The sequence below is a fragment of the Acartia tonsa genome, chromosome 9 (genome assembly GCF_053477335.1).
Source record: "Acartia tonsa isolate MP-2025a chromosome 9, ASM5347733v1, whole genome shotgun sequence".
Taxonomy (NCBI): Eukaryota; Metazoa; Arthropoda; class Copepoda; order Calanoida; family Acartiidae; genus Acartia; species Acartia tonsa.
Window position 1 is genome coordinate 31,876,425 of NC_137268.1, and position 288,358 is coordinate 32,164,782.

General features: G+C 33.2%; 6 protein-coding genes and 4 long non-coding RNA genes across 13 annotated transcripts; 5 read left to right on the plus strand and 5 right to left on the minus strand.

The window, feature by feature from the left end:
* Positions 1 to 31,113: 31,113 nt before the first annotated feature.
* LOC145328780 (uncharacterized) lies at positions 31,114 to 36,903 on the minus strand. The gene is made up of 6 exons (XR_013882629.1): positions 36,563 to 36,903; positions 35,292 to 35,352; positions 34,128 to 34,205; positions 32,851 to 32,919; positions 31,740 to 31,809; positions 31,114 to 31,179 (listed from the first exon to the last, which is right to left on the minus strand). It is a non-coding gene; the product is annotated as an uncharacterized LOC145328780 (long non-coding RNA).
* Positions 36,904 to 50,716: 13,813 nt separating this feature from the next.
* On the minus strand, positions 50,717 to 51,988 carry LOC145328782 (uncharacterized). The gene is made up of 3 exons (XR_013882631.1): positions 51,406 to 51,988; positions 51,077 to 51,160; positions 50,717 to 50,840 (listed from the first exon to the last, which is right to left on the minus strand). It is a non-coding gene; the product is annotated as an uncharacterized LOC145328782 (long non-coding RNA).
* Positions 51,989 to 52,917: 929 nt separating this feature from the next.
* LOC145328781 (uncharacterized) lies at positions 52,918 to 130,648 on the minus strand. Of its 4 annotated transcripts, none has more exons than XM_080172638.1 (43): positions 130,525 to 130,648; positions 130,033 to 130,129; positions 120,954 to 120,998; positions 120,446 to 120,526; positions 119,785 to 119,888; positions 116,847 to 116,980; positions 116,559 to 116,618; positions 116,040 to 116,155; positions 114,291 to 114,362; positions 113,528 to 113,622; positions 112,547 to 112,593; positions 112,082 to 112,140; positions 110,609 to 110,703; positions 110,158 to 110,242; positions 109,493 to 109,571; positions 105,563 to 105,647; positions 104,946 to 105,034; positions 104,122 to 104,170; positions 103,622 to 103,740; positions 103,113 to 103,205; positions 101,218 to 101,307; positions 93,941 to 94,015; positions 84,980 to 85,034; positions 84,172 to 84,377; positions 83,412 to 83,490; positions 82,168 to 82,292; positions 79,690 to 79,785; positions 79,404 to 79,472; positions 78,463 to 78,547; positions 76,948 to 77,040; positions 68,957 to 69,015; positions 68,620 to 68,665; positions 60,388 to 60,410; positions 60,226 to 60,294; positions 58,935 to 59,051; positions 58,402 to 58,542; positions 57,389 to 57,590; positions 56,318 to 56,455; positions 55,943 to 56,065; positions 54,933 to 55,012; positions 54,665 to 54,758; positions 53,759 to 53,901; positions 52,918 to 53,146 (listed from the first exon to the last, which is right to left on the minus strand). In XM_080172638.1, the coding sequence occupies exons 1-43, from the start codon at positions 130,619 to 130,621 to the stop codon at positions 52,937 to 52,939; spliced, it is 4,119 nt and encodes a 1,372-aa protein (XP_080028764.1). In that variant the 5' UTR covers positions 130,622 to 130,648; the 3' UTR covers positions 52,918 to 52,936. The 4 variants fall into 4 exon arrangements, with proteins under 4 accessions (XP_080028764.1, XP_080028762.1, XP_080028763.1 ...); XM_080172636.1 differs by having other exon boundaries at positions 57,383 to 57,590; XM_080172637.1 differs by lacking the exon at positions 60,388 to 60,410 and having other exon boundaries at positions 60,226 to 60,317.
* Positions 130,649 to 132,142: 1,494 nt separating this feature from the next.
* LOC145328783 (uncharacterized) lies at positions 132,143 to 135,571 on the plus strand. Its single transcript, XM_080172639.1, has 7 exons — positions 132,143 to 132,356; positions 132,796 to 132,900; positions 133,192 to 133,270; positions 133,963 to 134,030; positions 134,602 to 134,681; positions 135,013 to 135,077; positions 135,479 to 135,571. The coding sequence occupies exons 2-7, from the start codon at positions 132,796 to 132,798 to the stop codon at positions 135,556 to 135,558; spliced, it is 477 nt and encodes a 158-aa protein (XP_080028765.1). The 5' UTR covers positions 132,143 to 132,356; the 3' UTR covers positions 135,559 to 135,571.
* Positions 135,572 to 136,160: 589 nt separating this feature from the next.
* LOC145328784 (uncharacterized) lies at positions 136,161 to 136,971 on the plus strand. The gene is made up of 2 exons (XR_013882633.1): positions 136,161 to 136,293; positions 136,719 to 136,971. It is a non-coding gene; the product is annotated as an uncharacterized LOC145328784 (long non-coding RNA).
* A 19,894-nt stretch (positions 136,972 to 156,865) lies between these two features.
* On the plus strand, positions 156,866 to 160,638 carry LOC145327490 (uncharacterized). The gene is made up of 4 exons (XM_080171036.1): positions 156,866 to 158,452; positions 158,630 to 158,794; positions 158,881 to 159,916; positions 160,217 to 160,638. Exons 1-4 carry the CDS (start codon positions 156,866 to 156,868, stop codon positions 160,636 to 160,638), a joined length of 3,210 nt encoding a protein of 1,069 aa, XP_080027162.1.
* A 75-nt stretch (positions 160,639 to 160,713) lies between these two features.
* On the plus strand, positions 160,714 to 161,562 carry LOC145327492 (uncharacterized). The gene is made up of 2 exons (XM_080171038.1): positions 160,714 to 161,086; positions 161,180 to 161,562. The coding sequence occupies exons 1-2, from the start codon at positions 160,714 to 160,716 to the stop codon at positions 161,560 to 161,562; spliced, it is 756 nt and encodes a 251-aa protein (XP_080027164.1).
* Positions 161,563 to 210,522: 48,960 nt separating this feature from the next.
* Positions 210,523 to 266,111, plus strand: LOC145327493 (uncharacterized). Its single transcript, XM_080171039.1, has 13 exons — positions 210,523 to 210,651; positions 221,214 to 221,320; positions 228,049 to 228,135; positions 236,051 to 236,090; positions 239,130 to 239,200; positions 243,907 to 243,981; positions 250,970 to 251,016; positions 252,844 to 252,921; positions 254,346 to 254,418; positions 259,559 to 259,662; positions 262,876 to 262,949; positions 265,183 to 265,287; positions 266,083 to 266,111. Exons 1-13 carry the CDS (start codon positions 210,534 to 210,536, stop codon positions 266,109 to 266,111), a joined length of 1,008 nt encoding a protein of 335 aa, XP_080027165.1. The 5' UTR covers positions 210,523 to 210,533.
* Positions 238,728 to 238,961, minus strand: LOC145327829 (uncharacterized). The gene is made up of 2 exons (XR_013882254.1): positions 238,865 to 238,961; positions 238,728 to 238,821 (listed from the first exon to the last, which is right to left on the minus strand). It is a non-coding gene; the product is annotated as an uncharacterized LOC145327829 (long non-coding RNA).
* On the minus strand, positions 255,535 to 257,713 carry LOC145327830 (uncharacterized). Its single transcript, XM_080171375.1, has 3 exons — positions 257,607 to 257,713; positions 257,457 to 257,520; positions 255,535 to 256,896 (listed from the first exon to the last, which is right to left on the minus strand). Exons 1-3 carry the CDS (start codon positions 257,613 to 257,615, stop codon positions 255,995 to 255,997), a joined length of 975 nt encoding a protein of 324 aa, XP_080027501.1. The 5' UTR covers positions 257,616 to 257,713; the 3' UTR covers positions 255,535 to 255,994.
* Positions 266,112 to 288,358: the final 22,247 nt, after the last annotated feature.

A 288,358-nucleotide genomic window follows, 5' to 3' on the forward strand; every position in this document is an offset into this window, starting at 1 on the left:
CAATGACCGATAAACTAATGTACATCCCCAATGATGCTACACAAAATTACCTTTTCTGTATATTACAATTAGAGGTTGAACCATTTGGACACTCAAAAAATTGAACCAACCAATCGTAATTCAATAAAAGGTCCCCAAAATTGTCAATCCAACGAATAAGAAAACAGCCTTGAATGTAGCCATCCGCTGACTCGATGTTTCTCCAAAATAAATAAAAAGTTAAGAAAATCTAAATTACAATTTAAACAGACAAAGATTTAAATGAACATGAATGAGATATTTATAATTAATTTAAAAGAAAATAATCTAATAATCTGCTAATCTACACTATAATTTATCAGGAATATGGGGAATAGATAAATAAAATTTCCAACAGTGGCGTCCACAGGATTTTTAGACGAGAAAAGTGGTACGGAAGGTCTCCATTTTTCAATAAATATAGATCTTGTTTTTGTTTATTGCTATTTTTCTATCCCCTCAAGTAATACTAAGCCACTACTTCTTTATTTACGACTAGCGCCTACGCCCCTGCAGGACTCTAGGGGCACTTCAGGTGAACGGGGGGGGGGGGGGGGAGTAAAAAGAATTGTTTTGAAAATAAGAAATTTTTTTAACTCCATATCGGTCCAGCGGTTAACGAGAATCTTCGGTACACACACAGTAATACTGTTGATTTTATATAAGGGTAAAAATGGGATGGGTGATTTGGGGAAGACAAATTCCTCAACCATTGACCCATCCCCGTATCCCTGACCTGATGAAGGGTTAATTATAATATCTGTGTTAGTTGTAAGACCCCCCAGTATAATCTAATTTAACTAAATAGCTTGGAATCATTTCTTAATTAGAAACAAAAATGGATGGAATGTGTCTGTTCTACCATTGAGTAACTATTATATAGATTGGTAAATTAACAAGGATGATAATTGATAAAATATTACTTGGATGTTGCACCAGATTTTATGTACTCTAAAAAAAGGGATGTTCGCAGCTGGATAAGATGTCGATACCCCCCCCCCCCCTCCTGCGTTTACAATATCCCCTTCTAGTGAGTGAAAAAAATGACCAATAGATAAAGTCCATATTAGCTTGCTTAATTGATGAAAAATTTTACTCTGTCGATGTATCCACGTATACCATATATCCATTAGTATGACAACTTAAATACGATGCGAAACACAAAAATATGAAATGATATCACTAAAGAAAATTAAAGAATAAAAACTTAATTTTGATACTATTAACCACAAAAAAAAAACATCAAAATAGGTTATAAAAGACAAAAGCAGCTGAAAACCTGCTTAAAAGTAGTCAGACCGCCATAGATATTTTTAATTATATATGCTCCAAAACGCTGTGAATATGGATATAAAATTAGAAGCCGAGAAAACAACATAGACGGAAATTTCGAATGACAGAGTAGATTCGGTATACTAAAAAGGATCCAATAATATCATAAAAATAGTTAAAGAGTAAATCCATTCATCTTTGAGATACAGTATGAGAATTGTGAACTTTTCTAGTCTGCTATTCAAGATATAAAGTTAGATTGCCTTGTTCAGACACCTTTGCCAAAAAGCCAGAACCAACACCAAGCCATACATACTTCTATAATATATAGTATTACCAATCTAAGAACATATTACTCCAAGTTTAGATAATTTAAATCCTGTTTTAATATACACACATCTACATTAGAAACAACAGATTTCTTTTAGAAAATAAAAGGATAGAAATTAAAGTCCCATGTAACTTTTGAAAATTAGCTCTTTTATTTTTTAATTTTTAAGGTAATTTATGCATGTTTAATGTTTATGGTTTAAAACCAACACAGGACTATCTAGTATATTCCCTAAAAAGAACAACTTTATAGGTTCAGTGGTTAGTAAGATCTTAAGGGACAGACAAACAAACTCTGTTTATACTTTGTATGAAAGATAAAAAGAAAATTAAAATACTTAGACATTTTAACCCTTACGATGTAGTCAATCTAATTATGATTTAAGCCACTACCAAGCCTTAAACAAGGTTTATTATAGCCTACCCGGGGAGGGAAGGAAAATTGAACTAAAAATTTTGTTGGTTCTCCAAGTTTTATAGTCACGCTTATATGGGGCCAACTAAACTGGAATTTAATTTTACTATCCGCGGAAACCTGTCTATATGATGCTTTATACGACTATTTCTGCAACATTTTTGATAAATATAAAATTATTCTGAAGAATTAAAATCTTCGAATATGATTCCTTATCCCTGAAACGACCTTACAACTCTGTTAAAATCATATTTAGAAGATTGGCATTAAATTGAATTTTAATGAATTAAATTGAGTTAACTAAATTAATATCATATAGTTCAATATAAAATATTTAGTATGAGCGGCTTCGCAATTAGCCTTTAGGTGTCGATACCTCTTAGGAATAGTTTTTTATCGTATCGTATTATAGACATCTTTCCGTGGATATTAAAATGAAAAGTTACAACATGAAAACCTTATTTCTTTACAAAAATGAAAATATCGTCTACGCCCCTTAGAGGCCTCTATAGGCATCTAAATGAAAGAAGGGGGGGGGGGATGTGACTCCTCACTCTCAAGAAAAAATTGGGGAAATTATTTTAGGGGGGAGGTTTTTTGTAAAGAGGGCGATTCCTTTTGGTAACCTCACTCTAAATAGTTAGTACATTATTTATAATTTTGTTGAAGATTTAAGTTAAAATAAATCAACTTAAAATATAAAAAAAATCCGTTATGATAAAAAGGTAAAACATATAAGCATATATTTACATAGAACCATATTTTACATAACTTAAATGTGCAAAAAAATACAAAATTCATGTTTTTAATGAAAGAGGGGTAGAAGATGTTTCGCGCTTTAAGAAAAAATATCAAAACATTATTTGATTTTTATATTCAGGGTTTCTATATCTAAAAATATTAAAATGGGTGTATGATATACGTCAATATGACAGGGATAAAATTGTTGTCAAATTAAATTGCTATTTACCTTGTTATTTTCTTGATTACAGATATGCCACTTTTACATCAGTAATAGTTCTAAGAATCATTATTCAGAAAATCAAGTTGACAAAAATAGTTAATGTAAAATTAACACATTTTATTTAACGCACAGACTTTCTGGTACAACATTGATTATCGATGAGCGGCGCTTATAACTCATAGTGAAGGTTGTTGTTGTTTTAAAATTTATTTCAATGAAACAAATTAAACACATTTAATATTTGGTATAATTATCATGTTATGATAATACAATATTGTAAATTATAATATCTAACTAATGCGAAATAAGTGGACATTATTTTTACTGAGCATCAAATAATCAATAAATTTATCAATTAAGTTACTATTAATTCCAGTGTTATTGAGAATTTTAGAAGCAAATTGAGCAATAAACATTGTCTGAGCAAAACAATTAAAATCGCTGAATTTCAATATTTGTTCATCCTTGCTTATTTTTAATGATCTGTCTTTTGCTATAAGTGTTAAAATACTAATTTGAATATATTCATCATTTTGATATACAGGAAAATGTATATTGAACAGATAAAAGTTTTCTTTCAAAAAAATAAAATCTGGTTTACCATCATTGTAGTAATTATCAAGAAATAATGCGAGACAATGCGTAAAATAACTAGGGAAGTAGCATTCCATAATTGAATGATCAGTGTCTGCTTTTACGTTACATTTCAAGCAAAGATTATTATCCAATAATTTCATTTCATACAATTTGCTTCTACTTATAAGAGTACGGTTAAATTGTTCAAACAGAAAACTTTTATAGTATAAAACAATAGGAAGCGACAGAATTTTATTAAAGCTATTTTTGAAAACCTCAAATTCTGGATTGTATTTTTTATCCATTTTTCTAGTTTTAAATGAAGGGGGGACAAATTGATCTTGCAATAATTCTTTGTTTGTTTTTTTAAAATAAAAGGTATATATTCTGGGAGAGTTTTCAAAAAGCTTTATGATAGGCTTCAAAACAAACTTTTGTTTTGATTCAGTTAAACAGATTAAGTTATTAAATTCAAAACCACTACACATATTTTCCACCACTTTTTGTAGTTTTAATAAAACTGGTTTCTCAGTAAGATTTTCTTTAATGGCAGAATTTAACAATGGCCGATATAAAACTTTGTGCTGTATTTTGATGAAATCAAGAATTGATGCAATGGTGTTTAGTCCATGCTCGTTTAGTTCCATTATATCAACATTGTTAAATTTGACATTTTTTGCCCAAACAGATGAAGTAATATTTGAATGAAGAAAGGTTTCTCTATGCTTTTCTAAAAGTACTAAAAATCCTTTGGCTTTTCTAAACATTAGTCCACTTTCTAATGGATAAAAGGTTCTAAAATTTTTAATATAATTATGAAAGATTTCAGATCCAAGGTTATCAAAAATACTACTTATTGGTACATGTTTGTGAGACAAAAGTCTTGCAATATTTGAGTTTGGAAAAAGATGGGCGTGCTTGATTAAATTTAAAAAAGCATTAAACCAAATAATAAATGATTGTTGAGATGGTAGCAACATATTTAGCCCACCGTGAGAAAAATCCATCTCTATTCTATTTTTTGCAACCTTGTATCTATAAGAATTGTTGCCTTCATTGCTTTTTGAAGACCAAAGAAATTTTGCTGTTATTTTCCAAAGTTTTTTTATTTGCTTTTGATTAGGAGCATAAATTCTAAAAATATGAAAAGCCATGGTGTTCATTAAGGAGAAAGTAATATTTCTACGTTTGAAAACATTATCACTGCAAAAAAATGCAAATTTTTTAGATTTTGTGTTAAGTTTTTCAAATAACTGTTCATATGTATAATCTGCTGCTTGAGTCAAATTAAAAGATAAATATACCCCTAAATGTTTTACTATATCACATTTAGTCCCTAGAATTGATATGTTAAGAGGACACTCCCCATTTGTAAGAATTTTAGTTTTTTGAAAGTTGATTTTGATGTTTACTGTTGACTCTAATTTTTGAAGTGAGTTGGAAACCAATTGTATGTCTTCATTTGATTTTAATTGAAAGGCATTAAAGCCATCGTCAGCAAAAAAAATTGGATCAAATGGTTTTCCATCCAACTTCAAAGTTAGGTTTTTAATTTTAGGACTTGTTAAACAACAATAAAATATGTGGTTGTAAATATCAAATAAACTTCCACTTGAAGGTGCCCCTTGAGAGAAACCAATTTTATTTTTATATTTCTTAGATGAGTTTCCTTTTACAACAATTTTAAAGCTTCCGCCATTTGTAAGAGAGATCCAAGATTTTGCAAAATTGCCTTCTGGAAAAATATGTTTAATTATAGTATTTGATACACAATGTAATGCCTTATCATATGCACGTTGTAGATCAAAAAATATAAGTTGGCTATTGTAGTTGTGCGCTTTTATATGATTTATTATGCTTACAATAGAAATAGTGGCATTGGCCATATGACGCTTAGGTATAAATCCATATTGGTCAGAATGACAAATTTTAGAAAGTAAAGGAGTAACTTTTTTATTAATTGCTTTATCAAGAATTTTCAAAACATTTTCCATTTGTGCAATAGGGCGGCGGTTTCCAGGTATTGTTGGATCAAGTCCTGGTTTGGGAATATATGTAATATTTCTTTCCTTAACAAATGATAAACTAGAATTATCCAAATCAATATCATACATGTTGTTAAAAGCTTTAGTGGTGAATTTAGGTAAATTATCAAGCAAGAAAGCAAATAATTGTGTTGGTTGTGAAGTTGGACCAGGCATGCTATTTGACTTCATGCTCTTGATTACTTTTCTAAATTCACCTGTTGTTGAATATGGATTCGTTAAATGCTTAATTTTAGGATACATATTATCAAGCTTTAAATCAAAAAAATTAAGTAATTCATCTAAATTCGAATTAGGCATAACATTTGGGCACACTAGTTGTGCATGCAAATCACCAAAAATGTTGGCTATTTTCTTTGGACAATCAATCAATTCATTATCAACCAGCAAGTTTGAACATTGTTTTTTTGAGTTTCTAAAGTTTTTATAAGTAAAGTTGTTTGGTAAACCATCTAGTAAGAGGGCTCTCATTTGAAAAGTTTCAGAATTGGTTTGAACAAGCATTTTAAAATATTCTTGCTGTTGTTGTATAAGCCGATTGATTTCCTTACTAGCCTGGCCACAATTTATATTTGAATCAATCATATCATAAAGCAAATTAATTTGTTTGTCAAATTCTTTAGTCTTGTTATAAGATTTGAACTTTAATTTAGAAAAAAATCTATCATGCGCTTTTTTGAGATGATTTATTAAATCAAATAAAACTGTGCTATTTTGATGTTCTGAGCTTACATATGTAAAATCATTATCTATTAACCCAAAATTATTACTATAATTGTGACTGCTAATTTTAAAAGAAATAGGATCTGCATTTTCAATTAGAAATTTAGATGTTTCTTCTTTCATTAAATAAATAAAATCCTTATTATTAAATAGATACCCTTGCCATTTTGGTGCTGAATATTTAAATTTTTTCTTGTTTCCAATTCTCATTGATTTATGATCAGAGAAAGAATTGTAAGAAAATTCAATAAAGTTAAAAAAATCCATATTTGTATAAAAATGATCAATATATGAATAAGAATTAATTCTTTGCTTCGTACCCCTCCAGGTATAGCCTGGTTCAATATTTAGTTTATTTGCTAAATCATGCATATTATATTTTTCAAGAAAGGATTGAATAAGGATGTTCCTGTTATTATGTCGTTTTTGATTAAAATCACAATTGGTATCACCAAACATACTAAAATTTGTTATGTTGTTTCTGTCTAAAAATGAGCTAACTTTTTTTAATATTTTGTTGCACTCCTCCCTATTTGAGGGCAAGTAGACAGGGACTAGATTCAAATATTCATTCCCAATTTTTACCCTTACAAACATAGCATGTTTAGAGACAATAACTTTTACATCTCTTTTTCTGTCCTCAATTGAATAACAATTATCCATGAATCCAAAAATGCCTCCTTGCCCCGAATCACATGAAGTCTCCCCAATATATTTCATCCCCTTGGGTAATCGAATCCTTCTGTGAAAAGATTTAAGTTTAGTTTCAAGGCAAAAATAAATAGTTGGAATATGTCTGCAAGAAGAAACCATTTCCTTAATTTTATACGGGACACCATTTAATCTATATCTATTTTTCTTAAACTGTCCCAAACCTCTGACGTTTGTACATAGTATATTTACAGGGCTTTTAGGTAAACTATTCATTCCCTAAAAGTATTACACTATTGCTGTTGGTTAGCAAACCAATACAATCTAAGGTCTATTTATCAAATAAACCCCTTAAACCAATGTTCAAAATTGATGGGTTGGTTTTTTCCCTTGTAGAGTAATTATCAAAAGAAGCAGAAGAACTATTAATATCTTAAAATATAGAGGACTTTCCTAAATAAATTTTTTGAAACAGAATTATAATCTAGAAGTATTTTACCAGTCTAGTGTGTATGTGTGAAAATTTTTATTTTTGTATCTAAACTTTCCTCCCCCCCCCCCCCCCATCCCCCTCCATCTATCCATTAAATTTCTTCCCCCCATCTCCTTATAGTAGACCCCCGCAGCTAGGAATAACATAAGTATTTTTCCCACGTATAAGTAAAGGGTTAACTTACCCCCCCCTCCCCCCCTCCTACAAAACTCCTTATATATTCATGTGAACTGTAAGAAATATATACTTATTATTGTAACGCAGCTACTCTATAATTATTTGTTATTGCATGCAATTTAGATAAAATAATACAGTTCAATTATAAAGGTTAATATAGGTACACTAATACTATTTAAATTATTCTATTGGCTATTATGAAATCCAATTAGCATATTAGCAAATGCATCAATGCTAGAATTTTGTTCTTGTTGATCCTGAAGTGAACTATTTTGGCTTACTGTTTGTGGTGGCATTGAATATATTTGAGTAGCTGGTGGGCTTGTATAAATTGGACAATTGTTAAATATACTTGGGCCAATTGCTTGATATGCAACGCTATAGTGTTTTTGCTGCAAATATGGACCTTGCTTAAAAGTGGTTGTATATATGTTTTGATATTTTGGCTGTTGCGATAGCCTTAGGTCTGCCATAATTGCACTCATTGGTAGGTTGGGTTGTTGCATTGTTGCATGATTGGTTGATTGCTGAATAGGAGATAGCATTATATTCCTTGGGGAAATGCTATTCTTTTTTTCACTGTTAAGTGGCGTGCTATTGCATACTATTTCCCCAAAATATGAGGACTTAACATTCTCACTCATTTTAACTTTTTTACGCCCTTGATTATTAGACAATGGACTACTTTTAGCCCCACGCTTTCCTTGGTTATTTAGCCTGTCACTATTGCTGGCGGATGGTTGTTGCTTTGTTTTTCTAGCTGGTGTTTTAACCATGTCAACATATGATGGTTTGGTTGCTGCAGTCTTACCCTCCACATTCTGAGGTGTGGTGTTGCTCTGAGAGCGTGTGTTTCCAGGGGCTACAGGGATAGTGCCATCAATTTGTGTGCTCAATGATTTTTTCCCCTCCACATGTTTTCTAATAGCGTGCATGAGCATGTTGAACTCGTCAGATTCAAAGCTTTTGTCATCTAATGGAATAAAAACTCCATTGTGAAACATCTCATTTGTAGCACAGTCGCTGTAGCTTGTAGGTTCCTTCATCCCTGGTGTTCTGAAAACATACATTGGGGCCACTTTCTCCATTCCATTAATCGCCATAAGGTTGTTGGTAGCAAACCAAGTGATCTCCCCTTCTTTTTGTAGCTGTTTTAGAACAGAAGTGACAGCTCTCATATTGTGTTTTAACAGAGGAAATTTATTTACACAATAGTGCACAGGAAATATTTCCCCTTTCTCCTTACCCAACTTAGTCAAGGACTCTACTGCCATGTCCCTGGCAATCCTGCTGCTAAACTCAATGTTGATGGGATACCGTTTAACAGAGCCTACAGCAGGAAGTTGTCTAAACTCTTTCACATGGTCAATCCCTGCAGGCCCAACGCCTAACAAATCAGCAAATGCATGAAAATGTGAATACTGCTTACCCCATAAATGATAATTGACCTTCATGATACGCCTAGCATCAGGGATGTGAAGGGATTGCTGTAGATAGCTTAACTCAGGAGGTAAAATATCACTATGCAAAGTGACTAAATTGTCAGGGCTGCCATAATCAAGCCCAAGCCTAGTTTTTAGAGATGAAAGTTCTCCTCTTATGTCATTTACTAGATCATACAGAGCAAGCATATGATTCGCATGCTCCTTATCTGTTTTGGATAAAGCTCCCAGCTCGCTCTCTATCTTTGATATTCTGCCATTAAAGTTTGACAGAGCTTTTCGTTTGTCAACATTCACTTTACTTTTTGCACCCGTCATGTTTATTGCAATATGTTAGAAAATCAGCACAGTGTGCTCACGATGATAAAAAGTTGGATGCTATGGTTTAGATATTAACTGGTTTAAAATGTTAGTATTTCAATGATATTTTAACTTTAAGTTTATTTAAATAGATAAGTCACTCTTAAAATATTAAGACACCATTAGTATAACATAAACAAACATTGTGCTATATATAGACAAGCACACATGTTAATGTTATCACACTAGCGGTCAGATAACTACTGCTCATAGTGAAGGTAACTATTATTTGGACAATTCTATCCTTCATTAATCTATAATACAAAGTAGAACGATGTCTATCTGTCTGTTTGTTTGTATGTCTGTTTGTTTGTAGCGAAGGATCTCGCTAACCGCTGAACCGATTGGGTTCTCCTTTACAGGGTAGCTTTTCATAGGTCCCTTGAACCTGACCTATAGTACCCATCAAAAATAAACAAATAAGAGTTTCAGTCCTTGACAAGGCCATTTAAGAGAAATTGACAACAAAACTTTAAATCTTAGTCAAAAATAGTTAAATTTATCGCATGTTATAAAAGACAGCTTTCCGTGGATTGTAAAATGAAAAATTATAAGATCAAAACCAGTTCTTGTTAGCCCAGAGGGGCTATAGGCCCGGGCTAACAAATCTTGTATTAATTTTTTTAATATCCTTGGAAAATTGTCTTTAATACGATGCTAAACATTTAATTTTCAGTGTAGCTGAGAAACGGTTCTAATCCAGCGGATGTTAAACGGTTTTTAAGCCATACTGGAAAAGAGAGACCGATTCTGAATCTTGGCGTTGCACACTGCACTATTGACCTACGGGGTTAGCCAGGCATAGGTGAGATGAATCTTATTTCTTCTATAAACATCATGGAGGGAGGGTACATTGGACTATAAATTATACTGGTACCCAAACTACACTATTGACCTACGGGGTTAGCCAGGCATAGGTGAGATGAATCTTATTTCTTCTATAAACATCAAGGAGGGAGGGGACATTGGACTATAAATTATACTGGTACCCAAACTGCACTATTGACCTATGGGGTTAGCCTGGCATAGGTGAGATGAATCTTATTTCTTCTATAAACAACAAGGAGGGAGGGGACATTGGACTCTAAATTATACTGGTACCCAAAGTTTTCAATACATAATTTCGCATTCGTTGTCATTGTGCTTTTAATTAATTTGCCCCCCTTTTTACCAATTACAATACCTAGAATTAAAGTCGCTTTCCCATTCGATGATTAATTAAATCTCAATGCTATCAAAGATATGCTATAATCTTTTCAAATATTCTAGGCTATTCTAGAGGTTAGGTTCTTAGCTTTACATAGAAATAAGATATAAAATGTAAGACTTAGGAAACCTAAACCCCTAGCCTTTAAAAGTGTATAGGATTTGGCTCATTATTTTTCCTTTAACTCCTTTTTCATTTTACTAGCTACTACGCCCCAAGCCTTAAACCCTCACAGGACCTATGTGTAGCTTTCTTGAATTAGGAAGACGAAGATAGTCCCTCAATGACGTCATAAAAATGAAGGATGAGGAGAGGAGGAGTAGGAAAGAAAACCCCTAAAAAAGAGATGGACAATCCCTCGTTTTTATGACGTAACATGCTGATTTTTTGAGGGACTTTCTTCGTCTTCATGAATTAGGAACCCTATCGGTTCAGTAGTTATTGAGATCTAAAGCTACAGGATTGGATCGACAGGATTTGTGCTATTTATCCTAAAGTTTTAGATGGCCCTAGAGTCTAGAGGAGCAACTGTTAGTGTTTTAAAATAGCATTATATCTTTTTTCCATGATACATATGTATACATTTTATTTTATGTATGTTAGATTATATTTAAGTGTTTTTGTGGGTTAAATAACCCACAAGTAAAATTACCTTTAAAAAAAGTTTGGAAGTGTTTAAACAGTTTACTTTGGAAATCTAATAAATTTTCAATAATACCCAGAATACGATTTTATATTCACATGATTATAGATCCGAACCATACTGGAAAATAGCATGAATTGTTTTATTTAATTTTTTTCACAAAATCTTAAATAAAAATTATAGGATTGATTTTCTTCATTGCTCAAAATGGGTACTGTGAATGGTATTATTTTGTGGCTGTTTGTGGTTAAGGCTTTCACTTAATTTTAAACATCTGCTGGATTAGAACCGGTTCTCATTCATACTGAAAAATCATGAAAAGCATCAAACTATAGACATTTTTCCACAAATATTAAAATATAAATCATAAGATTAAAACCAATTTTGTTAGCCAGGCCTTTTAAACAACCACGGAAAGCTGTCTATAATACGATGCAATAAATAACTTTCATCGTATTTAGTTAAAAATCGCATATTCGTTACAAATTGTAAAATAACATAATGGGTTTCACCACATGGGTTATTTATCCCACAATTTAAATCTACACTTCACAGTATAATTTTCTCCATAATCTTACACACGCAAGGGCTCAAAAAGGGGCTGTTCCACCGCCCCCCGCCATGGGCCGGGGGTGAAGAAATACCACCTAAAATTAGCCTAATTTGACTCTTGCTGAATTTGGACTTGATTTTGCATGAAATGAAGACATTAAAATGCTCCACAACCCCAAAAAGCTGAACCGGGAAAAAAGCATTCCAGTTTTTGTGTTCTTTTTCAATATGCCCTAAAATGTTTGGGTATTTTTCTTAATAAAATTTTCTATATTTAGAGTCTGTACGTCTGTCCATAATATCGGAAAGCTCTTATTATTAATTTAGTAATGTTATATAATTGTTCTATCTGTTTAAAACTTGGCATGGTGATTCCTGTTACAGTTAGGTACATTTTAGAAAGCGTATATCCATATTAAACATCATGAGTTTTAGGTATATCCTTGATTTTTGAAATAGTGATTCCTATCAATATTAGATACAATGTTATAAGCGAAGTGTCTTAACCATAACACTTTGGTTAAGTGTGACTTCCGAATTTGCGGGAAGTTTTAGAGATCTTAAAGTCTTTCAAGGCAAAACCCCCAATACCAGGACCATCAAGTTCAACAGCAGGTTTGAGTATAGATTTATTGACACAAACTATTTCAAAGTCCTGAAATTACAAGATCAATTAATAAACAGAATAAAATATTACTCATTAACTTAAAACTTTGAGCACTAAAAAAAATCTTTTTTTCTTATGGTCAAAGAATCTTTGGGTACTTTGGCTTTAAAGGAAAATTATTTGGTTTATAGACCATTGTTAAATGCATAAATATAAGCACATAAAAATTACTAAAACATAATATTTGAATCATAATAAAGTTTCTTGTGTAGCTGGCTAGAGCCTTAAAACTTAATAAATCCGTCCTATATGCCATACAATTATATATGAAAACGAAGAAAAAACTACCTGAAGTTCTTTAGGTTTAAGCACCTAGCATACTAGGGTTATACACGCACTCTGAGACCAATGTTAGGCCCGACTCAATTCTCCGAATGTCTTTATCCACAAACATATAAATCAGAAGTGGCGTGGCGTCACCAAAACATAAACAATCTTAAAATGCCGCAACTCTTTAGGAAAGTTAAGCAAAGACGACATTTTTTCTGGACTGGAATTATGGAATAAGGAAATTAATTTCGATCTTGATAAACACAAGGCTTCCTCGAAAAGAGGTTGAGACACGAAGCATCTACATAATTACACCATAAAATGTTTATTCTGAATCTTATTACAGATTAAAATATAATTAAGATCAGAATTAAAACTACTGTCAATCTATGTTTATTATTCATGTATGATTGTTTATTTGATTTAATGGACTTTGTCATCCTTGTTTTTGTAGCGTAACACGAAAGTGCAAAATAATCTTTTTGTTGATTGCTTATTATGTTTAAGACACTTTCAAATTTTTATTAAAATAAAAAGATCTTTAGTACTTTAACAAGTCTCCCATTATCACTTTTATTTGATGTCTCGATAGAAAATCAATATGTTAGTCTTGACTACTTTATTTAAAACTCCGGACATTTAGTCGATGATAAGAAACAATAATGTTGTAAATCGACATCAAATTATTTTAAAAAGGCCAACAAAAGTTAAAACACATTTTGTTTAATCTAATTTTCTAGCGGCTGTGTCCCAAGCAACTAGGGGCTCTGTATTCGAAGGGATGATGGAGTTGACAGAATCAAATACATAATAAAATAGCCAAAATCAACCCAGTACTAGTTCAGTGGTAAGTAAACAGACAAACAAAAACCCTACCAAATCATATAACTGATAATGAAATGATAAGAATCGACCCTAGTTCTAAACTGCTTTTTAAGGGTTTGATTTTTTATTAAACCCTAGGTATTAATGGATATAGAATGCTTTAATATTTTGACAAGGGAAATTTTGTGGCCAAATTAGGTTGTTAATAAGGACCTCATTTTATAATTAGTTTCTTTACCCAGTAGGAGTGGAGGGGATGGGGTAAAGGGGATGGTTGAAGGGTATTGTTAATTTAGCCAGCTGGGAGTATCACTTTATTAGAGTACATGAAAATATGGTGCAACATCCAAGTAATTATATATCTAATCTATTACCATATTATAGTTGAATTTCTTACACAAATCTTTACTGATAAAATTAAATTGTCTGTCATGTCTTTCTAGTATAATTACTAGAAACCTGAGGTGAATTTTTAAAAAAAACTTTTGCCCCACTAAAATTTTAGTGAAGCAAAATTATCTACTCTAAATTTTTAGTTTGCCTCACTGATTTTAGTGGGGCGAAAGTTTTTTAATAATTCACCTCTGGTTTTATCTCCTAGACCAAGACCTAAAATTAACTGCAAGTGATCTTTATCCTGGGTTCACTTACAATAAATGCAACTACACACACACACACAGACACACATACACATACATACGTACAAAAACACACACAAACACACCTCATGTATATTGTCTCAATTTAACGTGTAAAATTGTAAAGTATGAATTATTCTAAATTGATCTTGAGCAAAATTTACTGGTGCAAATTCAAATCTGCAAAAAAAATAAATTCACCAAAGCATCTTTCAAAAATATAGATAACTTTTTATTTCACTCCCTTTGTCCTAAAATCCTATCTATAGGTACAATGTCCATAATTCTTGAGTAATCCATCCCCCCCCCCTCTCTTCAATTACTATTGATGTCATACGCCTAACATAAAAGCAGAAGGAACTAGATTAAACAACTTACTAGAGCCAGCCGACAATTAGCGGGCGTGCAAAAGCAAAAGCATTAAGTTAGAAGAAGCATTGACGTGCATAAAAATTTACCAAGGGGTTTTGAAACATTAGGAGGTGAAAAAGGGGAAGGCAGTTTTTACCAATTTTACTTTTAGGGGCGTGTTGACACCCCCCAAAATCTTATACCTGGAAAATACCTCTTGGGGGCGAGGTGCTGCTTTAGGCTTGTGTCCCTCAGCAACAGCCTTGATCCGTTCCTCGCTTGTGAATGACTGCGGGGAAATACGTTCATGCGCCCAACGAAATATCCTAAATATTCATGTTATAACAACAGTATTTACACATATTACTTTAAATTAGATGTAAAGAGATTGATCTAGATATTATTTCTTCTTTCCAGTGATTATCGTCTCTGCTTAAAGTGGTAAGGATGTAAGGATGTTTATTTATCCCTATTTCCCTGTGTCTAAAAGTGGTATTAAGTTGGTATTAGTTGGTTGGTTTAACTGTGTTCGCCCGTGGTGGTTGTCTGTCTGTTTGCCGCACCTAGTTGTGAGAAACTAGTTTCAGTTGTTAAATGAAAGTTAAAACTAACAGTTCACTGAATAAGAGTAAAAATGTCGTTTGCTGCCAATGAGGAATTGTGGTATGCCTTGGAAAGTCGTATGGACTTGCTGAAAGAAAATTTGATTAGTAGAGCCATGGGTACTGATGATATTGAACTAAAGCGGGCTCTCACCAGGAGCCTCTACCACCATGGGTGGGTAGAGGCGAACCTGCGTCACTGTCGCCCTGCTATTGAGTTGTCAGCAGCTGCCCAGGCTGCCGAGCTGTCTGCTATGCTTCAGCAGATCAATCAGCACGAGGAGGAGTGCCGTTCTATCTAGATGAATCATCTCATAAATTATTAACTAGTATAAGTGTTTATTATCTGTCTAGTTTAATAAAGTTTATGAACCTTCCTGAAAATAAATTGTTTATTATGTGTATACTCGATTAGAGTAGTTGGATGTGTGTCTGTTGGTTGCCGAACTCAACCTTGATCTGAACATATATAAGTTTTTTCGTGCACGTTTAAGATATTTTCTTCATTCCGGCGAGAATAAACTCTGCCTAAATATAAACATATATGAGTTTTATCGTGCGAGTTTAAGATATTTTCTTCATTCCGGTGAGAGGAGACTCTGCTCTGACCTAGTTATAAAATATATTAAAGTTTTAAGTTTTCATTCCGGTAAAACAATCTCTGCTCGATTTTAGATTTTTTGGAGTGTATAAGCATTAAAAGTACGGGTTTTAAAGTATTTTCTTCATTCCGGTGAGAACAATCTCTGCTCTAGCCTAGATATGAAATTTTATGCGTTTTAGAAATTACATTATTTTGAAATTTTTCTTCTTTCCGGCGAGAACCATCTCTGCTCTAGCCTAAAAATAGGTGTTTTATGATTTTTAAAGAAACTTTTTCATTCCGGTAGGAACAATCTCTGCCCGATTTTTGATTTTTGAAGTATAAAAACATTAAAAGTACGGGTTTTAAAGTATTTTCTTCATTCCGGTGAGAACAATCTCTGCTCTAGCCTAGATATGAAATATTATGAGTTTTAGAAATTACAGTGTTTTAAAATCTTTCTTCTTTTCCGGCGAGAACAATCTCTGCTCTGGCCTAAATATGAGTATTTTATGATCTTTAAGAAATTTCCTTCACTCCGGTGCTGACAGTCCCTGCTCTAGATTAAAATGTTTGTAAATTGAAATACAGATTAAGTTTTATTAGAAAAGAATGAGAGTCGCTTAGCGAGTCTCTTGACTGCTGGAGGTTTTCTGAAAAGAATATTATGGTGAATAAAAGTATAAAAATATGTATTAGGTGTACCTATAAATAGTTTTATTAGATACCTATTAGAGGATGTTATAAAAAGCTGATTCCTATCTATTTTCTAAAGTTGCCTATCTATCATTTTGTTTGCTACCTACTATCTTTTCCTAAAGGTCATATTTTGATTATTCGCTACTTATGTATGTTTTCATTCTTTACGTCTATTGGCTACTTATGATTTATTATAATCCTTCTCTTGAAAAAGAAAAGAAAAAGATGTATTTTGCAAAGATTTGAGAACTTCCCTTATTCGAAGTACTCAAATCTTTGCGTTTGTTTAACAAATTTTAAAATGCGTCTAATATCAATTTTATTTAATTCTTCTATTTTAAGAAAGAAACTTCCTAGTGTATTTCTTCTGTTTCTCGCAAAGGCTGGGCATTGACATAGAAAGTGTTCCATACTTTCAACCGTTTCATCTTCCTCACATTGTTCACACCGGTTCTCGTTCGCCAGTTTCATGTTCTTAAGGTGTTTGTTCAGGGTTGTATGTCCTGTTAGTATTTGTGTTATCATGTTCATGTTTCTTTTGGGCTGGTTTGCCACCTGTCTCCAGATTTTTGTGTTTACTTTGGGCATCATTTGTTTTGATTGTCTGCAGTTACTTAATCCTTCCCAGTGTTTCTGCCACAATGTCATCCCCCAGTTCTTGATTTCAGCTTTTATGTTTGATTCTGCCATGGGTATGTGTGTCCAGGTTCCCTGAACTTCCATATTTGCTCCTTCTCGTGCTTTCCTATCAGCAATCTCATTTCCATTGTGTCCTTGATGTCCTGGTACCCAGTTTATTGTTATCCTGTTGGTTTCCGCTAATTTGTTAACCATCTTTTTTGTCTCTGCTGCCAGGTTTTCTTTTAATCTGTATTTTCCTAGGGTTTTTATCACGGCCTGATTGTCCACGTAGAATTTTATATTCCTGCCTGTTGTACCTGTGTTGACCAGTGTGAAGGCTGCTTCTTGTATTCCTAGTAACTCAGTCTGATACACCGTGGCCAGTGGTCCACTATTATTGCATCCATATAGTCTTACACCTGCTCCACTTATGACATATCCATATCCTGTTTTCTGTTCACTTTTGGAGCCATCTGTGAAGACCATTATGTCTTCATTATCTATTCTTCCAGGTTTTAGCCGTTGTTGGTTAATTGTCTCTCTCCTTTCTATGATGGTCTCAAAATTTGTTGGTATGCTGATTGTGTAGTTCATCTTGTCTCTAGGGGCATGTATTAGTTTCAGATTCTTTGCCATATCCATGAGTGTCACAGCATGGCTTTTTTTACTAAGGAGTTGTCCTGGTTGTATTTTCCAGCTTCCGTTGACAGCAAGTCTTTTATATGTCACCATGGCTTGTGTCTTAATGAAGATGTCTATTGGTTGAATGCCCAGCAGGACCTCAAGCCCAGCTGTGGGCGTCGAGGTCATAGCGTTGGATATTGCAACTAGTGCTTTTCTCTGGACTTTCTTCAGTATGTTAATTATTTCAGTTGTGTTGATTGCAGTTATCCATGCAAAGCATCCGTATGTGAGTGTTGGTCTGATGATGCTGCGGTAAAGCCAGCGTCCTATTTTCTGATTGACTCCCCAGGTCCTGTTTAACATACGGTTACAATGTAACCATGTGTTGTTGGCTTTTTCTGCTGCTTTTTCCACATGTTTCCTCCAGTTCAGGTTGTTTCTTATGGTCACACCAAGGTATACATATTCCGAAACCCATTGAAGTTTCTGACCATTCATTGTTATATCCAGGTATTTTGGTTTCATGCCTTTCCTGCAGAAAAGCATAACTTTTGTCTTGGCTGGGCTAAAGCTGAGCCCGTGTTCTCCAGCCCATTCTTCTAGTGTATAAATATCATTTTGTAGATTTCTTACACAGTCCTCTTCTGTTTTGCCTACACTGATTACGTGTGTGTCATCTGCATAAATGTTTCTTTTACAGGGATGTATTTTTGGAAATCTAAGGTCTAGATTATTTTTAGCCATGTTCCATAAATCCACAGATGCCACCCCTCCCTGCGGGGTGCCTCTGGTGGTTTGTTTACTCGCTGATTCTACATTTATTGTTGCTGTAACTGTTCGTCCTCTGAGCATTTGCTCTGTCCAGGCACAGGTTTCCCTGTCTGCACCTATGTCTGTCAGGTTCTTGATCATGCTTTTAACTGTCAGCATGTTAAAGGCTGCGCTCATATCGCAAAAGAGCACAGCAACAAAGTTGTTGTGCTCTAGTCCCTTTTCAATTGTGGCAAGTAGGGAGTGTATTGCATCCTCTGTTCCCACTGATTCTTTGTAGCTGTAAATGTTCCTGGAAAGTTCTTTTCTTAAAACTTTTTCATTAAGATTCCAATATAGGCATCTTTCTAATCCTTTCAGTAGGAAGGATGATAGCGATAGTGGTCTCTTAGATTTAGGGTCCGTATAGTCTTTTTTCCCAGGTTTGTCAAGGAAACAAACTTTCGTGTCCAGCCAACATTTAGGACTATAACTCAGTCTTACACTATGTCTGTAAAGTCTAACTATGTCTCCTGAAATTAAGTCTAGACCTTTTTTTAACAGAACAGGGTAAATGCCATCTCCCCCAGGGGATTTGAAGTTACCAAAACTGTTAATAGCAGCTCTAACTGATTCTTCATTTATTACACTATCCATATCTATCCTCCTATTATTACTTGAATGATCTATGGGTTCATCATTGTCACCTTCTGGTTCCTCCGGAAAGTGTTCTTCAAGCAGTACCTGCAGTGATTCACTTACTGTCTTCGTAAATTGTCCGTCTTTCTTTTTAATTGTTCCCATTTGTTGTTTCTTACCCCTTTTGAAAATTTTTTGTACTTTTGCTGCCGTGTCCAGTTTTGTCATTTCTGCACAGAATTTTTTCCAGTCTTTGCCCTTTTCTTTTTGTATTAGTCTAGCATGTCTGTTTCTTAATTGTCTGTACTCTTCCCATCTCTCATCTGTTCTTTCCCTTCTTACCCTTCTCCTAAACTTTTCAAGTTCTTTTTTAGATTTTTCTAATGTCTTTCCCCACCATCTTGGTTTCTCTTTTCCCTTTTTCTCTGACTCTTTGCAACTCTCTTCAAACGCCTCTATTATGTCTTTCCTTAGGTCTTCTGCTTCATTATCTAATCTATCTCTATCTATTTCTTCGCTATCTATTCTCTGTCTACCATTTCTCTTACTTTGTAATGCTTGTTTATAATTTTGCCAGTTGGTCTTCTTGACATTTCTGAAAATACTAGTATTAATATTTGGTTGTGATTCAATCATAAAATCTATGTATTTATGGTCGGAGTGGCTGTCGTACTCACTTACATGCCAGCCTACTATTTTATTTGCAATCTCAGGTGTGGCTATCGTAATGTCAAGTACTTCCTCTCGAGATTTAGTTACAAAAGTTGGTTTACCTATCTCATTCATAATCATAAGCTGGTTGTCTAGAATATAGTCCAATAGGGCTATTCCCCTTGGATTTATATCCGTTGATCCCCAAGCTGTGTTGTGACTGTTAGCATCTGTACCTAATACAATACCTATTCCATTTTCCCTGGCATACCTTATAGTATCCTTGGTAATTTTCTCTGGTGGTAGTTTTACTGGTCTTACCCTTTCATCGTTGGCCATGTACGTTGAAACAAGAATAGTATCCTTACCGTTTAGATTAAAAAGTACTGCTACCTGATCTCTGTTGGTGAATTGTGTTAAAATTATACCTGTTATGTTTTTGTTAGTTATTATACATGCTCTATTACCTGACTCTTTACTTTCATATATATTAACATTATGAAACATTTTTACCTTATTTTTTATTAGATAGGGTTCTTGCACAAGGGCAATTTCCCGCGCCCATCCTTTCCGTAGAGCTTGATCATCTTGTCCAGTCCAGTCCGTTATCCGTTCTCCTAGTGTTAGGCTGGCTTGACAGCAGTGGTGGAGATTTATCTGAGTCAAGCTGGTGGCCCTGACATGTTTGTCAGAGCCTGTCTGTTGTTGGTTAGTGCCTGCTATTTCCTGGGGCTAAGGCTATCGCCTTGAAGCCAGTTCTGACAGTCTCGATTTCGCTGACTATTCTTTGTCTTATCGCTGCCTTGACCTCCTGCTCTACATTTGACCCGTGAAGAATCAGGTCACTGAAGCCTAATCTCAACCTGCCGTTGACAGCAATGTTTTTCAGCTTGTTGATGATTCTCTCATCTATCTGGAGTCCTATCTTGAAGAAACCAGCAGAGTTCAACGGTCCTATTTCATGCACTTTGAAGTGATAGAAACGAGTTACCCCATCCTCCTTGTATTTGAGAATAGGGTTGCAGATCTTGATTCTCATCGTCAGCTGCTCTAGCGTGTAATTTGTCCACTTGCCATGCACTGATGTCCACATGTTCCTGTAAACACGGTCTTCCGCCAGGTAGATGAAATACTCAAGGGGGTCTACCTCGTCATCTTGCTCCGGTGGCTTCAGGTTCTTGGCTACATTTAAAATGAATTCCGCCATATCTTTAGTACCTGCTGAGAGCCAGCCTACTCCTGTTTCTTTGGAGTAGCCAGCAACCGCATCATACTCAAAGTTGTCACCGTGTTGCTGAATGTACTCCATGTATGCTCCAAGAAGTTGAAGATCAAGCTCGTCCAACTGGGCTTGAGTAAGCTTTGCTTCTTCCATAGCATAAGCTGATCGCACTTTTACTTCAAACATGTATCTTTCCTTCTTTCGGACTATGTCCAAGAAGGATTCTTTGCTGAGATAAGTATCGATGACCTCCTGCTGGAGTGGGTCCTCGGCTCTCACCTCCATCTCTCTTGCAGTTTTAGCCTTCTTGAGTCTCAATCTTCTTTCGAAGCCTATAGATCTTTTACCGCCCTTAAAAATATCAACATCATCAGTATTAATAGCATCATTGTTTTGTTCTTGTGTCTTATTCTCTTTCAATTTTCTCTTTGCTTCTCTACTAAGTACATCTGTCCATTCACCTTCATTGTCTTTCATTTTCTCCCATATCTCTGCACATGTCTGTCTTTTCTTTTTAGTCTCAGTTTCCTTTCCTCCTATCCAAGTTCTGTCCATTGTTTTGCCTGTCGTTTCCAAGTCCTCTAATACACTTTCATCAACTATTGATTCTTTGTCTGTCTCTGTCATTGTTAAGTCAGTTTCATCGTCTCCGTCAAGCAATTCCTCTCCAAAATTTAATTTATTCAAGCTCTCATTTATGTCTATCTTGGATTGGGCGTCCAGGTTTCCCCGGTCTCTGCCTTCTCCATTCAAGGTGCATATTGTCGTGTCCTGGTCGAAAAGTTTCGATAGGTCTCTACGACAATCGGTTACCTGACTATTCGCTTTTACAGTGGGGCCCCCATAGTCAGGTCCAAGGGGCGTTCCACGGCCAACAGTAGCTGAGGCTCCATCTTTGATGGGCCCGAGGGTTCCAGCGCCGTTAGCTCCACTGGCTCCCCCATCTCTAAAATCTTCGGGTGTAGCGTTCATAGTGAGTGGTCTGTAAGAGATCAGAGTCATTAATAATAGACTATTAAAGAAACTATCTCTTGCGGAAGTAGAGAAAAAGTCTTAAAATTTACATTATTGGTCCAAATTTACTGTTGTAGTGAAAGGTTAAAAAGGTGTGAGAGACAACCAGATAAAGGTCCTAATAAAAGATAAACTGTCATAAAGTAAAATTATAGATGTAGCATCAGTCAAGGTCGCTAAAAGCTGTGGTAAAATAATAAAATTTAATAGTTTTTAGGCTGCTACTAGCCTTGGCAGAAACTATTAAATACCTAAAAACAAATAAAACAATAAAAATAAATTAAAAATATACGCTTCACACAATTGGAAAATTATTCACTTGTTGTATAAAATCTGTGATTTTTAAATTTTGGTGTACACTACCGACAGACAAACAACTAGTTCCTGGCTTCGCTTTGAGATCGGGCCCAGCTCCGCCAGGAACAGATGATCCCGTTGCAACGCAGTCATCTCTTCAGAGCAGGACACTGCTTATCAAAATTCTATTCCTAACTTATTCTAGCATCGATATATAAACTATTTGCCTAATTTTGCAGCAACGTCTAAACTGATTAGCATAGCAAAGTCCCGCAGGGCTTAGAGTAGAACAGACTTGTGTAAGTGTTTTTGGTGGTTAGCGTTATATTAGCATTTTGGTCGTATTAATCTGAAATTATATTAAGGAACAAAGTTTTTAATTTTTAATTTTATTTACTTCTAGCATAATAATAATTCATCATTATATATCAATACCAAATTCTTGGCAACAAAATTTAAAATTATTAATTTTCCGCTGGTTACGTTGTAGTATATTAGAAATGTAGTCTGTATACATTCCTGCTACAGGTATGTGTACATTCAAGGACCACATAATATTAGATAAAGTATCCGTCAGATCTCTCCATTGGCGGAAGCGTAGATCCTCCATCTCATCCTGGTAAGAATCGTACAGCTTGGTTTCAAGTATCCACATCACTCTTCTTTGGTTCCGCCATAGTTCTATGTATCCCGGTAATTTTTCATCAGACAGAACTAAAATAATTTCAGATTATTACGTAATCTTAAAATGAATTATAAAGAGTTAAGACCGTGTTTTATTCGATATTTATTAAGGATAATTTCCGTGGATATTTAAGTAATCCCAAATTACATTATTGCATTTGATGTTAATCTTAAGGGTTAAGACCATATTTCATTCAAGGTTTATCGGAGTATTTCTGCTAAGTTTTAAATAATTTTCCCCGTTTAAGTAATTATTTCATTTTTAGACTTTAAACGATTTTTACTCTCATTTTGAAAGATAAAGTTTTATTTCTAATTCGCCTTCGTATTTATGCTTCAATTTTCTTCGTGTATAAGTCTATCTTATATTTCTAGTCTAATATTTTCTATCTATCTGTTATTACCTAATTCCTCTTCCTGGTCTTTTTCATCTAGTGCCAGATCCTGTAGCATCATTAAACATTTCTGTAAACTCATTTTTTAGTCTGAAATGGGTATAAATTATTGCGTTTGAGTTTAAATATGTTGATATATTTACAATAATGAATATTAAATGATAATTTTAAAAAGATTTCATGAAAATTATATTCATTTTTATCGTCCGGATGATCCAAACCCTCTTGCCCCTCTCTCAGTTTTATCTAAATCTTCTACCATTTCTAGCATAGGTGTTGAAATCTTTTCAAATATTATCTGACAAATTTTATCATAAATATTTACTACGAAGGGTTCATTCCCATTATTCACCATCAACACCCCCACATTTCCTGTAAAGTCGGGATCCACTACCCCCGCAGAGATGTCTATCCCCCTCAACCATGCCAATCCTGATCTTGGCGCCAATCTTCCATATAATCCAAGTGGTATTTGTAAAGCCAGATCTGTGAGTACCAGCGCCCTACATCTTGGCTGGATTATCTGGGTTTGAGCCGCGTAAAGATCAAAACCAGCCGCATTCATAGATTCTTTAGTAGGATACTTAGCTGTCCCTGACAGCAGTTTTATCTTAACTATATCCGTCATCTCTATTCTGAAAATAAAATTCATTGTTGAATTTTTTGAAACTTGCATTTTTTGCATATATTCTCATTTTTAAATACAATATTCAAAAAATTCAACTATTAATATAATTATTAATCACAATAATTCATGCCCTTATTTTAAAATTAGATTTCAAATTGTGCATTAGATATCTTAGGAATGTTACGGGCTAGATTTAGGCGATATTGGTCTGTTGCCCTTAGGTAGTAGAGGGGTGTCTGGAGGCCACACCACCTTCCGTGGATCATAGTGGCCTCCAGTGTGTTACCGCTTTCTATATAAGCGGTAACACCCCCAGACTTGAATGAGTTCTCAGTATATGCTTTCCTAATTCCATATTTGATCAAAATTTCTCTCATACTAGTCATTGCCGCTCCATAGCCAAGTGATTTATGATATTTAGGTTTAATAATGCCATTGCAATTGTATACCATAAAATTTAAATATTTCTTTTTGCTGCCCTGAGGGCCAAAGTTAAATCCAAATTGTTGTGCATATAATCGATATAAAGTTACTGGACAATATTTCCCTCCAACTAATGGTAAATAACTCTTTGTTCCTGAGTAGAATTGATCTTGTTTCGTACGAATGAAGTTGATCCGAATGTGGTCGCCTTTGTCCTCCACATCTGCTTCGGACACCAGGCAATAATCAGAATACCTAATATATAATATTATCTTGATCCTATTTATGTAATGGAATTTGAAAGTGTGATTCTTAGTCAACTTCAACGTTTTTACAGTAGTTATTACATAATTTCAATAATTATGTTATACTTATTTTCCCCTTATAATAAGATATCATTATCCTATGACCTTGGTATTTTAATCTATCTTTATCTTAATTCCTACCGTTTATCTATCTATCATTGTTACTTACCTACTCCATGTAAAAAAGTAGGTGACTATCCTCAACAATGCTCTAAACTCCACCGTAGAGGGGGCCTGTCCTCTTGATTTCGGCTTCCAAACTATTTCTTGTATTAAAGTCCTCAATTCATCTTCTCCAAAAGGGACACATTTTCTCGGAGGTGGCTAAAATATTGATATTTTAATAATTTAATATTTGGTATTTTTAGTATATTTCGTATTAACTTGATAATATCCCTGTATTCCTGCCGGTAAATAATTCGTACTTAATCGTGTTCTGACTAGACATTTAAATAACCTTGTTATTTCCTTGTGTTTTATGCCAGTAAATAATTTATACTTAATCGTGTTCTAACTAGACGTTTAAATAACCTTATTATTTCCTTGTGTTTTATGCCGGTAAATATTTCGTACTTAATCGTGTTCTGACTAGACGTTTAAATAACCTTATTATTTTCTTGTGTTTTATGCCGATAAATATTTCGTACTTAATCGTGTTCTGACTAGACGTTTAAATAACCTTATTATTTTCTTGTGTTTTATGCCGGTAAATAATTTGTACTTAATCGTGTTCTGACTAGACGTTTAAATATTGGAATCTTATTCTTACCTTAGTGGCTGCCAACTTCCGCATCATTGCGGAGCATTCAGCTGCTATTGTAGGTGGAATCTCACTCTTGGATCTTCCCAAAGATATCTCCAGGCTCGTAAGGGCAGGTTTGAACTTCTTAAACCACTGGAATCCCTTTTCCTGCATGACTGACCAGCCAAGAAATTGTAGCGCTGCTCTACTGGAGAACATTGGATACTCAAAATCTAAATATTTTAAATATTAAAACATTTAATTTTCTTCCTTCATATCTTATTATATCTTTTACATAACTGGATTTAAGCTTATTCCTTTCCAGTTTTCCACCCCTCTTAATCTTAACAGTATAAATTTCCCTTCAACCTTTCATTTTTTATTTATTATCCCTTGGGTATTATTCCCTAATCTTTTAACTTGTGTCTTACCATTTGCACTGCAGAAAATTCTAAACGGCGTCAATATCCAGTCATATGCTGCGTGTGTTGACTGTGCCAAGTGCCCCGCGAAAATTTGGCGGAATGCATCATGATACTGCGGATGTTCGTCTATAATCTGACCCACTCCCTCTATCTGGCAGACATCTATGCCGTGTGGCTGGAACCGGTTTGCTCCTAAAATATAGTAGCTTATTAAGTTCTATCTTTTTAATTTATATGTTCCTATCTTATTCCTTCATCTTCATTTATTTATGGTCATTCTATATTTCTCTTAATGTTTTATTGTCATCTTTTATCTATTTTATCTCTATTCTTTCCGTCGTCCAACTATATCTATTCTCTTTCTGTCTATCTATCCCTTTTTTCTATCTATTCATCCTTACCTATCATATTTCCAACACCATTTTCAGCTGTTTGTATCTGCATATTCTCCAAGCCTTCCACTATTTCCTCCTGGGTCTCAATCTCCACTTCATTTTCTATCGTCAGTATTAATCTCTCCGTCATTTTACTCATTTGAAAATAAAACAATACATTTTAATTTATGTGTGAAGCTTAATATATATAGTTAACTCATTTGTCAATAGAATTGTGAATTATATAAATATTCTAGGTTGAAGCCTTCATTTAACGAGTTTTACTTTATGTACTATTCTTTTGTCTATCTTATTAAGCAATTTTATTGACAAAAGTTTCAGTGATGCATCAAAAAGGCAATAAATTTCATAGATTTACTAAATATAGTATCAACTTCCATATTGTGAAATAAATCTGGTTTACAATCAAAAATAAACAATGCTCTAATGAGCTTCTGATATGAACTGCCATTATGTAACAACAGCCACCAAGAGGCCGATGTCCACATAGGACAGACTAGTATGTACAACGGCCCTACTGTTGACTCAATTTTTCTAATAGTTCTGCCAATTTTTGAAACTGGAGGGCATAAGTAGTAAACCTCCTTTTCACTTGGTGAGTGTGTGAAAAAATCTATGGCCATGTTTTCATTGTCAAGAAATTTTGAAATGTATTTAGTACAAATTCTATTTGTGTGATTTGCAAAACCGTCAACAGTAGGTTCACAATTAAAATATGAAAAAATAGAGTTTAACATAAAACGGGGAATTCCCCATAAGTCACTATCTGAAGAAAACCTAGATCCTTCATCTGCTATTAGCATACGGCAGTGTGAACGTCGCGTCCAGATCGGGATGATAGTGACGGCTAATTGTATCTCCATGAGCTTAACCTTAACAATTTGTTGCTGGGTATAACTATTTTTACTGCCGTGGTGAAGAAAATAATAGCAAAGCTGGGAATCTGTCTCCCAGTATATTATGGGAGCGCTAAACTTTTTGTTAATAGAAATATTATATTGCATAAAACTTATTAACGCAAGAAGTTCCCTATGTCCTGAACTTAAAGTTTTTTCATCACTGTTAAACTCATAGTTTTGGAGTTCTACTATTTCTCCATGAAATAACGAGAAGGCACGTTTTTCAGAAGCATCTGTCAAAAGTAAATTAGGTATAGGGATAGCCGTTTGTTTAATATTGTTTATCATCCGTCCTACTTCTCTTTGCGTTACTGTCATAGCTCCCAATCTGGCGTTACTAATGGCTTTACCATTAAATGTGTGCAAATGGTGTAAGAAAAATTCAAGTTCTTGCAGTCCTTTTCTAAAGGTAACTTTAGAATTCCATCCATGTATTATCACTTGCCTACCTAACTCATTATACGTGTTGTGTGGTATCATGCTTACCACCGAGCCATGGGATTTCTTCAGGCTTTGTATCTTACCCAGCACACTGGCTGCAATTTTTACATGGATTGAACCTTCATGATTATGTTCAGCTAACATATTCCTTAAAGAATTTAAATATTTACTTTGCTTATCACCTGATGTATAGTACATCATTCTTAAGGAATTTGAAATAAATCCTTGGTATAATAAACTTTGGGAAGCAATTAAGTTCGATTTTTTATATGCAATGTTCCATCCTGCCTGTTTGAAAAGTCTTAACACTATTCTTAATTTTTGCTCACACTCTATCTTGTGCTTTGCTATGACTCTACCATCATCTGAACCATTGAAAAAATTTAATTTTCCTTTCGTTTAAATGTTCAATAATATTTACTATATTTAAGTTTTTCATCTAAGGATTAATATAAAATTTTAGAGTTTTTAGGAATATTAAATTTTTTCCCTACCTATATATATGCTGAATATAATACCAATTATGTGAATGAGAGATTTGATAGGCCTTGTTAATCTATTTACTACTTCAGTAGCTACGTTTAATCCGTAGCACATTACAAGGAAGACAAAAAATCTTTCTATGCCTTCCTTGTCAGTTATTTTGAATGAAAAGTATTTGCGGTAATCAGGATGTAATCTTATATGAAAATAACAATTAGAAATATCAAAACTTGTAAAATAACAGTCTTTAAAGATTTGGTGCTCTGTCTCACTGAGCGTTTCAAGTTTTGATTTTGGTGACTGGATGTGTAAATTAATACATCTAAAATTAAATTTATTACTAGTTATGTTTTAATTTTAAAATAATTCTTTAAAATATCATATTTATTAAAAGAATTTTTAACCTGCTTACGTCAATACATGGACGTTTTTTCTTTATGTTGTTAAAATCGTCCTTCTCTACTGAGACAGAGAGTGGATTGATAAACAATGGTTTATGCTCCAACTCTATTACTGCCCCTTCATCTTGCCACTTCCTTACTGTTACTTCTAAATCTCCCAGGTGCTCAAGGGCACTTTTATTGTTCTCCTCTTCATACGAGGAGGGAGGTTCTTTAATAAAATTAATTTTAAGACCATCTCTCATTAATTCCATCACCCATTGATCTAATTATATTCCATGATTTTTATGCTGTAAATTTAATTACTTCATGAATTATGTCATAAAATCCTAATTTGTATCCTATTGTTTTTAGTCATAAAAATCTATAAAATCCTGGTTGTAGAATATCATGTACAAAATCGATGCTAGACTGAGAATGGATGGAGAATGGCTCCGAGGGCAATGTATAGCCTCTCTCATCTAGGAACTTCTCAAGTTCATCCGCTGTGTGCACGGGATCAGACCATCCAAGTTTGTGCACAATGGCGATGAAATCATCTAAAAAATTTTAGTGTGCTTAACTTATATATAATAGATTTATATCTTAAATTTTTCCCAAATAATTTAGTTTTATTTAGTCATATATCCATAGTTTTTAGAGATCTTAAGTTACAGATAAATTTTCTATCTAATCTATAGTTTTCAGAGATCTTAAGCTACCTATAATTCCTTCTATCTAATCTGATTCACTTACTTCTATTGTTAGTGCCAGGGTGTAAAGTTAGAGCTGCTACTCTGCCTTGCTGCGCACGTTGGGCTTCGAATGCCGCTATGTCAGACTGCTTGCAGACATTATCTTTATACCAATGCCTAAAATATTTGGCATTAGTTCTTTGCTTTATGAAATAATTTATATAATTTTTATAAAGAACCACGTACATCTTAGTTTTGAAATATATATTTTCCCTAACAGGCATAGAAGAGTTGAGTATAGAGGGTTATCCGTACTTATTTTTCGTGTAGATTTAATATCTGAAGCCAGATTTTACAAAGGAGTTGCTGTTTTCGAGATATAAGGGGTAGTAAATAGCCCCTAAGTAAAAAAATAATGATACCGAGAAAAAGCCTTTTCATTTTCACAAGAATAAACGCTTAGTGTAAAAATAATAAAATCAATTTTATTGATTAAAAAAATATTATTATATTTTGGGTATTTTACAAAAAGCCTTTTAATAATATTGCCAAGGAATATAGAGAGATATTTGTTTACATTATGCAAACAGCTGTTTTATGTTTGTTTATATTATGCAAAACATATGTTTCATATCTAATATGAAATACCTGGACAATGTAATACTTAATATGAAGGGGTATAATAGAAGAAAAATATACACTGTATATCTTATATGATTGGCTACGATTAAAGAGGCTTTTAAGGACACTTGACAGAAGGGGTGGAGTCAACTCTAAACTTTACATTAGTTTTAAAAGAAACGGTTGTAAGAGTTAGTTTTTAAGGGACAATTTCTCTTTTGGAGGTTGAGGAATCCTCTCTCAAAAGTTCTTAACCTACAATTTATCTACAAGAAGCTTTATTATGACCATATTGGTCCAATGGTTAACACGATCATTCGGTTCACACAGACAGACTAACAATCAATCATTCTAGATAGCAAATGAGTTCGATATACACAAGATCTTATTTAGGTTAATCTCTGAGCCAAATCTTGCTTAATTTCTGTGCATGATTATATTTTCACTAGCCCTTTAGACAACCAACTCTGTGATTGCACAACTTTTGTCTGGAAGTCTTTACTTTACATGGTAATGAGTTGCAGCTGTTTTGGGCCAAGGCATTCCCCTGTTCTAACTATTCATATCACGCACTTCACAGAGCAGCAGTAGGAACCTTGTAACATCTTTGGCAATGACGCAGCAAGATTACTTTTTGGTTTGTTATAGGAAATCTCGAATGAGCTCTTTATTTTAACAAAGCTAAGCCCTAGGATAGCATAGGACTTGTTTACTTAAACATTAAAAACTTGAAGTTAAAAAAAGTAAAGTTTATTGAGAGGGTAATTTTATTTTAGGGACGATTTCTCTTGAGGTGATGGTACCCTGCCCAAATTGTTTTAAACCTTCCCAGGTCCCGTCTGAAGCTACACTGTATAGAACCATATCGGTTCAGCGATTAGCAAGATCCTTAGTTACATACAGACACACACAAAGACACAGATCCTTCTACTTTATTTTTAGGATTAGATGTTTAAAAATTTCTAAGAAGTAGGTACATAAAACTGAAGAAAAAAGACTGAATTTAAAAATACCCTTTGAAAGATGAACCCATCTTGGTTACAAATTAATTCACTAACATGTATAGATAAAAAATAATCCATTAGAAAAAAATACTTTATTTAGTATCTATTTATTAAAATAAAGTTAACATGACAAATTATATAACATGGCCTGAAATGATATTACAAGGATAACAAAAAAATGTGAATTTGTGTATTTGATTTAAATACATAAAATTTCTTTTTATTAGAACTGAAATGATAACAATTTTAATTTTAATGAAGAGGGAGGGAAAAGAACATCTCACTACTAACTTAATTTTATAAGAAACAGTAAACTTTCCCATCTTCTTGGTTCCATCCTAAAAAAAATACATTAAAGTTTACAAAGAACAGGTTTCGAAGGTTTACTTTGTAAAGGGCCTTTAAAAAAAATTACCTACTTTAATTTGACTGCATAACTTAGGTTATTTCTCTGCTATTTTTGGCAGATTCGCAAAACGCTTAAAAGCACATCTTAAATCTACCACAAGTGCAGAAAAAAATATGTCGAATCACCCGTTGATTTTGAGTGAGAATAATAACATTAAAAAAATATAGGGACAGGTAGCTTTATTGCTGAATTAAATTTTCAATTATATAAGTTTAATCCTCTTATTTACAAGCATCTACTTCTTGTTATTCGTGGATTTCTTTTGTATAATTGTTTGAGCTTTATACTAATGGGTGTTGTCATCCTTGTTATTACTATTCCTCATATTTTCATTCATTTATCGTTGCAATATAGGTTAAAATTGAATGTTGAAATAGTTTAAAGTATTAACGAATACGCGTTTTCAACATTACCACTATTATTTTCTTTTTTTTATCGGATAGGTAATTATCAAGTACTTAAGAAGCATATAAAGATTAAATTTATTACCTGAAAATTACTTTACTTCTCATATTCTTTGTAACTTCAAATGTGCAGGACCAGGTAGATAATTTTGATTCTAAAAAATTATTTATTTCATTATTTTATCTCTTATTTTCGGAGTAGGTAATTTCAAAGTGGACTACTTAATATATTTCAAAGTTTCTCCTCCTGTATTGTCATTCCCCTTAAAAGGGGGAGGGGATTAATGCAACCATCTTGTAATCAATGAGTAAATGGCACTTAGAATTCGAATTTCCATCTGAAATTTTGCATGAGTAATCCTTGGTAGGTCTATTTTCCCTAAATCGAACAAAAAGTTGGAAAAGTACGGCTAACGGCTCAGCCGTTTTTTTGGCTTTCTTCGGTTCAAATTAGTCACGAAACCTATCTCCACAATCACATAATACTCTATGCAGCTCAAAAACGTTATCATACGGTTATAGCCGGTAGCTGTTGTTACTAGAAATTTAAAAAATAGTTTATGGTAGGTATCATTTAACATGAATTAAACCAAAAATATGTTTTAAAAAGTTGATTCCTATGTAATTGATGATAAATTTACCCTGAAAATAGACAAAAAAAACAGCTAAACGGCTGAGCCGCCAGCAATCACTTTTCCAACTTTTTGTTTGATTTAGGGAAAAAAAGACCTACCAAGGATTACTCATGCAAAATTTGAGATCGAAATTCGAATTTTAAGTGCCATTTACTCATTGATTACGGGATGGTTGCATTAACCCCCCCCCCCCTTATCCCTGCTTAAAATGCCTACAATCTTAACCCACAACCGTGGCTTAGCGCAACCGCTCGTGAATGGTTTTAACTGAAGACGTTAAAAATGGTTCTTTACTGCTTCTATATCAGAGTAGGGGGAATGCCCTGGCCCAAAACGGTCAAAACTCATTACTATGCACAGTTAGAACTTCTCAGAGGTTGTGCAATCAAAGAGTAGGTTGTCTGATGGGTATTACTTAACCTAATACCCAGGTGTTTGTACAGAAAACGAGAGATTTCATGTGATAGTAGGGCAGTATTATCTATCATTGAATGGTGAATATCTATCTAATGAAAAAATAATTAAATCCTCCATTTTTATATCCTACTAACCAAAGCTTACCTAATAATGTAATGTGGATAGTTAGTAAAACTCTTGCTTGGATTTCTTCTCAAGACTGGATTTTTGCAACTAAAAAACATAAGTGTAATGGTTTAAGTTTTTATATTGCATCGTATTTTAGACAGCTTTCTGTGGATATCAAAATGAAAATATTATTATGTCCGCTGGACTGGTTATGAGTAATACAGAAGTCATGTTTTGTTTCGTATTAAAGATAATTTTTTAAGAATTAAAAAAGTGATCAAAAATTTATAACCCAGTTCCATGTTAATTTTACCCAGACGTCATTAAGTTTGGAGGAGGGGAGGGGGTAATAAAGAAATAAATTACCGTTTCTTAGGTTAAAAAAACAATGTTAATAAGGCCAAGAAAATAAAACATAGACATATCTTCCTGATTTTGGTGCCTAGTGAGCAGAGAACCTAACTCCCATCAGCCCCCCCCCCCCCCAGTTGGTTTATTATTGAAAGGGAATAATTTTTCTTCAGGAATAGCCCCTGTGTGTTCCTCCCTTACTTATTTTAAATATCAAAATAAAGGACAGGGATTCTTTGCTTAACTAGGTGCTTTGTGAGGAACCGCCTTAAAATCTATAGTTGGTTATACATATGTTCCCTTTTTTATAATCATATTACGAAATGCTGTGTCCCAATCTTCAAGAATTATCATGCAGAAAGTTTTTTTTATCTGTAGCTTAAGATTTCGAAAAGCATTGAATTAAAGGAGTTTTCCATGAAAGAGAAGCCATTATATTTTATAGATTTAAGTCTAAGAATGTTTCTCCTCGTATTCATTCAAATCAGGTGGATAGGAACCGGTTCTCATCCACACGAAAAATCTATGTCTAGCATTATATTATATCCAGCTTTCTACGAATAAAAATGTACAATCATAAGATTAAAACCAGTTTTTTTAGTCCATGCCTTCGGCACCTAGGGGCTAAAAAGCCATTTATAATACGATGCAAGAAATATCTATTCTCTTATTTATTAGAAACCAATATCAACCGGTGAATTAAAACCGGTTCTCATCCACACGAAAAACTATATCTAGCATCGTATTAAATCGAGTTTTTACGAATATATATAAAAATGTACAATCACAAGATTAAGAGATGCCGAAGGCATGAGCTAAATAACTGTTTATAATCTTATAATTGTACATTTCTTCAGAAAACTGTTTATAATACGACGTGAGAAATAAATATTTTTTTTTCTCTACCCCTTCCAATACATTAGAAGCTAGTGGCGCAACAGCTAGTATTATTTATACCTTACCTGTAATCCATCCATATGTAGAAGTTTGAAATATTCAATGGAATAAGCCACGTAGCATGGTAGAGTTTGACTGTTCACCTAAAATTGTAGGTATTATTTCAATATGTTCTAAAACACCAAAATAATTTTAAAAATGATGCCTTAAATCTATTCAAGTTTTTAAGTATAGTACCTAAAGTTTTTAAAAGCGAAGCTTTTTTATAATAAGGGTTGATCCGTCTGAAACATTAATTTGAATATGCTAGAATTGTCCTACCGATTTCAAACTTTGCATGATTTTCCGATAACAGTTAGGTTATAATCGTTACCAGCAAGTCCGTACGTTCAAAACATGCTAATTATTAGCTTTGTATGATATAATAATTATATTCTTCTGATTTTTTAATAATAATAATAACAAATATTAAGAAAAAGTATGTCATTGAACAGTATCCTTTATTTTTGAAAAAAAATTAGACTTAATTTTTTGCTTATGAAGTCTTGATACTCTATATGATGAGTTATTGTTCGTTTTTCCTTCCTTCTGATTTTATAGCTTCGCTTTCATGAATGCTGTCATGCTTATTTTTATACAACTACATTATGTAAGGGGGGGGGGGGGGGTTAAATGCAACCATCTCGTAATCAAAGTATAAATGGCACTTAGAATTCGAATTTCAACCTAAAATTCTGCATGAGTAATCCTTGGTAGGTCTATTTTCCCTGAATCGAACAAAAAGTTTTGGCTATTTTTAGGGCAAATCTGTCATAAATTACATAGGCATCAACTTTTTGAAACATAGTTTTGCTTTAAATCATGTGTAAAAAAAAACATTTTTAGATTTCTAGTACCAGCAGCAAATAGTATTATTAGTTTCGTGATGATTTGCATTAGATATTGCCCAAAAAATGGCTAAACGGCTGAGCCGCCAGCTGTTAGCTGTTATTTTTCCATCTTTTTGTTCAATTTAGGGAAAATAGACCTACCAAGGATTACTCATGATGCAAAATTTCAGATCGAAATGCGAATTCTAAGTGCCATTTATATATTGATTACAAGATGGTTGCATTAAAAAAACCCTTTAGTAGAAAAATCTATAAGCTTTTTTTCGATTTATCTATTATAATTTAGAAATCAAGGCTGTAATATACTTTTTAGAGAACCCCTTAGTATATTGTTCTTACCTGGTTATATTAGTCAAGAACTTCTTGCATTGACCTCTCTCTGGCCTTATTGTATTTTATTCTAAATAAGGATAATAGTTAACATTCACATTGTCGTATTACAAACAGCTATCAGTGAATAGTGAAATGGAAAGTTGCAAGATTAACACCAGTTTTTTTAGTCCCGAGAGCCAGGCTAAAAAATGTTATTTTCATATGATTTATATCTTATTTTATGCGTAGAAAAATTGTCTGTAATAAGATACGATAAATATTTTTTTAGAACCGGAATAATCATTTCTTCCTTTTTAAAAGCAAATATAAAATTCAATTATTGTATGTATATTTTTCTTAACTAGTGCAAAGAAAGTGGGGGGGGGGGGGGGGGTAAAATGTGGTGACTTGTGCCACGCCATACCAGCAACTTTATTTAGGGCGCTACTGCCTTAGTTTTAGAGATAATTGTGTAAAATCTTTAGAGTTGTGTCACTAATTACCCCAAGTTTTGGTATCTTTAAAAAAAAAACGGCTGCGGGACCGCCGCTCCCGCCGTTCGCCGCCATTTCCCACCACCGTTAAAAAGACCATGTTATTTTTTCAAAAAAATTTTCCCTTATAACCAAAAATAGGTTTTGGAATTCAACTCCCCCCTCCTAAAGTGCCCCTAGAGTCCTCTAAGGACGAAGCCGCTAGTTTTTAATAAAAAAGTAACAGGATCTATGTATGTTAGTACTGAAAGAGCTTGCTAAACGCTCTCGTGCCCCTAGAGGCATCTAGGGGAGTTGCAGATAGTGAATTAAAGTTGTTGGGATTTATTGTCTGAAGCTTAAGACATTAATAACACTAAAAGATTAAGTTTTGTATTAAGGAAGCCTCAAAATGATTTTAGGCTTTATATTTCCAGATATAAAGTTATTTCTCTCCCCCACCCTTCAGAATCAGAGCCTCTAGATGCTAGGGGCACAACCGGTGGTATTAAAAAACGAATTATGTGCGTGTGCACGAATGGATCTCGCTTACAGCTGAACTGGTATGGTAGGTCATGGGAAAGTTTAAACCGACCCCCCCCCCCCTCTCCGGATAAACATTTTTCCTGTGAAGCCAATATATTTTAACAGATAGCTTTAAATAAATAATACACTTTTAAGTAAACAGTACTGAGTATGCTTTAAAATAAAGATCGCGGGCTAATTATATTAAATAATGAGTTCGCAGATTGGAACTGCTTGATTTAAAGAATTAGATAGCTAATTTTAAACCCCTGCTCAATGTTATGGAATATAATAGTTTACCTATTCTGTTAAGCTCTGACGTAAATCCTGCTGCAAACATTTAATGTGGAGATTACTTGCCATTTTAATGAAATCTGAAACATATACGTATTAAAACAAATATTTTCCTTAATAACATGACAAATATAAATAAAGAAAAAGTGTTTGTTGATACACTTAAATAAGCATAAATGGGCGGGTACATGATGGGAATAACAATTAAAACTGATATTTTATTTCATTAAAACAAAATTACGGAACTGAAGTCCAATTGTACTTTCTTGTTGATAATATTAATTAATAATATTTACTGAAAGGTAAAAGTGCGTCCTAATATAATACACATTACACAATGCTAACATGTATTTATACGTTTGTGTGTTAATGTTTTGAGTGTATGCGCTTATGAATATGATGATTATCTAAAAGACACTGGTCTAGAAAACCCCTTTCCCTTTCTCTATTTCTTTTTCTTCCGCACCCTTACCCTTCCTCCCTTCATTGTAAAGGACTAGGAGGCACAAAAGATTACAAAAAAATTTTAATTCCTGGAAGCAGCGTTGTGCTGCGGGTGTGTGTGTGTGTGTGTTTCGATATAAAGTAAACAATTAATTAGAAAGAGAATCTTTTATTTACAGCTATTAAGAATGCGGGAGTGTGGGTGTGATGACATTGCCGAGCACCTTGAATGTTGTGTGTGTGTGTGTGTATGTGTGTGTATAGGCAACTTGGTTGGCGTGTGTGTAAGATCGTGTTAATTGCCATATGTTTTTTGAATAAATTAAAAATAACTGCAATGAAGGCTTTTAGTTAAATGACCCAATACTAAATCTGTAAAATATTTATTCTGTTGTATGTATTTTATTTTTTTTTACATAAAGCCGCCTTATTCCTGTGAAAATTATAGACCTCTTTCTTGGGTTTCAAATTTTTTAACTTAGGGGCTTTTTATTACCCCTGATATCTCTAAAACGGCAACTCCTATGTTAAATCTGGCTTCAAATATCGAATCTACGCTAAAAATAAGTACACTAATATTAAATAATCTATGCTTATAAGGGTAAATACATATTCCAAAATTAAGATGTACGTGGTTCTTTCCACTTTCTTTCAAATTAGATGTACGTAGATTTTGAGATTTCTCATAATTTCTATGAAATATTTGGTTTAACCTAATCTTTTGATATGTACCTAAGTAAAATATACTAATATAAAAAATTTCCCCTTTTTTATAACTCTAATTTCAATCTCATCTTTCCCCTTTTAATCAATTAATTAATTTTAAAATCTTTCTTACCCTTGGATATTGCATCTTGTGCATTTGCTGGTCATCTTTTGAGCAGCTATGTTTGTCCTCAATAAAGTGGCCGTTCCCGACGTCCCTGGAACTGCCTGCGCTTGTTGTACTGCCGCCGCCAGTACAGACACCAAATCCTGTGGCAAAGCAGGTTGTGTATACGCTCTTCTATTTCCTCTATTGCCAGAGTAACCAGAGTATCCAGGGGAGAATCTGGCCCTATTGTTGTAGCCTCCTCTTTGGGCTCCTCCTCTACTCTTTAGCTTGTGGTTCTGTAACGTCCTAAATATAGGAAGTTTTTTAAATTCATTGCTTATTTTTTGATTAATCTTAATCATTATATAACTTTCTATCAAATTCTTTATATCTTAAAATAATTACGAAGACTTTTTGTAAACTCTAAAATCCAATTTATGTTTGTTTATCATTATTAATTATTTCGATTATTCTCATGTGTTTTCTGCCGGTTTTATAAAACTATCGTCTTTAAAAAACATTAATTTTTCTATCCTTCTAATATTATTCAACTAATCTGATCTAACTATCAATATGTTTATAGTACCTTGTCAATTTCAAGCCCAGCATACTAAAGGTAGTATGGTCACTCTGCACAAGATGTCGGACCGAAGGCCCATACATGAATTCCGCCAACGCCAATCTGTATTGGTCTCGTGTTTGTAACACTAAACCTCTTACAGACTGCCGTTGGGATTCTTTGGCCGTTTTCGCCGCCTCGTCATCTAAAATATATATGATTTTAGATTGTTCCATTTTTTATGTCATTTTTATCTCAAAACGAACGTAATTTATCATTTATCCATAATTTATCAATACTACATGATATTCAATCATTCGTTTTATTTCTTAATCTTCGGTATTAATAAGTTTTTAATAACTTCCCGATTAATCCCTTAAGAAATAACCTTTAATTATGTTATTCTAATTATAATCATCTGTACTTATAAACGTTTTCTAAATCTTATATGTTATATATAAACATTTTATCATTCTTTTATATAACTCTTTTATGGAAGATTTTATGTTAGAATCCTATTACAATATTCTATTTCTACTCTATAATTCTCACCTGTGGCAACATCCTTAGGTTGACCCAACAATGTGACTTCCGACTGGATTAAGAAGTTGGCGGCCGCCACCAACTTCTGCCGGTCACTGGATATCGAGAACGGATTGCAGATAGTCGCCTCGCTGAGGATCTAAAATAATTTCTTATTAGAATTATATATTCTGCAATTTTCTTATTTACTTAGTAAATATTTTCTTCAATCTTAAATCGTATTTCTTAAAGCTCATTTTCTCCTAACTATTTATATCTCTCAAAGTTGTCTATCTATTCTTTCTATCTATTTTAATTACTTAGAATTATATATTCTACAATTTCTTATTTACTTAGTAAATATTTTCTTCAATCTTAAATCTTATTTCTTAAAGCTCATTTTCTCCTAACTATTTATATCTCTCAAAGTTGTCTATCTATTCTTTCTATCTATTTTAATTACCTTCTCTTTTCTAGACTGGAATGCTTCTTCAGACAATTTTTCCACAACGAAGGTTTCCGTGATACAGTCTAAAAATATTATATTTCATTATTTTTATATTAATAATCCTTAATTGGATATATTATTCTCAATATCTATGTTATCATTTCTTTATTCGGGGCTAATACCCGTCTTTTAAAATAATCAATAAAGTTTTCAACTTTCGATAAAACTTAATTCTTATATTCATAAATTCTTTAATATAAGATTTCTTAAATAGGAGTAGGACTTGATACCTACATTATTTTAGGACTTTATACCTATTATTTCTCATATTCTGTGGGACTATTATACCCTCTCTCTTTTCTATGTATACGGGCTTAATGCCCAGTTTTATTGTGCATTTGGGACTATTATACCCTTGCATATTAGGATTCTTATCCTTATTCATTCTTCAATGGGACTTGATACCCTCATAACTGTACAATTTACAATACTATATTATTCTGTCTAACCGGGTGGGGGGGTGGGTCAATTTTAGTCCTTTATTTGGCAGAGCCCGTGCCGAATAGAAATAAAAATGCTATGTTCTACTAGAAGTAGACGCCATCTTGGCATCGCACGTGTACGACTATTGTACGACCGAACAGAGTTGCCAACTCTTTTCGAAACAGAGTGGCCAAAAAAATTTTTGAATAATTTTTTGATCAGCAGCGTGGCTGCTGATTTGAAATGCCTGCAGTTTTCACAGGAAGATCAGTTCCTGGCTTCGCTTTGAGATCGGGCCCAGCTCCGCCAGGAACAGATGATCCCATTGCAACGCAGTCATCTCTTCAGAGCAGGACACTGCTTATCAAAATTCTATTCCTAACTTATTCTAGCATCGATATATAAACTATTTGCCTAATTTTGCAGCAACGTCTAAACTGATTAGCATAGCAAAGTATTGCTGTTCCAAAATATAAACTTACCGACGTCGCTACATTTAGGCATTCTCAATAATATACTATATCTTTATCTACCTTTTTCATGATCATCCTCTTGCTTCTTCTGCGTCTCAGTGTTGTCACCCATTTTTATCAAAATTCAGTTTTTCCGACAAATTTGAAAAGAAAGAAAAGTTTTGAATATTTTTTAAAATTTTAAAAAAACATTTGAACTATTGCTTTAATCCTATTACAATTTAATTAAATAAGTCTTCGATTGCTACATTAACATGAAAATTTAAATGGTTTATTTCATGTTCTACACATGTTAAACCTCTTTCATACGTTAAAAATATAACATTGTCATTGGGTTTCCATTTATTTAATTTATCACATACCCAGTTAAAATATTTAATAAGTTTATAGATTGTATCTCGAGCATCAGGCCTATTTATTAGATCAGGCCTTTTAGCTAAACGATAATGACTAACCAGAGTACTTTTTAGGTTATTCATTTTAAGCGATAACTTGTTAAACTTATCGTTTAACGTCTGTGTGGGCCTTAATAACATGTCTATATCAGACATCCTTTCTGAAAATGTTTTTAGAATTTTGAAAAAACTTTGGATTATTTCCTATTGAATATTAAGATTTAAATTGTTTGAACAGTTATGCATATTAAACTATTGAATATTGAATATTAAGATTTAAATCGTATATAATTTAACAAATAATTCCTCAATAATCTGAGTTAACTGAAAGTTTAAGAGATCAACATATCTACATATAAATTGAATCTTCCTTTTAAAGAAAACATAATTCATCCCATCATTGGGCTGACAATTTTCGATTTCATAACAAAGCCAATTGAAAGTCTTAATCATTTTTCCCAACCAATCTTGAGTATCGCCACGGTTTACCATATCTGGGTTACCCGCTAAGTCATAGTGACTTTTTAGCACTACTTTTAGACAAAGCATCCTATCAGTGCATGCTTTATGTTTACTTATCATCAATTGTCTGCGTAATTCAGACATGTTCAAGCTTATTTTCTCTGAAAAATTTTAGAATTAAAAGAATTTTGAAAAAGTTTTAAATATACATTAAGTTTAAAATCCAAATAATTATTGCCAAATATATCACAATTTTAAACAGAATATTTCTATTAAAGAAAATGCTATTGAATTTTGAAAATGTGCCTAACATTGAAAATCTCAGATTAAAAAATTTGCTAAAAATGTTCAAATAAACATGAAAGTTATTTATTTTAAGTTTCCTAAAATAAATGTTGTATAATTTTGAAAATTTGCCTAAAGTTTTGTTTAAATCAAAAGTTTTAAATCAGTATTTGATAATCATTTACTTCTAAATGCAAGGTTAAAAAATTTTTAAATAATCTGTCAAAAGTATATTACATCAGTCTTTGTATCACAAAATTTTTTAAACAATTTTGAAATAGTTGAGAAATTTTATATTTTACTCCCTAAACTGTGCCATTACAAAATCAATTAGTTTCTGCATTTCATCCACCCTACGCTTTGTTTCTATGTTAAAGGTATAGCAACGGGTAAACCCTTCCCTTAACATAGGTTTGAAGAAATTTGTCCGATCCACTAAAGTTTTTAAATTACTTAAATATAATCTTATTATAAGAGCCATGTCAGATTTACGTTTTTGAGCTAAATCATAGTAATTTAATAATATGTTGCGAAAACTTGTTAATCTCCGTCTCTGAATCGACCATTGGTCCAATAATCTGTTATACTGGCCTTCTAGCATGATTTAAATTACTTATCTGAAAATTTTTTTTTAAAGCCAAAATTCTAATTCAAAATTGTTTGTCATACCATATTTTAATACATTGCATATTTAATTTATAAGTAAGCTAATATTTTCCTTCACTTCTTGTTCAAAATTTTCTAGGTCTTCCCAGAATTCACCAAAAAATGTTTTGTATACTAGAAACGAGCCCCTAGGACCTGGTGCTAATCTTTCTAGCCTACAACGAAGCTCATTTGCTCTCCGAAAAAATGTCTGTAATATGTATTGAGCATCATTTTTTGCTCCTACTGAAAAATAGTAGTGTCCCATCAAGTCTCTAATGACATGAAAAAGTTTTTTATCAAGAAATTGATACATGACATTGAGCTCTGCTCCTTCGTTAGGTGTCATAATAAACTTATATAATTTATCTGAAATTATATATAATATTTTAAAAAATTTTATAAATTTTATGAATTAAAAAATATTTTACCTCTATATTACTACTTTTTATCACTAATAATTATCGGCAAGGCTCAAAAGAATTTTAGTCCTTTATTTGGCAGAGCCCGTGCCGAATAGAAATAAAAATGCTATGTTCTACTAGAAGTAGACGCCATCTTGGCATCGCACGTGTACGACTATTGTACGACCGAACAGAGTTGCCAACTCTTTTCGAAACAGAGTGGCCAAAAAAATTTTTGAATAATTTTTTGATCAGCAGCGTGGCTGCTGATTTGAAATGCCTGCAGTTTTCACAGGTAGATCAGTTCTGACGCACACACATGCGTGTATCATACAGACACGTATGCATAAAACACACACACACATACACCCAGCCCAGCTGATTATATTTTCCGGGAAAATCACGCAACCTCATATAAGTATAATAAATTAATATGAGTCACGCAACCTCCCATCAAATAGAGACCAGCTTTTCGCATTTCCCTCCCTTTGTCATTGACCCTTTTTAAGTGGACTTTTAAGAAAGAAGAGATACCCTTGCAATTGCTCATTTCCTACGTTCCTTTGTTTGTGATTGTGTAAAACTGGCCCTATTATCCCTTTACATGAGAACACTATTAGAGACAACAACACTTTGTAGGTTCATGATTAGTTCAGGTTGGTTTAGGTTCAATCTTAGGATTTCCCCCGCCTTCCTTATCCAGTCTCGCGTGGAGAGATTAGATTTTTGACTAGTTCACATCACAATCTTGTTGTAATCTGACCTAGCCCCTCCTCCAAAAACTCCGGACGCTCATGACACCTGGTTGTTGCAAAACCCTCAGTTTACCCGCTGATTTTACACCAACCTGAGACCCTAAATCTTAAAATATTTTTTTAAAAATGCGTTTTTGCAGGAACGTATAAATTTACGCCCCACGAGGGCGAAGTTTAGAGTTTTCACATCAGAAAATTGAACAATTTTATCCTGGGTCATTCTTGACCTCAACCCTTTACTGATGAAATGTCCTAAAAGCATTTTATAAACCTCTTAGAGAACTGTGTAATACGCAGGAAGGGAGGAAACATTGGGCTGTAAATTTTACTGACTCTCAAAGTTTATAAACCCGTTCTGCTATAATTATTAGGGAGAGTAATTTGAACTGGAAAGTACTCTTGAACCCAAAGTTTTATACACACTTTTCGCTTGAAAGTACCTTAAGTTCTTCAATCTTGATTTGATTGGTTGGTTAAAACTATCAGTGTCATAACTTTTCTACAAATAATCTTATCGTCAACTACAATTAAACTAAATTATCAGAATATAAAATTTGCATATTTTAATAGTTCGCCTATAAAGGGTTATAACAATCATATTTGACTTTAAATTGCACAATGCGAATTTTAAATGTTACAATTACGAGGGCAGAGTTTCTATTTGTTTTTAGGGGGGGGGGGAGAGAGAGAGAGTGAGAGAGAGAGAGAGTGAGAGAGAGCGAGAGAGAGAGTGAGAGAGAGATAAAAAAAATTAGAAAAAAGAAAATGTAATTGACATTGAAGGTCAATTTTAAATTGCAATGAAACAGTTTATTTTTGCAAATGGAATAATCATAATTTTAAAACACATTACCAAAAAATCTTCTAAAATTAGTGGGAAAATCCACTAAAATTGATTTTGATAAATAATATATAAAAGAGATTATGATTATAAACCTTTACACAAAAGAAGACCATTAAACTCCCACTATAATGATAAACTAGAAGTGATTTTCTTATGAAAAACAACTTAACAAGAGCACATTATTAATAATATTTAGAAGTTGGGTATCTTAACGGATTTCAGTATGATAGACGGTAAGTATAAATTTAAATATAAATATAGAAAGTATAAATTGTAAATCCCGTATATGGACCTATAGAAAAATAAACAATCCGATTACATTATTGGTTAAAATGTGCTTATGTATTAACCTAATAGTTATTTTTAGTATGGAATTGAATCATTTGTGACTAAATATAGGATTAAGATTTACTTTTAAATTAAAACAGATTACATTATGTCTGATTAAATAGCTTTGGTATTAAATCTATTACATTAATACTTGTCCTTTTAATTTAATTTCATTGCTAGTCATAAAATAATGAGTGAAAATTTAAAGATTTTATTAAAAAAGATAGTTATTGAAAAGTAGACAAGAGACAATAAGGAAATATAGGGTTTATACAATACGCTCTCACACATGCTATACTAAATTTTCAAAAACTCCCCAACTGTAAATGTAGTCAGGGAGGAAGGGACATTAGGCGGTTTTTTACACTAGTACCCAAAGTTTTATAATAACCTTTTTCTTTTTCGTTGGCTTAACAACTTTGGGACCTTTATTTAATTTTTCTAGTATCAATACGTTTCATTGGATATATGCATAAATTTATCGGCCATTGTCTCATCCCTTTAGATCTCTGAAGTATAGTAGTGAAATTAATCTATAAGCATCAATAATAATAACAGAGTACATTGCTCTCCGACGAAGGAGCGCATCCGTTACCAGGGGCGTCCAAGCTTTTTTTTTTGGGGGGGGTAAAAAATTTTAGGGGGGGGGGTAATTTGTGTTTGGGGGGGGTAAAATGGCGCGCGAAGCGCGCCGAAATTTTTTTTTACCCCCCCCAAAATTTTTACCCCGGGGGTAAAATCTGATTGGGGGGGGTAATTACCCCCCCCTAAAGTCTGTTGGGGGGGGTAAATACTCCCCCCAAATCTGTTGGGGGGGGTAATTACCCCCCCCAAACTAATTTACCCCGGGGGTAAAATTTTTGGGGGGGGTAATTTAATTATGTAAAAAAAGCACCTACCTAATCTATTAAGTTAATAAGTACTATCCTATAACATAAAGTAGTAAGTAAGGTTTATTTGACTATAGCTTCAGATTTCATTACTTTTAATACTGAGTTCTCCTTTTTAGGAAAGCTTCACATATATCCCATGATGGTTCCACACTGTTATAGGTCAATCCTTTGAGTGGTTTTAGGCTATTTTTCTCCTCCCTTTTTACCCTTTAGAAAACACGAGTTCTTAGATGCTAAGGGCGCCACTACTATTCAAATATATAGTAGTATCTCATTCTTTAGAACATAAAAATACAATAACTAACTCACTAACCAATGAACCAATATGATTATACTTTAAAGTGAAGCGTCTTATAGGTCCTGGTAAGTTTTATAACTAGTTTTGAGACACCCTGACATCCTCCCAAAAGAAATCGCCTATAGAAATTCTTTTTCATTATTTAATGAAATATTTAATTTAGTTAGGTATCTATTTTATGGAATCTTCAGTGCTTTACAATTACATCATAGATCCCCGGGATGGTTTTAGCCCTTATAAAGGCCCAAGCAAATAAAACGTGATCAAACTATTAATAAAATATATTACACCTCAAGGCTCGAGTCACACTATGACTTTTTTTTAGGGGGGGGGGGCGGGGATTACTCCCTCCCCCCCCAAAAAAAAATTTTCAGTAAAATTTTTTTTTAAGAACATTCAATTTGGGGGGGGGGGGTAAATACCCCCCCCCCAAAATTTTTTTTTACAGAACATTTATTTTGGGGGGGGTAATTACCCCCCCAAAATGGTTTGGGGGGGGTAAATACCCCCCCCAAAATCGTTGTGGGTGCCTACGGCACCCCCAAGGTAGGGGTAATTTTTTTCTGGGGGGGGTATTGTTCACAAAACTTTGGGGGTGCCTACGGCACCCCCAAAATCGTTTAGGGGTGCCAAATGGCCCATTACCCCCCCCCTTGGACGCCTATGTCCGTTACAGCGACTTTACTGAACAATAGATAGCATTTGGGAGCCATAGTAGCGCAGCTACTTTACAGCTTGATTATTATTTAGGAAAGGTCGAGATTAGGTAAAATTTATCGTCCATGTCTCATCCCTTTAGATCCCTGAAGTATAGTAGTGAAATTAATCTATTAGCATCAATAATAATAACAGAGTACATTGCTCTCCGACGAAGAAGCGCATCCGTTACAGCGATATTACTGAACAATAGATAGCATTTGAGCCATAGTAGTGCAGCTACTCTACAGTTAAATATCGCACATGTGTAAATGTGATTTGAATACCTAATGGAATACACAAATGTTTTTAAATTTTGAATAATAATTTTCTTAAACACATTATTTTTCATATTTAGTACTAGCGGCTGGCCCCCTAGCATCCAGAGCTCTGTTTTCAAAGGGGACAGAAAAAAGCCTAAAACCATTAAAAGGCTTACTCTAGAATCAAAATAGCCTAAACTTATCTCGGGAACAGTGTAAAGTTTTTCCAAGATGTAGAACTCAATCTGTTTAATATCCATTTAGCTTAAAACAAAGCTAACCTTAAATTTTGCTATTTGTAAAATATGCTGTATAGCAGAACAATAAATAGCTTTGTAGGTATCCAAATTGTATTATTATTATACTTTGTGTATTATTGTCATATGATTAATAACTAGAGGAGTAAATGGTTACCATTTGACAAAACCTTTTGGTGGGTTGGAGTAAAACGACGGTTTTTTCACTTCAATTTCATTGCAATCTTCAGAAAGATTAGTGTAATTTGCATAAACATCCAAGGTTTTGTGAAGTCTGAAAACAGGGGTTGACAATATTTGGGGTAACACATTAAAATTCACCTGATTTGGAAAAACTCAGAGCAAGCACCATTTTTTTTTGTTCCGGGGGGGAGGGAGAGGGAGATAAATTTTTTTGAGTGGGAAAAATTAAACTTCCCACCCCCTCCCCAACGAAATTGTTTAGACAATATTATAAATTAATATAATTTTCTTATTTTAGGTTAAATTATATAATATACTTAGGTAAAAAAGTATATAATATTGCTAGGTGACAAAAGTTTTTTCAACATACAAAGTTTATTCTTTCATTGTCTACAAAATGTAACTTTGGTTTCTCAGTTGGTTTTATCTATTAAAATGTGATAGCATGCTATTGCCTAAAACAATTCAATTTAAATTCTAAGTTATTTTAAATATTAGTCATTGCAAAATTTGAACAGTTTTTTATATGGAGAATTAAACCCACTTTTGTCATATTTCCTATATTCAATGACCCCCCAAGAGTTATCAACTAATCAATATAAAAATTGTTTAAAGTCAAGGGGAGCAATTGAGTAGTGCGGGTTCTTAAATTAGCCTATCATAGTAATGTTACAGCTAAGTTATAGACCCACCTACCCTGAAATTTTGCTGTGATTCTCAATAATTAATTATCCATAGAACCTTTGATAAGGAGCAGATGCAAATAGTTTTTATTTTATTGGTACAAAGAGACCTAACTATTAAACAAGTAGGATAATACACTTTAGAATAATGGGTAGTTTGGCGTTCATACAAAAACCTTATTAAAACGCTATTTGTCCCTTTTAAAAATCACTACAACATTTTTCCTACTAAATCACAAGGATAAAAAATATACCAATTTTGGCCTATCAAGAAATTTTACAGAATACTGTTCTAAAAATCAAGGATTTTAAGGGATAAAACAATGGACGGAAAATGAATGTAAATTAGAGTAAAACACTAGAGGGTGAAAGGGTTAAATAACTGTATCTCTCCATCGCAACCGCCTTGTGAAACTTTTCTATTGGGTCATTAAAATCAACCAATAGTGTCGCTTTTAATAACATAGCCAAATAGCAGAAAATAATTTAGAAGAAGACGAAAGAGATCTTTGAATAACGAAGGGAGGTAGTTGTCTGTATATACATCTATACTATAGATATGTTAAATGTTCATCCCCAATGATCATTAATAAACCTCAGTTGATTAAATTTTAGGTCAAGTTTGGACACTGCTAATTTGATCAAACTCATCAAGATTTATTTAAAGTACCCAAGGTTTTTAAGCCAACGAATAAGAAAATGTCTATACTCTATATATCTGAGTATAACCAAAGACTGTCTATCGAATAATATTGAGGCGGAAAAATATTATCATTTTGTAAAAACGTTAGTTTAATAATATTTGTATTATTCAGTAGGATCATTATTTTCACATCAATAATCATAAAATCAATTTATTTGATACTCATAAATGATATCATATCAAATGATTTAAACTTTATAAATGTCAGGAATAGTTACTTATCGCATCGTATTATAGACAGCTTTCCGCGGATATTAAAATAAAAATTATAAGATGATAATTAGTAGTGTTAGACCCGTGGGGCCTATGCTATACTAATTTTTCAGTATGACTGCGGATTTTAATCGGTTTCGAAGCCAAACTAGAAATTAAGCTTGAGTATTAATTTACCAAGCGACGGCGCTAGTATTTTGAATGATCATTATTGCAATGTAGCATTACATTCAAATTGACAATATGAATTGTAGAATATCTATAACAGTTAGGGAGTTGAATCCATTTTTATAGAAGCAGAAATATAATCTATGATTATGGTTTGGACCCTCTAAAACTGTAATCTACCTTTCCACTTTCCCCTCTCTTGGTGAAGATATCTTCAACGCCGATACGATTTTTGAAATGTAAGATTCTACTTTCCCTTCTCTTGGTAAAGATATCTTCAACGCCGATACGATTTTTGAAATGTAAGATTCCACTTTCCCCTCTCTTGGTGAAGATATCTTCAACGCCGATACGATTTTTGAAATTTAAGATTCCACTTTTGCCTCTCTTGGTGAAGATATCTTCAACAAGAGAGGCAAAAGTGGAATCTTATATTTCAAAAATCGTATCGGCGTTGAAGATATCTTCACCAAGAGAGGGGAAAGTGGAAGGGTAGATTACAGTTTTAGAGGGTCCATACCATAATCATAGATTATATTTCTGCTTCTATAAAATGGATTCAACTCCCTAACTGTATAATACAAAGTAGAACGATGTCTGTCTGTCCCTTAAGATCGCGGTAACCACTGAACCGATCGGATTCTACTCTTCAGGGAATATACCTACTGGTCCTGTGGTAGTTTTAGGCTATTTTCTTGGTGGGTGGAACACCCCCAACCCCCCCAAAAAACTCCATTAATTTTTTCTGGAAAGTTCCAAAATAGTTGGGGCACCTCCATCTTTTATTTAATTACCTCATGGAACAAAGCCCCTAGAGACTAGGGGGCGAAGCCGCTAGTCGTTAATAAAGATACTCCATATGCATTAATGGATATAAATTATACGTGGATATTATGCCAGGGGAGAAATATTCGTCAATTCTATGCGTACATGGACATCGTTTACAGGTCAGTTTGTTCATCCAGAAGAGGTGGTAATTCGTTATTTTACCCAGCTATAAGTTTCCTTTTATTAGTGTACATCATAATCTTGTGTACTGATCCAAGTAATAATACATCCATTTAACATTTATAGATAAAAGGTTTCGTGATTTTTAAACAAAAATTTGTAAATTATATTGCTCCCCCAAAGTATACAAACTTATTCTGCAATTCGTACCTCGTTGCATTTTACATTTAAAGGGTGAATTGGGTTTAGTTTGTACCAAGTAGCAGCGTCTAAACATTTCCATAAATAACTTCTATCTAAGTAATAAGTCTTTTTCGCGCATTTATGAACACTGCGAGATAACTGTGCATTTTTTATTAATGCAATGACTATTCCAGATTATTTTTAGGCCGTCTTTTGTGGGTTAAAATTTTGTGCGAGCAAAAATCTATACGTTAGCATCCTATAAAGTTAATAGATTCTAGAAGATAATCGTTACTAGGAACATATCACCAAAAAACAATTAAAAATGACAAAAACATAATTTTTGACAAGTCAATGTATATATTTCCTAAAATGCTTTCATAATAATAATAATAATATTCAGTTACACTACAAATACATAAGAAAAGAACATGAGTTCAATCATACAGTAAAACATTACAAATAATAAATTAGGTTGGTCTCTTAAGTAATTAAAATAGTAAAATTAAGTGGGGGATGGGAACATTTCTAACTAGAGGGAAGGGGGTAGGATACTGGAAATTAAAAGTTATATATCGCATCGTGTCATAGACAGGTTTCCGCGGATATTTAAATAAATAACTAGTGTTAATTTTATCTTAATATTAGTAGAAAATTAAATGTAAAACGATGCTATACATTATTTTACATTATTGACCTAATCCAGCAGTTACTAATCGGTTTCGAAGTCATACTAAAAATGTTGTTTCTAACTTGATCTTTCATATGCTAAAAGTTTTCTGCAACAAAATAAAACCACCTCTGCTAAAATAAGAAAGAGTTTCATCCCCCTTTAAACTATTTTAATTACTTAAAATTATTATTAAAAATAAAACTAAGAAAACGAACTAATTAAAATTAGATATATGCATTGTAATACGTGTATGTAGTAGACTGGCAGGGGAAGGAATAACGATTCTGAGAAAAATATCCCAATGCTTAAAAATTGATCTTAAGAAAAAACGAGTAATATTTCAGCAGGCTAACACTTAATATTTAGCTTCCTATAAACAGGTATTAAAAGGCAGCAAAATTGAATATATCTATGACATAACTAAAGCAATTTTAAGTGCTTTTTTAATTTTAATTTTACATTTTATTATTATAATTTCAGAATAATTATTCCTTACCCTGCTAATAGTTTTTAAGTAAATAGTTTATTCGAAATTAAGTACCTATCTTAAAATACTTTCTCGATGCTCCAGATTGTAAGTCTAGTTAGTTTTCAAATATTAATACTTTTCAGTTTTGTACCAGTTAAACCAGTAATATAATGAATTTTAATAATATGGTAACTTATTTGATCCATTTTTGATAAAAAGCTAATTTTGTACTATTTTTAATAGTATAAATATTTGTTAGTTAGTTTTAAAAAACTGTATTTTATGTGAATAAGTATACTATGGTGCTTTTAACACAGAAAAGTAATTTTAAGACATACAGCAATAAAATTATTAGCCTGTCTAATTATAGTATTAATAAATCAGAAATAACATATTTGGTTATTTTTTAAAGATTGAAGAAATATTTGTTTAAAATACAGAAATGATGAAATATTTGTACAAAGAATACATTAATGGTGGCATACAGGGTCATCTATACAAGAAAAATAAATCATTTTTTTTTTTTTTGGGGGGGGGGGGGGCAGTAGACATTTGACTGTAAATAAAACTATCTCTTAATAGTTTGCTTAAAATCTTTTATAAATGAATATAGATTATATATGTGGATATTATAACAAAGGAAAAATAGTCGTCCATTTAGGTTGCTAGTATGTTGGTCAGTTCGTTCATCCGGTAGGAGGGAAGGAATGGGATAAAGAGGTAGAAGTGGGGAATCGTTCTTTTAGCCCGCTGTGAGTTTCACTTTATTAAAGAACATGAAAATCTATTGTAACATCCAAATTATAAAATATCCATTCTTTAATAAGGTATATTTTGTTTGAGTTAAACTAACTTTTGATCTACACTTAATTTTATTAAAAAGATCAAATAACAAATCCCCCTTCTCTGAAAAATGAAATATTTTTTGTCTAGATCAGCCTGTAACATTAAATTGTATAAGAAAGCTATTTTCAAAATTAAGTACTCAAGTTTACATTCAGTTCAATAGTTTTTAATATGAATAGGTAATACAAAAAAGCTAAAAATTGCATAAATAAAAAACCGGTATTGTATCTTAATTTAGGTAACAAATAAAATATATGTTTTTAATTTTAAAACTGTTTTGGTTTATGCCATTTCATATTTTGTCAGTTTATTAAAAATCATTGTTGATAATAAAAAGAAGTACGGTGGTTTCGGTTTAGGTAATTAGAGCAAAAACTAAGTATCATTTAGGTAAAATATAAATACATAATGGTAAAATAAAACTGGGTTGTTTTTCATTCAAAATTGATTAGCTTTAAGTTGTGACTTGTTTGAATTAAATTATCACTTTAATTACATTTTTGGTTTATTTTTTTCAGCTCTTTTTTAGTCTTTCTTGAGCATAAATAAGGATAATAACTAAATAATTATGGGCCATTTGTGAAAGAATTAGCATTAAAGATATAAATTGAAAACTTGTGGGAAGTCAATCCGAATAAGTTTAGTATTTATCAGCTTGTCTGAAAATATTAAAACCAATATTAACAGCTCGGATGTCATCCATTTTTAGTGGATTAAGTTTCCTTAAACGCCTGATTCTTTCGGAAAACATTTTTGAACAAAGTTCCTAACATAATACATAAAATAATGATGAACATACTTGCTAAAGTATTAAAAATATAACACAGAACAATGTTAAATTAGGTAATATTAGCTGTCAGACATTTCTTTTAAAAATCTAGCAAAATACTCACAATTACATACAAGCAGGGGGGAGCTTCAACACAAAACTGTTTATTTTTTATACAAGTTTTCTTTAACCCTGATTCTTTAGTGTTTCTTTTTTGGACTCGGATTTTATTTGTTTAATACATAAAAAGCTGTCATAGCTAAAAACTATGTTTAAGCTGAGCTTTCCAAAGATTGTCCTTCAACTACAAGATCAGCAGGTTTTTCTTCTGGATTTTCAGCGGCAGCTTTAACATTAGGAGTGGGAACAGCTTCCAGTGCAGCTATGGCAGATTCAGCTTTAGTGGGAGGAGTTTCGGTGGCCGGCGCATTTGTTGGGGATGTAACTGACGGATTTTCTTCGGAAGGCGATTCAGCTTGCGACTGAAAAAAAAAGAAAACAGTTAAAAATAAAGTTAAGAGTAAAATTCACTGTTATTAAATTGATACTTTTGTAACATTTTTAACAAAGAGGACAGCATCCATAAAAGTGAAGCTAAACAAATCTAACAAATAATCACAAACATTGAGTGACTGCTATGTTATAGAAGCCAGAGGATGAGAAAGAAAGAGAAACAGAAAGAGATAGATAGAGAGAGAGAAAGAGAGAGAGAAAGAGAGAGAGAAAGAGAGAGAGAGAAGAGAGAGAGAGAGAGAAAGAGAGAGAGAGAAGAGAGAAGAGAGAGAGAGAGAGAGAGAAAGAGAGAGAGAGAGAGAGAGAGGGGACAATGGGCCATCTATTACACTAGTCCCCAAAGTTTTATAATAACGTTTTCTAATTCGTTGGCTTAAAACTTTCGGGACTTTAACGAATTTTGATTGGTTTATACATTAAGTTAAGTGTTCAGTTCAAACGTTTCAACCACTAATTTAAATCTACAGGAGTATTTTGTGTATCATCATTTGGGATGTACATAAACTTTATCGGTCATTGTCTGATAAGCCCTTTAAATCCCTGTAAAGAAGCAATATCTATTTCAAAATCTAAAAAATCACCTTATTGGCCCCTGTCTTTGGTTTCCTTGGGAGGCTATTTTTAGCGGCGGCGGCTCTAGCAGCCGCAATTCTCATAGCAGCTTGGCTGGGTTTCCGCGCTTCTGTTGAAGTCAGCGGTCTGCTGCTCAGAGTTGTATTTACATCTGATAAAAAAATAATGGTTATCAACAAAGAAAAAGAAAATTTGGTAAGAAGCCGCAAACATATTGAGACAAGGATAACAAAATCCATAAAAGCAAAGCTCTAAAATCATCAACACTTCTACAGTGTCAAAACTTAATAAGCAGAATATTAAATAAACTTGTTGCATTTCAACTTACATCCTGTGAAAAATGTTCCAAAACTTCAGCCATTTTTATGTCGTCTTCTTTATAAAATTATTTAAAATGTAACGTAACAGACTTTATAAGGTACCTAGCGAAAATATTAATTTTCTTAAATAGCTAGGTAGTTTTTTGTTTTTATAGCAGTATCAGTAAGTTACTTTATTAACAAAGGTTGGTATATTAAGTTGAGTGTACAAACGTTTTAACCACTTATTGTAATCTACAGACGGAAAATTTTGTGAATCATCATTGGAGAAAGAGATAAACACCAATTTATCGGCCAGTGTTATATCCCTTTAGATCCCTTATTAAAATCTCTTAAGTCTTGGCAGCTTGTTTAGAAAAGTAATTTTTAAAGCTAATTTTGTATCTTAAACTTATACAACGGTCATTCCAGGTTCAGAAATTAACATTAATAATACATAAAATGCAAATTAATTAAGTAAGTTTTGATATCTTGATCAATTGGGGACTAGATAAAACTTTGGGTACAAGTCTTCGCCACGCCATGAACCTTGAACATACTCTGCGCCCATGTTATTAAATATCATACCTAATTATCTTAGTAACCATCCTTTACCTGATTTATTGCTAGCAGAAGGGGCAGGTTTGGATGTCGGCCGTGGAACAGCTGCCATCCTGGCGGTTACACGGTCCTTTGCAGCTGGATCGACCTGTAATTCAAAATAATATAAATTTTAAATATGGCTTCGATGCCGTTTAATATCCACTGGATTAGAACAGGTTCTCAGCCATACTAAAAAATCATGTATTATTAAAACGATCGTATTAAAAACAATTTTTCTTTTTTTATAAACATTGTTGGTAACTAAAAAATGCATCATCACCTTTCTGACCGGATCCTTCTTGGCCATGGATTCTGTACGCCTTACTGAAGCAGATGTTGTACCTGCCACTCTTGGCACTCCTGGAGAAAAAGATATTTTTATTATTGGTAAACATTAATAATCACTTTGCCAGGTAAATATTCTACATACATGAGTAGATTAGCCATCCCATATTTCATTTTTGCGCTTTACTTCTAGGGGCTTGTAAGCTCAAAACTTATAAATTTTGTATTTGGGGGTGTGGTTTTACCCCAAAAGCCCCTATAAGTAAAGTGCAAAAATGAAATATGGAGTAACAACTCATCTATGTAATAAAAGGTTCCATTTAAAAAATCAGCTCGATATCTTTAAAAATAAGCTCATAACTTAAAATTTTAGTGTTTGGGGGGTCTTTTGCCCCACTAGTCCCTAGAAGAAAAGTCCCAAAATTCAATTTTCAAAGTTTTACAGGTAGATCCAATCATATAAAAGAGTTTACAAAAAGAATTGGGTTGATAACTATAAAAACAAGCCCAAACGTCCAGGGCAAAATTTGATACTGAATTTTCATTTCCTATAACTGTACAAACTCCCCCGCCCCCTTAATTCATTGTTTGTCTTTATTTATGTAGACCTGATTATCTGAAGTTAGGATTCAGATATATTGCACACACATGGAGCTTGTAATTCAAAATCCTTTGGCTTCTTGCACTGCTGAGTGTATTTTAAGTGTTACATTACAAGCTGACCCACAATCCTCGTGGAAGCTATTCAGTTATTACATCACCCTGGCCTGGCCTAGAGCTTTGGTAGGTCGTACCATATTAAGCCATCCCTAATTAATTAACGCACTAGTATCATAGTTTGAATGAAAAGCATTGACGATGGAAAGCATTATTAACGTTACTTGAATTTTAGAACTTTTTTCCTTACAACCTTCTAATGGTTAGCATTGCTAAAAACGGCTGAAAGGTACTTATTCCCCCCCCCCCATCCCCCCAAAAAACACACAAAATCAAAATTCTAGATACCTGGTTTAGTAGAAGGTCTAGAAGTGGTGGTGGTTGATTTTGTTGGTGAGCCAGGAGTTTCCCCATCAGCTGTTTTGGTCTTGGTGGCCACAGGAGCCCGCACAGTTCGTGTTGTTCCAGAACCTATTCAAACATTGCATAATAAATAATACAGTATATGATTTATTAATAATATACCTAATACTTTTAAATAGGTATTAATTTACATAAAGAAAAAAAATATTTTAAAATGCATAGCAAGTAGTAAGAAGGCTGTAAAATTACCCCTTAAATTAATTTCTTTGTTTTAAAAAAAACTAGCAGGGAAAAGTGGATGTACCCTCAACAAAAAATTATAAACCCTCTCTAGACTTCTAACAGTCGTATAAAGAATACCTGGCTTAGTAGCTGCGGCAGTTAGCGGCTTCTTTGATCCCTTAGCTTCAATGTCATCAGATTTAGCGGCTGCGGCTGCTTTAGCTGATCCAACCCGGCTGCTTCCGGCACTTGTCACCCTGCTTGCAGCTGTTGAACCTAAAAAAAAAATAAAATCTGAAAGACAAGCCCATTTTATTTTCAATAATAGCTTTATCTATACCAAAACCAAGGCTCTACTGAACATGTTTGAGGTATGGATCGTTTTTTGAATCTTTTTCGGATTAATTCGACAATCTTGGACCTGATATAAATGAAACAAGGAGGCCTTGCTTGCGTTTATCAGTACTTAAAATCTGATTCGGATTATTATAAAAATTGCAATGTTTGTATTATTATAATAAAGTAACAGGATGTGTGTTTGTCCGTCTGTGTGTCCGTACCGAAGGATCTCGCTAACCGCTGAACCGATCGGGTACTCCTTAACAGGGTATCTTCTCATATGTCCCGGGAAGGTTTAAGACTATTTGGGGGGAGGGTACCACCACCCTCGAAATCGCCCCTAGAAAAAATTCCCCCCCTCCCCCCAAAAACAAAATAAAATAAAAAATGTGGTGTAGGGTAGACCCCCCCAATTTTTTTTCTACTTTTACTTATATCACAAAAAGACGATTTTAAAAACTACGTGGTAGAAAATTGAAATTCTTTCAGATATATGGCATATAAATGTAGTTTAACCCATTAACTAGGAAACAATATGCGGTTCACTAAATTAAGCTCAAATGCATTTCATACAACTACCCCCTTTAAAAAAATAGGTTTTAGGATTCAACTCCCCCCTCCTCAAGTGCCCCTAGGGGCGTATCCGCTAGTATAATTATAAAGTAACAGGATCTCTTTGTGTCTGCCTGTATGTACTTCTGTGACCGTTGAATCGATATGGTTCTCCTTTACAGTGTAACTTCTTATAGGTCATGAGAAGATTTATTTTGGGGGTTAGGTACCTCACCCACCCCCTAAAAAAAGAGATATAGCCCCTAAAAAAAAAATAACCCTCTAAAATTTGTTTCTTTATGTATCCAATACCTGTACCTGTTTTTGAAGGAGCAGTAACTTTTGTAGTTGTTGTTTTACTAGCAGCCGCTGAAGACGGTTTAGAAGCGGCTGTAGCCGCTACTCTACTTGTGGACACGGCTGATGTGGGTTTAGTTCTGGCGGTTGTTGTAGTTGTGGTTGTTGTCTTGGAATCAGATGTGGAGGATGGCTTGCTGGTTGTTGGAGCACGGGCAGATACCTGCAGAAAAAAAATTTCATCAAAACTTATGCATTTTTGAAAAGGCAGACATACAAACCATACCTAGGTATAAAAATAAACATCAAGAAAATATTTTCCAGCTTGGGTTCGAAACCGATCAAAATCCGCTGAATAAGAACAGGTTCTAAGCCATAAAATCGTGTATCGTATCGTAATACACTTTTCTACAGAAAAAAAAAATAATAATGATACCGAATATCTTATAATTTGCTATCCGCAAAAAGCTGTCTTAAATACGATGCGATAAGGGGGGGGGGGAAGTTCTGACACATTTGCGTAAACGGTGAGTATAGGCTTTATCTTTGGACTGAGAGGATAGGTTATTAGGGATAAAATCATTCTTATATGATGAATTTCCCCCAGATTTAAGATTTTTTGGATAGGCCTCCAGGTTACGGAGCTCCAGGCCTCCAGGTGGTCTCTGTACAGGTAAAAATGAAAAAAAAAAAAAATTTAAAGTTAAAAATCAACTTATAAAACAAAATATGCATATTTTTTCTTCAAATATGTGAATAATACTAAAAAAGATGCATATTTTGTTTTACCTGTACAGAGACCACCTGGAGGCCTGGAGCTCCGGAACCTGGAGGCCTAACCAAAAAATCTTAAATCTGGGGGAAATTCATCATATAAGAATGATTTTATCCCTAATAACCTATCCTCTCAGTCCAAAGATAAAGCCTATACTCACCGTTTACGCAAATGTGTCAGAACTTCCCCCCCCCCCCCTTATCTATTCTGAAACCTATAATATGAACAAATTAAAATCTGACGGACAATTTTAACTAACCTTTGCTAAAGATTTGGTAGCAGCTGTAGATTTGGCAGAGGCTGTTGCAGTTCTGGCGGCTGTTCCGCTGCCAGGTCTGCCAGTCGCTGGCTTCTCAGTACCAGTTCCAGGCTTTTTAGCAGCATCACTTGTAGGTTTAGTCTGGAACATTAAAAAATAAAAGAATCAATAAATTCATGGGATCTAAAGGGTTAAGACAATGGCCGATAAATTGATATAATCTCCTATAATTGATAATACACAAAATTACCCTCTCTGAAATGTTTGAGCCAACCACTCAAAATTCACCTTTATTACCGTTAGTCCCTACAGTTGTTAAGCCACGAATTTAAAAATGTTATAATAAAACTTTAGGGACTAGTGTAACAGCACATTGTCCCCCTCTATCTATGACAAAATCAGATATTGGTAGTAAACCTTACTTTTGAAATCTTAGCATCCATTTCAATTTCACCCTCCTTTACTTTAGGGGAAATTCGTTAATCAAAAATTGAATAAAAGAATGCTACTTAATATAACTAACTAGAACTAACCTTCGCCTCAACTCCCTTGACCTTTGGTTTAGTAACAGTACTTGACACAGGTTTACCAGCTGCAGCCTTCTTGGCAGGACTTCCAGGTTTACTACCTGGCTGTCCACCCTTCTTTACCTGCAATAGTTTTAAGTCATAACTTTTTCTTTTAAAAAAATAATCCCTATGGCTACATAAAACTCAAGTTTTAGAGGAAGGATGGCTAGTCTTCAACCAGCATTTACATGACTGTGGAGAAAATACATGATTTATATGATTTCGCCCTACCAACCCCTTTAACTCATATAGGTACTATAAACATTTTTGAAAATTCGCTACCTGAATAGCAATTTTCAACAACTTGCATAAAAAATAAAAAATGTGATGATATTTCATAAAGAATGCTTCATCATTTTAAAGTTTTATGCATATAAAACCATGGTGAAACTTAGGTAATTTTTTTAGTTAGTATAACTATATAAAACACTAGCGGATTCGCCCCTAGCCTCTAGGGGCTTTGCCCCAAGAGGTGATCAAAATTTTTTTTGGCGAAATTCGTATAAGGACCAAGGAAATCTTCTGCATAAAAAAAGGACCAAGGAAATCTTCTGCAAAAAAAAGAAATTAGGGGGGGAAATTTTCATTTTTGGGGGGGGGGGGTAGGGGTGTCCCACCCCCCAAGAAAATAGCTTAAAACCACCACAGGACCAATAGTTATATAATATACCCTGAAGAGTAGAATCCAATCGGTTCAGTGGTTACCGAGATCTTAAGCTTCAGACGGACGGACAGACAGACATCAAGCTACTTTGTATTATAGATAACCCTAGTATATTCACAAAAAAATATTAGTAGGTATCACTGCTGGAAGGGGCTTAAAATCACTTGCTCTCGTTCGTGCATAGTCCACTTTAAACCGTCTATCCTTAGCTAGTACCCGAGTAAATCATATCAAGCCTCAAGACATTAATTATCAATGATTGTTATAAATTATAATAGATTCTCTGCTCGCTAATTTTCGATAAACAATATCAAGCAGCCTGACAGAACCCAAGAGGAATATTTTGTTATTTAAAGAGTAGCTTCAATACTAACAACCATTATAATCAAACAAGAACAATGATTAGGGTCAGAGAGAGGGAACAATGGCTGTTTATTACACTAGTCCCCAAAGTTTTATAATAACTTTTACTTATTCGTTTGCTTAACAACTTTTGGAACTTTTAATTGATTTGTGTATTTACATTGGGAATTCACATCAATTTATCGGCAATTTTCTTTTCCCTATAGATCCCTGGACTTAGGTACTTGCCTCGCTTTCTGTAGCTTGGTCCTCATTAGCAGGATGTGTAGATGCTTGTGATGGCAGGCTGCTGCTCACCTCACTGGGCTCAGAATCACCACCTGAAACAATCATGTTAATTATATCATTGGCAGGTTGTGTAGATGCTTGTGATGGCAGGCTGCTGCTCACCTCACTAGGCTCAGAATCACCACCTGAAACAATCATGTTAATTATATCATTGGCAGGTTGTGTAGATGCTTGTGATGGCAGGCTGCTGCTCACCTCACTAGGCTCAGGATCACCACCTGAAACAATCATGTTAATATTATCATTGGCAGGTTGTGTAGATGCTTGTGATGGCAGGCTGCTGCTCACCTCACTAGGCTCAGGATCACCACCTGAAACAATCATGTTAATTATATCATTGGCAGGTTGTGTAGATGCTTGTGATGGCAGGCTGCTGCTCACCTCACTAGGCTCAGGATCACCACCTGAAACAATCATGTTAATATTATCATTGGCAGGTTGTGTAGATCCTTGTGATAACAGGCTGCTGCTCACCTCACTAGGTGTTAGTATCACCACCTTAAACAATCATGTTCGAAATATCATTGATAAACTCTAAAGACAATATTTTGTCGTCAATTCTTGCCCATGATCAAAAACATCTAAAAACACTTAAGATTTGTTTACATTTAACATGTAGATTTAGATAATTGTATTTATTATGCTCAGAAACTTCAGAACTTCGAAAGCTATTTACATTAGTTAAGCATTTATTTGGAGCAATCCCTCGAATGTTCCCTAAAATCACAAAACCTTAATAAGTATTTTTTCCCTCGAATAATTTAGTTGTTTACCCACCCCTTTAGCACATTACCGTTATATTTAACAATGCAACTAAAATACCTAATTGATAGCACTTTAGGGTTATTATCAAAAGAGAAAATTGAATTAAATCTGCACTTGACTGCAAATTATGAATATAAAAAATATTTCAAATAAATTAAAAATAATTTTGCAAAAATTGCTAATACTAAACATAAGTACCTCTCTAGCCAACCAGACAATATTCAATACTTAAATCCATAATATTTGATATTTAAGTATGAAATAAATTGTGACATTTTAAAAACAAAATATCATGCAAATTCATAAATACTAAATATTATTTTTCCTTTCTGTAGGTAATATTAAAAGAGGTAAATGTAACAATATATTTTTTCAGAAAAACATTTCCTAGAAAGGATTATCGTTTACCTATGTGTATATATACCATTCTTATACTTATTAAAAACTTTTTATTATCAACTAGCGGTTAACTAGAAGCTTCTAGGGGTTTTTAAGGTGGGAGGGAAGTCCAACACCCCGCCCCAATTTTCAATTTAAAACAGATTTTATTAATTTTGGAGATTTCTTTGGAAGGTTGGAGATACCCTTCTCCAACAGAGAGAAAACCTTCCCTGGAACTATAAAAAGCCTCTCCGTTAAGGTGAACCAAATCAGTTACCAAACGGTTAGCGAGAAAACTAAAACCTGGACTTTGAAACCATGAGCCAAAAACAATCACGAGACCAATGCAATGAATACGTAAAAATTTACAAGTCAGTTAATTCAGACCGACACATGAATAGAGACATCATAATACTATTATATCTACCATAATGTCATCAATATAAGCTAAAAAGTTGTATTATAAGGAAAAAGTCAGAAAAAAATATATATATAACTCAATTATACATATACACCAGAAAAAAAAGCGCAATCAATTTCGCACAAAGTTTTTCATACTAGGAATGGGACTTTACAGAAAAATAGCTGGCATCTAAGGCCTCTATATTCGGGTAGATGGGAAGGGCTAAAAATAGCCTAAAACTATCCCTAAACCTAAGTGAAGAAATGTTATGTTTTAAAAAAAACATTTACATAATAGGACTTCAAGATGCAATGAAAAAGATGTGAATAATTCTCTTACAAGTTCAGATATTGTATAGAATTTATACAGAATTCAAGACATAAATTTTTTTTAAGAACGCAAACTGTAGTAATAATTTGCTGTTCTTGTGATTTTATAATGTGGTACATTTGGCGGAAATGTTTGCACACCATAGAAAAGAGAATCTTACAACTTATACAACTGACTTGCTCTTTCATTTCCAGTCGGAGAATCGGGACAAATATATTCTATAATTTTTTAAGATTATTTAGATTATTACGTATTGATGCCAGCCTTTTTTATGTTTATAAGTCAGTAATCTTAAGGAACAAGGGTGACAACATCCATAAGTAGCGAAGCACAAAAATTATGGATGGATATCAGGAAAAAAATGAACTTTATTGCAGTTTCTATCTCAAATAGGAGTAAAGAAAATCATGAAAACATAAAAATCTAGGAATCGAACTAGCACCCCAACCAATAAGCAAATCTCAATAAAACTTGATAAAAGTATGCCTAATATGAAAGTATTCAATCCCTAAAAAAATTTCAGCAGTCTATGTTGAATAGGAGTTAAGAAAATCATGAAAACTTAAAAATGTAGGAATCGATCCAGCACCCCAACCAACTGACGAATCTTGATAAAACTTGGTGAAAATATGAAGACTCTTAACATAATTAATACCTGAAAATTTCAGCTCTCTATCTTTAATAGGAGCCGAGAAAATCACGTTTCTCCCTTTCTGTCTCAGACGGAAAGACGGACGGACGGACATTTCGAATTATAGAGTAGTTTTGCTACTAATAAGACAATAAAGTTAAATTGATGTACAATACATCCCCAATGATGACAAAAATTATCCCTACAGTAGATTAAAATTTGGTTTAAATCATTTTATTTCCCTAGTAAGTTGGTAATCGAATGATCAAGTAAACAGAGAAATTTCCTAGCTAAGTGAATGAAAATTTAAAAAAAATAAGGGGGGGGGGGAGTTTGTACACTTATAGGAAATGAAATTCAGTACCAAAGTTTGGGAAGGTCGTATGGGCTTGTTTTTAAAGTTATCAACCTAATTTTTTTGTAGGCTCTCTTATATGACTTGATATACACGGAAAACTTTGAAAATTGAATTTCAGTACTTTCCTTCTAGGGGCTTGTGGAGCAAGAGACCCCCAAAACACAAAAATATGAGTTCTGACCTTATTTTTAAAGTTATCGACCTGATTTTTTCTTCCTAATACTTTTTTTACATACCCGAATCAACGAACCATTACAGATTTTATTTTGGGACTTTCCTTCTAGGGGCTTGTGGAGCAAGAGACCCCCAAAACACAAAAATATGAGTACTGGGCTTATTTTTGACGATATCGACCTGATTTTTTTTTATAATACTTTTTTAACTTAACCGAATTAACGAACCATTACAGATTTCATTTTGGGACTTTTTCCTTCTAGGGGCTTTTGGAGCAAGAGACCCCCAAAACACAAAAATATGAGTACTGGGCTTATTTTTGAAGATATCAACCTGCTTTTTTTTATATAAAAATAATATTTAAACATAACCGAATCTACGAACCATTACAGATTTCATTTTGGGACTTTCCTTCTAGGGGCTTGTGGAGCAAGAGACCCCCAAAAATCATAAAAATATGATTTGTGGGCTTCTCTTTTAAGATATCAACCTTATTTTTTTATATAATAAAAAAATACTATTTTAAAATAACCGAATCTACGAACCATTACAGATTTCATTTTGGGACTTTCCTTCTACGGGCTTGTGGAGCAAAAGACCCCAAAACACTAAAAATATGAGTTCTGAGCTTATTTTAAAAGATATCAACCTGATTTTTTATATAAAAATACTATTTTAACAGAACCGAATCTACGAACCATTACAGATTTCATTTTGGGACTTTCCTTCTAGTGGCTTGTGGAGCAAAAGACCCCAAAAACACTTAAAATATGAGTTCTGGCCTTATTTTTAAATATATCAACCTGATTTTTTTAGGAACAATTTTTTTAACATAACCGAACTAAGAAACCATTACAGATTTCATTTTGTGACTTTCCTTCTAGAAGCTAGTGGGGCAAAAGACCCCCAAAAAATATTTTTAAAGATATTGAGCTTATTTTTTTCATGAAAACTTTTTCACATGTTTGAACTAGGTAGCCACTAATAATTTCATTTTGGCACTTTCCTTTTAGGGGAAAGTAGGGTAAAACACCTCCAAAACAAAATAAATTGAGTTCTCAGGTTATCTTAAAAAATAAGCTCAGAACTCATATTTTTTAGTGTTTTGGGGGTCTTTTGCTCCACAAGCCCCTAGAAGGAAAGTCCCAAAATGAAATCCTTAATGGTTTCTTAGATCGGTTAGGTTAAAAAAGTATTATTTTAATAAGATCAGGTTGATATCTTTAAAAATAAGCTCAGAACTCGTATTTTTATTGGTTTTGGAATCTTTGCTCCACTAGCCCCTAGAAGGAAAGTCCCAAAATGAAATCTGTAATGTTTTCTTAATTTGGTTATGTTAAAACAGTATTATTTTTTAAAAATCAGGTTGATATCTTAAAAATTAGCTCAGAACTCATATTTTTAGTGTTTCTGGGGTCTTTTGCTCCCCAAGCCCGTAGAAGGAAAGTCCCAAAATGAAATCTGTAATGGTTCATAGATTCGGTTATGTTAAAATAGTATTTTTATATAAAAAATCAGGTTGATATCTTAAAAAAGAAGCCCACAACTCATATTTTTATGATTTTTGGTGTCTCTTGCTCCACAAGCCCCTAGAAGGAAAGTTCCAAAATGAAATCTGTAATGGTTCGTAGATTCGGTTATGTTTAAATATTATTTTTATATAAAAAAAGCAGGTTGATATCTTCAAAAATAAGCCCAGTACTCATATTTTTGTGTTTTTGGGGTCTCTTGCTCCACAAGCCCCTAGAAGGAAAGTCCCAAAATGAAATCTGTAATGGTTCGTTAATTCGGTTATGTTAAAAAAGTATTATAAAAAAAATCAGGTCGATATCTTCAAAAATAAGCCCAGTACTCATATTTTTGTGTTTTGGGGGGTCTCTTGCTCCACAAGCCCCTAGAAGGAAAGTCCCAAAATGAAATCTGTAATGGTTCGTTGATTCGGGTATGTTAAAAAAGTATTAGGAAGAAAAAATCAGGTCGATATCTTTAAAAATAAGGTCAGAACTCATATTTTTAGTGTTTTGGAGGGTCTTTTGCTCCACAAGCCCCTAGAAGGAAAGTACCGAAATTCAATTTTCAAAGTTTTCCGTGTATATCAAGTCATATAAGAGAGCCTACAAAAAAAATTAGGTTGATAACTTTAAAAACAAGCCCATACGACCCTCACAAACTTTGGTACTGAATTTCATTTCCTAAGTGTACAAACTCCCCCCCCCCCCCCCCTTGTTACATAAACTGGAGGACCTTCAGTTATAATATGCTTAAACGGTGGTTTGGATACAGAAAAAATTCTAAGAATCCAAAGGGTTAATAAAAACAAGCATAACATCATCCATAAAACCGCAGTTCCAAAACTCAGTCGGGTAAACGAACACAGGCTAAACTTAAAATGAACCTTTTTTTCACAAGAATCTTAATGCAAAAATTTAAATAGATAGGAAGATTTTAATATAACTATAATTGTAGAAAAAAAACGTTTGTCCCCCTTCAAGTTCTAGTATTTGAGAATATATGAGAATGAGAAAAAGAAATTGAACGTTTTCATTGAAATTTCAATAACTACTTTTGAAGATAGAAATCTTATTCAACTTTTACACTCAACTCAGAGTGGTATAAAAATAGTAGAACAGAACATACAGAGTTTTTGTTAGTTTATTACTTTTAACTTAGGACCAAAAGGCGTCAAAACGCAGAAATAATTTTAAAATCGTAGGAGATTAAACTGTGACCAATATCAATTTTTAATAGGCCGCAACCCAAATAGTGAAAACTTCAAAGTTACAAAAATAAGAAAGGCAGCAATCCAAAGTCGATTTTTGCAAACGCATAACAAGCCAAAAATTCAATTTCTGATAAAAAATGGACATTTAAGCTTAACGAAATCTGAGCTTTTAATTAAAGAAAAAATGCATAAACATAAGCTAACAGGGCAAATAACTGTGCAATAAATTTCTATTTAAAAAAAAACATTCCTATTTTACTATCCTTTTTCTCTATTAAGTTTATTCTCGCAAAGATTTGTGTCAAACTTTTTTGTATGAAACTTTATGATTATTAAAGTTTGACAGTAAAAGTGTTAATCAAGAGAGAGAGAGAGAGGGTTGTCAGTGTGTCTTCTTTCATATATTTATAAAGAAGATTATTTCATTATTTTATAATTTAACTTTCCTTGACTTAATATGCATCACTCACAGCTCTTAAGGGATAAAACAATGGACGATAATCTAGGGATCTAAAGGGATAAGACAATGGCCAATAAATTGATATACATCCCCAATGATGAAACACAACTAAATAACCAACCAATCAAAATACGATTAAAGCCCCCAGAGTTGTTGAGCCAATAAATATAAGAAAATTAAATATAAAACTTTAGGGACTAGTGTAATAAACAGTCCAATGTTCCCTCCCCCCCCTTATGTAAACCCCATTACACCTGCAGTAGATTAAATATACTGGTGGAAAAGTTGGAACACCGAAAGTTTGTAAAGAATAAATTAGTCCTAAAGTTAAGATAACACAACACACTTTGATTCTAAATAGCTTTTCAATAGTTTTTAAAAGTAGGTACCTATTGCAACAAAAAAAGAAAAAAAAAGATAAATTAAGTGTTTTTTTTTAGCAATAAAACATTATTTTATACCTTTTAAATTATTTAAATCACACATTTAAAACATAATTGCTTCAACCGTTGCTTTGCAATAACAAAAAAAAACTTTATTGTTTTTTAACAAAAGGGATATTAAGAGTTTTAAAAATAACAAAAAAGCAGGTAGAGTATTTTTTCCACCGTCTTGAGAAACCAAGTAAAACCCGGCTTTCATGATAAGAAAAAGAGTTAATATTAAAAGAATGAATTTAACGAAACCTTGTTTTTTCATTATGTAAAAAAAATTTTAATGAATAAAATATGTAGATGGATAAAGCTTAAAAATTAAATAGCCATTGCGTTGCAAATTAATCCGAAACGCAAATTAGTACTTCTACATTAAGTGTAAATTGCTTCGGCCAATTAGTGTTTTAGGATCTTAAAGAAGTAGCGGATTTCGTAATTTTTTCACGTCATAGCTTTTTAGTCCACAGAATTAGGAAATTGGCTAGAAATAGGAGAAAAGCTACAGTGAAAATACGACGAAACCGCTACTTCGTTTTCTTTCCATTATCAGTGGTTTTTTTAATCTTTAATTAATGTGCGAATTGTGTTTTGAGTCATAAGGCTATCAGACTAATTTTGGACTAACTGCGACTACAATAAGTCGGCTAATATTTTTACATATTTCCATTATTAATAAATCCAATATGTAGAACAAAAATGCATATTAAATATTGTCCACAAGTTTTGCTAAGAATAGAATTAACATGACGTCACACTATTAAAGGGGGATTCATTTGTCAGAATTTTGTGGGATGTGGTTTATTTTAAAAAGTAAAAAATTCTAAATAATTTATTGATATTCTTTCTTTGTGCGTTATACCTGCCTATCGAATTAATTTTCTTAATTCATATTATTGTTCAAGACGCATAAGAACAGTTCTTAAAATACCTACTATTTTTGGAGTAAAAATACATAAAAATCTTGACATAAGTCGCAGAACCTCCTACTTTTTAAATTAACACATTATTTTTTGTAATTTTTATTTTTAGAGAATTTGTCCCTATCCTAATGTATGGTTATATTGGTTTTAATTCTATTCATTATCATGTTACAAAGAAATATACGTCAGAAATCATTAACCTGTATTTTTTATTCTTATACTTATTACATTTTTTTAAAATATTTTTTTGTTGCTGGAAATTTTCGAAAAAAGAATGGATGAACTGCGACTGGAGATTTTTTAATAAAAGCTACCGGCTGACTTCGCTATAGGTATAAATCAGGGTTCTAAAGGGATAAGCCAGTGGCCGACAAATTAATATACATCCACTGTGATGATACACAAAATTACACCTATTTTAGGTTAAAATTGGTGGTTGAAACGTTTAAACACTCAACTTAATGAATCAACCAATCAAAATATAAGCAAAGTCCCCAAAGGTGTTCAGCCAGCGAATAAGATTAATAATATCATAAAACCTTGGAACTAGAGTAAAAAACAGCCAAATGTCCCCTCCCTCCCTGCATATAAATAGAATGATTACAAAACCATACATGTAACTATACCCAATCCAACTGACCCATACATTTTAATAAGTTAAACATAGAGATAAATCCTTTTCACACATTATTATATTTATTGTTAAAACATTGTATTTTATTAGTAGGTTGAATTCAAATAAATATAAAAACCAACCTGATTTTTGAGAGGATGTTTCAGCTAATTCTTGTTCAGGCACATCCTAGAAGAAAATATAATTCTTTTATATAATGTAGTACACTTGTTTTGTATATTGGGAAAGATCTCGCAAACCGCCAAACCGTAATGGTTTTCCTTTACAATATTTCAAACAAATAGGCTTAACCACACTGAATAATAAATTTAGAAATAAAAAGACAACTGGCGATTTAATTGAAACTTAAGAATACTTATCATTTTTTTAAAAATTAAGTTAAAAGCAGATTATAGTTAACAAAAGTGTAGCTATGACAAAGATAAAATATGAATGCAAGAAAAATAATGTAATTATTACCTGCTGAGTTTCAGATACAATATTATCGTCCTGTTCCCCATTTGGTAATGTCTCACCATCTAAAAATAAGAAAATATATGATAAATTTGAGGATAAATAAAATATAATGCTATTATTTTTCTAACACTAGCGGTTACGCCTCTATTATCTAGGGGCTCTGTATTCGCAAGAACACGGTGAGCTAGAAAATTAGCTTAAAACCATCCCAAGACTTAAACCAAAAAATTAAATATCCTAAAACCATCACAGAACCTAAATGAAGCTCTAAATAGATAACCCAACCGGTTCAGTGGTTATTGAGATCTTGAGCTTCGAGCCTAAATCTTTGAAGTTTTATTTACATTTACAGTAAGTGCATGTACTTCTAGTACACATAAAAAAAGGAATAGATTCCATGTCACCTAGTCTTACGTTATAAAAGACAACTAACACATTCAGTGGCGTGCGAAGCACTTTGTCTAGGGGGGGGGGGGGCATTTTGAAGATTTTGTAAAATTTTGCCCCCCCCTAAATCAAAGTGCCCCGGGGGGGGCACTTTGCTTTAGGGGGGGGCATTTTGATTATATTTACTAATTTTAAATAAAGGCGTTTTAAGGGGTGGGATTATTTGATTATGGGCCTTCTAGTCCTTATCCCTTCTTCCCCATCCCTATTTCCCATTTATATCCCCCATCTCTCCCCCCCCCATCTCTTCTCCCCCATCCCTTTTCCCCACCCTGCAATGACCGAAGGGAAAGGAGCTAGAAAGCATCTTCGAAAAAAAAGTACAGAAGATAATTTAACCTTCCCCCCCCCCCCCCACCACAAAACATTTTTTATGGGTAGAAGGGGATGTTATAAAATCTCAGCAGGAAGGATGAATAACCCCATTAAAAAAAAAATTTTTTTGGGGGGGGAGATAAAAACACTCATTTTGGAAATAATTTACCAAAAATTAACCTAATATGTAAAACTGATTTTAAATATTTCTTTATTGTATGAAAACAAGGATGACAACATCTTTAAGTAGCAAAGCACAAAAAATCATTAATAAGAATACAGACAAGTAGATTTAAAGAGCATCTGTTGAAATAAATATATATTTTAGGTAGAAAAAGTCACAAATCCTTTTTCCTGTATGTTGTGTGATGACAGTCAAAGTAAATTACATACTGGATGCTCGAAACAGCAAGAAATTTTATTTTTTTTAATATTATAATCCACAAAAAAATTTATTGTACCATAAAAACCAAAGATACAAAGAACTATGTAAAAAATATAAAAAATTACTTGTCCTTTCAATAACAGATATAAAAATCTCTTAAAAATATGGAAAACTATGGGGTATAGTCTCTTTTGTGGCAACGCCTCTTAAGGGGCATTTTGTCGTATATTCATAGTAGCTTTTAATAGGTTATTCTAGGTTAAGTTAGGTCGGGTGATTTCTCCGCAGGGTTAGGCAATTGGCCCCGCAAGAGCTATAAATAGGTGAAAAGCTACTGTGAAAATACGACGAAATGCACCTTAAGAGGCAATGTCGCAAAAGGGACTATACACGAAATTTAAAACATACAAAAATAGCCAAAAACGTCCTGAAAAGCAGTCCGACCTCCATGAATTTTTAATAGTTAATTATACTCCAAAATGATGGGAATGTTAACATCAAGTTTTAGCCTTCTATCTTTAATTGCAGTTGAAAAAATCACATTTCCCCCTTAGCATTACGTACTGACAGCCATAGTAAATTATAGAGAAGCTAAAAAGTTATATCAACATATCCTACCCTCTTTAAATGGCACTTTAAAACTCTGTTAATTTTTTATTAAGTGGTGTTTCCAAGGATTTATAAGGGCAGTGCATGAAGCGCACCTAAAAATATTTACTCCCCCTTTGAACTAAAATCAATTAAAGACAACAAGAGTTGCATATTTTATCAAGTTAGGAATATAGAGTGTAGTTAGTTTTAAGGGTTTTTTAATGAAAATTGCCATAAAAAAAAACATGTCTTTTTGTAAGGGTATGTACTATGTACACAAAAAAAAATGATAAACTTATCCTGAAAATAATATGACATCATATATAGTTATTAATTTAGAGAGACATACTGTGTTGAGAAAAAGGCGTTTTGATCGCTATGGGGGGGGGGGCGATTGCCTCAAATGCCCCCTTTGGTTCGCACGCCACTGAACACATTATATAACCCCAACCCCATCATTTAAGAAAAAAAAACCCGTAAGATTTCTAACTTCATTACACTTTGATATCAACAAAGCAGGCACATTATTTACGAAAAAAACATTTTTCTGCATGAGGTCTCAGATTTTGATAAAAACTTCCAGTCCCCTTCATTTGGTCATAAAACTAAGGGCTGGGTGATTTTTAACCTTTTTAATCCATTTAAAGTCCGATTTTCGCGCATTTTCTCACTGTGGTGTTTTCACAATGAAAAAAAGGCATTTTTTCATGATTTTCAAGTTTAAAATTTTTATATTAATTTTTAACTTACATACATGTTTTATATATCAAATTAATTCCCCAGATGGGTACAATATAGAATTTGTCTTTAAAATCACAAAAATCCTAAATTAAAGGGTGTCCCAAGAAAAATGTCAAAACAGGTTTTTTAAACTTTTGACACTGTGAGGAAACGAATTTTGCCCATTTCTTGCCTTAAGAGTGAATATCATCCATTTTACAACACATATGAAGTAAATTTGGCGTGGTAACTCCAAATTTGGACACCTGAGAAATTTTTGAAACACCCTGTAAAAGTGATTTTTGCGTCTGTAGAGCTAAAAATTAGTTCAAATTGATTATTTTTTTCAAATTAGCATACAAAGTATCTAAGTATGTTAGGCCATAGTGTTTTCTGACCAGATTACAATTTTTAAATTTTTTTGGACACCCTGTATTTTCAAAAAAATGAGAAAATTTTGTTTTGTTCTTTTAAATTTTTTTTTTCTTTTTTTAAGTTACCTAAAACTGTCATATAGATACAGATTATGAATAATAACAATAATATTTGCCTATTTTACAAATTTACACACTTTGTGGACACCCTGTGCATGTTTTTAAAAAATGGTGGTTTTTGCCCCTTTTTTGGGGGAAGGAGTCGTTTTAGGACTAGAGACTATTTCTTCATTTTTGTACTACTCTTTAAGGCACATAATTTGCTATTTATACATCAACCGCCTCCGGCGAGCCGTTTTGCCATTATTCACCGCCAAAGGCGGAATTTTGACCTTTTTTACCGTTCTCGAGGTTTTAACGGGCATTTTTGGTAAGAAGGCATTGATTTATCAAGATCACTCTGAAATACTTTTATGTAGACTATTTTATTTACTAAATTTCATGTGAAGTAAAATTTTTTGTATATCCAACCCATTTTTGTCAAAAGGAATTTTAAATGGACGTGATTTAAGTTTCTTTAATTACTAATGTTATATCTATTATTAATATTATATTCACTTCATTCACTTGTTTTAACAATTGAAATCCATCTTGACGAAAAACGTTTTGTCCGTCGTACTTTTTGTTCGACAAAGTAACTCATGCAAAAAAGACTGTAAATCTTACTGTCTTGCACGTATCTTACACACACCCATACAGATCTTTATACACTGCAAACTGTTCTTTGTTTAACTCACTAAATATGTTACTCGCTAATTGTTGCTACGCTTCTTATGTAAACATTAATTGTACTTTCAGAAGTTTTTGTAAATATTTCTAAAGAGAAACAAGATTAATGTAGAGATTCAGTAAAACCAAGTGTAAAGTACATTTAAAAACATCTAAGAATGCTAAAAATTTATATATATATAGCATCCTATAGACAAGAAAAATCTAAATAGAAATGAATTTCAAAGCTTTTAATGTTTTTTATTAATTTCAAAATCTTGAAGTTTACGAAATATTATAACACAGTTCTAGATAGAGAATATGGACGCTTAAAGCGGCAATTTTCCACTAATCGCCATTTGAACACACTAAACCTACACCCCTCATCATTAAATGTATGTATGAAATAGACTAAAGAATTATTATTTTTTTTTAATTGGAGGGCGGGAAAGGTTATTTTTGATCCACAAATCGATTCTAGGAAATTAACCTTTAAAGTTTAAAGAACCTTAGCTATGCACACTAAAAGAAGCCTTAAATATGTAGATTATCTAGCAAATTGCATTAAATCCAAAACTTAGTCCCTCAGTTTATCCCACTATACTAATATACCTTTGAATTGAATTCTAGAACTTTATAAACAAATTAAAAATAAGATGAGGTACTTTTTAAAACAATGTACTTTCAGATAATATCAAAACAAAAAATCTATTCAGTTTTTATTTAATTCGATGATCACTTGATTAAATACAAGCAAGAGGATGTCTATCTGTGTGTGTGTGTGTAGCGAAGGATCTCGCTAATTACTGTGAAGCTTTTCATAAGTCCAGGTATGGATTTTAATAATTTTGTTGAAAGATACCACCACCTATTTTTTAGCTTTAGCATAATGTGTATTTTACCTTTCGAAATTTAGAAAAATTTTGAGTAGAAAAGCTTTTAAGTGACACCCAATAAACTTTTCTAATTAGAAAAAGGAATGTTGGGATAAGTTAATAGAAATGATCTTAACATTTCAATAGGTATCTAATAAGCACAAATTCTGCTTGAAGTATAACAAAAGATTGTGTTTTGGTTAGATTGTTGATGGGGTTTCCATCAAAAAAATCCCTGCCTCAAAGCATTGTAGATAACTAGAAAAAGGAATAGTTATTAATTGCATCGTATTATAGCTGCTTCCCGTGGTTAGTTAAATAAAAATATAAGATTAAAACCAGTTTTGTTAAACCCGAGGAGTCGAATGCCAGCGCCAACAAAACTAGGTTTAATTTTATGATTTATATTTTAATATTTCAAAAAAAATTGTCTTTAAAACCATAGTATACACGATTTTAAGTGTAGCTAAAAACCGGTTCTAATCCGACGGACATTAATCGTTTTACCATCTTTCATTTACCAACCCCTTTGTTTAAAAATTCTTAGCTGACGGTGACTAGAGATTATAGGAAATAAAACTTTTTTCCTTATCTAACAAAAAACTAACTTTTACTCTTTTAAAGAGAACATAGATGATAACATCTTAAAAAGTGAAGTTTAACTAAAGCCTTAAAAATAAATTAAATGCAATATTCTGATATGAAGAGACATATTACCGAAAGTAATTATAGAGATGCTACGCTATAAAATCAATATTTAATATTAAAGCGAATTAGCCTTAAAAAATCAAGTTGAGTGTAAAAACACATAAGTAATACATTATATATTTGGAATATTGATAATATTACAGGAATTCTCATGAAAAGTTTTTAATCGATAGGTCAATTACAACCAGACAAAATAAACTATCAGACGGACACTAAATGATTAAAAGCTTGGCTCTATCAAAGGTAAAATACTCTGGGGAAAACTGTTTTCAATAAAATCCTAAACATTGATTGCTAACACATTAAGTACATTTTAGTTCTTATTTGAAAAGCAAAATTTCTTTGAAAAACATTTATTTGTAAGAACTGTTATACCTTTTTATCAAACAAAATGGTTAATACTTTGTATCAGCATAATTTGTAATTTAAAAAAAACAATGGTAATGTGTAATACCAACCTATACAAAACGCTAACATAAGAACCTCCAAAAACGTAAAAAAAACTAATGGAATAAAACACTCCCCAAACCACAAATTCCTTTATAAATGTAAATAGATTAGGTTCAATTAAAACTGTTTTTTTTTATTATATTCAAGTGGCCCTTCAAAATAAACAACAAAATAAATAACAAGGATGACAACATCCATAAGTAGCGAAGCTTAAAAATTATGGATGGACATTCGGAAACAATGAACTATAGAGAAAATAATAAAAAATTTAAATCTAGGAATCGATCTAGCACCCCAATTAATTGACATATCTTAAAGAAACTTGGTGAAAATATAAAGAATGGGAACTTATTTAATTCCTGAAAATTTCATGCGTCAATCTTGAAAAAGAGCCGAGAAAAATACGTTCCCTTCAAAACGTTTCAAACAGACATACGGACGGACATGACAGGCTGACATTTCAAATTATAGAGTAGCTTCGCTACTAATAACAACTGATTAGATTATTTAGAAATAAGATATTTTAGAAGAAAATATTATTTACCAACAATTAAATAGGTAAGTATAATATATAGGCTTCCTAATCTGAGACATTAATTGCAAAAAAAAAATACCTTCATACGTATCAATTTAAATAGGTAAAAAAAGCAGAAAAAATAGTTGTAGTTTCGAGTTAATAAAAGCAACATAAAAGTTGCAATACAATTAATGCAAAGTTTCATTAAATAGCATAACCATACACTATCTTTTATCTTCCAAAATCTATATAAAAAAAAATATTTTCAACTTAAGTTATTTTGTAAAACAATTTGTTTTTCAAACTTTTTTCTCGACAAACACTGTTTATATTTTCTGTGCTTTTATCTCCGCACAGGTGTTGTATAATAACTAATATAACTGCATTTTAGTATAGCAGCAAAATTTCTACCTACAGGTCAAGGCTACTAAATCTACTGAGTTTAATAACCACGTTATCTCATTCGTTAAATAAACAACGTTGGGTACTTTCACTTCAACTAATAATTTTAGTCTAAAAAAGTTGTAACCTAATTTTTCATTATTTGGGAGGATGTACTTCAATTTATCGTCCATTGTCTTATCCCTTAATTCTTTGACTTCTTCCTATCTTCTAATTTACCCTTATATTTTCTAATTGCTACCTATTGTGTTTTTTGCAAATTTGAAGCACAATGTGGAAGTGTAGAACGTCCATATAAAGAAATAATAACATCTCTCTCTCTCTCTTGTGTGCAAAGATAAGGGAAACAGAGATAGATCAATTTGGGAATAATTAAACTTTTATATTCTTAAGATTCTTTAATTAAGTATTAAAGGCCAACAATTCTTCCATTAGGTAGGTCCATGTTTTGTAACGGTTAGCAATGATAGTAAATTTAAGCCCGTCAGAATATTATTATGTCCTTAAAGATTCTTGTAACAATGAGGTATAATCTTGATAGATTATTAACATGTGAGAATGCTCTTTCTAATATCCCTATTTGCAAAGTACACAAAGATATAAAATATGTCACAAACAAAACATTACAAAATCCCTTTCTACAAATTTTGCTAGTCTAGTCTTTTTGCAATTACAGGATTGGTCAAATAGTAATTTTCTTTTTTTTGGTCTGATATTAAAGATCTCTGATATAACTGGTCTGAATGTGTTACAAATTCTAGGTAAGCTTTAAAATTGTCCCAGAATGGTTTAAGTCTATTTTTCTAATATATCTTACCTTTCCCTAAACACTAGGGACGAAGCAAAATTTGTAGCTACTCACTATCTGTACACCAAAAATCAAATAATCTTTAGTTTGTCAGCTTCGCTTAAGTTCCTTATAATTAAAGTGGATGAATAAAATGCTAAGATTCTGGAATGAAACTTAGAGACCAAACTCCTTTTGAAGTAGACTTGGTTTATTTGCACACAGAGATACTTAAAATATTCCATTAAACTCTCAACTATTATATTAGCAATTTTAGAAAAATAATTTTAATTAGAAATATTTTTAATCCTTATTAGAACTACATACTACGTAGTTAATTCTTACATTATAGGAACGCATTTTTTACCCCCTTGAACTTAAAAATAAGGAAGTGTTAAAAAGGGTTGGGGAATTTAAATCCAGGGATCTAAAGGGATAAGACAAAAGCTGATTACTTGATGTACAATACATCCTTGATGAAGATACACAAAATTACCCACTCTTTAGTTTACAATTAGTGGTTGAAAAGTTTGGACACTTCAATTAAAAAACTATCCAATCAAAATTCTATAAAGTTGTTTAGTTAACGTTATAATGAAACTTGAGTAAAAAACAACCCAATGTCCCCTCCCTCCCTGTGTATGCATTTACTAACCTGTATGTTGAATAGGAGACAATGATCTGACAGGAGTTGATGGGATAATATTCAAGGAGGGGATACTTAACCCACTTGTATTACAGTTGGAACCTTAAATAAACCATAAGTAATTATTATTTAAGCAGGGGATACTTAACCCACTTGTATTACAGTTGGAATCTTAAATAAACCATAAGTTAACTAATATTCAAGAAGGGATACTCAACCCACTTGTATTACAGTTGGAACCTTAAATAAACCAAGGTTAACTAATATTCAAGCAGGAGATACTCAACCCACTTGTATTACAGTTGGAACCTTAAATAAACCATAAGTTAACTAATATTCAAGGAGGGGATACTTAACCCACCTGTATTACAGTTGGAACCTTAAATAAACCATGAGTTAACTAATATTCAAGGGGGGATACTTAACCCGCTTGTATTACAGTTGGAACCTTAAATAAACCATGAGTTAACTAATATTCAAGGAGGGGATACTTAACCCACCTGTATTGCAGTTGGAACCTTAAATAAAGCATGAGTTAACTAATATTCAAGGAGGGATACTTAACCCACCTGTATTACAGTTGGAACCTTAAATAAACCATGAGTTAACTAAATTTCAAGGAGGGGATACTAAACCCACTTGTATTACAGTTGGTACCTTAAATAAACCATGAGTTAATTAATATTCAAGAAGGGATACTTAACCCACTTGTATTACAGTTTGAACCTTAAATAAAGCATGAGTTAACTAATATTCAAGGAGGGGATACTTAACCCACTTGTATTACAGTTGGAACCTTAAATAAACCATGAGTTAACTAATATTCAAGGAGGGGATACTTAACCCACTTGTATTACAGTTGGAACCTTAAATAAACCATGAGTTAACTAATATTCAAGCAGGGGATACTTAACCCACTTGTATTACAGTTGGAACCTTAAATAAACCATGAGTTAACTAATATTCAAGCAGGGGATACTTAATTCACTTGTAATACAGTTGGAATCGTAAATAAACCATTAGTTAACTAATATTCAAGCAGGGGATACTTAACCCACTTGTATTACAGTTGGAACCTTAAATAAACCATAAGTTAACTAATATTCAAGAAGTTATGTAAGAAGTTACAATAATAAAAATACAAAAGAACAGTTTTCTAGGGGGATTCATTAAAAAAACCATCCCATTTGTTACACAGGAAAAAAAGGAGGGGGGGGGGAGTTATATTCTATTAACACCCAACAATGAACGTCATTGATTCTTGATTTATATTCCAGTATAGTTTCGAAACCGATAAATTTCCCTTGGATTAGAACCAGTTCTCAGCCATACTGAACAAATCATGATTATCCTCAAATAACAGACAATTTTCCACGAATATTAAAATAAAATTCTAAAATTAATACCAGTTTTAATAGCTCGGGGTAACAAATCTAGATTAAATAATATATTTTTTATTTTTACATCCACGGAAAGCTGAATATAATAAGATGCGATAAATAACTTTTAAAACATTGAAATTACCTTCAGCCATCTCAATATCAACATCATTACTCAGAGAAACATCATTCTCCTCGATCACACAAACGTTAGGCTGCTCTTCTGTCACCTAGAAATAATTTTAATAGAATATAATTTATATTATTGGTGGAAAAGTTTGGACACTGATAATAGGTACCAGCGTTTTGGAGCCGGAGCAGCAACATTTTTGGTGGAGCCGGAGCCGTATTTTTCGTTAAAAACGGCTCCGGCGCCAGATTAGCTAAAAATTATTTTTTAAAGTAATATTATTATTTGGCAACGGTCTATTTCCATATAATAATCTGAAAAATTATTGTTACTTAACAAATAGACACACATCCTTCTACTTTTATATAGCTTTAATCAAATAAAAGCAAAATATTTTATATTATTTATTTTATTTTATCAAATTCAATAATGAACAAAATTTGATATTTTAATTTTAAGGTAGGAGCCGAAGCTGGAGCAGGAGCCGGAGCCGTATTTCCAGATAGGGCTCCGCGGAGCCGGAGCCGCATCAAAATTAAACGGCTCCGACACGCTGGTAGGTACAATCCAATGAGGATTTAATTAATGTCCCAAAAGTATTAGGGCCAACAGATGAAATCGTGCATACAAAATTTTAGAACCAGGAAAAGGAAATGAAATTCATCATTTAGCAAATGGGAATAGAGATCTGATCAAATAGTATTTATTTATCGCATCGTATTATAAACAGCTTTCTGCTGATATAAAATGTACAATTATAAGTTTTTAACTATTTTTGTTAGTCCGCGATGCTAAATGCACAAACCTGTTTTTAATATAATGATTGTACCTACATTTATATTCGTAGAAAACTGGATATAATACGTTACTATACATAATTTTTCCGTATGGCTTATAAACGGCTCCAATCCAGCGGATATTAATCGGTTTCGAAGCCATACTGAAATATATATTACCTGGACAGGAGATCTTTCTTTCAGGGCAGGTGAACTGGTTACAGATGGCTCGGAACTTTCTTCCTTTGCCTAGGACAATAAATACATGTAATAATTTAAAATAGAAAAAACAAACGTTTTGTAATCAAGATTGATTAATTAAATAAATACATAAGAATTTTGGTAATATTCTTAGAACCATTATAACTATTTTATAATTTTCTTTGGGGAGCTTTCAACTAGTTCTTTACCTAAACAATGAACTATCAGTTAAAATAAAAATAAAGTATGCAGAAAAAAATCTCACCTTTGGTGGTTCTGAATCTGACAACTTTAGGCCTTCAATATTTGGTGTTATGCTCGTTTGGTTGTCAGAATTTTGGTCATGGGTTTCAGTAGGGGTCTGAACATTGAAAACATTTATTTTTTTGCTGATTTTTCTTTAACATTGTTTAGAATTAACCAAAAGAGAAAGAGAGAAAAACAAAAAGATAAAAACAGAAAGAAAAAAAGAAAAAGAAATAGAGAAAAAGCGAGGTAAGAGATAAATAATTAAAATTAAAAGAGGAAAAAAACGCGAGAAAAAAAGAAAAATATAAAGAGATAGAGAAATACTAAATGTGTGGTAACTTACTACTGAGAAGGGCGAGAGGGGATAATAGAAAGTAATTTTTACTGTTGCCCAAAGTTAAAAAAGAATGATCTCTTAGTCTTTACCAAAGTTTCAAATTTGGGAAAATATAATAACATGAAGTACAATTATATTAATTTAATTTCAATTTAAGATAAGCTTCTTCAAAATTGAGAGAAAAAAACAACAATTTAAGTTTAAAATTTGTAAATAAAAAGAAATGATAAATGCAAAGAAAGTACTTTGTATTCTTAGTATTTTGGTGAAATATAATTCGTGGATTTCTTTTACATTCTCTTTTCTAGGTTATTTAATTATAATAATCTAAAGAGAGAATATAAAGCGTCACAGGGAAATTATTTCTAATATTTATAAGCGCATAATTCTAAACAATATTTTGAATCATGTTAATAATTAAAACATTTTTAAATTTCAGACAACCATCCCCCTATTACTAAAAGACGCAGCTTTTAAAATTTTCATGGGTGGCGGGTGAGGAAATTAACCTCAACCCAAAAGTTCTGCCATTAGTTGGCTCTAAGATATGAACACAAAATAACAGTTTTATTTGTTATTAATAGAAATCCTTTTATCTATTGTCTGCTGTCCTTAGAATTCCTTGAAAGTTACTGTTTGATAAACTATGTACTTTATTGGGGCCAAGGCATAACCTTTCATTTTATGCAGGAATCATTCCATGCGGTTCTGGCTAAGTTTATAAATAATTTTAATTAAAAGGGGGAGTTTTACGAAATACCTTTGAACTTAATTTAGTGAACCGCATATTTTGTGCTAGTTAATGGGTTAAACTATATTTATATCTATAATACAAAGTAGAACGATGTCTGTCTGTTTGTTTGTTTGTCTGTCTGTCTGTCTGTCTGTTTGTAGCGAAGGATCTCGCTAACCGCTGAACCGATCGGGTTCTCCTTTGCAGGGTAGCTTCTCATAGGCCCCGGGATGGTTTATAACTATTTTCTTGGGGGGGTTGGACACCCCCAACCCCCAAGAAAAATAAAAATCCCCCCCCCAAAAAATATTCAAATTTCTTTTTAAAACTAAAATTAAAATAGTGGGGTCGACTAACCCCCCCCCCCTAAACAAAAAAAATTTCCCCCAAAGAAGTTCTTAAACTTCTTTTTAAAATCTAAGATACGAAAAATTGGTTTCGTCAAAACTCTTGGGGCAAAGCCGCTAGTAACATATATTTGAAAGAATTTCAATTTTCTACCATATAGTTTTGAAAATATCAAGATTTGAAAATAGTCTTTTTGCGATATATGCAATTTAAAAAGACGATTTCCAAGTCTTAATATTTTAAAAACAACGTGGTAGAAAATTGAAATTCTTTTAAATATATGCAATATAAATGTAGTTTAACCCATTAACCAGGAAAAAATGTGCGGTTCATTAAATTAAGTTCAAATGCCTTTCGTGAAACTACCCCTTTAATTCCTTTTGACACAATCTAATATTACTATTTTTAATACAGATGTCATTTACAATAAAAAAAATATTCTATAAATATATGTAATTTTGCAACGGCTTAATATATTGGATAAAAGAAACAGATGAGAAAAAAATCTGTATTAATAATGGGATTTGAAATCTTATCATTTTTTGTTAAGAATTTAATTAATTTTAAACAAGAATTTAAAATTAATATTCCGTATCATTAGAATAGATTAATATTTCAATCTTAAACAAACGAACATGGGAAAGAAAGCATGAAAAACGTTGTGCTACACGAGTTGCTTAGTTATATCAAATGGTACGTACATTTTTTTGTATCTAACGTAGCCGTAACACTAAAAAGTCGTAGTTTATCATTGTTAAAATAAAAAATATTTCTATTATATATCATTTAGTACATAAGTACTTTAATACAGGATAAAAATTCAGCATTTATAAGATCTGTTACGTAAAACTTGCATATCAGTGGATGAAAACTTAATAGAATCTAAAGGATGAGACAATGGACGATAAATTAACATGATGTACACCCCGGGCTCGAGCAAAGTTCCCACTGTCATTTTTGGTGGAAAAGTTTAACCACTGCTAGTTTGTACAAACCAATAAAACTTTTAAAACTAAGGAAAGAGAGGACGTGAATATAAAGCTAAAACAATTGCTGTCAGTATAAATGTTTCGTGCCTGGTTGGGATCAAAATTGGTGAGGCTCTGTTGGTCTGCACTGGGTGTCTTCAGCATAAATCCTTGGTTGGTGTCTGTAAGCTCGAAACTAATACTCTCAGGTCCATTCTCAGTGCCCACGTCGCCTGCAATAGAATCTAATTGATAAGATGATTGGTAAAATACAAGGAGGGAGGGGACACTTGTCCCAAAAGTTTCCAGTCACGTTTTCTTCACTACTTTGGGGACATTCAATGAATTTTGATTGGTTGATTCATAAAATAATCTTTAGATCCCTGGGGCGTCGTAGCTCAGGGGTAACGCACAGAGTTGCAGCGGTGAGAATTTTAGTTCCATGTCCCGTGTGGGTACTCGAATTTCTAAGTCGCATTATATTTTCTAGGGAAGCTTTCTATTCTGGCCTTAAAATAAAGTTGATACGCACTCACAAAAAAATTACCTTATAAAAAACAGTTTTTTCTCAATTGAGAGGGCCTCTCGTTTAAAGGGGCAAATCTACTCAAAAATGACCCACTGAAACTTGTAGCTAGCTAAAATAACGACCCCCAAAATCTTCTTTACCACATCCCCTCCCTCCTACTGGATGAGCGAACACCCAATAAGTGATGTCCATGTTAGCAACCTGAATTGACGACAATTCTTCCCCTCTCATTAGTCATAATATCCATCTTTATCCATATTACTAATGTATTTATCTTTTAAAAACATTTAAACTGTACAATACATACATATAATATTTAAACATGTAATGAAAAACAATTATCGATTAAATATAATTAAAACAAATTAATTCTTAAGTAAATATTTAAAGTATACCTATTAAAATAAATATTACCTGGTACTTTTTTATTAACAATAAAGACTATCTTTCTATAAGAACCCATATAATAAAGTAAAAGGATGTTTGTCTGATTGTTTGTACCGAAGGATCAAAAATCAATTTTTTTTAATTTGAACGCAACATAGAAATCGCAAAATTCTTTTTAACTTTTTCTTTTAAAATTGGCCTTCGAAAATCAAATCTCCTCTTCTCAAGTTCCCCTAAAGGCCTCTAGGGGCGTAGCCGCTAGTCTCATATAAATTAACATGCAGTGAAAAAGAAGCTCCTATAATAATAACAAAGTAAAGAACCATTTTGGTTCAGTGGTTTGCGAGATCCTACGGTACAGACAGACAAAGATCCTGTAACTTTTATATAAGGATGACAACTGTTGTTGTTGTTGTTGTTGAGGATGACAACTTACCATTGACCCTGTAATTATTTTGAACATCACCATCAGTAAGAACTAAAGTATCACTATTTCCATCCAACTCAGGTTTGCCCTAGATTAAAAATATTTTTCTCGTATTCATTCGAATCCGTTGGTTTGGAACCGGTTCTCATCCATACAAAAAAAACGATGTCTAGCATCGTATTATATCCAGCTTTCTACGAATTTAAAAAGCACCTCGGGGCTAAAAAAACTGGTTTTAATCTTTTATAATTGTACATTCTATATCCGCGGAAAGCCGTTTATAATACGATGCGAGAAATAACTATTATCCTACTTCTTCAACAAATAGGCTTCCAATTATTGCATAGATTGGAAAAACTTGAAAATACGACACAAAAAAAGACAAACATAAATCCAATTTGGGAGATGATAAGATTATGCAAAGAAGCAGGGAACAATAAAAAGTATTTCTAAAAACTTTTTAGAGACAAATAAATGTTTTTTGAGATCCAAAGGGTCATACAAATGACGAGAAGACATTATTTTTTTCTAATTGGTAAGATGACAAAAAAAACACATGGGCATGTCTTTTTTCAAACAGGCATAAAAAATATATTAAAAAAATAGGAACAACGAACAATCTATTTTATTTGATACATTATCACTATTGACTAGTTTCTCCATAAGATTAAGATAATTACCTTAGGTCAATCTTTCATGAATTTTAAAGAATTGACGATTGGTTGAAGTATACCCCCAATTATAAAATTTGCAATTATTAAGCATTTACCTTTTCAGTTTCACTTCTTTTCGTGGCCAACAGTGACAACTGATCCGTGATCTGATCCACAGAGGTCAGGTGGTCATTGTCCATCAGCTGATCACCAGCGGTCACGTGATCATTGTTTTGGTCAATCAGCTGTTCATTGTTGTTGTGGATTGGGGGATTTTCTTTGGTTAGTAGTGCCTCACCGGCCTCCATGGTTTCATTCACTTCTAAAATATTTCAAAATAAACCTCAACTGTCTTCTATAATGAAGGACACAACATGCATATAATGAAATAACACGTAATGATATGAAGAAAAATAGAATAATATCATTTACATTTCGTCTGTACTCCTATGCGTGTCTCTAGGGGGATTGGTCGAAGGAGGTCAGGAAAAAGGCCTAAAACCACAAAAAAAAACATTTATAAAGCAGTTCTTTAGCTTCAGACAAACAAAACTAAAATAAAAATACCAAAAAAAGGGGGGGGGGGACTTCTCTAAAACAGGGACAAATATCTTAGGATGATTGATAAAACTTCTGAAAAAAAGCTTGAAAAAAAGAACCAATACAAAGCTACTTAAATAATTGTAGACTATGTAAGTAAGACCCATCCACAAATTATTATTAAGAAATTTTTCAAACTTTCATTAATGTAAAAAGACTCAAAAATATCTAAAAATACCTTCTTGTGTGGTAATGTATAGAGAACAAGTAAATATGCTACTTTTGATGATACATTAAGAAATAAACTGTAACGTTAAACCCTAAAATATTTTGTAGGTCTTACTACTGTGCATCCAGCTATTTGAGTATTTAAGATTTCAATACCTGGAATCGCATTTGGAGAGGGTGAAATATCTTCTAGATTAACAATTTCAGCGTCCTGAAAAAAAATTTAATTACACAAATTATTATTTAGAACAAGCAAGACAAATGAAATGAACAAATGTACCTAGTGTAGCAGCTATGTTCCTATAATAATAGTAATTTTGCTTAATTAAATGCAGGGGTGTATATTCTGCAGAAGATTTATTTTTTTTCCCCTGCTACAAAATTTTTTATTTTTCTTCCCCCCCTAGTTTTTTCTCACCAAGTAGGGGGAAAATGGAAAAATATTTAAAGAACTCTATATTTAATTTATTTTATTCCTCCTACCACACATTTTTAAATTTTTTTTTCACCACCAGCCTGATTCCCCCCTCGGGAACTGGAAAAAATGTTTTCAGTTTTCTTAATTTTTACATTTTTTTTCCCTCCAACCACTTATTTTTTATTTCCCCCCCCCCCCCCTGAGCAGGGGATCCCATGTAAAATATACACCCCTGATTAAATGTAATTCTATTTTAATATTCTGGACATTCCTTCCACCCCAAATACATGAAGGGAAGCAATCATACCCAACCAAATCTATAAATATTCATTTCAGTATTGTTTTGTTTGCCTATAAATAAACGTGTATAAAATTACCCTGGGTTATTTGGGTTGAAGCAAAGCTTCTCTATAATCTAGACATTCTAGACATTAGTCAATATGTCGTCGCTCACGCTCATCACGCTAGATGACGACGCATTTAATTTTCAACTACAGTATGCTTTCAATAATGGCAGAAAACCAGTTTAAAACTTATTTATTAGGAACTTTCTAATAATGATTATAATATTGCTACGATTTCTAAAATGTACCTTATTGTTTGATATTAAATAGGACAATTCTAAATTGCCGAGATCAACGATATAACAAGCATATAAAGATCATCATTAGGACAATGCTGAATGAGAAAGGAGAAAAAAAAGAGCAAGAAAATTTGACAGACCATCTGAATTATCAGTTAAGTAGCTTTGATACAAAAACTTACCAATCAATATTAATATAACTGTCAATATAAACTTTTTTTGTACTTTACAATTTACATATATATTCAAACTAATTTATTTTATTAATAACGAATAATTTTTCGATATTATTTTTTTGGTCATGTTAAAAATGTCAATCAAGTCTATTCATAACAAAACAAATAGACTGAAATAACAGAACAGTACTTGTAAATTTATAATGTCATAGCAAAATATTTGAACAAATAATTGGCCGTCTATTTTAATTGAGACATTACAAAGAGTTGCTTTCCTGTTCTGTAACAGGGTTGTTAACCCATAACCCAACCCAAAAACCCAAACCAGGATTTTTTGTACATATGTTATAAAAAAAACAGCGGGTATATTAGGTTTTTATAAGTTTTATATTAAGTTAGTAGTAAATTTAGTAAATTATAACATGTTCCTAAAAATGTTTTTACATTTATTTGAATATTTTCTATAACTAGAAATTAGAAATTGGAATTCTAAAGAAACTTTTAAAAATAGATAAATAAATTCTTTCTCTTCTGTTTTGATCATAATTGTATGTATATACCAATAATTTTTCATGATTATATATTGTATTTTAAAACCATTTACTTAACATTTCTAAAAACCCGGGTTTGGTCAAACTTTTGATTAAAAATCATATCAGTAGTTTTTCTCCTATATACCTATAGCCTAAGCGAGGGGGGAGGGGGAGGGTCTAACCCTGCGGGGCAATCTTTAAATTTTACCTTACCTAAAATAACGTATCAAAAGCTACTGTGAAAATACGATGAAACCTGCTACTTCATTTTCCTTCCACGATCCTAAATTTTTTGTGTATAAATCAATCCTAATTCATATGTTTATTGATATGTTATGTTATGATATACGGCTTTCTAAAAATAATCTTTTCTTTTTATACATATTGGTATAAGTTTGTAGCCAAATTGTCATAAAACTAATCATCAATATGTATTGATTTTTTAGAAGCGTATCTACTCTATAATGTTTTAATGAAAATATCAAAGTTATAAGTCAATAGGGACTGGTAAAATTGAATATCCAATTAAAAATAATAAGGTATTTGTTTGTTTGTTTCTTTAGATCTTGCTAACCACTGGATTGATAATAACTAATAACTTAAAGCTTTACAAATTCACTTGGGATAATTTAGACTAATTTTATATCGAACTCTTAGTCTTAAGGTGGATTTGGGCTATATTTATTATCATCCTTTAAAAATACAGAGCTCAATATGCTAGGTGAGATGTCTCTAGGGGCGTAGCAGCTTGCATAAAATAAAGAATCTATGAAAAAAAGAAAAATATTTTCCTTCTGAGTAGGTAGATAGTAAATAATTATTAATATTTCGTAAAACAATATTTAGACTTAATTAGTAATACTACAGATTAATCAAAAGAACAGAAATAAACAAAAATCTAATAAGGTAATATTTCCTAATTGGTCACTTTAATTCGTTTTTTTTTGGTGAACATTCCCCGACGTCAATAAGTATCCTTTTTATAACCTGTATGTCCAGTGTGCAATTGTGTAAGGTGATTCTTTGAGGATGTGTTTACAATTTCTCATTTTAATTTGATCAATAAGCAAAGACTTTATAGCAATTAATCTTTCTCTGGTAATAGGATGTTGTCATCCTTGTTTTCTAATATCGTACAGAAATAAGAGACATTTGAACTCAAAACATCACTAAATTAACTTTGTCTGTTCGCCTCGAATCATTGCAATTATTTAATACACTTAAATTAACTTATCTAAATTTAATTTTATTTTTTCAAAATCAATGTTAGCTCACTGTTATCAATGTCTAATCTAAAATATGATCAGATCATGTTAACATTTTTCCAGACAATTATATAATCGAGTACAGCTACTCCATATTTACTGAATGTCCGGAGTCAGATTGAACCGTTACTTCAAAAAAACAAACATTTTATTTTATTTTTAAAATATCAAGACTTGAAAATCGTCTTTTTCTATTGCATATATCACAAAAATACCATTTTCAAGTTTTGATATTTTAAAAACTACGTGGTAGAAAATTGAATTTATTTCAAATATTTGCTTTATAAATGTAGTTTAACACATTAACTAGGAAAAAATATGCGGTTCACTAATTTAAGTTCAAATGCATTTCGTGACCCCTTTTATCTAGTTAAGAACAAAATAGACCCTGCTGCTGCAGGGTTAAGATAAATTTTACTAAAATATTTGCAGTCCTAGCAATATTGTAGCAACACCCTCTTAGTATGTTTTCCTGTGTTAGAAGAGAAAAAAGTTTATAATAATCAAATATTGGATTTCATGTTAGGAAATAACCTATCTAGTACACACAACTCGTGTACATCAGTAAGGGAGGGGACAATGGGCTGTTTATTACATTAGTCCTTCAAGTTTTATGTATACGTTTTCTTATTCCCTGGCTTAACAATTTTTGGGTCTTAAAATGTATTTTGATTGGTTGGTTTATTAAGTTGAGTGTCCGAACGTTTCAACCACTAATTGTAAACTACAGAAGGGATAATATTGTGTATCATCATTGGGATGTACATCAATATATCGGTTATTGTCGTATCCCTTTAGACCCCTGGGTGTACATTCATTTACGCATATCATTGCAAAAGCATAGTGGTCCATATTTGCAATATTATATTTGAGGGATTAGACAATGGATAAACTGATATATATCCTCCTCTATGATGATGAACCCTCTGCTAAAAAGTTTAATCAACCAATAAAAATCCTATTAAATAGAGTATGAAGCACATTTTGTCTCTAGCAAAGGATCTCGCTAACCGCTGAACCGATATGGTTCTCCTTTACAGTAAAACATCTTATAGAACCAGGGAAGGTTAGTAACTATATTGGGGAAGGGTATCTTCACTTTCCCAAAGGAACTCGTTTCAATTAAAAGCAGTACCAGTTTTTTTTTCTCTGGAAATCTTGAGCAGAAGTGAATTGACATCCACGCCTACTTCTCAGTTATTAATCTATGGACACAGGAATAAACCTGATTATAAACCTGATTCAGCTGTACTAACTAGCAATGACCAAACTCTTAAACAAATAATATTTATCTGCAAAAATGTATTTTTGCAATCAATTTATCTTCTATTATCTTATACATTAGAACACCTTGCTCAGCGTTTAAAAAATTTTAGTTTATCACAACGAAAATGGCAGCTTGTTAATAAAAAAATATCTTATCAAAGTTTTCTCTATTAAAAGATAAATGAATGAATATCCTATTTTTATCTACAAGTTTTTACTTTTTATTAATAATCCTATTTATACTTTTAGAATATACGTTACTCCATCATAGGAAGTTAAGGGAAATTAATTTTTAATCATTGACATATTTTTTTTACAAAAAGAATTACTAAATTTTTTGCCAAATTTAATAAGTTTAGTTTTTTCAAGAATAGGAGGTTCACTTTTATTTATTTTAAATGGATTTATTATTACTTGGATCTTACACAAGATTATCATGTACTTTAATAAAGTGAAACTTATAGCTGGTAAAAATAATGACTCACCTCCTTTGCCCAATCCCCTCTCCTCCTACTGGATGAACTAACTGACTAATAAGTGAAGTCCATGTTAGCAAACTAAATTGATGACAATTTTCCCTGGTTATAATACCCACGTATTTTCTATATTTCTATAGGTATTTTACATTAGGGTCTAGTAGTTTTTTTAGGCGAACTGTCAATCTTGTTTTTTAAAAAAAAGCCTGAAATTTATTTTGAAAGGATAAAAGCCACTGTTATTAGGTATGTTGTAAAATGCAAAATTGATCAATGATGATAAGGATACGCAGGGATATGTTTTCTTTAGAAAAAGAACATTTAAGTTAATAAGCTTCTTTAACGATAAGATTCTTTGTATGTGATAATACTTTTTCAACTAGTTATTAAAATTAATCTATTAAACCTTATGCCAAGTGGCTGCATCCAAAACTATCAAAATACTAAAGGGAGTAAGGTTTAATAACTGTATTTCCCTATCGCAATGGCCTTGTGCTGACTCTCATTTGGGTATTTGAGAATCAATAGTAACGGGAATATTAACACAACCAAGTAGCAGAAAACAATTTGCTAGCAGACGAAAAAGGTAATTAAAAGGGGGGGGGGGGGGAGGTAGTTATCTGTATAAAAATCTATACTACAGATCTGTTATCCTAATATACCTCCTGGGTAACTTTTAAGAAAAGAGGGAGGGGAAAATAAGGGGTAGTTGACCAACAACCAGTTAAAAAAACTTATGGGGTCTATTTTTACCAAGGGGAGTGGAGGTTCCCCCGCCCCTCAATATATTCCTCATAAAACCTTCCCGGAGCACGAAAAAAGCTTTACCGTAAAGCGCCATAAAGTTAAGCGGTTAGCGAGATCTTTAAGTACAAATGAATAACTTCTATTAAAATTATCAATGTCCATGCAAAGAGTGTCTGAAAATTTATGCATTATGTGAACTTTTTGATAATATTTTATAAATAACTTACATAACAAGGTGTATTTACGTGATATTGGAAAAATAAGGATTATAAGGACGCTTATAAACAAGTAAATAATATTGAAACAAGGATAACACGTTCCTTAAGTAGCGAAGACAAAAACATTGAAAGAAATATAGACAAAAGAGATTCAAAGAGCAGATATTCAAAACAAAGAATTGAAGGGGGGGGGGGGTTAATGCAACCATCTCGTAATCTATAATTAAATGGCACTTAGAATTCGAACTTCGATCTGAAATTTTGCATGAGTAATCCTTGGTAGGTCTCTTTTCCCTAAATCGAACAAAAAGTTGGAAAAGTAACAGCTGGCGGCTCAGCCGTTTAGCCGTTTGTTGCCAATTTTCAGGGCAAATTTATCATTAACCCATTAGTGCCGAACCGGTTTTTATCAACTGGTTCCAGAAAACCAAAAAGAACTGGTTCCTAGTTTCTTAATTGCATCATTTGACACTATGAATCCCCCCTCTATTACCCTAGTTTTCATTTCCCCTTGGAGCAGGCAGTTTTGCTTACTTCCGTTTGCTGGTATAGCTCAACAAAATTGGAAAATCAAGAAAAACGAGGTGATTTTAAAATACCCCTTCTAACTTTTTTGTTTCTGTAGTAAAGTTGCTGATTTTTTTCGTGAAATTTAAAGTTTATTGCCAACTACATCCATTTTTTAATTCGTTTTATTCAAATTCTTATTTTTTATATGATTTTTGAATCATTTTTTTACGTTCTATATAGGCCCGGTTTGGCAGCCCATGGCACATATTTTACATGTTTTAATGGGTATTTACCCGGTTTTTACAACAAAAATGGGTTTTATTAGGGTTTTATTAACCGAAAAGGGTGGTACCTATAGCCAAAGAACTTAATGTGATATAAATCGTTTCGCATATTACTTTTAGCTCTATAGATTACATGGTTGCATTAACCCCCCCCCCCTCCCCCCTTATATAAAAATCCCCAGTCCCTTTACAAATGTCTTAATATCTTGATAGCATTGATATTTTGACAGTATAACTGACAGACCGACGGATCAATGAATAGAATAGGGAATATTCACAAAAAATTTCAGCCGACTATCTTGAAGCGTTACAGACAAACAGACCTACTAAAAGGAAATTCACAATTTTAATTCATCGCATGTTTAAAATTTTCTAAAATTAGTCCCATTTTAATATATTTTATGTGATAATCTTTCTATTTGATAGAATTTCTATTTTGTCAGAAAACTGTGTTCTAAATAACGTACAAAAGTTATGAAAAAAATTATAGTTCACTCGTTGGATATAAATTATTAAACAACACCTTACACATTTATTTTCTACACTAAAAACCAAGGGGAGTTTATTTGAACAAACAAAATTGTAAATATTTTTTTGAAAAATTATCCAGTTAGATAATTAATTTTGGGAAAGTTCTTTTTTACGTACCATTGCTACGCCTCTAGCCCTTAGGGGCTTCACCCTATATAAGAAATCAAGGAAATTTGCATATTTGTACCCCAAAGTTTTTTTAATGTGTCCCAACCCCCAAGAAAATAGCTTTAAACCACCACAGGACCAATAGGTTCATTCATCATAAACCTGATGGGTTCAGCAATTAACAACAAATTAAGCTTCAGACAGACAAAAAAAATTTATGAGCAAACATGCAATTAAACGTCAGAATGATATTTGATTTATTCAAAAAGCCTTAAAATTGTTTTATGAATTCGATAATTTGTCATTTAAGCTTTAATTGATTTTGATGTTTTTGTATGAGACAACCTGTTACAAAACCTCTGGAAAAAAAAACAATGCTTTCTCCCCCTTCTTTTTACCAGTTTTATATCATGCAAAGCTTTAATTTAATACTGGGAGAAAATATATATTTTATAAATGTCAGTGCCTTGCTATTTTCAACAGCGAGGCTTTTGTACAAAAAGTGCCTATCCGTCAGTCAGTACGTCTCAAATGCGGGAAAAATATATAGCCATTGTTTTTTTACATGAATTAGAGCACAAAACGTATTATGTTACAATCAAGTACAATTGGAAGTCCGAAATAATTTATGCATTTGTGTTTGGTTAATTTTAAGCCCCGATTTTATAGATATTTTCATGCTTATTTTTCTATTAGAAAATGGATATAAATATATAAAGTTTAACAAGTACAAAACAAAATGTTAACTAGTGATTCATTTTAAATGGGAATTTTATTTCAATCAGGATAAAGTACATACAAAAACTTTTTTCAATAATGCAAGTTCATTGGTGGTTTCCAAAAGCGCTTAGTCGAGCAACTCCTCCCCCCCCCCCCCCCACCACTTATTTTGTAACGAAATGAAAAAAAACTGGGTTGGGTATTTTTTTGTGTGTTCTACTTAATTATTACGTTAAGTTAGGTTAAATTGGGTACAGAATAGCCCCGCAATGTCAGAAGGCAAACCACCCCCCTCCCATATGAAGTTTTAACAATGAAATTGATCCTTTGTTAGTTTGTTTTACCTACTTTTGATAGCATTGCAAAAACATGTAAGGCCTAATAACTTCGTATCCATATTTTACATTATTAGCGAAGCTATTCAATACGTGCTTGCGTCTGTCCTTCGTTTGTAATGTTAGGCCTTCTTCACTCCCTTCTCTTCCCATTTTTTTCCCACCCCCTTAAACAATATAAAGTCGTCAAACAAATAACAATCAAGACCTGTATAAACAGTATAAAAAAGTGTACTTTTCTTAAAATAGGATTATAAAAATATTGATTATCTGTAAAGATTTTCCTTATTAATCAGATTAACTTAAGGTTCTACATAAAGCTTAAAACCTCATTGATAATTTTCAATTTTGTATTTAAGAAAAAACTCATAAAAATACATACCAGTAATAAACTAAAATATTGATAATTCCGTTTTTTGAATATTGCGTCAAAATCAACAAAAGGTCAGAGGTCAAATAAAGGGAGGGAAAGTGCAATGGTAGAGTACAACTTTATTGATTAAGCGTTGTAATGGAAATAGCAGTGCATAACTTAACACCTGAAGTAAAGGGTATTGTTTGTAAACAAAAAAAATCTTATTTTTAAAAGGGTTCTAAATTTTAATCTTTGTTATTTTTCAGAATGGATTCGAAACCGATTAATATCCGCTGGATTAGAACAGTTTCTCAGCCATACTAAAAAATCATTTATAGACTCGTATTAGAGACAATTTTCCACGAATATTGAACTAAAAATCATAAAACTAATACCAGTTAAGGTATGTAAATTTTCATTGCTTATATCCGTGAAATGTCTATAATACGATGCGATAAATAACTAACATACCTACAGTCACAATTGAATTTTTAAAATTTGAAGGAACCAGCTAGAGCAGAAAATGAACTGTGACACACTAAATTCCACAATTATAGAAACCACGGAGAGAAAGAGAAGTATAATGTATAACCTGAGAGGTCGGTAGAGTACTGGTGGGAGGGACTAAACATCCAGACTCCTCTGTATAGCTCTCTCGTACTACAACCTACAATATGATAGAGATTAGTTAGAGTAATAAACATCCAGACTCCTCAGTATAGCTCTCTCGTACTACAACCTATAATATAATAGAGATTAGTTAGAGTAATATACATCCAGACTCCTCAGTATAGCTATCTTGTAATACAACCTTCAATATAATAGAGATTAGTTAGACTAATAAACATCCAGACTTCTCTGTATAGCTCTCTCGTACTAGTCTACAACCTTCAATACAATAGAGATTAGTTAGAGTAATAAACATCCAGACTCCTCAGTATAGCTCTCTCGTACTAGTCTACAACCTTCAATACAATAGAGATTAGTTAGAGTAATAAACATCCAGACTCCTCTGTATAGCTCTCTCGTACTACAACCTACAATATAATAGAGATTAGTTACGAGTAATAAACATCCAGACTCCTCTGTATAGCTCTCTCGTACTACAACCTACAATAAAATAGTGATTAGTTAAAGTAATAAACATCCAGACTCCTCTGTATAGCTCTCTCGTACTACAACCTTCAATATAATAGAGATTAGTTAGAGTAATAAACATCCAGACTCCTCAGTATAGCTCTCTCGTACTACAACCTTCAATATAATTGAGATTAGTTAGAGTAATTAACATCCAGACTCCTCTGTATAGCTCTCTCGTACTACAACCTACAATATAATAGAGATTATTTAGAGGAATAAAATGAAAATGAACAGTCTAGGCTTTTTTTCTCTATTGCAAATAAAAAAAGCAAACTAATACCTACCTTATATTTGAACAAAATAAAATCTTTTAATATTTTATGACTATTTGCTAGTTTTTAATAAAATTAACTTCCTAAAAAAAAGTCAACACAGCCTAGGTACCCTTCTAGGTATATCAGCTTCTGAAAGTACTAGAGGGCAAGTAAATTTGTTTAGCATGCCACTTTAAAATTTGGCTCACCCATTTGTTGAGCAATGAGCAACTTTTGTTTTTAGGTTCATTATTGCCAAAAAATTCAAAATGGCTGCAACTTATTAGTTATTAAGCAAGGAGAATTTTACTGGAAATATTTTTATTTTTTATGTTGAATTATCCTTGAATCCCTGAAATATATAAAAGAAAGTGAAAATGGAAAATTAGATGAATAATCAGGGATCAGACAATGGCTACATCCCCAATGATGATACACAAAATAACTACTCTATATAACAATTAGTGGTTAAAACGTTTCAACATTCAACTCAATTAACCCACCAATCAAAAAACAATGCCTCTAAAGTTTGTAAGCCAACGAATAAGAAAACATTATTGTAAAACATTGGGAACTAGTGTAACAAACAGCCCATTGTCCTCTCTCTCTCTTATGAATAATATATTATTTACAAAGCTTCCAAGTTTTAATTAAAAATATTGACACGGTTCACAATAAACTTATTGATAAATGCCAGGATATCAAGAATAAATATTTGCATAAAAGCAACGGTGTAAGAAATGATTTAGGTTGCTAATAGTGTCCTCCATGGTCAGTGGATGGGATAGGGTAGTCATAACATTTATGAGGGTATGCGAGAATCTCTCACAATAATGATTCTGATTTACTAACCTAATAACCTTATATACTAAAAGGCTCAATTTGAAATATTTATTTAACAGAAAGGTTTTCACTTGTAAATGTATATTACCTTTTTTCAACTATTACTAAAAGTTATCGTAAATAAATATTGACATTTAGTTATTGTAAATAACACATGCCTTTATGGGGAAAAGGCATTTAGAAATTAACAATTCTATTTGTAGATTTTTAGAAAAGTCCGTATAATTCATAACTTAAGAACCCTACTTAGATTAAATCTTGCTCATTTGCATGTTTTAAAACTGTACATCAAACAATTTTAATCTACAAAAGGGGTAATTTTGATAATTATCACTGGAGATAATTGGTTTAGCCCACAAGAATCCTAACTAAATAATGACGTTCTTTGATATATAAAACCTTTGATCATTATTCACTGCTACTTTATCCTAACAATACAAATAGGCAGAGATAAGGTAGGGTAATATTGCAATACGCAAACATAAGCATATAAATCAATATTTAGTTCCGTTTAAAAAAAAAATAGAGAGATACCTGCCGATAAAAGCGAACCTATTTGAAATCAGAAAAATATACGTTGAAAGATAAAGAAAAGTATAACGTCAAAAAATTTCGGAAATTGTATAACATTAAAAGTTGCTTCATCTTTGAAAATACTGAATATGAAAGTTGCGTCATACTGGAAGTATGAATCATACTCATTATGTTACACAGTGATGGGGGGGGGGGGGGGGGGGAGAACAGGGATGGGAAATAAGTAATGGGAATTGGGATATGATAATTTGCAAACCTCTAACATTACAGACATACAGAAGGACAGACACAAGCTACTTAAAATTGACCAATAATTAGCGCAGCTAGAACAGTTACAAATAAAAAAACGATGCTATTTAAATTTCCAGACTTTGTTCACTTAATCCAACACTGTTAATTGTTGTTAAATCATTATTTTAATAGCTCCATCGTATAATACATATGCGTTCATATCAAAATAAAATATTATTTTCCTAAAGATATTACAGGCAATTTCAATTTACTCAAAAGAAGATCTAAAACAAACTATTTTAGATATAAAAAAAAGGGTTCTACCCCAAACGTAGGAGTCCCAAACGCAAGAGTCCCAAACGTCGGAGTGGACATTGCTTAAGTAAAACGCAGGAGTGTCCGCTATTTTAAATTTTATTTTTTTGAAATTTTTTTATACCCCTGTCTACAAAATAATTGTTATGGCCGCAGCGCTCGGCCCCCTGGCCTATAACCTAACCTACTAACCTAACTAAGAAAAATAAGGGGACCAAGGGAGGGGGGGGAAGGGGTGGTTGTATAAAAATTCAAAATTGAAAAAAAATCAAAATTGTAAAAAAAATTGGGACTCCTGCATTTGTCCACTCCGACGTTTGTCCCAAAAATCCTGCGTTTGTCCACTCCGACGTTTGTCCCACTCCTGCGTTTGTCCCACTCCGACGTTTGGGACTCCTGCGTCTGTCCACTCCGATGTTTTTCCACTCCTACGTTTGGGACTCCTACGTTTGTCGTGGAACCAAAAAAAAGTATTTATAAGGATTATTAAATATTACTGCTAGGAAAGCCCCGCAAGGTTAGAGCTGCCCTAACGTGCTATATACACATTTATAGCAAGAGTGAATGAGGGGGGGAGGAGGGGTAAAGTGTATTAAACTCGTCAAAACAAAGGATTATACCATATAACTTTATACTTGCTTTGAAAGAAAATGTACATTCTATTATTTTTCTTACGTATTAACAACTAAAGGTTTTTACAACAAAAAAAATAATTTGTTAGTTGCATGACAAATAAAGAGTTGTGCGTGTTCTGATACATAGCAACTCTTAAAATTTACTTTATCCTTAGGTTTAAAAACAAACTGTAATTGTTATTCAATGCATCGCGTTATATTTGTTGGTTTCATTAAGTATACCAAGTAATACAAAACTATACATAATTCTTCAGTAAGGCTAAGAACAGGTTCTAATCCAGCAGATATTAATCGGTTTCGAACCATACTGGAAATTTTTTTCAAAAGCATTTCCGTCTGCCTAAGGATACTTATAGGTAGAATGAAAGGGTTGTATATCAATTGTTGCACCATAGTCCTATTTCCACTATTAATACTTAAAACCAGAAAAAAATACTTTTCCGTCTGAATATGAAAATGACCATCCTTGTTATTTACTTTGCTTTACTTTATTAAATTCCTACATTAGATTACTACATAAACAAGAATGTTACATTACACAGATTAATATCTTAGTTTTTCAGATTGTACCTACTTGCGTAAAGTATCAATAAAAAGTTATTTATGTGGAGTATATTTATGTATGCACCACTGAAATCTTGGAAACCATAAGACCGAATGGTTTGAATTTGCCAGGAAGCTTATTGCTGGTAGATTAAAATTAGAAGGGAGAGAGTATCATCCTTCTAAGGAAAATATAGGCATAATTTTTCCTCAAAATTTTGGCTAAGTAAAACAAAAATTGGATCATTGAAAGAAAACGAAGAAGCGGGTTTTATCGTATTTTCAAAGAAGCTTTGATAGGTTATTTTAGGAAAGGTAAATGTTGATGATTGCCCCGAAGAGTTAGGAAATTGGCCCCGCCGGGGTTTAGAAATAGGAGAAAAGCTACTGTGAAAATACGACGAAACCCACTACTTCGTTTCCTTTCAATGATCCCAAAAAATAATTAACAATGTTTCAAAGTGAAAATCACTACTTTCAGATAATGAAAATATATCAACTTTTCAGTGCCACATAATCCCAGGGATCTAAAGGCCCTCATTAGTAGATTACAAGGTAACATTCCCCCCCCCCCCCCCCCCCGACAGAACTAACAAAATTGAAAAAAATATTTCTAATAGGAAAACGCCGGATAACTTGTACTAATTATTTAGGAGAAAAAAATAATAATTTATAAATGACCTATGCCTCTATTCCTGGTTAATATCCTAGTTTGGTATGGAAGAGTGTAGACTCATAAATCTTAACTTTAATATTATTTAGGGACTTTTAGGGATGGGATGGTTTTAAACTATTTTAGTTAATAACTATCAATATAAGAACAATTACACCAAAATAAAAATTTTAGTGATGTAGTGTAAAGGGGTAGTTCCACGAAATGCATTTGAACTTAATTTGTGAACCGCATATTTTTTCCTGATTGATTGGTTGAACTACATTTATATGGCATATATTTGAAAGAATTTCAATTTTCTATCACGTAGTTTTTAAAATATCAAGACTTGAAAACTACGTGGCAGAAAATTGAAATTCTTTCAAATAGGTATATGCCATATAAATGTAGTTTAACCCAATAACTAGGAAAAAATGTGCGGTTCACTAAATTAAGTTCAAATGCATTTAATGCAACTATCCCTTTTCATGAAAAGACAGACTAGATATTGTAAATAAATCCCTAATTATGACTTTAAAATTTTTTAAATTAACAAAGAAATTTGGCCGTTAAATGTATGGGCTTGTCAAGTTATAATAGCATGGTGCTAAGTTAAAGAAATGGTTTTGATAACTCATTTGGGCAACTATATCCTTGAAATCCGTGAAAATAAACATTGATAAAGCAAAGAAACTTATTACAATTAAAACAAGGACAATTTTTCTTTAAGGCAACGAAATCAAAATATTTATCTTAATTTCTTGCTTTTCTAGTAGTGACTTCCAGTTATTGTATTAGAAATACCAGTGTTTCGGAGCCGGAGCCAGGAGCCGTCATATTTTTAACGAAAATTACGGCTCCGGCTCCTGATTAGATAAATAAAGAGATTTTTTACAAATTATAAATTGGTAACTCTGTTTTGTCATGTGCAAATGCCCTTTTTTTATCAAAAATTGAACTTTTAAAACCTTCAAAAGTCAAAAATAAAAAATATTTTTTAATGGAGGAAAAAATATGTAGAGTTTTTCTTGATTTTAGGTCGGAGCTGGAGCTGGAGCCGCACCAAAATCAAACGGCTCCGAAACGCTGAGAAATACAAAAAGGATAACAAACTACCTGCTTTAACTTAAACTATTAAAAGCAGCTACTCCCATTTTTAACGCTGTATTAAACGAAGTAGTTAAGGGAAAAAAATCGCCTTAAACCATCCCAAACTTTGAATATTAACATATCATAATAGAACAAAACAATCCCGGGACCTATATAGAGCTTCCTTAAAATGTTAGTTATCAAAATATTAAGCTAGACAAAAAAAACTTACTACCTAGGTACTTTATTTATAAGAATAATTTTTAGTAAATTAAATATAATTGAAACAAAAATATCTATTCCTTACAATATGAATTATTTTTGTGAAAGTTTAAAATGTAAATTTGAATATATACTGCCAAATTAATATAAAGGCTTGGTAGCCGCAGCCAAGCTACACTTTTTATCAAATTTGCAGCCCTACTTTTATCTAATGTAACAGGATCAGTGTGTGTCTGTGTGTACCGAGGGTTTTCACTAACCCATGAACCGATATGAGGTGCGTATTGCTGCCCCCCCCCAAAAAAAAAGAGAAATCGCCCCTAAAAAAAAATTCCACGTGCAGTATTTTTTCTAATTTTACTTTTAAAACAAAACCTGATAGGGGGGTGGCCCTTTAACCATAAGTACCCCTATATGCCTCCAGAAGCGTAGCAGCTAGTTATTTATAAATAAGCTACCTAAACTTTTAAACAATTCACAACCGCAGCCACTAAAAATGTAGTTTATCGCGATTATAAGCTGATAAGCAAACCGCGGCAATTATGAAAAATACTCGGGTGCTAGTAAGTCAACAAATCTCAGCCGCGGTCAAGCTATTATTCAACGATCATCGGCTATAAACGAGCCGCATTTTGAAACTGCGGTTTCCTATTCCTTAATAATTTACATAAATATTAAATACACCACTATGGCTTCCTAAACTAAAACTATAGACACAGACAGCTGAGTATACAAAATATACAAATATTTTTTTAATTTATTCGTTTTAGACTTTTGTAAAGCATTTGATTCAATTGTTTTGAAAATACTTAAACTTAAATATAAACTAAATAATGATTATTAGGTATATTCGTAAAAACAGACAATTGTCGATTTCCCTCATAGTGCCTTGTCAAGCACATAACCCCCTTCCCCCACATATTTTGGATTGAAAATAGGGATGTAAGGGGGGGGGGGGGGAGGGTAAATCTTCGTTTGCTTTCTCCTTTTGGTCATGTTAGGTTTGGTAATATTGGTGGGTACTTAATTACCCCGGACACTTATGCATGGGGAAAAAAGAAACCCCACCCATTAGGTAGGTATTTTCTATTTATTTAAAAAATTAGGAAAGAGGCAAGGGGGTTGTGAGCTTAATAAATCTTCAAATGAAAGCAAGAGACAATTAGATGATACATAGGGCTCTAAAGGGATAAGACAATGGCTGATCTATTTATATACAACCCCATTAGTGATGGACAAAATTACCCCTTATGTAGATTACAATTAGTAGTTGAAACGTTTGAACACTAGTCCTAATGAAAAAACAAAATTTAATATAGTCCCCAAAGTTGTCAAGCCAACGAATAAGAAAACTTTGGGGACTAATGTAATAAACAGCACAATGTCCCCTCCATCCCCGATGATACCTTACCTTAGCAAAATCATCACTATCCTCGCTGCTGGTATCCTCAAGTTCCACAGGCTCAGCCTTCCCGTCGGAGTCATCATCCTCTGAGTCATCCTGAAACATTGAAATTGGAGTCAAATTCCCAATGATGACACACAAAATTACAAAAAAAGATTTGAAACGGACGAAGAGTGTAACTTCTAAATCATTTATGCTAATCAAAGGGTTGGTTGTCCGTTACATTTTACGTCAAAGAAAAGAACATAGAGCTTAGCTTCTATGTATATTGTCATCCTTGTTCATTCTCAAATAGCGAGACGAATAAAGAAAATAACCAAACATAAAAGCTTTGTTTCATTTTACTTGAGTAAACCTTTCATACTTTTCCAACTTTTTTTCAATGAAAATGTGTTTGTGATGTTTTACATAAAAAGATTTTGTTTTACTTTTAGCAGTGAGTAAATATTTTAGTTTAAAACCTTGTTCATTCTTTTTTATTGTAAAGTTTTTATTATAAAAATTCAACCATTTAAGTTTTGATAGGTAGTTTCTACATAAATTTTCTAAATCAAATTAAGTAATGGCAAGAAATACACATAAAAAATCGAAGAACTAAAAGAATCAGGGATCGGAAGCCTCACGTAAGCCGCGCATAAGCCTCAGTTTTAAACCTGTTTGTGAGCAGAAAAAAAAATTTAAGAAAGAAGGATTGTCTGCTAAAGAGCCGTTTTATACATCCAGCTGAATTTTATAGTGATAAAATCACGATTTCACTGAGGCTTACACGCGGCTTACGTGAGGCTTCCGATCCCTGAAAAGAATACTCATGAAAGGTCATTAGTAAGGGGAAAGGGGGAAATGGAAAGTCAGCAACCCCAACCTTTTAGCAATAGGTATTAATTTTTTAAAAAAGTTAAGGAGGGGAGAGAGGTGGGACAAGTTTAAAACCTTCTCTGGACCTATCTAACCTAAGCTTCACTTAACGAGATCCTTCGCTACAGACAATAAAAAAAGCTTACTACTTTATATGATAGGATAATTGGATTTCAAGTTATACGTAATTTAGGACTAATGTACATGAACTCTAAATTAAGTTATGCTTTTGCTAATCCTAACCTATTCAATATTGGATATTTTTATGATTACATATTCATATTCAGCATTTTATATTGGTTTTTATTTAACAAAGAAAGGATATGAAAAAAAAGCATTCTATTTATTGAATAATAATATTAATCATTTATTAGTATGTGGTTTGATTTCTTTCTTGTATTTATTTTTCTTATATGTGTTTAAAATTAACACACAAAAAAACACAGCCATTAAAAAATTATAAAATTTACATGTGAGGGGGGGGGGCAGGGTCAGTGCTCGATAGGCTCTTTGAGGGAAATCAAAAAATTGTAAAAATGTGATAAAGGTACTTTAGTAGGTAAGGGACACTTAAAAAGTTTTAGTGGAATATTGTATAATAAAACTTGATTATTAAGGAAAATAGGTTCTGTCCGATCATTCCCTACAACCTATCACCTTTTCTGTAAAAAAAATCAAACTTGAAACATGAAGAAAACCAACCATACTTTAAACTATCTATATTGCTGTAAAGTAGATCTATATATCTAACTGTATATATATATATCTAATATTTATCTACACAGATTCATTCTAACACCCTTGAATTTCAATATGGCAGTCAATTCTAAGATTTTACGAGGAAAATAAAACTATTTTTATAAAAAGATTAAGTATTTTAACCAAATGTACATGGGTTAAGTTAACCATAGAATAGTTTCAGTCAGAACTATCTATCTCTCTTTCTATGTCTTATTCTATCTATCTACCTTCCATCCATGTCCTCTTCCTGAACTATCTATCTATCTACCTTCTATCCATGTCTTCTTCTTGAACTATCTATCTACCTGCCCATCCATGTCCTCTTCCTGAACGCCACGTCTTTCCGCCAGAATTTCTTCCAGGGATTTTTCCTCGTCAGGAGTTGGAGAATCATCCTCCTAAATAACAATATACAAAGTCTGGATGGTCAATTCTATAATTGGACTAATATTAACAACGTTTAGAAATTAGGAACAATGCTGTCATTTCAGGGGTAAGAAAGTGATCATATTTTGGTACGAAAGTTTAATATTTGTCAGAGATCTAAAGGAATAAGACAATGAACGAAAAATTAATGTACATCCCCAATGATGATACCCCTTCTGTAAATTAAAGTATTTGAAACGATGGGACACTCAACTTAATGAAACAACTTATCAAAATTCAATTGAAGTCCAAGAAAAAAATATTATGAAACTTTGGGGACTTGTGTAATATTCCTCTCTGGTTTTATTTAGACCCCCTCTCCCATTCATGGAAAATAACAGTAATTAAAAGTGGGAAAAAGTAAATTAAATTAGAAAACAAAACTAACCGTATTATAAAGCTGGAGAAGTTGGTCGACCCGTTGAATCTTGGCGTGTGCCATCAGTTCTGACACTTCCTCGTTCTCCATATCGTTGTCTTTCTTCGGAGAGATAAATCCGCTATCAACTACACAAACAATTATATTATTAGTATTTCATTGTTTTACAGTAGCTTCAGCAGTTTCTTTAAATAGTTTTTTTTTTGTACATTATCATTATTACATTTGCTATGGCATGCTGTAAATAAATCAATATTTCATAGGTTTATAGAAGCTTAAAAATCACTTACCGAATTCGCCCTAGGGTGGGACGAAAACGGTATTTTTCTAAGGTTCAATTTTGACAAACTTTCTAGGGTCCTTCGATAATGCCCTATTAGGACCTGATACTTTTTCGTAAGCTTACTAATGGTCTTGGTTTCATTTAGAAATTAAATTTTTTTACCCCCTCTTTGTAAAATTAATTAATCTTTCCGATAAAACCAAATATTAATATCAATACTTTTTACCTTTAACTGGGCTGTCAGAATTGATACCATCAACTTGATCAAAGCTGTTCTAAAATTCAGAGAAAATTTGTTTAAATGGAGAATACAATTTCACTAAAAAAAAGCTCATGATAGTGCCTATAAAAATGACGTCATACAATACAAATGACCAATGATAAGCCAATACACAGACTAAATTACCAATCGGAGCATAGGCGTCCAAGGGGGGGGGGGTAATGGGGCGATTACCCCCCCCCAAACGATTTTGGGGGGTAATGGGGCGATTACCCCCCCATTCAAAATTTACCCCTACCCTGGGGGTGCCGTAAGCACCTCCAACCATTTAGGAGGGGGTATTTACCCCCCCCCCCAAACAATTTAGGGGGGGTAAATATCCCACCCAAAATAAAAAATCTCTAATAAAAAAAATTTTTACGCGCTTCGCGCGCATTTTTAATACTATATATTTAATAAAATTTAAATTACCCCCCCCTAAAATTATACCCCGGGGGTAAATTTTGGGGGGGTAAACTAAATTTACCCCTGCCAACAGATTTCAGGGGGGGTAATTACCCCCCCCCCCAACAAGCAAATTTTACCCCCGGGGTAAAAATTTTGGGGGGGGTAAAAAAATTTTGCGGCGCGCTTCGCGCGCCATTTTACCCCCCCCCCAAAAAAACACGAATTACCCCCCCCCCTAAAAAATTTTTACCCCCCCCAAAATAAAAAGCTTGGACGCCCCTGAATCGGAGGCCAGTATACATTATAATTGAAGGGGTAATGAAAGACTGACAAATTGACATAAGCTAATAGTAGAGTAGCTTCGCTACAAAAAGTTGACTTACGTCTGGAATAACAGGAGAGATGGATGGTCTGAAGTCATCAATGGTAGTTTGTCCAAATTGTTCCATACTTTGGTTAGGTTGCAACATTCCTTGTGACATTGTGCGGTGTTTATACAGTTCATTTTTATTTTTAGTAGTGAAGCTACTCTATTATTCCAAATGTCCGTCCGTAAGACACAAAGTGATTTTCTCGGCTCCTAATCAAGATATATTTTTCATTGTTCTAAGCATCTAGTATTTAATGTACTTTGACCGTCAGTCTGTCAGTCCTCAAACAAAATAAAATAAGATTTCGTGATTATTTTCTCCAATAAATATATTCTTGATTTTAACAAATAATCTACTTAAACCTGCATATTCCCATCTACGATTTTTTTGTGCTTTGCTACTTTTGGATGTTGTCATCCTTGTTTGTTTTTTTTACGGCGGACAGTAATGTGTAATAAGGAAGTTAATACCTCCCACATCCAACTGACAAAAAAATCGTTAAACCCCCAAAAAAGGTTAATGGTTCAAAGTCTTTAACAAACCAGGCAAATTTTCGAAATTTCATATCTAAATTGTGAGATTTCATAACCTCCCCCAACCCCCCAAAAATTTGTATTATGCATAAACACCTCCAAAACTGGAGAAGGGATCGGGGCTGAACATTCCACCGTTGCCGTTTTCTAACTTTGGTGTCACCATCGGAGTTATAGAGACCTAAACATATTCATAAAAAATATTTTTTCATGCATGGACTTCAATATAATTTTTACTGAAGTTTCACTTGTTATGTGCTAAATACCGTAATCCTTATACTAAAGTAACAGGATGTTTGTCTTTCTATGTGTCTGTACCGAAGGATCTCGCTAACCACTGAACCGATCGGGTTCTCCTTAAAAGGGTAAGGGGCGTCGTAGCTCAGTGGTAACGCACTGAATTACGGTGATGAGAGTTGACATGATGGTAGTGATGACGATTCCCATGTTGAAGTATGGGAGATTGTAAGCGTTGGCTCTTGGCTCCACGTCTGCTGCTGGTGGTGTTGCTGCTGATGTTGGAGGTAGATGTACTGCGTAAGAGTGGCCAACATAACATTTAAGGATGTCCAGTTCACACTAGAGGCAACACCTCGTAGCTTGGCACAAGATCCACACATGGAAATTATGACCATCAGTATTCCAGGGGACGAATCACCCCTTAAAATAAGAAATGTGTATATTCCCCCACAAAGCAGCTGCACTCAAGGTTACACACCTAAGCTTGAAGATCTCCACCTAGACCTAGGAGACTCTTACTACATTCTTGGTGACCTGAATGCACACCATGATCTCTGGCTGTCTGAATCCACTCCTGACACTAGAGGAAATGCTCTTGTCGATGCCATAGCCAACCTTGACTGTGGTATCATCAATGAAGACCTTCCTACCAGAGTCACTAACACTGCTTCAACATCACCTGATATCAGTATTGCATCATCTAATCTCCTTCCTGTTACCAACTGGACTGTTGAAAAGAATATGAGCTCCGACCATCTACCCATTATCATCAGCTTGACGGCAGAACTTAAAAAATCCAGCTCCAAACCTTACACCTACATTAATTTCTCCAAAGCCGACTGGCAAGGCTTCCAAAACCTGACAGAGAAAATTTTTGCAAAGGCCCGCCCTGTCACTAATGTTCACAAGGCTGAAAAACATTTCCGGAAAACCCTCCAAAGAGCTGCAAGAAAATACATTCCTGCCGGTAGACTCCCTAAAATCTACAATGCCCTACCTACCGATGCCGCTAAACTGATTGATAAAAGGGATGAAATCAGAAACACCAACCCTGCTGACCCTAGGCTTAATGACCTCAACAAAGAGATCAACCAGAAGATAAATGAACACCGGAAAAGTAAATGGCAAGAACACCTAGCCAACTGCCCCTCTGGTTCAAAGAAGCTTTGGTCAACAATTAAGAGTCTCAACAATGGTCCCCGACAACCTGATAATCAAGGTATAACATTTGATGGTAAAACTTTCATGGATGCCAAGAAAATTGCTAACAAATTTAATCATCAGTACACGCCGCCTGTTAGCAAAAAACCTCTCAAACAGCTGAGAAAAACACTTCGCTCCATGAAAAAGAAGTCTAAACACCAGCCCATCAACTTTACCCCTGCACAGACCCTTGCAGCAATCAAGAAGGCAAAGAACTCTAAAGCACTTGGACCAGACAACCTTTCTCCTATCATGTTGAAAAATCTTGGTCCACATGCCATCAATTTCTTGACAGAGATTTTCAACAAGTGCATGCAGAGTTCCATCATTCCGAGCATTTGGAAGACAGCAAAGATCATCCCCCTCCTGAAACCAGGTAAAGCATCTGATCTTGGACCCAGCTACAGACTTCTACCTCTAGTCAACGATGCCATTGAACTTGCCGACCATCAGCACGGTTATAGGAAAGGGAGATCAACGACAACTGCTCTCCAAGCCATCCTCGACCACATTAACACCGGCCTCAACCAGAAGAAACCTGTCCAACGAACAGTTTCAGTCGCCATCGACCTTTCCCGTGCATTTGACACGGTGGACCATCAAATCCTCCTCGATGATATCAACCAACTAGATCTGAACGATTATATTAAACGGTTTCTTTGTGCATACCTACGTGGTCGACAGACATATGTCCTGTTTAGAAACTCAAAATCTAAATTCAGGAAAATGAAACAGGGTGTACCACAAGGAGGTGTTTTGTCTCCCATCCTGTTCAATCTATATATGTCTAAGATGCCCTCTCCGCCTGGCAACATCAGATTAGTCTCATATGCGGATGATGGAAACATCTTAAACTCAGGAACACTGATCGAACCAGTTGTGCAAGAAATAAACTCATATTTATCTACCTTAAACACCTGGTTTAAATCACGAAACCTCTTCATATCTCCCTCTAAATCCTCAGCAACACTTTTCACCACCTCCTCCAACGAAATTGGACTGGAGCTTGCTGTAGATATAGATGGGGAGATAGTGCCTACTGAGAAGAAACCTAAAATCCTCGGATTCACGTTTGATGGACTTCTTCCTTTTAAACAACATGTTCTCAACACCAAGACCAAGATCCAGGCCAAGAACAACATCTTGAAAGCCTTAGCAGGATCTACATGGGGTAAAGAGAAAGAGGTCATTATCAACACGTACAAAGCCACAGGTCAATCACTGCTAAACTACTGCTGTCCCATCTGGACGCCATCTCTCAGCAAAACATCCTGGTCTGAATTACAGGTAGCTCAAAACAATGCTCTAAGAATTGCTACGGGCTGCCATAAAATGACCAACATTGATCATTTACATGACGAAACAAAAATCATGAAAGTACAACCACACTGTGAGATGATCAGCAAGCAGTTCCTTCTGGCCACTCAGAAAAAGGACCACCCAAACAAAACTGACCTGAAAAGACCCCCCCCTCCCCGTCAAATGAAGGAGACACTCACTTCAAAATTTGGCAAGGAAGTTAAACCTCTGGCCAAAAATTTGACAGATGAGAACTATAAGACCAAACTCAAGACTATTCACACCAGATCTGTCAAGAATATGTTAAACACATATTCAAATAACAAAGTGTTAAATACACGTCCTCCAGAAATTGACAAATCTAAACGAAAATTACCTAGAATCATCAGATCGACCCTAGCCCAACTTAGATCCGGCTACAGCACCTACCTAAATAGTTATAAAGCTCGTATTGACCCCAGTTTAAGTGATAAATGCCCCAACTGTGACGAATGCCATACCACAGATCACCTTTTTAACTGTCAGAACAACATAACAACCCTCAATGTCAGAAGCCTATGGAAAAAACCTATTGACGCTGCCAGATTCCTAAAACTGGCAACAGATGACGAGACCCATGAACAAGAAGTATAAAGGGCTACAACAACAACAACAAAAATGAGAGTTCGAGTTCTAGTCCCCATGTGGCAACTCGAATTTCTCAGTTGAATACATTCACGCAACATCCCCTGGTTGTGTAAGAAGGGGATTATTGAGTAAGTTTGGATACTTAATAGTCAAGTACATAATATCAGTACTACCCTTATCCCAAGCTCCTCTGCGGAGAGCGTCATTCATTACGGTGACTTAATTTGGGACACCTGCCATACTCGGCGAGGGTGAGGTAACAATGAGTAGCTCTCATGAGACAGCGGGTCAAGTCATAATGTGCTTGAATGTGGAGCTTGATAGCCCTAGTGGCTATACAAAAGTGTCTCAGCCTACTCCATGACTACTTAGGTCCAAACCCTAAGAGACTATGGCTAATCAATCAATCAATCAATCCTTAAAAGGGTAGCTTCTCATAGGTCCCGGGAAGGTTTATAACTATTTTTTGGGGGGTGGGACACCCCCAATCCCCCCAAAAAATGAAAATTCCCCCCCAAAATTTTTTAAAACTAAAATTAAAAATGAGGGAAGGGGGGCAACCCCCCCAACAAAAACATTCTAAATCAAAATTTTAGAAAAAATAACGTCTTAGAATGCGATCCTTGATAAGCAATCATTTCATCTAATAGAAATTACCTGCTGTGCCGATTCAGGGGTGGGGGAGGTGGATTCTTTGCCCCAAGCAGGCAAATGTTCAGAAGGGTTTAAGCTCTTTCTAAAAAAACACAGATTGATAACATCCAACAAAAAAAACTGAAAAAGTTTCGTCTGTTTCTCGCATTTCAGATTGTATAACCGTGGATAGCCAATTACGATATTCAACCCTTGTTTAATCATTTAATGTTACTTTATTAAATCCTTATAATACCATTAGGTACTATTTATACAAGTCATGTTATTGTTTAGATAACATAACCTTATTTTGATAATATTTCAATTATAAAATATCAACAACACACTTTCAAAGTTCAAGAGCCTTACCTACCTAACATTTCAAAAATATTTTAATTACTAAATACAATGTGAAGCTACTCATTAAGTCAAATTTTCTGCAAGGAATTTGCAAATATTCCCCTGCGCATTAAGGTAAGGCTCCATTTATTAGGATGGTGGTTGAAAGAAGATAACCTTCTATACTAAACGCCTAGATAATATTTATGCTGTTAAGACGTCGGAGCTATACTAAAACATTATTTGACATCCTATGGCTGTATCTCAATCCTACAGAAATGCTAACATCACAGACAGCAAGACCTTCGTTATAGATAAGTTTTGCTAGGGAATAAAACTAATAAACAAACCTAATAAGATCTGGGTTAGTAATCAAAGGTGAGGTAGAAATTAATCCTTCCAGTCTATTCTCTAAAATTATGGGATTCTCCATGTCTAAATAATAAAAAATGTATATTAGATTTTTTAGGAAGGACAATAACGCCTACAAACTTTCACTATCATATTTACAGTACAGCGTCAAAACCGATTTATATCCGCTGGATTAGAACAGTTTCTGAATAATATAAACATTATGAGATCACAACCAGTTTTGTTAGAGCCAAGGGGCCGAATCATTTAAATATACGCGAAAAATTTCTGTAATATGATACTTTAAATGTATAAAGTATTAAATAAGGTCTATTTGGTTAGTCTGTTCTCGATTGAGTTTTCTATTCTGGGTAATCAGCTGAAATTACTAAATATTTTTTATTCAATTCAGTTGAAAGTTACCAACAGCTGCGAAAAATATTTCTTTACCTTTAATAATATCCTGTATTGGTCTGAGGAAAACAATAACAGTTGAAATATTATCTGAAGATCCCTTCTCTACTGAACTAAGATTTAATTTTTCTCTGAAAATAAAAATTATTTATTAGGTACCTAAGTATTATTAAGTATTTATATTTTTGACTGAAGGATCTTTCAAACCCTGTAGAATATGATAAATAATACCTTATAATATAGTATTATAAACAACTTTAGAATGTACAATTTTAAGATTAAAACCAGTTTTTTTAGCTCCAAGGTGCCGGAGGCTAAAAAAATGGGTTTAATCTTATGATTGTACATTTTTATATTCGTAGAAAGCTGGATATAATACGATGCTAGACATAGTTTTTTTTGTATGGATGAGAACCGGTTCCTATCCACCGGATTCAAATGAATACGAGAAATGTTATTAAAAACTTATGTATGAAAGTTAAAACAATATAAAAAGTAAAAATAAACTTGTTTATGTAACTAAAACGTTGTTTATAAATTATAATCACAAAACTGATTGACAAAACCACAAATGACAGCATTGATAATAAGTGGTTTCTCATACAAATGTATTATCTAATATCACTATATTATCAGAACATTTAATAGTCTATAATGTACAGTCACTATAACTAAAACCGATTAACTAAAGAAATCCTCCAAATATTGTTATTAACTACACCATAGACAAATGAGATATGACCGCCAATTATAAAAACTTGTCAAACAACTTCAATTGTTTTAATGGTGTTCTGACAAAAATGTATAAAAATCTAATTTTTTTTATCAAGATATAAAGTAAATAATTCAATAATTTTAAAGGGTTGGAAGAGGGGCATATTATATACAAATTTTAAATTAAATCAAATCAAACAATGTTTTATTTTAAAGCTAAAACCAGAAAGAAAAGATGAAAAGAAAATTTTTGCTGTGTCGAATGAACACTTGGTTAGAAGGAATTGAAAGGGGTTATATGGATTAAAGAGGGTAGCAAAATAAAAACAAACCAGTTTTTATTATTTTTGTAGATAATTTTCCTATAAACTTGGTTTTTTTTGTACTATTAAAAGTGCAAACAAATGAAAATAAGGTACAAAACTAACAAGCGAAATATGAAACAACTTGATGTTGAGATTATTGAACAAGGGGTTAAAAAAATGTTAAAAACTTCTTCCTCTGTTATGATACTTTCTTTGGCAGAATCTTTAAGGTAATCTCATGTTTTATTTGACCCAAAATTTGAAATTATTTTGCATATTGGCTGCATACTGACAAACAATCCTAAGTGAAAAATTTCCCACAAATGGAATTTATTTGCTTAATCACGACCCCTGATTTGCTGCTTCTGAATTGGCTTGATTTTAAAAACAAAGGGTTTTAAGAATATCCTTCAATAAACAAAATAAGGTACATACAATGTATTAGTTATAGAGTAGCTACGCTTTTAAATATTGATAATAATCAACTTACGCTAGATTAGGAAGTTTCTCCGAATCGAAATTTGGTTCTGATATTGCTGAATAAACCATCTGACAAAATATAAAACTTTCAACCACTTAAATCAAAAGAAACATTTATGAAAATAATTGGGGAAAAAAATGCAATTTAAAGTTTTTAATTGAAAATATCTCACCGATATTTTTCATAGCTTCACAAAGAAAAAAAATCTTGACTAATAGGCATAAAAAAATGGTTGTTTTAATACTATTTTATTATTATTACAATTAATGGTACAAAAGTTTGGACACTGAATGATTAAAATAACCTAACAAGATGTATCAAATAGTGTTAAGCCAACTAATTAGAGAGCGTTTGTCAGTATAATACAAATCAAATGTAACCTCCTTCCTGCACTTAAGAAAGATTGCAAAAAAGTGGTTCTTGTTTTAAAGTTAAGCTTAGTCTTAATCAGATTGTGTAAGATTGGAAGCTTTCCTGAACTGCATCTTCTCGTTTTAGATAATCCCATAAACCATCACAGGCTGAAAATGAAAAAAAGTATAATGAAATCCTAAACTAAAGTTAACAGGATGTCTATATCTGTCTATATATTTGTCTGTAACGAAGAATCTAATCTACCTAACCGCTGAACAAATATGGTTCTCCTATATAAGGGAGTTTTTTTTAATGCAACCATCTCGTAATCAGTGAGCAAATGGCACTTAGAATTCGATTTTCTATCTGAAATTTCGCATGAGTAATCCTTGGTGGGTCTATTTTCCCTAAATCGAACAAAAAGATGAAAAAGGTAACGGCTAACGGCTTAGCCGTTTAGCCGTTTTTGGCAAAACTTCCATAAATTATGTAGGAATCAACTTTTTGAAACATATTTTTGCTTTAAATCATGTGAAATGATACAAAATAAACATTTTTAGATTTCTAGTACCAGTAACTAGCGGCTAGAACCGTTTGAAAACGTTTTGGAGCAGCGAAGAGTATTATGTGAAGATAGGTAAGTTTCGTGATGATTTTCCTTGAAAATAGTTAAAAAATGGCTAAACGACTGAGCCGCCTGTCGTCAGACGTTACTTTTCCAACTTTTTGTTCAATTTAGGGAAAATAGACCTACCAAGGATTATTCATGCAAAATTTCAGATCAAAATTCGAATTCTAAGTGCCATTTGCTCATTGATTACGAGATGGTTGCATTAAAAAAAAAAAACCTTTAGCTTCTCATAGATCCATTGTGGTGGGTACTATCACCCTCCAAAGAGAAATCGCTCCTAGAACCCAATAACACCCTTCTCTCCTAAGTTTTACTTTTAAGAACTAAAATTGAAAATAGGAGGGGCATTGTAGTGCATTCGTCTTATAACTTCATTTCCAAGAGGCAAAAACTACTTAAATATTTAAACTTCTCCACTTAACCCCCACAATCACATCCCCAAATAAAAACAGTAAGAAAAATGTTACTACCTAAAATAAAGAAATCGTCTGTTGGTAAAAGTTGAACAGTTGTTATGTCACAATCTGTAGAAAGGTAGGGCTTCAAACTTTCATCACCAATTGCTCTGAAATAATATTTCATTAGTTCAGGGGTGTATATTTTGCACAAGATTAATTTTTTTTCCCCAGCTGCATAAAATATTTCATTACCACCCCCCTCACCCCTTGTTTAAAATTAAATTCCTATAATTCAAAAGGAATTTTTGTGGCTGTAGAATTAGATAAGTTTTGTTGATTTTTCAAAATTTCCTATATCTTTAAAGGGGGGGGGCGAAAGTGACACTTTTTGAAACCAAAACTAAAAGTCAAAGGAACTCAACTAAAAAAAAGAGTTACAGGTCTGACATTTTGCATGGCAGTTGCTTTATAGGGGTACAATATGGAAATGTGAAGAAACGGCGGCGCAACCGCCGAAAACCGCCGAGAAAAGGCAACAAAAATTACGGCGGGAAACGGCGGTTTTCGGCGGTTGCGCCGCCGTTTCTTCACAGTTCCATATTGTACCCCTATAAAGCAACTGCCATGCAAAATCTCAGACCTGTAACCCTTTTTTTAGTTGAGTTCCTTTGTTGACTCTTAGTTTTGGTTTCAAAAAGTGTCACTTTCGCCCCCCCCCTTTTCATATTTTTCAAAAATTTCTGGATAAAATTATCAGCACACTATTTTCTTCTTTTTTTAACCCCTACATTTTTTCGAATTGATTGAGTTGTTGGTTACAGCTGCAAATGTATACCTGGAAACCGCCATGGTTCCGTTTACCCTCCATGTGCCCCAGAAACTCACATATCCACCAAGGTCTTCGATTCTAAACAAATTATTTGACAATATCCATTAAGGCGAAGCTCATCAAAACGAACAATGACAAAAATTGAGAGACTAAAAATTAATATTTATTAAACAAGGATGACAACATCCATAAAAGCGAAGCACTGAAATGGTAGGACAAACAGACATTAACACTTGTATAGTGTCAGAACTGAATAATCAGAATATAAATGTATAAGATTCGAAGCAAAATTGTAAGTAAATTTGTTGAAAAACTGCTTGTACGTACAGAATAATGTTTATGGACATACTTACATTTTTAGGACTTGATTATAGAGTTGCTTCGTTTATAATATTTTACTTTGTTGTCTCAGGAAGCAGTATACCAAAAATCAGATCAAACGGATAATTAGATGACATAAAAATTTGTTGTAAAACAAATAGAAAATCAACATGTTTAAAATGGGCGTACGGACATTCTGGTAATGATTATAGTTGCTACGCTTTCTAAATCGTACCTAACTACTACAGAAATCATCATGCAAAGTTTGAAATCGATAGGACAATTCTAACATGCCTAAATTAACGAATAAAAGCTATCTATCTCGGACGGACGTACGGACGGACCAACCCTAATTATAGAAAAGCTTCGCTATTAAAAAGGTCATAACAAAAAAAAATCAGAGATCTTAAGAGATATGACGATGGATGATAAATTGATATTTATACTCAAGACTGATAAACAAAATTAAACTCTTTTGTAGATTAAATTATTGGTTAATATGTTTGGACACTTCTAGTTTTAAAAAATCAAACTAATTTCAATAATACTATCCGGGATAATATGGTTATAACAATTTGTTACCAGTTTAAATTACAGTCCAATTTACTGTCCCTAACTGAAATAAAACCACTAAATCATGTTTCGGGGTAATAGATCTTAGGTTTACCCAGAGAGGAAGTGGACATTGGGCATTTGAATAATCAGTCTAGTTCCAAAAATTTTTAAAAGCGAAGCTTTTCTATAATTAGGGTCGGTCCGTCCGTCCGTCCGAAACGGATAGCTTTTTTCGTTAATTTAGGCATGTTAGAATTATCCTATCGATTTCAATTTTTGCATGGTGATTCCTTTAATAGTTAGGTACGATTTTGAAAGCGTAGCAACTCTATAATCATTAACAAAATGTCCCATACGTCCGTTTTAAACATGTTGATTTTTGTAACTTTTTTAACAACAAATTTTTATGTGATCAAATCATCCGATTGATCTGATTTTTGGTATATTGATTCCTGGGAGAACAACGTATAATGTTATAAGCGAAGCAACTCTATAATCAAGTCCTAAAAATGTAGGTATGTCCATAAACATTATTATGTATAAAGCAGTTTTTCAACAAATTTACTTAGAATTTTGCTTCGAGTCTTATATATTTATATTCTGATTATTTAGTTCTGACAATATATAAGTGTTAATGTCCGTTTGTCCTACCGTTTCAGTGCTTCGCTTTTATAGATGTTGTCATCCTTGTTTAATAACGTTTTCTTACTAGTTGGCCTAACAACTTTGGAAACTTTCATTGAACTCTGATTAGATGGTTGTTTAGGTAGTGTACAAACGTTTCAACCACTAATTGTAAATGTTAATTTTGTGTATCATTATTTGGATATATATCAGTTTATAAACCATTGCCTTATCCCTATATATCCCTGAATTTACCTTTCTTTTTCATCTGGTCTGTCAGGCCTGTGTGAGTCCACCAGACGGATGGCATTACCATTTCTCGCCAGAACACACTCGGAGTCCCCTACCCACGCGCAGTGCATACTTTTGTCCTAGAAAATAATAAAGATTTAATAGAATTGTAAAGACACCATCACTTTTACTGTTATGTCAACCGTGTGAAACTAATCGAACGATTCTAACTCCCACGAAAATTTCGGGTCATTTTGTATAGTACTACAGAACACATTCTGCTGTCCAAGAAGATTAACAATCTAAGATTTCAGTTTCCGTATGCATCTGAATCATTACTAACTTAAGAAAATCAGGGCTAAATACTTACATAGGTATATCGACTCTAATAAAAGAGTAAACAAATTTGGGAGTTGAGTTAATTTTTCTCGACACGTTTGTCCTTGGTTTTTACCAAACAACCCCAAAATTCTAGAAATTACATGGTGTTTAATTACCCCCCTCCCCTCCCAAGTAAGTTTCAAACTCCTGTTAAGATTTTACCTTAATAAAAGCTAGAGCCACTGTGGTTCCACAGGCTCCAAGTTTATCGTGGATAATAATCTGAAATATAAAAATTATTTTATAATAAATCTCTTAAAACAAAATATCACATCGCTAGTCAATATATTTTTTAAAATCTATGCTGGATAAAATAACATCCAACCCCTATCCCCTCCCCTCCTACGAACAAAGTGTGCAATATATAAGGTGCATATTAGCAATTACGATAAATTATCCCCTGTCAATATATCCATGTAATATCCTATATCCATTAATAATGTATTATACCTGATCTGTTGCTATGATTGCATCCTGAATTGCTGCGTTGATATCTTGAGGGTAGTTTGTTGATTCTACAAGTTTGTTGTGAAGATTGCTGGCGGCACTAGCGGCTGCTTTTACACCTGCGTGTCCGTCATATACTGAAACATTAATCATTATATAAAAGTAACAGGATCTGTGTCTCTCTGTCTGTCTGTCTACCGAAAAAACTCGCAAACAGGTTAACCAACATAAGGAAGGGGGTTTTAATGCAACCATCTCGTAATCAATGTATAAATCAGGGTTTCGGATCCGCATTGATTGTATGCGAATCCGGATCCGGATCCTACCGGATCCGGTTCCGGATCCTTGACAATAAAAATAAAATCACCATATTTTTCAAAAAAAATTTATTCTTTAATTCGAAGTCAAAAATACTTTAAATTTTCAAGTCTGAACCTAAACCTTAAAGATTGGCTCTCATCAAGAGAATGTCTGAGATTTTATATAAATTTAGGTAGATTTTTCCATTTTTTCCGCATTTTTTTGAGTCCAAGGATCCGGATCCGCATTGTTTTGCGGATCCGGATCCTTGGACTCAAAAATATGCGGATCCTTGCGGATTCAGATCCGAAACCCTGGTATAAATGGCACTTACAATTCGAATTTCGATCTGAAATTTTGCATGAGTAATCCTTGGTAGGTCTATTTTCCCTAAATCGAACAAAAAGTTGAAAAAGTAACGGCTAACGGCTCAGCCGTTTAGCCGTTTTTTGGCTATTTTCAGGGCAGATCTGTCATAAATTACGTAGAAATCAACATTCTAAAACATATTTTTGCTTTAAATCATGTGAAATGATAGGTACAAAAAATATTTTTAAAAGCGAAGCTTTTCTATAATTAGGGTCGGTCCGTCCGTACGTCCGTAACGGATAGCTTTTTCCGTTAATTTAGGCATGTTAGAATTGCTCTATCGATTTCAAATTTTGCATGGTAATTCCTTTAGTAGTTAGGTACGATTTAGAAAGCGTAGCAACTCTATTATCATTACCAAAATGTCCGTACGTCCATTTTAAACATGCTGATTTTTTTTGATTTTTTTAACAACAAATTTTTATGTGATCTAATAATCGGATTGATCTGATTTTTGGTATATTGATTCCTGGGACAACAAAGTATAATGTAATAAGCGAAGCAAATCTATAATCAAGTCCTAAAAATGTAAGTATGTCCAAAAAAATTATCCTGTATCTAGCAGTTTTTCAACAATTTTACTTACAATTTTGCTTTGACTCTTATAAAGAGGGAAGTCATTTTCTAGTAAATCCCGTAAAGGTGTGTGTTATAAGACCTAAAAATAGTAGTAGAACGATAAGGTGCTCTATATATTTGTATTCCCTATTGAATAGAACAATAGGGAATTTTTTTTTTTTTTTGATAACCGTACCTGGAATATCTTTAAAAAATAAGAAATTTCTATCAAACGCTTTGTTTGGCTCAAACTGACAAAAATAAAAAAAATATAATTATAATAATAATGTTTTCTATAGGGACAAGGTAAAGGTTAAGAACAATCTAAACCATTAAACCTTTCCTTGTACCTATAGAAAACATTATTATTATAATTATATTTTTTTTTAAATTTTTGTCAGTTTGAGCCAAACAAAGCGTTTGATAGAAATTTCGTATTTTTTAAAGATATTCCAGATACGGTTATCAAAAAAAAAAAAAAAAAAAAATTTCCCTATTGTTCTATTCAATAGGGAATACAAATATATAGAGCACCTTATCCTTCTACTACTATTTTTAGGCCTTATAACACACACCTTTACGGGATTTACTAGAAAATGACCTCCCTCTTTATATTATGATAATTAAGTTCTAACACTATACAAGTGTTTATGTCCGTTTGTCCTACCGTTTCAGTGCTTCGCTTTTATGGATGTTGTTTTATATTTCTAGTACCAGCAAGGGGGGGGGGAAGTTTTGACACATTTGCGTAAACAGTGAGTATAGGCTTTATCTTTGGACTGAGAGGATAGGTTATTAGGGATAAAATCATTCTTATATGATGAATTTCCCCCAGATTTAAGATTTTTTGGATAGGCCTCCAGGTTCCGGAGCTCCAGGCCTCCAGGTCCTCTCTGTACAGGTAAAAATAAAATGAAATTTTTTTTTTCAAAAGTTAGAAGTCAACTTATGAAACAAAATATGCATTTTTTTCTTCAAATATGTGAATAACATTAAAAAATATGCATATTTTGTTTCATAGGTTGATTTCTAACTCTTAAAAAAAATTTTTTTTTTAAATTTTTACCTGTACAGAGAGGACCTGGAGGTTCCGGAGCTCCAGGCCTCCAGGTCCTCTCTGGCCTATCCAAAAAATCTTAAATCTGGGGGAAATTCATCATATAAGAATGATTTTATCCCTAATAACCTATCCTCTCAGTCCAAAAATAAAGCCTATACTCACTGTTTACGCAAATGTGTCAAAACTTCCCCCCCCCCCCTTAGTAACTACCGGCTAGTATCGTTTGAAAACGTTTTGAAGCAGCAAAAAGTATTATATGGCGATAGGTTTCGTGATTTATTTCCATAGAAAAAAGCCAAAAAATGGCTAAACGGCTGAGCTGCCAGCCGTTAGCCGTTACTTTTCCAACTTTTTGTTCGATTTATGCCCTTAGGGAAAATAGACCTACCAAGGATTACTCATGCAAAATTTCAGATCGAAATTCGAATTCTAAGAGCCATTTATACAATAATTACGAGATGGTTGCATTAACCCCCCCCCCCTTAGGTTCTCCTTAACAGTAAAATTTCATATAGGTCCTGGGAAGGTTTATAACTATTTTTGGGGAGGGTCCCATCATCCTTACAAGAGGAATCGCCCATAATTAAAAAAAGACCCAAAGAAAAGGACGATCTAATTTTGTCAGAGGAATTTGTCTGTTAATGAAGTTTTTACCTGCATAAAAAGAGACATGGTCCTCTGGGTTTATTTTGTGTTGTAGATTTTCTGGTAGATGTGCAGCTAAATCATGTAATATTACATGTCTATCCTCCATTCTCCTATATATAAATATATATAGGTAATAATCTCGTTTAGATAATCAAAAACATTATACAAATAAAATATCAACATTAATCCTATTATATAAAGTACTAAGCTTTTTTTGTTTGTAGCGAAGGATCTCGCTAGCCACTGAATCGATATGGTTCTCCTTAGCCTTAGCATGGTTTTAGGCTATTTTGTTTTTACAAATAAGTCTAATTATGGTTTTAAGCTATTTTTACCCTACCATTTCCCTTCGAATGAAATGCCCCTAGATGCTAGGGGCGCAGCCGCTAGTATTTTAATATATTAATACTTAGATGTAGCACAGGATTTTCATGTACTCTGATAAAGTGATGCTCGCGGTTGATTAAAATAACAACAATACTTCCAATTCACACTATTCACCCCATCCCCTCCTAATGGATGAACGAACTGACCAATAAAAGAGGCCCATATCAGTAAGCTTATTTGATGACAAGTTTTACCCTGTTATTATATCAACGTATAACCCCTTTATCCAATGTATTGATTAATAAAATAGCGAAATTAGGTTTTTTTAAATAATCCTTACCGTCTGCCATTTCTCATGGTAGAAATACCAGTGGGACGGAATTTTGCTGGGTCACCAAGGTCTTGGCTCGGAATTGAATCTCTATTACAATAAAAATATCATATTTTTCTTCATCTTTTGTAGTAATGCAATGAAACGATAGGTACGGCGCTGTGTAGTGCGTAATATCAGTTAGTAAAAAGTAAAGTGGCTAGATCAAATAACAATCATTCATACATACCCCCTTTACCCCATCCCCATCCCTTCTACTTGAACTGACCAATAGTAAGTACTAAGTAATGATCATGTTGGCCACCTAAAATGACAATAATTTTCCCCCTGTCATATTATATCATACACGTATATTCTTTATCCATTAGACAGGGGAAGACAATAAAATAGCCACGGCTAGGATATTTCATGTTGAAATATTGATCAGTTAACATGACAGTTCCTATTAACACATAAAAAAAGACCACAACAAGCGCACCACCAAATATTTCTATTCATGTTAAGATAATATATTTTCCTGAGAGGTGGAACAACTGCAGGTTCTACTTCAGTCTTCTTGTGTCTGAAAAAAGAATTATTTCTAATATCTTAAAGGGAGTGTGAACGTAAAAATTTCTCATCTGATTATCAAATCTTAACATTTTCTAAGCACATTTCACTACACTGATCAACCAAAAAAGGTCCTATTAACAAAAATATCCAGGAATAATGCCTTGATTTTATGGTATTTTGGGAGGGAAAAAGGAAAATCTGAACGTTTTTGCTTCTTATAATGTTTGTAGGGATATTTTACTTGTCATATATAGTTGAAACAATTTACTTACTGTTAAGGATTTATTTTATGATATAAAATTGCCAAGGGGGGGGGAAGTTTTGCCACTTTCGCTTACTCCGTGATTATTGGGCTAGATATTAAAGTTAGACTATAGGTTATTTGGGATAAAAGTTTACTTTTGGGTAGTAGCTCACGTATTTTTAATCATTTTTTGGATAACCCCACCCCCTAGCCCCCCGGGGCTCAAAAACCCCCTAAAAAGGAACCTAACCTTAATTTTCTCAGGAACAATTTGACCAATAGACATGATTTTTTAAACTTAAGCTTTTAGGCTTATAAACTAACTTCTAGTTTAGAAGTCACCCCCCTGCCGCCAACCCCTAGCCCTCTGGGGCTCCAAAAACCCTAAAAATGAACCTAACCTTAATTTTCTCAGGAACCATTTGACCAATAGACATGATTTTTTAAACTTAAGCTTTTATGCTTATAAACTAACTTCTAGTTTAGAAGTCACCCCCCTGCCGCCAACCCCTAGCCCTCCGGGGCTCCAAAAAACCCTAAATATGAACCTAACCTTAATTTTCTCAGGAACCATTTGACCAATAGAGATGATTTTTAAAACTTAAGCTTTTATGCTTATAAACTAACTTCCAGTTTAGAAGTCACCCCCCTGCCGCCAACCCCTAGCCCTCCGGGGCTCCAAAAAACCCTAAAAATGAACCTAACCTTAATTTTCTCAGGAACCATTTGACCAATAGACATGATTTTTTAAACTTAAGCTTTTATGCTTATAAACTAACTTCTAGTTTAGAAGTTACCCCCCTGCCGCCAACCCCTAGCCCTCCGGGGCTCCAAAAAACCCTAAATATGAACCTAACCTTAATTTTCTCAGGAACCACTTGACTAATAGAAATGATTTCTTAAACTTAAGCTTTTATGGTTATAAACTAACTTTAAGTTTAGAAGTCCCTCCTGCCGGCAACCTCTAGCCCCCCGGGGCTCAAAAAAAAACCTTAAAATGAACCTAACCTTAATTAAAATTTCTTATTTGAAGAGTTAGAGTTACATTTATTAAACCAAATATGCTTATTTTTGGATGTTATTGACATAACTGCTGAAAAAATGAGAATCGGCCTCCAGGTTCAGGTGCTGCAGGCCTACAGGTCCACTCTGGAGACAGGTAAAAATTAAAACTTCTTATTTGAAGAGTTAGAGGTACACTTATTAAACCAAATATGCTTATTTTTGGATGTTATTGACATAACTGCTGAAAAAATGAGAATCGGCCTCCAGGTTCAGGTGCTGCAGGCCTACAGGTCCACTCTGGAGACAGGTAAAAATTAAAACTTCTTATTTGAAGAGTTAGAGGTACACTTATTTAACCAAATGTGCTTCTTTTTGGATGTTATTGACATATCTGCTGAAAAAATTAAAATCGGCCTCCAGGTTCGGGTCCTACAGGCCTCCAGGTGGACACTGGATAGGTAAAAATAAAATTTCTTCTTTGGAGAGTTAAAGGTTAACTTATAAAACAAACTATGCATCGTTTTTGATGTTAATAACATACTTGAAGATAAAATATAAATCGGCCTCCAAGTTCAGGTGCTGCAGGCCTCCAGTTCAACTCTAGACATGAAAAAATTTAAATTCTTAATTTAAGAGTTAGAGGTCAATTCACAAGAAAATAAGCATCTTGTTGGATAATATTACCATATTTAAAGAAAAAAATAAAATCTTTTTGGGGGTATTTTCAGATATTTTCGCTGTTTTTTTTTAGACATGTTAGGTATCATATTCATTGATACTTTTTGATATGGACACTTTTACCTGCGTCTTGGTGACCGCTGATTGCAGGTGGTCAGGTGAATATCTGAACTTGGAGCCAATTTAATATTTTTCTCCAGAAATAGTAATAAGAGCCAAAAGAACCATATTCTGTTTGATAAGTTGACCTCTAACTCTTCAAATAAGAAATTTCAATTTTTACCTGTCCAGAGTGGACCTGGAGGCCGAATTTATTATCTTCTTTAGGTTTGTTGATAGTAACCTAAAAGAGGCATATTTTGTTTCATAAGTTGACCTCTAACTCTTTAAATAAGAAATTTCAATTTTTACCTGTCCAGAATAGACCTGGAGCACCTAAAAACTGGGGGCCGATTTAAATTTTTTTCAGCAGTTTTGTCAATAACATCCAAAAGGATGCATATTTGGTTTTATAAGTGTACCTTTAACTCTTCAAATAAAACTTTTTAATTTTTACCTGTCTCCAGAGTGGACCTGGAGGCCTGCAGCACCTGAACCTGGAGGCCAATTCTAATTTTTTCAGCGGATATGTCAATAACATCCAAAAAGAAGCATATTTGGTTTAATAAGTGTACCTCTAATTCTTCAAATAAGAAATTTTAATTTTTACCTGTCTCCAGAGTGGACCTGGAGGCGTTCAGCACCTGAACCTGGAGGCTGATTCTATTTTTTTCTGCAAATATGTCAATGACATTCAAAAAGAAGCATATTTGGTTTAATAAGTGTACCTCTAACTCTTCAAATAAGAAATTTTAATTTTTACCTGTCTCCAGAGTACCTGGAGGCCTGCAGTACCTGAACCTGGAGGCCGATCCTCATTTTTTTCAGCAGATATGTCAATAACATCCAAATAGATGCATATTTGGTTTAATAAGTATACCTCTAACTCTTCAAATAAGAAATTTTAATTTTACCTGTCTCCAGAGTGGACCTGGAGGCCTGCAGCACCTGAACCTGGAGGCCAATTCTAATTTTTTCAGCAAATATGTCAATAACATCCAAAAGTAAGCATATTTGGTTTTATAAGTGTACATCTAACTCTTCAAATAAGAAATTTTAATTAAGGTTAGGTTCATTTTTAGGGTTTTTTTTAAGCCCCGGGGGGCTAAGGGTTGACCCAAGGGGGGTTGACTTCTAAACTTGACCATAAAAGCTTAAGTTTAAAAAATCATGTCTATTGGTCAAATGGTTCCTGAGAAAATTAAGGTTAGGTTCATATTTAGGGTTTTTTGGAGCCCCGGAGGGCTAGGGGTTGGCGGCAGAGGGGTGACTTTTAAACTAGAAGTTAGTTTATAACCATAAAAGCTTAAGTTTAAAAAATCATGTCTATTGGTCAAATGGTTCCTGAGAAAATTAAGGTTAGGTTCATTTTTAGGGTTTTTTGGAGCCCCGGAGGGCTAGGGGTTGGCGGCAAGGGGATGACTTCTAAACTAGAAGTTAGTTTACAAGCATAAAAGCTTAAGTTTAAAAAATCATGTCTATTGGTCAAATGGTTCCTGAGAAAATTAAGGTTAGGTTCATTTTTAGGGGGTTTTTGAGCCCCGGGGGGCTAGGGGGTGGGGTTATCCAAAAAATGATTAAAAATACGTGAGCTACTACCCAAAAGTAAACTTTTATCCCAAATAACCTATAGTCTAACTTTAATACCTAGCCCAATAATCACGGAGTAAGCGAAAGTGGCAAAACTTCCCCCCCCCCTTAGTTTTTTTATAACGTAGTAATTAGGTAATAAAGACCTATTTTGAATTCGTATTATTGACAAAAAAATACCTCACTGTCTACAAAGGGTTGAATCTCATAGGTTATTTAAAGTAATAATATCCTTTTTTATTGTGTTGGACAATAAATAACCCACTTTGGAGAATTAGTTTACACTTTTATCAGACTGTTTTTAAAGAAATATTGCGTCTTTATTATTTACAAAGGGAGAGGTCATTTTCTAGTAAATCCCGTAAAGGTGTGTGTTATAAGGCCTAAAAATAGTAGTAGAACGATAAGGTGCTCTAGATATATGTATTCCCTATTGAATAGAACAATAGGGAAATTTTTTTTTTTTTTTTGATAACCGTACCTGGATTATCTAAAAAAATACGAAATTTCTATCAAACGCTTTGTTTGGCTCAAACTGACAAAAATTTAAAAAAAATATAATTATAATAATAATGTTTTCTATAGGTACAAGGTAAAGGTTAAAAACAATCTATACCATTAAACAAAGGAAGAAGTCATTCTTTACAGGTTGATTTATTATAATTATATTTTTTTTTTATTTGTGTCAGTTTGAGCCAAACAAAGCATTTGATAGAAATTTCAGATATTCCAGGTACGGTTATCAAAAAAAAAAAAAAAATTTCTTCCCTATTGTTCTATTCAATAGGAAATACAAATATATAGAGCACCTTATCGTTCTACTACTATTTTTAGGCCTTATAACACACACCTTTACGGGATTTACTAGAAAATGACCTCTCCCTTTGTAATTAAAGGTGGGCAAGAGATGGGCCATATAAAGTTAATTGGATACTAATAAAAAAACCTGTTTCTGGCTTTGTTATTGTATTTGGTTTTCAATAAAAAATATTGCTTATTTTATCAATTTCTAAGTAACTATACATTGGTTTAAAGCAAGGATTGTGTTAAAAGTCAGCTTAACTGATAGGAAAAATCAAGAACTATGTGAAAAAGTTTAATTTTAGCTATAATGGGAGTAAAAAGCAATTTAATGCACATTTAATATAATAAAGAAAATTTCTTCCTTTCCCTTTACCTTATAAAAATCGTCGGAAAAAGCCGTTTTTTAAGCAAACAAAAGCGCGTTTTGCTCTATCTGTGAGATATTATGAATGAGATAATGTTAATATTTGATATTAAGATGAGAAAAATTTACGTTCACAGTCCCTTTAATCATTGAAATCAGGGTTTCGGATCCGGATCCGCATATTTTTGAGTCCAAGGATCCGGATCCGGACCCTTGGACTCAAAAAAATACGGAAAAAATGGAAAAATCTACCTAAATTTATATAAAATCTCAGACATTCTCTTGATGAGAGCCAATCTTTAAAGGTTTAGGTTCAGGCTTGAAAATTAAAAGTATTTTTGACTTCGAATTAAAGAATAAATTTTGTATAAAAAATTTGGTGATTTTATTTTTATTTTCAAGGATCCGTTACCGGATCCGGATCCGCACTGACCAAATTTTGAGGATCCGGATCCGCATACAATCAATGCGGATCCAAACCCTGATTGAAATTGTCATTTATAATATGATTTTAGGTACCTAACTACCTAGATATATATATCCATATGTTAGGCATCTTTGGACAGACGAATCGAAGTGAACTTTCATCGCAGATTTTACTTTTTAACATTTGTCTATTCTAATTTTATACCTAAGTACCTCCTACATATGTATTTTATTTAATTTTTTGGCATAAAAAATTGAAAGGAAATGGTTTACTGACAGATATCTAACCAATGTTGTCAATATAGTATGAAGACTAGTTATCGTGCGTAACCACCCCCCCCCCTCCCCCGTAACTTACTTACTTATGCCTTGGGTAGCCCTATGATGGGCATAGGCTACGGACAAGGTCTCTCCAATTCTTCTTTTCCTTTGCTAAGGCAACAGCATCACTCCATTCCATCTTCAAGTCAATCATCTCTTTCTCCAACTCTCTCCTCCAGGTGTTCCTTGGCCTTCCTGGTTTCCTTTTCCCCTGGTGGGGATTAAAGTGTAAGGCCTGCCTAGTAATATCTTGGGGACTTTTTCTTAGGGTATGTCCTAACCATCTCCATTTTCTTTGCTTTATCACTGATCTTATATCTTTCATGTCACTTCTCAGAAGCAAATCTTTATTTGATATGATGTTAGGCCAGAAGATTTTATGAATCCTTCTCAGGCATTTGTTGATGAAAGTCTGGAGCTTAGTCTCATGGGTTTTATTTAGAAACCATGTTTCAGCTCCATAGAGCAGAACAGACATGACATTTGAGTTAAAAAGTCTTAACTTTGTGCGAACAGAGATGGTTCTTGAGTTCCAGATATTGTTTAGGCAAGCAAAAGCTGATCTAGCTTTACATATTCTAGCCTTAACATCTGCATTTGTTCCACCATATTCATCAATTTTACTGCCTAAGTATTCAAATGTGCTAACATCTTCCAAATTAATGTCGCCAATCTTTATTGGTTCTCGAGATGTGGCATTTATTCTAAGGATTTTAGTTTTGGGAACATTTATATTTAATCCAATTTTCTTGGAAGTTTCTGCAATCCTATTCGTCTTTCTCTGCATTTGATGTCTGGTTGTAGAGAGTAAACCAATATCATCTGCATAGTCCAGATCATTAAGATGATCAGTAACGGTCCACTGAATACCATCTCTTGCTTCACACTGTCACATGATCCAGTCTATAGCAAGGAGAAAGAGAAAAGGGGAAAGAAGACATCCTTGTCTGACCCCAGTTTTAATAACAAACAGATCAGACAGTTTCCCCTTGAACATCACTTTACCACCACCATCTTCGTACATAGATTTGATAATGTTGATGATCTTGATTGGGATGCCATAGTGTCTCAAGATCTTCCACAGTGATGTTCTGTCCAGTGAGTCAAATGCTTTTTTGTAATCTATAAAGTTTACAAAAAGCTGAGAGTTCCATTCCTTAGATTGTTCTATTATTATTCTAAGTGTTGTAATTTGATCAATTGTTGATCTATTTGATCTAAAACCAGCTTGATTTGGTCTAAGCTTTTCATCAACTTTAGTTTTGATCCTGCTTAGAATAATTCTGCTTAGAATTTTGCCGGGAACTGATAAAAGCATGATTCCTCTATGATTTCCACATTGAGTCAAATCTCCTTTTTTTGGTAAAATGGTGATGTGACCATTTTTCCAGTCCTCGGGACAAATCTCATTATTCCAGATTTTGTGAATGAGGGGTAAAAAGGACTTGGCTGAGAGTTCTATGTCGGCTTTTAATACTTCAGCAGGAATATTGTCAGGACCAGCAGCTTTGTTATTCTTGAGAGTCTTTACCGCTTCCTTGATTTCTTGCAGGCTAGGGGGCTCAGTGAGTATATCAAGTGTATCTTCAGAAGGTGGGATATCAACTTCTTCTTCAGAAGAGGGTACATTTAGGATATCATTGAAATGTTCAGCCCATCTGTTCAGATTATCTTCATCAGTTTTCAACAGATTACCTTGTTTGTCTCTGATGTGTGAACTAGATTTGTTGAATTTACCAGTCAGTTTTCTGGTGATATCATAGACCTCTTTCATCCTGTTTTGTCTTGCAGCATTCTCAGCTTTTGTTGCAAGTTCTTCAGTGTAGGATCTTTTATCTCTTTGAGCGCTCTTTTTTATGGCCTTGCTAAGTCTATTGTAAGAAGCTTTGTCAGCCTCATTTTCTGTATCAAGGACTTTCTCTCTCAACTCTTGTCTTTCATTCATAAGGTTGATGGTATTTTGAGAAATCCATGGTTGCTTTTCATTTTTCTTGAAACCTAGATATTCTTTACTGACTTCATTATAGACAGTTTTGATTTCTTCCCAGGATTCTTCAACAGTATCATCTTCAGTGGGTGTCAAGGCCTCAAAACGATTATGAAGGTTAAGCTTAAAGGTATTTAGCTTGTCTTGATCTTGAAGAGCACTTATGTTGTATTTAATCCTTGGGTTTTGGGCTGATTGTTGTTTTTTAAGTTTTAGCTTAACAATGGAAGAGAGTAGAAAATGATCCGAGCTTACATCTGCACCTCTTTGTACTTTTACATCAAGAAGGGATCTTCTGAACTTCTTGGAGATGCATAGATGATCAATCTGGTTTAAAGTAGCTTGATCTGGTGATTTCCACGTGGCTGTATGAATCTTCTTGTGAGGGAAAAGGGTTCCACCTATCACCAACTTATGCTCTGTACAAAAACTTACAAGTCTGTCTCCATTATCATTCATGGAACCAAGTCCATGTCTACCCATTACTTCCTCCATGTTTTCATTGTTATCACCAACTTTGGCATTGAGATCACCGATGAGCATGGTAATGTCCTTCTCTTTTTGACCATCCCTGTAAACTTTGTCAAGTTGGTCATAGAAGTTGTTCTTGACATCATCATCTTTATCCTCAGTTGGGGCATAGACTAATATTAGCCGCAGATTTATCCTCTTGTTAGAGGTTTTAAAATAAGCTTCCATTATTCTTGGGCCATGTGGTAGCCAACTTATCAGAGCCTTGGAGGCATCGGCTGTTAGGATAAGTGCTACTCCCTGGTGGTGACCTAGTGCCTCATCTTGTTGGCCAGAATATAGTATTCTCATGCCTGAGAGATGTTTGAAGTCACCACTTCCAGTCCATCGTGATTCAGAGATGCCTAGAACATCAATCTTGTACTTTGTCATTTCTCTAATAATGTTTTCTACTCTTCCTGCCTGGTACATTGTTTGTACGTTCCATGTGCAAATTTTGGTTGATCTACTAGAGTTGAGGAGCCTCGGTCTACCTGGTCTGCTAGCAGTTTGCCAGCCAGACGTCATATTGTTGTTGCCAACAGCCTAAGTCATTGGATCAGAAGAATTTCCCATACTTTCCTCTGTTACAAGGGTTGTATGAGGGGTACCTTGTTGTATTTCTGTAATAAAGTTTTTCTACGGGCAGAGTTATTAGCCCTGCGCCAACCTCCATTACTGTGGAGTTTCAGGGATGACTGTTAGACTGGAGCCTCATCACAAACCCGTCTGACATGGTAGGACCTTCTCAGCATGGCTCTGGAACTCATTGACCCTCGGGCAGGTGGAACTACGTGCAAGCCATCATCCATCTCCACCTCCCTCCCCCGTAAGTCGATGACTATTTGAACCAATATTCATTGGCATAACTTTAAAACATGATAACAACCTAACCATCATACCCAACAATAACATTAAGGCTTTAAGTCAAATTCTAAATTAATTTTTTCATGCGTGAAAAATAAAAGATGTAACGAAATGTTCCATGATGTATGTCTGCATTGAATGATACAAACCTTAAAGTAACGACTTGATTATCAATAAGCATCTGTGAGCCTCCAGATTCTCCCAGAGGTATACCAGCTCTGTCAACCGTATCAACAGAGGAATCATCTATCAAGCAATTCCGAAGATTTTAATAATGACCAAATTAAATATTGATTTAGTGATCTTGTCATGAATAAAGATTTGCTGATATTTTCATTTTAAAATGAATACAAAAAAGCTTTAATATTTCATTTAACGAATAATATTTCGCTAGCATATTTGGACAAAAAATAATGCTTTTATGTTTTTTTTCTAAATTTACCAAAATGTTATAATTAACGGTTACTCATCACTGCAGAAATCATTATAGAAAAAGAAGCAAGTTATACTATGAAAGGCAATAAGTTGCAAATCGAATATTTTCATTAACATCTTGAATAGCTTTCGATTAACTACCCCGTGTCACAAATTTAAATTATCAGGGTTAAAGAAACATTGGCTAAGCAAAAATCTGAAAATTCCTGAATCCATAATGTTTTGATGTTGTGCAGCCAAATCTGAAAAAATTTGTGGGGCTAAACCATCAGTTTCCACAAATTCATTGTGGGCCACTTCCATTATAGCTAGGCTTCTGAAATATCAATACAGATTACAATTATATCCTTTTTATAAAATAGAAAGATTATTTTGTCTGAAGCTTAAGATCTAAGGAATTACTGGTTGATCAAAAGGGTAACACTTTTCAGGAGTGGTTTTAGGCTCTTGATTTCCTTTAAACCCTTTCCTAAAGGCCAAGGAGTGAAGCTGTACTAGTTTGTTAGATTAGAAAAAAGTATATATTAATATGGATAATTTGTCTATATATCATATACCTGCTAGGGCAAACAAAATATCAAGAGTCACAACACAATAAACTATAACACGTAAAGTGACATATATCGATGCAAAATAATATACTTATTCTATATATCTAACATCGATCTAGGGGGGCTATGTACGTATTTGAAATGAAATGAACGTCTGAAAAATAGCTTAAAACCATCCTAACACTAAAATATTAAAGATTTAATAGCCTTAAGCCATCGATTCTGGGATTTATTAAAAGTTCTTATACTTAATTAACAGAAAATAATAAAACTCTTTTTGATAGATTTATTTCTTTAAATTACAATCACTGAAATATTCTAAATGTTATGTAGCAGCAAGAAAAGCTTATTTCATGTAAGAAATTCAGCGATTTACTCTTAGCTAATTTAAATTAAAAAATGATTTTTCATTTATATATATTATAAATTTTTCACATTATATTATATATACTAAACATATGTATTTAAAATGAATAACTAAGCAAAAAAAGTCTACAAATTAACCACAAAGCTTGTTTTATATTACTCTTATCTTTAAAACATAAAAATAAATCATTGTATAAACAAACACATCACTTTTTCGCAAGAATACGTCAAGTATGACGAAAAAAGTTTGCAAGCTCCACCCAAAAAGGCCGCAACGCGCAAATTAAACAAAATGCCGCGTCCACGGTTTTGTTTTTACATTACAAGAAAAATTAAATGTCGTCATTCAAATTAAAATGATAAGACTTTAAAAAGCTGATATTTTTAAAAGCGCAGCTTTTCTATAATTAGGGCCTGTACGTCCATAACGGTTAGCTCTGCTCGTAAATTTTGACATTTTGGAATTGTAACGATTTCAAACTTTATAACCGTTACCAGAAATTCGGTACATCCATTTAAAACATACGTTGATTTTTAACTTTTTTTACTATTATAAATTATACTATTTATCTGTTTTTTTGGAATACCGATTCACTAAACAACAAGGTTATACAATATTATAAGCGAAGAATCTTTAGAATCAAGTCTTAAAAACGAAAGTATGTCCATTGTCCGTAAACAGTATCCTGTATATTTCATCAGTTTTTCAATAAATATACTTTTAATTTTTTGTAGACTTATATATTTATTTATATTATCTTTATTATATATTCTATATTTTTGGCATTTTATGTAAACAAGAGCGTCATTGCTTAATATGAAGGAGAAAAAAACTGCCTTTCTTATTTTTTGACAGTTAAATAACACAGAAATTCTACTGCGCATGCCTCAAAACTTGCATAAGCAGAAAAAGTGTTGTAATTGTCCGTCTGCTATTATGTGATTTTACAGACTTTATAAGTTTCGTTACACTTACTTACAGTTAGTGTTATTTACATTTTAGTTATTGGAGCATTTTTGTTAGTAAAACTTGATCCTCTAAATAAAGCATTGAATCAAAAAAAATATTATAGTTAAATTATTGAAAAATCAGTTCTTTATAAGTTCTCCAAAAAACAAAGGTATTTTGTTTTTATTTTTTTTCATGTAAAGAATGCCTATTATTACATAGTGAAAATCTCCAAAATAAGTAACAGGATGTGTGTGTTTCTATCTGTCTGTACCGAAGGATCTCGTTCTTCTTTACAGTGTAGCTTCTCATAGGTCCTGTTAAGGTGGAATAGGGTACTCCTACGTACCCGCCCAAGTAGAAATCTCCTAGAACAGAACAACCAAAAACAGATTTTAAAGTGCTGCCAAGCGGCGCCACTGTATAACTTACTGGACTTCCATTCTTACAAGGTTGCCAAAACTTTCTATTCAAACTACAATTTAAAGTAAGGGGAGTCGACTGCCCACTTCCCCCTACAACCTCATGGGCCCCTAAGAGGCATCTAGCCGCTAGGTTGTTATATATTTAATGCTAAAAATAAAAAATCTATGAAAATTTAATTAATTTAGATGGGAGACACACGAGCTGAAGGAGAGAGAAACTTTTGGAATGGAAAGGAGTCAGTGACAGCCAATCAAAAATCAATCTTCAATCCTAAACCTCTGAATGCATTAGTGAGTTTTTTTAGAAAATTATTTTTAAGTTTACTTTAACCAATGTATATATATAGGATATTGTTGGGAATATTGGACTATTCTAATATGACGTCATTCAGGATATTTCGGCAACAAGTTGTTTAGCTAGCTATAATTTTCACTTAATTAGCGTACATGATAATCTGGTGTAAGATCGAATAAAATAGTAATAGATCCCTTCTTTAACCTTTTGTCAATATTGTTTAGAACTTTAAAATTGCTGATAAAAGATATGAGCCCCTAGGTAATTCTTATTATTTTTTCTTAAAGGAAGTGTCAGATTTGCAAGGGGAAGGTGGTTCAGATGTTTTTACCAGCAATAGACACAGAATTCTTAACAATGAGTCAGGTATTATGCTATTTTTTTTAACAGATCAAGGAAGTCAAAGCTTTTTTTTTTTTTGGGGGGGGGGGGGGTTATTACCAATTACCCCCACCCACCCCTTTTGTAAATCCTTGGGTTGTCAGTGTAGTTATCAGAAATTCGATCTATTACAGGAGCTAACTATATTATGACAAGTGTCATACTTTATTACATACTGGAAATTTTCATTAGACTTAGCTATATATTAGAGACGTTGCAAAGGTATCTATACTAATGCTATGTCAGTGGCCTGAAAGTAACATTAATAGTAGAGGTAATGTCTTGAAGCAAAGTTATTAGCAAGCACAGTTAGGACTACCAAACCCAATGTGTTGCTATCACAACATGTTGTCTCAAATTATCCTCTTAATTCACGCAACCTCTCTCTAGTTGCGTTTTAAGGGAGATAGTTAGGTAGATTGGATGCCTAATTATCAAGTGTATAATACCAACACATCCCTTAATCCCAGGAGAGTGTCATTCATTGCGGTGACTTAATCTGGGACAACTGCCATGCTCAAAATTGGCGAGGGTGAGGCAATAACGCGGAGCTCTCATGAGCCAGCGTGTCAAGTTACAATTTACAATTTTAAATGCAAGTTAGTGCCTTTATTACAAACCCCTTAATCAACTGTATAAATTTATAAAAGTTATTGATTGGATTGTTTTAATTTTAGATTTCAAGATAAAATTTTGGAGTGGAGATGATTCTCCAGTGATAAGACCTTTGCATAGACCAGTTGAGGCAAGTTTTTCATTTGTAATCGCATTAGATATTATTATCATTATTGACATTATTTACAAAAAAGTAAAAACATCCATAAAGGGAAGTTGAGAAATAAAACCGACATAAACATTTTAACAGATAAATAATTTCAAATATAATAGATTCTAATTTAAAATAATTCCCATTTACATCATATTATAATGAACGGAAAAACAAGCAGAGGGAATTTTAGAGTAGATGTGAATTTTTCAGGAGAACCTGAACTAGATGGGAGTGGAGTTAATTGTAGAGTAGGTGCTATTTGTCAACTTTCAAGGGATAACAAGAAAAATTCAGTAGATGTCTTTTTTAAATTCCAGCTCTGATGTTTTCCCATGTAATAATACTGATTAACTTTCCTACCTACCTACAGTCATGTGTAATTAAAGAGTAATTTCTTTAAAAAAACAATCAAAAATTAATTTATAGCACTTAAACACCTTGTCAATAGGTAGCTGTTAAGTTTAATTCTTCTCAGGTTTTATTAGTTTTTCACATTTACAAATCATCTCAACCCTCTTGTTTCTCAAATTTTTTTTTTATTCTTCAGGTATATAGTGCACCAAGCAAGCGTACATTAGACGGGTTCGGAGGAGAAGGCTGTGAAAAAGTTACCTCTTTGAAATTAAGGTCAGATTTTTTTTTATTAACTAACAAGGATGATTATGTTAGAAAGTAGCGAAGCTGTTTGATACTAGGGAATTTTCTCCTTCTATTACAAATACATATATTTATGTCAAAGGGCTAGTAATAAAAACATGGCATGTATACTGTAAAGCATTACAGAAGGATAGAAAAACACAAACACTTAAAGACTACCTACTTAGCATTGCTACTAAAAAATGTTGTTTATTTTAAGTATAGGTACCTATTATATTTTTAAAAAGATGTCCCTATTGCATATTTCACTTTGCTCATTGAGATTTAATTCTTAACGCTTAAAAGTTCCTTTTTTTCTCAGGAGTAATCTGCAATGGGCCAGGCATGCCTGTGGTTTGGCTGCTGGTGGCTTTCTGGTCTTCTCAGGTAACAGCTGAATATTTTTAAAAATATGTTAAAAAAATTTCAGGTGAAACAACTATTAATTAGACTATTCCCCAAAGATTTGTAATAACGTAATCTTGTTTATTGGCTCAAAATCTTTGGAAACTATAATTTAATTTAGTTTTGATTGGTTGGTTGGTTCATCAAATTGAGTGTCCATACGTTTCAGCCACTAATTGTAATCTACAGAAGGGATAATTCTGTGTATAATCATTAGGGAAGTACAGCAATATATCGGCTATTGTTTTATCCCTTGAGATCCCTGCAATTAACCCCTTGGTGGTATCACCTTTGTCTTACAGTACCAAACGAATTAGAATCATTATCTCCAAACGCTTTAAACATTTATTTTGATTTATGAATGTAACATTTAATTTTTACAGGAATATGCTATTGCAAAGGAGTTGATCTTAGAGAAATTGTTATGAATAAACAAATTAAACCATCAACACCTGCTGAATAATATGCACTAAAAATTTTATTTATATAACAATAAATGTATTAGTATAGATGTATAACCTAGACAACTACCTATCCCAAGTTAGGGAGACCTTTTTCGTCTGCTAGCAAAATTGCTTTTTGCCCTTTTGTAGCAACTTGGCTGTGCAAACATTTCCAACGCTAATGGGTGATATTCAAAGTCGGCACAGGGTCCCCACCCCGTTGTTGGAGTTACATATAGCTTGTGTCCCATCTATTCTTTTTCATCAAACAAAAAAATCTTAAACATTTAATTGTAGCTATATGTATAACTAGCGGCTACGCCCCTAGAGGCCTCTAGGGGCACTTGAGGAGGGGGGAGTCGAATTTGATAACCCAATTTCTTATTTTAGATTTTAAAAGAAAAATTTTTAAAAATATTTTTGGGGGTTGAAATTTTTTTTTTTTTTTGGGGGGGGGGTGCCCCCCCATCATTTTTAATTTTAGTTAAAAAACGAAAAAAAATTTTTTTTTTGGGGGGGTATTTTTCATTTTGGGGGGGGGTTGGGGGTGTCCCACCCCCCAAGAAAATAGTTATAAACCTTCCCGGGACTTATGAGAAGCAACCCTGTTAAGGAGAACCCGATCGGTTCAGCGGTTAGCGAGATCCTTCGGTACAGACACACAGACAGACAAACATCCTGTTACTTTAGTATAAGGATTAATAAATCTTAGAAATGAAAAAATGTTTAATTTTGCCAAATGATAAATAGATGAGGCAATACTTAATCAAGCTCCCCCTGACATCAACCCCTCCGAAATCCAACTCCCCAGGCACTACAGAACCATCCTCTCCCAATTAAGATCCAACTATTGTCCTAAACTCCAAAGCTACCTCCATTCCATCAACGCTTCTCTTACCCCCAACTGCCCATCCTGTCCTGTTAATCCTACCCCAGAAACAGTCCAGCACCTCTTTTCATGCCCAAATAATCCTACAAATCTTACTCCTATGGACCTCTGGCAAAATCCCACCCATGTAGCTGCCTTCCTCTCCTCCCATCCAAGTTTCACCAGCCTTCCTCCCCTCCAACGCCCCCCTCCAGAGCCCCCACCATAAGCCCACGCCCCCCCCCCTCACCCCACTGATGACTACCCGGACCGGAAACTGACTATGAGCAGCCAAAACAACAACAACATGAGGCAATACTTCAATTTCTTAAAATTCTTTCAGATATATATGTAAGAAAACTTGTAATACATTTTAAATAGCTGGAATCATAAAAAAAGTTTTCAGACAGATATCAAAATCTAGTTAGATGAAGTCACCTAACTTTTATATAATTCCATCTATTTTTTTTATTTGTTTGTATTTATGTAAAATTATTAATTAGTACCTGTAGATATTTTGTTATGTAAAATTTTAAATGTAATAAATTCATTCTTACTCTATTAATTAAATTGGATTAATTCTACCATTAGAGCTTTAGAAGAGGTAGGGTAGTAATATGGCCAAAGCAAAAAACCAGCCCAAGACTAAAATTTAAAAGAATTGATTACCTTAAATCAACCAGGGACCTATGTTTAGCTTCCCTATAATTTAGGTCTTGTTTTAAATATTAACGGACAACCATAAAAAACCTTACGGATTATCCCTCAAAATAAAATAAAATTAATTTTATTACATTTATTTTACTTTAGCTTGGAAAAATACATAAAATAATGTTTATTGTAACACAAAAGTAAGGAATCACTAAGTCATCTTTATTATAATAATGAGGTTAAATATATTCCCGGTTTCCTTTCCCTGCATCCATTGCGTAATTCCATAATAATTCATTGGAGATTTAAATTTTACACTCTGATAATATTGGTATTGGCATTTTAGCCAATATCACCTTCAAACCTAGAATTAATAGCCTCCTAACTTTGCCAAATTTTGTTTACATTTACCATTTACAAAGATCAATTTGATTTATTTGTAAATTGTTAACCAAGAACAATCCAATAACCATGGCGGCCGTGGCTCAACCTTGGTCGTCGGATAGGTTCGAATCTCAGCTTTTCACCGCGTCATAACTAATGACTTTACAAATGGTTCCTTTTAGCAAAAAGGGTAATACAAAATGAATAAGAAAAATATATTTATAAGTTGTTCGCTTTCAAACTATGTGCAGCCCCTTACAAATCTCTTTGTACGCCACTGGTTGAGAGCCAAATAAGTTACTTTGTGGGAAAGGATGATTTATGCGCAGTTTCTAAGTACTAAAAATCATATTCATATTTTGTGTTACTAATTATGGAAGCTGTCATCCTTGTTATTGGTAGCACGAAGCTACTCTACAATTTCAAATGTCTGCTTTTAGCTATTATTAAAGATGCTTGTGTCACTATTTTTTTCGACTATCATTAAGAATCAAACGACCAGAGAACATCTATGGTATACCTAATTATTTTAGTCGTTAATGCTATGGGGAAAATATAATTTACTTTTTTAATGTTGATGATAGAGATTATGCTTTTCAGGTTGCTCCTGGCAAACCAATTAGGATACAATTTTTTTTATGTTAGAATATGGCTTTTATTGTATAAAAAAGATAATATCTTCATTACCATTAATCATTTCTTCAAATAAGACTAGCGGAAACGCCCCTAGAGGCCTCTGGGTACTTGAAGTGGGGAGCAAAGGTGTTGAATTCAACCCCTTATATTTATTTTAGTTTTTAAAAGAAAAAAGAAGTAATTTTTTTTTTTTGGGGGGGGGGGGGAGTCGACCATCCCCATTTTAGATTCGAGTTTAAAAAAAGAAAAATTTGTACATATCAAAATTTATTTCAAGAGCCGAATTTTATTGGGAGGGTAGTGGTAACCTCCCTCAAAATAGTTATAAATCTTCCCAGGACCTATGAGAATCTTCAATTAAAAGGAGAACCATATCGGTTAAACAAACACACACACAGATCATGTTACTTTTATTTAAGGATATTCTTGAAATTACAATTAAACTGTTTTGTAAGTATTATACGCTACTAATGCCCTTTGTTATCCTTGTTATATATATTTTTTAGTTAATTACCTTCCACAGACATTAGTTAATTACCCTCTAACATGTAAACCTTGTCATGAAACATATGTAACATCAATTCCTACGATTATCGGGGATCTAAAGGGATATGACAATGGACGATAAATTGATGTATATTCCCAATAATGGTACACTAAATAACCCCCTCTGCAAATTAAAATTAGTGGTTAAAACGTTTGAACACTCAACTTAATGAATGAACCAATCAAAATTCACTTAATTCTCCAAAGTTGTTAAGCCAACGAATAAGAACACGATATCATAAAACTTTATGGACTAGTGTAATAAGCATCCCAGTGTACCCTCTCTCTCTCTCTATGTAACATCAATACCTAGTACTATCAGGGATCTTAAGGGATAAGACAATGGACGATAAATTGATGTACATCCCTGATACACTAAATAACCCCATGTGCAAATTGAAATAAGTGGTAAGGCTAGGCAGCCTTAAAAATTCATAGATTTTTAGCAATATTCGTTACCAGCAATATTTTACCATGAACTGCAGTAGATCCCCACTCTCTAAAGAAATCTATTTGACTAGCGGTTGCACCACTAGCATGTATGAGCTCTGTATATAAAAGTTAGGGGAGAGCAGAAAAATAGCCAAAAACAATCTGAAAAAAAGGACCTTTATTGAATTTTGAATGGTTGGTTCATTTAGATGAGTGTGAACGTTTTTAACTACTAATTATAATCGTCAGAAGGGGCGATTTTGTGTATCATCATTGGGGATGTACATCAATTTATCGGTCATTGCCTTATCGCTTGAGATTCTGATATATATTCTACATCCATTTTACAACCCAAAATATACTCCTTCACAATAAACTACATAAATGTTGTTTTATTGGTCTGTTTTCATATAAAACCATACATACATAAGCCACGCTCAGGGATCGAGGGGCAATCAGACTATATTACACTGGTCCTCAAATTTTCGCAAAAACTTTCCCTTATTCGATGGCTTATTCGATTTCTCATTCGTTGGCTTAACAAATTTCTGGACTTTCACTGAATTTTTATTGGTTGTTTCATCGAGATGAGTGTCTAAACGTTTTAACCACTCATTGTAATCTACATAAAGGGTAATATTGTGTATCATCATGAGGGATGTCCATCAGTTTATCTACCATTGTCTCATACCTTTACATCCCTGCTGTGTTTGCCTTATTTTTAACCAATTTAATGGTTCGCAAATGCGGGAAAACTAAACTCACTCTCTAGGTTTTATCAAGTCTAAACATTCCCAGTAAATCATTCTTTTTATACAGACACAAACACAAACTTTTAAGCTTCTAGAGAAGGCTTTAGTGTTGTTTCTATAAAACCAACAAATTTTTAGTAGCGAAGATACTATATGATACGAAATATCATTCTGAATTAAATTTGCTTTTAATATAATCTAAAATATTCCTCTGGTTTATAATCATCTACTCTTAATGTTAAATTGTTTATAGCTTTTGAAATGTTTTTTCTTTGCTACTTATGGATGTTGTCATCCTTATTATAAAATATTTAAGGCTACTCAATAAAAAGGGTTGTTATGAGCAACAAATATTTTCTACAAACATTTAATTTGTTTCAGAGTAGTACAGACAGACCAACGGACCAATAGTTTATAGAAAAGATACTCATTGGTCATTAGAATCGTCACACAAAAATTTCAGCCGGCTATTTTAAATAGCAGCTGAGTAATTAACATTACCCCTAAGGACAAACTTTTTTGCTATGTTAAATCATTTTATATTATTCTAGCAGCTCATTCCCTAGCATATAGGGGCTTTTTTATTCGAAGGGGAAACGATGGGAAGAAAAATAGCATAAAACAATCCCAAGACCTGAATCTAAGTAACAAGATAGCCTAAAACCATCCCAGGACCTTTGTCAAGCTTCCCTTAAATGGAGAGCCCAATAGGTTAAGTAGTTATTGAAATCTTAAGCTTCAGACGAAAAAATATTTTACTACTTTATATAATACCTCTCTGTAATTTACCTAATTCATCACAATTGTATTCTTTAGAAAAAAAATTTTGTTTGTTTTAAATCCACACCAGCTATGACAGTCCTAAGACAATTTCATTTCTAGTTCTTAATTCTGATGATTTATTACTCTTTATATCAACTTATGTTGTGTGGATGTAAATTTACTATCTCATTAATTTACTTGTTCCTGTAAATATTACAGTAGATAGAAAATAAAAATAAACAGCATTAATGTAAAAACTATTGCCCCTCCCCCTTCCAAAAAAAAGAAAAAATTGTAAGTGAGTTCGTCATCCCCAAAATTTTTAATTCCCATCCAACTATGCCAGCTTTACCTTCAAAGGCAAAATAAAAAGTTTACTTTGGGGGGTAAACCTCCTTTAAAGAAACCTTAAATGTTTAATTAAAAACGTTTATTTAAAATCAGTTTTTTACCTTTCCAAAAATAATTTATGAGGTGAGAGTTGGTAGGTTAAGTACCCCCCATGTAAATTTAACCTCCGGGGTAAAAATTTTAATCATTCGATTTTGAACACAGTAAAAGTGTCGGACTGATTATGACGTAAAAAAAATTAGCCAATGAGAGGCCACTATAAATTTTACCATTGGTCAATAATGGCATCTCATTGGCTAATTTTTTTTGTTACGTCATAATCAGTCCGACACTTTTACTGTGTTCTTCGATTTTACCTCTTTCTACCCCCTCCCCCCCCCCCCCCCCTCCAGGCGAATTTCCACTCTATAATAACAAGCTTGGATGCCCTTGCCCATAACATAACCGACACCAAAGTAAAGACTTAGTGCTTATTGAAAAGGAAAATATCAAGGGTAGGATATACTGTTTTTTTTTATTTTTACAAAAAGAAATATTTTGCTCTTCTAAACAATCCCTGTATCTCGTCATAAAACTAAAATCTCCTCATGCAATAGAAATATATTGCAATGTTGAGAAAATATGTGCTGAAAAGGACCTTACGTCTGAAATACAAATAAAAAATTAAATTCCTAAACCTTTCTTTTGAGGATAATGACTTTTTGATTTTTGTTTGTCTGTTAATTGTTAAGAATAGGATGCAGCAGAATTAGGGCTCCCTGCAAGAGTTGGGCATTTAAAAAAACTAACACCATCCACCCCATATTTTGAATTTATTCATTTCTTTTTAGGGGAGAGGGGGTCATAGGGGCGGTTAAACTTTGTGTGAAAGCACCCAAATGGCTCATCCATCCCCTGCTTAACTTAACCTAACCTAACCAAAAATTAGAAAAATGAAGGAAGGTGTTTTTGATGGTCCACTCACCAAACCAAGGTAATCCGCCAAAATTTCTACTGCAGAACTTTTATTTTATGACGTAGTGTCCTTTTAAGCCTATAGTATAAAAAGCCAGACTTTTAAACCTTTCCATTAGTTTTAATGATTCTTCTTTTAACTGCGGTATATCACACGGTATTGCTACATATAAATATCTTATCTTATCTTAATATCTCACCTTACATTTTTATCTTTCTATCTGTTTATTTCACTAGTCCCCAAAGTTTTATAATAACGTTTTCTCATTCGTTGGCTTAACAACTTTGGGGGATTTTAGTGAATTTTGATTGGTTTGTTCATTAAGAATTTTAAAAACTAATATTTATCTACTGAATGTTTAATTATTGTATCACAATTGGGGATGTACATCAATTTATCGGCTATTGACTTATTCCTTTAGATCCCTGTTATAAAATAGTCTTAATCCATCCTGTGATCTATGTGAAGATTCCCTAAGAAGTTGAACTAAATCAGTTCAGTGATGTGATCTTGATGACAAACAAAATCAGGGAGTTACGGGCTTAAAGGGAATGTGCAAGAATTTAGCAGGTTCTGACTGACTTTACTAACGCATCATTGCCGCTAACTCGCTGAGTTAGTTTTGAATATTGCAGATAAGTATTAATAAACTTAATTTCTAGCAGACAGAAAAAAATTTGTTATGAGATGGCTGGTTGTAACATTTTTTTTCTCTCAAAAAATATCATTTAATAGATAAAAACTTCATTTTGATATTTGTGTTATAAACAATCTTAAATCTTAAACCCTTAAATTTAATTCTTGTATATAGTGGCATTTTAAAAGAAGTTGTATCAACTTTTTTTTTTATAGCTAGCCGGTCCTTTTAGTAAGAAGTAGATGTAAAATTTTTCATAGAATTCAGATATGCAATCGGTTTTTTTTGTAGACCTCTTATTTTTTAAGTAATTTAAGTTTAAAAAAAAAAAATTAAGTCGATTTTAAGGTACTAAAATGCAACAAAAAAAGAAAGAAAATGGCCATTATGAACAAAAATAGTAAGATCTTTAATTTGACACTTTACTTTTTCAATTCTGTCAGGTAATTATTGAAAAAATCGATTTTTTTAAACCCACGAGAATAAAAACTTTGAACTCAATTTTATCATTTCACAAGTAAAAAAAATATGGGTTCATATATACCTTTAGAATCAGAAAAATATTACGAATCCATTGTAAGCAAAATTGAAAAAAAAGTTTACAATATAGTATATAAACTACAATAAAAGGAATTATATGAAAATATCATATTATATTGTACAGGCAATGTCTTAACTTTTGAATTGAGTATAAAAATGGGAAGGGGGTATAGAGTGGGTAAATAGGGGGTAAAAAAGGGAAGACGATAGTGTTGCCAGAACAAAAAATACAATTGGCCATTTTTTTATTTTTTTACTTTTTTTCAATTTTGCTTACAATGGATTTGTAATATTTTTCTGATTCTAAAGGTATATATGAACCCATGTTTTTTATGTCTGTTTGAGAAAATATTTAGGTCTTATTTAGGTTTTATTAAACCGAGGTTAAAAAAATAGATTTTTTCAATATTTACTCAACAGAATTTTAAAAGTAAGGTGTCAAATTAAAGATCTTACTATTTTTGTTCTTACTGGCCATTTTCTTCTTTTATTTTGTTGCGTTTTAGTACCTTAAAACCGACTTAATTATTTTTTTTAAAAACTTAAATTACTTAAAAAATAAGAGGTCTACAAAAAAACCGATTGCATATCTGAATTCTATGAAAATTTTTACATCTACTACTTACTAAAAGAACCGGCTAGCTATAAAAAAAAAGTTGATACACCTTCTTTAGAAATATCAAATTTTCTGGATAAATCTGGATTTCATGGCCTTTCAGCAAAAACTCTTAAATTTAATTAATTGCCCATTGCCCCCCCCCCCTTACTCCCTGAACAAAATACCTTACTACTTTACACAATAGGATAAATTTGATTACTTTAAAAATTCCATATCTAATTCTAAATGTGACTTAAAGTCACTTCCTGCATTTGTAAAATTGTATTTTTAACAGGGAGGGTGGGGACATTATACTGGTACCCAAAGATTTAAAATATTTTTTTCACTCGCTTGAGGAAAAACTTTGGGTACTTTTTTTAAATCTTCATTGGCTGGTTCAAAATAGCAGTGTCCAAAGTTTTAGATCAATAATAAAAACTTTAGAAAGATAGTACTGTTTCTTATCATTGGAGTGGGGACGTATTTAAATTTATCGTCCATTGTCTTATCCCTTAAGATCCCTAATTTGAATGCATATTTGTATGTTATTATTTGATTTGTATAGTGTACTGCAAAATAAAAGGTTAGATAGGCCTACACTCTGGTATTACCAATAAAGATATACGATGAGCTGAATTTTAATTTCCGAATGTGTACACAGTTTCCTCGGTGTTTCCTCATCCTGTCTCAATATTTACTACTAGCTAAAAAATCTCCAAAATTTTGAATGTATAAACGATATATACATACATTCAAAATTTTAATTCTTAAAATTTAGATTTTTTTTGGAAGTTTGAAGCTTTTTTAGCTAGTAGAAAAAATTGAGATATGATGAGGAAAAACTGTGTACACATTCGGAAATTAAAATTTAATTCATCAGGTATACATATTATCCAGGGATCAAAGGGATAGGACAACAGCCGATAAATTGATGTACATCCAAAATTATGTAGCACAGAACCACTCCTTCTGTATATTACAATTAGTGGTTGAAACGTTTGCACACTCAACTCAATGAACCAACATTTAAAAAAAGTTCCCAAATTCCGGATAAGAAAACGTTATAATAAAACTTTGGGGACTAGTGTAATAAACAGCTTATGCATATTATCACGAACAAAAGCATTGCTATTTTAGTTTTCATTACTAGTAGAATCAAACAAGGATGACAACATCCATAAAAGCCAAGCTCTGAAACGATAGGACAAACAAACAAAAATGTATAAATGTCAAATCAAAATTGTAAAATAATTTGTTGAAAAACTGCTTGAAAATAGGATAATATTTAAGGACAAACTTACGTTTTTAGGACTTGATTATAAAGATGCTTCGCTTAGAAGTTTGAAACCGATAGGATAATTGTAACATGCCTAAATTAACGAAAAAAGCTATCTGTTCCAGACGGACGGACTTATGGACTGACCCTAACTATAGAAAAGCTTCGCTTTTAAAAATGAAACAACGACAAAATTGTTGAGACGGCAATAAAGAAAAAATATCTCCATTTTCCCTATCCCTATTTCACTGAAGTGTATGACCTTGCAGAGAAATGTTTATTAAATAAAAGCTTCAGCTTTAACATTAGATATCTTCATGTTTCTGGAACCAGGGAGGGGCGTTGCCCTTAGCCTACGGGGGATTCGCTTTATGACGAAGTCCAATCTGTACCACTTTTGATAAAAATGAGGGAGATGATAGGAGAAGTGGGGAAAAAAACCTTTAAAAAGAGATGGAGAATCACTTATTTTTTTACTTTACAGGAATCAAAAGTGGTACAGATTGGGCTTCGTCCGCTTTACGACAGCAATAGAGATTCTAATTGTTCCCAGGGCCATATCTCTTATGAGGGGCTGATATCCCAACCTCAAACAGTCGAAAATCCACCTTAAATTAATGATATTTACCCCAAATTTTAGAGATATTTAGGGAAATAATCAAGACCTTATCCTTATCCTGTATGTAAGCAATTTTACAACAAACAAATTTAATTTAGACTGTAAAAATTCTGTTTATTTAGTTCTGTCACTCGACAAGTGTCAATGTGCGTTTGTCCTATACCGTACATGATATTCATAGGATATCAGACTCTAAATACCTTGAGTACGAGTATAATTTACAGTCCGATGTCCTCTTCCTACTTGTTTTACAAAAGGGGTAATTTTTTATTATAATTAAAGAATAACATAAATTTTTTGTCCATTGTCTTTTCCCCAAAGATCCCTGATAGCACCATACAAAAAATTATTATTAGGATCTTTTAGCAAGAAGACATTGAAATGTCTTAGCTAATACTAAAACGTCTTCCAACTAAAAAAAAGCAAGAAGATAAAAATTTATGTACCTAGTAAAAGCAACAATACACATGAGTATCTAAATCAATCAAGGATTGACATTTGGGTCACTTATATCAAAGTACAATGGTAGTCATTTGATATTTGTACGCAAGGCGAATGTTTGGTAGAATCTTAATAATGTAAGCTATTACATCTTTCTATGGTAGACTATTAATAATCAAACAAAATGTGTTTTATAGGGGTTAGTTTTCCTGAAATTTATATGTAACTAATATCCACGTGTACATATATTTATAATACAAAGTAGAACGATGTTTGTTTGTTTGTCTGTCTGTTTGTTTGTAGTGAAGGATCTCGCTAACCGCTGAATCGATCGGGTTCTCCTTTACAGGGTAGCTTCTCATAGGTCCCGGGAAGGTATATAACTATTTTCTTGGGGGGGTGGGACACCCCTAACCCCCCCAAAAAAATTTTTTTGTTTAACCAAAATTAGTGGGGTTGACTAACCCCCCAAAGTTTTTTTAAAATTTTCTTTAAAAACTAAAACACGAAAAATTAGTTTGATCAAACCTCTTGGTGCAAAGCCCCTAGAGGCTAGGGGCGAAGCCGCTAGTTGATTAAAATTTTTAAAAAAAATCTTCCGACCTTTCATTTTTAAATCCGCCCCCCTTCCCAAAAAAAACTGGGTTATCTATTTAACTATTTAATTTTTAAATATAAAGGATATATCTGAAATTTAAAATGTAGATAATATTTTTAGATACTCATTACTGTATTTAAATTGTAGTTTTGCAATCCTTATAAAAGTAACACAATGTCTGTAGGATATTTCTGCAAACCAATATGGTTCTCCTTTACAGTAAAGATTCGTGTAGGTCCATAGAAAAATAATATCTATTCATAGAGATAACTTCCAAAGAAAAAATCCCCACTAAATTTTTCTTTTTAGATTTTCTTTTTTATTGTGGTATCCGCCGAGGATAAATGGCAGACACCGGAGTTCAATTAGATTACGGCAGTGTGACAGACGTGGACACCTTACTATAGAGAAGCTACGCTTCTCTAGCTTTCACTAGATAATGATCAACATCTATTTTCAGTTGTCACTTTATTGAAGGGTTAAGAGATACTAAAGCTATATACAACAAACAATAATTACATGGATAGGAATAAATAATCATAACATGAAAGCATAAATAATACATATACAATGGTCAGTTTGGGCAATAATGATTCCCCCATCCCTGGAAAGGGTGGGGGAGAATTAAGAATACAGTTAACCATAATAAACATGACAGATTCAAATCATTAATTCTAAGCGTAGGGAGGGGGTCACTAGACCCCTTCCCCAGGACTCGGGGGAGGGCCATTGACCCTCCACCGAACCCCAGATCAGGGGTGCCATAGACATGGCTCACGGTTGCCGAATACCACAACTCTCCCCTCGGAAGGCTGGGAGGTGGTTTCCCTATCAGACTTCCGACAGTGGTTGAGGCCTTCGGCCCGCTCCTTAGGGCTAAAATATATACAAACGATAATGATTCAATGGAATCCTAGTGGTGAGTATCTTCTTAGGGTTGATGGGCTCCCAATGTGGGATAGAAGGCAGAGGCTGACTTGGGTTGGATACGTTGGTCAGCGCCGGCAGGTATCAGGTTTGCTGGTGGCACAGTTGTTGCTGGAACGGTCAGCAGTGGGACCTGCGGGTTGTTGTTGGCAGCGGCTGGGGCACTGGCTGCCAGGTTGATTGTCTGAGCAGCGGCCTGTCCTCCGGAGGGGCCGCGGGGTCGGCCAGAGGGCGGTCCTGGCCTACCTGGGCGGTCATGCCCGCTGTCAGTTGATTTCATAGACACCATTTCCTCGGCTGCTTCCCTGCCGATGGGAATGGCATCCCAGTCCACTGAAAAGTCCCGGGACTTGGCATGGTTGAGCCTGGCTCTAGCCAGCGCTTTCCTATATAAAGCTGGATGGTACAGGAACACTTGTGATATCGCATTCAGGGCTGCCCGGACTCCTCCTTGTGCTGCTGCCAGAGAAATGATGGTTAGGTCCCCCAGCAGTTTGAGGATCAGCAACAGCAAGCACAGTATGGCGGCGCCATCTCCCCACTCGTGGATGGCTTGTCTAAATCCTGCCCAGACATCCAGGGCTGCCTCTCCTTCCTCCGCCAGTCGGTCAATGTTGTAGGACACTATCCCATGGTCTCCTGTGGCCGAACAGCTGCCTTGCTGAACGCAGGAGCCATAGGATAGGCCGGTCAGCATGGCACTCTTGTATGCTGGGAACGCCAGCAGTTGTTGCCAGTCGTTCAACTCAGCCTGCGAATACAAACCACCTGAACTGAAGTCATCTAAGGGTTCTGTCAACAACTGCTTAGGCGTATCCAGCGGGGGTGGCCTCTTCTTGGGAGCAGGGGTTAACTCTATCCAGCCTTCCTCCGCGTGCACAGTCAGGGGGTAGGTGGAGGAGCAGGGAATCTTGGTGGCGTGCTCACTGTATACCCGTGTCACAGCGTCTACAAAACCTGTGGGCTCCACTGGCACTTTGTCCCAACACTCCTTGTGTTCGCGGACAACATACTTGTGCCTTTGGCAGGTCAGCTGCAGCAGGATGTCTCCCCTCAGTACCGAGAACGTGCTCCCCTGGACACGCACCGGGTGGGCCGGATCTAGTTGCTGGAGCTTCCAGCAGTTGGCCGCTACTTCTTCCGCTGCAGTGCTTTTCATGCGCGTTTCCAGGGTAAACCCAATATAACCTGCATGGATCTGTGCTTGAAGGGGAACGTCAACATCCCTGGCCGACACTCTGGGCAGCGCAGCCGCGGCTGGGTCAGCTGCCACGAACAACGCTGGATGGTTGGTGGCATGGGCCTCGAAGTCGCAGTTCACAATTGAGGTGGGGTTGGTCATGTTGATGAAAAACTGGGCCTGATGGTCAACCAGATATGCATCCCTCACCAGGCTGGGCTGGAGGCTGCGGATCAGCCTCAAGGGGCAATCTCTTCCCAGGTGGTCCCACACGTAGGTTGCTTCCCCAGTGATACAGGACAGCTCAGAATGGGGACACTCGAGGGTCAGGTGGTCAGACTGGGACTCCACCCGTCCATCCTCCACCACATAGTTCTCCTCCTTGACCAGCAGCCGCCGCTCCTGGAGCACTAATTCATTGCGGTATAGCTGGCCCTCAAAGTGGACGTCCTCCCCCTCGCAACCCACCCCCTCGGGGCTGTTGACGAGGGCGCCCACCATGTCGATGGTGAAGAACAGGGGGTGGTTCAGCTGGAACGTCAGTGGCTGGGTCTTGCCTGGCAACGTGTATACTCGGTTCCTGGCCAGGTCTCGGCACGCTTCTGGGTCTATCTTGGTTGGCCTCATGAGGGTGGGGACCGAGGTCACCTTGAGGTGACCCCATACCCCACACCTGAATGTCCACTGGGACACGGTGAGCTGACAGCTGAACCCAGTGGTTTCCCTCACCTTGACTTGCTGCAGGACGTGTATTTCATGGCCCAGGGGCACCTCCTGGTGTAGGGGCTCCGTGTCACACATCTTTTCTTTATTGTAAGACGTGACATGGGTGGGGTTGGCACAGTCCCACCCCACCAGGACGTAGCTGGTTGTAGGCCACACGGCTGCCAGCAGGAGGCCCCACAGGACCATCCACCAATGGGAGAGGCTTCCAGGTAACCATCTTCCTCGTACACGCGGCTGGGGATCTCCGGCTCTGGTCACGGCTGCTTCTTGGGGCTGGACACGGCTGGGCTGCTCCTGGCTAGATACAAATTTCCATTGAGCGTTATCTGTATGCGGCCGAGGCACCCCGATACCCTCCCCAATGACAGACTGGCAAGCGACTGGCACTTGCCTGGGTGTCGGCTCCCCTAGCCCTAAGTGCTCCCTTCCCTGGTCCAAGGCATGCCCAGTGGCATGGGGCTGAAGTGCATGTGGCACAGGCTCGCCCTTACTCAATGCCCTCCCCTGCCCTAGGAACTCAGGTGCATGTGGCACAGGCAAGTCCTTATTTTCCCAAATTTCAATCTCCCCAGCCTCAGGTGCAGGGGGCACAGGCAAGGCTGGGTGTTTACAATATTTTGGATACAACACATTTAACAAATTCAACTTATCCTGATGGTGAGCAGCTGGGTTCCCTTGGCTGGTAGAGGGCTCTGGATGACATGTAGCTGGACTCTCCCTGCAGGCTGGTGGCGCTGGCTGGCATGTAGCTGGGCTCTCCCTGCAGACTGGTGGCGCTGGCTGGCTGGGGGTGACGGGTGTCACCCCTTCCTCTGGGACCGCTGGCTCGTTCCAGGACTCCGGTCTCTCGGTGGCGGCGACGGTTGTCGCCCCAGACATCAGGTTGGAGGCTGGCTCGTTCCAGGATCCAGGTATCTCGGTGGCGGCGACGGTTGTCGCCCCAGGCACCAGGTGGGAGGCGCTGGATAGCACCCCCCCATCATCCCAGGTGGCGACGCCGGGTGGCGTCCCATACATCGATGCAGAGGTGCTGGCTAGCACCTCCTGCCTCTCTCGTTCAGCGGCTGCCAGGGCCTCCCCATACACCGTCTCAGGGACGCTGGGCAGCGCCCCTCCACTCTTGCTGGGTAGGCTCAGTCGGGCAGGTTCCATCATGTTGAGGCTGAAAGGCTGGGGCCTCAGCACCTCTGGCTCGGCTATGTTGTTGGGCTGTATCAGCTCTGGCCCCAGATGGTTAAGACTGAAGCCTAGGCCAACCCGGTTGGGTTCAGCCGCGCCGCCCAGTACGTTGATCCTAGCTGGGACAGTCCCGAACTGCGGCATCCCATCGGCTCGGTCCGCAGCTCTGGGGGCGGCTGCTTGCGGTGGTGGTGCTGGGGGCGCGCTCCCTTCCATATGGGCCACTCTGCTGGGCTTCCCTGGAGGGGCACCCTTGTCGGCGGTGCGCCTGCGGCTGGCTACCTGGGCCCAGTCAGCTCTACAATCGGCCGCCGTGTGACCGTCATAGTGGCAACGCTCACACTTGGCAGAACGGTCACGGCGTGGCTGGGTGCGCCTCTCCTCTAGGCTAACTTCCACAGGCGTTGGACAGTCTCGAGCTCGGTGGCCTCTCCCCTGGCAGCGGTAGCAGCGGCCTGGAACCTTGTCATCTGGAGCGACCTTCCCCATCTGGTGGAGACCCGGAGCCAAGGAGCCAATCTCCATTGGCTCCGACTCGTCATATTGGGGCAACTGGATGCAGGCAGATCCAGTCAGCCCGTCGGTCGAGTCCACTAAGCACACACCTTCCTTCAGCTGCTTAGTAACCATGGTCACGGTGAACATGGCCTTGCGAGTGTACTCAGGTACACTCGCAATTTCATGGTTCATCATGAGGCGTTTTACATTGGCGTTACGAATTCCACGATTTAATTCGTCCACCAACAACTCAAGATCCTCATGGTTGTAGGCGTCCCTATACAAGGCGCACTTAGTTGATATGTACGCTTGTATAGGTTCTGTCGAGTGTTGCTTGTAATCCCTAAATGCTTGTTTAAGCGTTTGGGATTCAAAAGCAGGGCGAAATAGCAATTCACACTCGGTCTTGACCTGTTCGTAGGTCAAGGCTTGGCCTGCCTCGCCAAACAGATGGGACGCCATTTCCGCCGCTTGCCCTACCAATGACAGTAGTAGGGCGTTGCGGCGGTTGAGGGAATCATGAGGTGGCACGCGGTAAGCCGCCCATGACATCTCAAGTCGGCGGATATGTGCCGACCAGGATTGCTTGGGCGGCCCTCTAAACTCCGGCAGATTGCTCAGCATCAGCTTGCGGTACTCGGCTGGGGCCGGCTGAGGGTCATCCTGGAGCCATCCTGGGGCTTGGTCACCTCCTGGGACTTGATGCTGGTCCATTGGGTCAACGGTGAAACGGCGGGCACAAAGTTATACAGTACTACAATGAATGGTTTGTCACTTGAGGCTTCCTAGCCTAACAGCCAACACTGTTTGTATCACTAGGTTGGGAGTTTAGTTGCAAAGATATAACTTAGCTGTACTTATCAATAGTTAGGTGTTGAGGTAGATAGCTGTTGAGGGTCTGAACTGCTGTCAGGAACTGATTGGGTTTTCCCTTATCACACTAGAGCTAGGAGGAAAGAAACTTGCAATTCTTTATTTGCTAAAACTACCCCTGTTAAATGCTATGGAGTAGCTCCGCTCTGGTGTGAGAGTGTGTGTGTGTGTGTGTGCGTGGAATCTTCTGTCCTTGTAACGCGCGTTCGCGCCGTCAAATCCGCGCACACGGGGAAAACGCGCTCTCACCCCTCAGCTTGCTCTCTCATTGGTCCGCTTCGTCCGTTGGATTTATGATATTTTCCGCACTCTGTTGCGCTACCCGTGAATGGCGCTCTGTGTATCCGATCGCTAGCTCCACACTACAGACGGACTTAGTCTAGTGTGGGTAGGAAGGGGGAAGCGCGTGAGGGGACGGGGGTAACTCCGTCCGTTCCCCCTGTGAGGGAGGGGGGTAACTGTGTGCTGGTGTAATAGGGCCTTTTCTTCTTAATCTTAGGCTTATCTGTTATATCACCCTGATTGTATTTGCCTTCAATGGAGAGGGGCCCCTCCCCTTCCCTTGGAATAAGGGGTGTATTGTTGTTGTGCTGTGGGCTTGAGATTGTTTTGATTATATTACATCTAGCTTCTATTTTTTTGTCCTTATCACAATTGCATAACAGATTTGTTGACCAACTCTGTTCTATTTTTAGCTGTTATCACAATACACAGTAATCCAAGCCTGTTCTATTCTTAGATTTATCACAACACAACAATTTGTTTGCCAAGCTTTGCTCATAAATCTATTGTTTGGCCATCACACTAGGGTGGTAATCCCTGCAAATGTGATATAATATCTGTTTTCTAGATGGGTGGCTGCGTTGTAGCTTCTCAGGATACTCGGGGTTGACGTAGTTTTTCTCTGTTCTGGTGCACTACACCCGTATGTTAGCTCGCAGCTTGCAGCTATGTGGCATGTTTCAGCCTATCGGCGGCAGGGAATGTCCCGTCCTGCTAGCGCCGCTGATCCAAATCCGGCTGATGGCGGCAGGGAATGTCCCGTCCTGCTAGCGCCGCTGGTTCGGATCCTGCTATTTCTTGCAGTAAAGTTGGCCTATTTTCAGCCGTCTACACGTATTTGGCTTGTTTCAGCCGGTCCGCAGGCCTGTTTCAGCCCTTTTGGCGCTCAATTCTCCGTTAGATATCAGCGCTGCTCGCGGTTATTCGTCAGATTTCGCTGTTTCGCTTCCACAACTGCCGGATGCAGAGTTAAACTTTGCTGTCCAGGGTGGGTAATTCAGGTTGCTTGCGTCAGTTTTGCCAGATTCACTGCTGGGAGTACCTTAGCCTCAGATGCGCGTCTGCTCTACACTTGTGGTTCGCCGTAATCTCACACAGCTGTCACCAAAGTTGTGGTATCCGCCGAGGATAAATGGCAGACACCGGAGTTCAATTAGATTACGGCAGTGTGACAGACGTGGACACCTTACTATAGAGAAGCTACGCTTCTCTAGCTTTCACTAGATAATGATCAACATCTATTTTCAGTTGTCACTTTATTGAAGGGTTAAGAGATACTAAAGCTATATACAACAAACAATAATTACATGGATAGGAATAAATAATCATAACATGAAAGCATAAATAATACATATACAATGGTCAGTTTGGGCAATAATGATTCCCCCATCCCTGGAAAGGGTGGGGGAGAATTAAGAATACAGTTAACCATAATAAACATGACAGATTCAAATCATTAATTCTAAGCGTAGGGAGGGGGTCACTAGACCCCTTCCCCAGGACTCGGGGGAGGGCCATTGACCCTCCACCGAACCCCAGATCAGGGGTGCCATAGACATGGCTCACGGTTGCCGAATACCACATTATCACTAAAATTGAAATTGGTCCTCTAAGGGCGTAGCAAAACAATTAAGTAATAGGATAATTATAAATATTAGATTAATAGATTAAAAGCACAAGATGAGATTCTGTATTGTATTACATAGGTTTACTTGCATTAGTTTGTTACTATGTTGCATAAAATAGATATAAAATTCTAGATGATCAATTCCCTAATTGGATCAATGAAAACACATTTTGAATCCTATCCTTTAATAAAAGCAATAGTATGTGTGTCTGTTAAGAAGGATCTTGTTATCCACTGAATCGATATGGTTCACCTTTTTCTTTTGAAAACTAAAGTTTAAAAAGGGGTGGGGTGAAATTTTCACCCCTCCCCCCCTCCCCAAAGTGCCCCTAGGCTGACGGAGTATTAAGACTGATTGACAATCTACAGTAATAAATCTAATATGCATATATGTACATTTTATATACAAACTTTTCTTATATTATCCTACTTATATATGTGTCTGTCAATAAGTGTACTTTACTATAACTTTTTATTCAAAATAGTTCAGTTTTTGTTTGTCCATTAAGATTAAGCTAACAGCTAGAAAGGATATAGTTCTTAAGTTTAGGGAAGAAGAAATGGTTTAAAGCTGTTTTATTTTTATATTCAAGTCATGTGATTATGATTCCATTTATGTCCCTTTCCTACCTCTTTAAATACAGAGCCCTTAGGTACTAGGGGTGAAACTACTAGTTTTTAAATTTTAAAAAGTAAACAACTAAAAGTAAAATTTTTATACAATTGTTACTTTTTGCAGGCATCTAAAGGAATAAAACAATGGCGAAAAATTTATGGACATCCCCAATGATGATACACATAATTAACCTTTATATTGATTATAATTAGAGGTTGAAACGTTTAGACACTCAACTAATCGATATTACCAAATCAAAATTAAATAAAAGTCTCCAAAGTTGGTAAGTCAATGAATAAGAAAAGTTTAAAGACTTTGGGGACTAGTGTATGAAACAGCCTAATGTCCCCCTCCTTCCTGCTTTTGAGTTTCTTTACGTGTATTGGAAGTATAATAGTGTGATGCGTTTGTGAACTCGAACCTTTATCCTTTTGTTTTCCTTATCATTATTGGCAGTTTAGAAAGCGCCTATTTTTAAATAAAGTTCATAATTGAACACGGCATTCAAAATAACGCTTGCGCAACCAAACAAAACAAAGCTAGCGTGGCCATCTTTAATCTTTCTTTCAAGATGTGCGGAATATCTGTGTGATAAAAAACCATGTATAGTCAAAAATGTGGTGTTATCCGTACTGAAAAATACCTTTGAGTGCTTCCCGGATTGACAAGTTCAATGACCTCGGTAAGAATTCTTTCTTTAAGCATTTATAATAGAGTGAAATGATTTTCTTAAAGACGGCAAATTAATCTTCTCATTTTTATTAAAATTAGACCAAGTAATTAATTTATTTTTGTACCAGAATATTTTAATAGTAGTCTATGATGATTTTATTTATGAATTACAAACTCGCATTTAATTTTGATTGATTTTAAGCAAAATATAACCCTAGCTTCTTTTATACATTTTGAAACATAATTTCGAAGTCATGCAACCTTTTATAAGGAAAAGACAATTGTTCCCAAATAAAAAAGACTTATTTTCTTTTACAAGATTTATTTCTTATAATGTATTTAACATTTTAATATTTGATTATTAATTTTGTTATTTTTTATTTCAGCATGACCGTTTTCATACAATAAATTGTATTAGTAACTATGCTGGTTTTGATTCTTGTGGGAAGTAGCAGGTTTCGTACGTTTGTACGTAAAGATCTGGTAAACGCCCAACCAAATGCCGTTGTACCGAAACAATGAAAACGGTATGAAGTCCTGTCAGCCAGACAAAGCCAGTGACAGTTACCGTATGTGTTGAATGTGAATAAATTCTACATGTGACTATAGTTGTAATCAGTGTTAACAAAAGTGAAAATGGCACCTAAAAAGACTAAGTATGAATTATTGTCGGACAGATTGCCTAGGGCAGTTGAGGTGATAACCGAAGAGTTAGACAGAGTGATGCAGGTAGTCTCAGATACCGCAGACATCAATGTTAATCTCGGCAAGGAATGCATCCTTGTTCATGATGCGAACTTAAATCTTGAACGTACCATGAGCGGTTTTCAACAGCTGGATGTGTTAATCCAAGATGATAATAACCTAAAGGATTTTTATAGTGACGTTATCATGGCACGAAAGAACTATAGCGAGTTAAAGCTTACATTAAATGCCATAGATGAACTAAGAGCGATAAGCAATGAGGTTTTAGTTCTTGGTGATGATCTCGCAGCTCACAAAAACAGTTTGCAACAACGTTGTATGCAGATAGTGAAAGTTATAAAAGGTGATTACATACCTCTACCAACTAAAATTATCAGTGATATGACTAAACTGATGGAGACACTGGCAAAGGCTAAGCAAGAGCCTGTTACGCCAGTCTCGGGTGCCTCGGCAGATCCTATGCTGCCGTCATTTGGCGCTCAATCATTTGCTGCCAGTCCGATGTTCTCGCCTCATGGATACATGCCACGTATCGACGAGAAACTCCTTCCCAGCTTCGACGGGCAAGAATCTTCTTATGCGCAATTTAAGGAGAATTTCCAGAAGCTTACTACTGGTTATGAGCCCAGCTACCTTCAGATGGTATTAAGTTGTGAACGAGTAATGAAGGATAAACCGTTGAGGCTGCAATTGCAACAGATTGCCACACATGCAGCGCAATGGATATATTTGGACCAGCTGTTCAAATCTAGAACCAGACAGATGTTGTGTATTTACAACAATTGGGACAAGAAAGGTAAATTGTCCGAGAGCGGCCAGATTGTCAGCGCTCTCGCCGAGTTCTCAGGTGCCATCAACCAGCTCGAGCAGATAACCAAGGCTGATGGTAAAGACACAGTTTTTACAAGCCAATGGCTCACGGTTTTATTGTTGGAGATGCTGTCTAAGAAACTGCCGTAAGAGTTTCAAGATAAGCTTGACCTTGCACTTGGGAGCATGGACGTCCCCGACGTACCTAAGTTGCTGGATATTTTAGAGCAACAACGTGGCGCCTTATTAATGCGCAGCAGTCACGGCTTGGACACGCCGTCCAAGAAGAAAGGTAATCCTGCCGCAGCTGCGGCCGCCGTAGGCAAACCTGGTACACCTAGCAAGTTCAAGAAGAAGCAGCCTTGCCCTTCAGATGGCTGTAGTGGTGAACATTTTTTGTTTAAATGTTCAAAGTTTACAACCATGTCTGTTCCAGAACGGAAAGAGTTTGTGATGAAAATCGGCGGGTGCCTCTTGTGTCTTAACAAGGGGCACCACGCTTCAGAATGTCCGCGGGCTGAGAGGCTTGGAGGCTGCAGGATCAACAATTGTGGACAGAAACATAACTCGTTACTTCACGAGTCCGTCGCCCAGGTTTCAGCTGTTTATGAAGCGCCGTTTTTGGGTGAGAACAATTACATGTTGATGCTCCAGAAGCTGGACGCCCTGGATGTCTACAAGAGGAAGGTGCCTGTGTCCGGGATGTGGGACACAGGTGCCAACCTCACCATGGTTACACAGTCTATTGCCAAGAAGTTGCAGTTGCCTTCTACTGGACGTGTAGCTACTATTTCAATGGCTGATGGCAAAGTTCAGTCATGTCCAACAGTTAAGCTCTGCCTGGTTGACCATAACAAGAACAAGCATGTTATGGAGGCAGCTGTTGTTCACACAATTGGACACACAGACGGGCTGTGCAGCATGGACCCAGTCGCCGCAGCTGCTTTGTTTGATATGAAGCCACAGGACTTTTCATTGGTGAACGGTCCATTGGATATTCTCCTTGGGCATGTCACGCCCACGACGTTCCCGGCGGCGGATAAACTCATCGGCGAGTCAAGATTATACCGCAGCATTTTTGGCACAGGTTTCCTTGTTGTTTCTGCTGATGGAAAGCCTGTTAGTAAGCCTGTTATTTGTAAAGTTACTAAGTTGGAAGTTGCAGCGATGGACTTCCTATCGTCGGAGTCGTTAGGCGTGCAGCCGCCGGGGCTGTGCAATGGTTGCACAGGCTGCAGGCACTGCCTGGCACTTGCGTCAGGCAAGTCAGCTGTTGATCAGCGAAAACAGGATCTAATCAAAGAAGGTTTAACATTGGATCTTGTGAAGAAGGAGTGGACGGCAGCTTACCCATACCGGCTGCCAACAAATACGCTGCCAAACAATTCACGGCAGGCGTATAATATAGCGCTACGTGATCGCCGGCGCATGATAAAAAACGGCGAATATGAAGTATTCTGCAAGGTGTTCAAAGAAGCGGTGTCCCGTGGTGTATACGTCAAAGCAACGCCACAAGACCTAGCCTATGAAGGTCCAGTTTATTTTAATTCTTTGGTGACGGCCTTCAAGAACAGCATTTCTACCCCGTTGAGAATCTGTGCAAATTCTAGCTTGACCTGCAATGGAACAAGTTTAAATCACATCATGATGGATGGCCCACAACCTACCTACACATTGTTTCACAATCTTATTCGGTTCAGAAGTTACAAGTGTGCCTGTGTTTGTGATGTGTGTAAATTTTACAATTCATATGAAGATTCGCAGCTGAAGAGGGTATGATTTGCAGAGGATGAACATGCCAACCCCGAAGTTTATTTGACCAAAAAAATTAACTTCGGGGAAAAATTGGCCGGCAATTTCGCCGTCACAGCCCTGAGACTTACTGCACAGATTTTTGGAGGGCGCAGCCGCCAAGATGTTCATGATGTTTATGGATCTGAATACGTGAAGGGAGCAGAGGTAGTTGCGAAGCAGGACCTGTGGAGAAGTGAGCAACAACCTACCGGATCCAAGTTTGTGCTGCACCAGGATGCTCCAGCTATCAAGCTGGAGCAGTGTACGTACATTGATGACCATACTGGCGGCCACAATAGCAAGCCAGAAGCTGTCAAAATGGTCGAAGAGTTGAAGGAAATGATTGAACCTGGAAACTTCACTTTAAATCAGTTATTTATTCTGGAGATGATATTGATCCTGTTAAGGTACTGGGCATTCAATGGGCCCCCAGAGAAGATGTTCTTACTCTACCTGCTCGGGTGAATCATGGCACCAAGGTAAAGGGCCGAAAATTGCTGGAGGACCTGGACCTGTTAGATTTATGGAGAGCCATGCCAGAATGTGTAACGAAGAGAGAGATTTGGCGGGTCGTACAACAGTTGTACGACCCCTTGGGCCTCATGTGTCCGTTACTCCTGAAGTCTAAGCTTATTCTTCGGGAGGTTTTTATAATTGGAGTGGCCTGGGATGAGCATGTACCTGCAAAGCTGAGAGATGATTTTGTTGACAGTTTGGCAGACAGGGCTAAGCTTGGAGAAGTGCCATTTCAACGTTCTTTAGTTCCTGATGAGCCATTGGGGCTCCCAACCATCATTGGTTTTTCTGATGCTTCAAGTTCAGCCTACGCAGCCATCGTCTACCTACGTTGGCCAACGGCCAGAGGCTACGAAGTGATTTTATGCAGTGGCAAAAGTCGAGTGGCTCCTGTTAAGATTGAGTCTATCCCAAGACTAGAGTTATTGTCATGCTTACTCATGGCAAGATTGGCGGACGCAATTGTCCGAGCCCTGCTGTTTGGCGTGGCAGGCAAGATGTTTTTTAGTGACAGCACCTGCGCAATATCGCAGATTGTGAGTGAATCTGTAATGTTAAACATATTTAACAGTCATCGTGTGAGTGAGATCCAGCAGCTGACCAGCCCAGAGGATTGGCGCTGGCTTCCTACTGATCAGAACGTGGCAGATCTTGCCACTAGAGGTGCTTGTACCATTCAAGATGTTTCACCAGGATCCAGGTACCAGGATGGACCTGGATGGCTACGCTTGGACCAGGACCAGTGGCTTGTAAAGACGGCGGGTGAAGTAAATCACCCCATCCCGGAAGCTGAAATGAATCAGCGGATGGTCAGATTGAAGTGCATGGCTATCCAGGTAGTAGATACTGATTTCTGGAGAACTTTAGCACGTCGTACCTACAGGCAGGCACGCAGAACCATGCAGGTGGTGTTCAGAGCTGCCAATTGTTTTAAATTGTTGCTTGTTAAAAAACGAGTTCCGGCTAGGCAAGAGCCGATGAATGATTCGGTTCCAGCCGGACAAGAGCCGACGGGAGTTTCGGTTCCGGCTGGACAAGAGCCGATCAGAGTTTCGGTTCCAGCTGGACAAGAGCCGACGGGAGTTTTGGTTCCAGCTGGACAAGAGCCAATAAGAAATTCGGTTCCGGCCGGACAAGAGCCGACGGGAGTTTCGGTTCCGGCCGGACAAGAGCCGATAGATGATTCTAAATTTTATGACAGCCACACTTTTTCAATTACATACCTAGATGTTGTGTGTGATTTATTCCTGGCATCATACAACCAGGAGAAAGAGATGATTATTGAGGCTGAAGGCAGATTTGATAGTCTGCAACCTTATTATCACGAGACAGAGGTGTACTGGCCTATCGTTGGTAATAACGGTTATTATCCTGTTCGTAAATTCCAAGTCCTCAAGATGAAGTCCCGTGGGGACGAGACCTTGGAGGCAGCAGCTGAGGGAAAGAAGAAGCTGTTCAAGGATTCCCCTGGCCTTATTTTGATTGATCGTCACAATAACTTGGCCAGACTGTTCCTACAGCAAGCCCACGATGAACTTGGCCACGCCGGTCACAGAAAGACTTTAGCACAAAGTCGGGGTATGCTTGGATTTCACGTGGCCGCCAAGAGGCTACGAAGGTTGTTAAGTCATGTTCCAGTTGTTGTTTAGAGTATGCACGTCGTTCAGCCCCAACTATGGCAGACATCCTGCCCGACAGGTTAGAATCTTCGGTTCCATTCTACCATGTCCACCTTGACCTCGCGAGTCCGATGGAAGTTACAAGGCCTGGAGTCCGCACCAGCCAAGTACAAGGTATGGTTGTTGATTGCTTGTTGTCGTTTTACACAAGCAGTGTTTATTGATGTTCTATTGGATTACAGTACTGAGGCTGTCATTATTGGCCTCAGAAAGCTTCAAGCATTCTACAATATGCCCAGAGTTGTTACTACAGATCGCGGCACGAACTTCCTTGGCACGAAGAGAATCCTTGATGAAGTTATGAAGAAGTCTGATGTGAGTTTTGAGTGGCACCTTGTGCCGACTGGCGCTCATTCGTATGTTGGAAGCGTTGAGCGCCAGGTCGCCATGGTCAAGCGTGTCCTCAATAAGAAGTTGTGTGGAGCAGTTGTTAACCACAATTAGTTGTTGTTGCTGACGGCTGAGACTGCTAGAGTTTTAAACTCTAAACCCTTGAGTTATGCTACACAAGGGAATGATGTTAACACATGGAGAATCATATCTCCTGCTGATCTGTTGGGTGGTAGAGCTAACGACGGGATTTGCTCGTTCGAAACAGGTTCCAGAGATAGAATCACACGTCGTTTGAGCCATCTGGAGGAGCTAACTAGACAGTTCCATGAAGTTTACAAGCAGCAGCTGCTGCCTGAGTTATTGCGCACTGTAAAGTGGAGACGCAATCAAGTTCCGCTAAGCGTTGGAGATGTAATTCTTGTTGACGGGTGCACCAACTTGGTTAAGAAGTATCGCCTCGGTAGAGTTCAAAATGTACGTGGCGGTGGCCGTACAGTTGTTGCCCGTTTTAAATTGTCCGATGATGTTGACGCCACGGATAACGAGATTTCTGCAAGATGATTGTTGAAAGTAAACCTACCCCAAGATGAATCCCAAGACGATTAAGTATTTTTATTAGTATCGTTCTTTTTGCGCATTTTTTTCGACTTTCAGCAATTGCATATTTTTTTTATTTATAATTTGACGCAAATTTCTTTACAATTTCGTTTAAACTTATAAATGAGCTCAAGATTTTATTTCTAACGCATAAAACTAAAGTTTTCTATTCGAATACACAAGTTTTCTTTACGGATTTATTTGATCGGGACCTGGGATTTTTTCGCGTAAAAAATCTTAGGTACGTATTTTTTTAAATTTTAGATGCGAAGCATTATTGTCGTTCCTTGTTTAACAAACATGAAATATGATATACAGCATGACCCTCAAAAAAGTATTTTTAAGCATCTGCAGCCCTTATTTCTCAATGAATTATAAAAAAATGCATATGTCCTTGTTCTCCATAGTATTCCACATAGGTAGATATAAAAATATTTTTTTTACCTCCATTAACACTGGAGATTTTTAGAGCTAAAGTTTTGAAAAAGTGACTGAGGAAAAAGTAACTTTTAACATGAAACGACTTTTTTAGCAAAATTAAGGTAGAAATCCTTTTATTTTTGTTACTAGCAGAAACTTTATACAAAAATGAAATAAAAAATTTAGTTTTTGAGTAAAAAGCATTTTTTTACACATATTTTTTGAGTCTTTTTAGTTTAATGATATTTTGAAAAACTTACTTATTGGGCAAAATTGTTTAAGATCAAAAAACCAAAAAAATCTTTATGAATATAGCAGGAAAATTGTTTTTGTTTCACAATCCTAACATTAACAACAACAAAAGTTATAAAGAAAATAAAATTAAAACATAATGATTTTTTAGTCTAAAAAGCTTAATTAACCCCCTATTAAGTGATTGAGATGTCAAAAAAGGGGGCGGAGCAACTGTCATAATTAATCCTTTTCTCAAATAAGGGTTAATAAATAACCTAAAATTTGCAAATAATCAATTCATTCAGTAGTATTTTTTGCCATTAAAAATTTATATTTTTTGGTGGAATAAAAAAGAAATAATTAGTTAACTTGTTTGTCTTTGTGTATCATTATTCAGTTGCCAGAAAAACATAATATAACCATCCAAAAAATAAGAGAAACAAAAAAAAATTCTTTTTCTCAGTCACTTTTTCAAAACTTTAGCTCTAAAAATCTCCGGTGTTAATGGAGGTAAAAAAAATATTTTTATATCTACTTATGTGGAATACTATGGAGAAATAATTTAATATTAACTATATATTAAGATTATTATATTTCGTTCTGAAGATTTACCTAAAAAACAAAAAAGCAGTAATTTCATGAACACAGCAGATGTACTTTGATTTGTTTGATTTATTTCGAAGAGTAAAGCCCAATGAGGATGCCATCCAGGGTGTTCCAGCTCTGTTTCCTCGGCCGAACAACCTGTATGGCACCAAAACTAAAGCTTAAATAATGTTTGATATTTAAAGATTCTTTCGCAGTTTCTTTGATTTTTTATTGATGATTTTAACTTTAGAACATTTTTCATTCTATTTATTTCAGATATGTTCGTGAATTGAGCCCCGCGCCAGGAATCCTGTTCACGGTTACACAAAAAGAAACAAGACATAACCATAAACAGGACTCGTAGCACGAGGCATTAATATAATTGTAGTGCGTCGGTTTGATCTGCAATCTTTCGAGGTTCAGGTTTAACTGAGGCCCCAATTGCTCTTAATTTAAAGACTGTATAAATAAGTACAAGAAAAAGCTTATTATCTATTCAGCCAAAGAGAAATTGCCAAATAAACACTTTTTGAGACTTTTCTTTTACTTTGAGCTTACTTTAAATTTCGCATATGCAAAAATGCAATTTTAATTTCATTTTGATGTTTTATTGATGAATTAATACAGTCCTTTTTTATGTTCTTAGAATTAAGGATATTTTATTTTTGATGATATGTTTAGATTAAGGATAATTTTACTTTATTTGATTATTCTGTTTATCTAGATTTAAGGATTATTTTCTTGTCTATCTTTTACATAAAGATTTGATCGAAGAAGGATTTTACGTATGCATTTTCACTTTTCTTTAGCAAAAAAGATTTGTTTGAAAAGAATTTTTTTTACTAATTATTCTTTCTTTTATTAAAAATATTTGAATGAATTATTTGATGATTAATGCAGATTATGTTTAGCATTAAGGTTTATTCTAACATTAGAACATTATTATTATCATTATTAATGATTAGGTACCTAATATAAAGTTTGGGTACTTATTTTAAGTTATTATTATGTATCGCATTACATGGTCTAACAAATTCAAATAACTATTTTATTTATTTCGAAAAATTGTGAGGCCATGAGAATAAGTGTTTTGAGTGAGTAGTGAATGTGTAAGCTTTCAATGAAGAATGTTTATATCCTATTCCTTTATTCCTACATATTTGTGGAATTGTGTCATTTTGTGTTAGTACAAGTATTCGTGAATATTACTACTAGCAAATTTGAGGCCAGAAGGCCAAATTTTAAAACTCATGTGATTTATGTGGTTTTGAATTGTGACTTTCGTGGACACTGTTGAAAATCTAAATGGTGTTATGTTCGATTCCCCACTTTCAGGCGGGTGTGTATTGGAAGTATAATAGTGTGATGCGTTTGTGAACTCGAACCTTTATCCTTTTGTTTTCCTTATCATTATTGGCAGTTTAGAAAGCGCCTATTTTTAAATAAAGTTCATAATTGAACACGGCATTCAAAATAACGCTTGCGCAACCAAACAAAACAAAGCTAGCGTGGCCATCTTTAATCTTTCATTCAAGATGTGTGGAATATCTGTGTGATAAAAAACCATGTATAGTCAAAAATGTGGTGTTATCCGTACTGAAAAATACCTTTGAGTGCTTCCCGGCTTGACAAGTTCAATGACCTCGGTAAGAATTCTTTCTTTAAGCATTTATAATAGAGTGGAATGATTTTCTTAAAGACGGCAAATTAATCTTCTCATTTTTGTTAAAATTAGACCAAGTAATTAATTTATTTTTGTACCAGAATATTTTAATAGTAGTCTATGATGATTTTATTTATGAATTACAAACTCCCATTTAATTTTGATTGATTTTAAGCAAAAAATAACCCTAGCTTCTTTTATACATTTTGAAACATAATTTCGAAGTCACGCAACCTTTTATAAAGAAAAGACGATTGTTCCCAAATAAAAAAGACTTATTTTCTTTTACAAGATTTATTTCTTATAATGTATTTAACATTTTAATATTTGATTATTAATTTTGTTATTTTTTATTTCAGCATGACCGTTTTCATACAATAAATTGTATTAGTAACTATGCTGGTTTTGATTCTTGTGGGAAGTAGTAGGTTTCGTACGTTTGTACGTAAAGATCTGGTAAACGGCCAGCCAAATGCCGTTGTACCGAAACATTACGGATAATTAAAAGTGAAAGTTACTTAATTAAAAGTTTTTTTATCCCTTTACCAAATAATTAATTGCAAATATTGTCTAGTGGTCAAGAGAAAGAATTATAACTTTTCTTCTGGTTTAATTTTTTTTATATATTATTGTTTGTTACATAATCAAAACCATTTAGAAAATAGGACAAACGGCTATAAACAAATTGAAAATTTTCGACAACTGCTCAAATACAGGATACTTGATATTAAGACTAAAGCGAACCTTCGCTTTTGAAATAAATAGCTTTTAAGGCTGGGATGTATAATTAATGTAATCCTGATTTAAAAGTAACAGGATGTCTCAGAGTCTGTCTGTCTTTCTGTTTGTACTGAAGGATCTCTGAATTAATATGGTTCTACTTTACAATATAGCTTCTTATAGGTCCTGGGAAGGTTTAAAACAATTTCCAAAGACAAATATCCACAGAAAAAAATTAATCACCCCCTACCTCAAGTGCCCCTAGAGGCCTCTAGGGGGCGTATCTGCTAGTCTATTATATTGTATCCTTTCAATTGCCCTCATTACTTTTATTTAGCACCTTTTCTTTATCCTTTCCTCTGCTATAAGGAAAACAAAGATGACAACATCCATAAAAGTGAAGCTCAACAAATCGGACCATAGATAAACTAGACATTTATAAAATACACATAAATTATTGAAGACAAAGAAAACTATTTCGAAATATTTTATGTAAATCCTTGGTTATAACTTAATTACAAGTTATTTGATAACAACATGATAAAGCATTTAGACTTGATTATAGAGAATCTTCGTTTAATATATGAAGCTTCGTCCTAGGAATCAGCATTTCAAAAACATGTTTATAGGACAATAATAAAATGTAGGTAAACTATTTACGTCAAAATATCTAAAAATCAACATGTTAAACATGCAGACGGACTAACTCATATTGCAGAAAAGTTTCTTTATTAGGAGGGAAAATTCATCTTTATATACATTTGTATAACTAGGATAATTATGTTTATAAGTAGCGCAGCAGTAACAAGCACAATATTTGGGAATAGTCCCTTTCGTGGCAACGCCCCTTAAGGGGCAATTCATCGTAATTTTAAAATGGCTTTTGATAGGTTATTTTAGGTTAGGTTAGGTTATTACCCCACAGGGTTAGACAGTTAGCCCCGTAGGGTTAGAGCCCCCCGCCGTGGCTAGAAATTAGAGAAAAGCTACTAAAAAAAACGGAGAATCGCCACTTAAGGAGCGTTGCCAAGAAAGGGACTATACCCCAATATTTTACAATTATATCTAGAAAGTACAAATTATGTAGATTGAATTACCTTTTTTTTTGGTTGGATGGAGGTAAATTCCTTGCGAAGTTATAGAGTAGCTATGCAGCTGAAAAAGTGCAATATAATGGGCAGGAAAAGCTGATTATTATTGGATCAAAGTGTATTAATATAATGAAGAGATATTTCACAGAAAAAATGCAGGGAGAACGGAGACATTGGACTGAAAATTGCGCTGGTACCCTAAGTTTTATAGATGCTTTATTTTATTTCTTAGCATAAAAACTTTGGGTATTTTTATTAAATTTTGACTTCTTGTTCCAAACTAGCAATGTCCTAAATTTTCAACCAATAATTTAAATTAATACAAGGGTTAATTTGGATTATCATCATTGGGGATGTACATTAATTTATCACCAACTGTCTTATCCCTTTAGATGCCTGGGAAAAATACCCTTTTTCAGAACAACCAGAAGTAGGCTTCTTTTCAGATGAAGGAAGGAAAAGATTGTTTATTAGGATATATAAGTTGGAAGGAATTTTAATGTTAGAGGGAGATTTGAAATCTGCATCAAATTTTAAGGATTTTTTTTGGATAAAATTCGTTTTTTGTATAATTCTTTATCTAATAGCGGAAATACAATTTAAGTTCATAAATTTTGACCAATAGGGTAGGTGGATTAAAACTACCTGCGCTCTAATTGGTTGAATGATGTGCAACACTTAAGCTTCTCCAATCAGAGCGCAGATAATTTTCAATCCACCAATCACAGATGTCAAAATTAATTAACTTAAATTGTATTTCCGCTTTTAGATAAAGAATTGTACAAAAAACGAATTTAAAAAAATCCTTAGATTTGATGCAGATTTCAAATCTTCCACTAACATTAAAATTCTTTTTAACTTATATATCTTATTGTTTATATTAGCCACTTGGGAGAAACATTTTATCAAGGTGTGCGAGAATAAGTCACAATATCCACATATTCTATATCCATTGCCGTATCCATCCATATTACTTTCACTTTGCATCTGCAGGCAAGCAATGAAATAAAATGTATAACAGTTTTGCGTTAAATATCAGCTGATTTCTTTCCTTTCAAGATATGATTTATAGAAGAGACCTAAATTGATAGATGTAGAATATATTCATTAAAATCAAAGGTTAGCTTGGTATAACTTTTTGAAAATTAATCGCTTATTTATAAGATAACTAGAATGTTATCGTCAGAAAAGCAAACCTCCAAAAAAATTAATACTGACATACTTAAATATTCTTCAGTCTTGATCATAGAGATGCTTTGGGATGTAGCATATAGTGTATAGTTTTATCAATATAAAAAATTGCAGATGAATAGGAATTTGTAGGGTCACTCTCTTTTACCCTTGTAGATATTTTTGGAGATGGGGGATTTTTGCAAGCTTTCTTTTCCATTTTATCAGACACAAAGTTGATTTACCTTCCTACTAGCTCTCTTATTAAGAATTTTACTATACCCACCCCCCCCCAAAAAAACCAGTTTTGATCTACTCTATAGATACAACACTGTTATATGTTTGAATAGTGACAAGCACAATAACTTTCAAACATATATTCACAGAGAAATTCGCAAAACACAAATATTTCATATTTAAGTCAAATGTATATAATCTTATAAACATAAATAGTTTTGCATTTTTAAAACTAAAATACCAAATTTTAAGAATGTAAGTAACTACGAGTATTATTTATCAATCAATCCTTATTATAAAGTAACAGGAATCCTGTCAGTCTGTAACGAAGGATCGCGCTAACCGCTAAATTGATATTGTTCTCCTTCACAGGGTATCTTCTCATAAGTTCTTGTAAGGTTTATAAATATTTTGGGGGAGGTATCACCACACTCCCTAGAGAAATCTCAAAAAAACATAACTAGCCTAACTCCATCTAGAGTTCGAGCAAATATTTTTGGTAAATTAACTAATTTTTCTTTAAAAATATGTTCCGATATAGGCCTCTAAAAGCGAATCCGCTAGTTACTGAAAAAAGCAATTTATAGCAATTACTGCTTTACATTTCTAAAATTTTAAATTTCTAAATTCAACCTGAAATTTTTTTCTCACTTATTAATTTCAAAAAAAGGATTTATTTAAAGTATTGTTATCCAAGGCCCTGAGCACTTTTTTCTGCCAATATTTCAGTCATCTCAATAGCCTTTAGACCTTTAGAAGTGGCGTGCACAATATTTTAACCGCTCTCGTAGCAACTTCACTGCTCCACTAAACTTGATCGTCCTATAAATAAACAAAAACTGTTAATTACATAAATGAAATTGTAAGACATACATAGGAACGAATGAAACCAATCTTTTCTAAATTATAGCTGCGTTATTAAAAATATATTGTAAAAGATTAAAATACTTTTAAAGCAATATATTGTCCTATAAAATCAAAATTCAGCATTTAAATATTTTTAAAATCTGAAGGCTAGAGATTTAATTATTGTAAAAATATAGTTCAGTACTATGTTTCCATATTTACTTATATCCAATACCCGCCTGAATAACTATATCTGCAAAAGAGCAAAAAATATATTGCATAATACATAGATACATAATTCTACTGTTGTATCACTTTCAAATGCAGGTCTGGGTTATAGTGAAAGGAAATATCACCAGTTTCGTAGATTTTTAACAGTATCATTTACAGTATAATTACAACATTCACAGTCAATATGATACTGTAATTATAAATGAAATAGCGACTATGAAAACCGCTAAAGTTATGCATATGTCACAGCCATATCAACATAAATTTCAATGGTGTTCATTCATTTCCACAGGTTTTAGATTTACTTGATTTGATACATGAAAAAAATCTTAGTTTACTGGGGACTGTAGTTTTTAAATTATGCAGTTAAACTGTTAAATATCTAGAGCAATATTTAGCAAAGCTCTCAAGACCTGCATATAATAATATAAGATGATTTTGATTTAAAAATTTTTCAGTAGTATCATATGGACTCATCAAAATATATCTCTATCTGTGTATTATGAAACAAGGTTAAGGTATAACAAATCTACTACTATATATTTCATTCTAGGGTTTTTAAAATTGTAGATCTCAATGCAACCTAATTGTTTTAAAAAGTATTTGCTTTAGGAAATACAGAAGGTTAACCCCTTACATCTTTGCTGTAATGTCTATATGCATCATTACCAATCCTCCATACCTGAATATGCACATACATAGTAAGAGTCTGCAGCCTGTGGGGACTGCAGGATCCTCAGGAAGTGTGGGTACATTGATGCTTTTAATGATTTTTTTGTGTGGTTGGTTCATTAAGTTGGGTGTCCAAACGTTTCAATCTACAATTGTAATCTACAGAAGGGGTAATTTTGTGTTATTATTATTGGGGATGTCGCCATCGTCTTATCCCTTTAGATCCCTGAGGATCCTGGTGGATAGTAAAGGATCTTGCAAATATGAATATATTACAAGGACACTCTGCACACATTTTCTCAGCAAAAAAAAATAGATTAAAATTTAGAAGATGGTAAAGGTGTATTCTTAAATAAGGGGACAAAAGTTTGGCTAAACCAATTTGGTTTGTCCCCTTTTTTGATACTTTTACCATCTTGCAAAATTAAGACAGAATTAGCATAAAGATTTCCTAAAAAAAAACTTAATATGTTAAGCATGGTTTGCTTTAAATGGACAAACGAACGGATATCAATATACTTAAAAAATATATAGATGTCCATCCTCAATGATGATACACAAATTACCCCTACTTTAGATTAAAATTCGAGGTTGAAACGTTTGACTTAATGAACCAACAAATCAAATTTCGATGTAAGTCCCAATTGTTGTTAAGCCAATGAATAAAAAAAAACGATGTTATAAAACTTTGGGGTATAAAGAGCCTAATATCACCTCATCTCTGGTTTTTGGTACATTTTAGGTGTAGTAAAATTTCTAAAGCTTATAAAAATATTCTTAGCATATTTTAAGATGAGTGTCCCTTTAGTATTGCATAAAGTGTATGAAATGCAGGAGACATAAACTATTTTATTTCATGATAAGGTCATATATGGGCTACAGGGCTCTAATAAAGAATGAATCCCAAATATATATAGCAAGGTTACTTGTGTCATAAGTGTCAGATTTCTCCCCTTTTTTCCAGGGATCTATAGGAATAAGACAATGACCGATAAATTGATGTACATCCCAAATTAAAATTCACAAAATTACCCCTTCTGTAGATAACAATTAGTGATTGAAAGCTTTACCCACTGAACCTAATAGAAATCACCCAACCTAACGTTACAGACAGGCAAAAAAAGTCAAGAACACTAATAGAGTAGATTCGCTACTAAAAATAATGTGCTTTAATGATAAAGGATTAATTAGATGGACGAAAAAGAGGAATATAGGTAGAAAAAGTTTTTAAGGTGAAAAATTTAGATAAATAGAACGATAAACTAGAGGAAAAAGGAGAAAATATAGTTTCAGCTTTTTCCTTGCTTGTAGTAGATAGAAAATATTTTATAATTTATCTCCGACTATTTAGGCAGACAAAAATGCCAGAGAAAAAGGGACATTTTCCACCTCTGGGCGTGAAGGACCCATACCAACTAACCCCCCCCCCTCTCCCCACATTAAAGAAGATTAATAGATTGTGATTTTTCTTCTTTGTAGACTTCTTGGCTGCTATTAAAGATAAACGTTAGTATTTTTGTTGTGAAAATTAATCTAATCTTAAGAATGGTAATTCCTAAGATAATAAAGCACAATGTTAAAAAAACGGAGCATCACTAAAATTGAGTCAAAATATTGAAAGAATGTCCTGAGCTTGATCTTTAAATCGTTTTTATGCCGCGCTGAATCGGGGCGATTCAGAGGTGAACCATAGGCGCGCTGGTGGTAAGCCACAGCGCACCTGATTTTTAAAAGATTTTCGGCGCGGTGTTGTTAAATCGCTTGCGCACTCACTAAAATATCGATCCGCGCCAGTACAACTTTATTACTTAAGCAGTGCCAGTAAGGTATTTTATATAAAATACCGTGTCAGTATGGTATTTTATATAAAACATTAATATTTAATTTATTTTAAAAATAACTATAAAAATGTTTTCACGATAGTTTTGCAATAAAATATTAAAGTAATTAAAAAAATATCCATTTATTACATATGCAATGGGTCTTTTGTTGGGGCTCAGTGCATGATTCACCCCGATTTAAACCGGCAATGCCACTCGGTGAGTGCCATTGCCGCGCCGGGCCCGTGCCACTGCCCGATTCAAATCGCCCATGCAAATTCGATTTAAAGATTGATATTAATAATTTGATGGTGCGCCAAATGAATCGCCCCGGTTTAAATCACCTATAAACGATTTAAAGATCGAGCTCTGTATTCAAGTAAATTGGCGACTAATTTATAAATGATTTTTGTTCTGACTTCTTAATTATATGCTGTCACTGTAATAGTGGTAATGTCCGACTTTCGAATCTATTATGCCTCGCGTTTTATGGATGTTGTCATGCTTGCTTTGTTAAAAATATAATTTTACGGATCATGGGGAAAAAAACGAAGTAGCAGTTTTCGTCGTGTTTTCACAAAGCTATTAATAGTTTTTTTTTAGGTTAGGTTATGTAAATCTTAATGATTGCCCCACAGGGTTAGAGCCCCCCGCAGTGACTAGAAATAGGAGAAAAGCTCCTGTGATAATACGATGAAACCCTCTACTTCGTTTACTTTCCATGATCCAATTTTACTTCAGGGGAGGTGTCCTATGGGTTGGTATTTTAAAGTTGCTGGTGTTAGTTCACTCCATAACCTGGAAGGTGCCTAAGAAATGATTAATGAATCTGAAAATTGAAAATTCATATGTTTCCATTTATATACTTTCTCACCAATAGCCATATACATAAACTGAAATAAAATAGAGAGGCGAAAAATAAAGAAAATTAAATAAATAAAAAGATTTAGTAGAAAACAAGGATGACAACATCCATAAGTAGCGAAGCACAAAAAATCGTAGATGGGAATACGTTCAGGTAGATTTAAAAGGTTTTTACTTAAATCAAGAATAGATTTATTGGATAAAATAAACATGAAACCTTGTTTTATTTTGTACGATGACTATGGCCAAAGTAAATTATATTAAAGTTGCTCATAACAATGGGAAAAATTATTTTGATACTGATAACCAAAAAAAGTGTGGATCAAAATAAACAAAGATATGGGGAAATATGTAAAACATATAAAAATAGCCAAAAAACTGATAAAAGGCAGTCTGACCGTCATGGTTATTTTCTTTAAAAGACGGGAAATTTAATTTTGATATCTATAACTGAAAAAATTTTGAAAATCGGACCATAAACACTGAAGATATGGAGAAAAATGTGAAAAATATAAAAATAGCCTAAAACCTGCTAAAAAGGCAGTCTGGCCTTCATGGTTGTTTCTTTAAACGACGGGAAATTTAATTTTGATATCTATAACTGAAAAAATTTTGAAAATCGGACTATAAACACTTAAGATATGGAGAAAAATGTTAAAAATATAAAAAACAGCTTAAAACCTGCTAAAAAGGCAGTCTGGCCGTCATGGTTGTTTTCTTGAAAAAACGGGAAATTTAATTTTGATATCTATAACTGAAAAAATTTTGAAAATCAGACCATAAACACTGAAGATATGGAGAAAAATGTTAAAAATATAAAAAACAGCCTAAAACCTGCTAAAAAGGCAGTCTGGCCGTCATGGTTGTTTTCTTTAAAAAACGGGAAATTTAATTTTGATATCTGTAACTGAAAAAATTTTGAAAATCGGACCATAAACACTGAAGATATGGAGAAAAATGTGAAAAATATAAAAATAGCCTAAAACCTGCTAAAAATCGGTCCGACCGCCCATGATGTTTTATAGTCAATTATGCTCCTTAATAATGGAAATGTTGTCAAAAAATTTCAGCATTCTATCTTTTATGGGAGCTGAGTTAATCCCATTTCCCCCATAGCGTTACGGACTGACGGACGGAGAAAGTGAATTATAGAGTAGCTTCGCTACTAAAAATGACAACAAACAAATGAGGTGAAGGACCAAGAGTCTGGCCTTGAGTTGACAAGTTGACTGTTCAGTCCAGGTAAAACTCACCCATACGACATTAGCAACATTAGCAAAGATATTCATTATAGACAGACGTACAACCTTAAAAGTATAAAAGCTGCGCTACTATATTAAATTTATTTGTATTTTCCTATAAATCTGATGTTTTATTATCCTGATATATTTTGTGGATGGTTTGGAGAGGTGGGGGTACTCATTTGAGGGAGGGGAAGGGCGGATGCAAAAACTTTGCTCAGATGAAAATATTTTGCCAAAGCATAATCAGTAATATGGCTTGGCAGAATAGGCTAGATTCGAAAATCCGAATAAAATATTTAATATTTTTTAACACAAGAAAAGAGATTATTCTAGGTAAATAAAATGAAAATTTTAAAGGAAGATACATATTTTGTTTGTTGATTTGTTTTATGCTAATAATCCTTATATAAAAGTATCTGGATGTCTGTCTGTTTGTCACAGTTTGTCTGTCTGTATCGCACTAACCAGTTAACCTATATGGTTCTACCTAACAAAGTAGCTTCTCATAGGTCTCATATTTTGGGAGAGGATACCCTCCCTAGAGAAATCGTCCCTAAAAATCCCCCCCCCCCCCTCCACATAAAGTAAATTTTTAATCTTTTCTTTTTCTTTTCAAAACTAAAATAAAAATGGGAATGGTCGACTTTTTCCTCCAAAACAGATACCCATAGAGGTTTCTAGGGGCGTAGCTGCTAGATGTAATAATAGGCTGGCGAAAAGAGTAATTAATTTTGTTGGGTAGAATGCGGCAAAACATATGATCATTTCTCCTTTCTCATGCTTACCTATATTAGATCAAATAAATAACACAATTAATGTAATTATAAAAGCATTTGATATACATTTAAATACTAGAAAGCTGGTACATTGTTGGGGGTAAAATGATTGTAAATTGATTAAAGCAACATTGTCAAGTCCCCTCTATCGCTGTGTCAGTAGCTGTCTATAGTGCACTAGCAAAATGGGGATGGATGTCACTGCTTTTGGCCTACCTTTTCTATTGACGTAAGGAAATACCCTTTACCTCATCTCTTTTGTATGAGGTTTCTTTCCCCCTCCACTTTCCATTTCCCTCTACTATGACGTCAATAGGTAGGCCAAAAGCGGTGACATCTATCCCCATTTTCCTAGGGCACTAAACACAGCTAAACTGTCAGTGTATATTCCTTACGGTAATAGATCAAATAAATAACATAATTAATGTTAAACGTTGACTTTAGAAAAGCATTTGATATATAATAAAATCCTAGAAAGCTGGTGCATTTTTGGGGTTTGTAAATTGATTGTCACCTTGATCAGTGTATCTTCCTTTACCTAACCTTACCTAAGAAATCATCAAATAACAAAATTAATGTCACTTTGACTTTACAAAATCATTTGACACAAATTGAAAGCCTAAGAAATAATGGTTTGCACTTCCTATTTGTTTCAATGTCCAATTCAATCCCATATTCAAATAATTTCTCTTCTTTCCCTTTCACCCAGGGATCTTAAGGGATAGGACATTGGGTGATAAATTAGTGCTTTACTCAATTATGATAAGCATAATTTCACCTTTATTAAAACTAACGGTAGAAAAGTTTGGACGCATTTACTTTGTAGAACCCATTAAAAAACTAGGCTTACACCCAAAGTTTTCTGAGCTTACGAATGGCAGAACTAGTTTATAAAAGAATTTGGAATCCACTGTCCCCTTCCTCCCTGAAATTGTCCCCATCCCGATATTAACTGCTTCCCTATGGTATGTTCATTCAAAGAAACCAAAAAATTCTGTATACCTCATAAAAGTTTAGAGCTGGATCTTTAAATTTATTTTAGTGGTGAGCCAGATCGGGGTGAGCCAACTTTCCACCAATGAGAGCATTTTATGAAATGCCGCGCTGTGATTGGCTGAAATTCGGCTCACCCCGATCTGGCTCACCACTAAAATGATTTAAAGATCCAGCTCAGGTTTTTAAGATATCTTTGAAAGAATAAAGAAAATATCTTTTAAAGAAAAAGGAAAGGACAATGGCAGAAATAAATAGCTATCTATGATACTAAATTAATATTTCTATGACAAATGAACATACAGTCTTTGTCCGCTGGTCTGTCTGTAATGCTTTAAATGACATATGATAATTCCAGGTAAATTTTCTTTACTCGGCTGCTGTCTTTTATAGACATCTGGTATCGATGAACTAAATGTCTCCAAAATTCACTTAGTCCGCCGGTCTATCTTTGGTAATTTAACCAACGACTAATAAGCAACCTGACGTCAAGTCGACCCTAAATTTAAGAAATTAGATTTTAAAATTTTGGCTGTCTTGTTTTGGTGATCTACAGGAGCATCTATTAATATTTCCCCCATAGGCCTTCCCTTTCCCCTGCCCTGACAGCTGCCAAGCAAAAGCCAAACAATTCTTTTATCCCTTTTCAAAACTTAGTGCTCAATTTCCAAAACTTTATTCTCAATTTTCCACATTTTAGTTGGATGTGCCTACAATGATGATTAAAAAATACAAGTAGCAAGCTAACAAATTTTTTAGTTGTATTACAGAATTAACATAAAATCTAAGGACATATTTATTAAAGGTTTAAATCATCTCTAAGCTTTTAAAACCCTTATTTTGATTGCGAGTTCATTAAAGATTGCAACTAGAGAATTATAGCCTTTAACTTCAACTGCTTGAACATTCGGATATTTTAAAAATTGTATTAACTACTATATTTTAAAATATTTTTTTGATAGTATATTTTTTTAACTTGATGCAATTTCTCTTGAAGAGAAGTAAATACCCTCTCTAAATAGTTACAAACCTTCCCTGGACATATGAAAACCATTTCAGATCAGCAGAGAGAGAGAGAGAGAGAGAGAGAGAGAGAGAGAGAGAGAGAGAGAGAGAGAGAGAGAGAGAGAGAGAGAGAGAGAGATAGAGAGAGAGATAGAGAGAGAGAAAGAGGGGGAGAGAGAGAGAGAAAAAGAGAGAGATAGAGAGAGATAGAGAGAGAGAGAGAGAGAGAGAGAGAGAGAGAGAGAGAGAGAGAGATAGAGAGAGAGAAAGAGAGGGAGAGAGAGAGAGAGAGAGAGAGAGAGAGAGAGAGAGAGATTATTTGCTACACACAAACAAACAGACAACCTATTACTTATAAAGTAACTGCAATTAATTAAAACATTTTCTATGATATTGTATGAGTTTTTTTTATTAACAATAGTGTTTATTGACTTCAGCACCAGGGATTTAAAGGGGTAAGACAACAGCTGATAATTTAATGTACATCCCCCAATGCTGATAAACAAAATTACCCCTTCTGTAGATGATATAAGTGGTTTGAACGTTTGAACACTCAACTTAATGAGCCAACCAATCAAAATTTACTATAGTCACCAAAGTTGTTAAGCCATTGAATAAGAAAACGTTATTGCAAAACTTTGGGGACTAGTGTAATAAACAGCCCATTGTTCGCTCACTCTCTGCTTCCTCACATGTATTAAATCATCAAAGCTGCAAATTATTACAACAGCACAAACTGCTTCTTACCATTACTTTGCTATTATGCAGATGGATTATCATGCGGAAATGTATGCACACCATTAAGAATTTGATCCTTCCTCTTTTCATAACTTCTCATCAAAGTGATTCAATCAAAAAACTTTTACAATTCGGATGCGCCACTTTTTTTGGGAACGTAGCATTTCTAAACTTGTGTTGTCTGTAAGTACTTGTTTAGGCAGAAACCCATTTGTTATGATTTTATTATAGAAAGTAGTTTTTTAATCACTGAACCAATAGAGTTTTCAATTTTATGGAAACTTTTTATGGGTCCCTGGATGGTTTAAGACTATTTAATTATTATACATTAGTTTAGTTTTAGGCTATTTTCCTACTTTCCGTTTTCTTAGATTCAAGGAGCGCAGACGCTAGTATTTTAAATATTAGTTACTGATGATCTGTTTGACGTATAATTTAAAAAAGAGAAAAAATCTTTCAAAAACTAATCTCAAAAAAGAGATTTATTTAGATGAAAAATCTCCCAATATTTAAAGAAAAACTTTCAAAAAACAATCTTAATCATTAATGTTTTCATCCTTGTTTCATTTCCAGTTTTTCATCTCTGGAGATTACTTTGGAGTGCAGTTCAGGGAGTGGACATTGGACTGTAATTAATACTAAAATCTAAAGTTTTATAACTATTAACTACATTTTGTTATTCGTTGGCTCAAAACTCAAGGTACTTTTTTTTCAACCTATAATTTGATCAACATAAGGGATGGTTTTATTTATCATCATTATGGATCCCTTTAGATAACTGAGTGCAATTTCAAGTTCATGTGCTTAAAAAAGGGACAAGCCTTAATTTTGATATATTTTTACAATTAAAAAAGCTTTATAAACTATAGTATAATGTATATCTATTCCTTTAATAGAAATATATAAATTAACACTAGATAATCAATTATTAATGACAAACCGTTGTCTGAAGGTACTAATTATACAATTTAATACATAGATCATCTAACCTTTTCAACTAATGAAAATATTCACTATTGAGACAAATTGTATCATTAGGCATTTGACATCAAACTGATAATTTGTATTGTAACTGTCTTCTAGAGGTTGAACAGTACAAAAATCAAAAGTATATGGTATTAAATTTGTTTTCATGGAAACTACCCACTAAAATATTTCCAGTCAATCTGTTTATGAGATCTTAATCACAAACAAAGTGACAGACTTACTATCAATCTACTTTTTTATGTTACTTTATAAATCGGCTAATTCACAGGGGCCTTAAAGGGCCACTTAAAATAGTATGCCTTAAATTTTAGTTTTAAAAATCTGACTTTTTCCCAAAATATTCTCATAAGAGGACCTATGACAAGGATCACTGGTAAGAAGAACCTTATATATCTAGCAGTATGTGAGATCTTTTCTAACAAACAGACAGGAACAAAGAAAGTAATCCTTATAATAAGGTACGGGATGTTTGCCTGTGTGTACCAAAAGATCTTTCTAACCGCTAGAACGGTATGGTTTTCCTTTACGGTAAAGCTTCTCATATGGCCTGGAAAATTTATGTAACTATTTGGAAGAGAGTAACTAAATACACCCTCCAAAGAAAAAATGTCACAGGAAAAAATAATGTGCCCCCAAATAGTTTAACTTTTCCTATTCAAAACTAAAATTTCAAGTGGGAGGGGAGTTGATCCCAACCCCTTAAGTGCCCCTGGAGGCCTCTAGGAGCGTGCTCGCACGTTGATGAATATAGAGGACAAATACATATTCAAATCTGTGTAATTTATTTTGTATAAATTTTGTATGGTATTTTTATATATTTGAATGATATTTGTTGGTAGTTAGGAAGATAGATGGGTCTCACAGAGTAAAATATCACAAAACACAAACATTTCCAATATTAGAGGTTACCTAACACATCGCTAAACAGGGTTATACTATGCTTACCGTCCACTTTTTAAAGCGAACCTTTTCTATAATAATGGTCGGTCTGTCCGTCGGTTGGAGTGGTCTGGGGTATTTTTTTACCCCACCCCTTTAAATTCATTGCCCGTAAATGATAGGGGAACAGCCAAAAGTAATTAAAATGAATCAGTTTATAGATATATAGATTGGTTTACATTTACATGGTTTCTTATTTTCACGATAGCTACACAGCTACACATATCTAGCATTTTTCTTACAAACTGATAGCATTTCAATACAAATGTTAAATAAATATTGAAACGATGAATAATTTTTATAATCCTCATATAAAAGTTACAGGATTTTTGTCTGTCTGTACCGAAGGATCTCGTTAACTCCTTAACCCCCTCCCTCAAGAACTCTAGGAGCGAAGGTACAATTTTTTTTGTATGTACAATATGATCTTTCTTGTCATAAAACCGGTTGATTTCTATATTCTAGGGAAGCTCCCCATAGTTACTAATGATGTTATATGCTATTTTTTCTTATTTGAGGTCTTGTGCTGAATTTTAAATTATTATGATGGAGGCGAAGCAACTATCGTCTTTGCGCTTTATGATTTACATGAATAATTGAAAATAGTTTTAATACTCCAATTATACTCGACTATTAATGCTGTTGTTTCATGCAGTTTTTATTTTAAAGTCTTCAGCTGTGTCATAGTTTTGTCTTATTAACAGACAGGGAGGAGACATTGGACTGTAAAGTTTTTAAAAACATGTCCTCTCTTTCTTCTACAAAACTTTGGGTTTTGGTATCAAATTTCGATTAGTTGGTTCAAACTTTTCTACCAATAATTTTAATCCACACATGTCTATAACCATTGGTCCATTGTCTTATACCTCATGATCCCTGAATTTGAATGAAAATTTTAACATAGGAGTATATAGAATTTCAGACAACATTTGAATAAAAGGATTAATCCCCTATTGCATTTGGTTTTGCTCTTGGGAAAACATTTCATAATTTGAAGAATATATTCGAGTAGGGCTAGACCACGCCCCCCTTTTTTGAAAAAATAATGAGAATATGAAGGTGATAATAAATGTATAAGTATAGATGTATAACCCATATAACTAACGTTTTCCAGTGGTGGGGATCTTTTTCGTCTGCTAACAAATTGCTTTCTGTTCTTTTGTAGCGACTTTGATGTCCCACGCTATTGGCTGATATTAATAGACCCAATTGAAAATCGCCAAAGGGTCCCCAACTCGTGGACGGACATACAGTTATGTAACCGCTGTCCACTCTATTCCTATACTTTAATGTGACCAATAACTGAAAGATAGAACTTATTTCTTGAAGTTTGAGGAGGGAAGAGGGTTGTTTTACTTGGTGCTTGTGGAATTATACCAAAGTTTCAGTTGAATCTTTAAACATTGCAAAAACAGGGATAAAACATCCAAAAGGCTTTTTTTTATGGTAAGAAAAATATTAGAACCGTAATTGAACTTTACTGCCTTTGTAGGGATCCTAAGTAACATTCATATACATAAATCCAATTACTTGAAGGTGTAAGATATTTAGGGCAGCATTGAAGGGCAAGTTGATAATATTAAAGTAAACATTTACATTGTATATATATTCTTTAACCAGAATCACACTTTTTTTTGCACATTTTATGTTTATCTAATTTAGCTAATTTAGTTTTATGTATATTTTGTGGGGGATAGTATTTTGGTGATTTTTTCCCCTAAAATAGTTTTAAAATCTTTCCAGTCCAATAAGAAGCTTTACTGTAAAGGAGAGCTTTATCGTTCCAGCAGAATGAGAGAGTTTTCGGCATTTGACACACAGACAGGCAGATTTCCTGTTACTTTTAAAGGAAAAAATATTTTTTTTTGTCTGAAGCCAAAGATTTGTAAAATGATCGACTGGATGCATTGATTAAGTTTTACAGATAAGCTTTACACGAGAATTATAAACTATGGGTGAAGTCCAAAGCAATCTTAAATATCATTTATTTAATACTTATATTTGCGGGAACTTTTGTTTAATGAAATCTTCCAATTTTTAACATTTACAAAACAGCCTACTTTATTGCATCAAGATCCATGACAGATCTATATAGGAAATAAATGTCTATATATGAGCTCAAGTTTTCCAAGCGATAAATATTTAAAACTCATAGTGCTCCAATAATCCGTAATAAACTCTCATTGCCCAGAACGATAAGACCCATTATTTTACTGTATGAAGAATAAATTCTTTTTTTTTATTTCTTGTTGCTATTTGAATTATATTGAAGTATTAAATTTCTATCCATAAAACAGAAAATTTTAATTAATAATATAGTAAATAAAAGAAAACTTAGTTTTAAAATAATTTGATACTAGCGATACGTGCGTAATGTCGTCAGATATTGAACTAAAATTTAACAGTTAACCTGAACATTTTAACCCTTTCAGGACGATAATTTCTAATTGAAAATATTAAGATCCTAAAATAGTTTAAAGAAAGAAATCGTCAGGGAGAAAATAATGGAAGAACCAAATGAAAGTAAATAAAACATTGAATAAACCTAGCCAATAGCGAGATAATTATATCGAGCCCAACTCTAGTCCTACATAACAACTAGCGCAAAAGACGTGCCTACTGATACTGCCTACGTTGTGTGTTACCATTTAGTAAAATGAGCCTATTAGGTCAAATTGTTCTTGATTATGACCATTTCATACAATACAGTTAGCCATAATTAATAACAGTTTGACTTAATAATCGCATTTGACATTTAACACAACTTTACAGAAAATACAAGAAAAAAATTATCCTCTTTGATTTTGTAAATATTTCAAATCCTTAGAATGTGCGTTGCTCTTATAAAAGTTGTATAATGTATGAAAGGAAAGGATAGGAGCTGCACTGAATATTAATAAAGTGAAAATAGCAACTTCATTACAGTTTACCAGGCGTGCACACGAATATCAATACAAAAACAAGAATAAAATAATTGAATGACATCACCATATAAATTTTAAATCCCTATCACCCCACCCCCCGTTAGCCTGCAAAAAATGATAGTTTCTATTTTGTTATTGCGACTGTTCCTTAAAAAATGTTTAATGGAAGTAATGAATTCATATCTCCTTTACAGTGAAGCTTCGCATAGCTCAAGTGAAGGTTTAGATCATTTGGTGGAGTGTTTGGTTGTAGGAGCTAGTCTTATATAAAACACAATTAACCGCATAGCAGCCAAATTCAAAAGCCAAATGAACTGTCAAATAAGTCAACATTGTTAATTAAAATGGCGTTATTAAATGTATCAATTTTTAAAGCGCATGTCTGAAAGTTTATTTCAAGCATATCGACTCTTTGGATTGTCATTTCCATATTATAGAATTGTCCTAATAAATTATTTTTGGAAATAATGATTTTCCAGAACTTTAAAGGATGATTTTTGCCTTTTTCATTGCCTGATATATTGAGCTTAACTTGTAATGAATGCTTAATCCTTTTTGTTATGTATTTCCACCTTAGAATGTGATAACACTAACCAAGACTGAAAACCTTGACACTTTATAACTGCAAGAAGTGTGTTTACATTTAAACACAAAAATATATTAAGGTTTTAGTATAGTAGCTTCTCAATAGGTGGCGTTGTCAGTTTGTCCTTCTAACTTAAATGCTAGTACTTTTCAAAATTTGCAAAATAATGGAATTCTTGTCATTAGTTAAAGGTCTAATTATCTGATTGGCTTGAATCCATAATAAACTTTTCTGATTGGACAGGCAGGCACTGTTCTCTTATTGGCTTAAACTCTTAACTTGTTTCCTGATTGGTCAAATACTGAAAATCTTTTTTTATTGGCCAACACAACGAAAGGTGTATTCTAAGCTCAGCTTTTCTAAAATCAAAGTAGTTCCGTTTGTCCGTTTGTACATCTGTCATGACGTAACTGTTAGCTAAATTGTTAATATTGGCACGTTAGAATTGTGCTATCTATTTCAAAATTGTATGTATTTGGTATGTATGGATAACGTCATAAATATTAACACTGACAAGTAACTACAAGAGAGCAGTTTGCTAGCAGACGAAAAAGGTCCCCAAGAAAGGGACCAGGTAGTTGTCTGGGTTATACATATATACTTATTACCTTAATTGTGTGAACACTGGTAGGCATGTACTTGTGTTGTACCCCTAGATGCATAACTTTAATTACATTACAATGTCTCAATCTTAACCAGAGAATATGTATCTATATAATATATACATGTATGTACTAAAGTAATTGAATATCTAGTGGTTTTTATTTATAACAGGGCCTCTAGGGGCACTTCTGATTGTGAGGGGGGGGGGGAGGATAAAATCATTCCCTCCATTTTTAATTTAGTTTTAAATAGAAAAAGTAAAAAAAATTGGGGGTAATTTTTTCCAAAAGTGTTTTTTCTGAGGAGGGTGAAGGTACCCTTCCTTTAGAAATGTTATAAACTATACCGGGACCTGTAAGAAGCTACACTGTAAAGGGGAACCATGTCGGTTCAGCGGTTAGACAGACAAACACAGATAATGTTATTGTTATATAAGGATCTGAAAATGACAGTTCATGTCATACATGTCTTTGGCATTCCTCGACCTTTCTATTTGGAGAAGCTTTACATCAGTACGGCTGTGGGCCATTTCATTTTAAAATCAGTTGTGGGATGGTTTTAGGCTTTAATTATGTTTCCTTCCTTCCAATTCAAACATAGAGCCCATAAATACTAAAGGCTTAGATGTTAGTATTACAATATTGTCTTAAATTTTATCTTTAGTTATTCACAGCATTTTGGTTTATAATTCAGAAGCATCTCTCATTCAGCAGCCAATAAATTAATATAGACTCAAGAAATTTTATTTAAACTGATTTATTAGCATCTGAATAATCACACTTCTCAAGAACATACGAACCAACGGATTAAGTGGGCTGTAAATAGAAGATACTCATCGGTAAGAAGATTATATTCAAAACAGTTTGACCAAAGCAAAGTATTTAACAAATTTTACCTTTCTGTAAAAATATTTCATAAATGATTAAATTTATAATTAACCTTTAGAATGTCCCTTCGGGTTTTAGAGCTCTCCACGCATCTTGAAACATACTCCTTGTCTCATTTGTGGTGTAAAGCGACCATTCGCTCTATAGACAACCAACCCTTTGATTGCACGACATTTGTCTTAGAAGTCCTAAGTGTACATGGTAATGAGTTGCGCTTGTTTTGAACCTAGGCATTCCCCCTAGTTATATTTATATTTTACACTACTCTGTCTCGTTAATTTGATATTCCATGTGGGTGTTATATCTTTTACTCACATAAACACACACATACACACACACACACACACACACACATATAATCATAAACAAATTTTTACAGTTTTAACAAGGATAACATTATCCATAAAAGCGAATCTCTCAAAACAAAAATTAGGAATAACTATCACTAATATATAAGTCTATTCAAAATTGTACATATATAAATCTGTTGCAAAATTACTAAATACTTATATTAAAAAAAATGTTTTTAAAAATGCAAATAGCAAAATAGTTTATCATTCCTGAAAACAGTCCTAGTAAATGACAAATGATGGCTTAAGACTATTTTAGGATCTACGTAACTAAATCAATTGGTTCAAGATCAAACGAATAAACTAAAAACTTTACTACTTTTCATAATAGTTTAAAACCATTTCTTATATTTTTTTAGATACACATCAAAACATTATTCTTTTTTGATTTTTCTTCTCTCTTTATCTTTTGATGTCAGGGTACTTCCCCTGTTTTATTATGCAGTCAGATCATAATTTATGAAGCCCAAGAAATCATCCCTTTATAACGAATTTTGTTTAACATAGAAAAATTTTAATAGAGGAAAATTAAATTCTACCATGGAATAATAAAAAGTGTCTTATGTGGATAATTAGAATTTTTCTAAAAGGGATTAAAAAAACCTAAAAGTTTTAAAATTTTCTTTACATTTATATGTTTAAATGAAATTTATAAAATTTTCGAAGATTTTAAAATAAGGAAGCGCTGGAAAGTGTCATGTGTGTTGTAATTAAAATACGCCTAAAAAGGAGGAATGAGAGGATAAGTGGGAAAGGAAACTTCTAAAAAGAGATGGATAATGGACGTATTTTTAAAATGGGGAGTAATAGAGTGTATTTTTTAAAAATTGGGGTTAAATGAGGGGTTTCAAAGATTAAAAGGGGTAAACACCCCTTTCCTACCCATCCTCACCTTTCCTACTAAGACTTTTTATCGATGTTTTTTTTCACCCCCTATTACTATATGATCTAACACTGTTCATAATTGTGATTTTTATTGGGTTAAAATAAACCAAAAAGTTAGTTATATTAAAACACTTTTACACAATATTTTAGTACTGAAACTGAAAAACAGTTTTCTGCAATTTTAAGGGTCAATGAGAAAGGGACAGTTGTCTTTAGTATAAATTTATGCTTTTGAATTTATTTGTTTGGCATAGATCAAGCCTTTCCTTTTTCTCTTGAAATTTATTAATGAAAGCTTTTTTACCCAGGGAATTATTCTTAAGTTAAATTTTGATAAATAATTAACATTAAGTGCATTCTTTTTGCCAGCCATTGAAAAAGACTTTAAGAGCCAATTCTTGCTTGAATATTTCATAATCTCTCCTTTCCACGGAGCAAATCATAAAATCAAAATATTGAACCTGGCTTTTTTGGCTACAAGGACTTCTAAGTTAGTTGTATAGCTTTATCTAAACTGTTTCTAATAGATAGAAATAAAGATATTGAACCCAGCTTATGTGTCTACTCCAATTATTCATTTTTGAACACTGCTAGACCTGTCTTTAATAGATACATAACATAGAAATATTGAACAAGGCTAATGTGGCTACTCGGAATTATAAGCTTAGCTTCCAGTCCAATTCTTCATGTTTGAACACTACTTGACCTATCCTTAATATATAACAAAGAAATATTGAACCAGGCTAATGTGGCTACTCGGAATTATAAGCTTAGCTTCCAGCACAATTCTTCATCTTTGAACATTGCAAATCTTAACATTCTTTGGAACATGAATTCAAGAAAATAAGACATTTTCACTTCTAAGTTCTCGTGCATTTGGAACAAAGACAAAATTTAAAAAGAGGTGATGTTATTGTAGGTTAAGAAAAGATAAAAAAAACACAGGAAAAGTACTCTATAGGGATTGGGTCCGCAGGTTCAAAGCCTATAAAATAGATATTTTAAAAACATTTTTTGGTGGTCAAGAAATAGGTGAAATTTGAGTGAAAGTACTAAATAATGGATCAAAATATTTTCTAGTAAAAAATACATTTAACATTTTTAAAGGCCAAGCTTCTTTATAATTATACAGTATCTGCATATCTATCTGTCGTGAACAAATAGTCAGATAAAATGTATTAATTTTCTCAATAAAACGAATAAACATATGAGTGCTGATATACAAATGAATACAATTATTCTTGTTAAAGACAAAAGTTTTGCAAATTAACTAATGCCAATGCATGGTATTGGTAAAACTGTACAACATCTGTTTTTAGAATACTTTTTTCCGTCCCCGACAACACAAAGGTTTTAGAAGATTTTTTTGACAGGTTGAGGGGGAAACCAGGGAGGTGGGACATTTGGACGTTTATTGCACTAGTCCCCAATGTTTCATAATAGCCTTTTCCTTTTCGTTGGCTTAACAACTTTGGGGACTTTTCTTTGATTAATTGGTTTAGTAAGTTTAGTGTCCGTATGTTTCAACCACATATTGTAAAATACAGATGGGATAACTTTGTGTATCTTTATTGGGGATAAACTTAAATTTATCGGCTATTGTCTTATCCCTTTAGATCCCTGGGAGGAAACATGTCTAATGGTTACTTTGTTTCATGTAAAAAGATTTTTGTTTCCAAAATATCTTTATATTCAATATTTTTAAAAATTCTTTAAAGAACAAGTCAAGGACGTCAAAAGTGGGGTGTCTAAAGAGTTTATTATCCACCCATCCCCCTAAAAAATTCCTAGAGAATTAGGAAGTTGCATATTTGTATATGTACTTGTGTGAGATAGTAATGATAAGCTTGCAATAAAAAAAACTGTAGACTGCGTAAAGACTGTATACGGTTCTTAGTTGCATTAAATATAGAGTAGTTACGCCTCACAGACCAAACCAAGTACTTTAAAATTATTTTACATAGAATTAGCAGTAGCAAATTTTCAAAACTTATCAAAAACTGAAATAAAGTCATGGAATAGCTCAACTTTCAAGGAAAAGCATAAGAAGCAATGGTTACCCATAATATTTTGACGGAGGAGAAAATTTCGGGGCTTTTTTTACCCCACCCAACCCATCACCACTTTACTTTATACACAGCCATTGGTGTGGTGTGTAAAAGGGGAAAAGAAAATACTCATATCATGTGTTTGTGTGTGTGTGTGTGTATGTGAGTGTGTGTGTTTATTTGTGTGTGAGTGTATTTGCAGAAAAAATTTAGTCGGAGTGTAACCCGTCTCCGAGAAGATAGTTGTTCTATATGAACGGAGAATCCCATATTCTCTCTCTCTCTCTCTCTCTCTCTCTCTCTCTCTCTCTCTCTCTCTCTCTCTCTCTCTCTCTCTCTCTCTCTCTCTCTCTCTCTCTCTCTCTCTCTCTCTTTCTCTCTCTCATACTCTCTCCATTGAACCATCCCTCAAAATATATATACTCATTACTATCATGCTCAATTCTGTAGTTGTAAAAAGAACAGTGAGCCATAGAGAGGATGTGCTGTGAATTTTCTTTGAAAAATATGACTTTTTGGAGTTTAAAAGAAATTTAGTACCTGAAAAGAAAACTGCTCTACATGATTTTGAAGTGTATCTTATATGGATAGTTATTTAAACAAATTAAAAACAAATATAATCTGAATATTTTTTGTATATAAAAGTTGTATGTAAAGTGAAATATGAGCTTCCTATTTATCAATGAAAAGTATTTTTTTTCTTCTTTCTACCAGAAAATAAGATAGGATTGATTTCCACATGTTTTAGATAAGGATTTTTTCTTGTAACGAATCTACTTTGTAGTCATTTCATGTCCGTCTTTCAGTCAAAATAGCTAAGTAAGAAAAGGATTCACCTCAGTATATATTAACCAGCGGCTGCACTATTAGTACCAGGTTATGAATCGAATTGCAGAATCCCAATCCCATGACTTAAATTTAAAAATAATAAAGCCTAAATCCAACCAAAGACTTAAATCAACCCGGTTCAGGTGTTTAATTTTTAACGAACCAATAAAGAATTTAAATAGATAAGAACTCAGCTATCTAACAAAAATGTCCTATACACCAAAACTATGCAATACAAATGTTGATTGATATGTCTAGCCGTTTACATGATCTTAGCGAACATACTTTTGGATTGTTCTTTTGTAAATTTATGTGAAAATCAAGTCATTGTTTAAAAAAGATGCATACTAAATATTGTTCCAGTATGGCTTCGAAACCGATTAATATCCGCAAAATTAGAACAGGTTCTCAGCCATACTAAAAAATCATGTATAGCATCGAAAAGCTTTTACCAAGAGTTCCTTTTGACTGTTTGATTCTTTAGCTTTTAGATTATTTTTAAAGTGATAAAGTTGTCTATACCTAGGACGATTTGGTATTGTGTAATATGCGAAGCACCACTAAAACTAAGTCTACAAAAATCGCTATGAAACATGCCCTTATCTACGATATTTAATAATATATTGTACTTAAAATTTTTCATAAGTTTTGAAATATTATAAATGTTTGTTTTAATATTTTCTTAGATTAAAAGACTTGACATATTTTGATATGAAATCTTTCATTTTTCCTTAAAAAATGCCATATTTACACCTTGTAAGCTTGAAAATAATGTCTTGATTCTCAGCGTTGAGGAAAAATGTTGATGTATTGATATTGGTATCTATCTATCTATCTGATGATATATAAATATACATTAGAGGGCCTTAGGACTTGGTCAGTTTGGATTTAAGAAACCTGGCTATAGAAAATATAAGATAATAAGTACAACTATTAGGCACTAAAAGTAAAAATAGACTAAAAACTCTCATGGCATTCTTATGTTGTGGTTTTTTTTCTTTTAACCCATATACAGAGTTAAATAGTTGCAAGGTTCTAAACGGCTAAAATAGTACTATTAGAACCGTTGGAAGCTTAAGTTTAATCAAATGAACTTAAAATATTTCCCGTTGAGTATGACCTTTGAGTTATCTTAATGATGTTAATGTCGAGATTGCTACCAAAATGCTATCAAAGCTAATTTCAAAGTCAACTCTTTAAACTTTCGAAGCATTTATTACTGGTATTTCCTTGTATCATGTACTATGGTCAGGTTTCTAAATTTTAACATGTCATAATCTTGGGGCCATTGAATATAATATATACTAGACATATATTGTAATTAATTAGCTAATGAGACTGACTGATAATTCGGCAAATGAATTCCTATTTTCTTTAAATAATGGGTGGTTTCAAACCCCATAAACCCTAAATGACAGATATATTTTGAGAAACACTTGAAAATATTGGCAGAGGGAAGAGGGGGCGGGGTTTTTTTTATTGATTTATTTCATTTTTACTCATGTTAAATTAGGCTTAGAAAGAAAGAAAAAGTCCTGTATAAGGGTGGAAAATAGATGTGAAAACCTTCTCCACCTTTCTAAAAGTCAAACAATCAAACCATTTTGTTAAGACACAAAATTCAAATTTGACCTACATGGTTATATTTTACCTTAAGAAAAATTAACTGCCTTACAACATTTTCATGATAAAGCAATTTAGCAAAATTTAGAAGAAAAACAATATATTGTTAGAGTTTCAATGTTAAATATTATTAGTAGAAAAGTATGATTTATTAGAGCTTTTTTTAACAGGAAATATCGCATTAACATTCTATTGTTTTCCACCCTTATACCTCAAAATATTGAGGGGCTTCATTTAGGTTCACTGCCAAATTAAAGGGATTTTACCGATGATTCTTATAATTATCTGATTGGCTTAATAAGTAAGGATCATCTTACACAACATTATTCTGTAATTTTCAAAAATACACTACTAACTAATACTATACAATGCTCTATAATTTGAGATTGTCTGGTCTCATAACACTTATTTATTTATTCATCTTCAAATATAATATACAAATATAGTAGCCCAAAACCGTCCCGTGAGATAAGTAAACTTCCATTAAATAGGGAACTTAATCGGTCAGAGGTTAGCGAGATCTTGACGGACAGACACATAATAGGATAAATAGTATTGAATTCTATAGTACAAACTACTGCTCTAAAAGGCATGTGTATTCATTTAATGAGAATAGGATTTTTAGTTAAGACCCTCAAAAAAGGTACTCTGTTAGGTGTTAATTATTATTTATATATCACTTGTCATGCTATCAAATGCTTTGCTTAAATCAAAGTGCTCTAAATTAACACAATTTTGTATTCCAATCCGTTTTAAATTAGATCTTTTACTGTCATTTTATGATTCAATAAATTATTGCCAAAAAACTTAAGTGCTTTAAAAATACTTATTCATTATATTTTTGTCTTGAATTGATGCGTAAAACAAAATGTTTGTAAAATATAAAAAAAAATATTTTGCACAAAAAAAGTGTCGAGGATCAAAAGAAAAAAAAAGATTAAAGTTTACCTAAAAAGTGAAATCTGATGTAAATTCAGCATTTTTATAATAATATTTACTTCAGCTTGGTTAGGTTGCTCAACAACCTTTTCTAACATGGTATCCACACATTCTAACAAAAACATATAAAAATAAAATAGATGAATAATTTTTCTATTGCTTGCCCCTAGACTATAGTGGCTCTAAACTCGAAGGGTTCAGAAAAAAATCCTAAAATAAACTTAAACTTACATTTAATGATAAAATAGCCAAAGACAATCCAGGGACCTATATAATAATACTTTCCTATAATACAGAACTCAATCGGTTCAGTGGTTAGCACTAAACAGTTGTAAAAATGCTTCTGTTCAAAGTTTTTTCATATAGCCAATAAAATTTTCATTTAAGATTCATGTAAGAATTTATTTAGATTCGAAGAAATATAGATTTTGATATATTTTCTTGCTAACTGAGAAAGTTTTTTTTATTTTGTTTGAATGAACGCTTTAATTCTTTGATCTTGTTTAATCTTGGTTAGCTGTTTAAATCAGACACCACTACCACCAAGCCTCTTTCATCACAGGGAGGAAGGGGACGTTGGGCTGTTTATTACACTAGTCCCCAGAGTTTTATAATAACTTTTTTTTATACGAAGGCTTAACAACTTTAGGGAGTTTTTTTTATTGGATTTTGATTGGTGATTAATTAATTGTAATCTACTGAAGGGGTAATTTTGTGCATGATCATTAAGAATATACATCAATTTATTTTCTTTTGTCTTATCCATTTAGATCCCTGGTTTCATCAGCTAGAAAAGGGTTCTAAAAGATTCCTTAAACTTTAACATTATTTAACATTTAATCTTACAATTTTGTATATGTTTTTTTCTTTGCTTATAAGGTGTCATTGATGATAAAAAAAATTGTGTTTAAAATAAGTTTATAGGTATGAAAACAAGTAAGACAATGGGCAGTAAATTAAGGTACACCCCCAATTACGATAAACAAAATCACCACTTAGTAGATTATAATCATAAGTAGTAAAGTTTGGACACAGAAGGTTTTGTAATATCCAATTAAGATATAATAAAAAATTGAAAGATTTTGATCCAACGAATGAAAGATGTTGTTTGTATGAAACTTATATAAAAAGTTCAAATGTTAAGACATGTATGGAACGCAGCCAAATGAAATGGATGACATTTAAAATGAGTTGTATATTTGAATTGCACATTGGTTGTGATTCATTTTATTAAAAGCGAAGCTTTTCTATAATTAGGGTCGGTCCGTCCGTCCGTAACGGATACCTTCTTTCGTTAATTTAGGCTTGTTAGAATTGTCCTATCGATTTCAAACTTTGCATGGTGATTCCTGTAATAGTTAGGTACGAGTTGGAAAGCGTAGCAACTCTATAATCATTACCAGAATGTCCGTACGTCCATTTTAAACAAGTTGATTTTTTTTACTTTTTTAACAACAAATTTTTAAGTGACCTAATTATCCGATTGGTCTGATTTTTGGTATACTGATTCCTGGGACAACAACGTACAATATTATAAGCAAAGCAACTCTATAATCAAGTCCTAAAAATGTAAGTATGTCCAAACATTATTCTGCATCAATCAGTTTTCAACAAATTTACTTACAATTTTGCTTCGACTCTTATACATTTACATTCTGGTTTCTAGCTGGTTTTAAAAATTTCTCGAGTCTTACAGGCGGCTAACGAGCAGCTGCCAAGCCCTACTTTACCTTTCACTATTTTGTCCCTAAAAACCTTTTAATTACCTTAAACTATGGCTCAAAGTTTTTTTTTATTTAAAAAAAATAACCTTTCCTTTTTAATTAGATTATAATTTGCCTAAACATACAAAAGTTTTTAAAAACATTTTTTACATCTTGTTCTAGATAAACAAAAGTCAAATTAATCTTTCACCAAACTAATCTAATTTTTTTGTTCTTTTATGTTTTGAGAAGCAATATTTATCTGTAATTCAATCATAAGTCAAAGTGTCGGACCCCTTTCTTGACCTTAAAGTTATAAACAGCTGCAATTTTCTTATTTTTTATGCAATGGGATATCTTAGTATTTTGGTTTGGTCATATAAATGCTTTGTTTTATTAAAAGAATAGTTTTGCTCTTTACCAGGATGCTCTGCAATCTTTCTTCATACTAGGGGCGCATCCACAACCAGTTTGTTTTGAAAGGCTCTCATGCTGTTATATTTTGGTTCAAGTGGAATCAAAACAGGGAAAGTCGTATGTATTCAGAAAAAGAAATAGATTAAAAAATCATTCGCTTTCCTCAAAGGGTCAATAAATAGAAAATAAATAGGATTACTTCTTCTTTCTGCGAGGCTATCTTGTACCCAATAAAACCTAACCTAACCTGACCTAAAAAAGAGAAAAAAACACAAAGAAACAACTTCCTGTTATTTTAATTTATTTTTTTTGCCAAATAAGAGGAGGGGAAGGGTTTTCTGAGCTTAACAATGCACCTTGTTTTTTTTATTAATTAACTACTTTTAACTATCGTTTTAAGACGCTAAACTTGGTCTATAATGCTTAGTTTTCCTGATTGTTGTAAAAATGAGCTGTCATATTATAATATTAGTCTGTGTCCCTAAAGGAAAATGTTGTCTAGTCTGATTTGTAACTTTGTGGAGATATTAATATGAGCGACAGAAATGAGACAGCGTAAAGTGGCACCTTAAAAAAATAACGTCATGCAATAAATTTTACCAATGAGAGGCCAGTTTACACTGTAATTAACCAATATGGTAAAATTTATACTCGCCTCTCATTGGTTATTTAATCGTCATTTTTTGGTGACACTTTACGCTGTCTCGACAGGAATATCACATCGTATTATAGACAGCTTTCCGCGGATATCAAAATTTAAAGCCAGTTTTGTTAACCCCGAGGGTTCGAAGTCAAGGCTAACAAAACTGATATTAATCTTATGATTTTTATTTTAATAATCGTGGAGAATTGTGTATGACTTGGTTCGAACTAGCAGTGTCCAAACTTTGAAACCAATCATTAGAATCTACCATATAGGGGCGATTTTATCGTACATTTCTGGGCTTGAAGCTAATATTGCAATGAAATATGTATATTTGAGTCTAAGCTTTCTAAAGAATCTCCATATAAAAATGTAAATTTACTATGACAATGTAAGAAACCAGAAATGAAAAATGATTCAATATGAGATATATGCAAGTTGTATTTTTCTAGTTATATTTTTGGATTTTGATATATTTTTGTTTTAGAATTGTGTATTTTCTTAAATTCTAATTTGTTATTGATCCTATTACACTAAGTAGTAATTTTTTTTGTCTGTTGCTTAAGATTTCGATAACTAATGAACCGATTTGATTCCCAATTTTAGGAAAGCTTTACACAAGCTACGGGATGGTTTAATGCTATTTTCAGTTAAGATATAGAAGTTTTGTGACGGTTTTAGGCTATTTTCTACGCTTTTCTCTCCAATCGAATATAGAGCTTGTATATTTTATTAGAATTGTGTATTTTTATAAACTTTAATTAGTTATTGATATATAATATTGTCATTTTTATTAAACAAGTTTCAAATTATTTTAAAAGCATTTTGAGAAAAGATGTGTTTTTCAACTCGTTAAGTTTTTAAAAGCGAAGCTTTTCTATAATTAGGGTCGGTCCGTCCGTACGTCCGTCCGTCCGTCCGTCCGTCACTCCGTACGTCCGTCCGTCACGGATAGCTTTTTTCGTTAATTTAGGCATGTTAGAATTGTCCTATCGATTTCAAACTTTGCATGGTGATTCCTGCAGTAGTTAGATACGATTTAGAAAGCGTAGCAACTCTATAATCATTACCAAAATGTCCGTACGTCCATTTTAAACATGTTGATTTTTTTACTTTTTTAACAACAAATTTTTATATGATATAATTATCCGATTGATCTGATTTTTTGTATACTGATTCCTGGGACAACAAAGTACAATATTATAAGCGAAGCAACTCTATAATTAAGTCCTAAAAATGTAAGTATGTCCATAAACATCATTCTGTATCAAGCAGTTTTTCAACAAATTTACTTACAATTTTGCATCGACTCTTATACATTTATATTCTGATTATTCAGTTCTGACACTATACAAGTGTTAATGTCCGTTTTTCCTACCGTTTCAGTGCTTCGCTTTTATGGATGTTGTCATCCTTGTTAAACTGCATTCTTATCATTGTATGCTCTTTGGCTTATCACAACATCATTTGGCGTATTTTAGACTTTTATAGAGTAAAAATAATATCTACATTTCCACTCACCATCTATCTAAACTATCTAATCTATCTATCTAATCTATCTATCTAATCTATCTATCTAATCTATCTATCTATCTATCAATAAAACTGCAGCCTTGATTGTAATATTTATAACCCTGTATTGTCTGCCAGATTAGAATACTATAACTCTTTTCCTAAAAAGGTGATTCAAAATGTTAATTAGATAAAAATAGCATCATAAAATCATGAAATTGACAAACGGACAAACGGACAAAGTTAGTTATAGAGCCAATGTTCATTTGTCTTAGAGAAAAGAAAGTGTGGGAATATGCATAAACTCAAAGAAAATTATGAAACCTTTTAAATGTTTATGTCTTTTGAAGCTTGACCGACAGACAGACGGACAAAATAATGTTTAGCCTAAATGTGCAAATATCAAAAGAGTCTTTAACAGCAGCTGAGAAAATTTCATTACCCCATAGCGTTACGGACTGACGGACTAACTAACAAAGTGTATAGTGGAGTAGGGTCGCTAATTAAAAGAAAATGGGATATATTTTGCTATTATTACATAGACATTGTGCATAGTGATGTAGTTTTTTTAATTTGAGATATAAGAACAATACACAATACACATCTATGGAATAGCCCTTATGTAAAAAAAGCGAATGCAATCATGAAGTATTAGCAAGGAGAGAGAAAATAGAGACAAACTGCTGACCCTAAGTGAAAAATTCTTTCAAAGCAAAAAGCATGAACCCTGAACAGTCGGGCCCCTTGCCGCACTATTATCTCAGTTCCTATTAGAACTAAAGGCTAAAAATATTTGTGCAAGTCCCCTGTTTGATAATGAATTTCCGACCTTAAGTAAGTCAAAGTCAATTTTCGCTTCCTTCATCCTTTTATTTAACAACCTTTGTTTTTAGGTCCTTTTTACATAAAAATTTCAAACGGCTGTAATTTCTTATTTTTGAAGCTAGTAGAAATTTTTTTGCAGAAAATGTTTATCTTTACGTAAATTTTATATTATAAATATCAAAATATAAATTTCAGCGATCGCAGCTGTACTTGGCAGCTGCCAGCCTAGCAGTCGGCGGTCGGCGGGAAAACGGCGGCGGATCTTCATGAAATTTTATTACGTTATGTAGACATGTAAGAAAAGTTTAAGTTTAAAATTTGAAGTCTCTAATTCAAAAATTGAGGCCACAGGAGCCTTTTAAAGATTTCTGGAGACCTGGAGGATCAGGACCTGCAGGATCATACCTGGAACCTGAAATTGACTTGAACACCTGTATTTTATAGGATGTACTACTGGAGGATATTTCAGTATTTTGGTAAGATAAAATGCTTTGTTTAAGTCAAAAAATATTTTTGCTCTCTACCTGTATGACCCTGCCAGGTTTGCTGGCATCCTGTGCCCGCCAGGATGGAGATATTCAAAAAATTCCAACTCTCAGTTATGTGTCATACCCATACTTAAAAAGTCACGGCGTTTGGGCTCTTTATCTTTCACACACAGAAAATGAGATAGAAAAAACCGTTAAGGGTTAGGGCTTAAGCTTTTTTGTCTAAAATGAAATATGATCTGAACCAAATCTTTTATCAAAATTTTGTATCTTTTTCTCACCTATTTTGTGCACTTTTTATGGGTTTTCAACATCATTTATTAGAAAAAAGAATACCTCATCTTTTCACCTTGTGCAAAAATTTATGTGCAAACCTGCACCATTTATTTTTTTAGGATTTAAATTTAGAATAAAATCCTAAAAAAGAAAAGTTCTGAAAAATTATAGCACTATAGTATTTAAAAATTTGATAATTATTTAGCTGCATTTAATTTTGTACAATACGATTTAAAAAACATATTTAACTTCAGATGAAGATTACTTTAAATACTATCTGTATTTTTTTTTGTTAAAAAAGCTATAATAACTCTAACCAACGAATGGATATTTTTCAGTATATAAGTTTTTATTTATTGATTTTCTTGTATCTCGTGGCTCTCGGGGTTAAAATAAGGAAATTTTTTATATTCATTAAATCCTTAATAGCAAGTGGACAAATTGAAAATTTTGTGTGTTTTTGTATAAACATAAATTTATGTTTCTTTTCAGAGCAGTGATTGAGTGATTTCCTTTTTTCATGTACATAAATACTTTATTTCTTTTGTGTCGAAGCTACTCTAGAACTATGTATATATGTCTTTATGTTTGAACCTATATCTTCTAGGGGCTCAGCATTTAAAAAAAATAGATTAGGGCAAGAAAATGATTAAACTTCCTCCAAGACTAAGTGTAAAATTAAAAAGGTCATAAACTATCTGAAGACTTAAATAGCTTCCCTCAAATAATAGCAGATTTTGATCCTGATGTATTCGGAATATGTAAAAAGACGAAAAAAACATAAAGTTTAATCTTTCTGTTGGATAAAATGTTTTAATTTATCATTTAAATTTTTCTGATTGAGATTTTCTTGAGCTACGCAAATATTGGATTTCGTCATCCCTATTTTATTTTTCTATTTTTGACGGATGCAGAACCTGTTGACATTTTTTATGGCTGGTACACATTTTTTTTACAGTTTTGTGAAAATTAGAAGTTAAAAGGTTTCAGCCAGTAAAATCATGTTTAAATGGACGAATAATTGATGCACATCTACAATTATGGAAAACAAAAATAACCCTGCCCTTGTGTATATATTATCTAGCTATTCAAAATATGTTTTTATTTTGTTTTATAAATTAAAGATGAAAGTGTAAGTCTGGAATTGACATATTATAATTTGATTGAATCGATTTATTGTATAAAGTTAAATATGTCAAAAAGTTAAAATTTTCGAAATTATTCTTTTGTATGTTATAGGCTAATATTTTTTGCCCTTAATTCATTAATTATGCATATTGGAAATAAATAAGAATTCACATAAATAAAGATTGCTCCTCGGTAGGTTTTAGCCTATTTTTTAGTGGATAAAATAAAAAGTCCTAAAAATTATTATTCCTCACATTTTTTTTTCTGGCTCAGTAGTTGTTCAACTGTCATTTTAAAATTAGATTTGCTGAAAATACCATCAGATTTTGTTGACAAAATTTCTTTATTACTGTATTCTTTTCTTTATAAAAATATCATGATATAAATGTTTATTGGAATCCCTGGATGCATCAGTAAACAAATAAGATTATAAAGTTTGTCTTCCTTAAATATCAGGGAGGGAGTGGACATTGGATTGTAAATTTGCAGGTTGAAGCACTGTGGGGTTTGCGCTCCCACTTCTCCTCTTATCCCTCTTTTTTAAACGTATTTTTATGACGTCACACATGACACTTTCCAGCGCTTCTTACTGGTTCCCAAAGATTTACAAATACAATCGCTGGTTAGTTGACTTAAAAACTTTGGAGACTTTTTATTAAAAATTTGTTTGGGTGTAATTGTACATACTAGCAGCAGGGGCGTCCAAGCTTTTTATTTTGGGGGGGGTAAACATTTTTGAAGGGGGGGGTAAAATGGCGCGCGAAGCGCGCCGCAAATTTTTTTTACCCCCCCCAAAATTTTTACCCCGGGGTAAAATTTGCTTGGGGGGGGGGGGGTAATTACCCCCCCTGAAATCTGTTGGCAGGGGTAAATTTAGTTTACCCCCCCTTAAAATTTACCCCCGGGGTAAAATTTTTGGGGGGGGTAATTTAAATTTTATTAAATATGCAAAATTTTTTTTTATTAGAGAATTTTTATTTTGGGGGGGGGGGTATTTTCCCCCCAAAATTGTTTGGGGGTGGTAAATACCCCCTCCTTAATGGTTGGGGGTGCCTACGGCACCCCCAGGGTAGGGGTAAATTTTAAATGGGGGGGGTAAAATGAAAAAAATTTTGGGGGTGCCTACGGCACCCCCAAAATCGTTTGGGGGGGGAGTAATCGCCCCATTACCCCCCCCCCCCCTTGGACGTCTATGACTAGCAGTGTCCAAACTTTTTACAAATAATTTCAATCTTCAGAAGGGATAATTATGTTTATCATAACTGGAGGTGTAAATAGAATAATGTCCATTGTCTTATCCCGTAGGATCCCTGTTAAAAACTAAAGATGCAGAAAATGAAATTCGCTGTGGTTTTGTTTACCCTGTCTTATAGACAAACTTTTTCTGCATTGAAAAATACTAAACTCAATAACTTGAAACTTTTGAAGCAAAGCTTCTCTATGACTGACGTTGTCTACAAGTTGGTCTTTCGGTCTATTATACTATGGGTTTTACAAATCTACTACGTTGTCCTTCATTGATGACCAATAAGAACATCAGGGATCTTAAGGGATAAGGCAATTAAAATTATTAGTTGAAAAGTTTGGACACTGCTAAATTGAAACAACCAATAAAGCCTTAATAAAAGTACCCAAAGTTTTAAGCCAGCGACTGAGAGAGCGTGATAATAAAACTTTGGGTGCCTTAGTAATTTACAGTCCAATGTCCCCTCACTCAAGAAAATGTAGTTTTATCGGCTGCTAGTCGAGATAGAATTTAAAATTTTATTATTCACTTAACCCCTTTCCATCGACTGAAATTAATCATTAAGATTTGTTTAAAAAATGCGTCTTATAAAAAAATCATTTTAAAAAACATCCAAAACATTCCTTAAATGTATAAAAATAAAAAAAACACTATGAAATTGAAATAAAGCTGTTATGTGAAAAAAAATGTTATAAAGAGTTGACATAGTTTTGATATATTACTGCTTTACAAAAACTCCCAGTCTACGTTTGGGTGTTCTATTGCTTCCGCTAAAAAAACTTTTTTGACATTAGTGAAACATGAAAAACGAAGAAGAATCGTACATCCAAAAATGACCCAATAAGGTGAACCAAAACTTACAAGGAGGGAAAGTATCTTGGACTGTAAAACATAACATTACATTCAATTAAATCTTGGTTGGTTAAACGAGCATTGTCCAAACTTTTAATAAAAATTCTGATCAACTGAATTGGTACTTTTGTTTATCACCATCTACATTTATTTATTGTCCATTGTCTAATCCCTGAAGATCATTGGGTATTGGCTATTTCAGATTTTTTCAAATCTTTGTTAAGCTGTATTTAATTAATTCAATTCAATTTGAACTAAGATAACAGTATGCTGACGATAATTTTCTTGATTCAAATGAGTCGTATTATATTGAGTACTAGCGACTTCGCCCCTAGCCTTTAGGTTTTTTTTGTCCCAAGAGGTAATTTAAAAAAAAAGTATTTCTGGTGCTGCCATTTATTTCAAAATAACTGCCCTAATGAAATAACTGCCTAATTCCCTGAAGAGTAGAATTCAATCGGTTCAGTGGTTACCGAGATCTTAAGGGACGGACAGACAGACCTCATTCTACTTTGTATTATGGATGAGAACAGCGGAAACGATGAAACACCTAAGGTTTGTTGTCGTCACCCAGAGAAAATGGGGATAAAACATTCTCAAAACTAGTTTAGGCAAAAACTTGGGACATAACTTTGTGTGGTGATACATTGCAATGCTTTTTTTATAAATGGTTTTAAAGATTAAGTTAATCTTTTTAAGTAGGAGACATTTCAAAATTTGTTATAGTAGGTATGGAGTAGTACGGGGATTAGTACCCAAAGCTCGTTAAATTATGCTTAAAAACTTTGGGTACTGGTTTTGAAAAGTTGTTTCCAAACAAGAAGCGCCAAAACTTTTCAAACAATAATCTTCAAGCTCAAGGGTTAATTTTGTAATCATCATTAGGGTTGATATAAAAATTTATCGTTCTTATCCTTCAAAATTCATGACTTAATTATTATTTTAAAGCAATAACTCGGCTGTTTTTTATTTTATTAAAAAAAAACACCTACATGTTAAGGATATAAGATTAAGGCTAGAGTAAAGTCTAAAAAAAATATCTGTTTTTTGTTTTTTTGAGGTACCATCATAAGTTTTGGTAAGAAAAATTATCTTTTGATCTGTGTTTAAACTAAAATTTTTCCAATCAAACTTAAGCAGATAATTCCTCAGAGGTTATTCATCTAAAGGATTATTTAATATCATTCCACAATGACCTATTTATCTTCCTATTTATCCTGTTCAAAATAAACCTTAAAAAGTACAGTAAAGTATATAAGTTTTTAAAAATAAAGTCCAGACCGACAAACGGATATGCTGACAGAACCTATAAAGTAGAAGTACTACTAATAGTAATTTAAACAACATCCATAATTAGCGAAGCTCAAAAATTATGGTTGGGCATCCGGAAAAATTAACTGTAGAGCAGTGTAGTAATAAAATAAACATTAAGATTGACAAAATAAATTACAATATCCTTAAACCCAAACCAATAGCAAATATTAATGAAACTTGGTGAAAATATGAGCTCATTTAATCCCTGAAAATTCCCGTCCCCTATCTTTAAAAGGAGCCGAGAAAATCACGTTTCAACCAAAACGTTTCAGAGAACACACGGAGAGACGGATATTTCAAATTATAAAGTAGCTCCGCTACAAAAAAAAAAATAAATAAACCAAAAAGCAAGAGATGCAGCGACCTACAATACAAGCACCAAAACCAAAATCCCTTTTAAATTGAATTTAAAATTTATGTTTGACTCTCATCTTATAATATAAATCACTGGGGGCTATTTTAAGATTTAACAAGGATGACAATATCAATAAAAGCGGAGCCAAACAAGTCAATTAGTTTATCGTATCATTGCTTTAAAACCAAAACATTGTAAATGACTAGCTTTCATCATTGGCTTAGCAGATTAGACTATTCATTATATTTCAATATAACATTTTTTGAAATATGAAAATTGTTATAAAAAAGGTAAACAAATAATCATGCATTCAAAAGACGTACGGATGTTTAGTGTTATCTGATCATACTTAATTGTTACAGGAATCACAGGGTAATATATTTAAATGCATTCGGGCAAACCAAATTTTCTATTCAAACGTTTAGAACCATCCTTAAAGGACGTACTAACAGGCTAGACTTAAATATAGATAACCTTTGCTTTAAATAATATGTATTAAATATATTTATGATAGTTAGATAGATAAGTAGAGATAAATCATAAATTTGTGCAATATATTTGAAACTAGGAAGTGGGTCAGACCAAGTGCTTATAGGATGTTTCTTTAAAACTAACAATAGCTGAAAATATATTAGCAGCGCAGCTGCTCTATGATGGAGTCCTTGCGACCACTCACAGCCATACTCATATGCAAATCTTTTTTAAAACCATGAAAATGTTTATTTTTATTTTTTTACTTCTTGATATATTAAGTATAGATGTATAACTACCTGGCCTCATTCTTGGGGACATTTTTCGTCTGCTACCAAACTGCTTTCTGAGCTGGATCTTTAAATCATTTTAGTGGTGAGCTAGATCGGGGTGAGCCAACTTTCCACCAATGAGAGCACAGCATTTTATGAAATGCCGCGCTGTGTGGCTGATATTTGGCTCACCCCGATCTGGCTAACCACTAAAATGATTTAAAGATCCAGCTCTGCTCTTATGTAGCGACTTCGCTGTCTTAATATTTATGACACTATTGGTTGATATTCAATGACCCAATTGTGGGGACATACAGTTATTTAACCTCTTCCCCCTCTATCGTTTTACTCTAATCTTTTTAATTAATATTTCAAAGTTTTTTTTGTTACCAAATAATTGTTGGGCTGAAGAAAACACCAGTGTCTAATGTCTAATGAAGTAAATAATAAGGTATTATAGAGGATTACATATATTGAGTCAATTGTAAGCAATTGTAAGTGGTTGTAGTTGTTAAGCTAATATATAGTTCATTTTGTCTGTCCGTCCGTGCCATAGGGGAAATGTTAATTACATGGATGCTGTTTGTAATAGACAGCTGAATTCTTGAGGAGATTTTACAAAATAATTTTATCTTCGCAAAGGCTACCAAGTTAGAATTATAAAAAAAAATTAATGTAAAATCAGCCTATGGCCTATTTTCATTGACAAAAATATAATTTTCCCAAACGTACTCTTAATATTATCAATATTTCAAAATATGAAATTCACATTTGCAAGTATTTATCTCATATTCCTATAAAAGTTTAATAAGAATAAATATCAGATTCATTGAAAATAAATAAATATATGTATATAGCTTTTTATGTGTTTTTAGATAATATTTCTTTTACTGGCGTATTGTAGTTTTTAAATGCAAAGTTTTTTACTTTTAAATTAGATTGTTGATGAGTTGCCCTTGTTTCTTAGCCAAGGCTTCTCTAACTATCTATTTACAATGCTCGTCATAGAAGCAGTAGATACTAATTTTAATGTTTCAGGTAAAACAAACATTCTTCAAAATTTGGAATTTAATCTTTCCTTGGTTGATACTTATATGATAAGTATCAGTCAAGCTGCATGCTTTCGGTTTTTTTTTCAGAGGGGTGTATTTCTTCAGGGGATGGAAAAACTAAAGGCAGGCCTTTCCATTGTCAATTTTGTTAGGGAGTGTTTACACTCCCCTACACTACCCCTTTCTTCAGGCTTATATACCCGCCATTTTTTCTTTTTTTCCTTATTCTCTTTGTCTCTTTGTCCTTGAACATATGAAAAGTTGAGACTGATATATCATAATAAGTCAACTTTAATGTTAACTAGACCTTACCAAAGTATTTGATAATACATCTCCTATGACAAATAATATCTCTATTGGGTCCACAAAGTTTGCAAATTATTTGACAAATTGTTCTCCCAGCGGAGGGCTGAAAGGACCTCTGGGATTTTAATTGGCAAAGGGATTTTTAATCATTTATTTTATTGTAAAAAGTCTGCAAAGTTTGTTGAACCCATTCTTTACAAATAAATTCTAAAAGTATAAGTTTTATGTTCTATTTTTATCTGGGTGAAAAAGTTATATGTCATAAGTTCATTGATGGATTTCTCCAATCTGTCTTTTATATGATATTCTACTTTTTGCATACTTTTTTTAACATCTTAATAAGAAAAAAACTTATGTGTACAGTCTAACGTTCTCGATCTTTTCTTTTCGATTGAAAAATGAATGTTACAGAAGTAGGAAATATTATCTTTTCCAACGACAAACGAAATTTAAAAAATAAAAGTAATTTTTGATGCTTACTTTGTGTTTGGTTAGTTCAAATAAAGGTTATAAGAGTTCACAGAGATATTATCCCGCAAGAAAAGGGCCTCTTAAACTGTAAGCCCCATTTAGAGGCTAGTTTTTCGTTTTTTTTTTTTAACTTCAGTCACACAAATTTGCCCTTTTTATATAGTTATGGACAAAGAGCCTAAATAAGTCGGTAATTTGTACTATGAATTTAGACCAAAAACCCAAAAAATAATCTTTTCTTGTTTAAGTTAGGTAAGTAGAGTACCAGATAGGCCCGCACAGTTATTGCTTTTCCGGAGCAACTAACTGTTTCTATTATACATAAAATATGATAGACAGACTGATATTTGAAAGTATAGAATAGACCAGCTACATTAAAGTAAAAGATTAGAGTGGGCATGAGCTATGTAACTGGGCACCCTGTGCAGACTTCAAATCGGGTCTACGAATTTCAGCCAAGAGCGTCGAAAAAAAGAATTTAAAGCAATGCGCTATTGGTTGAAAAAGGTCCCAACAACTTAGGCCAGGTAGTTGTCTAAGTTATACATCTCTACTTATACATTTATTCTAGCTACTAAAAATCCAGGAAGTGAAGTATGATTAGAACCAACTAGTTCCTGGTAAAATTTGGCACAAATCATTCTAGTTTACAAACTATCAACTTTATAGGGTGAGAGAGAGATATTTAGAAAGAGAGAGATAGAGATGGAAAGAGAGAGAAAGAGAGAGAGAGAGAGAGCGAGTGTGTGAAAGTGAAAGAGAGAGATAGATAATAGAACTATTGAAATAATAGGTGTTAATTCAATGCAATAATTGATAAAAAATCTTATTTTTATGGAATAAAAGAGAAGTGTTTGACTTTGAAATTACAGGCATTTGATTGGACAAATACAGGGTCATTCAAGAGAAATGATTTTAAAAAAACTTAATTATGCATAGAAAATAAAACAATTATGTAAAATCCTTTATATATTTGGAAAACCTATAAACATAAATGTCTCATAATAGGTTTTCCAAATATAAAAAGTATTTTACAAAGTAGTTTAATTTTCTCTTGTATTACCCTGCAGAATGGATTTCCCAAAAAGCCTAGAAGCTTTCTAATTAATTTTTGGACTGTTTGACTTAGACGTTTACGTAGCTTAAACCAATTAAATACTCCATTTTATGGAAGATTTATTTAGGTCCCGGTAGGGTTTTAGCCTATTTCTTTCCCTCCATTCCACTTCGAATATAGAGCCCCCCCCCCCCCGTAGATGCTGGGTTCACAGTTGCTAGTATATAAAATAGAAAAATCTCAATTTCTGAAAAATCTTCAATTTTTTTTGTTGATTTGAATTCTCACCTGTTAGAACTATGGTGTGCAATGGTTTGACTTTGCACCATCACTTTACTAAACTGCATTCACGCATGCAAACACAGACATTCATTCTCGAAAAAAAACTTACCTCGATTGCAGGGAGGAATGGGACATGGGGCTGTTTTTTGTACTAGTTTTAAATGATGATATCTTATTCCTTGGCTTCTCAACTGTTTCATTAAGTTGAGTGTTCACACGTATCAAATACTAATTGTAATTTACAGGCTGGTAATTTTGTGTATCATCACTAGGGTTGATAATTTTATTGGCCATTTAGTTCCTTGCCTCGTTTGGGCAAGGCTGCTGTATATGAACCTGTAACGTCAGCAATCAAGGATAATATGGGGGAGAATTGTCTACTTTTTTTATGTCCAAAAACCCGAGTTATTATATATGTTAACACCTAACAGACAATCCATCCTTTAACAACCTTTATCTAGAATTACTAACTTTGGAAATGAGTCTAGACATTCCCCCTCTACTATTACCATTTAAGTTACGCGCCTGGCATTGCATAAAGTACTTCAATTTTGAATGTGTTGAATATGACAAGTTTTTCAATTAAGCTATGCTTATGTCTAAGTCTGCACAATCCAATAGAACAATAATTATTAATAACAGGAAGTAGGCAGCATAAAATTCCCGAATTTTTTCTTGTTTTCCTTAGCCATGCTTTTTTATACCATTCAAACGATATTCGAACTTTAATAAAGTCTTATTTTTACTCATGGAAATATTAAAGCAAAATTATTTTTATTCTGATGCATTTCCCCTTTCCCAAGAGCATCCTATAATACTTATTCTCTATCAATTTTAGAATATTTCTTCAGAACTATTCTCACAAATTACGCCTACAGAGTTGAAATTATTTTCAACTTTTCTTTATGGTGATTGAATTTATGTTCATTCCAATCAAACCTTTAGTTATTTTTTTTTAATCAGGGCTCGGCAATAACGTTTCAAATCAACCTTTTACAGCTTTATAATTCAGCTGGAAGTCTAAATCTGAACCTAATATGAAAATCTCTATTTTCAAAAAAAAATATTCTTAAAACATCCAACAGGTTCAAATTTGAGGCTTAGTTGCAGCTGACGCTCGACTGCCAAGCCCTGTTTAAAGTACTAGACATCCTTTAACTATTTCTAATGAAACACAATATTAAATTTAATATATGGTCACCTAAGAGCCAGAAGAAGAAAAGTTAATAAAAACATTTATTAAAGATAAATATCCTAAAATGATATTTCTTCTTTTTATCCCTTGATAAAAAGTTGTCGCATTATTGAGTCACTTTTTGGCAAAACTAATATCAAAATACTTTCTTTTTATTCTTTTATGAACATGCGGGTTACCGGCAATAAAACAACCATAAGAAATATACAATAAAAATCGTAGAAAAATTAAATGTATTCAAAAATGTTTAATTTTTTTTAAGTATGGGCAAAAAATATAATTGGAAAATCAGTTCTATGAATTTTAGAAGTATGCCTAAATGTAATTGAGTTTCTTATTCTACTTTTTAAGAAACTACAAAAATGTTCATTGTTGCCTGTATGATATAAATGCATATTGCTGAATTTTAAGTCAAAGTCAAGAGATATTTTTAGATTCATTTATAAAAGATTATAAAATTTATATTTCTCTGAATAACTTTCATAGATAATATCAAACAAATAGTTAATAGGTTTTAATTCTTAAGCTTATTCAAGCACGTATTTAGACATAAATTTAAATACAAGAATTAAATATACTAATTCTAATTATATTAATCTCTCGTTGTATTTGATTTCTCGTCTTTGATTGTCTGATAATGACTTGGCAATCATTTACACTGTTTCATCAACTTTAATCCCCACGTAGATCAACTTTGTCTCTCTCTCATCATTAGGGATTTATTATTTATAAACTATATCTTTAAAGATTCAATACTTCCTTCATTTAATTAAAAGATACAGAGATGTCTTAAGAATTCTTTTAGCTTTTATATCAACATTCAACAAGGGTATCTAGTCATAGTGTCATTAAAATATCATTAAATGGATAATATGCCAGCCTCAACTACTTTTATATTATACCATTTATTCAAAATTAATAATGGGTAGGGGGAGAAAGTCACTAAAAAATCAGACATGTGACTTTGCTATAAAACTCAGAGAGATGAGAGGAGAAGTGGGAAAGAAAATATTTAAAAAAGAGATGGATAATCTCTCATTTTTATGACGTCATGTGGCTGATTTCTGAGTAATTTTCCCCCCTTACAAATAATGGTTATTAATGTTTTGTTTTAAAAAGTGTAGGTTGATATTATGTATGAAATCATTTGATACCACAGTCAACAGAAACATTTTTACTGAAATGTCAAGAAAACATCAACAAAACTTATTTTGGAGATCTTTTGTCTTAATATTTATTGATTACTAGATGCTACACCCCAAAATTCTAGTGAATGTTGGTGGATGTAAGGAAAAAATCTAAAACCACCCCAAGTTATTTAAAAAGCATCCCTGTAGAGTACTTTCAATTTGGACCAGTAATTTCTGAAATTGTAAGCTATAGACAAAAAATCCATACTACTTTATATTTTAGGATAATAAAACCTTTGTGTGCTCTGTATAATCAACAAACTTTTAATTTGAAAAAGTGATTTTCCTCCTATCTTGTCAAAAAAAAGGAAAAGATTTGATAGCGCTAATTTATCTTATATAGCTTTACTTGTTTTGAAAGCTGGAATTATAATATAGCTGTCAGTCAACTTCAATTTGAATGTTTAATTAGTTTAGTTTTTATTCTGCCAACTTTGCAAATTGGGACTTGGGAGGTTTCATTTTCAGTTTTCTGAATATGACAATGCTAATTTTCAACAAACCTAAATAAACATCATATATATACAAACATATTTACTTTCTGTAATTTACTATTTTAGAAAAAAAAACTTTTTGGAAAGTAAAACATGCATTTTGTACTAAATCTGACCTACATTGTGAAATATGACATTGAAAAGCTTATTTGTTTGATAATATAAACTAAACAAAACTGTTTACTTACTTCTTTAGTTTATTTACCTTTCCTTACAAAGAATAATTGTTTGTTTTTGTTATAATAGAAACTAAATAAACAGTTATTTAACAGTCAATGAGAAATATTGTGTACTTCTTCTTTTAACCTTTGTACTTAAGTAGATGTGTATGGGTTTGCTTTGAATTGGTATTAAAAAGGTTAGCTTGATTAGTTTTGAGTGTTAACACCAACATGTAAAAAGCCCACGGCTCTCATTAGTAATAATTATCACATTTAAAAGCGTTTTATAGAACCTTTTTTGTTGTTCAATATAGTCATAAATTAACAAGGATGACAACATCCATAAAAGCGAAGCTCTGAAACGGTAGGACAAACGGACATTAACACTTGTATAATGTCAGAACTGAATAATCAGAATGCGAATGTATAAGAGTCAAAGCAAAATTGCAAGTAAATTTGTTGAAAAACTGCTTGATATAGGATAATGATTATGGACATACTTACTTTTTTAGGACTTGATTATAGAGTTGCTTCGCTTATAATATTGTACTTTGTTGTCCCAGGAATCAGTATACCAAAAATCAGACCAATCAGATAATTAGGTCACATACAAATTTGTTGTTAAAAATGTAAAAAAATCAACATGTTTAAAATGGACGTACAGACAATCTGGTAATGATTATAGAGTTGCTACGCTTTCTAACTCGTACCTAACTATTACAGGAATCACCATGCAAAATTTGAAATCGATAGGACAATTCTAACATGCCTAAATTAACAAAAAAAGCTATTTAAAAAAGTAAAAAAATCAACATGTTTAAAATGGACGTACGGACATTTTGGTAATGATTATAGAGTTGCTTTTTAAATCGTACCTAACTACTAAAGGAAGAACCATGCAAAATTTGAAATTGATAGGACAATTCTAACATGTCTAAATTAACGAAAAAAGCTATCTGTGACGGACAGACGGACGGACCGACCCTAATTATAGAAAAGCTTCGCTTTTAACAATATACACCCTACTTTTTGACAAAATTATTCCTTTTTATAATTGAAGAAAACTAATATTAACAACTAGTTGTTTACAGAAATGAATTTGTATGGTATTTCTATGCTATTTTGTATACAATGTTATTTTTGCAATTGACAAAAATGCAATCAAATGCTAGATGCATCTAGTTAACTTGTCTATCACAACACATTTACAACAAGAATTGCAATTTTCATAATATATCCTTTTTTTTTTACAGATTTACAGATGAATCTAAAAAAATCAACAATATTTCTTCAATAATAGCGAGAAAATTATATTTTCTCCTTAGAAATCAAATCTCCTCCATAACATTATGACAAGTAGAAATAAAAAGTGAGTTATAACATTGATGCTAATTTATAATTGAAATCTACAGCAGGATCTGAAAAACCATAGTTTTACGTTTTTGCCACGTTTTTAAAACATTTATAAATGGTCATTTAAAATTATTGAGCAGCTTTACTATTACAAAAATGTTGGAGTAAGTTGTAGAAATTTTGTGAATGGTAATTTTGTAATTTCCTCTCAATTATTACCTCCGTCAAGACTGAAGGATTCATTCTACCAACAACAAATTTTATTTTCAGTGTGAATTACATTATTATTGCATTTCATCTATTAAGCAATTTCATAATTTATATGAATGTATGGTTTTTGTACTTGTATCTTTAACACAACAAAAGGGAATAAATCACTTTGATTAAAACAAGTAAGATCACGTCCATTAGTAGACAAAATGTTTATTAATGAGCAATATATACAGTAAGATATATAAGTTTTCCGTAATTTTAAAGTTAGGGGGAGATTTGAAATCTGCATCAAATTTTTAGGATTTTTTATAAAATTCGTTTTTTCTATAATTCTTTATCTAAAAGCGGTAATGCAATTTAAGTTAATTAATTTTGGCATCTGTGATTGGTGGATTCAAAAAATCTGCGCTCTAATTGGATGGCGTACATCATTCAACCAATTAGAGCGCAGGTAGTTTAAAATCCACCTATCCTATTGGTCAAAATTAATTAACTTAAAATGCATTTCCGCTTTTAGATAAAGAATTATACAAAAAACGAATTTTATAAAAAAAATCCTTAAAATTTGATGCAGATTTCAAATCTCCCCCTAACATTAAAATTCCGGAAAACTTATATATCTTAATATACAGACAGATACAAACCATTAAATAGTAAGGGTATAGCCCCAAATACAATCCAAATAGATAATAGAATGTTAAACAGATATTCTAACTGGTTAAAAAAAATTTCAGATTTTAAGTATAAAATGTATGTATATGTGTTGTTATTACTAAGCTGCCTGCCCTACCCCAAAGCAACTACCAACTGCCAGCAAATCCTGGCGCAGGATAAGAACTATTCTGTCACCTCAACACTTATGTCAGGTACCATTTTTCTTGTGGAAAGTTGAAGTTTTTTTGTCCAATTGAATTTTGTCTTGGTTGTAATTATTCATATATTTTATTTCATTTAATATTGAATAAATGATTTTCTACTGAATTTCCATTTGGTGTCTTTATATTTGGAAAACTTAATGAAAATAATCGCGTCTAAAAATAAATAACTTCTTTCCTTATGGCATGAGAATATTTCAATTAATTTAGTTTGATATAATACCAAAATTTTAAAGTTAGATAATTATAAAAAAGTATTTTTCCTCTCAATATAAGGATAAGAGACGGCTAAATAGTAGGAGAGTCGTTATTCAAATGATTATTTACAATCTATTACACAAAGTGTAACAATGTCTGTCTGTCTGTCCGTTTGTTTGTTTGTACCGAAGAATCTCACTATAGGTTTATAACTATTTTTGGGGAGGGTACCACCACCCTCCTAAGAGAAATCGCCACTAGAATAAAATTACCCCCCCCCCCAAAAAAAAAAAAAAATAAACTAAAATTAAAATGTTTAAAATTCTTTAAAAGCCGTTAGTTAATTGTAAGTTAAAATCGAATAGAATCACAGAACACCTAACCCTGATCACAAAATCATTCTGTGTTGAAAGAATTATTTGAACAAAAGGTGTGTTTTTACTTCCACATATTTTAACAACATTCTCCTATTTACATACAGTAAAAAGTTTGGGGTCTGTCCGTTATGTTCTCGCAAACTACTGAACTATTCAGTTTTAAATTTCAGATAAGCTTTACAAATGGCCTTGGTTGGTATTTTTGAATTGGGGTCTTTGAGAAAGTATTTAATATAATTAGAAAAAGGCAAAAGGCAATTGGATAGTTTTTGCTTTTGTTATGAAAATTCGCGTTTCTGTTGATCTAACAATATGCGGAAGTGACCCCACATCTGCTGAATTATTTGAACAAAATTGAATTTTATTTTGAGTGCGCAGAATTATTGAAAATTATTGACTCGCCCTTTCATCTCAAACATTTCACTTAGGCATTGCATTATTCTCGGAGGAAATTTAATTTTTAGTGCAGCAGCCACTCTTGAATTGCCTTTGCTGATTAGATCGTCATCCATTTAAAAAACGTTCAATCTTGTACATTCTTTTTGCATTAACACAAGACTGAATTTAATATGTCATAAAAAGAACGTTATATTAATAAAATAAATCTTTTCTAATATCATTTTTAGTTGAGATAAACTATTCAAATTGTATGTCGTCGAAATACATAAGAGAGTTTATGAACCCATTATTCTTTAGCCTTGCCATTACATTAAATTTGGCTTTGATTATTATTACTAAAGTAATCAACAAATAAAGAAGAACAAACATTAGGAAAATCAGTTTTATTTAGAAAATAAATTTTAATTAGATTTTAATTTGCTGTCTTATTGCTCTTACAGCCAGGGACACCAAAGGATGGAGGTAAAAGGGTGCTTACACCCCTCAAGCAAAAATTAACCCCGGGGAAAACATTTTGAGGGTAGTAAAATTTTGTCGCTCTTCATGCTTTGTTAAAAAGCTTGGACGTCCTTGCTTAACACTATCACTTAGCTTTGCCTCTATCATTAAACGCCCCTTCTAAGTTTATTGCTAGCTGTGCAGTGCCTCTTGTATTTAGGGGCTGTGTATTCGTAGGAAGAGTGAGGCCTGCAATGTTAAAAAATTTAAACAATTCGTAGAATAAAACGATTTCAAGACACATATAAAGGAAGAACATATTGATTTACTACTATATAATGAATTTAAAAATACTTTGTGGATATTATTTTTTGCGGCTGTGATGCCACACCATTGAGATGATTACCTTCTCCAATTATTTTGGCACTCTAACTTTACTTCCGACATGAGACAGGGAACATTATTATAAAAAATGACGTCACACAATACAAATGACCAATGACAGGCCTATAGGCAAACTAAGTTACCAATGGCAGGCCAGTACACATTTTAATTCACCAATGGTAGGTCAATATGACGTATTTTTTAGAGGCACTATAAAAAAACTTCCAGGGAACAGTATTCTAAAAAATAACATAAATAAGGAAAAAAGGAGTGTAAATTGATAATAAAATAATGTCAACCCCTTGAAGGAATTTTTATCTTTAAATAATTGAAGGCTAGTTTGTGTGCCAAGGAAATTCAAGCTATTTATTAGGAGAGGGGGGGGGGGGGCATAGACGTCCAAGGGAGGGGGGGGGGGTAAAAGGGTGATTACCCGATGCTGTGAGAATTGGTGCAAAAAATATGACGTAACAAAAAAAATTAGCCAATGAGAGGCCGTTATTGACCAATGGCGGCAATGGTAGTGGCCGCCATTGGTCAATAACAGCCTCTCATTGGCTAATTTTTTTTGTTACGTCATATTTTTTGCACCAATTCTCACAGCATCTGATTACCCCCCAAATGAATTTTGACTTTTCAATTTTTACCCCCCCCCCCAATTAAAAAAAATGCCTCAATGAAATAAAGATTACCCCACCCCCAAATAAAAAAGCTTGGACGCCCCTGGGGGGGGGGGGGGCAAGGGTTTTTAATGATTTGGGGAATGGTAAACCCCCCATGCCCCCCTTCCTCTGGACATACCTAGAGTGTGTACAGGGTTTTGCCAGGGGAGTTAATAAACAAAGGTTTCCAATTTATATGTTTCTAGACCTTCAGCTTAAGAAAAAAAGCTCACTACTTTATATAATTGGATATTTTTTTAGAAAAACTGTCTTTGTTCCTACTTTTGATTTCTTACAAGATTTTTTTTATCAATTTGTGTACTTTTACGTAAGTATTTTGTAATGATTGGTGTGTACATATATTTTTAAATTTGCTTACAAGTTTAGATTTATTTATTCATTATTGTTGTCAAAATGGATTTGAGATATACGTGGATATATTGACAGGGTAAATTTTACCTCAATTTAGTTTGCTAATATACCCAATTTATTGGTCAGTTCTTTTATCTAGTACGAGAGGAGGGTATGGGGTAAAGAAGGTGGATGTTGGGTAATGTTATTTTAGCAGGCTGTGAGCATAATTTTAACAGAGTACATGAAAATCTGGTGCAACATCCAAGTAATAATATATCCATTGTCAATCTACTTTTTATTTCTAACATCGTATTATATCCAGTTTTCTACGAATATGAAAATGTTCAATCAATTTATAATTGTACATTTTATATCCGCGGAAAGCTGTTTATAATATGATGCCAGAAATAACTATTAGTTAGATCCCAGGGCCGAATGTTATACAAGAATTTTCAGTATGGTAAAACTGGTTCTAATTCAGCGGATATTAATCGGCTTCAAAGCCTAGGTAAAAATTTTATTTTGAGGACAACATAATTGCAAGATTTAAATCCTAACTAAAAATAAATATTCTGATTAAGATGGAAATTTCTTAAGAGAAGTCAAGAAGAGAAATGATAAAAAGAATAATTGTTCAATATTTTGTGTGAAGTGTTTCTAATATCGGGTGTACCCTCACGTCCACTCGTCTATCAAACCATCAGAGTACAGGGATCTAAAGGGATAAGACAATGGCCGATAAATTAATGTACATCCCCAATGATGATATACAAAATTTCCCCTTATGTAGATTAAAGTAGTTGTTGAAACATTTGCGAACTCAACTCAAAATTCAATTAGAGTCAACTTTGGGGACCAGTGTAATAAAAAGCCTATTGTCCACTCCCTTCCTGATCAGAATCGTATTTATTACAACAGCACAAATTGTTCTTCACCTTAACTGTATTCATTAAACTCCCAGAGCACTCATTTATTTTCCATCCGGAATCCTAAGGGATAAGAAAATAGACGATAAATTGATGAATAATGATTTGATTATAAACCAAATAAAAACTCTCGTTTAAATTTTTGGTTGTGTAAGTATAGACACTTCTGGCAATAAATATTTAATAAGTGCCAAAAGTTTTATGCCAAGAAACGTAATTTGCAGTTCAAAATTCCCTCTCTTCTTGATTTGCATTTGTTACATTTTTTGCGAATATGAAATAGTTTGCAGATGTGATAATAAGCGAAAGTGTATACACACACCAAATATTGGAGATATAGAATAAATGTTTAATAACTTGTGGTCCCTCTCATAGCCATAGATAAAGTTATTCTTTCTCTTTTAAAAGAATCTACTATTTGACGAAAAGCCGCTTAGATTTTACTTTTACTTTTATAAAAAAATCAAAATCATCATTTATGATAACGATCATAGAGTTGGTACGCTTTAAAATCCGTACTTAACTGATGCAGGAATTATTATTCAAAGTTTTAAATGGATAGAACAATTCTAACATCCCTAATTATCGATAAGAATTACCAGTTACACACGAGGGACGTACCAACCCTAATTATAGAAAAGCTTCACTTTTCACAATATTATTTTTGTTCAATATACCCAACTTTCTTGAGCCACAGGGAGGGAGAGGACATTGGGTAGTTTTATGAACAAACTGTATCATTCGTAGGCTTAAAAACATTGGGTTCCTTTTTGTGAAACCTTGATTGGTTGGTTCAAACTGGCGGTCTTTAAAGTATACAACCAATAACTTTGATCTACAGATTAAAGGTGCTACAGAAATGCACTAATTTTGTTTGTCTTCATCGGGGATGTACATCAAATCATTGTCGTATCCCCTGAGATCCCTGTCCTCACCTGTCTCTTTGTCTATTTCCGTTTTCCTTTGTCCATATGTCTGTCATTAACTTCCTACACAGTGTTGGCTCTGGGATACAGGGATATGCAAATTTGGTATGTAAAATTATAAGGATGCCTGTCTGTTAGTCTGTACCGAAATAAATCGTTAACCTCTGGTGTGATATATGACTCTCCTTTACAAGGAAGCTTTTGTATAGGTCCAGAAAGGTTGACAACAAAAAAAGTTCAATATAGTGGGTCGACTCCCCCCCCCCCCTCCCTACAAGGAGCTCAGATGCTACTGTATAAAATTGTAAAAATTTCCGATCTCCCGCCATTTTTAGCGCTGTTATTTTATCAACATAATATTGCAATTTAAAAAAAATCTTTATCAGAAAGGTGCGATACATTTGGAAACCACGTTTATAAAGTTAAATTTAACTCAAACAATAAATGTATAAGTAGAAATGTAAAACCCCTAAACCCTAGATCCAGTGTTTGTGACCTTTTTCGTCTGATATCAAATTGCTATCTGCTCTTTTGTAGATACTTGGTTGTGTTTATATTTCTGCCACTATTTGCTAATAATCAAAGACCCAATTGAAAGTTGGTATATGGTCCACGGGGTGTTTTAACCCCTTCACCTCTATATTTTTTTTTAATACTCAATCAGGGGAAGATTAATCTATCGTTCATTGACCTTTCCCTTTATTTCTTATGTAGACTTGGTTATGTCTTCAAGGTGTCTATAATTTCTACTACATTTCTCAGGAAGGAAGGGAGGGGACAGTGGGCAATTAATTCAATTTGAGAGTTTTTGCTGAAAAGCCACAAAAAACAGATTTATCCAGAAAATTTAAAGAAATTTTTAAAGGGTTTTTGATTGTTTATTACACAAATATCACGGTAGAGTTTCTAAACATGAAAGGACATTTTCTTGGGAAAAAAATATTTGTTATGACCAGCCGAAATAATTTTATACAATATAAATTTTTTGTCTGCTAGAATTTGTGTTAATTGTTTCATTCATAACAAATTCCCCGGCAACTGTGCACAAGTCCCCAAAGTCCCAAAATTCAGTCTAAATCCTTCATGAACACTTTAAGCTGGTTCCCAAGATTTGGAACCCTAAAATATTAAATATTTGATCCATTGTCCTCTCCCTTCCTCCCTGATATTTCTGGAGGTTCGATGTCTGTTTGTCTGTCCCTCCAGTTTCTGTCTGCTCAAAGGCAAAAAATTTTGATTTGTAATTTTTTGGTACAGAGTGGTTAAAGGACGCCTGCAAGAAATACCACGCTTTAACTGCTGAAAGACTGCCACAAGTAGACCCAATACCCCAAATCTAAAGCCTTCAGCTTCAATAACAAAAAAGTTCTAGGCATTTCAAAATAGCAATTTATGTACAATGAAATTTTTGAACGATTTCTAATGCTCATAAAAGAAAAAACAATATTAAATTACGTCGCCTTGACACAAAATTATAACCTTATCTTTGTCAGAAACTTAGATTGCCAGTAACTGATTACATTTTTACAATAAAAACACCACATTTCATAGTCAAAATCTTTGAAAAAAATTCGTTTTAAATTGCATTTTTAAACGAAAATCATAGCGGAAACAAAGGGGGAAACTAATACAATCTCAGCTGTGATTGGTTGTTAAGCTGATTCCGCCTTCTGATTGGCTACAGTACACTCGGTACAACACAAGTTAAACTTAATTTTTTTTTATGATTTTGACTATAAAAATGGGTATTTTTATTGTAAAAATATAATTAGTTACTGGAAACCTAAATTTATGACAAAAATAAGTTTATATTTTTGTTTCTAGGCTACGTAGTTTAATTTCAAAGTTTTCAACATGAGCATTGCAATTCTTTCAAAATTTTCATTGTACATAAAATGTCATTTTAAAATGCCTAGAACTTTTTTGTTATAGAAGCTGAAGGCTTCAAATTTGGGGTATTTGGTCTACTTGTGACAGTCTTTCAGCAGTTAAAGCGTGGTATTTCTTGCAGGCTTCCTTTAAATATTATTTTGTAAATCCCCTCACTCTAATGAAAAAAAAATAAAATCAGATGCGACAATGAATACATTAATCCTTAGAGCTTACACCAGATTTCTCTAATAAATAAAAACATGCTAATATAACGATTACCCCCCTCCACCCCCGTTATCCCATCCTCTTCCCTTTTACTGGATGAATGAACTAACCAATAAATGAAAAAAAGTGGTCTAGGCAGACCTAGTATTTATACATCGTTAATTTAGTTACTTTATGGCTAGTCTTAGTTTGATACAATACCAGCAATAATCAGTAATCTAAAGTGATATTCTAGATCTTTGACCTATTTCTTATTATCAATTGGACGAAGTAAAAAATCTTTTCAGCAAATGTGCAAAATAATCAATTCCCTATCTTCCAATCTTTTTAGAGGACAGGAAAAAATATAGGAAAATGAATTAGTTAAAATCAGGGCTCGGCATCTGCGACTAAGCCTCAAATCAAAACCGTTTGGGTGCTATGATTTTTTTTATTTTAAAAGAGTGATTACCATATTTTGGTCAGGTTTAGACTTTTTAAAAGCGAAGATTTTCTATAATTAGGGTCGGTCCGTCCGTCCGTCCGTACGTCCGTCCGAGATAGATAGCTTTTATTCGTTAATTTAGGCATGTTAGAATTGTCCTATCGATTTCAAATTTTGCATGATGATTCCTGTAGTAGTTAGGTACGATTTAGAAACCGTATTAACTCTATAATCATCACCAGAATGTCCGTAGTCCAGTTTAAACATGTTGATTTTTCTACTTTTTTAACAACAAATTTTTATGTGATCTAATTATCCGTTTTATCTGATTTTTGATATATTGATTCCTGGGACAACAAAGAACAATAGTATAAGCGAATCAACTCTATAATCAAGTCCTAAAAATGTAAGTATGTCCATAAACATTATCCTGTATCAAGCAGTTTTCCAACAAATTTACTTAAATTTTGCTTCGACTCTTTCGATACTTTTATATTCTGATTATTCAGTTCAGACACTATACAAGTGTTAATGTTCGTTTGTCCTACAGTTTCAGTGCTTCGCTTTTATGGATGTTGTCATCCTTGTTTTAAATAGGTTGATTTCCATGAGGCTTATAGGCGGCTGGTAGCAATCTATAATACAAAGTAGAACGATGTCTGTCTGTCCGTCTGTCCGTCTGTCCGTCTGTCTGTCCGTCTGTCTGTCCGTCTGAAGCTTAAGATCTCGGCAACCACTGAACCGAATGGGCTCTACTCTTCAGGGAATATACCTACTGGTCCTGTGGTGGTTTTAAGATATTTTCTTGAGGGGTGGGACACCCCTAACCCCCCCAAAAACAAAAAAATTCCCCCCTTAGGGGAGACTTCAACGTCAAATAAGGTGGTATCGTACATAAAAAATTAAATTTAACAAACAAAAACATTTAAAGTGCCACTAGAGGCCTCTAGGGGCGTAGCCGCTAGTGGACATATAAAGAATAAAGATAGTTCAATAAATTGAATGTTTTTCAAATGAAGAAAAAATCTAATTTCATTATCCTAATATATAGTTTTTTAGACAAAATTTGTTTTTTTTTTATAGGAAACATTATTATAGGGTATTTGAAAATAAGCTATATTATACGTAAATGAACTAGCTGACTTTAAGCTTAGGGCCATGGATGCTATGTATAAAGCCTTTCTGAAATGGCGAATCAATCAGTTTAGTCGTTAAAACAAGGAAGAATAGATTTTATTTTTATTTCAGGTTTAAAATAGAGAATTTTTATCATTATTCCAAGATTCATGAACATGTTCTTTACTCCTTGTTTGTCCTGTTGTAAAATTTAATTGTTTCTTTCCGAGTGTATATGTTATTCTCTCTCTCTTCCTCTATCTTTTTTTCTCTCTATCAGATCTTGGATGAAAAATTGTAGTGGTATAAAAAGTCCATCTGACTGAATGGTAAAGTTTTCGGTACACTGGACACTTTGTCTACAGTACCCCTCACAAAATATACGCGGAGTTTACAAAATGTAGCTTTTATGCTTTATCTCAGGATCTTAAGGGATAAGACAATGGACGATAAATTGATGAATATTCCCAATTTAAAATTTTGTGTGTGATCTAATTATCCGATTGATCTGATTTTTGGTATATTGATTCCTGGGACAATAAAGTTTTATATTATAAGCGAAGCAACTCTATAATCAAGTTCTAAAAATGTAAGTATGTCCATAAACATTATCCTGTATCAAGCAGTTTTTCAACAAATTTACTTACAATTTTGCTTCGACTCTTATACATTTATATTCTGATTATTCAGTTCTGACACTATACAAGTGTTAATGTCCGTTTGTCCTACCGTTTCAGTACTTCTTTTTTATGGATGTTGTCATCATTTGCTGTTAAAGAGATTTGCGCTTTTGCTTGAACAATGGACATACCATAAGTAACACATTAGAAATATGTAGAACAAGGGGCAAAACATTATCTAAATCTATTTCGGTGAAATGATAGAAAATAAATATCAGAGAAAAGGTGATTAGAAAACAGTTAAGTATATAACAAGATTTTGTGATACATTTTACTTCTTTTAAAGTTTTGAAATGAAAATATTTACCTGTATGGTTGTGAAACCGATTAATATCTGCTGGATTAAAACTGAATCTAAACCATACTGAAAAACTTGTATCGTATTGATGACAATTTTCTACGAGCAATTAAATAAAAATGATAATTATTATACCAGTTTTGTTAGACCGGGACTTCTGAATATCAGCGTAAAGGTGTCTATAAATAACTATTTTACAATTGTGTCGTTTTTAGGATGTACAAATCATTTAGCTCTGATCGTGAATTTGGACAAATTGAGTTGTCCTATATGTTTAAAACCTTAAATGAAAAATTACATATTAAGATATATAAAAAAGAGGTCGTTTCATGTTGATTTTTAGCTAGATATGATCAGGGATCTTAAGGGAAAAGACAATGGATTTTGAATTGATATACATACGCAATGATGAAAAACGAAATTAGTGCTTCCGTGGATTTAAGTTATGGGTTGGAAATTTAGGACACTATTAGAAAATTTAGATACTACTAGTGTAATTTATGGTCCAACATCTCTCTGAGATATTATATAATTTTTATTGATATTTTAAAAAGTGATGTATATGACGAATAGTCATTTTGTTATACTCGTGTAGCATATGACTATAGCAAAATATTTGTCTCTTTTTTCATGGATATTATCGTTGTTGTTTTCTATTTATATTTTATTGTATAAAAAATAGTTTTGACAAACTTGACAAAAGGAGAAAAAAAACTTTGCAGAAATGAAATAAAAGAGAAATGTTAAATAAAATACTATAAACATTTTATTAATAACTAGCGGCGTCCCACCCCCCAAGAAAATAGTTATAAACCTTCCCGGGACTTATGAGAAGCTGCCCTGTTTAGGAGAATTCGATCGGTTCAGCTGTTAGCGAGATCCTTTGCTACAAACAGACTAATAAACAAACAGACAGACAAACAGGCAGACAGACAGACATCGTTCTACTTTGTATTATAGATTGCAAAAATTATTTTTGTCTTAAAATTTTAGGACTATTGGTAATTTATTAATATGTGAAGTTTGTCAAAAAAAAGTCAGGCAGGGAGGGGATATCAGATTGTAATTTACACTGGTAACCAAACTTTTTCACCACTTGTGATGTGGAGCTTTGGGCACCTTAATTAAATTTTGTTCAATTGGTTCCAAACAATAAGAAACAAAAATTTTCAACCAGAAATTTCAATCTTCTGAAGGGGTTATCGCTCGATCATCAAATACCTTGGGGTTTATTTTGTTTTAGTAAATAACTTATCTAGTTCATTATTTTTCAGGTATCCGGATCATCCCTAGTTACTCCCCGTCCGACTCACTGAGAGCTCAGACAGCGGATATTCATTTCAACCCTAACAACCCGAGACAAAATTTTGTCAATGTTAAGGTAAATATATTCCCAGTATGGCCTCGAAACCGATTAATATCCGCTGGATTAGAACCGGTTCTAAGCCATATATTACTGAATCTTGTATCTTATGCTATTGTAAAAAATTTTACACTAATAATATAATAAAATCATTATTATCTTATCAAATCAAACAGAAATTTTTTATGATTTTTATTTTTTTATTCGTGGAAAATTCTGAACAACACGATGCGATACATGACTTTTCAGTATGGCTGTGAACCGGTATCTTTAATTCATCGGAAATTAATAGGATCCGAAGCCATACTGAAAATTTGTTTATTCCCTGTTCTTGCTCTTATATACTCTTTTATTTATACATTTTGTAATTTCAAGCAAACTTTTTCAATTGCCAAGTTTATGAAAAATATAAATGACAGTGCTTCTGTATTGTAACAAAAAAATATAATAGCCAAACAAATGTAATTTGTTTAAGAACAAATAAGTAATGTTTTGATTTGGTTAAAGCTAGATTGTAGCGGCTAGACAAGCTGTCAGCAGCAAATTTTGCACAAGTCAAAGGCTAAATTTTGATTGTTTGATTGTAGCATAAGCACAATGTATCCGCACGTCGCTGGGAAAGTGATGTTTTCCTTTGCTAATAAATGTACATTGTGCTGCTTTGTCAGATGCGTGACACTATAAGCAAGAGAAGGTAGAATGCATTGGCTTATAAGTATATTTTTATACATACATAGCTAAGACTACTTAATAATGTAATCATAAGGATGGTTGTCTTTTGGTTGTTATTTTTTTTAAAGTAGTTTATAGTCCTCGAAATTTTATATTTTTAGGATTTAAATGTTTTTTTTGACTAATGCAATTTTCGCCATTCTTAAATTTTTCAGTAATGTAAGAAAGTAATAAATGACAACAATTTATAAATTCCAATAATTGTTTTGGCACACAAAAGGTTAAATATATTTTCACAAATTATTATAAATTATTTTTATTTGGGTTCACTTTTATTTTATTATACTGTTTATGTTGCAATAATAATTATATGTTATTGAATGCACTAAGAATGAAGTTAGGGCTCGGCAGCTGCGTATCAGCCGCAGGTGAAATCGTCATATTATAACTATAAAATTCGGCTGGATGTCTAAACCTTTTCCTAAACAGACAATGCATCTTGTCTGAATTTTTTTTGCACCCTAACGGGTTACATTTTGAGGCTTATGCGCGGCTGAGGCGTGACTGCCGCGCCCTAAATAATAATATTTATGTTTTTGTATATATGCGTTTTATTGAATTACCTAAATGACTAAAAATGCTTTTTTCATTAAGATGAAATAAGAATCATGGGATATATAACTGTATGTTCACGGGTTGGTGACCCTGTGCCGACTTTCAAAAGGGTATTTGAATATCAGCTAATAGCGTTGGAAATACTAACACATCCAAGTCGCTACAAAATAGCAGTAAAGATTTGCTAGCAGATGAATAACTAGAACAAGATAGTTGTCTGAGTTATGTATTATTATACATTTATTCTTTCTTCTAAGATACGACTTACTAAAAATTTTCTGAGAAGAATTGTATTTTTCCTAAGAAGGAAAACTCGCTTACCCTCTAAATATATTATTGTTGGATAACTAAAATCAAACGAGGGGGGACTGGGGGGCCTCTAACGGCTATGTAAGAACTCACGAGTATATAACAACAATAAGTTAAGTAGAAACCCAATAACAAATATCCTTTTATGTATATTTTCTCTATAATGCAAGCAATTAACATAATCTCTTCTAACAATATTTGCAAAAAAACAAAGGTTTACGTCAGAATAATTAATTAGCAGAAAATAATAGGTTGTAATTGGTGTAATATCATGACAAAATAGAAAAAAATCTTTGCAGTATCTCTTCGAAACCGATTAATATCCGCTGGATTGGAACTGGTTCTTAGCCATTCTTAAAAAATAATGTATAGCATCGTAATACAGTCTATACGACTATTATATAGACTATTTTCCACGAATATTAAAAAAGAAACATAAGATTAATACCTGTTTTGTTAGCCCGGGCCTTTGGCCCTAAGAGGCTTACAAAAACTAGTTTGATATTTTAATACACGCGGAAAGTTGTCTATAATACTATTAAATCCTTCCAGAATATTATCTATTAGAAGATAGAGATTACCTCTAATTGTCTTATCCCTTAAGATCCCTAAAGTCAAATTTTTTTTTTGTGAATTTTTAATAATCTAAGTTTCATTTATTAGTTTAACAAGGATGATAACATCCATAAGTAGCGAAGCACAAAAAATCGTAGATGGGAATACGTACAGGTAGATTTAAAAGGTTTTTACTAAAATCAAGAATAAATTTATTGGATAAAATAAATATGAAACCTTGTTTTATTTTGTATGATGACGATGGTCAAAGTAAATTATATTAAAGATGCTCATAACAATGGGAAAAATTATTTTGATACTGATATCCCATAAAAGTTTGAAAATTGGATCAAAATAAACAAAGATCTTGGGAAATATGTAAAAAATATAAAAATAGCCAAAAACCTGATAAAAGGCAGTCTGGCCGCCATGGTTGTTTTCTTAAAACGACAAAAATTTAATTTTTAAATCCTTAAAAACTTTAAAAATTTGGAAAATCGGACCATATACACTGAAGATATGGAAAAAAGTGTTAAATATATTTATAAATAGCCTAAAACCTGCCAAAAAGGCAGTCTGGCCGTCATGGTTATTTCCTTTAAAGACGGGAAATTTAATTTTGATATCTACAACTGAAAAAAAATTTGAAAATCGGACTATAAACACTGAAGATATGGAGAAAAATGTTAAAAATATAAAAAAAAAACAGCCTAAAACCTGCTGAAAAGGCAGTCTGGCCGTCATGGTTGTCTTCTTTAAAAGACGGGAAATTTAATTTTGATATCTATAACTGAAAAAATTTTGAAAATCGGACCATACACTGAAGATATTGAGAAAAATGTGAAAAATATAAAAATAGCCTAAAACCTGCTAAAAAGGCAGTCTGGCCTTCATGATTGTTTCTTTAAACGACAGGAAATTTAATTTTAATATCTGTAACTGAAAAATTTTTGAAAATCGGACCATAAACACTGAAGATATGGAGAAAAATGTAAAAAATATAAAAATAGCCTAAAACCTGCTAAAAATTGGTCCGACCGCAAATGATGTTTTATAGTCAATTGTGCTTCTTAATAATGGTAATGTTGTCAAAAAATTTCAGCATTCTATCTTTTATAGGAGCTGAGTAAATCCCATTTCCCCCATAGCGTTACGGACTGACGGACTGACGGACTGACTGGCTGACTGACTGACGGACGGACGGACAAAGTGAATTATAGAGTAGCTTCGCTACTAAAAACACAAATATAAAAATGTAATTACAAATATGATAAAGGCATTCATTGATTAATATCAAATTACATTATACGTAAAAAAGAAACATTATGAGAAATCCATTAACAAGGATGACAATATCCTTAAGTAGCGAAACACAAAAATGAAAACAAATTTATCCTCTTAAATAAACTAGTTAGAGTTTGTTTTCTGAAGCTTAAGATCTCAATAACCACTGAATCGATTAAGGTTTTCCTTATTAGGTAAGCTTCAAGTACCTCCAAGTGATGGTTTTATGTCATTCTATTTGAAAAAATAAGTCTTGGGGTAGTTTTAAGCTATTTTTCTTGACCATCTCCGCCTCCAGATAAAAATTACGTTATAGTGATTGTTAAATTTTAAAGAAATGTGAAAAATTTCCCTCGTCATAATTAAATCTTCTGCGAAACACCATTAACAGATAGTAGGACAATGTGAGTTATATAATAGATTCTGGGTGGTCAAAGGACTCTTTAATCAAATTTCAAGCCATAAATCTACAAAAGCAACCGTTGAAATGACATCTCTTAAGAGAAAAACACGTTGTAGACAGACATACAGACGAACATTTGGAATTACATAGCAGCTTCGCCACTAAAAATATAATTAATTATTTTGATATATTATACTTTCAATACAAAGTACTAATTAAATAACATAATATTATTATTCGTTTGACAAGGGCGATTATTTTGTTGAAAGTGGAGATTTTCTACATATAGGATTTCTAATATGGAAAGGTTTTTATCGACTATTATTAAAACTTCCTACCTAATTATGTTAATTTTATTAAACTGTTATATGAAGAACTGGATAGATTTTATGACATAAAAGTTGTATGAAAAAAACTTTTAGTACTTTTATGATATTGATTGTTTGGTCTTTTAAACCCACGGATTTGATTATGGACTGATTAAATTTGTTGAACTGTTGGAAATGTACAATGTACATTGATTTATTATCGATTGTGAAATGAAATCCTAACAGAAGTGAATAAACACCGTGCAAAAAAAATGAAAATAAATTTGCCTAGGTAATTTGAATGTGCATGAGTGTCACACAAATTTAATTAATGCATTTTTACAAGTAAAGCTTCTCTATCATTAGAATGTGTCCGCAAGTTCTTCTGTCACTAATACTTCTAATTACCAAGACACTCTTATCTATTCTTACGTCCATTATTTAATTGCGGGGTGATACTTATCATTCATCCAAAAATGGCCCCTCTCTCCGCAAAAATAAAAATAGGTAGCCCATTCTTCCTCGATTTAAAAAAAATTTTTTAGTTTACTTAAATGCTGGTATTTCTCATTCACATCCCATTCACATCCCTAAATCTTCTAGGGCTAGGGCCCCTAGAGGCTAGACGCGTAGCCACTACTATACTAAAAACATTCGTAACATTCCATTTACTGTCTTTTTTATACTTAGTAAATTAATTTACTTTTCAGATGATTTTAATTTATTTATGCTCCGCTACTTATGAATATTATTGTCCTTGTTTTTTATTTAATTTTATTCAGAACCAAAAATTAAACCGTCACCAACGAATGTTCTACATAATTTTTGTGTGGATTTTTTTCACTTTTTTTTAGTAGCGAAGCTACTCTATAATTCACTATGTCCGTCCGTCCGTCAGTCCGTCAGTCCGTAACGCTATGGGGGAAATGGGATTTACTCAGCTCCTATAAAAGATAGAATGCTGAAATTTTTTGACAACATTCCTATCATTAAGGAGCACAATTGACTATAAAACATCATTGGCGGTCGGACCGCTTTTTAGCAGGTTTTAGGCTATTTTTATATTTTTCACATTTTTCTCCATATCTTCAGTGTTTATGGTCCGATTTTCAAAATTTTTGAGTTACAGATATCAAAATTAAATTTCCCGTCGTTAAAAGAAAACAACGATGAAGGCCAGACTGCCTTTTTAGCAGGTTTTAGGCTATTTTTATATTTTTTACATTTTTCTCCATATTTTCAGTGTTTATGGTCCGATTTTCAAAATTTTTTCAATTATTGATATCAAAATCAAATTTCCCGTCTTTTAAAGAAAACAACAATGACGGCCAGACTGCCTTTTTAGCAGGTTTTTGGCTATTTTTATATTTTTCACATTTTCTCCATATCTTCAGTGTATATGGTCCGATTTTCCAAATTTTTTAAGTTAAGGATATAAAAATTTAATTTTCTGTCGTTTTAAGAAAACAACCATAGCGGCCAGATTGCCTTTTATCAGGTTTTTGGCTATTTTTATATGTTTTACATATTTCCTCATATCTTTGTTTTTTTTATCCAACTTTTTTGGGATATCAGGATCAAAATAATTTTCCCCATTGTTATGTGCATCTTTAATGTAATTTACTTTGACCATCGTCATCATACAAAATAAAACAAGGTTTCGTGTTTATTTTATCCAATAAATCTATTCTTGATTTTAATAAATACCCTTTAAATCTACTTGTACGTATTCCCATCTATGATTTTTGTGCTTCGCTACTTATGGATGTTGTCATCCTTGTTGTATATTATTTTTCGGTTGGGGATATAGAGAAATTTTAGTTATGGTAAATAATAAGCATCCAATAAATGTCAGAAACAAAAATAACCCTTCATTGCATTGATATTATTGTACGCCGATATATCGGAACCAACCAATCAAAATCCATTAAAAGTATCTAAATTTTTAGATCCGAGGAATAAGATAACGGGGTTGTAAAACTTTGGGTACAAAAGTGGTAAAATGTCAGGAATCTAAAGGGATGAGAAAATGGCCGAATAATTGGATAAATTGATGTACATTCCCTAAAAATGATACGCAAAATATTACCTTCTGTAGACAACATTTAGTGATAGAAACGTTTGAACACTCAGTTTAATGAACTAACTAAAAAAAATCCAATAAAGTCCCCAAAGGTGTTAACCCTAATAATAGGATAATTTTATTATAAACCTTTGGGGACTAGTGTAATAAACAGGCCATTGTCTTCTTCCTCCTTGATGTCAAGTAGCCATTTCTCGTATCGAACGCTTTGTCGAAGTTCAGCTGACATAAAATCACACTATGGACAGAAAGGCAATAATTTAGATGTGTAAATATAAATATAGATGTATAATCCAAACAACTAATTAGCCCATGTGGTGGAGACGCTAGAAAAGAGCTTTTTGGGGACTCGGCTGTATCTATATTACCAACGCTATTAGCTGATTTCAAAGCCCAAATCGAGATACGGCAGAGTTTCATATAGCTCACGCCAACTCTTTCTTTTATTTTAATGAAAGATCAACCAACAAATATAATCATAGAGTATCTTTGCTACTAATACATTTATATATTTTAGGTGTCCCACTACGTGCTTGCAGGTCAAACAATTCATCTGATTTGTAACTTTTCCATCCCTCAGAACAAACCATTCTATTCGTTAAAGGTAAGCTTAGAAAAATATTTAGACGGAAAAAATCCTATTATGTTAGATAGAGGGTTGTTTTGTCTGAAGCTTAAGGTATGGTCCAGGGGTGGTTTTAGGCTATTTTATTAAAATGTATGTCCTGGGATACTTCTACAGTGTCTCCAGATTTTTAGTGTACCACATCTCCCTTAATTTTGCCAGGGGGGGGGGGGGCCGGGGGGTGTGTGTGGAATACAACCTTTTTCTGTACACTTCTGAAATCAAGTATAAAACATCCTTATTACTTATTGCATAAATAATTCTCATAGGCTTATGTTATAACCCCAAAAAATATGAAAATTATTTTAATTTTGATACCTTAAGAAATTGAGAAAAGAAGTAAAGATTGAATAGTCTCGAAATTTATAGGACAAAATTTAAATTTTAAATCTCAAATTTTATTTGAGGAAAAATATAAAATATAAAAATAGCATTGGCAGATTTTTTTCTCTGTAAATTGTTGCAATTTTGCTGAGCCAATTTATTACCATTCCTCTCCTCACATTTCCTTTCTTAGGTTATAAAACTCTTGATAACTATAGAAAAGAAAAAAAAATAATAATTTTGCCTAAAAAAATTGTCATTAGGTATAATAAAAGATGTACTGTTTGTTTTTGAGTGTGTGTGTAGCCATAGTTTCTTAGTGTTTTGACCTAAGTAGTCATGGAGTAGGACGAGGCACTTTTGTATGCTAGCACCAGGGCCAACTAAAGGTCCACGCTCAAGTACAAGTACTTGACCCGCTGTCTCAAGGGAGCTACTCGTTATAACCTCACCCTTGCCGAGTATGGCAGGTGTCCCAAATTAAGTTACTGTAATGAATGACTCTTTCCACAGAGGAGCTTGGGTAAGGGTTGTACTGATATTATGTACGAGACCTTTGGGTATCCAAACTACTCAATCATCACCCTTCTTACACAACCAAGGGGAAGTTGCGTGAATGAATTGCGACTGTGAAATTCAAGTTGCCACATTGGGACTTGAACTCGAACTCTCACCACCGTACCTCAGGGCGTTACCACTGAGCTACGACGCCCTTTCAATAACATATTAAAATGACTTTCTGTCTCAAAATCGAATTTAAAGCTTTTTGGTGTTCTGACTGTATTTTACGTAATTTTGAAACAAATTTATATAGTTCTGTTTAGACTATAGTAACAAATTAATTTTCTGCTTATTCAGTTCTGATACTCTACAAGTGTTAATGTTTGTATGTCCTACCGTTATAGAGCTTCTCTTTTATGGATGCTGTCATCCTTGTTTAGCTATTAATAGTACTGTATTTTTTCTCGTCAGTCTAAATTGTGTTAGTCTAAAAAAAGAATATTTTTCAAGAAATCGTCTTAACTTTTTTTTATAGCTAGCCGGTTCTTTTAGTAAGTAGTAGATATAAAATTTTTCATAGAATTCAGATATGCAATCGTTTTTTTTTGTAGACCTCTTATATTTTTTTGTTCAGGCAACACTTTCTTCATCCCCTCTTTACCCCCTCTTTATCCCCTTCCCATTTTTATTCTCAATTCAAGAAATAAGATGGTTGCCTGTATAATATAATATAATATAATATTTTCATATAATTCCTTTTATTGTAGTTTATATACTATATTGTAAACTTTTTATTTCAATTTTGCTTAGAATGGATTTGTAATATTTTCTCATTCTAACAGTATATATAACGCCTATTTCTTATGCCTGGGGAATGATAAAATTAAGTTCAAAGTTTTTATTCTCGTAAGTTTTAAAAAATCGATTTTTTCAATAATTACCTGATAGAATTGAAAAAGTAAGGTGTCAAATTAAAGATATTACTATTTTTGTTCATAATGGCCATTTTCTTTTTTTTTGTTGCATTTTAGTACCTTAAAATCGACCTAATTTAAAAAAACTTAAATTACTTAAAAAATAAGAGGTCTACAAAAAAAACGATTGCATATCTGAATTCTATGGAAAAATTTACATCTACTACTTACTAAAAGAACCGGCTAGCTATAAAAAAAAAGTTAAGACGGCTTCTTTAAAAGACTAACATTTTCATGAAAATTCCTTTACAATTCAGAAGTGATTTTAAACTTGTAAAGTTTTTCCATTGTGTCTGTTTAGGTATTCCTGCCATATTTTATACGACATACCATAATCAATCCACATTTCTTTCTTTCTCTCTCACTCTCTCTCTCTCCTTTTTAACTGGAATGCCTTTTACATTCAGAAGTGTGTCCGTCTGTCCATAACGGATAAATAAAGAGGTATTTTAGAATAATCAAAACCTACAAATTCATTAGGTTTAATTAATAGCAAAGCATCGTAATAAGGAACCTAGTAAAAGTGGCTGACTCAGATTATCACGTCAAAATAAAATTAACCAATGAGAGGCCACTATAAATTTTACCATTGGTCAATTACAGTGTATACTGGCCTCTCATTGGTTAATTTTTTTGGACGTCATAATCTGAGTCAGCCACTTTTACTAGGTTCCGTAAAAACCATATATATTTGTCAAGGTTTCGTGATTGTGAAATATTTTTCCAGAACTCACTTATGGATGTTATCATCCTTGTTTCTTTATCACTCATATAAACTGTTATACCTTAGAGAAGAGTAATAAAGTTTATTTAGCGTGAAAAGCCGACTATGTTATATTATGTGGTGGGTGCGAGAGATGAAAGAGAGAGAGAGAGAGAGAGAGAGAGAGAGAGAGAGAGAGAGAGAGAGAGAGAGAGAGAGAGAGAGAGAGAGAGAGAGAGAGAGAGAGAGAGAGAGAGAGAGAGAGAGAGAGAGATAGGTGAAAAGCCGACTATGTTCATAATGTGGTGGATTGGGGAAAAATAGACAAATAAGTTTTAGAGTAGCTTTATATTTGGCTGTATAGATAGAGAGATTAAAAGGTATAAGGTTCAATGAACCGACCAATCATAATTCAATAAAAGTCTCCAAATTTGTTAAACCAACGAATAAAAAAATTAGGGACTAGAGATATAAACAGCAAATGTCACCTCTCTCCCTGAAATAAAAAAACGAAAAGTAAAATTAGACACTCAAATAAAACTCAACTGTTTAAAAATGTTCTGTATATGATCAGTATAGGTTCCCCTTCAAACTGTTACAACAGTTCAATCATTTACAGAAGCAAAGCAAATGTTTTTTTGTCTTTCTGTATGGTTGTCCGTTTTTGTCGACAATGTTAAAAGGTTGGCGTCTGGACCTATGTGATGAAAAATAAGGGGGGGGGGGGGTGGGAGTTTTTGTTTGTTTATTAGTTTGGGTATTAGGTTTAGTTATTTTTAGGATGGAATCGCAGGCTAGGGCATTGTTGGTATAGGCCTGCGGTGTTCTCAATTTGCCACTTGTGGGAAAGCAACAAGAAACTTTTTTTTATTTGTGTTAGAATACTTTTTACCATTCTATCCCTTTTTCACAGTAAGCCAAAATTTACAGCCCATTTAAGAGTCAATTAGCCACCATATTCATACCTATTCTCCCAGGGAGTAAGGGGATCTTTCTGGTACCCAAAGTTTAATAAATACGTCGTATAACTCGTTCGCTTTAAAACTTTGGGTTCTTTATTAAATCTTGATCAAACTTTTAATCTAATAATTTCAGGAATGATAACTTTGTTTATAATCATTGGGGATGTATATTAATTGATTGTCCATTGTCTTATTCCTTAAGATCCCTGTAACCTCTTTTCTTATGTTAAATATTTCCTCTTCAATGAAAAGTGAATAATTCTCTCTTTCCTTCATAGTACCACAGCTACTCTTTAATTACAGTATGTCCGTTTGTAACTCTTTTTTTACACATAGCCTTTTATTTATTTACAAAACTTTTTAAAAATTTATTGATATATAATCAACAATCTGAAGATTTTATCATATTTATTGATTTATTTACAACTAGCGGCTTTGCCCCTAGCCTCTAGGGGCTTTACCCCAAGAGGTAATTTTAAAAAATTGGAGATGCAACCACTTATTTCGAACATATTAAAACAACATATTTTGGGGCTGCGAACCATAATTTTATGGGTTATCCATAACACTTCCAAGTTTACCGATTGAATTCTTTGTTTTCGGTAATCTTTGAATAGGTCCCCGGTTGTTTTAGGCTATTCCATCTTAATTTAAGTCTTAGGATGGTTTCATATATTTTTTTAAGGTAAACTTTTCGGGTATAGTCCCTTTCGTGGCAACGCCTCTTAAGGGGCGAATCGTCGTATTTTAACAGTAGCTTTTAAGAGGTTATTTTAGGTTAGGTTATGTTAAGTTAGGTTAGGTGATTGCCCCGCAGGGTTAGGGTGAGAGCCCCTAGAGAAATTATCGAATCGCCCCTTAAGAGGCGTTGCCACGAAAGGGACTACACTCAACTTTTCTTTTCACAAATAATCCGTGGCATTATGAGAGGATAATTTTTCCATATAAAATAATGACATAAAAATGCATAGAAAAGACGAGATTAGTCTTTGACAGGTCAGCCATATAAAACAGCTACATAACTTTCTTATGATCAGCCCTTCCCATCCAAAGACATTTCCAAACTGGACCCGTGTCTGCCTTCAGAGCCATTCCTTCTCAATAAGTTACAGAACCATTTTGCTCATACAATAATTTCAATGTAACGGCTACAAAAACAATAACAAAAACATATTATAACAGAAATATCCTAAAAATTTGAAGTTGTTCGATATCCACATATTTACGTATTTGTTATAGGTGATTTGATTAGTATATGATGCCTAATCATCTTTGCAATTACCCCTCCAAGGATTAAGACAATAGGATAATTACCTTATGTGAAATTGATGCTTAAAGTCGCACCTTAATCGGTCTGGAGGGGGGGGGGCGTTGAACGCCCCCCCCCCTTATTATCTCAGTTCCTATTAGAGCTAGAGGGCTAAAAAATTTTGTGCAAGTCCCATGATTGATAAGGAATTTCCGACCTTAAGTAAGTCAAAGTCAATTTTCGCTTCCTTCACCATTTTATTTAACAACCTTTTTACTTAAAAATTTCAAACAGCTGTAATTTTCTTATCTTTGAAGCTAAAGAAAGTTAACGAATGGATATTCCTTTACTGTCGGAAAATTGCCTTTAAAAGGAAAGGAAAATTAAATGTGGTAGTTTATATGGACGCACTTTAATGCAGCTGTGTGTGCAGTTGAGCACATCAAATCTCATCTTTACCACAAAATCTTTTTTTGTCCTTCTTAATCCTGACATGGGTTTAGACATAAAAACATTTTTAGGCATTTGCACCAAAATTCTTTTAGTTTTAAACTTTTCCAACCATATGTTGGTTTTGACATTTTAAAAAACATATTCGGATTCCTATACTTAAGCATTTTAAGGGTATGTTTAAAAAAGCATATTCCTATACTTTTTCATTATTTTTTGAAATAAATTTTACAACAACTTATATCTTGTTTTGAAATAATATTTTTAACAACTTTAAAATCAAATCATTTTAGGCATCTGCCTTTAGTTTATATTACTTTTTTTTATCTTGTTTGAAATTTGGCATTTATTACTTTTAATATTAAAAACCCTTAAAAAAATGTTTTAATTCTTACCCAAATAAATTAGCTTTCTTAGACCATGCTTAAAAAACTTAAATTAGTTATAATTAACTTACAGAATTTTTTATGAGTGGATACCAATTAGCCCAATATAACCCCCCCCCCCCCCCTCCCATCCAATCCTTTCAAAGGCCAAAGTTTGCATAAGAACTAATCTTGTTACATTACAAATTCATGTCTTTATGATATAGGATTATATTCATCACAAAAAAACTTCAAGAACAGTAGACAAAGATAAAAGTATAGTGAAGATTTCTATAAAAAAAAATGTGTCATATAAATGATGACAGAAAGCCATTTTCACCATTAGCATTACTTGTTTTGTAGTGCACTTTTTCACATGGAATATTTGTTCTACAAATGCTTAGTTTCCTTCATAATCATGTATAAAAGAAATAACATAAGGTTACATTGTGTTTTGTAATGATATTCTTCAGATACAAAACCATTTTAATATACTATATCCTCCACTATTATCCTCCACTATTTTTTTAAAATTTTTTTTGTAACCTTCCTAGGACCTATGAGAAGCTAAATTGTAAAGGAGAACCATATCAGTTCAGCAATTAGCAAAATCTATTGGTCAGGCAGAGATCCTGTCACTTTCTATAAGGATACTAAGGGAAAGAGAAGCCTGTTTTATGTCTGCTAAGATCTCAAAATTAGCTGAACAAATTGTTTCACAATTTTCAGGAATATTTGTCTGTCTGTAAGTATCTTTATGCTGTAACATTGAGTTTCTGTATGCCTTGTCTGTGTTATTATACATCTGTCCATAAATTTGCTTGTCTGTTTGTCTGTTTGTCTGTTAGTTTGCCTGTGATTATTATTGTGTGGGTAATAATGTGACTACATTTCTGACTTTTTTTGCTTTTTCCTTTACAGGGTAGCTTCTCATAGGTCCAGGTAGATTTCTAACTATTTTGGGAGGGAGGGGAAGGTAACACTACCCTCCCAAGAGAAATTGTCAAAAAATATTTTAAAATTGCAGCTATGCAGCATGAGTGTCAAAGAACAATGAATAAGAAACAGCTGATCTTAACATAGACAATCTAATTCTCAAATTAGATTCTTTAAAAGAAAACATTTTAAGTGACGATAAAGGCCTTTGGGGGTGTAGCTGCTAGTAATAAAGAAAGAATATATCATGTACAACTTTTTTTCAAAATTGCTGTGCTTATGACACATTTGTTCTTGTGTATTTATTTGTTGTTGTTAGGTTTCTAAAAGATTTATAGATGAAGTATGAAACTTTTTCTTGGACTTTAGTCTAACTAAACAAGGATGAAGAAATACATATTTAAATTGCAAAGCTAAGATAAACGTAAATTACAAAATCAAGAAAGGTTGGTCATTTTCACTAATCAACAATTCATTTAAGAATAAAACATGCAAAAACTAATTTTACAAATCCTAATAAATTCATATATATTAGCTTTTATAGCATGATCGACTGACAGAAGGACCAGATGCTCTTTGGTAAAGGGACTTAAAGGGTGTTAAAAAAATAACCGATCGCTCACAATTTGAACCACCATAAGTACTTCAAATCTTGGAGATAGACCCCATAATGTTTAGAGTTTTTGATGGAGCACGTAAAGACCTTTCTTTAGACACCTTAACAAGGTTTCTAACTCAATCTATGTCAATTTGACATAAAAAAGACATTCCCATCCAACTTTGAGGCATGACGGCTCTGTCTATTCCTAGTTCTTGATGATTGCCAGGTCTTTCTTTTTTATGCCAAATTGGCTAAGATTGTGCTAGAAACCTTGTTAAGGTGTCTAAAGAAAGGTCTTTACATGCCCCATCAAAAACTCCAAACATTATGGGGTCTATCTACAAGATTTTAGGTACTTATGGTGGTTCAAATTGTGAGCGATTGGTTTTTAAAAAGACAAATTTGTAATAAAATATGCACTTTCGGCGTAGGGCAAATTTCTCTGCAAGGGCTAGGTCTTAAGCTCTAGGACTCTGGAAGGGTGAGTAGATTCAAAATTCAATATTGTTTTCTCATTGTCATTGCTTAGGCATGAATTGTATTATTTTTTATTAGTTTTGGACCAAAACTGTAAGGTTTATATTGAAAAAAGTTAAGCGATTGGTTTTTATTTTAACACCCTTTATCTTCACATAAACCAGTTTATCTTAAAAAGCATCTGATAAAAACACCATTGTCTTCATTGTGTTACAGACTGACTGAAAAAATGAATTATAGAGTTGTCTTGCCTCTAACAAAATGAATTGTAGAGTAGCTTCAACATAAAAAAGTATTGTTTCATTTATAAACTTATAATATATCATTGAATAACATTTTTATTATTTTTCAGTGGTTCCATTATAAAGAAGAAATATACAGATTAATACCAGGTAGAGAAATAACTATTTTTCATCAATGTTTAAATCATTTTTTCAATCTTCAATTTTCTAATCTGTCTGTAGGTCTGCTTGTGAAAACTTATGACTCTGCTCATTATTTAGGCATGCTACAACCATAATTTGAATCAATTTTAAACTTTTCATAAAGATTTATATAAAAGTTAGGTACAATTTCTAATGCCTCAAAAAAATTTAAGCTTACTAAATCATCTTCAAACAATATTGATTTTTATCTTTTTAACAACATTTAAAAGATTATTTCTATAATCAAGTCTTAAATTTAAGTATTTCCATCTTGGGGTTAAGCTAAGTTCTTTTGGCAATACATTTCAAGAGAAAAAACTTGTTTAAGTTCCTAACTGTTAATTTTATAAATAAAAAGGAAAACAGATTGTTTCAATCTTAATCTTTGTAAAAAGTATTTAATACATCAAGTAAAATAACAAATAAGATTAGGTTTAAGAGATTCCAGATCCCAAAAAGATTTAATTTAAAACTCAATTCGGTTTCTTGTAGAATAAGACAAAAACCAAACATTTTATCTTTTTTTTTCAATTGTATCTACTATTTTCTCAAAGAATTTAATTTCAAGAATGGCTTGGAAGCACATTAATATCCACTGGATTAGAACCAGTTCTAAGACATACTGAAAGTTTTCTACCAATATCCAAATTAAAAATCGCAATGATAATGCCAGTTTGGCTAGCCAAGGCCATCGGACACTCTGGGCTAACAAAACTGGTATCAATCTTAGAATTGTTTATATTGATGTCCGCGGAAATCTGTCTTTAAAAAACAACTATTCTTTCTCTTTTCTTCTTTTCCATCCATTTATCCTTTTTTTTTCTTATTCTCTTCATCACTTACAAATTATCTTTGTGTTTCTCTCTCATTTTTTTCTGAACTTTTTCCTTTTTTTCTTTCTCTCACTCTTTCTCCTTTTTAATATATCTTGCTTTCTTTATTTGCTTTTCTTTAAATCCCTTCCCCTTTTTCATGACCTTTATTATTTTTTGCTATTTCTCTGTATTTCCCTCTCTCTTTCTCTTTCTCTCTCTCTCTCCTCTCTCTCTCTCTCTCTCTCTCTCTCTCTTTCTCTCTCTCTTAAAACATATATCTCTTTTCTTTCTTTATTAGATGACTGATTTTCTTTTTATCCCTTCCCCTTTTTCATGACCTTTATTATTTTTTGCTATTTCTTGTATTTCCCTCTCTCTTTCTCTTTCTCTTTCTCTCTCTCTTAAAACATATTTTTTTTTGCTATTTCTTATATTTCTCTCTCTCTCTCTCTCTCTCTCTCTCTCTCTCTTTCTCTCTCTCTCTCTCTCTCTCTCTCTATCACTATCTCTACCTCTATCTCTCTCCCTTTCTCTCTCTCTCTTACTTAAAAGCATATATATCTTTCTTTCTTTTTTACTGCTTTTCTTCATCTCTTTCTATCGTTCTCACTTCCCTTTTTCATTATCTTAATATTTTTCTCTATTTTTTATCTATCTCTCCCTCTCTTGCTGTATAATATATCACTATCTCCCTTCCTCTCTCTCTCTCAGTATCTATCTCATTTTCTTATTTTTCCCATTATTTTCTTTGTAGCTGGTTTCTTTGAATATCTTAATTCTTATTCACCCCTCCATAGCACAAGTTTTAAAGTGTTTATATAAAATAGCTCAACTTATACATTAGTAAATAGCGAAATTAATCTGTATATTTATCACTATTCCTAAGCCGTTGAGGCTACTGCCACTTTAGGTAAAGGTGGGAGCTGGAAGTCGACCCATGCCCATTTTCAAATTATATTTTAAAAACTATTTTTAAAAGTTATAAACCTTCCCTTCACCTCCACGAAGCTACATTGTAAAGGAGAACCATTTCGGTTCAGCGTATTGTATATCATCTATTTTATCTTGATAATTTAAAGTAGAACGATGTCTACCTGTCCGTCCGTCCGTCCGTCTGTCCCTTAAGATCTCGGTAACCACTGAACCGATCAAATTCTACTCTTCAGGGTATATACCTATTGGTCCTGTGGTGGTTTTAAGCTATTTTTTTAAATGGTGGGACACCCCCACCACCCAAAAAAACAAAAAAATCCCCCCCCCCATTTTTTTGTTTATGGGGAAGTTAATTCACATAAAACTACTGGCTGCACCAGTAGTACTTAATTATTTTTGTTTTTTCTTCTTCATTTTTTTTAATTACCTCTTGGGGCAAAGCCCCTAGAGGCTAGGGGCGAAGCCGCTAGTAAATTAAACAGTCGTTAATGATTGAAATAGTCCACGGAAACATTAATAAAATGCAGGTTGATTATTCCCTAATCCAACCTCATACAGATAAATGTCTATGTATGTAATTCTTTAAATGCTTTTTATTCTATCTTGTATGCCTAACCGTTTTTTAGCCAAATTGTATGACCACCGTTTTTTGTGGCATGGCAAAGAAACGATCAACTTCAGACAATCTTCGAGTGGAAATTGTTTTTATTCCAAGCAAAATTGATTTTTTTTAACATTATTGGGATTTTCAATTTTAAGCATTTTTAAAACAAATTGTAGCTGGAAATATTTCAGCAGATAAAAGTAGAATCTTTTAAATACGGACAAATTTAAATTTTTTCTTTTTGAAAAATGGGGTATAGTCCCTTTCGTAACATCGCACCTTATGGGGCGATTCTTCGTATTTTTCACAGTAGCTTTTCTCCTATTTCTAGCCCCTGCGGGGGGATCTAACCCTGCGGGGCCAATTACCTAACCCTGTGGGACAATCACCTAACCCAATATAACCTAACCTAACCTAAAATAACCTATAAAAAGCCATTTTAAAAATACGACGAATCGCCCCTTATGGGGCGATGTTACGAAAGGGACTATTCCCAAAAAATGAATTTTATTTTTTATTTATAGTTCTTCAATCTTACATAATCTAAGGTTTACAAAATAACATTGGAAATACGGACAGACGTTTGAACATAAAATTAAATATACCAAAAAAGAGAAGCTTTGCTACTAAATTAATAATATTATATCAATTTAGGCGCAGACCGAGATTTAAGAACTATGGTGTTTAAATCTGAAACTTATAACATTGATGTCTTCAATTCTAAGGTGAGTTTATATTTGTTGCAGCGAAGCTACTCTAAAAGAATAGAAATAGAAGAGTAGAAGAATATTCTGAACCCTTTTTTCGTCAAATCTAAGAGAGAACATTCCTAGCAGACAAAAGTATTGTTTACTTTCGACTCAAGCTGATGTGGATTCTTAAAAAATGATAGACTCGCTATTCGATAGTGAGGCAAAATTATTTTTGTGAAAAATCATCCAAAAGCACATTAAAAATTTACAAAAATTAAACAAAATCATATGTTAATAACCCTCTTAAGATTTTATTTCATTTTTGTAAATTTTTTTATTCGATTTTGGAGGATTTTTCACAAAAATAATTTTGCCTCACCAGCGAGTTGCCAGCCTAACTTTTTTTTTAAGAATCCAACTTTGTTTCAAGCTTTCAAATTGTAAACGAAATTTTTGGGCAATAAATTCTGATTCCGCAAAGCTTTCTACTAAGAAAATATACTGTTAACAGCTGACTTTTATGTATGTATGAAATGAAAAAAAAACATGCCTTCGTAGGAAAATGTGTACATAATTTCAACCAATGAGATCCAATGTAAATTCTGATGCGATTCTCCTATTGGCTCAATCAGACATTCCCTCTCTTTCTTAGTACCTTTATTTCTAAAAGTGTTCATGTCTTTTATTATGTCGTTCTGTCTGACCTCCTGTAATCTTGCTCCTAAAATCAAATAAATATTATTTACTAAGTATATTTGCGATAACTTTTATTTAATGAAATCTTCCAATAATTAACATGTACAAAACGGCCTGCTTAATTGCTTCAAGATCCATGTCAGATCTATATAGGAAATAAATGTCTATAAATGAGCTCAAGTTTTCCAAGGAGTATTCGTTGAAAACTCATAGTGCTCCAATAATCCATAATAAACTCTCATTGCCCAGAACGATGAGACCCATTATTTTACTTTATTAAAAATAAATTCATTTTTTTCATTCCATGTTGCTATTTACATTATAATGAAGTATTTAATTTCTAATCATAAAAAATAAAATTTAAATTTATAATATAACTAACTTAAGAAAACTCTGTTTTAAAAGAATTCGATTGTGGCGACACTTTGTGTGTTCAAATATTAAACTAAAATTGTAATCATATAATAAACCCTTTGATGATGGTAATGTAAAGAAAAAAATATAATTTAAAAAATCTTTTTAAGATCATTTAAATTATTAAATATTTACTTCCGTTTAAATAGTAATGCCGGGTGAGGAAAATAGATTTATTGAGAAATATATATGCATATAGAAAACTAGCCAATAGGGAGATAGTTATATCGAGCCAACTCTAGTATAATTATATAGTTGAAGTTTAAAAATGTATGTTAAATGTTTTTCTTGTTGCTACCATTTCTAAAACTATTACTGCAAGGTTTGGAATCGATAGGATAATTTTAACAAGCCCAAATTAACGATAAGAGCTGTCCGTTCTGTACTGACTGACGTAAGGAATGAATGTCGCTAATTATAGAAAAGCTTCACTTTTAAAAATGTGAAATGTGTAAATAAGAAGTCTAATAAAAAGAAATGAATGCTGTCTTTTTTTTGTTATCTAAAATGGTAACCATTAGATCAATTCTAAAAGTAAACATTGCATTGTATTTATATGTCCAATATTATCAGGTAGGTAGGAAACATTGGACTGTAAATTGTACTAGAATCTTATTCGCGGGCTTAAATACTTTCTAGCTATGAGTGTCCAAACTCTTAATGAGTTTCTACAAAAGGGGTGATTTTGTTTATCCGAATTGGAGCTGTAGACTTAGATTTAAAAATCAACTAGCCCGAAGACCTTTAATATAGAGAACTCTAAAGCAGATAGGATAGCAAGAATACCAAAAAAACCTAATAGTTATTTATCGGCTCGTATTATAGACAGCTTTCCGTGGATAATAAGAAGAAAAATTTTATGATTAAATCCAGTTTTGTTAGCCCTGACCTTCTTAATTTGTAAATTTTATTTTAAACTCGCAGGTGAATTGTCTGTAATTCGATGCTATAAATGAACTTTTAGTGTGGCTGAAAACCGGTTCTAATTGAGCAGATTTTAATCGGTTTCGAAGCACTACTGGAATATTGTTTCTTCCTTGTTTATGTTGGGATATTTAACTGAATAGCCCATGATTTACTTTGGTGATGTTGTTCTATTTATTTTCTTTCTATCAGAAATCTGGGAATAAATATTAGAGAAAACATTTTAATGAAGGTTAAAGAAAATGGTTTGGGAATAGTCCCTTTCGTAACATCGCCCCATAAGAGGCGATTCGTCGTATTTTTAAAATGGCTTTTTATAGGTTATTTTAGGATAGTTTAGGTTATATTGGGTTAGGTGACTGTCCCGCAGGGTTAGGTAATTGGCCCCGCAGGGTTAGAGCCCCCCGCAGGGGCTAGAAATATGAGAAAAGCTACTGTGAAAAATACGAAGAATCACCCCACAAGGTGCGATGTTACGAAAGGGACTATACCCAATGGTTTATCCAGGGAGGGAGGCGACATTAGACTTTACACAGTTTTATGTTCTCTCATTCGTTGGCTAAAAATATTGTCTTTGGAGACTTTTATTGTTTTTAAACTTTTCCACAAATAATTATAATCTTCAGAAAGGTTAACTTTCCCTCTTATAAATAGTGGTGTAAATTTTATTATTTAAAAAGTATCAGTAGTTATTTAACATAACAATATTCAATTTTTAAAGTCTTTAGTTTGACAATATGGAACTTCATTATTTTGGTAAATTAAGTATAGAGTGTAATCGAGACAACTACCTGGCCTACGTGGTGGAGACCCTTTGCTACCAAATTGCTTTTCTGTTCTTTTGTAGGGACTTAGCTCTGTTTTATTTTCGACTCTAATAGCTGATTATAAAGAACCAATACAAAATCTGGCAGGGTCCCACCCTGTGGACAGAGTTACATATAGCTCAAGCCCCCTCTATTCTTTTATTTCAATATTAAAACTTTGTTTATGATTATAAATATTCCTATCCCAGATAACTGTTTCCTCAGTATTATCATTTATTTGAATTACTTTCCAAAGAATTTTCACAAAAACCTGTAAATTGCATAATAGCAAGAGGCCTCTAGGGGCACGTAAATGTTAAGATCAGCTGTTTACCAAGAAATATTTTTTCGCTGCCTTATAGGGTTAGTTATGATTTTTTGTTTTTTTGTGATTTCTCTTGGGAGGGTGGTGTAACCTCCCCTAAAATACTTATAAACCTTCCCAGGACCTACAAAAAGCTACCCTGTAAAGGAGAACCATATCGGTTCAGCTGTTAGCGAGATCCCAGACAGACAGACGGACATCCTGTTTCTTTATTATAAGGATAAATCAGATTTTATTATCTTCATTTATTTCTAATCCTATTGGAAATTGAAAGTTGTATTTTTAATTAATACAAATAAATCTAAACAATTATGAACAAGTGATACAAGTAGCAAAATTGTGCTATTTTTATTCCAGCAGTAATACAAAAACACCGATATTTAGGAAGCTTTCTGCCTTACCTATAATCTTTTTCTTTGCTTTTGCAAGTCATCTAGGAGGATTTCTGGTGCAATTTTTCATAGGTTTTTATTTATCAGGTGCTTTTCCTCCAAGTGGCTAATAAGCACTGTCGTTCCTTCCCTCCCTCCTAATAAGGAGGAGGGGGGGGGGGGGAGTTTATTCCTGTGAGGGGCTAAATCCTTGCTTAGCTCTAATCTACTTTGAAATTTGAACCTATGTTTTGAAAGGAGAATTTCAAATTTCCTTCATAATGTTCTGTAAACATTGAGACATTTTAAAGCTCATGAAATGAAAGAATCAAAAGAGTTTTACTGCTATAATTCTTTATTTAATAGATGAATAAATTAGAGAAAACGTGAATTATTTTACCCAATAATCTTTAAATTAAATTTTAGTTTGAAAAAAAAAGAATTGGGGCATTTTTTTCTTAGGGGATTTCTCTTAGGAGGGTTGTGGTATCATCCCCCAAAAAGTTATAAACCTTCCCAGAACCTTTGAGGATACATTGTAATGAAAAACTCAATACAGTACAGGCAGATAGACTTTTAGACATCCTGTTAATTCTAAAAGGATAATGAACCTCATTATAAAACTGTCCATTACTCATTTCGTATTTAAATGATACGTGGATCTGAACATGTGTTGGTTATAAAACAAATACAGACAGAATTTTAGACACCCTGTTAATTCTAAAAGGATTACCTACCAAGTAGAGTACCTCGTACGGGCGGGATTACAGTCCAGGACCTTTTCGACTTGGTGTACTGTCTAGGTCCTGGTCCAGCAATCCAGGAGAACTAAGGATGACTGTTACGCACCCTTCTCTGTCCAAACACCCAAGGATATTAGGTTAAGTAACATCCAACAGACAACCAACTCTCTGTGATGCACGACCTTTGTCTGAGAAGTTCCAACTGTGCATGGTAACGAGTTGCGCCTGTTTTGGGCCAAGGCATTCCTCCTACTCTAACTATTTATGTCGCGCATCTGACATAGCAGCAGTAGAAACCATTTTTAACGTCTTTAGTTATGACGCCGTGTCGGCCCGAGATTCGAACCTATCACCTTCCCGACGCCGAGCGGATGCGCTACATGTTGAGCCACGGTCGCGGGTTATTCTAAAGGATAATGAACCTCATTATAAAAGTGTCCATTACTCATTTCGTATTTAGATGATCAGTGGATCTGAACATGTGTTGGTTATGAAACAAATACAGCGACACCATTCTGGACTTTATAAATGTCAGGTAAAAATAATAACGACCACATTAATATCATACCACGCCCCTAGAGACCTCTAGGGGCCCTAGGGGGGGGGGGGAAGAGTCGACCCATTTCAATTGTAGTTTTAGAAAGATATTTTTTTTAAAAATTATTTAGTGGGGTGGATTTTTTTTATGGGTGATTTGTTCTCGGGAGGGTAGTGATACCCTCCCCTAAAATAGTTCGTGATAAAAGCTACCCTGTAAAGAAGAACCATATAGCTTCAGTGGCACAAAGTGAACACACACATACAGACAGAGATCATTTTATTTTATTGTGTAATATGTATGAAAAATCCTATTGGAACTATTTATAGGATTTAATATGAAGGATGTATGATTTTTCATCCGTTATAAACACAATTTTTCCCCTTTTTTACAGGCACACATCCATTTTTTCAGGGCATTATGTGAAAAATATCATGATGTAAAACCACGCACAAATGGGTGTTAATATATTGCACGTGAAATAAATTATAACTACACGAGCATACTTTTAAAAACCCGTCAACAGTGATATGTCAATAGAAGATATAATATTTCTAAAAAATAATGTACATAAATAATGAATGGAACACCAAATATAAAAATGGGTCTATTTTGTTTAAAAGTAAAATAGGTCTGTACGTCCATTTAAATTGCAAAGAAATTGCTATAAGTTAATTAGTGCGTCAATTTTGTTCAACTTTGCTTTTTAGATTAGCTTCATTCTTATGTAGAAAGTATTACTATTGAAAATTAAAGATAAAATTTGAAATTGCTGAAATTTATATTTTTGTAAAACTGGATGAAAACCTGGCACTGTGAAATTAATTCGTCATTGTCAACTGTAGCTTTGTTATACAAAATATATAAAAATGGAAAATATTCAGGGCTCGGCACCCGTGCATAACACACAATTATGCCGCAGGAAAATCTAAGTTTTATACCAAGATCTCTAAATTTGTTTTTTTTAATATGGCAATATCTAAATTATCTATTGAAATTGTTGGATGCCGAGCCCTTAAAATATTATCAATTCATAAAAGAGTTTAGCTTGGCAATTTTCCATGCTTTAATATTTTAAATAAAGAAAATTTAGCAAAATTTTTTCAATATGATTATATGGTTGTATACATATTTATAATTTTTACTAGAGAATATTCCTTATAACTTACTTTGTCTGTCAGTCTGTAACTTTTTGGGAAATACAAACTACTTTTCAAGTTTAACGGCTAAATTTTATGTGAAGATTACTCTTACAAAAGGGTATTCAATGTCCAATCAACTTTGCCCTTTGGCCTGTCAGTCATGCCCTCAAGATATTAGAATTTGATTTATTTGGCTGTTATAAAAGATGATTATCTAAACTCTTTGCCAAAGTGAATCAAAGAGTATACAGAACTCTTAAATAAATAGCCTAATGTTGCAAAATTGTAACTAAAAAAGGAAAACAGAAAGTTTTTAATAGATTATCTGTTTGAAGATACTAGACATGACTACTTACTTATCATCTATTATCTAGTATTTGTTAATACTCAGGCTACTCTGTAACTTTATCATTCTGTATGTTCGTTTGTTCTCAAGGGAAATGAGATTTAATCGATTATTATTAAGGATAGGTGGCTAATTTAAAGTAAAATTAGATTGAAAATCAAGACAATAAAAGGCTTTTTCTATTGAACCACTCAATTCTATGGGGAAATATGATTGCTCCTATATTTTTAAAGATTCTATTAAATGTTCAAAGCATCTACTCTATTATTAACTTTATTCGTCTATTCGTTCGGAAGAAATATAGTTAGGGTTAGTTGTCTGTTAGGTATTGAGTTTCTTAATGTTCTTGGTTTAAAGGTTACTATGCCGTCCTACCTTAGTCCGTAGTACATCATCCTCTTGAGATAATCATCATGTAGGGACTTAAAATTTGACTTAGAATTATACTAATACCTTAAGTTTGATTAACATGTGACTTTTCCTAATTTTTTGGCTCAATATTTTATTCATTAAATCTTGCAATTTTTTCTAATAATATATTAATCATTGTATTATCACGTAATTGTTTATCAAACACGCTGATAAAGTCAAAGGTACGCAAAGTTGACAATTTTAGCAGTTCAAATAACGCAATAAAAAAAATTTTAAAAAATGTATTAATTTATAAAACTTTATTAATATTGGTATAAACTCGTGTTTGTTAATAGAATTAAAATTGAATTGACAAATTTATCAATTCCAATAACAAAATTTATATAAGACATGAATTTTGTATGCTAACTGAAGTAATATTTGTAATATTTAGTATGTACAATCAATCTTCTTAAGCAAACATAATAGTGTTCTTTCAAAACTCGTAGATTTTTTAAAAAAAATTTTATTAAAGGTTTGTTTAATACTTATAACACCGTGAAACTGTTTTTTTTATTGTTATGTACTTTTTGGTAGATTTTTTTAATGAAACAAAGTATCGTTTAATTTTATTTTACTCACTAACCAATAACAGAAATTAATAAGATATCAATAATTAATATATGTCAACGGTAAGTGGGTTTAATTAAGCAATACTTTTGTTCTATAAAAAAAAACAGTTTTTTTCGTCGTAAGGTATTATGTACGGCAAAAGGCACAAAAGAGGACTAGTTTTTTTAAAAATCATTCGATACATGGGTTTTCAGCAAGGTTTAAAACCGGATACTAATCGAATTCGAGCTATTTTAGATATTCTACCTCCATGTTTTTGGTAGTTTTGTGTGAAAACTGTTAAATAAAATTGACAACACTTTGAAAAGTTGTCAAATGTAACAACTGTTTGCTTTTCAAATAATAATGGTTAAAATAGTTACACAACTTTTTCATAATTTAAATTCATTTATGAAAATGTCAAATATGAATTAAATTTAAGTTTTATTTGCAAATATATTTCTTAAAAAACAATCTAAATGAATTGTTATGTCAAGTAAAGAGTTGTTATGCATATCCTTTTATATAAAGTAGTAGGCTTAAGATCTCAACTACTGAACTGATTGACTTCTCCTTTATGGGGAAGCTTCACTTAGATCTTGGAATGGTTTTAGACTGTTTTAGTTAAAGATTTAATCCTCTAGTAATCAATAAGGAAGAATTTGAATCGTGATGAAAAATTTTCGCCAACAGGGTTCTTTTTATTCTAGAAATATCTACTCTATAACCCACTTTGAATCGTTCCTACTAAGAGATAAGACTATAGGGGGCTAGGTGTCGCTTCGGGTACTAGACCTCTTCTCCACGCACCTTGAAACATACTCCGCTTATGATTGCAGTGTAAAGCGACAAGGCGTCACCCCCCCAAACAATTTTGGGGGGGTAAATACCCCCCCCCAAAAAAAATAAAATTTAACTTACCCCCCCCAAAATTTTTACCCCGGGGGTAAATTTTGGGGGGGGTAAACAAATTTTACCCCTGCCAACAGATTTCAGGGGGGGTAATTACCCCCCCCAAGCAAATTTTACCCCCGGGGTAAAAATTTTGGGAGGGTAAAAAAAATTTGCGGCGCGCTCCGCGCGCCATTTTACCCCCCCAAAACCGAATTACCCCCCCCTTAAAAAAATTTTACCCCCCCCAAAATAAAAAGCTTGGACGCCCCTGTAAAGCGACCATTCACCCATCAGACAACCAACTCTGCCTGTTTTGGACCAAAGCATTCCCCCCACTCTAACTATTTATGTCGCGCATCTGACATAGTAGCAGTAAGAACCATTTTTAACGTTTTTAGTAATGTCGCGGTGTCGGACCGAGATTCGAACCTATCACCTTTATATGTCTTCCTATATTCGTTAGTCCCTAATTATGATGTCGACCAGTAGGACTTGGAATGGATTTATCATTACTCGGATCTTACACCAGATTATGATTATTCCAATAGAGTGCCTTTTTGCCCCTCTCTCCCCTCCTACTGGATGAACGAACTGACCTAAATTTGCGACAATTTTTTCCCTGTTATAATATCCATAAATATTCATTTTACTAGGTCAGTCAAGTTCTCTTAGTTACACATGTCTGCATGTCTACATAATTATCTTAAACACTTCAGGAATAAGAAGATATTAATAAAATTTCATTGGTATTGGTGCTTTCCCTTGTTATTTAAATAAAAAATATAACTCAACTCATCCTGATCTAATATACTAATAAACTAATTGTAATTTATTTTAATATAAGGGAGGTGGTTTCAATGCTTTGAGGGAATACACATTTTTACTATTTACATAGAAAACAAACCCTTTCATTGAAAAACTGTTTTCTAAAGTCATTGTATTACATGGGGTTGCACCTGTTTAAAAATCAAGGCATTCCACTTACTTAAACTATCATTGTTATATATTATTGATGTTAAATTATAACAACTTTGAAAGAAAAACAGATTACATTTAAAGCTATTGTTAAGGATATTAATTACAGCAAACTTTATACTATTTTTTGCACATTCCTTAATTCTTAATTTAAATGCACTTATATAAGGTGTATACGAGGGCATCATAGTAGAGCTACATATTATACAGTACACAATACATTTCAGTATGGCTGAGAACCGGTTCTAACCCAGCGGATATTATCCGGTTTCAGAGCTATACTGGAAATATTTTTACTAGTTAAATTTTTGTCTTTACATAGAATCTGATCTATTTCCGCTTTTAAAAAAAACGCGAATCACGATTTTCATGGTTTCAAAGATATTGTTGCGAAATCCCCAATCAAAACATAGAATAATTTCATGATTTTATGGGATAAGATTTGTCTGTACAATTATAAACATCTCAATTGTGATGAACAAAATTGACACCTTAGTTCATGAAAACAATTAAATAAAAATTTGGATACTACTAAACAAAACAATCAAGATGAATAAAAAGTCTTCAAATTGGGTTTTAGGTTACTCAACAGACAACCAACCCTTTGATTGCACGACTTTTGTCTGGAAGTCCTAACTGAGGATGGTAATGAGTTGTGCCTGTTTATGGGCTAAGGCACTCTTACTTTGATAACACGCTCCTGAATCAGCAGAAGTAGTTGCTAGTTTAAACGTCTTAGTATGACGGAGTGTGGTACAGATTAGCACCCGACACCTCCACTACAGCACGCTGACACCAATAACATGACGCCTCGGGTTAAATAATCTATTTTACCTCTAGAATCCTTAACCACCCTCAGTCTTACATTCACATTCAATTTGAATAATTAATTTTCAGGGATGAAGGATTGTGTCAGTAATAGATTAATTCATTTTGTCACTTCATCTTAAAGTTGAATATTCTGTTCTTATTGATATCAACATCCAAAGCATTCTATTATTTATATGACTTCATTGGTTTTAATAAAAAGTGGTCATGGCTGACAAAATAAAAACTCTTTAGGGAGCTCTTATTCTGCAGCTCACAACGTCTGAAAGGCTCTCCTAACCTAACCTAAAATATATTACAATACGCAATAGATATGCGGGGGGGTTTTTTATCAATACAGGTAGTTTGAACTTTCGAGGTCCAATTTCGGTTGCCTTAAAAAATAGCAAAAATAAAATGCTGAACTATGGAACGAGAAAATAAGCAATAACTATTATCAAACTAATAATAATTTTTGCTAGATTTTATTTTTTCTTTACAATTTATCAAATGTAACAAATATTTCAAAAGTTTAACTGCATTTTTGTCAAAAAAGAACAGTTTTAAAATAATATTTTATACATTTGTATATGATGACAGATATAAATAAACCTTTTCTCTTTCTAATCATATGTCATTCTGGGTTGCTTTTTCTGTTTTATAAAACGGCAAAATTTATAATAATCAAAATAGGAAAAGATATAAAATGTTTTTCAAAGATGCTGTGAGTATTGGTGCAAAAAATATGACGTAACAAAAAAAATTAGCCAATGAGAGTCCACTACCATTGCCGCCAGTGGTCAATAACGGCCTCTCATTGGCTAATTTTTTTTGTTACGTCATATTTTTTGCACCAATACTCACAGCATCTTTTTCAAATTGTTCCTAATAGATCCAGCGAATTTGATCAAACAGAACTAGTGGCTACGCCCCTAGAAGACTCTAGGTGCGCTTACGGTAAAAGGGAGGGGTCATTTTTTAAGGAGGTTGGAGATACCTATCCCAAAAATAGCATAAAAATCTTCTCTGGACCATTCAAAAGCTTCACTGTAAAGGAAAACCATATCGGTTCAGCGGTAAGTGAGATCCTTCGCTACAGAAATATAATCTTTCTATTAGATATCCTTATACTAAAGTAACAGGATGTCTATCTGTTTGTCTGTTTGTGTATCTGTGTTTTTGTACCGAAGGATCTAGCTAACAGCTGAACCGATCGGGTTCTCCTTAACATGGTAGATTCTCATAGGTCCCGGGAAGGATTATAACTATTTTGGGGGAGGGTACCACTACCCTCTCAGGAGAAATCCCAAAAATTTGATTTTTTTTACGTTTCTCGATTATAAAAAGATAGTTAAGCGAAACATAAACGTCATACGCAACATAGACATATTTTAAATATAAAAAAAAACATTTAAAGTGCCACTAGAGGCCTCTAGGGGCGTAGCCGTGAGTAATAGGATAAAGCAAATCAATACATACTGACATATGTGTATCTTTCATATTAAAAATTTGTTTCAAATCCTAAGCTAATAATATTTTTTTTATAATTTTCGTTATATGGTAAGAACAGTCTGGCACTAAATTTATTCCTATTCATTGAGCAGACAACCAACAAATTCAAAAGGAAAACATTTCTTTAAGAATTTTATATTTTAAAAACTTTTTAACAGGAGAATTGTCATTATTTAGATAAAGTTTTTTTTGTTCGTTAATATTTCGCTAACCGATTGAGTTTCCAATTTTAGGGAAGCTTCTCATTTTTATTAGACTTCCCCTTTAAAATATAAATCCCAGTTGCTAGGGGCGTAGCCCTTGGTGTACAATAGTTTGAATTTCTACATCGTTTTTATTATTTCAGGTTACAGAAGATTTTCCTCCGTTTGCCTTCTCAGAAGCTGCCTCCAGGTAAGACAATTTATTTTAAGATTTATTATTATACAGAAGAGAGTGTTGTAGTATTTGGGTGTTTGTTTGTCTGTCTGCGTTATGTATAATCATAAACTTGATTTGAAAAAACTTTAAATTAAAGTAATCTACTTCTTGAATGGAGACACACTGAAAAATAATGTTTCGCACGAATGAGCCAAACCTCAGCACCAATTAAACAGAAATTTATTACTAATTTTACTATCTGCAGAAAACTGCCTTGAATATGCGATTAATAGCTATTTCAAACCAAGATTTTTTCTAGGGTTAGCATTTTTTAAGAAGCCTTTTTAGTCAATGCAATATAAGGAATTCGGAAATCTAGTTTTTGAAGCTGGAAGAAATGTTAAAAAAAAAATATTTTCCATTAACCAGCGTTGCGGAGCCGTTTGATTTTGGTGCGGCTCCGGCTCCGCGGAGCCGTCTGTGATGATTGCGGCTTCGGCTTCGGCTCCAGCTCCGGCTCCGACCTAAAATCAAGAAAAACTCGACATATATTTTCCCCCACGTCTATTTTTGACTTTTGAAGGTTTTAAAAGTTCAATTTTTGATAAAAATGGACTTGAAAAACTTAAAAAGGGCATTTGCACATGACAAAACAAAGTTACCAAATTATAATTTATAATAAATCTCTTTATTTATCTAGTCCGGAGCCGGAGCCGTTTTTTAACGAAAATTACGGCTCCGGCTCTAGCAAAATATAGCGGCTCCACGGATCCCGGCTCCGGCTCCGCAACACTGCCATTAACCTATTCCTATTACACTGGCTAATACAATAAGGAAATGACTTTTCGCAAATGTACATAATCCTTTTTTTCTTCACAAAAAGAATACCAATAAGTCTATAATTAGTAGCGCAGCTACAAAACAATTATTGTATGTTTGTACGTTATTAAAATGTAAGTACGTTCAAATTAAGCATCTAAGTGTAGACTATTACTACACAGAATATGAATTAAAAGTATTGTAACTCTATGCTTTTATATAAACTAAGGCGTGTTTAATCATTAATCTGATTTCTTACGCTTAGCTTGTTTTAATGTTGTCATTCGTATTGAAAGCGAAGTTTTTCTATGATTAGGGTCGGTCTGTCCGTACGTCCGTCCGTAATTGTAATTGAGCAGTTTTGCAACAAATTTACTTTCAATTTTATTTTGACTTATACATTTACATTCTTCTTTTTCAATTCTGACACTTTATAAGTGTTAATGTTCGTTTGTCCTACAATTTTATGGATGTTGTGATTCTTGTTATTATTATTACAATTTGGGTCATTCCTGTTGCTATAATTTATTCACATTGATTTACATACACAGAAAGACATGTATTTTTAAAACATTTCTTTTGCTAATAATGGATATAGAATATACCTGGATATTATGCCAGGAGAAAATTTGTCGTTAATTTAGGTTGCTAACATGGAACTCAACTTATTGGTCAGTTCGTTGTTCCAGTAGGAGGGTATGGGATGGGTTAAAGTGAGAACATGGGGTGTATCATTATTTTAGCCCGCTACGTATTTCACTTTATTAGAGAATATGAAAATCTAGTGTAAGATCTAAGTAATAATAAATGCATTGTTCTACTATTTGTTTCAAAGACTATGTGACCTGCGAATGTTGTAAAAAGGAGATAATAGAACCGGGTTGCGCATAGAATAATAAACAAAATTTGAAATATATACCTAACTTATTTGCAGAAAAATGTCTTTTAATCCATGCGAGAATATTTATTTCAGTATATTATTGTTAATTTTTATCAGAAATGGCCCAAAGTTTTATTTTTTATTTTTAATATTATTTTCAGGATGACAGTAATGGTGTTACCAAGCCAACATCCAATAATTACGGGAATCAAACCTTCACCCTACCTACCCGGGGACAGGTATAGTTATTACATCCAATAATTACGGGAATCAAACCCCCACCCTACCCACTCGGGGACAGGTATAGTTATACATCCAATAATTACGGGAATCAAACCTTCACCCTACCTACCCGGGGACAGGTATAGTTATTACATCCAATAATAACGGGTATCAAACCCTCACCCTACCTACCCGGGGACAGGTATAGTTATTACATCCAATAATAACGGGTATCAAACCCTCACCCTACCTACCCGGGGACAGGTAAAGTTGTTTCACGCATTGTATTATAAACAGCTTTCCGCAGATGTAAAAATGTACAATAATAAAATTGAAACCAGTATTTTTAGGCCTGAGATGCCGAAGGAACAAGTTAAAAAACTGCTTTTAATCTTATGATTGTACATTTTTGTATTCGTAGAAAACTGAATATAATACGATACGATACATGATTTTTCAGTATGGCTTAGAAGCTGGCCTAATCCAGCGGATATCAATCGGTTTCGAAGCCATACCAGAAAAGATATTGCCAACATCACAGGAGCCCTTGCGGGTTGCCTAACTCTACTACTAGCTAATGTGCCTACCTAACCTAACAAATAATAATTTTTACATATCTAATCTACTTATCAATTTTATTTTATGTATTGAGATAAAGAGGTTAACTATAAATATAGAATAATAGAAGGAGGGAACTTTGAACTGTACATTATACTGGTACCCAAAGTTTTATCAACATTCATATAGAATATTTGCACTTCTATCATATCTTGATTGGTTGGTACAAACTAGCAGTTTCCAAACTTTTCAACCAATATTTTTTCTTCTTCAGAAAGGGTAATTTTTGTTCATCGACATTAATTTGTTTGAACCCTTAAGATTCTTGCATTGTAACAGGGAAAAATCAATGGAAGACAAATTATTCTATGCACTCATCTTTTAGTATTTTTTTGAGTTTTCGGAGAAGAATAATTTTTGCTCCAAAAACTGTTTTCTGCGTATATATTTTTTAATTTACTTATTTTATTAATAAAACCAAGTTTTGCTAATTTCATAGTGAATATTAAATTTGTAAAGTAAGTGAAAATTATTCAGGGGTTGAGTAATGAGAAAATAACATTAATAAAAGATAACAACAATGCTTTGCGGTTTTCCTCATATCATCTAAACACAAATAATTTTAGGTTACGTTAGGATAAGCAAAGGTTCGATAACCCCGCAAGGATATTACCCCGTATGGATAGAGCCCAGTTGGGTTAGATCTGCAAGCAAGGATCCGAAATATTTTTAAAAATAAAAATGAACATTTTAGAGATTTTTAGATTATGTATGAATATCCACGTGTTTATTTAACTACTATTAGGATCATTTTTGGTTATTCAACTACAAAAATTCATAAAATATTCCTTTATTCCTAAAATAATATTTGTATTAATTTCAGAGTGAATATTAATTGTACAAGTCGGAGAAGTTATCCAGCCCCCACTCTAGTCTGGTATCTTAACAATAAACAGGTAAACTTTTATCTCAGGGATATAAGGATAGGTTAATATGAGAAGATATCCAGCACCTACTCTAGTCTGGTATCCTAATAATAAACAGTTAAACTTTTATCACAGGGATATAAGGATAGGTTAATATGATAAGATATTCAGCACGTAATAATTTGTAGCTCACTTTATTCTAGATACACTACAATTTCTTAAATGAATTAAGAAAAGATATGCTATTAGAAGTATATAACCCTCACCCCCCTAACAAAAAAAAGAAGATAGAAAAAAAACATTGAAATAGAAATGAAAATTAATGGAATTGTAGCTGTTCTTCAGGACTCAATTATCTTTGTACTGTGCTATTATTATCCTTCTCTGAAAAATGTAAATTTATTATGTTGACGTATAATGTTTAATGTAGTATTTGCTTGCCTAGCTGTAGACTGACTTGATTTGATTTACACAGTTTTGCTGAATCTTAATTGGTTAATGGAGGAGAAGACCTCAGTGTTTACCTTTTCATTTAAGAGCAAAGTTACTCTTTAATTCAAAATGTCTCTGTGAGATATGTATTTCTTTTTTAGGAAATGTGGGGTATAATCCCTTTCGTGACAACGCCTCTTAAGGTGCGTTTCTTCGTATTTTCACAGTAGCTTTACTCCTATTTCTAGCCCATGCGGGGGGCTCTAATCCTTTGCCTAACCCCGCGGGACAATCACCTAACCTAACCTAAAATAATTTATCAAAAGATATTGTAAAAATACGACGAAATGCCCCTAAATACCCGAATTTGATTTATAATTGTTCAGTAAATAAATATGAAATTGGCATTTAAAATCCACGATGAAGATTCTCTTTAAAACATACTTTCCCCTTTTGTTTGTGGACTCCCCATTACATTTTTATCAATTGTTTTATTTTTATGAGCTATGCTACTGTCAGATTTACCCATTATTGTTAGGCTGAAATCCCACAATAGAGATACTAGAATAGTTAGAGGGATACTCATTAATTTGTAAACTTGTAAATAAACTGACATGTTACAGATACTAGACTACATTTACAGTGAGTTACACTTTACACTGTGTTTTATTTATAAATAATATGACAGAATAACATAAAAGAACACATAGAGGGTTATTCTTTTTTTCCTATTTATTCTCCAATATAAATATTTTAAGAGGATAAAATAGATTTCAAATTATAGACAAAACAATTTAATGTATGATAAATATTGTATTTTCTGAATATTAATTCCCATTACTCATTAGCAAAAACATGTATTTTTTATGAACAAACATATAATTTGTTATTAAGACTTATCAAATAAATATACACTTGAATATAAGTAACCTAGTACCTGAATTGTCTACAAAAATAAGAATTAATATTATACTTTAGGGGAAAGGAATTACAGAGAAGATAAAACATGTAAATTCACATCTTTATGAACCTGCAAAAATAACTCATGCAGATGCACAAATAACATAGATTAAAAACACAAATTATAGCCTAAATCATATAAATTATTGCATTGCTATTTAAAACATTAGAAAATGCAATTAAGAAAATTACTTCTGTTTAACTTTAGTTAAGTTCATCCAAAAAATACAGGCCCTTGAAATTGACCACCAAAAAAAGTAGGTGGGAAGAGTGAACGTTGAGGAAAAGCATTTTGTTGGGAAAAAAGAGGGGGTGTCTGAAAAGGATCAAATAAAGGATTCACATCTTGAATTTGTCTTTGATCTCTTAGAGGAGGCATGTTGTCTGCATTTAATAATGGAACATTAGGCGCAGGTTCAAATAAGGTGAAAAAAGGATTTTCAGTAGTTGTAAATGGGAATATTGGTTCTTTAGGCCAGGTCGGTTCTTCTGTCCAAACTTGTTCTGTAGTTGTAGTAGATTCTGGTGTTACTATTGTTGGTGTTGTTGTCTTTTGAGTTGTAGAAGACATCAAAAATGTTGATGTGGGCCTGGGCTTAACTTTGCTGAGATCCACAAAAGGATTCCAAACTTCATCATTATCTGGAACAGAAGCTTTAGTCTCATCTAGAAATCTCCTATAAATTTCTTTATCTTCTGGACAAAAAAGAGCATCTTGTGTACATCCAGTGGGATCATTTTCCCAACTGTAATCATGAAAGGTACTTTCATTCTTCATAATTGATAGTGCTCTGTTTAACACCTTTTGCTTAATATTAACCTTGTTGTATTCTTTTTGGTTTTTGTGTTCTCTTCTTAACAAATGTGGTTTGGTAATAATGGAAAATTTTGATGGTCTCAGTTTTTTCTGTTTAGCAGATTTACCTGGTTTCTGTTTTATTTTTGTTGGAAGAATAGAATCAGTCAGTTTTTCATGCTGAATTGTTCTTACTGGTTTCCATTTTATTCTTTTTAATAATGATGGTTTAGTAAGATCAAGTTGTTTACCCTTTACATTCTTTTTCTGTTTGGCTGTATTCCACAGTGTTATTCTTTGTAAAGATTGTTTGTTATGATCTAAATTTGAAAATTATCCAAAAAAATAAAACTAACTGTATAGGTATTGTTGAATTTTTATGAGAAATAATGAAATAAGTAATTGCTAGCTTTTATGACCTAAAATAAATAATCTATTTTAGCCCTATTACTACTAATACAAAAATAAGATTTGGGCCAGCCAGAAAGCAAAGTAGATATTTTTGTCAAGTTTAAAGCTGGTAGATTTTAGCCACATAACAATAGGCAATCCTGTAAAATTTCTTAGGCTTGCCTATGATCAAGGATTTCCTAAGTCTTACATTTCTTCCTTTTATAAATATGCAAATCTTAGAAAAACTTAACCCCTAATCTACAGGATTTGACCCCTTCAAGACCTTAATAAAATTTAATGGGTGTAGGGGGAGGATATAATTGTCACACTTAAAAAGTCAGTTAACCAAAGCATTAACTTGTAAACCATAGTTACCTAACAAATGGAAATTGGCACAGAATAAACCAGAGAAATTTGGTATTATCCAAACCATTGTATAGGCAAATCCATAATTGTAATTAAAATCTTCAATTTAATAAATCTATACCTGCCTTTAAAGAAGATTGGGTGTAAACATTGAATATCAATATAAATATTAAAGATAGGCATTCCTGAAAAATATAGATTTAGTAATGGACTAAATAATAGTTGCAAAATAAATTGAAATATTCTAATTAACAAAACTTAATTAACTCACCAATTTCATTACATAAAAATTCACAAGAAACTGATTAACATGTTAAAGAAATAAAACAAATAATAAAACATGATCATATTTCACTTTACTTTGATTTCAAGTTTACTGAAGAAAAAAAAGAAATGTTGTTATGTTTATTTTGAATAAGTATAATTGTTTTTGATTTAATATAAACAAATTTCTTTCTATATTACTATATCTTAATTAAATATTTTGGTAATAAAGTTATACTAATAAAATTCTTTTAAAAATAACACCAAAGAGCTTCAAAGAAATTCTCCCTTACACAGAAACATTGTTTGAAAAGGAAAACAATGGACATAATAATTTCCAACTTTCAAACCTACAAACAATAAGAATTAAAGAATAGTTTTGCTGGCAAAAATTTATAGCTGTAATAGAATTTGTGGGAGAAAAATAAATGAATATAGCAGCAGCAGGGTAAGAAGTAACTGAATTTCTTTATGTAAATATGTGTATAACAAATAGTAAATGAAATTGGTTTTGTGAAAATATAAAAATTTGCATATAATCTCTCTCAACTTGTTACATAAATTTACATGCTCAGAAATAGAGTTTGAAGAAAATGAAAAAATCTTTATGATATAAGAAAATATATCAGTCTGCTATCTTAAATAATATTCCATAGTAAAAAAAATCTAGTAAATCTTTTGATTATATGTTCTTATGTTTTATATAACTAATGTTAATTAATTTTTATTTTAGATTTAGATGAATGGAAAAAAGGTTTATAAAAACTTTTAAAGTATCATATTTACTTGTAAAATTCAGGATATGTAAATTTAAGCTTTTTTCTACTTGTCCTCCTTTGTCTTCATCATGCCAGGGACAAGGAAAATAATCTTAAAAATAAATAATTAATATTGTTATTTGTTTATAAGAACACAGTTATTTTTCTACATTTTGAAGTTAAAGGATAGCATAATGCCTGTCTGTAGCAGTTGAAAAATTTAGCATATCTTAATCTTTACTTTAAGATTTTAAACAAATTGTCTTATTAAGAAAGAAACTTGTTTTAGTTATCCTATAGGGACTTTATTCCTATACAAAAAAAATGAAATTCATTTTTTTTAATAGAAATTTTATGTTGGGTCTCCCACAATCCCTGTGGTAGGGTGGAAAAAAGGTTTCCTTGTTGAATATAAAGTATCAACAGTGGACACAGAATACTAATTAACTTTTGAACAATGTCCCTGGAATCATTATTTTGACTGAATCAGTGAATAGTCTTTTCAAGATTGCTCTATTTCTATCCAGTTCCCACCCCTTTTTTTTAGTAGAAAAGCTGCTCTATATTCAATATGAAATTCACTTATTCTTTCTTTCTGTACGTATTGCTATGGAGGAGTTTTAATTTTATCAGCTGGTATTAAAGATTCTCCAAATGTTTTTTTTTATATTTATTTTGATTATGTTCTTTGTTACTTGTCAACCTTGTTGTAATTTAATTTTAAGTTTGTAAAAGAGAAGAATCAGGTTAAATGTTCCATAAAGTAATATTGTATGCATAAACATTTTTTAAAAAGTTTTATACTTCAAATTTTAGCTGTTTTATTAGGAATAACCCCTAGAGGCCTCTAATCTAAGAGAGTTTGAAGTTTCAAATTTTAATTTAAATAGAAATTGTTTTTAAAATATTTTTGGGGGGGAGAGATTTATCTTGGGAGGATGGTGGTAACCTCCCCCAAAAAATAGCTATAAACCTTTTTAGGACCTATGAGAAGCAACATTGTAAAGAATAACCATATCTATTAAGCGGTTAGAGAGATCCTTCGGTACACACAAACTGCCAGATACACTTACTGAAATCCTGTCACTTTTATATAAAATAATCAAAAGCATTTTTATACTTATTAAATAAGACATTTAGGTACCTCTACAAAATTAAAATTATATAATTTTCAATTATATTATTAACTATTTCTTTGCAGGCAGAAAGATGGATGCTGAGTCCATTTGTGACAGAGGTGGATCCTGATGGTCTGGAGTCCTCCAGCCTTGGACTTATCTTTCTAGTGCTTCCTGACCACTTCAGGTAGAGATTGATATTTATAGACTTTTTTGGCCCATGAGGTGGGGGGGGGGGGACGAAGTCATCCCCATCCCTTTTTCAATTGTAGTTTATAAAGAAAAAGTTTTTGGGAAGGATATTTTTTTTCTAGGGGCTATTTCTCTTGGGAGGGTGGTAGCACCCTTCCCCAATATAGTTATAAACCTTCCCAGGACCTGTACAAGAAAACCATATCGGTTCCGTGGTTTGCGAGATCCTTCGGTACAAACACAGACAGAGATCCTTTTATTTTATTATAAGGATATGTAGATAGATATAATTTAATAAAAAAAAGTAATTTGATGGTTTAGCTTCTTGTGTTTATATTACCATTAATTTTAATACGTTTTAAAAAATTATGTTAATTAGAAAGGCTAATAAATGTCATGAGAACAGCTGATTAACATACAATGACAGTTTCAGGTCACAAGGATTATTCTTGCATAACATATGCAAGAATAATTTATGAGAAAAAGGCAACCTTTTCTTTCAAATATATAAAGAAAGGTTGTTGAGAGAATCCTAAACCAGGTTGATTATGAATAGTTTGGTGTGGTGTGAGTATGCATTCCAAATATTTTTACATAAATATCAGTGATTTCAAGGGATAAGTAAATGGTCGAAAATTACCACTTCTGCAGATTACAATTAGTGGTTTAAACGTTTTGACCCTCAATTAATGAACCAACCAATCAAAATTTAACAAAGGTCCCCAAATAATTTAAGCCAACAAATTAGAAAACGTTATTATAAAATTTTGGGGACTAGTGTAATAAACATCCCAATGTCCCCTCCCTCCCTGCATAAATATACATATTTGTGCATTTTACAAATTTCAATGCCACACAGCCATATGTGGTTGTGTGTGTGTGTGTATGTGTGTGTGAGTGTGTGTATGTGTGTGTGTGTATGTGTGTGTGCGTGTATGTTTGTGTGTAAGTGTGTGTATGTAGGCATTATTCATTAGGGTAAGCTTTGATCTTGAAACCTTCCGCCTGTTATGTATTTAAAACAAATTAATTTTGCTTGTGACAAAATTTTACATAGGTTCATCAGTTTATTTCATATCATAATTGTGACTCTATGATGTAATTTTGTAGTTTATTTAACAACCATTATTTTGAGATATTTTCTCTGCCTCATTCTGGACCAAGGCAATTCCCTTGACTATTAATGTCAAAGAAGCAATTGATATCTTGTTTTCAAGAGTTTGACAGAGAATTAGGATATAAAATAATGTAACAAAAAGTTTGAATTTAAAAAAAAAATTGAATTATTTCCTAGTGCCTTCTAGTTTTTAATTTAAAAGCAAAAACAATTTTGTATTGTTTTCCTGAGTTATATAAGGAGGGGGGAAGCAGTAGATAATCCAAGTCCTGCCAAGATGGATAATAGCAGAACTGCTATATGTATATACAAGTATAGACATAAACATGTTTGTAATCTTGAAATGCATATTTTAAGTTTAACTTTCTGACAGAGGAATGCATAACACAAGCCTTACTTTTATAGAGGAAAAGATCTTCTAAAACCAAGTTTCTTATCCTATTCTATAAAGTAGTAAGTTGTGCGTTAGTGTATGTCCATAAAGATCTATTAAACGGCTGAACTGATTGTTACACTATTTTCAGAGAAGTTTAATTGTGATCTTTGGAAGGTTTTAGGCTATTGAAGACACAAGCTTGAAATATGTAACAGTGAACAAATTTTTAAATAATAATTACTAGAAAAAAATAAGAACATAAAGCAGTTATGAATTTAATTAAAAGAAAAAAACAAATAAAACTAAATAAAATAAAAATTTAAAATATAGATTTTTTAAAAATGTAAGGGATACCTAACCCCCCATCCCCCTCCCTCTGGGCGGTAAAGAAGTTAGAAGAAAAAAACTTTTTTAAAATAAACATAAGGACTTTCTACAGACTTGCTCTGTGTTTAAAATTATATCTAATTGTTACCTGAATCATCAATAGTTTTTTAAATAGATGAAAAAACATTCTACAATATTAATTCATTCTTGTTTAGCTTATCCCACAATGTGCAAATGTGCAGGAATCTGAAAAGATAAGACAATGGCGGATAAATTGATATACATCTTCAATGATGATACACAAAATTACTCCTTCTTTAGATTACAATTAGTGGTTCAATCGTTGGACACTCAACTTAATGAATATACCAATCAAAGTTTATTAAAAGTCCCCAAAGTTGTTACGCCAGTAAATAAGTAAATGTTATTCAAAACTTTGGGGACTAGTGTAATAAACAGCCCATTGTATGTCCCCTTCCTTCCTGGCAAATGTGAGTGTTTGTGTATTTTATAATTCCTTGGAATTTATAACTTATTCATATTTTGCATCCTGTTGTTGTTGTTGTAATATTATTATCAGGGATCTAAAGAGATAAGACAATGGATGGTAAATTGATGTACATCCCTAATGATGATACACAAAATTACTCCATCTGTAAATAACAATTAATGGTTGAAACGTTTGGATACTCAACTTAATCAATCAACCAATCAAAGTTTATTAAAAGTCCCCAAAGTTGTTAAGCCAACGAATAAGAAAACGTTTTACAAAACTTTGGGAACTAATGTAATAAACAGCTTAATGTCCCCTCCCTCCCTGAATATTATTATACTAATTCTTAGGCTTTTAGTTCAAGGACAAACAGAACATTTTAAGATTATCTTTTGTTTCCTAATGCTTTAATAAAATAACTTTTAGTTGCTATGAAACTTTAATTCTTCACAAGCGGTTACGCCCCTAAATGGTTGGGTAGGGGTAGGGGTAAATTTTAATTGGGGGGGGGGGGGTAAAATGAAAAAAAAACGGTTGGGTGGGGTAATCGCCCCATTACCCCCCCCCCCCTGGACGTCTATGGGTCCAGATAGAACCCTGACCGTAAGCTGTAAAGCAGATATGTCACGTAACTTAACACACACACACACATACTGTTATATCTCATGTTTCCAGATAGAACTCTTACCATAAGCTGCCCAGCTTATATGTCACGTGACTTGTTGCGCGCACACACACACACATATATACACACCAATACTCATTCTGTTATATTTCAGAGGTCCAGATAGAACTCTGACTGTAAGCTGTCAAGCAGATATGTCACGTGACTTGTTGCGCACACACACTCACATATACACACTAATACTCATTCTGTAATATAATTATATTTCAGAGGTCCAGATAGAACTCTGACTGTAAGCTGCCAAGCTGTGATGCCATCAGTTCAAGGAGAGCAAATGCAATTAGGTAAGCTGATAATAACGATATTTTCAGCTTTTTCAAAGGGCCTACAAATAATCTGAAATACTAAATATAACTGAACAGTTATCTCGCTAGGCACATAAGTACGCGGAAAGTACATAATTGGATCTTGGCTATTCCAGATTATTTATAAGCCTTTCTATGCCGCTCACCATGGTAATTGGGCATGACATGTCTTTTCAGCCTTTTCGCAGCTACAAGCCTTCATAGATTTTGGATTTCGTTACCAGGAACATTTTACTGGGAAATGGATTAAAGGGAAAATATAGTTTTTAAAAAATAGGAAAGAAAAAGATAAGAATAAGCATAATGGTGTAAAAATCAGACTTATAGATTGGCTTCGCTACAAAATTACAATGTTTTCAGACATTCTAAAGTTGTAATAAAAGATCATAAAATAGAAATAAAATGGTTAGAGAGAGACTAAAAAGGAATCTTTGTTTTCCCAAATTCTTTCTAATATTTATTTAGAACATCACAAGGGTATAAAGAGGCAAATATATGCGTGTGAGTTCATTTCCGCGAATGTATCACAATATCATCCTTACATAAAAGTAACAGGATTTCTATGTGTCTTTCTGTGTGTACCGAAGAGAATTCACCCTTTGGAAAAAATGACCTCCCCCCCACCCCAACAAAAAAAAACTTAGTTTACTTTTACTTTAAAAAAAAAGTGAGGAGGTCGACTTTCCCCCTTTCCCCCTGGAGGCCTGTAGGGGTGGAGCTGCTAGTGTAATCATAAACAAATCTTATTACAACAGCATATAACTGCCACCTTCTCTTTGCTTCACTCTCATCATCATAACAACCACAATTCATTTATTTTTATTGTTTCTTCTTGCAACAAAGTAAGGATTCGGAATTTATAATTTTGTAATAAAATAGATAAAAACCTGCCTTGGACCTTCATAAAGCTTTCTTGAAATGCAGGATTTAATCAGTTCGGTGGTCAGTAAGTCCTTGACAATTTATATTATGGATATTAATGGAAGGAGATACGGAAAGTGTAATGTGTGACGTCATAGAAATACGTCTTAAAAGAAAGGATGAGAGGGGAAGAAAGAAAGGAAACACATAAAAAAGAGATTGATTTAGACGTATTTTTACGACGTCACACATGACACTTTCCGTATCTCCTCATGGGAATTGAATGCATACCAAATAAAAGAATTAGAATAGTGGAACACATGGACAGTGGAACAAATATGTGTATTAGTATAAGTGACTCTACTACATTTTGATTCATAGCTCTACGGTTTAAGATTAGTGTTTTTCTATAATCCCACTAAAAAGTTTTAAGTTTTTTTGTCCGTCGAGTTCAAGAACCGATAGAGTTCTACATTTTAGGGAAGCTGCACAATCACATAGGTTCCTGAGTAGATTAAGGCAATTTTAGCTTTTAATTCTAGTCTTATAATGGTTTCAGGCTATCGATCTGCCAACTTTACGCAATTTTATTATATAGAGTTTTTAAAAAGGGGTCCTAAAACTCCCTCGCCTTAGATAAGATTGAGTACATGAAATTCCACTCATATTCCACACTGTTTAAAAAGGCAGAATTAGAACAAAATATTAGGCTTATAAATTCTTTTCAAAACATTTGTAAATTATACCGTTCATTCACCCTCATGTAATCTTTATAGAGTTTTAATTGTTTGTTAATTTTAAGGAGCGCTGCTTCTCTACCCTATATGTCCATGCGTCCTCACTTACATTAAAGTAACATACAAAGTATTATTAAAGATTTAGACACGTTAGAGAATGTATATTTTTTATTGATCATTTTCCAAAGAACTTGTCTTAACTTTTGTGATTTTTGTTTAATCCATACGTGACGAGCTCCTAAAGTTCAAAGGTTTGATTCACCGGGCTTCAACAAAATAGATTTTTTCAATAATTACTCAACAGAATTAAAAAAGTAATATTATTCTTGTTATAGAGCGGAGACTAATTCTGGGTCATCTAATGACTGGAGCTAGGTGGGGCTATCATGACAGCTGTACAGCTGCTAATAATGTTATTCTTGTTATAGAGCGGAGATTAATTCTGGGTCATCTAATGACCGGAGCTAGGTGTGGCTATCATAAAAGGTGTACAGCTGCTAATAATATTATTCTTGTTATAGAGAGGAGATTAATTCTGGGTCATCTAATGACTGGAGCTAGGTGTGGCTATCATAAAAGGTGTACAGCTGCTAATAATATTATTCTTGTTATAGAGAGGAGATTAATTCTGGGTCATCTAATGACCGGAGCTGGGTGGGGCTATCATGAAAGCTGGTCTGGTTCGAATCCTACTATTCTCATAAGGCAGGAGTTCACATGTTATTATCAAAAAAAATAAAGAAATTAGATTAAATTCTTAAAACACAAAATCTTATTATATAGAGTAGTAAGATTCATAATTTTGCCAGTTAAGATCTTGCTAACTACTTGATCGATTGAGTTCTTAATTCAGAGACGTTTAGAATGGATTACAGAATGGATAGGCTATCTAATTTAAATGAAAGTTTTTAGTTGGTTTTAAATTATTTTCTGTTTCCTAGCTACTTCTCGCCCCTAGATGCTAGGGATGCATCCAAGTAGTATGTTTTAAAGGTAAAGGCTTATTATTATTAAAACCTACTAAAGAGTCAACACGATATAATTTAAATATCATTTAAAACTTTAATTTCACTCGATTTTTCTTTTTTAACAAAATAAACTTAGTTTTAAAAGTATTTAAAATTCGTTGATCTGGAACTAAAAATTAAATTTATATTGATTATTAAAATAAGGCTTAATTTCTATAATGATGTTGATACTTAAAGAAGTAATTGACCTTCTGTAAACTGAAATAATAGGAAATTGATCTTAATCTAAACTTTAAAATCAGAGTTTTAATGAAATTTTATAATCACCATAAAAATAAATAACTTAAATTTTCTATTGAAAGGACTGAATTAAGTTCAATGAGTTTGAAAAAGTAATTCGTACAAATAGAATAATAAGATAATCTACAAAAAAAATATTAAAATATTTTCCCTTTCAAACTAAAATGAAATGATATACTTTAGATTAGCTGGAAAAGAAATAAATGCACATATCAAATCAAATATAATTAAACTTGTTAACTTTAGGTTTAATACTCAGAATTCTGTCTACTTGAAATTAAAACCAAACATTTTCAAGAACTCTCCATCAAAATTAAGATACATACTAATTAGGATACTTGGAATTGTTTAAATTCCTCAAAGTTAAGAGTGCCTTCTAGAGTGGCTTGGTTATGTTAAATTACATTATGGTATTATACTTAAACAAGAATAAAATCAATTGTGATTTCTTTGTTGATGAAAGTCCACAGAACCAGTTTAAAGTCTGGAATTAATTGGTACTAGGAAATTATCGCGCATAGATACTCTGACATCAGACGAATTCTTATATTTATAAAACTATCTTCAAAGAAATAACGACATGCAACATCTTCTACTAAAAAAAAATAGCTAAAGACCAATCAAGGACCAATAAAAAGCATTCACGGTTAAATTTGTCTTTCAATTTTTAAAATCTTAACATAAAAACGAACAAGTCTTTTAAAAAAAATCTTAAAAGCTAAAATGGATATTTAAGTTTTTGTTTTAAGAAAAAATTATTCTAAAAGGACCTTAATACGCAGATGGTTGATATACTAACCCACAAAATAGCCTAAATCTTCCCTGAAAATCATAAAAGAACCAAAGAGTACAAAACATGTTTAACTTTCTTGTACATTTTTGTATGCCATAATGTCTGTCAACTGATAATGACATATAGGAAGACAAAACTTTACGATGATTTCCTTTCTACCGAAAGTGGACCTTGACCCAAGTTTTTAAAAAATAAGTTAGGTTAGGTCAATAACTGTTATTAGAGCTTTTCAGGCTTTTCGCAGGCTAAGATTTCCGCGCCGGCACTTTTTTTTAATGCGGGGAGGAGTTTGTGGTTCACATGTCCGACAAAAGTTCTTTACCAACTCTTCTATAAAAGTTAAGTAATGCAACAATATATTCAAATCCTATATACATGGACGTCCAAGCTTTTTATTTTGAAGGGATTTCATAGATTTAAGGGGGGGGGGTGGGAACTAATATATTTTGATGAATTTTAAGGGGATAAAATTTGGGTTTTAAAAATTTCAGGAGGGAAAACACTCATTAACCCCCAACTTTGGACATCTATTCTTACATACCTTAATATTTGTGTTGATGAAACTGGCAGGACTTCCAAGTGCCCAATATATCCTAACCTAGCCTGACCTTCTAAAGTATTAAACAAACAGGCGAAAACGCTGTGACTGACCTATGGACAGAAAAACTTACAAATATGACCAATAACTTAAAATTTTATATTGGCTTAAACCAATTAATATAAACTATTTATAAATAGATAAAAAAAAACATGTGAATTTTAATACAGGAGTGAATTTACATTTTTCTGCGCTGTATTATGGTTAGCAATAATACAAATATACATTTTATGAAATATCATATTATAATTATAATAAAATTACAAACTGGTGTTATTCTTTATAGTTGTATTTCTTACAGTATGAATCTATAAAAAACTTACAAAAAAAATTTCCTTTTTAAAAGCGAAGCTTTTCTATAATTAAGGTCGGTCCGTACGTCCGTCCGTACGTCAGTCCGTCCGTACGTCCGTCCGAGATAGATAGCTTTTATTCGTTAATTTAGGCATGTTAGAATTGTCCTATCGATTTCAAATTTTGCATGGTGATTCCTTTAGTAGTTTGGTATGATTTAGAAAGCGTAGCAACTCTATAATCATTACCAGAATGTCCGTACGTCCATTTTAAACATGTTGATTTTTAAAAAATTTTAACAACAAATTTTAATGGGATCTAATTATCCGATTTATCTGATTTTTTGCATATTGACTCCTGGAACAACAAAGTATGCTGTTATAAGCAAAGCAACTCTATAATCAAGTCTTAAAAATGTAAGTATGTCTATAAACATTATCCTGTATCAAGCAGTTTTTCAACAAATTTACTTAAATTTTGCATCGACTCTTTCAATACTTTTATATTATGATTATTCAGTTCAGACATTATACAAGTGTTAATGTCCGTTTGTCCTACCGTTTCAGTGCTTCGCTTTTATGGATGTTGTCATCCTTGTTAGAATTATAATTTTATTTTTATTAAAATTTATGGAGTAATCACAATTTTTTTAGGGTTGTAGGGTAGGGTTAGGGACGTCTAAGCTCTTATTTTAATGGGGTAATATGATGAGATGTCCTAAAGTTTGAAGGATGTCTATTGAGGGGATGGGTAGTATGTACTTCCCTTCTCCCCATTATAAAAACCAGAATTTAAAAAAAAATATTATTTTTTTGTGTTTTTTTAAAGATTTATACTGTATATATTGTGCTAAATATTCGTAAAATTTTATTTTAAATATATACTGAAACATTGAAATAAATAGAATTGAAATAAATCTGTAGATTTAAATATATATATATTTCTAAACCTTTGTGAAAGGTGGGATAAAATGGATTTTGTTTTTCCCAAATTGAATAATAGTTATTTATCACATCGTATTATAGACAGTTTTCCGCATTGTTAAATGAATAATTTTATGACTAGAACCTGTTTGTTAGGCAGGGTTAACAAAACTGGTTTTATTTTTTTCTATTTCATTAATGTTATTGTAAATTGTTTAAAATACGATGCTATACATGATTTTTCAGTATGGCTTAGAACCAGTTACAATCCAGTGGATACTAATCGGTTTCGAATCCATACTGGAAAAAGATAATATGTTTTTTTACCCTGAACAATTTTAATCATTTTTTATCAAAGTATAATGTTTCATTTAAAAATTAAACTGTTAGACACAGTAAAAAAATTTCTTTTTTTCCTCCACAAGAAAATACAAAAATCTGTCTTTGGGGACTAATACATAGACGTCTAATGATGTGAGAAAAGGGTGTTAACCCCCATCTAAAACTTTGAAATTCTCATTTTACCCCACCCAAAATTTAAGAAATTACGATAGATTAATCAAACCTTTAAAAACTTTCATTTACCCCCCTGGACTACATAATTTTTATTTTTTTAGAACTTTTTTCTTTTTTTAACCAATCCATGTTTTAATTTTTTCTAAATACCCAATTTGACTTTTTTTTAAATGTCTATTACACTGTATGTACACATTCCCATTATTGCACAAATATGTAAAAATATTAGTTAATGAATTATTCATTTTAATAAAGAATTTTTTTCATTTACTTTATTCTTTATACCTTATTGTGATATATAATGTAATTTATTGAAATAATTATGAAAATAAATTGATTTGTTGACATAAATTTAATAAAAGAATAAATTATAAATAATAATAGTATTAATATTTTTAGAAGCATAGATAGTCCATAAGTTACTTTTTCTATACGACCGTCTGTCCGGCCGTCGTATCGTCCAAATGGTCAGAAAGTAACCCAGGTGCAGTAGGACTTGCCTAGTCTGGACAAACAGTCATGTTCTGGACACTTCATACTAGCCATAGAACAGTCGCTGCTGGTACTAAACAAAAAAAACTATAATATTTTGGGGAGGGAAGGGACATTGGGAATTACACAAGTCGTCAAAGTTTTGAATTAAGGTTGTCTCATTAGTTGGCCCAACAACTTTGGGGACTTTTCTTGAAGTTTGATTGATTGGTTCATGAAGTCTTGTGTCTAAACGTTTCAATCACTAATTTTAACTAAAGAAGGGATAATTTTATGTACCATCATTGGGGATGTACATCAAATTATCGGCCATTGTCTTATCCCTTTAGATCCCTGTTAACATTATCACGTTTAACTAAACGATTTCATATTCTTTATTCGTGGACAACTGCCTTTAAATGATTATATAACAAGGATGACAACATCCATGAAAGCGAAGCTCTAAAACGGTAGGACATTAACTCTTGTAGAGTATCAGAACTGAATAATCAGAATATAAATTTATAAGAGTCGAAACGAAATTGTAAGTAAATTTGTTGAAAAACTACTTAAATACAATGTACTGTTTTGGAACATAGTTACAATTTTAGGACTTTATTATAGAGAAGCTTCCCTCATTAAATTGTACTTGTTGTCCTAGGAATTAGAATTCCAAAAATCAGATTAATAGAATAATTATAACATACAAAAATTTGATGTATGTTTTAAATATACATACGGACTTTCTGGTAACGATTATAGAGTTGGTTCGCTTCCTAAATAGTACCTAATTGTTTAGACAATTCCATCGTGTCCACATTAACGATAAGAGCTGACCTACTCAAATTATAGAAAAGCTTCGCTCTTAAAAACTATAATATTACAATGTTTAACCAAAAGCCACCATTCATTTTATTGCATCATCAGTTTGTTTAATACTATATATTCCTATTTGTGGAAAACTGCCTTTAAATGATGATATAAAAATATTCACCTGCATTCAACTTTAAGACCTCTCCCAAACTTTTTAATGCAATGTCTAAATTAAAATAGTAAATTTAAAATCACTAGTCGATGTATCCCTTGCATCTTGGGGTTTTATTATTTTTAGGGGAACGGATGTGTGATAAAATTCGATTTTTAACTGATCATCTAGAGAATCCAGTGTATCATCCGAACGTAATGCGATACTATAACACCCAAGGTTAGTTACATCCAACAGAAGTCTGAGAAGTCCTAACTGTGCATGTTAATGAGTTGTGCCTGTTTATTGGCCAAGGCATTCTCCCTACCCACTCTATGTCGATCACCAGACCTAGCAGCAATAGGAATCATTCTTAACATCTTTAGTTATGACGCGGTGTCGGGCCGAGATAAAAATCTATCACCTCCCCGACGATGCGCTACGTGTTGGGCCACGTTCGAGGGTTTTACCTGAGCTGGATCTTAAAATCATTTTAGTGGTGAGCCAGATCGGGGTGAGCCAACTTTCCACCAATGAGAGCACAGCATTTTATGAAATGTCGCGCTGTGATTGGCTGAAATTTGGATCACCCCCGATCAGGCTCACCACTAAAATGATTTAAAGATCCAGCTCTGGTCATAGCCACGGGGTCCATATCAGCTGACATAGGGGAGGATCTAATCAGGGAAGCCATGAGACACACAGTCACCAATATTATGATGTAGACACGCATCTAAGAAAATTTCATATGTTTTGTTTTATTTTTTATCAATATTTCATGGGTGAAGTTTTAAGTGAAGCCTCGAAAAATGGACGTCACACAGTGGGATCTTTTGAAAAAAATCGGGACATCCAAAAAATTTAAAATCGACTTTTATCTATCCTAGGAATTAATAATGGCTGTAAGTAGACAGCTAGAAAAGAAATTTTTAAAAAATATTAACTTTAGGCGGATTTATGCCATTTTTAAAAAAGGTAGTGAAAAATTTCTTTTCAGTTTTGATGATTTTCCTGATTTTTTTACACAATTTTTTCAAAGCAACAAAAAATACATTTATATTCAGCTTATGCAAATAATTTTTGATTGAGGTACTTTTCAGATACCTGTACCAATGTCTAATTAAAGAAAAAGTTTTAAAAAATATTTTTTTGCTGGTGTAAATTGACATTTTGTGAGAAAATTTCACCAAAAATATTAAGAGTTTTAACCCCAAAAAATCAGTTTTCTCCATTTTACCCAAAAACGGACAGGAGGCCCCGGGGTTTGCAATAATAATATCAAAATACAACATGTATTGTGTATTAAACAGTTTTCACAACCTGGGGCCTCTTGTCCGTTTTTGAGTAATTGAGCATTTTACATTGCATGGTTTGAACAATTTCGTTCTTGTTAATTTCAAATTTTCCCCCGTTAGAGGGGGAAGGAGTCATTTTAGAGCCCAAAGTCATCTCTGCAATATTTTAAACTTTTTAAGGCGGATCTTTCTTGACTTATGCATCATTTGCCTCCGGCCAACCGTTACGCCGTTATTTGCCGCCGTTGGCGTGATTTTTAACGATTTTGCCGTTCTCGCGGTTTTAATGGACATTTAAGGGATAAAGGAGTCGTTAAATAAAGATGAATTATAAATACTTTTATTTTAGCAATTAAATTTGCTAAATTTCATGTGTTCTAAAAAAATTTGTAGTTCGAACTGGTTTTGGTCCAGCAGAAATTCAAATTGTGGGATTAATTATAATATTGCAAAAACATTATATACGCATCAGAGAGAGAGAGAAATATATACGTTTGAGAGAGAATAAAATTTAAGTAATTATGCTTATATTCTTATACAAACTTTAAATGAAGATAGCTAGACTTAGAATAAAGGTATTAACACAAAATCAAAAGTGTTTTGAAAATTATGTTATTGTTGTTTATATCTGTAAAAAAAATATTTGAAAACATGCCTTAAAAGTGTCCTATTTTACTTATACTGGACCTACCTAAAAATGCCGGGACTCAAACTGAGTGCACCTGACACTATATTCATGTTCACAAACATTGTTTGCATTGAAGAAATATTTACATAGACGTTGATTTTGTTAAAATATTCCTATCCTAACTAAAGTTATGAAGTTTTATAGATTTTTTAAAAATAGGGTAGCTTCGCTCCTCCAAAACCGCCAGACGTACTTACCAAATGTACATTAGAAGTTAACAGGGGCAAAATTTAAGTTACATCATTTCTTCAAATACAAGCTTATTTATTGAAGTTTACTTTTGTCTACTCTTAATGTCCCGTTTTTTGGCAAAAGATCCCACTGTGCGTCATACAATACAAATGAGCAATGATAGGCCAATACACAGAATAAATTACCAATGGCAGGCCAGTATAAATTTCAATTAAACTATGGTAGGCCAGTATGATTTTATTTTTATGGACACTATAAAAAGCTTAATTTAAAGTTCATTTCTGGTCTGTGTGTGTGTGTATTGATAACCACTGAACTGATATGGTTTACAGGGTAGCTTCTCATAGGTCCTGGAAAGATTTATAGCTATTTCGGGGAAGGGTACCACCACCCTCCAAATATAAATCGACTCTTGAAAAAATTCTCATCTCAAAATTTTTTTTATCTTTTTCTCTTTAAATCTAAAACAAAAAGTTGGGTAATAGAATTCCCCCCCTCCCCACAAGTGCCCCTAGAGGATGTGATACCTTGTTGTAGGCTTAGAAAATCTAACCAGGACACTTTCTGATGGCGCAGTGAAAACAAAACTTAGGATTCTCCACCAGTCTACCATGTCTATATAAGCATAACAAACAAGGATGACAACATCCATAAAGCGAAGCCTTAAAACGTAGGGAAAACGAACATTTACACTTCTTAGATACAGGATACTGTTTTAGGACATACATACATTTTTAGTACTTGATTAAAGAGATGCTGTGCTTATAACATTGTACCGTGTGATAATAGGACGTACTGACTTTCTGGTAATGACATAGAGTTGCTACGCTTCCTAAATCGTATCTAATTGTCATAGAAACCGTCATGTAAAGTTTGAAATCGATAGGACAATTTTAACCTGTATTAATAAACGAAAAAAGCTAATTGTTCCGGATGGACGAACCGACCATAATTAAAGAAAAGCTTTGTACTTAAAAACCTGTACATTACAGATACCGCACTATGTGCTTTTTTATGTGTGTTTGTGTGTATTTTGTGATTTACATTTTGATCACATATAAAAAAAAAACGTACACGCGCGCCATCTCGTTGGTTTTTCCAGTTCACAAAGATAAAGGAATTATCAAATTAAATAAAAAAGAATTGTATAACCATTAATTGAAAAATTGTTCTTCAAAGATTTTAATTGGCTCATCGGTAAACTGATATGGTTCTCCTTTACAGTGTAGATTTCCTGGGAAGGTTTATAACTACTTTTGGGGGAGGGTAACACATATATACCTTTCAGATATTTTCAGAAAACAGCTAATATCAATATAGATTTAAAATTAAACATTTTACGCTCCACTAGAAGCCTCTAGGGGTATAGTTGAAGAATAAGGCGAATGTTAATTCCTTAGCTCGTCGATTTGCATTAAGGATTTTGTATAGGTAGATATTATTGTAAATAAAAATAACGATAAACACTTTGAAAAAGACAAACTGAAAAAAATAAAAATGAACAGAAATTACATTTAAAGTTAGTTTTAGTTATTTATCACATCGTAATTGTACAATTTTTATATCCGAGAAAAGCTGTTTAGAATACGATGCGAGAAATAATTATTCCAATATGGACTAAAACCGATTAATATCCGTTAGATTTGAATCGACTCTCAGCAATACTTAAAAACCATGTATAGCATCGTAATACAGACAATTGTCCATGATTATTTAAAAGAAATCATTAAAAAGATTATTACCATTTTACTTCTAATATTAATTTTAATTTCTTTGATTTCATGATGAAATTACGTAATAATTAATCAGCCAAAGGTTACCTAGTAAGTAAGTTTCAATGTTACATAGTTTTTTGCAAAATTTACAGCCTGTCGTGACACACAAGCCATAAACAAATTTAATTAAGACTAAACTTTGTTAATCTAACCTCAATAATAAAAACCTGGGATCAAGTGCAGTTCACGGTAAAATGTTCCTGGCAACGATTATCTAAAAAAAATCTATGAACTTTAAAGACTGTGATAGCTGACAAACGACTAAAATGCGGTCGCAAGGCCTATAAATAATCTAAAATAGTCAAGATCCAATGATTTACAGAGAATGCTTAACTAAAGACAAAACTCATAAAATAAGTCTTTTCAGCCCATTTGTGTGCAGTGCACTGCGAGATAACTGTATTGAGTTAATTATATTCCAGATTTTTTGTAGGTCTTCTTATGTCGGTTAAAATTTTGCGCGTTTAGCGTTTGGCCGTTAGCAGCCTTTACAGTTAATAAATTTTTGGAGATAATCATTGCCAGGAACATTTGGGCGCGAACTGCAATAGATCCAAAACTTGCAACATACTAAATCCAATATGGGATAAGAATAAGAATTATTAAACTAAAATATAACAAAATATCTTAGTTTTTATTAGAGAGTTAGGCGTAAAAGTCTTTCTTTCTGCTTTCCCTTTTTACAAAGGACTTACAAAATTAAAAATGAGTAAGCCCATTATTTGATATTTTTTGGGGGAAAAAGTTTACAGCAGCCACAGTCAGGGGCGTCCAAGCTTTTTATTTTGGGGGGGGTAAAATTTTTTTAAGGGGGGGGTAATTCGGTTTTGGGCGGGAGGTAAAATGGCGCGCGAAGCGCGCTGCAAATTTTTTTTACTCCCCCAAAATTTTTACCCCGGGGGTAAATTTGCTTGGGGGGGGTAATTACCCCCCCTGAAATCTGTTGGCAGGGGTAAAATTTGTTTACCCCCCCCAAAATTTACCCCCGGGGTAAAATTTTTGGGGGGGATAATTTAAATTTTATCAAAAATTTAGTATTAAAAATGCGCGTGAAGCGCGCAAAATTTTTTTTTGTTAGAGATTTTCAATTTTTGGGGGGTATTTACCCCTCCAAAATTGTTTGGGGGGGTAAATACCCCCTCCTAAATGGTTGGGGGTGCCTACGGCACCCCCAGGGTAGGGGTAAATTTTAAATGGGGGGGGGGATAAAATGAAAAAAATTTTGGGGATGCCTACGGCACCCCCAAATTCGTTTGGGGGAGGGTAATCGCCCCATTACCCCCCCCCCCCCCTTGGACGCCTATGGCCACAGTAGTCATTTCTGGAGATCAAAGTCATAACAGTAAACTAAAATTGTTTTTAAAATTAAAAAGAGATAAAATATTATGTAGACAAAAAAGTACAACGTTTTTGTTTAAACGCTTGTTTTACTCATAAATTGGGTAAGGAGTAGATAGGGTTCTTGCTTCAGCAGATGATGATTCTACAACAAGAATAGTTTAGTGATGACCTTTTTGTTAAATAGTTGGCGTTGCTACAAAAGACCTAAATTATGAAAGACTTAACCCCTCAAAAGATCTAATCCAACAAAAGACCTAATCCTACAAAAGACCGAAATTACAAAAGACCTAACCCTACAAAAACATAATCATACAAAAGACCTTAAACTTTCTCATTACAAGAGCACAAATATACAGAAAAATCTATATTTTATTGAAATCAATTTTTGTTGCGCGCAACTTAAAGACATGATTTTACTTGTTTTAAATATTCTGATGACCGATTTTACAAAACCCTAAAACCAATAACCAATAAAATTAAACACAGGCTAGACTGCAATTCAACCACATGTTTTGATTGATCATTAAAAAATCTAAAACATCGTAAATTTTATGTCGAACAAGGATGATAAAAAACCAAAGTAGTAACACATTCGATAAAGCTATATTTTAAAAATCTTACACAACCAACCAGCAAGTTGTAAAATGGAACCAGATTACAACAGATGTTAATCATGTTTTTGAGATCAAATGATGGTTTCAAAAATATCCTTTTTATAAAGTAATAAGGATTTTTGATCTGTAGCTTTACATGGGTCCCAGGATTGATTTAGGCTATTTTTTTCTTCTTTTTCGTAGCCCTTGGAAGGTGGAGCTTCTAAATGCTAAGGTCATAGCCGCTAGTAATCTACAAAGCAATTAATGTTCCGAAATTACTTATATCCAACTTAACACTATAAAAAAAATACTTTTTTCATACCAGTTGCTGTGGTTCAACATATTAAAATCCATGGATCCTTCACTATATATATATATTATATTATTACTCTAGCTAAGCATACAATGCATCATACGATACGATATAGTATATACTACTGTTAGGAGGTTGAACATAGTTCTATTCTCTTAAAATAAAATAAACTATGAGTTAATAACTATTACATTATATTATCTTGTTTGTATGAGATTAAATTTCATAATAAAAACTCTATATTATCGATTGATAGCAGCAATTCAGAGTATTGTATGTACCATCTCCTAAGCTACGTGGTACCTTGCAGCACCTAATAATTCAGTTTTAATGCAAGCTACTACCGTAGCCGGCCTTCCTTTTATTTCATAATTTTACATAAAACTAAAAACTATGACAGTTGTAAGCGGTCAACAATATAATTTGACAATTTGAAGCCACAGCTGCTAACATTACAGCCGCAATAATAACATTTTGCTGCAGCCTTTTTCTTAAAGAATTATTTTGTTCTCTTATTAGTGTTTTATTTTTAACAAATGCAATTGAAGATTATCCTCAAGAAAATAAGAAATGTTTCAACCGCCCAACTGAACTAGATATTATATAAGTAAGTATATGTACTGGTGTATCTTATATTTGCAACCTTTTAATATAATTATATATTTACCCGTTAACTATATCTTTGCCTAATATATACATAAGTATATTGTGCTTCTTGATAGTATAACAAAAATTATCATTTTTAGTTGGGAAGCTACTCCGTCTGTAACGCAGCTTTTCTTAATATTTTTATTGATTACTAGCAGCTACGCCCCCTAGAGGCCTCTAGGGGCACTTAAGGTGGGAGAGGGGAATTTCATTTTAGAGTTTTAAAAAGAAAGAGAAAAAAAATATTTTTTTTTTTTTTTGGGGGGGGGGTGTTGATTGTTTATTTTAAATAGCTTAAAACCTTCCCAGGACCTATAAGAAGCTTTACTGTAAAGGAGAACCATATAGGTTGAGTGGTTAGCGAGATCCTTCGCCACAGATATAAAAAAGCTTACTACTCTATATAATAGGATGGAAGGATTTGTCTTCCCTTTTCTTCTCGTTACTTCTCCTTTTGCTTGTAGCCAGTGGCGTGCAGTAGGGGGTTGTAGAGGGGTGTCAACACAACCACTAAAATTATAATTTGAAAAGTATTTTTTCCCCCTGATAAAACTTAACTTGTTTCTAAAAGAGAAGTGAGTTGTTTAGAAATTCAATAAAAATGTAGATAATTATTTTTCAGTTACTTTCCCATCACTTAATTTTTTCTTTTTTTCTAATTATTTTGCACCATTGCGATCAGCAGTTAGCGAGATCCTTTGGCACAGACAGAGAGATATACAAAGATCATGTTGCTTTACTACAAGGATAACCTATATTTAGTAATTTCTTCATATCTTTTTATTTCTTTCAACCAAAATATTTAAGACATTTTATGATAAAATATAAAGGCAACTATTATCTATCTTTCTATCTGCTAGTGTGAGAAAATAATGTGGCATCTAATCTAACAATTTTCTGGAATCACTATCCCAAGTGTCCCAAGGGACAGACCAACCCAAGGTGTTGTAGGGTGCTCCATAATTTTTATAAACTATGCTGTAGGGTGCTCCATAATTTCTATAAACTATGTTGTAGGGTGCTCCATAATTTCTATAAACTATGGTGTACGGTGCTCCATAATTTTTATAAACTATGTTGTAGGGTGCTCTATAATTTCTATGAACTATGTTGTAGGGTGCTCCATATTTTCTATAAACTATGTTGTAGTAAGGTGCTACATATTTTCTATAAACTATGTTGTAGGATGCTCCATATTTTCCATAAACTATGTTGTAGGGTGCTCCATAATTTCTTAAACTATGTTGTAGGGTGCTCCATAATTTCTATAAACTATGTTGTAAGGTGCTACATATTTTCTATAAACTATGTTGTGGGGTGCTCCATATTTTCTATAAACTATGTTGTAAGGTGCTCCATAAATTTCTATAAACTATGTTGTAGGGTGCTTTATAATTTCTATAAACTATGTTGTAGGGTGCTCCATATTTCCTATAAACTATGTTGTAGGGTGCTTTATATTTTCTATAAACTATGTTGTAGGGTGCTTCATAATTTCAACAGGAATGGTTGGATGATACATAATGAAAACATGGAAGAACGCTGTCTCTCAGTCTGTTTGAAGCTTAAGAACTCGGAACCAATGAACCAATTGTGCTCTGACCTCTACTGGTCTTGCGGTGGTTTAAAGCTATTTTCTTGGGGGTGTCCTAAAAAGGAATATGTTTTTTTGATAAAAAGAAATATTCTTCATTTAATAGTAATAATTATTTAATCTGGAACAATTAGTGAAAGAAAGTAAAAGAGGATTTTCTTTTGGGCAAAGTCGCTAAAGGCTAGGGCCAAATCCACCTGTAAATTAGATATTAGTATCCTAAAGCAAGGTTTTCTAATTAATTACAAATCTAAAATCTTAATTTATTTTTGTTATTTTGTGTCCCCCTATAAATATGTCCCTTGGGAACAGTTTTCTGGATATTGAGAAGTGTGCCTTTCCGTGGTGTTCAAACACAAAAACATAAATTTTTACTTGAATAGCTATAACCAAAAGATGAAAGTATACTTTAGAGTATATTCCACTTTGCAAGAGTTACTTATAAGTCTAAAGTCTTTTCGCAGGCTACGGTTTCCGGAGTAAATGTAAAACATTACATTTTATGAATAAGATGACACACCACTTGTTTATGTAAAGTATACTTTTTAATGAACAAAATTACCCCCGCTGTAGATTTAGAGTAATATTTGAAAGTTTGAACTAAATATCAAATAAAGATTTAACAAAGCATAGATTTAAGCCAGGGAATGAGAGCATGATTATAAAACTGTGTGTACTCTATTAATTTCCATTGCAATGTCCCCTTACTCCCTGATAAGTAGGACAAACTGGAAAAATATTTATCTATTTTCGAAGAACACCTAACTCTGCATCAGAGTACACGGTTAGTTTTTTATTAAATGAATAAGTTAGGGTACAATGTTAATGATAATAACAAAGCCACAGAATACGATAATACCTTCAGAAAAATCGATGAAAATAGTTTTCATACTAAATTTTGGTTTTTTATATTTTTTCTAAAATGTCATGACAGAAGATGCAAAATGTCGTCTTTGTTTTTTGAAAGGATTAATCTTCTCTGAAATCTAAATTATCAAAATATTTTTTTTGGTAAATGATTATACGATATATGTCAAACATTTTATCAGAAAGAAATATTTAAAATTGTGAAGTAGAAACCTGAATAATTTTTCTTGTGGAAATAGTTTTCTGCAAATGTTGATAAACATATGTCTGCTAGCATTAAGATGTTTGTACTGCCAATACACGTTGGGTTTTATTTAAAGAATTTCTTTAAAATGTTTTTTTTTACATTGTATACCAAAAACGCAATATTTGCTATCAGAAAACCCCCGACTAAGACTCGCCTACGACCCGATCTTTTCGGATTGCTTTGTAATTTACATTTTTGAAAGTCTTTCAACAGTATACACAGCAAATTCTCTCTTTTTTAACTAACTTTCCGAATAATATACCTAAAGCATTTGAATTGACAAAGGCTATGCTAATATTTTTACCATTCAAGTTTATTTAATATTCTAATAAATAGCGCAACCCTCCAAGTTATGTCTACTTTTCATGAACATATGATCTAAAGAATAAGCTCTGACGCAATGTCATATAAGGATATTATAATATTCAATAAAAAAATTGTTATTTTTGCATATATGTTACATTTTACAGTGTTTTGTGGCTCAAAAGAAAGACAATTAAAAATTATTTCATATTATATAGTTTAAATTACATAAGATAACCTAGAAATAGTAAAAAATTCCCTTTCTTTTTTTGTCGCAAAAGAGAATTCAACAAAGATTTTCATTAAAAAACACCTTAGTGTAAAAATTAAAAAGTTTAAACATGGTCACAAAAAGATTCAATTAGTTTATTAAATGTTTCATTTTCAGCAAATGACGATTAATCTCTATTACAAAGAATAAAGTGTAAAAAGATATTCTCGTTTTAATTTTAAGCAACTTAAAATGCATTTTAATACCTTTTAATGATTTATTTTTTAAAACATCATTTTATAAAATGTTATTGATTTTTAAAGTTATATATTAGAATGTTTTTAAATTTTGTTAACATTTTGTTTTAAATGTAGAAAATTGGTAATTCTAAACATTCAAAAAATGATTTTATTAAATTTTCATTACTTAAATTGCATGTTTGATGAAATTTTCAACTGATAATTCAAGAGAAATCGTGTAAGTTTTATTATATTTTACTTTGAAATGTTAAAAAAATATATTATTGTCAAAAATGTGGAAGTTATACTTTCCTCAAAAAAAGACCTAAAACATGCAAATTAACACGTGTAATGAGATTTTTTTTCTTTCAGGTTTAATTTTAAGTAATTATTGATATTTTTTGTAAAAATGATTTTATATAAAAAGTTTTAAAACTCGAGTTATGTAGTGGTTCTAAAAAAGGTTGCGAATTTGTGCAATTTTCTTGCAAAAAAAATTTTCTAGGATTTTAAAAATAGCAAAGGGTGTTATTAGACGTACTTACAGATACAATTGCTAAGTCATTTTGGCCAAACACTAAAATAAAGTTTTGACATCTGAGGGTCCAAGCGTGAGTAGTAAAGAAAGAGACCTATCATAATTCAAAATACCACAGAGAGAGAGATAAACAAGGAAGAGAGAGGGAAAGGCAGATAGAAGAGAGAGAGAGAGAGAGAGAGAGAGAGAAAGACAGACAGAGTGAGACAGACAGACAGACAGAGAAAGATAGACAGACGAGAGAGTGACAGACAGAGAAAGATACAGACAGAATTATATCTATCCATTTCATTTCAATTCATAATCTACCTCTAAGTCTATATACCTACATATATCTCTCTATTAATCTAAATATAATGTATATATCTATCTTTCTACTTATGCAAGCAACTATTCATCTATATATCTATCTAAATTTGAAGGAAAGGAATTCGCGAATCTACTGGAATAAGGTCTGCTTTAAAATCTAATTGTTTCATCTTATAAGTTGAAAGGTTCAGCACACACGTTCACACACATACACACAAACACGAAAAAGATCTAAAGGTCTTAATGTTATGTCATAATTTTAAATTACAAATCTTGGTATCTAAAGGGTATAAAAAAAACAATCGCTTACAGTTTAAAGTACTTAAAATTTGAAGTTTTTGATAAGACATGTAAAGACTTTTTTATAGACACCTCAACCAGCTTTTTAACTTAATCCTAGACAATTTGACCAAAAAAAGGAACATCATTAAACATCGAAAACTGAGTGCGCTGTCTTTTTTTTGAGTTCTTGATGTTTTTTTATGCCAAATTGGCATAAACAAATATTATGGGGTCTATCTTCAAGATTTTAAAGTACTTTAGAGGGTATGATTTTTTTTATAAAAAAAAAACCAAGCTGTCTTAATTTGTAATAAGATATGAATCCTCCTGGTAGGGCAAAATTGTCCTTAAGGGCTAGGTCTCGAGCTGCCGTGCTCTAAAGATGTAAGTAGATTTTTCTTTGTGTAATTGTATGAGCGTGAATTAGATTAACCAAAACCGTAATTTGAACCAAAAGTGTAGGGTTTTTAATGAATATTTTGAGCGATTGTTTTTCTTTTTTATTCTTTACACCTTTTATCTAAAAATTCCTGATTTTCATTTTCTATAAAATTACTAGTAGATACGTCCCTAGAAGCCTCTAGGGAACTTGAGGTGGGGGGAAGTCAAATCCCACCCCCCCCTTATCTTCATTTTGAATTAAGATCTTAAAATGAAAAAAAGATCCAAAAAAAAATGGGGTGTGGAAAATTTTGTGTGGTGATTTCTCTTGGGAGGGTGGAGATACCCTCCCAAAAAATAGATATAAACCTTCCCTGGACCTTAAAGATGCTTCCCTGTAAAGGAGAACCATACAGGTTCAGCAGTTAGTGAGATCCTTCGCTACAGACAAATAAAGCTTACTACTTTATATAATAGGACTAGCGGCTACGCCCCCAGAGGCCTCTAGATTTCTAAAAAAAATAAAAAAAAATTTTTTGGGGGGGGGGAGATTTTTCATTTTTTTGGGGGGGGTTGGGGGTGTCCAAGAAAATAGTTATAAACCTTCCCGGGCCTTATGAGAAGCTACCCTGTTAAGGAGAACCCGATCTGTTCAGCGGTTAGCGAGATCCTTCGGTACAAACAAACACACAAACATACAAACACAGAGACACACATCTTGTTACTTTAGTATAAGGATTTGAATTTATAAAGTTAACACTATAATTTTAGTGAAATAATTTGTAAAAGTAAGAATATCTAATTGAATAAATAGTAAAACAAAGGGTGTGTATAATAATGTATATATTTCATATTGGTGTGCCAATATTCCTACACAGTTCTACACTTTCCGAATATAACATAGGTTGTGAAGGTGATGAGTTTGATTCAACATGGTTCCTAATCCTACCGCTTCTATGTCAGGTGTGTGACTTTAATAGTTAGAGTACGGGGAATGACTTGGCCCAAAATAGGTATATATCATTACCATGTACAGTAAGGACTTCCAGCCAAAGGTCGTGCAATTTAAGAGTTGGTTGTCTCATGGGTGTTACTTTACCCATAGACGTCCAAGGGGGGGGGGTAAAAGGGTGATTAACCCCCCCCCCACCCCAAATTTTGGATTTTCAAATTTTATCCCCCCCCCCAAAAAAAAAAAATTTTATTTTTTAATTTTTACCCCCCTCCCCCCCCGCCAAATGAAAAAGCTTGGACGCACCTGACTTTACCTAATACCCCGGGTGCTTGGACATACAATGAGGATATGGCTCCCCTTAGATGTCTCTTAGTTAAACCTGACGTTTAAGCCACGTCCGCATAAGCGAATTGACGAGGTAGATAAATTTAATATCCAACTAGTTTTAATAGCATAAACTTAATAGTTTTATTATTTGCAAAAATTGATGCTTGAAAATAATGAAATTTTTTTTAAAGATTAGTAAGTCTCAAGTATGCTGCTTAATTATTAAAATGTATTTTTGATGATTAATTAAGGTTAGGTTAGGTTAAGTATGGGTTTTAATAGCCCCATATAATTCAACTAAGATATGCAACAAATCCTTATATAAAAGTAACAGGATATCTGTCTATGTGTTTGTACCAAAGGATCTTGTTATTTGCTAGAATGGTATGGTTTTCCTTTACAGAGAAGCTTCTTATATGTCAAGGAAAGGTTTATAACAATTTTTAAGGGCGGGCACCTTCAACCTTTCAGTGAAATCACCCCTGTAAAAAATATCCTCCTCCCAAAAAATGCCCCTAGAGGCCTAGCTGCTAGTATTACATAAATTACTCGTGTAAGAAATGTAAAATGTGGAAACGTGTGAACACAATATACTTTGTTATCGCATATTGCAAATTTCTCACATTGTCTCAAAACTTGAGCAAAGTTTTGCCACCAATTTAGAATATTTCAGCTTTCTCAGACAAATAGAAGCAACAACCATAAAAGCTGTTCGAAAGGTTCCTTTTTCAACCCCCTTACTTTGAAAAAAGTCAAAAAAATAACTTTAAGAACTATAACCATACCATTGCCTTGGTATTTCAAATAAATTGAAATGAATGGAAATTTTCTCTTATGTTTTGCAATGAATATGTTATTTATAACTTGTAATTTTATATTTTTACCTCAGTTTTCTCTATTCATCTTTTATATTATTTTGATCTTATTATATTTTCAGATTTTGTTTTAAATTTTATTTAAAAGTTTTTTTGAAGACAAAAAAATTCTATTTTATATATGACTATCCCCAAGGGGTTATTGTTCCTGTAGGGCAATCCTTACATATTTTAACCTAGTCAAACCTTAAAAAGTAAAAAAAAGCGTTATTTTAAAAAGTTTGTATATAGTTCTAAGGTACGTTGAACTAATAAAGGGAACCAGCACTACCTTTAAAGCCGCCATCGCTTTCTTTAGCAAACAGTCACAGTTGCTAAGCCGATGATCCGACTTCCAATCTCTCTGAAGTTGATAGTCCTTATAGTTTACTTGTTGTGAAATTATATGTTAGTGAAAGAAACATAAGCTACATAAGCTAAAAATATTTTCTAGATAATCTTTTCCTTAATAAACTAGAGATAAATAAAAATATTGAAATTGCATTTCAGTTGGACGGATTATTGTGTCATTTTGACCATCAAGGATGATAACTCCATTGTTACTTGAAAGCAAAAGAAAAGGGGGTGCAATACCTGGGCCAAAGATCAAATTCAAAGGATAATGCACAAAAGTATATATTCACAAATATTCAAGTTAAAAAACAAATAAGAAACTTAGATTCCCAGATTGATTTATACTCCATGTAGATAAAAGTTATATTCATTGCCTGATCTGGTGCATAGCATTTATACATATGGATATAGAATATACAATACATGGACATCACTTATTGGTAAGTTCGTTCATCCATTAGTAGGGGAAGGAATGGGGTAAAGGAAATGGATGGAAGGTATCGTTATTTTAGCCAGCTACAAGTTGAACCTAAATAGAGTACATGATAATCTGGAGTAAGATCCAATTAATAATAAATCATTCAAAAGCCATTTTCTCTTACTGTTGGACATTTTTGTTCTTATTTCTACAAAATCCAAAAAAAAAGATTAAAAACGATTGCTAACATTACATATTAATCATGAGTAGTCTTATAATTTACAAAATCTTAGTTGACCTTCAGAAATACAGACATATTGTAACTTTAGCATACAAAGGACTAACGAACTTTAAAATAAAAAAAAATTTGAAAAACTGCCTGTAATACTAAAACAAACTTTATGATGTTATTTACCTCTAAATAAAATTTATAGGTTTTCCTTGTTGTAAAAATAAGTAGAATGAAATTTGAAATATTGTTAAATTCAGGACTCGTCAGCCGCGCGTTGTAAGGGTTTCTGAGGGATCTTAGGGGATAAATAAGAACGATAAGTTGACAAAAATCCCCAATGATGATATACAATATTATTACTCCTTCTGTAGATTAAAATTTTTTGTTAAAGGGTTACTACTTTAGACCCAACCAATCAAAATTCAAGTAAAGTATTTAAGGTTTTTGAGGCGGGGGGTTTCACAAAATCGTTACGTTAAGTATAGGGTGCCCCATAGTGTAGTGGTTAGCGCACTACGCTTTGGTTGGGAGAAACCGAGTTCAAGTCCCTTCGTAGACTATGTACTTGGTTGACAAATGCAGTCGCAATTTGTCAGAGTGTAATCACGCAACCTTCCCTAAGATGCCCAAAGGTTGTAAGGGGGGAGAATTGTAGGAAGTTAGGATTCTACATATCAAGCAACTTATATCATGCTTTCCCCTGTCCATGCTCCTCATTTATATGAGAGTGCCATTAATTAGGGTGGCTTAATATGGAACACCTGCCAAAACTCTAGGCCAGGGTGATGTAATAATTGAGTAGCTTCCACGAGAATTGCGGGTCAGCTTGTAATGTAACATAGAATACAATCAGCTGTGCGCAAAGCTTCCCAATCTATGATTGACCAAAGGATTCTCACCTCCAATCAAAGTGTGCATCTGAATCCTAACTTCAGATAATCAGGGCTACATACATACATACACAAAATCGTTACAAATTGAGCGGCTGCCGTTGAACTTTCATCTGTCTTGTACGATTTTAGGCTGCTGCGATATATTATGCGGCTGCCGAGCCCTTGTGAAATTATTTAAACTACATCCTTCTTGTCTGTATGATGGTTACTGACATAAAATTTCCCATACTAACAAAACTAAACTATTTCAAAATATAAATATTCTAAACACAATGATATTCTCTAGAATTTCAAGAATATTATAGATTAATAATTAAGGCAAATCAAACTACTATATGTTTAGGTATATATATTTGATTATTGAGCTCTTCATTTTAAATAAAGATATTTTATATCATAGTTTTAAACCTATTACTTTAATTACAAACAATGTCGGTTGGATAATTTACAACCTTTCTTTCTCCCTACTCTAACTATAAGTCTAACAGCAATTAAGTAAAGAATTTAAAACATAAGTCTTTTGGTTATAGATTCTTTATAGTGCATTGTCCCATCTTTGATTAACTAGTCATTTGTGACTATGACACTGAAAAAGTTTCATTTTATTTTATTAAAAACAGTAAAAATGAAGAATAAATATGAATAAGATTTTGTCCATATTTAAACCATAATGCAGGAAATCCTTTAGAGACCAACATTTCAATATTCCATCATCTATTTTATATCCATGTATTCATATCTTGTTTTATTATCCCAGGGAAAGAGGTGTAGAGACTATATTTCAATATTATATCATCTATTTCATATCCATGTATTCATATCTTTTTTTATTATCCCAGGGATAGAGGTATAGAGACTATATTTCAATATAATATCATATATTTTATATCCATGTATTCATATCTTGTTTTATTATCCCAGAGATAGAGGTAAAGAGACTATATTTTAATATTATATCATATATTTTATATCCATGTATTCATATCTTGTTTTATTATCCCAGGGATAGAGGTATAGAGACTATAGTAATTGGTAAAGTATTTTACATTCCTTCAAAATTAACATCAATAAATATTGTATGTCCCCCAAAGCAAGTGTTTAATAAAAGTACATTTAAGTAACCTTATACAGTTTAAAGTTTCAGATTCAAGTAGGATTCAAACTACGTCATCTATACTAGAGATGCTATATATAAATAATTCCCCTACTTCTGCTATGCTAATTGTAGATCAATCAAAGATGCTAAATAAAAGCCAGGATGTTTAGACACAAAAATGAGTTTCATTTTTCTACCTATTGGCCTATATCCCTGATAAAACCCATATAAATATCTCTACTGATGGTAAACCTGTATGTGTGTGTTTGTGTGTGTGTGTGTGTGTGTGTGTGTGTGTAGGTGTGTGTAGGTTTGTGTGTATATATCTTTATTTCCCTAGTGGAAACTGAATTTAGATAGGGTATATCAACTTAGGCTGGCCAAAATTTAGGTTTATACAGTTGAAAAGGTATACTCTAATTGTTTAAAGAAATTATAAACAGTTAAATACAGTCTATATATATATTTCTTTAATGAGAAGGGAATGAATTTGAAGCTAAATACTGTTAATTACACTGGTACCCAAAGTTTAAAGACCACATTATTCGTTGCTTCAAAAACTTTGGGTACTTTCATTGAATGTTTGTTTATTGTTTCAAAACTTGTATAATTGTCTTAACCTTGCAACAAATAATTAAAGCATTCAGAAGGGGTAATTTTGTTATTTTAATTAGGAATCGTCATCAATTTCTTGTTCATTATATTATCTCTTGAACTAAAATACTAACTTTTTATTACAAAAGGGGTTGGGTTTGGGGAAGTCTCTTTCTATATTTCTTGTAGTTCTTGTTTATTTGTTTCAATGAAATATGTTGGGATCTCTAAGGTCTTCCGCTTAATATGTTGTCATCCTTTTTTTAATGGATATTATTAAAGGGCAAAAATTTTCGTCAATTTAGGTTGCTATTTCATTTGTTGGTTAGTTCTTTGATCTTGTAGGATGGTAGAGGGGGTGGTCTCGTTATTCTAGCCCGTTACAAGTTTCACTTCATTAGAGTACATGATAATATCCAGG

Bases quoted from the DNA above. Each gene is read 5' to 3' on its own strand.
- LOC145328781 (XM_080172635.1), bottom strand. From the start codon at position 130,621: ATGGAAGTGGCCCACAATGAATTTGTGGAAACTGATGGTTTAGCCCCA. The intron at 56,066-56,317 runs GTATTCTTTATA...ATGTTTGAATAG, and splicing joins TGCCGCAGCTACTAAGCCAG to GTTCTGGAACAACACGAACT. The intron at 53,902-54,664 runs GTAAAGGATGGT...TTTTTTTATCAG, and splicing joins TTCTGCTAGCAATAAATCAG to ATGTAAATACAACTCTGAGC.
- LOC145328783 (XM_080172639.1), top strand. From the start codon at position 132,796: ATGGGAGACACACGAGCTGAAGGAGAGAGAAACTTTTGGAATGGAAAG. The intron at 132,901-133,191 runs GTGAGTTTTTTT...TTTTTCTTAAAG, and splicing joins CTAAACCTCTGAATGCATTA to GAAGTGTCAGATTTGCAAGG. The intron at 135,078-135,478 runs GTAACAGCTGAA...TAATTTTTACAG, and splicing joins TGGCTTTCTGGTCTTCTCAG to GAATATGCTATTGCAAAGGA.
- LOC145327490 (XM_080171036.1), top strand. From the start codon at position 156,866: ATGGACGTCCCCGACGTACCTAAGTTGCTGGATATTTTAGAGCAACAA. The intron at 158,453-158,629 runs GTATGATTTGCA...GAATACGTGAAG, and splicing joins AAGATTCGCAGCTGAAGAGG to GGAGCAGAGGTAGTTGCGAA. The intron at 158,795-158,880 runs GTCGAAGAGTTG...GATCCTGTTAAG, and splicing joins AGCCAGAAGCTGTCAAAATG to GTACTGGGCATTCAATGGGC.
- LOC145327492 (XM_080171038.1), top strand. From the start codon at position 160,714: ATGTCCACCTTGACCTCGCGAGTCCGATGGAAGTTACAAGGCCTGGAG. The intron at 161,087-161,179 runs GTGGAGCAGTTG...ATGCTACACAAG, and splicing joins TGTCCTCAATAAGAAGTTGT to GGAATGATGTTAACACATGG.
- LOC145327493 (XM_080171039.1), top strand. From the start codon at position 210,534: ATGTATGTATATGTGTTGTTATTACTAAGCTGCCTGCCCTACCCCAAA. The intron at 243,982-250,969 runs GTAAAAATAATA...TTATTATTTCAG, and splicing joins CTGGACTTTATAAATGTCAG to GTTACAGAAGATTTTCCTCC. The intron at 254,419-259,558 runs GTAAACTTTTAT...ATTTCTTTGCAG, and splicing joins GGTATCTTAACAATAAACAG to GCAGAAAGATGGATGCTGAG.
- LOC145327830 (XM_080171375.1), bottom strand. The intron at 256,897-257,456 runs GTATAGATTTAT...TTTCAAATTTAG, and splicing joins CCAATCTTCTTTAAAGGCAG to ATCATAACAAACAATCTTTA.